Raw genomic sequence first — 249,194 nt, 5'->3', positions numbered from 1 at the left:
AGCATTAAATCCTCTACTTAAGTAAAGGGGGCAATAATGGAAATCCTACAAGTAAAAGCCCTGCTTGCATAATTCAGCTTGAATAATTGTGGTTTATTTCAACTTGTATCTTATTTTCATAGTTTTGGTTTTATTCCTATCAGTAATGATGAGCAAAAAATCAAAAAGGTTGTGAACATATCGGCGGGTTTTCCAAACATATTTGAAAGAAAAAATAAAAAGCAAACCATAAAATTCATCTGTCATCTGTCATCTTATCTATAACAGTTTACCATGGCTGTATCATGAAAAATGTATTCCAGTAGGGGCCATGGTAGTCTCGCCACCAGACAATCAGAGATCTCCGCCTTCTGATAGTCTGGGGACACTCCTTTCTAAAGTGTGTTTAACACACTGGCGAAAACGGCCGGCAACAAAGCAACACCTCTTGCATTTTTGAAAAGGACACGCCTTCTTGGAAATGTGCGCTCCCCCTTTTCTCGTCCACAAGGAAACAAACACACAGAAAGCTTGAAAATGGATGCCGAGAGATTAAACTCCATTTTATCAAACGTGTGCTCAGCCATTAAGAAAATATTTTTTCCAGCGGATGTCTTCGTTACAACATTATTGAGCTAACTGGAGTAGTGTCATGTCGTATCCGACAACGGGAGGCTTTTAACAGATGACGTCCTGATGTTAGCTTTGCTGCTGCTGTTAGCTGTCCCTGTCAGCTGCAGCCACTGATGCTTTCTAGACATCGTGATTTCCCAAAACTGAATAAATACCACACATAGCAACACAAAACTGCTTTGCTAGCTCAATCATGTTGTAACTATTATAGACACTGCTAACGGCTAACAGGGCTAACAGCTAACGGTTAGCCCAGCTAAACGTGCACACAGAAATAGTAATGTTTGTTCAATCATTGTGTTTATAGACTTTACAAACATCGGATTAGTCTAAACGGTGATACAGTGATGTGAAAAATGTGATATATAGGCTATGTATATAGCTAAAAGCTCTGCTGGTTTTCTAAGTATTTGTAAACAACAAGGTGATTCCCTCTAACGTTATAGTCCGGCCAGATGGATGAGTCATGGCCTTGTAAAAGATTATGTTTGTTTCTTTTAGTTGGCGAGAATGTGTCGCCGCAAACGCGACAAACATCCACTAACTTTGACGAGGTTTTCTGCGAGCACGGCTGAGCCATTTTGTACCGCTACACGTGTTTCTAGTGGGACTAAGTTTACAAGCACAAGAGTTCAACGAGCCACCGAATGACGGCCCTGCAGATTTACTATTGGTTCTGCAACGTAGGGAGTTTTTTTAAACTCTGAAATTGTATCCGCCCATCTAAACACAAAATCAGGGAGAAAGTCATCAGTCTTTAGTTAAGCAAAGCGTCTAAAGACTGACTTGTGAGTCTAGGGCCATGGCCCCCCTGACCCCATTGCTGCTCCCTTGGGTGAAAATAATTGGTGGTGGACATTACCACCTTTAAGAGGCCATGGCACACTCATTTTTTAGCTAGGTCTCTCGCAGCACAAAATAAGGCATCCATTGGTGTCAACCATGTGGGCATAATAACCATAAAGATGGCCAAATAATGTTCCAAAGTTAGGCTTAAATTTGGCAAGAGAACAACTGGTATGGTCATTTTCAAAGGTGTACACTTGTCTTTTTAAGGAAAAGAACAACCAGCCTATTTGCTTATTTGTTAAAAGAACAATGACTTGCCTTGGTTGGGAGAGAGTTACTGCCTCAGGCAAGGAAGTTCAAGGATCTTGTTCACAAGTGAGGGTAGAATGGAGCATGAGATGAATCAGCAGTGTGGTACGGCATCTGCAGTGATGTGGGCATGGCACCTGTCCGTTGTGGTGAGGAGAGAGCTGGGCCAGAAGCCGAAGCTTTATATTTACTGGTCCATCTACGTCCCAGCCCTCACCTATGGTCTTGAGCTCTGGGTAGTGAGGAGCTGGAAAGTGTCGCTGGGGAGAAAGACATCTGGGGTGCTTTGCTTGACCTGCTGCCCCCACGCCCTGGCCCCAGATAAGCAGATGGATGGATGGATGGATGGATGGAAGGATGGATGGCCTAACACAATTAGATAGATAACCCATCAAAACAGGATTGCACTGGACCAAGGGGTCGGTATTAGTCTAATCACATCAGATAATAATATTAACTGTAAAATAAAAAAACAAAAGTACATCAGTATGTGATTTCTTAACTCTCATACTAACATTGTTCTCAACTGGCTGATATAAACTACAGCAGTAAAATAGAATCCCTGAAATTCAGTCATATGGATGGTTTGCCACCCCACGATTTTCAGCGGCCACCTTGTCAACTTGTCATGAACCAGAAATGTCCTTTGTGTAATGGTAAACAAGAATTTACTCAAATATCTAATGTTCTCATTGTGACAAAATGTTCCCTGTCAGTGTTTAATGTTCAAGTCATTAACAAGTAACTACTATCAAATCAAATCAAATCAAACTTTATTTGTATAGCACTTTGTGCTGCATTAAAAATGCAGCACAAAGTGCTTCACAGAATAAAGACATACAACAAAAATATTACATACATATTGAAAACCCGCCCCTCCCACCCCCACATATAAACACACACACACACACACGGTCAATATAGTCAGTAACATGGCTGGGCACTGAGGAACCAGGTGAGGAAAGGACCACCTATGGGGAGCTCATCCACACTGAGAGGTGTCACAGCCTATGGCCATAGGGAGCGCCGCCACAGAGACCACCCCAACCCAGATAGACTGGGGTGGACTCCACACATGGTGCAGAGCTCCCCAGTCCTCCGGACCTGAGGGATCTCCAGGACGATGTCCCTGTGGGCAGACCGGACACACCTCTCAGCGTGGAGGCCCCCCATGAGGAAACATTGGAGCTAAAAACTACAAGACTAAAAGGCAATATGATATGTGTTAATATATGCACTATGAAACTTCCTGTTTCTGAACATACAACACACACACACACACACACACACACACACACACACACACACACACACAGACACACACACACTCTGGGATTTCCCTGCTTCAGCTGGAGGATTATATATTACTTCACACATTGAGAAAATTACCGTAAGACTATCGAATATTTACAAATGCAATGTGTCATTCAGATGAGACAAGCCTTTTAAAGAGGTCTTGAAAAGGTGACATTGAGGAGTTTCAAGATTTTTACGATAGTTTTTGGTATGGTGGATGTAAAAAAAATCTGAGCCTGCAAAGCAGTAACTCCAGCCATTAGATAAACGTTGTGGAGTAAGATCTAGAATATTCCTCTTTATAATGTAGTGCAAAGATTAAATAAAGAACTTAAAATATATTTAAACAAAGCACCTGAACCTTAGAACTGTGTTTAAGTGCCGCACTTTACTAAATGCATAAAAACTGTCTAAATTGAAAGAGGTTGCCACACCAACAGCTATGCGCGTTTTCACTTTCCTGTCCCCCGCGTGCATGTGTTCGCTCTTGCATGCATGCGAGTTCATAAACCCTAAAATGAAAGGTATGAGATAGCTGGGTGGAAGTTTGCCAGTGTGTGAGATAGAAGTGGACGCTCCACTGCCTCTCAGAGAGACAAGGGAGCCGGCGTCTCGTCTGTATTCACCCAAACAGTGTTACCCAGCCTCTCCGGAATTCACCGTCCCCTGTTGACTCCAAACAGAAAAGAGTGCGAGTGAAACCTGCGGCAGGAGCTGCGCCAGTGACAGGTTTTCAGACAGTGATCATTCACAGTGTGGAGGAAGTAGCTGTTTCCCAATTCTATTTGATAGAAGATTGAATGGTTTGGAAAAAACTGAGGGGTGACTAGACAGGAGAAGTAATGTGCCAGTTATTAAGGGAAGGAAATGCATTTTTTGACTGCATAAATAGACCCACATATACATGCAGACTTTTGCAGACACCAGAAAATGAGAGAAAGTTTTCAATCTCCAAACCCTCATAAAAACTGAAAAGTGTCTGTTCCAATAGAATATTCAACAGGTTGTGACAAGTCTAAGTGTGACTGCAGATGTGAAAATTAATTCAACACAAAGTTTTTGCTAATCTAAGGAACAAACAGAGATGAACAAAACCAGAAACCCACATACCCCATAAAATGTCCTAGAAAGATTGTTTTTTTTCACAGCAGCAGAGACAGTTGAAAACTTTTCAGTCTGTAATCTTTCACAGTAAAAAGAAAGAGGCCATGCTAGTGAATGTAATATTTAAGAACATCTGCAAAACTAGGCATGACTTTAAACTCATAAGAAATAAGCCAGTGCAAAGTCAGGTCATACTAAAACAATAAATGGAAAAGTTGAAAAACAAAATTTCATTCACTCTTGACAGCAAGTAGTAAAACTAAAGTCAGCTGTTAGAGTCAGTAGCATTAGGCAGAACATTGTTAAGGACCCTACTTTGCAGTCACCACCACATACCCATATAGATTGTCCTCACCGGAAAAACAAATGCATTGGCTGTCTGTTCAAATTCTTAAAATATTGTTGACATTTTCCTGACCTCTTGCAGTTAAGCGTAAGTAAATGTTTTTCAGTCCGTTGCGTTGAGTTTGACTTTGACACAGAAATTAGCAACTGTTTTAAAAGGGACCTTTGAGGGAATGGGGAGCTAAAAAGTCTAAACAAAGGAAGTTATCATAGCTTAGCTGTGTTGCACTTTTCATACGGTGATTTAAAGTCTGGGTTTACTCACGTGTCATCGTTACACGCTAGGTGACCCGAGTCCCAAAGTTATATGTATAAAACACTATAACCTCCCAGTTTTCAACATTCACTACAGTGACAGTTTTCACCACAATTACAATAATAATGCTATAGGCTACTTGTTTTCAGCACTTACATAGACATTTATGTTCTGTCCAACGCAATATTACCTAACCCAATATAAAAAAATAACCAATACAAGAATTTAACACTGCTTTTTCTGTTGCACTGACACTTGTGGCTCTTTCTAACAGAACCTGTCGGTACGCTAACTTTTAGCTGTCGTACTAAAGAGAAAGTCAGTCTTTTCCAAAGAGCTCCAGGAGGCTTTCTCCTTCCTGTGTAAAGTTCCTGCTAACCAAAATCCTGCATTCTGCACACACTGTAAGAGTACATTCTCGGTCGCGCACAGTCGACATAAAAGATCACCTTAAAGGTCCAGTGTGTAGGATTTAGTGACATCTAGTGGTGAGGCTGCAGAACTGAAACTACTTCTGTCAACTTCTTCTGCCAAGTGTGTAGGAAAAGTCCAGTGGCCGATGCAAAAATGTGAATAGCCCTATCTAAAGTGTTTGATTTGTTCATTCCATGCCAATGAAGAACAACATGGCGGACTGTGAAAAAGGACACGCTCTGTATGCAGATGTAAGGGTAAGGTTATGAAAACACAACAATTGTTATTTTCAAGCAATTATAAACTTATGAAAACATAGTTATGAATATTAAATTCCACTTCTCCCCATACATGCCTCTAAATCCAACACACTGGACTTAATACTTAACACTGGACACCGCCAAACATAAGCGGTGCAAGCGTGAAGTAGCACTGTTGAGACCTACTTCAGCAGGGCAATCACTAGAGGAGGGGCCCTTTGCTTACCATCTGGTGAAACCCAACCTGAGATGGTCTAGTGTGTAATAGTTATTATACAGTGTTCAAATTGGTGGATTCTGGGAGACTAAACAAAATATTCCATCTGCTAAGGTATGGCGTGAACACTAATAATGCAACCAAGGGTTCCAGTTTTGGGTTTGAAAATATGGTCACCCGAAGTTTTCATACTATGAATAGCTCCATAACAGAGGCATGGTTTGCAGACTAGAAGTTAGCCAGCAGCTAGCTCGAAAAGCTATTGTGACTGACCAGTGCTACCATCTTCCTAGCTGGCAGGCATCCAGTTGTTTACTAAGTAGCCCTATGAGTCGTTACTATGTCACCAAACTGCTAGAAGCAAATATTTCTCAAAGACACTCAGGTGATCCTGTTGTAGCACTTCTTGGTTTGACCAGGCTTGTAGAAAGAAGATTGGGTTGGTTGAGTGCATACATGGTTTGACTTCAGAAAACGCTCCAGGGGTCATATAGCAACTGACATATTTATCATTTAGGTATGAGGACAGTTTGATCTTAAAAAATAGCACCATCTCCCTGTTTTTTGATATAAAGCAGTTCAGCAAATACCTTCCCGGTAGCAGAGTCCAGTGACTGGAATAAAGTTTAGAACCTCTTTGTGTCCAAAATTATTCAATGTGCAGAGACAGCACTGAAAGATAGGAAGTGCAGAGATGGGGATAAAGATAGATAGAGGGATAAGGGAAAGAGAGGGAGACAGACTTTTCCTGACTTTCCCGGAAGCCATCTGTCTTTGTTTGAAGTGTATGACTGCTGTCAGGTTGCTGTGATAGAGACGTAAACAAACAGGAGGATCACAGCTCCTTATCTCTGCTCATTTCTCCTCCCTAACAAGACAAACACCAGCAATCCTGTCATGTTGACTGTGTGTGCATGTGTCAGGGCGGGGGGCTCTGTGTGTGTTGTTGTTCGTGTTGTTGTGTGTAGTTCAGCAATGTTTGACCAGAGCGTTGTGCATATTTTAAGAAGAAGCATGATGCAAATCCAGAGAAATGCAACTATGGACCCAGCAGGTGCAGACGCTGCAGAAAGAATATGTTGATTTTTCTGTGTGATATCGAGCTCATCAAAGATGGGTTCGATGGATCAGAGGTCATCCAAACATTTTTTCTGGAACTGGCATCTCTGCAGCCTGTCTTCAAACCTTTACAAAATGATCTTACTAAACAGGAAAGGAGACTTTATGCACTGGTAGGATGGTACAAACAAAATCCATTTCTGAAAATTGTATTTACACTCGTCACTGTCCTCAAAACTAGTTTATAGGCTACAGGCTATAGGCTATAGGCTGCTATCAGTCAGCTGAATGTACACAGATCACTTTGTTGTTTTATGCAGTCAAAGTAAACAGTGAAAGCTGTAAAGGCCCAGACACACCAAAATGACTTCAAAGAACTAGCAGCAACAAAAGCCAACTGTTGCATCGCCTCACATTGCCTTTGTTGTGGTCAAAAAGTTGCACATGAACACACCACAAAGACTACAGCCGACAGCCAACTAGAACATACATTCTTCGCCTGCGTGAGAGAAAATAACTCCACACCAGCAGATGGCAGTAGTTTTTAATTGTCATTCAAAAAGGGAAACCAGAAGACCATCTTGACGCTAGTTAGCCATTTAGCATATTAACAACAGAATGTAGTTTTAGAAGAACAAAGCATATCACTGTGCGGCATGACGAAACATTTCTGCTAAAGAGCTCAATGGCTAAAAAACTAAAAATCTTACCTTATCTAACAAGTTAGTTTCAATCTCTCTCTCCCCCCTGACTTTAGCTGTTTGTTTAGTTTCGTCACTTAGGTTTCTCTACTCCTGCGCTGAGCTGAACTGCCAGTCAGGATGATTTCAATCGCTGATAGGCTCTGCTGACGCCAATTCAGCATGTTGAAGCAGACAGAAAAAAGCCAATGGGGGCCGATGAGGGGCAACAGTGAGGGATGCATCAAACCAACTAGGGTGAAGGATGCTCACTGACGGCCCAACACTGACAGATGTTGTCTGTGTTTCAGGGCCTTCAGTTAATGATCAAGCTAATCTAAATAGGGCACTTTATTTTGATGCAGTTTTGTTTTGATTTCAAACAAGGTTAAGTTATGTACTTAAGATTTTTGCTAATTGGTCAATGTTCTATTTTATCTGACATCCCTAGAACATGCTCATGATGATCATAGTTATCATAAATCAACCATTTATATGGATAAAAACAAGTCATTCCTATACAAATTATTTGTTTAGTAATCAATAGTCCACTTACAGTGTTCCTTTTTTTTCATGACAATATATGGAATAACAATTTATAAGGTTCAGTAGGCAATGCTGGAAAAGGATAGTCGATTGTTGAGTCTCATTCACGAGTCCTCAAACACCAATGACCTTGGGTTGTTTGTTGGACCGAACCGCTAACCGAAACCATCAGTATTTGACGGCCTGTGAATGAGACTCAATAATCAACTATCTTTGTCCAGAACTACGTACTTTTAAGCTACAGTAATTCTTTTTTTTTGTTTTGTTTTCTTGTACTTCACTCCCATGATAGCCTTCTTGCCTGGTGGTAGTCCGTCTGCTTGCGGTTGGCTACCTGAGCTTGGTGCTGCGTGCATATTGAAATCATGATGGGGAAAAGATTTTCTGTCAAAGTAGTCTCCTTGAAGCTTATGGCTGCTAGTGATGGTGACAGAAAATGTGCATGGGGAAAGTATGTGTGGTTTAAGCCGCCGTCATCAGGTGGATTGATAATGCTAGATGTGTTCTCATCCCAGGTCATTGAAATCTGATGCTTTCTTGTGCCTTTGGTGTGTGATACCAATGCCAAAGGCACCCTTCTCTATGAGATGCATCGTTTAACATCTGTATATGACACACAGCTGTCTCCTGGGTGACATGTTGTAACACACAGTTAAAGTTGTCAGAAAGTTGTTGGTTAAAGTAGTTTTGTTGCCTTAAGGCCCCCAATCATGAGAAAGTCAGTAGTTTGAGCATAGAAGTTCATTTCTGAACTTTGGGAACAATATGTGGACTAGAGGACCATAAGATGTGTTGAATGCCCAAAAATCGAAGTTGACTTTTGTTGTTGTTGTTGCTGCACTATATTATTTAATGTTTTGTTAATTTGTGCACACAAGTTCTCAACTGTAAATAGTTCTGAAAGTATTCCCTTTACCAGCTCCATGTGCAATGCATAAATTAGTACAACCACAAACATTTTTTATATTAATATTATATGTAACTATAAGAATCACCCAAAAAATCTTGCCAGTTGCACAATGTGCAATCAAGCATGTCTTGGTGATGGAGTGGGTTACAGTAAATAAGTGCTCATCTTGCATCTGTGTTTAATTTATACTTAAGCACAAAAGTGTTGTGTGGCAAAGTGACAGCTGCAAGGCATTTTGGGTTCTGAGTTCATTGTCAGTGCATGTTGTTACCATAGCAACCATGAGCCAAGCTAAGGTTTGTTAACATTTTGCTTATGATGTAACGCTGGATATTTTGGAGGAAAAGGAAGAGGAGGAAATTAGAGGTCCAATGCCGTTGTCCATTAAGTTTATCAATCACTCAGACCCATCATGTTTCAGAGCATCATGTATCCTTTACTTAGTAAATAATTATGCGCCTACTTACAGCTGTGCACATGAAGCAGCATCTTCAGGGGCTCTCTGCATGTCTTATAAGGTAAAAATGAAGGAAGTGATGGCCTTGACATGGAGCAGCAGCTACACACACACAGTGACATTTCACACTAAGTTAGATTACTGGAAGAAATTGTAAATATCAGGCTTTATTATGAGTGCATGTATGTATGCATGTAAGTGGCGGGTTTGTGTGTATGTCTCTGTATAAAGTCAAATATAATGAGACCCCACTCAGCCTCAGGTTCACTCACTCACTGTAAAAGCACACAGAGAGACGCCGTCATCTGCAATTCAAATGCTCACTTCACTGATTAGTTAACGGAGCCAAAAGGTCTTAATACAGTCAAGTAATGACTGAAATGTAATTTCCATTCAATCAATGTTTTTATTTATAATGAGCGATATGGAACTCCGCCGCAAAGTAGAGGACAGATGGAACTTTGTGCAAATACTCTCTTAAGCAAACACACACATACAAATACACACACACGTTTTGCTCTGAATGTGAGATAATTGGCAAGATATGGGGGAGAAAATGTCTTTTGCTGCTGAGCCTAATTAGGGAGAGAACATTTTCATAGCTGCCAAACAACAGCACACAAACCAAAGGTGCCCTATAAAGAATCTATGGCTTCATTATAATGTGACAACGTGGAGTTCATCTGTTGCTGGCGAAGAGGAGCGACTGTGACAACCCTGGCAGTCAAAGATCAGCAATGCTAATGCAAAAGTTATTTTACAGAGGAAAACTTGTAAACACGTAAAAGCAATATGGCAGTAACAAGGCTACAAAGTGAGCTTAGTGAGAGATCAATACGCTGACGCTGGCTTCGATCTGTGGAAGGCGGTTCAGAGGAGTTTTGATGAAGCACTGTAGGTCAAAGGCCACTGTTGGCATTGATCACTAACAGCTGAAGATCATCAGAGAGCCCGTCCTGCTAGATCAATGATACATGATTCCAGACAAAAAATATGGAGGACATTTTTCTTATCAGAGGTACTTCCCACTTATTGCAAAATGACTGGGTGTGGTAGATGCAGGCAGTCAGAACAGAAAAAGGCACTGGAGGTGTGTGTGAATAAAAACAGGCACACCTCCATCCATCTGTCTTTATGTGCTTTTTCAATCTGCACATAAACAAATCTGGAAATGCCAGAAGAAGAGCCAAATCATTACAAAAACTTTTTCTGTCTGGCTGAAGTGGAAAACTTGGCATAATAAAAAAGAGAAAATGCTGCCAGAAACTGAATGAAATGACTAAATATATCAGGGTTACTGGTGCTGGTTTTAAAATGCAATCTTGTTACAACCTTGAATTTTATTTCCCTAAAGGTTATTTATTGAAATATGCACTGGCTGCCATTTTATTTTGCTCAGATTTCAGAAATTTGCTTCGAACTTGTCCAACAAACTCATAGAAACATCACTTTTGATGGAGACTGAACTGCTATGATTTGTGGTCAAATACATTTTAGCTTTAACTAGGGATGGCCGATACTGGAATTTTTGCTGATATCCAAAATGCTGATATGTAACATTTCAGTTTACCGATAACTGATACCAATATCGATATACCCACTTTTTCCCCACCTAATTTTAGTGTCCATCAAACCTCTTCTGTAGTGGAATTATGTGTGCATATTCTTATCATGATGGTCCACCAGCAGATGGAGACGTGAAATAGAATGCTTTTCAGTGTATGTAATATCCATTCATTGTGCAAATTAAGAAAAAGCATGTTGGCAGATTCTGATAGTTAATTTTAAAGCCAATATTGGCTGGTACCAATGACTTACCAATATTATGAGCATGTTGGCTGATTCCGATATTTTATTTTTACGCCAATATCTGCCAATACGATGATGCGCCAATATTAGAGCACGGTCGCAATCTGAAGTCGTCAATATCCGGCGCTTGGGCAGTTACTTGCGGCATCAGAAACCCACAAAAAAAGCATCCTTTAACGTTGGAATGATACATGGCCAGTCACCATTACAGTTTAACAGTGCCTAGCGACATCAGGGGGAAACGCAGTGGGACAAGGACGAAAGTTAAGGCGGTGAAAGTCCGAGTGGGGCAGGCAGGAGGGGTGGTGGATAAGTCCAACAAACACCAACTTTCGCAGAAGAGAGCAGTGCTCGCTTCCTGTAAGACTCTTGAGTCTTGTTCTTTTTTCCTAAACCTAACCACTTCCTGTTGTTGCCTAAACGTAACTGTTTATGTTGCCTAAACCCAACCATGTGTGTTTGTTGTTGAAGGGAAAAAAAAAAGTCAACTCCCGGTGTTGTATCGATGGAGTGCGTTTATTTTGACAAAGACTGTGTTTAAACGTTAAATTTCCTGTGAAAACTGAAGTGTATCTTGACAGAAGAGAACTTGACATGGTGTCCTGGAACGTCATCAACAACTAATGCACCCAGGGTACCTTGCACGTCATATGTGGACATGGAAATTACATGACCAAAACGTCAATGTGTGACGTGGTCAGAGTGAGAACGTGTTGGATATTATCATGCATCCCTGGCTTTAACATTACAACTTTTTTGAATTTACAATGTCCAACTGAAATGTACCGGTAGTCTTTTTTGTTAGCCATGCTTGGGGCATGGCCCCAGGGATGGCAGTGTTGGTCTGATGGTCAGTCAGTCATCAGTTTTGAGCAGACTGAAAGATCTCAACAACTTATTGATGGATAGCCATGATATTTCATAGAGACAATCAGGGCCCCCAGAGGATAAATCCTACTGACATTTGTGATCCCCTGACTTTTCCTCTGGTGCCATCTTACAAAAATGCACATACAATGGTTCGTTCACAAATCAGCGCCTTACGAAGGATGTTACCTAACGTAAAGATACATACTTAACATAAAGTTATGTATGACATTTTCTTTACACTCTCAACTGTGTGCCACTAAAAACCATGTGCATTTCAGTGACTTCAGTAATATCATGTTTTCAGCAAAAAAGACGAACTAACTAATTACTGGTGAAGTGTTTATTTGCAAGGAAAACCTCTTACAGGGATTTCTTTGGGATTTACTGTAAATACGAGCCACTCTGGGGAAAATACTGTCACATCAACCTTCTGGTATTCATAAGGAGGAAATATGAATTTGTTTTGTAAGCTTCAGTATCTTCTACTCCAAGTCATAAATTGTGGCAACGCAGATGGCAAACAAGACAGCAAGCAGATGCCAGCAGTTTAAGGTGACAAGAAATAAAAAATGGGAACAACATTCACACTAAACCAAAGGTGATTATCAAATTCAACAAGGCCAAGATGGCATTTGTGTCTCTGGTGGGGGTTCTTCCAAGATTCTGATTTTAGAAAGAAGAGGTGAGGACAGTGTTGTTTTTTACAGTCTGAGATGTGCTATGAGTTTAATGATATGCAATCAATTAAGGGTTCTTCATTCTCCCATCTGTTTCAACTGACACTGTACAGATCACTGTTGTGCTGTTGGACAATAAATAATTGGGTTTTCTTATGTGTTTTTGGTTTACCAACATTAACTAAAAGGAACAAATCACTGTTTTTGGAATAGAACCCTGCAGATTCCTTGGTCCTGGGTGAGAAACACTTTGAGGATAGACGATCAGCAGGTTAAAGGTAAAGGCTGAAATAGTTAAAATGGTGGGACCAGATAAAAATTGCCCCACTGAAGCTCCTCTGTGTAAAAAGGGCTCAGCTGAGGACAGACTGTGCAGCTTGGCTATTTATTGCCTATGTTTTCAGGAGAATGAGGTCCTATGCCAAACAAAGAATTTTATAAAACATTAGCTTGGGTAATTTAAATGTTATGACACAGAAGAATAAGGGAGACTATCCTCCTCCAAACTATGACCACAAAGGTCGTTTTTACAAGCAGATATAACAACCCATATTTACATTTTTGTGACCGTAGTAATTATTACAGGAGTAAAGGATGAAGTTGGGTTGGGAGAAAAGGAAAGTTAGATAGGTCAAACATAGATAGGACTTTCATCCAGGAGACCTGTATGAAACCAAAAGGTGGAACCAAAAGTCAACAGTGAGCTATTTTAACAATGTAATGTAGTATGTCACAGTATATCACATAGCCTATGTGGTATATGTCACATGAAATATGTTACTTTACATTACCTTAGTAAAAACATACTCATTTTACCAACACATTCTCACCTCATCACATATTGACGTTTTGGTCATGGATTTTCCACATCCACATTCAACGTGCAGGGTATCCTGAGTGCATGGGTAGTTCTGCCTGTTACATGCATTATCTTCTTTCAACATACACTTCCGTTTTCACAGGAATTTACATTGGTACAACACTAAGTATGAGTAAGTATGACATTTGTTGTGTCCATGGTTTTCAGTTGTTCTGAATGACCTAATAGTAATCTGCATGTTGCAACTGTAGCCCAATAAATGAAAGTGCTCACCTTATTTAATCTTTGTTAAAAATTAATCCAACTAAAATTCATGTGTTTGCTGATTTTCTGCAATTTTTGTAGGTTTAACTTGTTAAGGTCAATGTTATTCCAAACAAAACATGATTGTATTTAAAATAATTGTTGAAGTAACTGTATTATTATTATTATTATTTATTTTATCATATATATATATTTATAATTGTTGGTTGCTTCAAAGTTTGTAAATGTATTGCTAAAATAAATTATATAAAAAGACAGACTTAAAAACCGACTTCTGGGGAAAAAGCTAACTTCCGGTATGGACTTCCAGTATGTATGAAACTTCCGGTATGGACTTCCAGTATGGATTGGATATATGGCGGTGCCCATGTCCGCCATCTTGTCTGCAGCTGGGTACTCTTGTGTAGTTTTGGTGTAGCTGCAACATTTCACAACATCAACCACATGCTGTTCTGTCGTCCACCTAAGTTAGCTCTTGTGGGTTGTATTTAGAGGGTAGGAACATACACTCTATCGATAATATGGGTTGGTGAACTTGATGGAATTAGGACATTTTTGTGCCACTGCAGACAGCTGTAAGTAGGTATTCTCAACTGCAAATACAAAGTTCATTGTAATGTTATATTTATATGGGCTTTAGCTCTATGATATACAAAATGTGCTCTATTTAATAGTTTTATGTTAACTGTGGATCAAATAACTTTGTGCAATGTGAAAGGGGTTTCTTAATGACAAACCAACAAAGAATTAAAGTCACCCAACTCTTTCCCTTAGCTCTACAGGGCATTTAACATATTAACTTTTTTAAATCACTCTCATCAGCACTGTTTTCAGCCACAGCAGACAGCTGTTTTCAGCTGCTGTTTGGGTAAAGTCAACAGGAAACTCTGTCTCCTCCTTCAGAAGTGACTGTCGCAGTGTCCTTCAGCAAGGCATTCCAATGTCAGCCAAACAAAACAAAAAAATGCTAAAGCTGCATAACTGAATGATGGCAGCAAGAAGTAACTTTAAAGCTGCTGTAATGAATATTTGTATATAATGGATCAAATTTGTAAAGTGAAAAGGGTTGCCTGTAGTGACAAACACAGAGGATTTCCTTATTGTACACTGCCTGTTCAGTAGCAAACAGCAGACAGATAGTTAGAGACTGGCGGGCGAAAATAGTGGAGCATTTAGAAGCTCAGAGACAGAAAAACAAAAAACAACACTTCTATTATTTTCCATGTACAACCCCACACCGGCTAGACGTATGTTGGCACTCCTGGACGCCCCATTGCCACTGTCCTATTTCCAGCCTTGCCATCCCTGGAATTAAATGCATTTTCAGCCACTCGCTCTCTCCATGTACATATCATTTCCCATGGCAGCTCTTTTCCTCTGCTGCTGTGGCAGCTCAACTCCTCCCCTCACCATTGATGTATAAGGAGAACTCAGTAACTCACTATTGAGGTCAACAAATTTCTCAAGCTAAATGACCCACAATCCCATCATTATAAAGACAATGGCCAAAAAGATATTGCTTGGCGAGTCATAGAGTTCAGGTGAGAAATTAAGAATAATGATTTAATGATTTTAAGCTAATACATAGTTGGAGGAAATACAGATCTTTCAGTAAAAGTAGTAGTAACATTGTGTGGTCATCTGTTGACGAGCTGCAGCACGATGTGTCCAGTGTGTGCCGGCCGGCACTTGACGCCGGCGTTCTTTTCAGCTTTAGATTCATCAGGTGGACAGAGAAATGACTTCAAATGATTGCTAATTTTGCTATGTGCTCCCTCAGAGTGTAAATAAGCAACTGTTTGCCAACATGTTTATCGCATCACCGTTGTAACAGGGTACTATGTCAGTGTTGTGTTCGCAGCTTGTTAGGTTGCCCTCAAGTGGCCAGAAAATCCATTAACGCAGGTTTAATGTTATTGTAGACCAATATATATATAGGTCCATTCAAAGTAAGTTTACTTTCTACCACATAGGTTGGTTGGTTTGTTAGCATAACTCAAAAACATGAAAACTTATTCAACCAAAAAAAAAAAGGAAAATTAGGCCATGAACCAGGGAGAAATAAAAGTTAGTGGCACGTGTCTAGATCTAGAATAATAAATTTTTTATACCTTTCTTTGTAAAAAATAATAATTACTGTGAGATATGGCCTTTTTAACATCTTCTGCAATTTCGGTATGAATTATAGTGCACTTACTTGAATGAATAATATCTGGCACATGCATCGGATAACTGTCTATTTTGGCACAGATCTGGATCCAGATGCAGATGAAAAAAAGATTGTAACATTTTATTTTATTAAAATAATAAAATATAGATGGCTGCACAGCCTTGGCAGATTGCATGCAATGCCTGGGCCCTTTGTATTTTTTTCCGGATCATTTAATTACAAGAGACCTGTCACAATTTTCATTCTTCTAACATCTAACATTTACAGTATTTAACAGGATAAGTCCCACTGAGATCAGACTTGTGAGGCCTGTCCTTGAAAACAGCAGCAGATGTACTGGCAGACACAAGAACCGTCAATACACTTCATAATGAGGAAAGACAATTAAAGTAACAGAGTGAGAGGAGAGAAAAAAGGAGCGACTGTTGAGAAATTAGAACAGAACAACATGCATTATTCACTTTTCCACAAGCCTGCACAGAACAAACATACAGCGCTGTCTTCAGGTGCAGCAGCAAGCTCCTGATTGAATGTTTTTTATAGCAGCATACTGTATAACAGTGAGCAATGATAAAAGTGCATTAGTGAGACGGATCTGTCCTGGAAATGAAGATTAATTAGACAAAGAAATGCTGCTGGAGATGAACATGCTCTTGATGGAGCAGCTTTCAGCAGTTTTTTCCTCAGCCTACTTAAAATTCAACGTCAAACGGCACTGCTATTGGCCTATAATTACAACATCAGTCATTATTGATCATTGTCACTTTAATAAACAGCTCTCAACATTTTGAAGAATTTGCCTGAGATAAAACGCCAGGCAACAAAGCCGGCCTCTCTGCATTTATCTTGGCGACACGCGATGAACAGAACGGGCCAAAACAAGGAATTGTGGGATTCGGAGAGCTCCAGAATCAACATTCAGATGGTGTTTTTAGAAAAAGGGAGAGCGTAATGTCGGCTGAGACTCAAGATAGTGCTTCAAGGATACACTGCTTTTGTTTGCATTGTTTTGTTGATGCATGTGTGTGAAATAGCTGGGGGGAAATGTCAGTGTCATTCCATTATGTATCAAGGCAAAACACAGAAGGATATGAATTCCAGTCTGAAAAAAAGTGTGTGTCTGTGTGTGTCTCCTGCACTCGGCTACACTCGTGTTTTGGAATACACAGAACAGTATGTGTTTCAGGACGAAGGATTTGTCTGTGCTTCTGTTTTACATCTGTCAGTTATTACTGTATCAGTACAGAAGGGCAAATAGATACTGTACAAAAGCCAGTAACACAAGCATGTGATAGTTTCTAAATATTACTGAATACATGTGTTGAGAAATGTGTATTTGCAGTGGCGATGTCTGTTGACCTGATGCCATATAAAACTCTAATGTTTGTTTAAAAGTGACAGAGGACACACATTTTTGTAGATATGTCCCCTCAGCATAACCTGTGATGTTAGACTCCATCGCTGCATGATATTATGCTAATGCTTTAATACATCTGCAATACTGAAATCAAAATGTTTTATTGTTGATAAGATATGTAAACCATAAGGCAAATAACACTGGAATCACTGACTAGCTATAAAAGCTTTTTCTCTGATAGTTTGTCATTTCTTGAGGCTTAATTGCACACAGAAGATTAATAGGCTACTGGTACTCTCATATATTATTTCTACAATATATCTGCATGCCAGTTGTGGTATGGCTAAGGTTAGACAAACATTGTTGGTTAAAGCTGCCCTGTGGAGTTCTAGACCACTATCAAGCAATGTTTTAATAAATGGCTCCTCATTTTGTTGGTATATCATGCTCTACTGACAAATGCATAAGGAAGCCTATGAACAAACATGTGGTTAACACAGTCAGCCAGTGGTTTCACACTTTTCATACAGTTGGGGCCAGGAAAGGTGGCACCAGCAAAAGATGGAAAGGGGGAAGAGAAAAGAAGTTTGCTAGCTGATGTAAACATAGATGTAAACTGTAAATGTTACAAAATATTTAAAACATTGACTTTACAAATGTTTTTTAGGGAAGAAAATACATAACTCTGTTGGTTTATAAAAATGTAAGTTACAGACATATACTGGTTAAGATAAAAACATGACCAAACGTCTTCAACCATGCTAACGTATAGGCGAGGGAATACAGTACAACAAGTCCTCCAACCCATATGACCACATAAGTCGTACATTCCTACCCTGTAATATGACCCACAGGAGCATTTCCTAAATGGGCACTCCTACCAGTAGACTATAGAATAGCCTGTACATAACTGTTAATGGTTGCACATGCATTACTTTGTAATAAACATTCACAGTTGCATGTGGTGGTTAGGTTTAGGCAGAAAAACTCATTGATTAGGTTTAGAAAAAAGAGCATGGTTTAAAAATAAGTACATCTATTCTTATATTTCTCACAGACGTAATGTAACGTAAGGCATCTCATGAGACCTACATATTATACATTATATGACACGTCATGTGACATACTACCACATACATGGTTACATTGTTAAAATAACTCTACCTTGACTTTTGGTTTCACACAGGACATGAACAGCGGTCTCCTGGATGAAAGTCCTGTGTTTGACCCATTCACCTGCCCTTACTTCCACCCTAAGCAGACTCCATAAGTGTTTGTACTACATTGCCTGACTTTTTCCTTTGCTCCTGTCAAAATTACTACGGCCACTACGGATCGTCGCGTAACAATAAACGTCAGTCTTGGACAGGCACAGTGGTGTTTTGCTGCTAATGTCACATGTGCTAACATGCTCACAATGATGGTTCAAACATGCTGCAGCTTAGTAGGGATAATGTTTGTCATGTTAGCATGCTAACATTTGCTAATTAGAACACAGCTGCTAGTGAATGTAGTTATTTTTGCAGGTATTTGATCATTAAGTATTGGACAAATTACATTTTTTACCTAATAATGGTGCCAGGTAAAAAGTTAGCAGATCGCCAAAGTCAGTAGGATATATCATCTGGAAACCATGAAGGTCTGTACCAAATTTTATAGAAATCCACCTAATAGTTGTTGAGATATTTCAGTCTCAATCAAGCTGCCATCGGTATTTGACAGGCCATACCGACCTCTACTTTTGGCCTCTCTTTATTTTCTGCATTAGCATTATACGCCATCATTGGAATGAATCATTGCAGTCATGATACCTGGTAAGGCGGTAATTTCACTGCATACAGTGCCAACAACAATGGGTTTAAAAATCTCACAGCGGAAACACTAGATGCAGAAAATGCTGAAATGTACAGACTACAGTTTAAAGTGATTCTGAGTCCACTCTTGTCTTACTGGCCTGTAAACCTCTGCTCCTGAACAGGCTACTGAGGACCTGATTAGAAAAACAGACTCGCCGTTGTGGACAGAGAGAGAAGAGACATTGGCAAGAGGTTCATCCTTATGGACATAATTGGCAATAAGCCATCAATTAGACCAAGACATATATCCTGCAGCCTCTTGGCCAGTAAAGGGGGAGCGATGAGGCAGCATTGGAGACACAGACAGAGGCAGCCAGGAGGAGGCGGAGGCAGAGCCAAAAAAACACAGGACGTCTGATGATGCAGCTCTTTCAGTTTCTAGAAAAAAGACACAGAGGGGACTGCTGATGAAAACCTACCGATGACTTTTGAACAGCTTACAAAAAAAAACACTCTTTGCTTTTTGACCATGTGTTTTTTCAGTGGTTCAATAGTGGATATTTTCTTTTTCTTTCTTTTCATGTTTTTGTATTTATGTCTTAATTAAAACAGTATTTTATTTTCATGGTCTGCTGGAGATTAAGATATCATATCACATCTGTTTAGACTCTTTATTTTTTTATTACAAAATGTTGTCAAAAACATTATTGGATTGAATTGAGCTATTGTGTTGTGATATCCAGTTCAGCTGTGGTCTGCCAAAGCCTGTGAATAGTTGTCCATATCTCAAATTTTGTTGTGTGATTCAAATGGGTTTTCTGTTGCAACTGCCTGAAAGAACTGCACACAGCTGCATATACAGTTGTCTCATAACTAAACTGTCACATCCATGAGCTGTTAAGCCTTTAAAAACATACTTTCTAACAATTGCTCTCTATTATATTTTTGCTTCAGCATGTCTGGCTCCCTAAGAGGGCATCCTATCAGCAACTGTATTGTTCACATGCATGGGCAGCCAGCCATCATCTCCAAGAATGATAAATCCTTCACAGGAGTATGCACATTTAAAGAAAAGCGATATTGTTAGAGTTCATACATCACTGACTGACCCAGGCCGACCCACATATGTGTCAATAAATCTTCCCTTGTGGTCACACGCTGCCTGTAGTTGAATGGAATGGAATAATTTTACACTTGAGGGAGCAGCTTGTTTCTGTTGTTGGAGCCTTTATTATGGCCCACCAAGCATTTATTGCTTCAATTGATATTCTAAAAATATGGCATCAAGCTAACTGGGCAAATGCTGAACCTGTCTCATGCAGGTTTTACTCAGATAGCAGGAAAATAATCCTGCCCTTTTTTTTAAAAAAAAATACATATATATTTTTTATGCCACACTATGAATGATGTTATGCACAGTACAGCAGATGATATTAAACTCACTCACTCTGTATTGGAAATCTACTGTAGATAAAACGTCTCTCATGTCAGTAAAGATGCTTCAAGGGACATGGATTAACTGAAACTTAAAGTAAAGCCCTGTTATGTAATGTAAAATAAGCAAAGAGGTCAGTGAAGTAAGCAAGGTAAACAAAACCATAATAACCACAGAGACCTGTCTGCTGCAGTAGAGGGTAAACATTCATAGTAAACACTACTGAAGTATGCTGCCGATTGTCTTAACGTTTAAAGTGCCTCCTCATCTCCAGTTGTCAAACATTTGCTTGTGTTTGTATAAGTCAGCTGAGGGTCACATGATCACACAAACACTGCCTAACATTAGCGCTTTAGACGCTGGTTATAGCTTAACCAGCATGTCCTTTATTAAAAAGACAAGGAAATAAAAAAAAACCTGTTACACAAAATGAAAGTGATTTTCCTCAAATGTGATTTTCTACTAAAATAGTTGAAACTTTTTTATGCCTCAACAATCTGAGAAGAAATCAAAACTTTGGTTGAACCATTGTCTCAAACTATTACAAGGACCCTGGGGCACATAATTGCTGCTGGTCACCTATCATTGAGTGCGTTTACATGGACAGTTTAATTCCCTTTTCATTTGGAGTGAAAGGTCATTCCTTTTAAAAGTGATCTTATAAACACCTAATTCGGAATGAAAATGGCCAATGTGATTGAAAATTCAATACGATGTAAGGGGCTGGAATATTCCATTTCTAATTCCGAATGAAAGAATTTCCCACACTTGTATACACTCATTCCTCTTTAAGTTCATTCCGGTCTTTCTGCGCATGCTCGTTTCCTTGCCCGTCTGGCGCGATGACGTATATAGCGCACATAGCAACGGGCTGAGATAGAGCAGTCGGACTCATTGCACTCACTGGTTTCCATTCGCCACAGCATGGTCTTCTATCTCCCTTCTTCAACCTTCTACCTCCCTTCTCCTCCTCAACAGATGAAGCACTAGCAGAACAAGGTTGTTGTCGTACTGCTGCTTCAAGAATATAGGCAAAACAAGCCCGATAAAGGCACTAAGAACTGCGTCATCAAGCATCTTGTTATCCGGAACGAGGACTACAGTGTTTTCTTCCAGTAAACGTAAATACGTAACATCCGCCCCGCCCCCTATCCAATCAGAAACCTTCCCTGCCCCAAACTTTGCGCGGACCCAAATACAGGCGATTAAAAGGCGATTAAACTGATCTCCCATGTAAACCCTCATTCGGAATGACTATTTCCCATGTAAACTACCTGGAAAAACTTTAATTCCGAATTCAGATTTATTTCATTCTGAATGAGAAGCCATCATGTAACTGCACCCAATGAATGAATTCTCTCACCTCTAGTTTCTATTAGGGACATTACACCTGCAACAAATCAGTAATCCTATGATGGAGTAATTTGGGCCCCAGTCATGCAAATTCTCTAATGAGGTTTGTCAAATGACCAAAAGCCAACTGTCAATAAAGCTGTTTTTTGGGGCAATGACATTACTGCAGTTGTAGTAGATCTTTACATTAAAATAAATATCTAAATGGATGCACAGTAAGTGATGAAACCAAGTTTAGGTTAGCACTCAGAATTATGTATGCTTAAGTACCTGCATTGAGAACTGCAGCAAGTGATCTCACACCTGTGGACATATGGGCAAATTTATCATCCGTGTTCTCATTTGTAATTTAATTAATTAATTAATTAATCTTACAAAAAAAGTTGCAGAGTCCATTTAGCAGTTGTGCAAATCATAATTATCATATGTGTTTCAAGTGCTTTCCGACTGGTGGAGAGCAAACCGAGGTAGCAACTGGCAAGCAAACAGTAAATGGAAATAGATTGTTACACAGTGTGAGCGAGCCAATAATGGCATCATTATCCTCCACAACAAATATAGAAAACATCATTTGAGCTCCGGCTTGTTTGAATTATTTCCAAGTAGCAAAGTGCTTTGAGGCCTGAGACGTGATCCCCCAGCACCATCCCTGCTATTGAGTTTGCAGAAATGCACGCAGTCCCTTTGAAACTTGCAGAGGCCGCGCTGTGTGTACAAACACATTGTTGACAAAAGGTTTTTCCTTTTTAGAATAAGACGGTGCTTGAGGTAAAAAAACTCATAGGGAGTGCATGTGTGTGTGTTTGTGTCAGCAATATCACAGTGGGGGTTGTGCACATGTTTGTGTGTGCAGGTGAGACTGAGACTGAGGCCAGCAGTATGCTTTTAACAAAATCAAATTTAATGTGTTCTCAAAGGCTGTCAAATTGTTGTTGAATACACAACTGTGAGAAAATGCCACTCTGGTCACTGAGACTTAAGGAGTGTCAAAGAATCATAATGGGAACACTGGAAACATGCATGCTACAGGAAATATGTTTTAAAAAAAGAAAGACAGACAGAAATGACACTGTTGTTACACAGTTGATATTGTATTAGGGGTGGCAGCATGAGAACTGAAGCAGGCCTATCCAGCAATCCACTTGCCAAAATATGTGTTGGCATCTCACTTTTCTACAGATCATGCGAATGTAAAATTTGTTTCAACGCTGTTAATATGTGGTTAGGTTAAGGCACAACAGCCACTTGGTTAGGGTTAGGAAAAGATCATGTTATGGCTCAAAGTACCTGGTTTGGTCGCCACAAACCCAGCTGGAAATGTCCCAAACTCTTAAAAAATACCCGCTTTTGCTAGTCTCCAACAGTCATCTGTTACTGTCTGCTGCTTGGTATCCATCTCGCCAAGGTGTCACGCCATCCGCCATCACCTTCTTCTCCTTATGAGCGACTAACATAACACCGACTAACATATTCATGGCTGCAGAAACATACAATGGTACCATTTTTGTAACTGGGCTGCATATGGATTGCGGCGTTTGCAGCATTGCTCTTAAGTGGTTTATCATAGGCAACTGGACTTCTTGAAGATGTTTCACCTCTCATCCTTCTACAGTTCTAATTGGTGAAGAATCACAGGCTTTAAACTCTGTGTGTAAACTCTCTCTTGAGGTTTAAGTCTGCAACTCCGCACCAGTCCATTAGAACTGAAGAAGCCTCTTGGATGAGAGGTTAAACGTCTTCAAGAAACTCAAGCAAGTCCAGCTGCCTACGATGTAGCACTTAAGATTACCATGACCTGGATGTCTGAGAATCTTCACCAACAATTTGAAACATGACATTATCTTCTGTGAGAATCTTTTGTTAGTGGCAGGAATGCTTTGAGGGCAGAAACTATCTCACCAGCTTAGTTAAACCTAAATGCTACCTTTTTGGAGAACAACTTCATACGTCAGATGATAAATAAAGACCTAAGCAAGGTAGCCCAAACATCTTCCATCCCAGCCACTTCCTCCAGCTCCTCCAGGGGTCTCCTGTGGTGTTCTGGGCCACATATGATAGACAGTCTCTCCAGCAAGCTATGGATCTGCCCTGGAGTCTACACAGTCTACATGCCTGGAAAACCTCCAAAAGTAGGAGTACACAAGACACTCTGATCCAACACGTCAACTGCCCCCTTTCAAGTACTCTTATGAAATAGGGCCTTTGGTATGAGTTCTACTGGATTAGGTTTGACCCCGCCGGCAGTCAGGGGTCAAACCTAGGGGAACTAAATGCCAAGATCCTGGTGTGGCTCGCTCTGTCATGCTTAGTTTGAAGGGGTAAATGAAGCATGGGGGTGGGGGTGATAACATAGGTAGGCATGGGGGTCTGGTGAGCCACCAATCAGGAAGTGACAACTGCCTTGTCATGCTGAGTCCTGCCTGTGTAAAGATAAATAGCATATAGTTTGGACTTGGAAAGTCACCTAAAACGGATTAACATTGATACATTTTACTAAGCACCATGAGCACTAGGTTTTAAAAATAAGAGCTTGCCATTTTCATGTTTGTTTTTTGTTTTGTGTGTATGTGTGTTGATATGAAAAATCGTAACCCAACTGATAATATTTATCTGCCTCCATAGCAGCCCTGCCTCTCTTATTTTATGATGTTTTTGTCTTCATCAGATAGTACCAAGTGGAGAATGGCAGGAATTATATGAAGAAAAACCTCAGTCTGTGACAGTCATGTGAATGTGTTGACACTGTTGTGTCACTGTTCTTACAAACACCCCGTGGCAACAGGTGAGTTTCACTGAGATATGGGTTTTGACATGTGACAGCAGAGCAAATCTACAGAAAAACATCTGACAGTTGAAGTCTTGTGACATTTGTGATCTACGACCAGAGGATGACACCTGAAAAATATGTGTTTTTAACTATAGGTACATACAAGTTTGTAGTCTCCCACGGGTTCACACATTAAATTGCTTCACTTTGTGTGATAAGAAAAATACGTGTCAATACAAAGAGGCTTTATGATGAGCCAGAAGCACTTCAGAATATGACGTCAATGAATGGAAGAAGGGAGCTGTACTGTCTGAGCAATGATTGTTTCTGGCCAGACGCCAGTAAATAGAAGAGTTTTATAGAAAACTGGACAGGCAGTTAAATGACAAAATAAAAGATCTGTGGAATTAATTGGATTGGCAGAACTTCAGTGATGGAGTTTTGGAGAGCTTGACTTCAATCCATTTTGAGGAGTTTTATTCAGCAAAAGTACAGTGGCCACTTACATCAAACAGAAAGTTAATGCACAGAAGTAATATTTCTCATATTTGGAGTGTTCGTCACCATCACAGACTAATTTAAGTTTGTCAAGTTTACACTGATCTTCTATAACATGGCATCACTTGAGAACAGTTTCTCCATATTGTCATGAATACTCAGTATCTAAAAAGATTATAGATGAAGCCACACCAATAAATATGTTGACTCTGTACGTATTGGAATTGTTCAATCGTGCATTGACTTTGGGCAGTGCAGCATACTGTAAACATATGTTTAATTGCTCTATTTGCACATTTAGCAGGCAGACTTGGCATGTGCACCTGTGTGAACATCTGGGTGATCTCCAGTAAGCGCAGCTAAATCTAGATAGGTTGCAAATTATTTTTTACCTGGAAGGCTTCTGTTGCCTGTGACTGGTATTTTCTAAATACCAAAAAAGTAGACCGGAAGTCATGGAGATAGGCAACATTTCATCCACCATATATCCAGCCACAAGCTTCATTAGTTCTTTGTCATTTATAGGCTGCAGCTGTCTACGATTAAAAGTTCAGCTTTGGTTGTTTAGCCAGTGTTGGGTTGCAGCCATGCTCCATGGCTGAGGAGGGCTCACCTTTGGTGGGGTGTATGTCCATGAGCTTCAAATTGCGGTGCTGTTGGTTGCAATGGGTGTTTCAAGAGGTTTGAGGTTGTGTTTTTCGCTGTGTGAAGAGTCTTAGTACCACTACCTGATAATGTTCTTTACATCTTTCTCTCTGACAAAATCAAATGTTGTGTTTGTGCCAGGAAATTACATATAAAGACAATGTGAAGACGCCATTAGATATGAATTCCTGCCTTGGATGTGATGGACGTGATCAAGTGACACAAATAATGTGGTGCAAATGAAGTGAGTGGTGTGATTTTGCATCATAAGCTTTTTCGCCAGAGTTGAAAAATCAGAACTTCAGCGACCGATTCACGGCGCAATAGCCAATCAGCATTAAGATCCTCGAGGGACAAATGACAGCAAGGACATACCTTTGGAGGTTCTTTCACCAATTTAGCGATTTGCGTATGACGTGAGTCTTTCGCGCCTATGTAGCAAGTCAACACAAAATAGTTGAGTAATGTCACACAAAAATTTGCATCACGTTTGGTGTGAACACAACAAAAGTGATGGGAATGTGAGCAATTCCATCTTCTAAGCTAGCTTGCTGCTTTGTGACTGCCCAACCCTGGGTTGCATACGGTCGGTTTATCCAAGCTTTTTTTGCTAAAAACAGTACTGGAAATGGGGTCGAAGAGAATAAACCGAAACAGTAAAAGCTGTGGGTCATAAAACCAAAACAATGAGCTGAAAGACACTAAAAAGCACTGTAGAACTGATGGGAACTCCAGAGTCCAATGATAACTCTCAGTGGGATTGTCATATGAGAGACCTCTACCATATTACACATAGTGACTGAATTTTGGTTTCAGTGTCTGGGGCAGGATGTAAACATGGAGGTGGCTGTTCTGGTAGCTAGCAGCTAATGGTGCGAACTCCATAAACAGCACAGCAACAGTGCTGACAGAGCTTAAGTGCTGACATTGTTAAGCTGGGAAACCCTAGAGGGTGGGAGCCACACTTTGGTGATGACACCGTCCTGATATCTGTACTTTTTGGGCACAGTATATAGCGGCTGCAATCACCTAGCTGGTGATATACAATCACAGGGTCTACCAGAATAACAAACAGAGAAGATTTACGATTTACTCCACTATATATTTAGAAAGCAAATAGTAGTTTGCGGCTATATTTCGCATACAGCTCCTTTAATATAAAACTATTGATGATTGTAACTTTAAGGCCAAGAGAACCAGCTAACCCTTACCCCCTGTGCCATGGGCTGAATGCTGAATAATTATCAGTGAGAACCAATTAAGAATGAAATTGACATAACCTTGTGTTTCAAGCAAAGTCACAATAACTGCTGAGTAAATCTCTCATAGGGAACAGCTTACATCCTCAAATTCTCACACAGAGAAGAGAAGAGGGCAGGAAAGTTCCAACTCAGCTCAATCAAAGAAAAAAATAAATCACATCTTTAATTTGGCATAGACAGGAATGTTTCCACAATTATTCGTAAATACACTGTCATTATAAAAAGTCTGTACACAAACTGCTGCTTCTAGCAGTAATAGTGCAGTTGCATGTGTCCTAAACTAAACATGTCATAAATAATAGCATGAAGAACATTACAACCCTGTATTAAATTCAAAGCAAACTTAACTTTATACATTCCTCTTGTTTTGTCAGCCTACAGCTCCACACCCCCCTGGGTAAACTCTCCATGGCTTTCTGGCAGATATCACCTCTCGAGTCTTGCATAACGCCCCACTCTGGCTCCCTTCCAGCTGCACTCCCTCACATCGCCATGATTCATCGCCGGACCCTCCTTGATCCCTATCGCAAATAGGCCCTTATCAGTCAAGAACCCCCTCTTGAGAAATCCATCCTTTTTTTCATATGCGCCACTCGCTCGTAAAGGAATTCCAATAAGACGGCGTAAATCAAGGCTAACGCGCCCCTGTTCTCAAGGCTCCAGCAGAATCAACATGAGCCTGGCGGTGGGCCTGAAAGCAGGACCGTGTTGTGAAGCAGCGCTTGTAAAAGGAGTTATTTGATTTGGCTGGCTAGGCACAACCGGTATGGTTATGTTCAACATTCTTTAGCTAATGATCCATGTTACAGCTAGTCTGCACTCGGGGGGATTAGGAGGGAGCAGATCAAAAAATGGCAACACTTCAAAACTCTTTATTCTGCTGTACCAACCTGTGTGTTGACCTGTGGAAAATATAGTACAATACGCACACAATAACACTGAGTGAGTGCACAAAATGTGATGTGTGGCCAGAGGGTGTGTGATTGGACAAGCACAGTGTTACTGCGTGCATCATTACATTTTCTATAGGCTGATACACTCAAATAAAAAAAATATTGAATTGACTTTCTTTTCATTTTACTTGTTTGTGCTGCTGTTTTACTGCTTCCCAAAGCACATTATGACATTTTCAGTATGCGTTATATGTGTATATGTGCTTTATAAAAATAACTTTCAGAGTTGTTGTTGGTTCAATGCCCAGACCCACAGGATAAATCTGGGTGCGGAGAGAGAAAGAGCTGCATTCTGTACAACAGCTGAGGTTCCATTAAGCAAGGCACTTAATCCCTCACTGCTCTGCCTGCTCAAAGGCCAGAGATCAGACTGGGTGGTGCTGGGCAGCTTCCAGGTAAGAATGTGTGTAGCTGTGCGATTGTGAATAGGGCGTTCCTGAAAAAGTGAAAACCACTATTTTAGTGAAACTATGCTGAGTAAATAAAGGTTCAAAAGATTGCTTGACTTCGACAGAGAGATCTCTCTGCTGATAATAAAAATAAATACAACACCCCAATCACCCAGGGTCAACTCACAATTACATTTTCAAGGAGCTTATTTCAGCTGTGGCTGTCATCAGAAAATGGAAAAGAAGAAGATGATAGGTCTTGACTGACACACAGAATTTAGAAAATACTAGACATAGCTACCAGTGTCACTCATTGGTTTGTGGACTCCTGTTCTGAAGCCTTGAGTTTGGCATGTTGGCCGTCGCCATCTTGGTTTTTAAGAGCTATAAGTGACCATATTTGAACGAGAGGGTGAAGACAAACCTAACATTAGCTGCTAGTTTGGTTAGCAAGGTGCATTTACAGGTATGGTTAACTGTGATAAATCAAATGCTAATTTCCGAAGGTGCAAAACAGACTCAAAGTCATTAAATCAAAATGTACTTACTGGAAAAACTGAATATCCAGCCCCTTAGAGGGTTGTTTTGTACAACCAAATGCTGAAGAAGACTCTTTAGGCGACAATTAACTTTGATTAACTGAAAGTGCACATAAATAGTGACAGCAACAGCTACGCCTACATTGTATGAATCAGGAGTTATGCCATGATTACCTTACCTAACCAACATTTTCACTGTGAAAGCGACTTGACAACGGAACAGCATAACATGTAAATTGGTTAGGTTAAAAATTCACCTACTGTACAGTTGTCATAATGGCTAAATTGGCTGTAGAGACCCAAACCATTCTCTACCAGGCTGTAAACATGTTAATTTCTGCTTTTGAGTTGTGCATTTTAACATAAGGGTCTATAGGGACTGACTTGCTCTTTGAGCCAGCCTCAAGTGGCCATTTGAGGAACTGCAGTTTTTGGCACTTTTGCGTTGGCTTAATATTTCAGTCTAGGAGGTTGCTGCTTGGTCTGACACAACAGTTTATCCCCTTTTACCCTTATGTAACTTTAAGGGTTGATAAAACCAATGTATTTCATTGTATTGCCTGAATATATATATTCTGTATAAGCATGTTCTAGCTCTTTAGTAAAAGCTTTAGGATGTTTACATCAAGTGAAATCTTTAAACCTAAGAATTCATGTTTATTCAGGGCTATCATTACATCAAATGGAAGTATTCTAGATTTCTTGTGCATCATTTTATGCACATTTCCCCAAAATACAGCCTGGCATTTTTGCTTTGAAAACTATGGGATCTCCACTACACTGTAAAATAAAGTTCTGTGGGTTCAAACAATGTTTGGCAGCACAGTCTGAGTTTGTAATGACTGGCAATCCAGTAGGTCAGAGAGGTTAAAAAACATGCAAAGCAGACTTACAGCATGCTTTATTATTTAACAGCTATTGCTTTATCAATGCTTTAAATCTCCTCGGTCTCTTCTTCTGTTGGATCACTGCTTCCTCTTTATGCATTAAAACGACCATCTCTAAAAAGGCTGTTGGTTATGTCCCGAACAGCATTCTGTAGTTTCAATAATTCTTTCCTCTGCAAAGACCTGATTTATCTAATGTGCACAGTTTCAATCAGAGAGGACTGTCTAACCTGTGAAATCAGCTGCCGTAGTGTTTAGTTCAATTGAAAACTTGCAGCCTCCCAGGCACTGATGGCCTCAAATACAATCATCACTCCACCTTATTTCTTTGTATTTCATGTCTGCCAACAGCAATCTGACTTGTGTCACTTTCAGACATCATCTATTACTGTTGCAGCACTTTGGCAGAGGCAGTATCAGACGGATTCCCTGTATTCCACACTGACAGCCCAAATGCAAGTGTTGGCGGCTGGCCAGCATCGCTCATTGAGAGTAAAGGTTTGTGAAACACACCCGCGCTTTACTCACATATAGTTTGCTCAGAACTATCATTCATCATTTTGACGACTCTTTCAACACTCAGTGGTGCAGGAGCAGGGCAGACAGAAGTCAGAATGTGGGGCTGTTAGAAACACTTCACTCTGCTGATATAATAACAGCATTTGGACAACAACTCCCAAATAAAATGTCAAGTGCTCTTGACATCTTGCTCCTGGAGGTTTCTCTGAGCAAGTTGCTTAATGTCCTTTTATGGGGCACGCGCTAAGATAGACCCCAGGTGCAAGCATCTACCCTCTGACCAGATAAGTGCCCCTTTTGCAAGACTTTTTCTCTATTTAATTGACTAATTTTCATATTTTAGTTGTTTTGGGTTGGGGTTTTTTTTTAAATTTGGCCCATGGCATCAATGTGACTGCGGTTGGTTTCGGATCAAGGTTGGAACACGCTCTCACCACAAACGAACCACACCAGGGAAGAAAAACTTGAGTTTGATTGAACCAAACCAAACAGGGCAGGTGTGAAAGCAGCCTAATTGTACATTCATACCAGAAACTTCCAAAGAGGCAAAGTCTATCGCCGACGCCCAAGAAGCATGACTGTCAAAAATATTTGTGGCAGCTTTGGTCGCTCTAGTTGCTCATCACGTGAATCATTCAAACGTTTGATCTTGCTTGTCAATTTAAAGGAGCCGCAAAACGGACTACTGACTTGAAAGCAGCGTAGTTGCTGCTTGCTGTTGTCCAGTCAAAAAGCTGATAGTTAGCCTACACAAAGTTATGTTTGGTCAATGAAAACAGACCAAACCAAGCAAGGAAGACTGCTACGTCGCAACATTAGCCTGCAATTCTCTCCTTCATTACTAACATTACACACCAGACCAACCAACAACCTCCACAATGCGGTCCCAAGCCTCATTCTTTTTATTTTGGTCTCTGTAACCGAACATCGACACATTATAAAGGACTGAGTGGGCATGAGCACAAGTAATAAACTTCTCCTATCCATTGTCGGAACAAGTGTGCTGTAGGAACCAAAGTTACATGGCTTGTTCTCTGGGACCCGCTTCATGGAAGCACGTCAGCATTCTGATTGGTTGTCGTCGAACCGCGTCAGAGCTCATTACCATAAAGTTAAACGAGTTTTAACTCACCGCTTCGGTTGCTTTGTTCGCCCAAGACACGCAGCTGACGACCAGGTCGCCCAAGTCGCCAGACTCTCATTAAAAATTAATGCCTCCCGCCATTTTGGAAGCTCTGGTCGCTGTTGGTTTGAACGTACAGTAAGACCATGTTGTAATGCAACTGCATTTGAGGTGACATGAGGCTGTTCTGATGGCTTGTGGTAGCCCAACACCTTACTTTACTTTGGTTTACCCTTTAAGTGAACATGCCATTAGCCCATTGCTTTATCTCTTTTTTAGTTAAATCCCTGATGGGCTGTAGTTGTTTCAGGATGTTGAGCTTCTTTCAGTGCAAACTTGCCTGGTCTGCAACTCCATACTGCAACACAAACAAGCACTTTATAAAGGAAGTTTGTCATCATCAGTCAAAGATGATATATTGCTGGTTCCAATGCCAAACCTTTTACTGGCCTGTTAATGCTTCCAGAAGCTCTACTGGTACACAGTCAGCCTTGAAATAAAGACAGGGACAGATTGGGCTTTGTTTCATGGCAGATTAAAAGTCCTATCATATCACAACCATCCAGAAATTGAATGTGACTTCCTAAGTGCATGTGGCAGCAGTATTCAGCATACAAGGAGGGAGAGAGACAGAAATGTGGCTTTCAGGTCTATCACTATTCACTCTCAGAGAAAGTTTTTCAGGAATTATTCAGTAACACTTACCTTTTCACTGGTACTCATGTATCTTTGGGATAGAAGAGGGTTTTAAACTTATTTTTACAAACTCAAGGGCCACAAGTCTCACTCAGCACATTTACCACCACGTATCTTTTCATTTAACACAGAAGCTTAACCCAAGACTTGATAACAGCGAGCATCTGTCCTGTTTAAGTGTCCTTGAACACAACACTGAATCTCTAGCTGCAAAGATGACCTCTGCTCAAGTTGCTTCCCTGGGCATCAATGGTGTATTACAAAGGAGAGAAAAACACCAGTAACTGCAGATAACAAACATTTACAAACCAAGCGACGTACGTTGAAGCTCGACTTGACATTTGGTTAACCCACATGTATCATAGATCTGTGAAACATAACAGTAAAGGCTTAGGAATCCTCTGTGGGGTTTGTTTATCTCTAAGGCAAAAATAGAAAACTGAACTTTATTATTAAGAGGGTGTGTAACACCATCTTAGATCTCTTTCTTCCCTTTTTATTGTAAAATCTTAACTCTTTTCCTCCTTTGCCACAGTAAAGAACTACACAGAGAAAAATCAGTTCAGTGATTCAGCTCATTAGTTGCAAAATGTTGAATTTATCTTTAAGATATCTTCACTAATTAGAATTTACTCAGTCAACTCAGTTCTATTTTTTGTTGGAGCAAGTTTGTAAATGCAGAAATATCCTGCAGTGTCTTGTGCAGATATCACTGCTGCTAATAGCCTACAAGACAATTTAATCGATTAATGTGATACTGACAAAATAAGAGGAGAGTGAAAAGGAGTACTAGATTTAATTTTGTAACAAGTCATTAACATTACAGCAGCTACAGCAACTTTTTTAGGTGGGGAAAAATAATATCTGTAGATATAATAGGTGGCAACTTGGGAGTATAAGCAACAAATTGTCATCACAAAATTGACATGTCACCTTTTAAGTTGATATTGGGAGCATGTTAGCAAAAGTTGCATATTTACACATCTAGCAGTTACAGAGAAACATGGACATTCATTTGGGTTCATGTTTCTGGTCACCTGGTGAATGATAGTCCAATAGTCACTCTCTTTTAGCTCTGTTTTTGGTCCCTACCAACTCCTGTTGGAAACATCTTTCTCTTTAGCTGCTAAGTTCTTCACTATGCTCACCTCCTCTGTTAAATGGTATCTCTCAGACGCACTACGTCATCAAACTATGCCATATTTGGTATTGCTGGATTCAGGAAGCTCTCGACTTTTCAAAAATAATAATTTTTCTTTTATTTCTTATGTATTCCGCACAAGACCAGCCATGTCATGTCATGCCGTTTTTCGACGGGAAAAGTTACAGGTTTACAAGCGACCTTATGAGCAGCTGTTAACAGGGACTTAGCTGTTTTATAAAAGGTATGAGTCTTACTCCTACTACTATTTTTGGCTGAGATACGCCGTCTAGAAAGTGGGATCATAACTGTCACGTTTCATATGGCTTTATTCTGGTGATGTTTTATGGTGTTTCTGTGTCAAAAGCAACATTGGCTATCACAATCACGCCTGATTTCAATACGGTAAAATGTTAGAAGCTGGCTGAGTGTTGTTTGATCACTGACAGTACTGTTTTGAAGCCGAGAGACCGAAAGTGTTCGTTGATAATGTGCCTACAGCCCCATACTGTCATTTACCTCCACAGATGAAGCCACAGACAGTTATTCATCCTGAAAAACATTTTTTTATTTTAGGCGGACCAAAATCTTCAATTTTTTACTGACTTCAAAGGCTCATTACTCTGTATCTGTATCACCTAGAGTGTTTCTGACACTTTTACAAGAAACTTCAGGGAGTTTTCTTTCTGGCAAGACCTCATGCATACATGTAGTCAGAGTAGTTCAGAAGCTACAATCATTTTAATTTGGGTGTGTCATTTTAGGTGTTTTTGCTACAAAATGGGGGTGGAGTGCAAAAGGCAAGTGAGAATGGTAAGAGTGAACCAAAACAGTTAAACTGAGGAGCAGAAAGCTAAACAATGTGCTAAAATTGCTATAAAGCTCCATAAACCTGAGCTGCAGATTTAAGTGATAATTCTCTGCCGGTTCATCAACAACAACTTCCACATTGTCATTTGATTTTGTCGTTGTGAAACTATTGTTTGTAGCCACCTAAAGAGTAGCTTAATGCTAGAGTCTGTCCCTCTAATATTAAATCAGCTGATGGAGTTCCTAATTTTGCTTTTCAGCTACGGTTTTCAGTCATCCCTCTCATGCGTGTCTGACAACAGAACAAATGTGCTTCAGTTTTAATCAATACAGCTGTTGAGCTGTGTGACGGCTTGCATTTCACTTACACTTCAAGTTTCTTTGCACATGTAACTGTAGTGATTGTGTATTGGCCTGTGAGTACTTACCCTTTAAGTACTCTGGCAAAATGGATAATGTGTAAGGTGCTCAGCATGTGCCAAAATTAGGTTGTATTGTACAATGTGTTGTTTTCACATCTGAAGGCAAACATGTTTTTACCTCTGGTCACTCCCCGAGAACAATGTGCCTCTTACATGACTTTGCAGTCTAGACACAGTGAGTCATAAAAAAAAAAATATGTGGGAACACTTTTGGACCGTCTGTCCTTGAAGACATTCATCGTGTTGCACTCAATTGTACACACAAAAAGTGAGGTAAGTAGGTAAGTAGTTCAATCAGGAGAGCGCATGAATTAAGTGAAGATAAAACTGAATACAGAATATAGGTGAATAGATTAACAGATGATTTGAGCTGATTAAGATTTAACAGAAGTAGACTATGGTACTCAGACTAGAGATTTTTTGTGATGGATGGACAACTGGACTGGTGGTGTTGGCGGCTGATGACACTGAGAACGATGCCTGATGAGGAGGATGAGGCTGAAGAATCTGTGAAGATAAGGCAGTGATGGGGAGGTGAAGGGTACGCATGACAGCAGTGTGTGAGAACTACAGGCGATAAAATAATTATTTTTGAAACAAGAAGCAATAAGATGATTGTACAGCAGAGAAGGCGTGTCGCCATGCTTTTGGTTAACTGTAAATCAGCTGGCAGACAGCTGACGACTTAATTGACAACCCTGGACAGCTAGAACTAGTGAGTGAGCATGTATGCAAGGGCTGTTTCTAAAAGTTATTAAAAAGTGATGGAAGTAGCCCTGTTCACACACTGTTGGACAGTCCTACAGGTATACTGAGGTGTTGGTGGCCGTCTTCACATCGTCACTTTCCACATGGCTTTAAATACATTTTTTAAAAATGTGTAAGGGGTGTACTCAAGCTATAACATGGCATTAAGTTGCTCTTTAATAAAAAAAAAAATCTGACATTTTCTCATGTAAGTTATGTTAAAGACGTTGGATTTTACTTCCTCCTACACATTTATTGGCCTCTAACATAGCAGTGTGTCACCCGTAACCATTGGCAACCTCTATCCAAATATTGCGTGATGGCACTGAGTTTAAGAACTGCCTTTGAGTGACTTGTGAGAGAGGTCGAGCTCGGTTCGAATGAATTTCCTCCCGGGCGCTTTGGATGTTGCAGTTTGATTGATGGCATTTTTCAACTCTGTGAGGACCAGGAAATTGCATCACAAAGTGAGCGAATGAGTCGTCGTGACGACGGGTGTCTTATCTGTACCTTCAGTGTGTCGTCTTTTGTGTGCGCGTGGGCAGCTGGGTCTGTAAGTGCACATCCCCACTCAAATGCTGTGTATGTGTATGTATGTTTAAATGTGTATGAGGGTGCATGCGTGTCTCTGCAGGACTAGCTATGCCTGTGTAAATGCCCCTGATTATATGTTCTGCATATACGATGTGTGTGTTGAGAGGGGGGTAGAAATAGGTCATGCCTAATCAAGGGGAAAGACATCTCTATCAATGTCTGCTCTCGACAGATGATAACCTAAACAATGATCTCGTCTGACATCTTCTCATTCATTCATAATGCTGTTTGCTCACTGACTGAAGTGGGGGAGCATGTGGGGGGAGCGTGGATCTGATCTGTAGATAAATCACACAGCAGATACAGTTGATTTTACAAAGTTTTCTCCTGGGTGAAGATCCCATGTGCTCCATAAACCCATCTGAAGGCATTTTAAATTTGCATTTCAGGGATTTAGCCGCTGCTCTTATCAGCTGCCAGAGAGTGAGTGCTGTGTTAGAATAAGCGTAAATTAGTGGAAATTTAAAGGAGCAGCTGGTCAGGTGAAAGGGTCAGAACTACAGCACGTCGATAATAGAGGTAACAGATGATTAGAGAAAAACAGGAGGGGGAGAGGGGAGCCAGATAAAGAAATCAGAGCCTGGAGCAAAATGTACAGGCAGTTTTGAACAAGGCAGAGAGCAGAATTAGCTGCAAGCTGAGAAAGATAGCAGAGCAGAGGGGACGATGAGGGAGAAATCAAATTTCAAATCTGCTCTCACTGTTAGATATTATCAATGTACAATGTTCAGTACATTTTGTGATGGGATTTAATTTTTTTATATTCCAATTTCATAAGCCATAAGTTTAACATGCAGGTGGTATGATTGTCGGTAGTAACTGCAGAGCATGGCTTTTTTTTTTTTTTTTTTTTTTTTTTTTCCATAAGACCAAAATTTAAAAAGCCATGTAATAAACCTCATACTTAAAATACGACCTCTCTGTGTGGTTGCTTAATATTCTGGTTTATTTTCTGCTGCTGCTTGTGAAAAAAAATCTCTCTCAAATGGATTTCTGGATTTCTGCATGATTCCTCTATGATTATCCAATATTGAAACATGGCTGTGCTACACAAAGAAGCCATAGTTGTTTAATTTTGATGGACTAACACCAAATCATTTTCTATTTAGTGCTCTTACTGTTCCACTTTTTACCATTGGAGAAAGCAACCTTTACCACAGTAGAACAAAACTGACAAATTCCCATTTATTCCCCATCATTCATGAAAGAGATACAAGGGTTATAAATAAATGTTGGAAAAATGTTCCCTCAAAGTGCATTATTGGGTCCAGTTTGGTAAGTTGTTAATATTTCAATAATTGAAGGGCTTAATTTATCACTTTGTTTATTAGGTTCCATCATTGTAAAGTTCATCTTCCTAAACTCTGCAATAATATTTTTAAATACGTGTGACTTTTAGTGTTTAATCACCTGAAAATAAGAACTGTTGTGTTTTCATTACCTTAGAATGAGCCATTTATAGAGATTGCCATGTTGCACCGGCATGTATCTACACTAGCCCAGAATGGACAAACCTTGGGGGGATCCCAATCCCTAGGGGTCATGTTGGGAGCCACTGTGTTAATATATGACATAACATCACTGGACAGTTATGTAATTTTGTGATTTTGCTGTAAATCCAATAATATCTTAACAATAAAAGTCCACAACTTTTCCTTGGAAATGATTTGTACCCCAAAACCTTTTATCACCGAGACCCAGATCATTTTATAAGACAATATATACAGTAAATGACAAATGACTGTCCCATCACGAGGCCTTTAAAGTTAATCTATCAAGTTGACGCTGAATGCCCCGTCCTGGATTGAACAGATCAGCACTTTCCTCCCCAGTCCTGATTTTCTGGATGTCGTGTCAGCAAAGCACCGCCAACTGTGTCAGGGATTACACACTGCGTGTGGCCGCTACAAATTCTTGACTGGCACTATTAGACCCCCGTTATATTGGGCCTTGAACCCCCCCGCCATCTCATCTGACACCACCCTCCTTCCCCCTCCACAACTCCCCAGGCAAGGCAGCGGCACTATTTTCGGCCTCTGGGCCCAATGCTTGACATACTAATTATATAACAGTGATGCGAGCTCACTTTTTGCTGCTCCATTTCTTTTCTGTGCCATAGTTTAGTGTTACACTCGCTCTTTCTTCGTCAGCACACAGCTCTGCAGAGCTCCATGAGGGTTTCTGCTCCACCTGGAGATGTACAGATTTACATACACTGTCTGTGGCATGCTTGGTGTAGTGGTGTAGTGTCTGCATTGTTTCACACATACATTCTGCATACAGAATGTATGTGTGTATATACACATATATACACATACACCTGCATTGCAGGTGTATCTCTCTTTAACTTCAAATCATACATCATAAGAATCAAATTTAGTTTTTTCTAATGTTAACTTGACATAGATTTCATACCAGAAATACTGACGCTAAAGCCTAATACTTTGAAGCAAAAAGAAAATATGAATACACAAAAAACCAACAACCCAAAACATATGCAAATGTTTCATGATCATGTATTATTTTGAAAAATATACATGCAGCAATACCTTTGTATATTTAACAGAAAAACCCACGAATATGGTAAAGCTGTGGATAGTTTTCAATAACAGTCCTGATATGAAAAGCAGAAAAGTGGACCATTTTACTCTTAGGGAAATTATGGGAGATTTGTAGCAGGAAATTGCAGCAGCTTTATCTCTTGAGGTAATGTGCATATGTGTGACTATGTCTAAACCAGCATGCATATGTGCATGTGTACTACACAGCGGGTTGTTTCTATACGCTTGTGAATATATATTTGTTTTGCAAGTGTATGTGTGTGTTAGTGTTAGGTCCATTTATTTGTGCCCATATGAGAGAGTGTATTTTTCCTTGCCTATCACTTTACCAAATATGTTTTGATCACAAAGGAGTTAATGCTGTTTGATTGACCTATTTCTCAGAGTTAACAATGGTATCAACCTTATCTTGAAGGTTTTGTTAAAACTAATTGAGTTTTTATTTTGTTTTAATTGTTATTAGCAGAATTACCAGAATTCAGATTCTGTAACTGACAGTCCAACCATTAATATCTGAACAGTGGTGTGACTTGACAGATAAATATCCAGTTAACTATGTATTACAAGGTGAAGTTGAAAACCTACCCATCTCTTATAACACTACTCCCATCACACCTTCAGTTCAGTTTCCAGAGGAAAATCATCCATCATCCCTCCTAAATTTTTAAGAGGTATTTGCAAGCCCCAACCTCCGGGGGAGACGAGTGAGGCCAATGCGGAAGTGCCAAAAACTGCAGTTCACTGACTGTCCACTTGAGGCTGGCTCCGGAAGTGAGTCAATTCCCATAGACCCCCATGTTAAAATGCCCAACTTTAGAGCAGAAATAAACATGTTTACAGCCTGGTACAAAAAATGGTTTTGGTCTCTATAGTTAAGTTCCCCTTTCATGACATGTGGGGGGGGGGCGACCATCTGCTCGGCGTCATCGGAAATTCTAGTATTATTTTATTTATGTTTTAGCACTAATTAGCGGGTGTCGGTGTCTGTGGTCACTAAGGTCACCACCTAGCTTGTCAGCAGCGTGTATCAGTGTCTGTGGTCACCACCTAGCTTGTCAGCTTATTATTATATTATTAAGCCTTTATTTAATACATGTAAAATCACGTTGATACCGGAGGTCTCATTTTCAAGTGCGACCTGTATCACAGCAGCAACATCCACATCAAGTTACAGAGCCACAGACAATACGATACAACACAAGCTTAGCTCGTTAACTAGCTAACCAGCCAGCTAACGGTTAGCCCTCGAGCAAGACGCCAGTCTGGGGATGCATCGAAGTCAGAGCCTGACAGATAAGTGTTAGGATTTAGGCATTTAGGGAGAGAATATTTTGAACAAAAGGCTGAGGTTGTGTGAGGTTTGAAAATAAAGGTCCACCACGTTAGTTAGCTAACGTGATGCAACGTTAACGTTGTCATATGAACAGTGTAACATTAACGTAACATTAAGGCTATACTTGTGTATGTAAATTAAAAAGTGGCGAACTGTGTGAAATTACAATAAGGTGTGTAACGTAATTAAAAAAAACTAATGTGACATTTGACTGTCACATATAAAATATTAAGAAGATTAGTGTATGATATAGGCCTGTAGTTACACAACAATAGATAATGCACAGACAGAATATGGGGACTGTGATGGCCACCACCTTTTTGTTTTGCTAAAATAAATTGATTATGATCTGTTGAACATTGAATTAATTTAAGTTGTATTGTTTGCATGTAAAGGTGTCTGTGAAGTAGGTAACCTAACACATATATTACTTTTAATATCTATTTGTCTGTGTGAAGTTTTCCTCTAGGTGATCCAGACAGACTGGACCAGTGGACACTCAACACGAGGAGACAGAACTGGACTCCGAACAAGACTTCCCGTCTGTGCAGTGAACACTTTGAGAGTCATCACTTCAGCACTGACTCCAGGATAAAGACACCTTTTTTCATACAGTACCTCACAAAGAGTCAAGAATCTTATTAGTTTAAAATGATAAATTATTGTCCATAATACATTTAAATGCATTACATAAATTACTAATTGTCTCGTAAGTACTCGATTAGGGCACAGCTTCCTCTGTACTATTACTGATAAGGTGAAATTACTGACACACCAGTGCAGTTTAGTGATGATGCAAAAGGCCAAATGAAGATTTTATCAATCAAGGAACATGACATGTATTTACCAACTTTAACATTTTAGTGCCTTTTATGCAAAGACCCTTTATCAAAGTGAGAATTACAACCTTTTTCCCCACACATAGTCTGTGAAGAACCAATGGAAAAAATATTCTCATAATGAGACAGCCAAACATGATGAGCATGATTCCACACTGGCAGTGAGCTTTGATAATAGTTCAGTTTCCTTTTGATAGCAACAATTATTTTAATGTGGATGAATTGCATATTGTACATTCATACTCCAGCTGTTTTGAGAGTACAGTTAAATTTAAAATCACATTCAAATATAAAGTCAAATATCTACACAACTTAAACACAAAACTATTTTATGCATGACAGCCACTTACTCAGCAATAAGATCATTTTGGTGGTGAGTGGGCTTTTAACCAAGACAGGCTGTAGTCAGTGTTTTCTACCTGTGTTTTTAACCTGTCATCTTTCTCTCATGTAGGACACTTGAGGAAAGTTACAACGCCTCGACCAATGTGATATTTACTCCACAGTAAAGAGGTTGTTTCACAAGAAATTAAGATTTTGCAAATTATGACACTGGGTCCTAATTCATAGGTTTTATAATTACTGTTATAAAAGTTTTCATTTATTTCATGTGTACTTTTTGTAACCTTTTAATAGTGATGATTTCATGAATGCAAGCTTTGACTTAATTTTGTTAAACTGTTTGTGTAATGGTTATAACTTTTGCTATATAAAATGGATCAGACAAAATTTACTTTAGAGTAAAAGCAAATTTTATGAAAGCTGTCATTCATCAGTTTCCTGTGATGATTGGAAATATAGTGGTGATTTAAACCATTAACAAAATATAATTGTTATTAATGGTATCTTAATGTTTTCATTTATGTCTTAACATTTACCCAAGTTTGCATTTATCTTAGCAGAATGTAAAAAAAATGAAAAGCTGATGTTATGTGCTGGTTTTGTTTGAACATTTCTTTAAGACAAATGAAAAAAATTTCACTGAGAAACTATTCTCCTTTTGTGAAAAACAAGGAAATATCTGCACACTGAATAGTTTTAAGTCCCGTAGGAGGTATTATTTATTTGTGACGTTGTGACATATGAGAAGGTTTTGTGGGTATTGCTCGGTATTAAGGCTTATATAGTCAGGCTAAAAAAAACACACACAATTGGCTGATTATCTTTCTGTTTGCCTCACTATAAAAACGTCACGATACCTTTGCTTGAGGAAGACCCTCTCAGAGTTGGCAACATAGCGAACAAGTGATACCTCCTTGGGGGCTTTAAACTATTATGTCCAGCTAATTCTTTGTTTTTCACTTTGAGCCCTTTTATCCAGTCACATTCTTCTGTGTTAAAACTAGACTTCTAACAGAGCAGCAAATAAAGGTTACTCTCCAAAATCTTCTCAGGCTCTGCTGCTGGGTGTAAGGTGCTTAGTTATCTTCAAGTACAAAGTTAAAATAATCAGGCCCACACAGAAATGGACTGCTTAATTTTTTGTCAGTGACAATGTTAAACATTAATGCTTAATGTTTTATCTGTAGTGTATGCTTTGTTTGTCCTTTCAATTGACAGTCAGATTTGATTGTGAAATACAACATTCAGTCAGTAATAAAGACAAAAGGAGTGCAAATATAAATAGAATTTATTGAAATTTTATACAAGTTATAGATGAATATAAAAAACTCAACATTAGCCATGACAGCCTGGGCTATGTTCAGGCCTAACAAAATGTGTCCTAAAGGCCAAATTCAAAAGCAGTGACACTGCCAACAGTAAGCAGTTCACTGCGTTTGGAGGTGGTCTTTCAGACAATTAACTAATTTACTTAAAAACATTTAATTTCTCCTAGGTGTGAGATCAATGTGTCTGATGTGAGGGTGCTCAATTATGGCACCATTTAAACTATGAACAAATGTAGTCATAACACTGTTAACAAATTTCCTGGCCTTATCAATCTTTGCTGGATTGCCACCAGCCTCCCACCTGCACCTTTGGGCCAATGAAGAAAATATTATCTTAATGCCAGGATGCTGGAGGTGAAGCTGGTGCAGGTCCTCCTTCATCATGCTGACCAGCTTGACAATGCTGACCTTCACCATGCCATTGCCGCCACAGTGGATGATGAGGACATCTGGTGCTGCTCTTCCTCTCAGGGAGTGGGAAAAGAAGGAGAGAAGGCCTCCCCACTGCAGTCCACCCCAGCCAAACCAGCAGACACGGACGCCCGGCATGCTGAGGGTGCTTCCCAAGGTCTCTGCAGCTCTCTGGACACTACGCCGGACATAGCTGTCACCAATGATCCACACTGTGCATAAGAAAGTAAAATGAGTGTAAAAAATAATTAGCGTTATATATTTTAAAAAAAACAAGTTGAAGCGTTTTGGGGTTTTTTTAAGATAACAGCCGAATCATTGTTTCAAGGTTTGTTGTATAACGTTAGTTTCAGCTAAACTCAACTTACCTCAAGTTTCGTGAGGGAGCTGCAGGGGAGCTGGCACCAAGCAGGAGCAGACAACACCACAGGGCTAGCCAAAGTAGCATAGCTTGTTAGCCTCGTAGCTTGTTAGCCTAGCTTGTTAGCCTTAGCTAACTTAGCAGCGCCGAGCGAGGTGGGCGTGTTTAAGCAACCAGGCTTCCTTTGGCCTGCCTCTTTGCCCATTTTTGATTGTCCGGGAGTTGGGCGGAGTCAGGCACTGCCAAGATGGCGACGTCCAGAGCGGAGTATTTTGAGCTTCAAATCCACTCTTCAGAAATGGATGGGTGACGTCACAGTGATTACGTCCATTATTTTATGCAGTCTATGGGTATTTGCTAATCTTTTTGTAACAGCTTTCCTGAAAAACTCGTTGTTCAACCAACTATTCCCTGTCTCTTCACAGTTTTTGGGTAGACCTTACTGGCTGCAATTTTCTACATTCTTACCTATTTAACAGAACCTTCTCAGCTGCAATGGGACCCTCATCCTTCGTAGCTTAATATAATTGTCGTGTTCCTCAAGGCTCAATTCATGGTCCTCTCATGTTTCCTCTTGGAGATTATTTTTTTGAATTGTTAAATTATTTATGTCATGGATTACATGCTGCCCATTAAATTGTGTCTTTTGCTGTGAAAAATAGTTTTCAGTTGTGACCTTTAAGATTTGGTTGTAAACTTCATTTCTTTATTGTTAATAAATTATTTTATTTTGCTTATACTAAGGTTCCCTTTTTCCCTTTTTTTTGTTTTATTGTTACTGCCCTCATCCCCTGGTCTTAATCAGGAAACATAACAATTTGGGGGTTTGATAGATGTGGGGGAATTGGGTAACTGATTTCCGGCATAAGTAGGTGTTTTCTTTGTGTTGATTATCTCTGGTGGATAATGTGCGGCATTGATGTAAGTATTGATATCTGGGTGTCCTTTGTCTAGCCTTCATTCAGTGCTCACACAGCTTCCTCAGTCTAGACAGGTCAGTGTCCAGCTGGACTTAAAGGGAAATTTTGGTTTATTTCAACCCGTCTCCTATCGTCCTAAATTTGTTTCAAGTGACTAGTGACATAGAAATAATAGTTAGCATGTTAGCCGTTAGCTTAGATACAGCCGGGTGCATTAGTAGCGTCAGACCTGTTAAAACGTAAGTGAACGGGCAACCTTCAAGTGCAAAGTTAGTCCACTAAACAAGCTTTTTTCCACAAAGACCGCCTCATATTGTTAGGATAAATGTCAGAGAACATATAGAAAACGACATGTAAACGTGTTGTCTTACCTTACCGGTGTGGTGCCGTGTTTGTTTATCCCTCTAGCTCTGCTTTCCAAAGCACGGCCAAAATATATCTTGCCAGCTCTAGATAAAGCCCAGCTGGATACTAACGTTACTTCAGGTGGAGGTGTCTCGTCCTCGGTCACATCCAGACCTTGAAAATAAGGCTGTAACCGGTCCCATTCCTTGCAACAGAGGCATTCCTCACAGGTACACCACCGATCTCCAGAGCTATGGAGCCTTGCAGCAGCCATTCGTCCTCTACCTGTTGCGCCTCTCTCTCTCTCCTCCTCTGTTCTTCAATTTCACGAAGCTCTTCGTCAGTGTATCCTTCCAGCTGTTGCTGCTTGTTCAGGCACGCTATGAGATCGCTGCTTGTTCTCGCAATATTTCGGCCACGCTTTGGAAAGCAGAGCTAGATGGTAAACAAACTTGGCAGCACACTGGTAAAGTAAGACAACACGTTTACATGTCATTTTCTATATGTTCTCTGACATTTATCCTAACGATATGAGTCGGTCTTTGTGGAAAAAAAGCTTGTTTAGTGGACTAACTTTGCACTTGAAAGTATGCCTGTTCACTTACGTTTTAACAGGTCTGACACTACTAATGCATCCCGGCTGTATCTAGGCTAACAGCTAACATGCTAACTATTACTTTTATGTCACTAGTCACTTGAAACAAATTTAGGACGATAGGAAACAGGTTGAAATAAACCGAAATTTCCCTTTAATCATTCTTTCCATCGGGCAGTCATTTATTATTTTGCCATTTATGTTTTTGGAGTAATCTGAAATATTATGAATTCTAATATCAAACCTGTTTTTTCCCGAGTGTGAAATAATGAAATGGTCTTGCTACAAAATGCAGTGAAATTCTAACTCCTTTAACCATGTGCTGTCCTCTAAGATTTCAGTATGGGTCCAGCAGATTGATTCTTGGTCTAATGGTGACTATTGGTGATCAAGCTTTGTCAGAGCTGGGACTGGTCTGGGGCTTAAAAATGAAGCCAAGGCATACATGACAAAAACTGCAGTTTCTCAAATGGCCACTTGAGGCCCCAGAAGCCAGTCAATCCTGGTAGACCCCCATGTTTAAAAATCTAATTTAACAGCTGAAGTAAACATGTTTACAGCCTGTTACAAAAGACGATTTGTTTCATACAGTCATACAGAGCCCTCAGACTTTAAAATACTCAGATGGAAGCCATCATCTTCTTTTAACCCCCTTCCTGAAACATTTTAATAAAAGAGCTTTTTTGAATGCTTTGTTGCACCTTAGTCACGTCTTCATCTGTGTATCATGCATTCTGCTTTAATCCTTTCAAAGCACTATGGGGACTTTTTTAAAGAAAAAAAATCTATATTAAAAAAGATTATCATTATTAAAAATAGCATCTATTTGAGCACATATGTGTGCAGCTGTATATTTCCATACCTGCCTGCCAGAGAATATTTCCATTTGACTGTCTTCCAGTCCAGGTTTGCGTTCATGCCTGTCAGTATGCATTTGAATGGTATGTACACAGCTATATGTATGCACCTGCTTGAATGTGTTAGTGTATGTGCATGTGTGTGTGTGAATATGTGCAGCTAACAAGCAAGGCAACAGCTGACAGAAAACATTATTCAAATCATGCTTATCCCCCTCTGACTGCTAAAACCTGACATTTATCTGCAAAATGAGCCACTGCTGAAAGTAGTAACACATAGACCAACACCAACACACATGCTCCAACAGAGGATTTGGACCACTGTTTGCACTTTCATTCCAGAAGCCCCTGTCGGATTTGACTCTGGACCCTTGCAAGGTGTTGTTATTGTTCCTCTCTTATTAATCAAATATTTAATTTGGGCCGATGCCAGATTATTGGCAGAGACAATGAAAAGATTTCTGTGGAGCTTCCTGTCAAGGAGTGTCCTCTGTCCTTCCTCTGTGTACTCGCTTGTTACTTCTGGGACTGAGCTCAAGGATTTTGGAGTGTTTGTTGAGCACCCTCACCCTCCTCCCTCTCTACCCCACATCCCTCTTGCTTTCACACAGCCGAGCTACAAGGACAAATGGATTCAAAATTGTAGCAAAATTGAAGCAGTGGCTGGTTCATTTTGGCTCTGTGGGGATTATTCGGGGTGTGTGTGTGTGTGTGTGTGTGTGTGTGTGTGGTATGCCTGTTTGCTGTAGGGTCACTCCAAATTTTACGAAACAAGCATTATGTTTCCAAATGCAAATTATTTCTGTGGATGAAAACTTTGGTAAATGTATTTCATAATGAAGACGTTTTCTTATTTTACTGCAACCAATTACACAACCTCTTTCGCATGACCAGCATGATCAAGTTGGTAGGCTAGTAAGACATGTTTTCTTTATGAAAATAATAATTTTCTCAAAATTATAGGATCAGTATAAGCCATACACATAAGCATCACACCATGGGCCTAGAGAAACAGATTTCTTTCTAACCTTCAGCTACATTCATAATCTGTTTAATTATTTAATCATATTAGCAGCGGTAGTGTCTCCCAACCATGACTTTAAATAAATTCTCTCTTGAACTTTTGTAAAAGTAGCATTAAATAATCTTTGACCTCTGGGGGACAGAAACATAGATATACTGTCAGCTTAGTGTTATGGCTAACGTGTTAGCAAACAGTTGGCCTTCAGATACAAAGCAATATGAACATCCCATTATAGTCCCATTTCTGTCCACTTGATGAATGATTCCACAGTTTAACCTCCTTTTTAGCTCTGTTTTGGTCTCCACCAGCTAAAAATATCTTGCTCTTTAACTGCTAAATGTCATCTCTCTCCTGTTTGGTTTGGGGTAATTAGCATACACAGTACTCACCTTTCTTGTACAGCTCCAGTGGGCTGCCTATGTAGGGTAGGGGAAACGACTCAACCAAGCAGGCTGTGCTAAGGGGTCCAAAACAATGAGCTAAAAGAAGCTATGAGAGGGAACGTGGCTTTAAATTGGCAGTTTAATTCAGTGTTTAAGGGGAACTGCATTGCTTTTCATCATCAAAGTCAGTTTATTGTTCTTGGGGAGTACTACTGCACATGTGCATAAGTTGACTTAAACCTTTTGTTGCTTCAGAAAGAGCTGTGTGAAGTCTTGGTTATGTTGACCAGCACTGAAGACTACAAGTTGGAAAAGGGGAAAAAGTTTGGTAATGAGGAATCAGAAAGAAGTGAGCTTACCAGACATCTCTGCCTAGGTCTAGCAGCTTGAGGCTACATTATCTGCTTCTAGCAGCCACTAGACTGTTTGCTGTGCATGTATAAAGAGAACTGGATATGGCATTGGAGGCAAAGCTCCGGTCATTTCTATGAAAGTTGATCAGTGGTGCATGAAGCCAAAAAAGTTTGACTTTCCAGGTGTAAAATTTGGCCCACCTAGATCTTCTGTATCATTGGCCCCAAAAAGCAAGCTAACTTCTGCTGGCTAAGCCGGCCACTTCCAGTTTAACACTCCACTACCTTGAAGGAGGATGAGATGATTTAATCCTGCAGCTCTTCCAGACCTTCGAAATGTTATCGGACCAAATGGATCAAATCCTGATGGTGAAATGTCATTTCATGGAGTGACGTTCAAAAAAATATACAAATGTCTCTTTCACAAAGTAAGTCTATGGGAAATGTTTTTAGGGCCAATGACATCACAGAGTTACAGGGTTTGGCCACTATGTCAAATTGGCTTCAAGGTCCAGCTCACTTCCTGGGGGCTTGCTGTTGGCAAGTTGTAATGTGGGTAATGTATGTACCTGGGTTTGACAAGAAAGAAGAATGCATGATTCTGCTGCAATAATGTGGTGTCTTTTTTAACTGCTCATTGTGAGTCTGACAATGTATAGAAGTGCAATGCTACATTAATTCAGCTCTCCTTTAATGTAAAAAAATGTTGCTTAATTAATGCTGGCTTAATCTTTTAAAAACCCAGTAATCCTATTAAATCTCCCTTGAAGCTTATTTACTTCAAAGTTATACATAAAACATTTTATATCTGCTTGTTCCAGTGCTTTAGTGAGGCTATATCACCCTTACACTGAACATCATTTTCAAACCCAAGACACATATCAAATGGAAACATGCTTTATTTTAAACACATTTCCCTGTAATTCAGCCTTATATATTTAGCATCTGTGGTAACATTAAAACTCTGGGAGTTTCAACAAATCTTACCTGTGTAACTTACAGTATGTTTGGAGTAATCAGCAGGGTAGAAGACATTTGCATTTTCTTCAGATGAAATGAAATGTGAGTTTGTGGTGTTTAATTTAGGTTCACAGCATGCAATGTGCTTTTCAGAGGTTGTGCTTTGTTCAGATGAGACCACATTAAGTATACAGTCCAATATGCTAAAATGCCACACATTTCTCTGTTTGTACTCTCTGGCTGTAAAAGCCGAGTATAATAATAGCTGCAGCAATAGTAGCTGATCTTTAAACAATGATTAAGTCTCCTAGTCTGGGATTTTCCTTTAATGCTTGATGAATGAATGTGATGAATGTTGGATACATGAAGATGAAGGATGATGACGGATGATGATAGATGAAGCTCTAGGGAGGGGGTTGAACCAGTGCAGGAAAGTACTGAGGAATCTAAGAACTGCATGGCTAAAGTATTCATGTCATTACAAATTTCGAGCTCTTCCTGAAAAAAAAAAAAGCCAAACGTGTGGTTTCAGATTCATTTCTTGTTGTGGTGTTGCAAAGTGTTATCAGTTATCTGACTTCCAATTCATACTTACATGCAGAAACATTCTTCACTTTGCCACTGTTTCAGAAATCACGTTTGTGACAAGACCACACACGATCTGCTGATGCTGTGCTCACCACTGTTCAATACCCGTGAAGAATGTTATCTATTCTTATCTATTCATAACTGAAAAGCTACGCTGAGGCGCCTGGTCAAGGTTGAGGGGACTCCCCCTCCCTTCAGGCACACAGTGGAACAGGCCAAAACAAAAGATTCTGGTTGTAAACAGACTGGAAGCAGCTGACTGTGAGGAATGGTTTTCTCTTTGTGTGTGTTTGTGTGTGTGTCCTTCTGAATCAATGAAGGCATGAAAGTGGAAATACTCCACGTGTTTTTCTGTTTGCTCATGCAAGAGGGGAAATAATTGATTCTTATTATAGAAATGGAGACTTTATATGCAAATAGTGCAAATATGTATTGATTATACAGAGGAACCAAAAGAAAATACTGTATAGTTTGATCTGCTGGGCCGAGCAATATAGCAGACACATGTTCGTGTATATTAGTGCTGAAACATTAGTCAATTAACCAATTAGTTGATAAACAGAAAATTAATTAACAATTATGATAATCTCTTAAAATGCCAGTCACTGGATCCAGCTTTTCCAATGTGAGAATTCACAGCTTTCTTTTTTTTTGTTTTTCATTATTGTAAATTATTTCTTTATATTTTTGACTGTTTCAATAAAACAAGCAATTTAATAATCTCACTTTGAACTCTGGGTAATCTGAATGAATCATAATTTTTCACTATTCCTGCAATTTATTGACTAAATACTGAAATAAAAAATAAGTGGCAGCCTTAAAAATGTATATATAAAACCAGGCTGTTCTCATGCACTGTTTGTACAAGTACCTATGAAAAGTGATACAGCAGAATTTGTATATCCAATGTAATCATGAGCCAGTAATTTGTTTTTGAACCAGATGACCTGCGATTGTCTCAAACCTAACCTACTTAACTTGCCTAAAGTAGTCTATGTAACTTTACTTGCCTAAACCTAACTTACGTAGCTTTACTTGCTTAAACCTAACCTTGGTAACTTATTTGCTTAAACCTAATCTACAAAACCTTACTTGCCTTAAGACAGCCTACATAACCTTACATCAGGTTTGAACGTAACGATAATCAACCATGCTTTGTTTTTTTTCCTAAACCTAACCTACTTAACTTGCCTGAAGTAGCCTACATTACTTTACTTGCCTAAACCTAACCTTGGTAACTTTACTTGCTTAAACCCAATCTACAAAACTTGACTTGCCTTAACCCAGCCTAAATAACTTTACATCAAGTTCGAATGTAACGATGTCCAACCATGTTTTGTTTTCTTTAACCTAACCTACTTAACTTGCCTAAAGTAGCCTTTGCAACTTTACTTGCCTTAACCTAACCGCTGTAACTTTACTTGCTTAAACCCAGCCTACGAACCTTACTTGCCTTAACCTGACCTTGGTAACTTTACATCAAGTACGTAACATGACGATGCCCAACCATGTTTTTTTTCCTAAATCTAACCTTCTTAACTTGCCTAAAGTAGCCTACAGAACTTTAATTGCTTAAACCTAACCTTGGTAACTTTATTTGCTTAAACCTAAACTACGAAACTTTACTCACCTTAACCCAGCCTACATATCCTTACATCAGATTTGAACACTACAATGGCCAACCATGCTTTGTTTTTTTCCTTAAACTAACTTACTTAACTTGCCTAAAGTAGTCTATGTAACTTTACTTGCCTAAACATAACCTTGGTAACTTTACTGGCTTAAACCCAATCTACAAAACTTTACTTGCCTTAACCCAGCCTAAGTAACTTTACGTCTAGCTGGAACGTAACAAGGTTTTTTTCTTTTCTTAAACCTAACCTACTAAACTAAAGTAGCCTACGCAACTTCAGTTGCCTTAACCTAACCTTGGTAACTTTACTTGGTTAAACCTAACCTACATAGCTTTACTTGCATAAACCTAACCTCAGTAACTTTACTTGCTTAAACCCAACCTACAAAACTTGCCTTAGCCTATGTAACTTTACATCAAGTACGTAATGTAACAATGTCCAACCATGGTTTTTTTTTCCTAAAGCTAACCTACCTAACATCCCTGAAGCAGCCATTGTAACTTTACTTGTCCAAACTTACCTTGGTAACTTAATGTGCTTAAACCCAACCTATGAAGCTTTACTTTCCTAAACCTAACCTACATAACTTTACATTCAGTACATAACTTGACAACGCTCAACCATGTCTCTTTTCCTGAACCTAACCTACATAACTTGCCTAAACCTAACTTAGGTAACTTAACTTATAAAACTATGTAACTTTTGATTAAGTACATAACTTTACATCAAGTATGTATTGTGAGGTAACTAATTTGTCCGATATCACGTAAACCATTGTTTGGGAATTCGTTGATCAAACAAATGACACAACACAGTAAATGAAAATGTTGTTTTTCCAGTTTAGTCAACAAAAATAGGTGCACATGTGAATGTCAATATGTCATGCATGTGTTTTAGTGCAGGTTTTTATGTGTACACAATGGACAGTGACAGAGAGAAATCATGCATGTGAAAGTGGAAAAGAATGAGAGGATGCCTGTGTTTATACATGTATGTGTGTGTGCGTGCATGTGAGTGCGTGCCTGCATGCATGCATGTGTGTGTGTGTGTGTGTGTGTGTGTGTGTGTGTGTGTTTGACCTAAGCAGCAGCCATTCAGCAGATCAGTCCTACCTGGCTTTGTTCCATTGTCGCATAGCGCTCCAGTGAAAAACCTCTGGGTCTTTACAGCATTCACAGTCAATATTGACACCTCTAATGGAACCACAGGCTGACCTGAGCTGCAGACAGTATCCTCCCTTGATCACTGACACTCCCTTTAGAGACAATTCAGATTCTAGACCAGCCTTTGAAATTGGCGTGACAGAGCATTACAGTGTCTCTCTGGGAAAATTAAATTACATTTTCATTTTTGCCATCATCCCTACTGGCTATGGTATTATTTACTCTTATTGTTGAGATCTGAGGTTGCAGCAGTACTTGCTTTTGTTTCTGTCCTATTGCACTAGCAGACAGTTAGAGAGGTTGTGAACATACTGCCATTATGTAATATTGTTAACTTCAAGTAATAGTGTGTGGGATTTAGTGGCACCTAATGGTGAGGATTGCAGATTGCAACAAGCTGAAACTTCTCCCATGTGCTCAGCGTGAACCCCTGGTTAGAATTCCTTCGGCATTTATCGTTCAGGAGATTTTTACCAGGGGCTGAATTATCCGCAGAGGTCTCTTCCTCCCCCGAACAAATGGATTTAAACTAGTAATATCACTGAATAAAGCAGTTTCACGTTATAAATCAGTGCGGCTGCTAACTACAGTAGCCGATATGAAAAAGCGAATGGCCCTCTCTAGAGCCACTGGTTGGCAGTGCAACAAGGCGATCTCCGTAGACGAAGACCCATTCTCTACGATAGATATAAAAAGCTCATTCTAAGGTAAGAAAAACATTCATTCATTCATTCATTCATTCATTCATTTTCCGTAACCACTTATCCTGTTAAGGGTCGCGGGTAAGAAAAGCATGACAATTCTTATTTTCAGGTGATTATACACAAAAGAAAACATACTTATTATATTATATTCCATTTCTGCCAGTATACTCCCCTAAGTCCTACACACTGGACCTTTAACTTTACAGTATTGGGAAGAGAAAAGCGTGGGCACCCAGACTGCCAACTGTAATCATCAGTTCAGTTTTGCAGACCAAACAATCATACTTCCTAGTTTACTCCTGATTTACCACAATTGAGCGTGGACACAGTTTTTCTGTGCAATTATAGATTATAAACATTTCCAGTGTGTTTACTTTCTGTTCCACCTCCAGATAAGTGGTTTCGACAAGGTTCAGCTTTATTGTCTTTATACAATACAGGATTGCACAGTGAAGTTCAGCTCCATGCTACACACACAGAAATTATATTATTACGACAAAGAAATTACATTAGAGCAGAAAATATACAACTGGCTAAGCTGGGTGTACAACCTGTGTGATCATCTGACCGCTCGTGTTACTACTTTGATAATGAACTCTTTTGGAGCCGTGTTGCTAAGTCCCCAGCCCAAAGACGAGACACCCTAGGTGAAAACAGTTTTTTTAATACAATGGTTAATTTTGAGATTTTGGGCTGTTCTGCTTCCATAACATGTCTAGATTAGAAAATAACCAGTACACACATTTACATGTAGGTGTTTATTTTATTTTATTTTTTTTTTTTATGGCTGTTACAGTATTTTCTGATTTATTAAGTGAGAGAAAGAAATAAAATTCCATAATTCCCTCCAAGATATCCAGATTTTTGTTCTGTAAATGTATGCAAATCAGCACATATTTAATTATATATTTAAAAATAAAATTACAGAAAACTTGTGATATCAAAAATAATTGTCTTACTGTAAATGATCAACTTGGGAAGCTTCATGGTGGTATCTATTGGTAAAAAAAAAATTACCCTATTCACTGGGGTGTCTCCCTTTAACTTAACTAGAATCAGAATGCAATGATAATCATAAAAGTAATAGTAATAAATTCATGCATAACACAGTCTAATGCAAATCTCACATTACAGTGAATTCAGTTATAGGGCTTGTCAAACACAACCAGTCTGATCAATTGTACTGTAAATATGTCATCATCAATCAAACTGTGTCATATCCATCACATCAGGCTTGACAACAACAAGACTGAACCCAGTGTCATTTTGAATAAAAGGTCAATACTGGTGCAGTGTTGGCCTGGCCCCTCTGTCCAGCACCCAAATGACTCTTGATTTAAAGCCGGCTCTTCCTGCCAGCTGCCTAAATATCCTGAAAAGTGGACACATGACTGCCTGGATAAGATACCTGTAAATCAAGCACCACTCTGTTCTCAAGAGCTCCCACTTTGCTGATACCTCTCTGCCTCTACTGGACTCTATCCCTGAGTCTGTCCATCCTCATCTTCCTCTCCTTCTTCCACTCTGTCACTGTCCATATTCCTCTATCTCCTCCCTTTCACATTCTCTGCGTATGCTCGCTCTCACCCTCTGTGTTTCTCTTCCTCCTCTCTTTCAACCCACTCCTTTCTATTTATCTCATCCACACAGCCGGGCGTCCATTCATCCTGAATCACCGCCTAAGTGCAGCATACATGGACGACAACAAAATAAATAAAAAAAATCAAGACAGCATGAAAACAACTGGCATCACGCTGCCTCTCCAGATGATATCAGCTGTTATCTGTGAAAGGGAGCATTAAAAATCCACTAACTCCTCACCCCTCCCTCCCTCAGCCCCCCCCCGTGCCTTTCTCTCTGAAACTTCTGTTTCTATTATAAGACTTTCATTTTCACAATGAGCAAGAGGTAATCACCTATCATATTTCCTGCTTGCATTCTTCAGCCCCAGTGTATTTTAAGCTGCATTGCCTGCTGCTGACTTCCTTCTCATTTCCACTTTTCCATTACCTTGTTGACGTGACTGTTAAACCGAAACTGTCAAACCACTTTTTGGAAGATGTACAATTTAAACAAGCAACAGCATTCAGGAAAATTATTTTTAATTGGTAATTAGTTATTTATTGCAAACTGCATCAACAAGCTTCGAAAGAATACCTTGTGCTGTTACATGTGCTGCCAAAAACTCTCTTATTTTTCGCTCTAATTTACCACTGCTGATACACCTCTGAAAGCCACAGTTGTTTATGTAAAGTTAACTGTGTTGTTTTGCATCAGATGTTGCATAATCAGTGGCACCTCCAGAAAGGTTTCATAGGGGTCCAAATAGGGTTACTGGGAACAAGCCTTCTCAAGTTAAGGGGAGACTGATGGGTACCCATAGAATTCATTTTCATTCAGACCTCTAAAAAATGGCAAGGCAAGTTTTGCCCTTGCCAAAATTTAGCCTAAATTTGGAACATTATCTAGCTCCCCTCCGAACAAGCTATGCCAATGGATGTTTTAGGTTGTCTAGTTTCACAAGATTCTCCAACCTAGCTTTACAAATGAGCATTATATCAGCCTCCAATTTTTGCTAGGGGAAGCCAGTTAAGGGGGGCAGGCAATTGTATCACCACTGTGCGTAATCTTGTGCTTTTTACAAAGAGGGTATGACAAGACAGGCTAGCAATGCTTGGGAAGACACGTTCTAGGAAAAGAATGTCCTAATCAGTGTATTTCTGAGGTGGCTGAAGGTTTTGGCAGAAAACTGCAGTGACTGGTAAAACTGGCAAGAACTTTTCTGCACTGAGCAGATTTTGAAGAAGCAAATAGCTTTGATTTAAAAATAACATGCAGTCAGCAGGTAGAGCTTTGGCTGAAATAACAACTTGCAGACTACTGGCTCTTCGTGGCACATGGTGGATCCACCAGTTGATCAAGCAAGGTTGACAAATTACATTAAGGGACAAGTGATCTCATTTCTCTGTTGTGTCATCCTGAATATTTTTTAAACAGTATTGATGCTGAAAATACAATAATGTACTGTAAAAAAAGGCAATCATTGATCAAATCAGTATCACTCACTGTCTTTCTTCCCATCACTCACCCCTCCCACACCTGATGAAGCTGTTGCTGCTCGTCCTAATGGCCCCCAAGCGTTTTTAGGATGTTTCATGGATGAGCTCACTGGCTCTTGAGAAGGAGCCTCTTTGAGCTGTTGCTGCCTGCCACCAAAGAATAGATCAAATGTGGGATGCACACAATGCAGTCAACGATAAACTGGAGCCAATTATTATCTTTGTTTCTCCGCCCCAGGGGCCCCGGTGGGCCGGTTCGACCCGGGCGATGGGATGGGCGAAGGGTGGAAGTGGGTATATGGTGATGTGTATGTGTTGGTGGAAGAGGGGGTTGTTAGGAGTGCACAGAGCTGCGGATCAAACGCCCCTGGGAAAAAATCCGCCGCCTGACGCTCCAGTCACCATAAAAACATCATGAAGCGAGGCCCTGGCTTCTCTTTTTCTTTTTTCTATTTCCATAAGAGCAAGCTGGCTATTAACTATTAAGAGGCCAATCCGCCGAGCAGACTGTTGCCATAGAAACGAGCAATAAAGGAGTCTGGGAGAATGAGTCCTCTGGGGGGGAGTACCAGCGAGGTTGTACTCAAGGTCATGTTTGCGCTGACCCCCGCGGCCTTGTTACAATATATATGACCCATTTATGTCTCCATCCACTGTTGCGGCTGACCTTGGTGTTTACGAGGCCGCCGCAGCAGAAAAGGCCATCATACAATTGGCCTGATTCATGTGACATGTCGGCTAAACAACGGGCTTGTTACCCCCGACACACCCGCCTCGCAAGCTCGTAGCGGTAGCTATATATCTGCTCGCTAAGATGTATTAGCTTTGAGCTCAAGGCGTTATTTTGACAGGTAGATTTAGTTACCTGTTAGGATCGATACAAGCTCCTGTACCAGTTAACGGACGCAGTGCTTCATATATGTTGGTGACATTTTCCAGAGTGACATTATAGATTTTGTAGAGCTCAAGCTTCATAATGAAAGTTTTTCATATCAAAAGGCTATTAAATTAATAGAAAATACCATAAATCATCACTCGCTGTTTATCTGTGACCCGTCCTGTTGATGCCTAAATCCACCCTTTTTCCTTTTCATTGGCGCCTCAGTGATATCAGAGAAGTTTTGTTTTGTATAAACCACTTCCTGTGACCCGCAGTAAGCTGGTTGTGCACCAAGGAAGCAGGAGATGAAAGGCCGGCATTGCCAAATGTTCAAAAACAGTAAACATCAGTGTTGCCTTTTGTTATGGCAGATCGTCAGGGTTCAGTTTCTGCTTCCTCGACGCCTGTGGAGGCTCTGCGGATGCCGGTTACCTCAGCCTCAGGCAGGTTGACAGCTCATCAAGATGACTGACAAGTGTGTGAAAGTGTGGGACTAACGATACACTCCTTATCTGAAGCTGGAAAGTTGAAATTGTAGTTTTAAGAGTAGGAGACATTTTATACTGCTGTGGAGGAGTGACTTTGCTGCATTTGTTGGTTTTGTCTTAATGAACAGAGTCTCATTTTGTGTTGAATAGTTAGGATCAGTCACTGCCCCTTGCTTCAGCGGCTTGGTGCAAGTTCTGGGAAAAAAAGCAAATGTTTCAGACTATGTTTCTTTTCATTTATTTTAAACAGACAGTAGTGCCAGAGTCAAAGAAACAAAATCGTCTTGTTGAGGACTGAATTAGCATTTGCCCACCGGCAACTTTGGTTAACAATTTTCATCATAAACATAAGCAACATTTCAAACACTTCTGTTACACACACTTTATCAAAAGGCAACAGGTCACAACAGGCTGTAAAACTAGAAAGCATCTGTTATTCTATGAAATTAAAAATAGCAAAATACACAGAATAAGAACAAGTAAAACATGTGCATTAGGAGGAGTGATTCAGTTAGTTACATCTTGGTTATATTTAAACATTCCAAAACCCCCAAACATTTACCATCTCGGTGGTCATCGGAGTGCTGCTGTCGAATATGCATTAGCATGTTCGATGTGATTCCATTCACATACCCTTGCATGGTGGAGCAATCCTGACAAACCATCCTTGTCTAATACACAGCTCTCAATCCGTTGCTGTTGTAGCTGATCGGGAACCTGCAGATGGGTCTTCCTTCATTTGCGCTTGCCATAGAGTGACTGACCATGACCTCTATACTGTGATGGTTCGGCACAAATACACAAATCGTTACAGCCCCAGTAAGCAAATATAATTCTTTTACTCATTAAGACTGTACTTCAGAGGGAGGTCTTTTCTGTCCCAGAAGAGCACAACTGGCTGTTGACGGAGAAAGTTGGAGTTCCTTTGATTAATTGAATTATGGAAAATGAAGTCATGCCTACAAAGTGGTTAAGAGTTTTGTCAGTGAAGGTCAAGCTAAAAACAAGAACTTAAGTTCCATGACTCCATATCTAACCCACCGCAGCAGATTAAGGTCATGTCCACACGGAGACAAGATTAGGTATATCCACAAAGGTTTTTTATTGTATAGACCTTTCGTAAACATGGAACCAGCATTTTAGGAGCCCAAATACGCCAACTTTTGAAACTCCCAGAGTCCCAGAGTGAAAAAATCTGAAGACGCAACCTCCGTGTTTCCGTATTTACAACACAGTACACCTCTTGTCTGAAACCATGACACCATAACCCCACCTCTTTTGTAATCAAGTGTGCAGTGCAGTGCAGTTCTACCTCGTCGTCAGTCCATACAAAGTGGGCTCCTCTGGCACGAGTTTTATGCGCATGCTCCGTTTCTTATTCTCTGTTTTTGGTGTACTTTGTGGCAGCGTTGCAGCGCCACTTACAGGCCTTGCATATATACTACAGCGTTTTCAGTGGCTTCATGTTTACGTACACATATCTTGAGACGATTCCAAGTTTATGAAAAACTTTTAAAAAACAAAATCGGTTCCGTCTTCGTGTGGATATGGCCTAAAATTGGTCTGTTATTGTGACTTTAAATCATGGCTTTCAAACCTTTGCTTTCTCTTCTTGACTGCGAATTGTCTGACAATGTTTTTCAGATATTTTAGTGTTTTAGAATATAAAAGTGTAAAATAAATTTTTATTTGATTGTTTTAAATTGGTTCAACCCATTTTTGTCGATGGTTTTGGGCTTCTGTTATCATCGTTAAGCTGCCACTTGAAGTAGTTTTTATAGTTATCTTTTATGTGATTCTTACTGGCAATTCTATGTACAATTTCCCAATCAATCAAAACACTGTTACTGTGCCTCAGTGTTAACATCTTTAAAAAAGATTTTTATAATCTTGTGAGATTTTTCCTCAGAAGAAAAAGCCACAAACACAACTAGTAATCTGCTACTACTTTGTCAGTCTTTGCTATGATGTTCCTGCACTGCATTCTTCAGACATCACCTGTCAGTCAAGCAGTGTGGGCGGTACTGTGACATCTATACACTTTGTCAGATGAGATGCAGCACAATTAGCATCAATGTCATCTGAGACTGAGGGCTTACAAGAAGACCTCTGCGCTAAATGACAAAATCACTTGTTTCTCATCACCTTCCAATATGACCCATATAAGAACATTATTAGTCACCGCCTTCCAAACTAGTCACAAATGACTTTTACAAAAAGTTATTCATATGACAGTTTGCCATCATTATTCTGGTGCCTGCAGATTTGTCAGTTGAGCATACTGTTGCTGGTAGGAACTGCTGCGGGCACAATTCTTAGATCCAGGACACATGCCACGTCTTTTACCACCTAGAAAACACGAGGTTGGGTGCTAGGTGCTGCTCTTATGCCAACTTTAAAGAGTGTGAATGCAGGTTGCCCTTGTCATTGCTATGCGACCATAACTTACATTGCAGAAATCCTGAGTTCCAGGTGTTGTTTTTTTCAGTATGTAAATTGTCTGTGGGAGAGATTGTAAAGCTCTGGGTAGCCCTGCACTAAAATGATCATCTTCTCTTCCATATTTACCATAAACTGATATTTACAGACTAAAGGAAAGTTATCTGCTGAGTGCGATTGGTTGTCCCTCATGAACTTTGTTTAATCAGGGTACAGCCGTCGCACCCTGAAAAACAGGCACTTGAGAATTCTTGCGCACCGCAACAGTGTCACTCTGAATGAATGAATTATCATTTCCTTATTTGTAATGTCTATCACTAGCCCCTTTTACACTGCCAGATTTTCCGCTAATGTTGGGCCGTTTTGCTGGCAAGCTGCGAGTGTTTAGATACACAGAGCCGGATTGGCGAGTTGATCCGAGGTGCCCAATTGCCGTCAGCAACGTGAGGGGCTGTTGATGACTTGTGGGAGGAGCTGTTGATGACGCCGCATGTGCGAGCCACTGGCAGTGGATAAACAGGAAACAGCTGATAGCAGGAATTAGCGAGCAGCTAGTAGCAAGAGGGAAACGCAAACCTGACAGACACTGTAAAGATGAGCACCTGGGGAGACAAGGAATTGCGCACCCCATAGACTGCGGAACTGGGGGGGCCAGGGGGGCCATGGCCCGGGTAACTTTTGTACTCTGACATAGAGGGCTGCATTGGGATTGGGTCCTGTGGGTCCTCATTAAACAGTAGAAGAAGAAGAAAAAGAAGAAGAAGATGTAGCCTAGCGACAGGATGTCAACACAGAAACTTGGTGCACATGCATGAGCGTTTCCACTCCATATTTATTCATAAATGGACGAATATGCCCTGAACCAGCTTTCATACCAATTTGCCGCTTGCTCCACCTGTCTGCCTGTCTGTCTGTCTGTCTGTCAGCTCCATCTGTCATGAGACAAACATGAAGGAAGACGTGCAGTTTATTGTGTTTCACCGGTGACGAGCTGTCATTACGCGCGACTATTACGCACGTCTGCGCGCTCTTTATAACTCATTGTGTGAACCTATGTTGCATAATAATAATTAATAATTCAATAATTTTGCCCCCTCGTAATTTTTAACCGCCCCCTCAGTAACTTCATCCTGGCGCCAGGCCTGCCTTAACCTCAATCACTGCGTGATTATATAAAGGTAGAAAAATACATAAATACAGAGGAGGAGAATAGAATATGAAACAGCCTTTATTTCATTAAAAACTAAATGAAAACAACGAAATAGGAGCGCTATTCCTGACCAGTGCGTCAAAAGACATGCAGGCCAGGGAAACGAAACAAACAACCCCATGAATCTCTTTATTATTAGCCTATAAAATGACGTGTTTTCTCCTGCAGAACGGGAGAAGACACAAAATCAATGCATCTCTATTATTGTGAGGCATAAATTCTCAGAGTTTTGCGGGAGCGGGCGGGAGTGGACATACACATTGCGGTTGCGGGCGGTAATGGTCAGAAATTCAGCGTTCTGGTTACTTTTCAGTAACTGTGCAGCCGCACTTGTTTTGTTGTTGGGTGTGTGTGTGTGTGTGTGTGTGTGTGTGTGTGTGTGTGTGTATGTGTGTGTGCGGATCTGCACATAAGTCTGATATAAGTGCTGACTTGTGATGATAATGAATATGATGATTTAGATTCAAGGCAACAAGATGAGTTTTGGTTGTGGTTGTGGACTGGATGTACTTTGTTGTTTGCTATAGTTTCATCTGTGCATTTATGTGTAAATAGGCTTGGCCTGTTGTGTGTGAATGTTAGAGTGGGATCAGAGGGGTTAATCTGAGCAAGTATGTGTTCGTGTTCATGCATGTACTGTAGATGTGACTGTGTGGCGTCAGAATAAAAAAAGTACTCCGCAATGTTATTTAATACATCAGTAATATTGTCTGTTTCAATGCATATGCCCCCCCCACCCCATCCGCGTGACTTGAAATTATGGCCCACCCCTGTTCAGATGCGTTCCGTGGTCCATGGCGCACCCTCCTTGTCCTCGCAAACGAAGAGGCCATTAACTGTCAGATGACCGGGACGGTGAAGAACGGGCTGACTTAGGAGAGAATCGCCGAAGGACTGACCAGCCGCGGCTTCCCTCCCATGTCACTGTTTACATCACACGCTAAGCTACACGTTTTGTTACTTGCTCACGCCCCCCATTGCCCCAAAAGAGGCACATTCTGTATAAACAAAAGTAGGTAGGCAGCATTTTGCCACACTCCCCGTTTTTATACTGCCAATGCTGAAAAAAGACTGGGCTTTTCTGCAAATTTGCACAATTCCTATCTAAAAAAGACTTATGTGTCAGCCCTGTCATAGTCTGATGACTTGTACAGGGTGTACCCTGCCTCTTGCCCAATGTCAGCTGGGATAGGCTCCAGCCCTCCGCGACCTCCAACATAAGATAAGCGTTTACGGGCTAAAAAAATTAAGGAATTATCATTTCCTTATTTGTAATCTCTATCACTGAATTCATTTTCCTTTCAGCAGACATAAAACACATAATTTCCTGCATGTCAGTGGATGTTTCCAATTTAATAGCTACTAAACGGTGTAGTCATGTCCTAATTCCACACTACATAATAATACTAAGAAGGTTTTATAGTTTGTTCACACCGGAAAATTACAAATGCATTGCACAAAGGACATTTGGAGGCAACTGACAGCTACAAAAGCACTAAAACCGTGAATGGTGGTGAAACAGATTCAGGAAGAACAAAAACTTTTAAATCTCTGGAAAGACATTTGGCTTTTTCTTCTTGAAGTTGAACTGGCAGCAGCTTCCAAAGTCACTTTCTAGTTAACAATCATTGACATACATAATACATAATTCCCTGTTTGTACAAAACAGAAAAACACACATTTGTTTGCATACTATCTGTAAGAAACAGATTACACATTACAACACATTAGATATTAAAACCAGTATGTATGGAACCGGAAAACATTACACTGCAAGTATTTTGAGGGGTTAGAGGTGTTCAACTCACAGTATACTACAGTGTAATTCAGCACTACCACAAACTACATCCTCCAGTTTGAACAGAAAATGATTATAAATTTCATAAAGGAAGTATTTATTGTGGGGCTGTTTAATTAGACTGCATTAGATTTGGCTATGTATCTAATTGGCCCCTAAACCTTTTAAAGTTATGTGTTTGATTAAAAATGTTCATATCCGTCACAGATCATACCTAGTAAAATCACAGATCATAATGCTGACAGTTCCATTTAGCACCCTTCATATTTAGACGACAGAAATTTGAGGATATGTTCATTGGGTTCATATAAACAATTTGAATATCCTCATAAAACTGCTTTTAGGAGCAGAAATATTCCCTCCAATATGAGACTCTTCATATTGGAGGAATATTTCTGCCACTGATGTGGAAAGTGTAGTTTACTGTGCTGCGTCTGGTGATAAAACTGCTGGAGAAAAAAAAAAAAAAAAAAAAGACGGTTCCCTGAACGTTGCAGTAAAGTAGTTTTGATTCAGTGTTTTTTTGACAGGTTTTAGAAGCTCTTTCCTCAGTAGCTTGACGCATAAATTCTCTCTCTTTCCATCCTTATATGTCTCTGTCTTTGAACACAAACACACACATCCTCCCACTCACTACCACACACATTCCTGACTTAATTTTCCCCGTTGACGTACTTTAATTTCTTTTATTTCCAGTAGATTTTCTTAGATTCATCGCTTCATTTTGTGTTTTTGTTGTTTTGATTAGATCATTTTCTTTTGTATACAATTTTCATACATCATCTCTTCGTTTCTCCAGCACGCAGCTAAACTGCTCTGAATAAAACCTCGAAAACAAATATCAAAGATGCATCTTCATACTAAGTCTTGACAATCAAAGCAATTAATCCCCAGTTTGTGTGTCCCCCCCCGTCACCCCACCCCTGACCCTCCACTTCACTTTCCCACCATTCCCCCTGAGGTTGCAGCGCAGCATGGGTCCCAGCTGCATGGAAGCAAGCCTGAGTGCATCTCGCCGTTGCCATCGCAACCTCATAAGCCACAGGCATCTCTGGGTGCCGAGCATGAGGATATATGTTGTGTTTACACAAAGAAAGAGCAATGTGGTGATTAAAAAAGAAGCAGAAAACACACACTCGTATACACACGGACAGACGGCACAGAAAATGACAACACTTCATTTGGAAATTCAAAAGCTGCATTCAGAGCGGGGAGATGTCGAGCCCGGGTGTCATTTTGTATGAATAATTCCTTTTATTTGATTATGCACTTTCAAAAGTTGGCTCTTTTGATCAAAACGGTGTCAGGCTGTTCACAGGTGCGGCAGCGTCCTTGTAGCACTGTATTTCATGAGATTCTGTATTTGAAGAATTCCATTCCAAAATGCTTTAAATTCACTCTAGGGAAGCTAACATAAAAGTTATCATTCAGTATTTCTTAAACACAGAGAATCCAGTTTGTAAAAGTGTAAAACTGCCAGGGTCACAGCCTCTATAAACTAGCTTTACAAAAAACACAAAAATTGTCCTCACAACCTGTCAAAGGCTATGTTCAGACTGCAGGCAACGGCCAAAATCTGATTTTTTTTTTTTCTTTTTTTGTCTCACATGTGAGTAAGATTTGTTTGTTGTTGTTGATATTGTTGTGTTTGGAATGGTGCAAACAGTACAAATCAGATGGATCTGATCTTTTCTATTGATATGTGGTCCAATTACAGGGCAATTTCTTACTTAAACACCTGGGGCCTCATTTATAAAGCTTGCTTACGCACAAAACGGGGCTTGAAAGTGGCGTACGCCACTTACCACGCAAAGGTTGTGATTAATAAAAATAAACTTGGCGAGAGAATGTGCACACCTGTAAGCAAACTCCGAGTCATGCATGCGCACATTTTGGAAGACACTGGGAAGTGGCGACGCAGATGGCGAGGTGGAGAAGTGGAGTCAGATTTTTATTGATGTCTCACACAAATTTAACGTCACGCTATATCCACCTTAGATCCACGTTATCATTGAAATTAAATCCAGCAGCCCTATTTTGCGCTTGGAGTGAGTGATAATTGTTTCATAAAAACGCTGTAAAATCCAACTCAAATCCTGAATTGAAATTCTTTCTAAGTACATATTTAATCCGCACTGCCTCTAACGTCTCATTGTCCACTCTGTGAGCACAGGAGGGGGAGAGGACGGAGCGACTGCATGGAATATATTTATTTATTTAGCTAAATATTTAAAGTGCATTTATCATGTCTTGAAATACAGCCATTAAGCACAACTGTTACACTCATTTCATCTGCCCTACTTAGACATTTGCTGTTCATGACAAAACCGGCATGAAGAAACATGTTCGCCTATTACACTTTCATCTTTGAATTGTATTTCAAATTACACGTTGTATTTTGGGACAGGGATACCACTGGTTCATGCTGTAATTCAGGCCGGGAGTCTGATCAGACTAATTGCCATAAACATATAAATACTGCGGTGACCCTCGTGCATAATTGCGCAAGATGGCACTGGCACATGCTCCTTTTTGCCTCCACCTTTAATAAATGTGATTCTTTATGTCACACATCAATGTCAAACATCCTCAAATTTAAAAGCAACACATTAACTACATGTTGGTAAAGGAGTAGAAATATTAGGTCGACCTTTAGATCAGACCACTTTTCTTTTTGTTGTCACTGTCCGTGCAGTCCCACAGACACAGCTGACAACATCAGCAGCATTGATGTGTTGCCACTTTTTTTCGCTTTCTTTTATTAGTGATCCCGCTGCTGTGGCCACCAAATAAAATCTTTCTTCAGTCCTCCACCTCCCGTTAAAGGGTCTCGAGCTCAGTCTCAGAGAAATTCCGTTTTTTGGTTCGTTTCTCACCCGTCGCGGTGACTCACACAACGAGAGAACACTCGCATGCTGGCTCATTTATGCAGATCGCATTCATGAGGTGATTTACATGACCATTTATGGCTGAACTAGGGCGTGTAGAGGGCGGAATATGAGGCGGATCTGGGTGCACACGACTCCAGGAGGTCTGTGATTTACAAAGAGAAAATTGCGTGCAAGTGTGCGTGCACACAGTTTTATAAATCAGATTATTTTTTGGTACACGCCATTTTCAGCTTTTGGGTGCACGTCAACTTTTAGTATGAATCCTAAGCACTCTTTTATAAATGAGGCCCCAGGTCTGGTTGCCAAGCAGTTCATTTTTATAGTTCTTGGATGTATAAAACTAGGTTGTTGGCTACCCACTTGAGCTAACAGTAGTTAGCTGAATAGATCACACATACAAATACAAATGTTTCAACTTTTGTCAATATGGAGATGCTACATATTGTTAGCTTGGTTCATTTTATTTATTTAAGGTGGTGACTCCCTACCTCTGAAGCAGTCAGAAAGTCAGAATATGTGTCCATTCCTCGATTACTTGGTAAGTTATTCATATTCCACTGAAGAAAAGGGTCCACTGAAGAAAAGACTCAAAAGTGTGTCATAAACATAATCCCAGTGAATATTGTTTTTTCAGGATAAAGTGGTCGATTAGCCGGGTTCCACAAAACAGTTGTCATTACTCTCTAACACACTGTCCCTTGTAGCTAAATCAAGTGAATGAATTATTAATAATAATTAAAAAGAGCACCTCTGCCAACTTTCCACATTTAAAGGAATACTTCACCCCCATAATCATTCATATATGAGTTACTCACCTTTCACAAGGAGTTCTGCTGTCACTTGCCCACGCTCTTCTTTTTTTCTGGGATTTCGATGGAAAGCATCAGCAGAGTTCAAATGTACACACTTGCCCAGGCACACTACTCGTCCTACTGGAGAGGTTTGGTGACAATACCTCCAAAACATGGAAGTGCTGAGCATCAGCTAAATAAATGAGACTTGGATTGTATTGCACGTGTCATGTGAGAGTTTGTAAATGAAAGTTTTCATATAGAAATGCTGCTGTTTAACGCGGCCCCCATTTACTGCAATTCATCAAGCTTTTTCTCTGTTTTTAGATTCTTTGTTTACTGAGGAGGCATGCAAGAAAAACAAGATTTTCTTCACAAATACAGCGTAACATTAGGGTGAGTAATTGATACACAAAAGATCATTTTGGAGTGAAGTATTCCTTTAAAGGTGCAGTTTTGCTGCTTTTGTTGCTGTCATTGTCAAGCTATTATTCTTAGAGCTGATGGAAATCTTACCCATTTATCCCCCAGTTCAATCAGAGTCACTGTATTCACATCAACACAAACTGAAGAAAGTGAATACACTGCAATTATCAGAGGATGAGCATGTTGATGATAAGCCACTTAGCAATCAGGGCCTCTTAATAAGTATTTATTGGAAGCTAATAGGCTTCAGGCTCATGACTATGCAACCATTAGCAGGTAATTGCTAATTAATTAGCTTTGCACACTCATCCAATTAGAGAAATATGAGGCCATTAAGGAATAACCGATCGGTTGTTAGTGTCAAGTATGCAAATAAATGTTTACTCATTAGGGGGAAATCTATCCAAGAAAAATTATGGGGTAGTGTTGGGAGTTTTTGTCCAACTTGGCAGGGTAAATAGAGGATTTGATTGCCTTCAAGTCAAAACAAAACTGTAAGCATCTATTTTGGAGATATTTGCTTCCTGAATTCATCAGCTTGCATTTCAAAAGATGTCTTTAGTCCTCACTGCGGAAATATTTTCAAAGGTAATTGTTGAATTGACTCCCGACTTGAAGTTTTCATTAATCTGCTTGAATTTCGTGCGAGTGTTTTTGTTTGTGTCTTGTTTTGTTTTCTTCCAGCTTTGGATATCTCAATTTACAGTGCAGCTCTTAGTCTGCTCTCATAGGCAGCTCTGCTGTGGGTTTCTGCGTAACGCCGCACTGAACATTTAACAAAACCTGAATAGGAACGACTCTTTCATTCAGCACAAACGGAGACAAAAATACTACTGAGCGCTGGCTGCTGGAGGAGAGACAGAAGACGCAGTGAGGAAAGTAAAAGCAGAGCACGGTTCAGTGAAAATGTGACAAGGAGGCGACAGAATGAGAAGTTTTTGTTTCAGTGAACTACTTCGATACAGTTTTCAGCCTCTGCAGCTGCAGATATACTGTATGTCATGTTGTCTGCTTTTAAAAAATGAAGGAAAGCATACAGAGTGTTATTCACTTCCCATACTAAGATAGTTCATAGTGGAGTCGTGGGTGAATTAATACATATTGCATGATGAAATTTAATCAGATCAGTAGAACTGAATCAAATAACTAATAATTATTACATTTATGGAAAGAGCCCAAACACTACAATAACCGGATGTCTGTTTCACATTAATTTCTTGTACTGAAGACACATCAGTCCAAAAAAATTGGCTGAAAAGTTTCAACTGCCCTTCCATGGAAGGCAGTTAGCAAGCACTGGGATAAGAATGGGTCAAACAATAGCTGAAGAACTTTGGTTTGACATTTAGTATTATGTTTTATATGCAAACCTTTAACATTCTGGATTTCGCTCAGTTACTTTAAACCTTTGCTTTATTTAGGATCTCTTCACTCTACTCTCTCACTGTATTTTTTTTTGGTTTCTTGTAGTGATGGGATTTCTCGTTCACTTGTGAGAGCCGGTTCAAAGTTGCGGTTCGTTTGTTAGTTTTTTGTTTTGTTTTGGTTTTTTTGCTGTGTGTGTGTGTGTGTGGGGGGGGGTGTTAGTGGGTTCAACGACAAATCACATTGCTGATTTATCACATCACGTGATCTGGATATTGTAACGTGGACCCAGAATAGACTCCGCAGATATAAAGTTTGGTGTAGCCATAGCAACGCCCTTTATAAACAACAAGCCTGTCAATACAAGCAAGCACTAGTGGATAGTGGGTTAGTAGTGATGTGAAGTTCGCAAACGAGCCGAGTCTTTGAACCGGCTCTTTGAAGTGACCGAGTGAGCGGCTGCACTGTCTTTCTCCCTCACAAACTAGTCTCTCTCAACTTGTTCCAGAACAGATAATCTGAAATTAATGGATACAGAGTAAATTAAAGCAAAAAACAAAGAAATTAGGAACTGGCTCGTTCACTTTAAAGAGCCGGTTCAAAGACATCACTAGTTTCTTGTTACTTTTGTAAAAGTCCATGTGTGCAACAGGCTTTGAGGTACATTTCTCTCATTTGATGGGTGTGTCAGGGGTGTACCCAATCAGCATGGTATTGATATACACCTCATTCTTGTGGTTCTTTACCTACTGTACATATAATTTTTGTTTTTTATTCCACTTTTGCGACGTTTCGTCAGAGCTGAATGCCCAGGAATGGGCAATCTGGACCGTACCAAGTGGGATTTGAGAGAGGGAAGAAAAAAATGTGCTTTTGTCCTTGTATTTGGTGTTTAGTAAAAATAACCCTTGTCTGAGTGTACTGTTGTAAAGTTATTCAGTGTTTAAAGCCTAAATGAAAAATGTCTTGTTGCTAACTGACATGACAGCTTGTTTTGTTTCACCCTTTCTAATATCAGTGATGTTTTGACCTGGAGGTATTTAAAGCTGCTGTTTCCTTTATCAGAGGTTTATCCTTAGGCTGCAAGAACTCCATCTTTGCGATGTTTTCTTTGTTCAATTATAGCTTTGCGCCATAAAGTGAAAAGTAGTTTTTACAAAAACCAACCTCTGACCCAAGACTTTACTACTTTTGGTGCTCTGCCACATCCAAATCAATGATCCACTACACACTGAGTAGCCGTGACAACATGAACAAGATTCACTATGTTTCCAGGTGAAAAGGTAAGCTAGTGGTTAGGTTTATGCAAGTAATTTATTTTTTCTGCTCTAGAAAGTCTTTGTTTATGTTGAATAGAATTGGTACACACTGGTAATTGAAATGTGTTTGTGCAGAAATGAATGCAAATGTTCAAACACAATCAACCAGACTCCTTTTTATGCTAGGAAATGATTTATCATTTGTGTAAGTGTATTTTAAAACAAGTGCGCTCATTTCATTAAATTCCAAAGAGCAGGCTGTACTGCACAGCCAGTAAAGTGATTCAAACATTGTTTATCGAGTCAGCCATAGTTCAAGTTGAGCTGTAACAATGTTGCCTCCAAGTGAAGGTCAGTGAAATGGTGTGTAAAATAAATGACAGTGAAAGTTTTGGTCTCAAGGCGAACCTCCTCATACAAACAAGGTTTTACAACTGCAATTCATGTTTACACAGTTGAAGGCAAAAGGACAATGGCGGACTCCTCTAAAGGAGGCTGTGTGTGTGTGTGTGTGTGTGTGTGTGTGTGTGTGTGTGTGTGGGTGTGTGTGTGTGTGTGTGTGTGATAGAGACAGAGATTGTTTTATTCACTCATGATTAATTAAATCACAGTAGCATCCAGGCTAAGCTGGAATATAATATAGACAATCATGATTTTAACGGATTTGATACCAGATAATGATGATTAGACTGGAGAGTGGGGAACCTGGGTCATTGAGAAGCAATCTACTTAATCAGATTTCTTGACCAGTTTTCTGTCCCCGTATTCTCAGTGTTAATTTGTGCCAACTGCATTCATATCCAGCAAAATGTTTAACATTTAACATTTGCGCAAACAGGAACAGAACAAGTCCCAACTTTTCTTGTCCTGTTATTCAGTGCTTGTGCACTGTTGGTAGTTGTCAAACAGGAAGCATCATTCACTCTCCAATAATGTCAAAGGATGAAACAGATGTGAAAATGTATCAATGGATTCACTGTGAGAAGAAGCGTCGAGTGGCCCTTCAGGCTCAAGACATTCATTAATTTAGGCTTTAACTTCAAAATACCTTTTAAATTCCATCAGTGGTTCAGCCTATAAGAGACAGTCTTCTGCCTAGCTATCATTAATGTCTCTCTCTTAAACAGGTAGATGAAGCCAGCAAAGTTGTTACATAATCCATGTTTGAAAAATGGGACTAGCTCATTGGTTTGGCAGGAGTTCCCAAGAATTGTACGAACAGAGATTTACGGCTCAACTTCACCTACTTCCAAGGCACATGTAGCATTGAAAAAGACCGTCCTGGTTTTTACGGTTGACCGTGGTGAGGGCAACTTGTGTTGGTCTAACAATAAAGAGGAGTGTCTCTATGTTCCCTCAGCCGAATTTGCGTTGCCTAGGATAGCGAAGGCATGACCCAACCTACTCTGCTTTACTCTGTCTACGATGGGCTTACCCTGACATTCTCACCCTAACCTTGACCAATCTCACTCCTTTTGCCAAAACCTCACTGATCCAATGAATGAAGGCAATGAGTACTAGCCAATAAGATGGACAGCTGGATGGGTCATGCTTCACTATCCCAGGAAACCAACACATTCTAACCCCCAACTCATCAAATGCTAACAATTGGTTAGTGCCGTCAAAATATGATATACTAGTTACCCCTCCTCACTTAGTTTTGGACACTTAGAACGGTATGTCAATTTACACTTGTTACATGCATTGTATCTTTTCAAAATAAACTTAGAGAATAATTAAAAAAAACATATTTTAGGTTTACTTCCTTAGGTTTAGGCAGCAGAAGTACACCGTTAGGTTTAGAAAAAAACTTTATGGTTTGGCTTTAAATAAGTATGAACATAATGTGATGTCACAGGACATACGTCAGTAGTATAGTATGCTAAACATACTGTACTAGCACACTATTTTGTTATTAAATTAACTCAATTGGCTTTAGGTTTTACAAAAGAAACAAACAGCGAGCTCCCTGCTGAAAGTCCAGAGTTTGTTTGACCAGTCCACCTCCCCTCCCATCTGCCCGCCCTATGCAGATTTGGTTGCTCTTTATACTACAGTTGTTGTCTAGAGCATCAAAAATTGCCACCGCCCAGTGTGTCTCACACTGCTGCTAAAGGGTGTATCAATATCTGATGACAAGTGTTCCCAGTTTGCCAGTTTGATCAGGCCAATTGTGACTGTTGGTACACTTCTTCTGATACTCAAAGACCAAATGTGATTTTAAAAGCTTTTAGTTTTGATTTAACAACATTTAGACCTCTCTGGCATCACAAGTTTAACAACCAGCCATAACATCTTTATTTTACTTTGGGTTCAGCCATTCTAGTGACCTAGTTTAATATATGCTAAAGAGATACATATATGTCAGTAGCAGTGACAACAATTAACTATCCCTGTAAATTAGATGTTGATAATTTTGATGTGCATGAACCTCAGTTTAGGCCACCCAATGCAGAAGTTTTCTCTGTGACTATCACATTTTTAAAAGCACTGGGTATGCCACAGTGTGATCACATTGAGAGTCTGACAGAAATATTGCTAAGCCTGACAAAGAATGACAAAGTGACAAAATCAACTAAGGTTGTCCTAAAATTGCCACTGAGCTGAGCTCTGATAGAAATAGCACCAGACTGATCACGGTATGTTGCACTGAGTAACAACACAACACACCTTCAGCTATCGGAGCCTCCGCATACAAACAAAGCTTCAAACACACATTAAAACTAACCCTGGCATTTCAATGTGACCTGAAAATAAAACACACATTTTGATTTTCTCTTCTACGTCTCCCTCTGTTTTCAGTTTTTGGGAAGGGAGTAGAAGAATGAGAAGGAGGAATAAAGATTCTCTTGTCCCACTGATGCAAATAAAACCAAATAAATGTATTCTTTCATCAAAGCAATATGTAAATGACGGCACTCTCAGGATAGGGTTCCTTGAGGACTTGCTACAGTAGCACATCTGAGTCGCTGAGGGTTCGCTGTTTATTTATTTCTTTTTTTCATCACTGTTGTCTTCATAGTGGCTCAGCTGAGGCAAACGAAACGAACGCCCCGTAGTTCTGTCGTGGAAAAAAAGAAATTTATGCCTTTAATTAAGAAAGTTGCGCAGCCTTGGAGGGATGTTACTCCATTCGCGTCACCCCGGGAGCTGGCAAGTTGTGCTCCGAATGTGTGTGCTGATGTGTGTTGGTGGGGTCGAGTGTGTTCATTTTGGTCTTGGGTGTTTTTTTAGGAGGAAGGAAATGGCAGATAGAGAACGAAAATTGTTGTAAACTGCCTTGGAAATGTTGTTTCCCATGAGTGGTGATGCCAATACAGCAAAACAAAGTGGGAGCAAGACCAGCAGACAGAGGACGAGCTATGTAAAAAAAGATGTAAAATACAAAGATGAGGAGAGAGTTGGGAGAAAGACAGGAATGAAAGTCATAAAAAAAAGTATAATAATGAGAGAAACTCACAGAGAAACATGAAAAAAATACATGAAAATATATATATTTACTGTCAGCTGCAACAGCAGAGTTAATACTCAAAATTAAAGTAACAATCCGAATAATGACAGATGAAATTTTCTAGTCTCTAAATATAATTGGGTAATGATTCAGCCTGCAGTCAAAACATTTTTATTTGCTGCTCTAATCAATTAAAAAATTGTTTAAATTCCATTTTTAATTTGATTTTATATTATTTTTGGCCACTTTAGAGCTGGAAAGAAAAAAACCTGTAACAACCTGGAAACACACACAATTCTATCATGACAAGTGTGCTCACTTGTTAACGGCTAGCATATTAGCAAACAGTTACCTATATACTTATCCAGCAGACAGAGAGCAACGTTTCCATGTATTTTAAGCATCATGTTTGTCTCCTGATGGATTAAAGTCCACTATTAAGCTTTCTCTTAGCTCTGGTTTGGTCTCCACCAACTCTTAAAGCCGCTACAAGGAACTTTTAACTGGATATGCAAAAGTCTCTCGTTTCTGCTGATGTCTGTACGTGACCTACAACAGCAAATGAGACCATCGGTGTGAAGATAAGCTATTTCTATATAGTGTATATCATATCTTTAGGAAACTGTCTCTGGGTCTGCACCAGGTCGCTTCCAGGACAAAACGATTTACGGCACTCAGACCGCACACTTACCTAGCTGCTTACATTTATAGTGACTCTTATAAATAGTCACTATTCCTCCTCCTCGACCCGACGTCCACGGGGAGTTAAAATAGCAGCAATCATCGGGTAAAAGTTCTGTGAAAGCACTGGACTCACCAACAGTCAGCCACGTCTCAGTCACACAGAGAAAATCCAATCCTCGGGAAGTCAGGAAATCCTTCAGGATAAACGTTTTGTTCGCTAGCGATTTAGCATTTACCAGCCCAATCCTGGCAGGAGCCGGCGGGTCCACAGCGTTAGCTGTCCGGGGAGCCACACACAGAGGCCGCAGGTTGCGCAGATTCACCCTGTGCCAGCGGGGACGAGGAGAGCAGGGGCCGCGGGGCTGGAACACCTCATCCGGGCTGACGACAGGTACCAGCCAGGCGTCAACAGGGTCCAGCGAGTGCCGAGAAATAAAGAGGCGAGGCACTGCTCCATATTCAGTCCAAGAAGCCGTGGAAGTGCTCGCCAAACAGGCCTTCAGCCTTACCAGCCGACCGCTGCATTTACCCCGGCGGCGGTGGCGCTTACGCCGGAGAGGTGGAGCTGGGGCGCGGCAGAGGTGAGCTGGGATCCCCGATAGGAGCGGGGGCAAAGTTTTCCCGTCTTGTTGTTTCATTCATCCCCAAAACAAACACAGGCGCGAGCCAGCGTCTTTACGACAATACGCGCTAGAGCTCATGGGAAATGTAGGCTTCATTCCAGTAAAACACTACCGCTTTTGTCCACAGGGTCGCCAAAATCAACTCAAAATGAAAGTTCCTTGTAGGGGCTTTAAGTAAAATATCTGCCTTTTTATTTGCTAGATGTTCCTTTTTTTTCCCGAAATTCTACTAACTAGTTGTTAACTTTGTCTATCTGTATCTATCTTTGTCTGTCTGGGCCTGGCAGATACCTCATAGGTTGTTGGCTGAATAAGACATAAAACCAAAACAAAACAAAGAGCTAAAATAGGCTAAAAAGTTCCACACAGCTTGATGATAATTCTTGAGGCCAATTCAGCCACAAGGGTTTGCTTGACAAAAACATCGTCATCCATCCATGTCCAGATGGCAGACATCCACATTCATCCCATTTTTTGTGACCACGCGGACTTGTATATAGCAAACACGACAACTGCACATACTCCAATTTCTTGTTCCACACTCCAGTCTAGCCAAACACCACAGTCAAGCCAGCAGCAGCTGCTGCACCGCACATGAAGTTAGTTTTAAGTTGGACATTCAACAAACATTCATTCCGGACCCAGCAGCATCTTTTTAGTTTCAGTGTCACCTAGTGTTGGCAGTAGGAGGACACTCACGTCCAAGCCCCACTGCCAACTCATTCTCACTCCAACCTCTCATATATTGACATTTGGTCATGGACTTTCTACGTTCAGATATGACATGCAAGGTACCCTGAGTGCATTGGTTGTTGACGTTCTGGGATGGCGTGTCAAAATCTGCTTGTTACATGCGGTGTCTGTTTTCAAAATACACTTCCATTTTCACAGGAAAGGTACAGTTTGTATACAGTCTCTTTCGAAATAAACGCAATACATTGGTACAACTGGGCAAATTGACATTTTTTTCCTTCAACAATGAATGCACATGGTTACATTTTGCTAACACGCATACATTGTTCGGTATAGGAAAAAAGAACAGGGTTTGGCTTTACAATCTTATACGAAGCAACCTTGGCCTCCTGGGTAAGAGTCGGTGGTTGTTGGATCCATCCACCACCCCGCCTGCCCTACTTGGACTTACGCCACCTTAGCTTTCGTGCTGAAATGAAAGGATAGTTTTTTTCATCAGTGTCTGATGCCAGAAGTCACTGACCAAGCGCTGGTTTTCGTCAACTTTGGATTGAGACCGGGTTGCCACTGCTGTTGGCTGACATGGACTCTCAACTGTAGTATGGCTGGAACTGCATGTGCGTGACCACAGTTGCCTGCAGACATTCAGTACAGAAAGTATGTCCAAGCCTGTTGTGAGTGTGTTTCTTCAAACAACTCCTTTGGTCATAGTTATTTGACATGACACTTTTATTTTATATAAATAGAGTACTGCAACTTTAGAAAGGAATAAAAATAATTGTACCTGTTCCGATAACCTCACAAGCTCAGAAAAACACAACTGAACATTCAGCCTGAAAATTCCCTGCAACGATTTTAATTAATAAATAACACCACTAAAACTCAAGACTGTGCCTTTCATTAGCGGCGTTATATTATGTTGTATCTGACATTAATGTACAATGGAATGGCTTTTGTAAAAAAGAGAAAAAAAAACTTAAAATTTAAAGAGCTGTTTGAACTGAGGTGACATGGTGAGAATATGAACACGGATATGCCATTTCATTATCTTTTATGTGTGTGTTTTATTTAGTTATTTAATCATGAATGTTTAATGTACTGTCTTAACTGTTATAACTTCTGTTACATCTTTAAATTCTGTCAGTTGTGCCACAGAAAAAGTGAAAGAGAGAGACAGTGAGAGAAACAGGGTATGAAAGTGGTTGTATCATTTAATTATTTTTGTTTGTATTTATTACCTTTATATATATAATTTTTTTTTGCATGTGACATCTTAACCATCACACTACCTTTGTTCTTAAAATTCTGAGCGTGGGGTGATAGAAATATGGAGACAGTGAGCAAGAGATGATGATCTCATCAGGAATGATCTCATCGGTGTATATCCTTGGAGGCTTCTCAATGTGTGTGTGTGTATGTGTGTGAGTGTGTGTGTGTGTGTGTCAGACTGACTGGGTGACTCCAGGGGGGAGCTGGGGGAGGGGTGGAGTTGAAGAAGGGGGGTTGCCCTTTCTCTTGTCTCTCCCCGTGCAGCTCTGCCCCCCCACACTGAGCTTTTGTGTTTGACTTTGATCCAGCACTGTTGCCAACATCAAAAAGTCCTCTGTCACTGGGAGCAACGCAGCGTACAGTCAAAGAAAGAGTGTGTGCCTGTGTGTATGTGTGTGTTATACAGTAGCACAGCTCACAGCAGGAAAGGTGGGGGTAGTATGGTTATTTCAAGTTGTAAGAATCCATAATTTGATCTTTGTCAGAGAAAATGATTTGTGATGAAAAAGTAAAATTACAGTAAATTTATAAACGGTATTTGTTGTTATGCAGCTGGAAAAAGTGAGGAGAGATTTATCAATTTTGCTTTTACACAATGCACTGATTTATGATATGAAAAAACACTTAAAATCAGAAGATGTGTTGCACATCTGCATCTACTGTGAAAACAGGTAGAGTGAGGGAGGAAGCTAAAGGATAATGTAAAGGATAGCTCCAGTTTATTACAACTTCAGGTTTTCTTGACACAGGTTTACTGCTGAGATCCGGTAACATGGCAGAGTAACATTGCTAAAAAGACACATGACACAACCACATCAATCATTTCAGCAAATGCCCAAAACGACATGTGTTTCCGTTCAAGTTTAAGGTCAAGACCTGTAATGGCTGTAGATATTAGCAGTCCATCATGAGCAAAGGAAGAAATATGTGATGTAGTTATAGTCTGCAGAGGAAGGAGATCAGGGTGGTTGGATGGGTCAACAAAATGTCAAACTTTGACACGGGAGACTGCTGCTTGTCTCACATTTCCCAGCGTTGGTTTCTCTAACTATGACCAGGGTTATTAACCAATCCAGACAGATTTCCAGAGGTCATGGCAGATTCATGGATGAATGCCGACACCCTATCAATGCCCTGAGCTCTTCCTGTTTCATGTTTGGATTAACCATGATGCTTACAGTGACAACTAAATGTAAATAATGGTCTTCAATATTTTTACAAGTATTTACAAATGGTCAGTATATCATGTGATGCCACTTAATGTTATATTTAAGTATTACTGATAAAAGTGTAACAAACAAAAGACCAGAAGAAGAACTTAATGTAACAAAACCCAAATTAAGTCACCCCTCTTCTCAGGTAAACTTAGTACAGCCCATTAAAGCTGACTGAATGAGCAGAGGTCAGGTGGCTGCATTTTCACGTCAGGGTGGTCTCACTCCCAGGGCGTCAGAATACACTGCTTGGTGTCACTATAAAGGGCTCTCTTTAGCGTCTGTATGAGACGCACCAGGCATCCAGTCAACTCCAAGGTAAACCTTTCACATAAAGAGTGCGAAAGCCGCTTAAGGAGGGGAGGTGGATGGACGTATCAAGCACAGGGCTTTGACCCAGGAGACCAGTGTTTGTGTCCCATATGAAATTAAAAGTAAATGTTATTTTGTTGGTGAAGATTCTCAGTCATCCAGGTCATGGTAATCGTACTGCACTGCAACTCTGTACCAGTCATTTAGAACTGAAGAAGCTTCTTGGACGAGAGGCGAAATGTCTTCAAGAAACGCAAGCAAGTCCAGTTGCCTATGATATAGCACTTGCGATTAAATATTATTTTGTCACATTGGTTGTTAGTCACGGGAGTCATTGGGTTGAGATCACTTTGCTCACGTACACACAACACTGCCACTTGCAAACTGTAAGTGAACCACAGTGATAGAAAAAAATTAATAACAATTGGCACCTTCCGTGGCTGAAAAGTGAAGTCAACACTGAAATGCCAAAAACTGCAGTGCCTCGAATGGCCACTTGAGGCTGGCTCCAAAAGCAACTGAATCACCCATAGACTCCCATGTTGAAATGTCCAACTTTACAGCAGAAACAAACATGCTTACAGCCTGATATAAAAAGCCTATTTAGTCTCAATAGCTAATACCCCTGTTCATGACAACTGTACAGGAGGAATTTATATATAACTCATCGTTTGTTTGTTTTTTATGCATGATTATGGACATGGCTGCTTTGGCTGACAGCCTGTCAAGTGTACATCACCTAATAACTAAATACTGCCTGTGGTCCAAATTTGGTCACTTCTGTCTCCAAAACTCCAAGACGGTGACAGCCAAAAAATACATCTATTATTTATTTTTCAATGGATATTTTTTGGCATTTTTTCATTTTTTTTTGTGATAGTGAGAGCAATATGAAAGAGGTTAGAGTGGACTCATTAGCAGTAAGGATTCGGCCTTATTGGTACACGCTCTACCTGGTGAGCTACTGGGGCGCATTTCTAACAGCTTTATACAGTCTTTAATTAACAGAACTAAAATAATCCAAACAACCCACAACAAAAAATGCATTAGAAAAGGTATGTCAGCTATTATGTTAGATATATTACATTGTAACAAACGAGTTGATTGTTTTATAGCTTCTTACAGTGTAGTGATGAAACATACAAAGGAAAAATTGTGCAGAAACAATACATTTGGTTTAGGAGCAAATGATTTGATGATTTTATTATCGTCCCATAATTTAATGAAGGAAATCTACAGCATCAAAGGGAAAGGTGTCTTCCTGTGCTGCTGATGGAGAGGAGGAGAGCAAACTCTTCAAACAAAAGGGTTTTTTTTTTCAAGGCAGAAAAGCCATAATTGCATGACTTTATTGATTCTTCACAACATAATGAGCTATGATGAAACTAAGACTTAACAGTGTGATATTTCTGTAGACACGGCAACCAAGAAACCCAACTTCACAGAGATTGCTTGGCTGTTTCAAGCACAAAACAATCACGGGTTTATTGCTTTTACACAACGTAATGAGACTCAGAATCTTCACACAGTCGCTCTTGTGACGACAGCAAAGCCCAGAACTACAGAGGAACAATCTCTTTTCTGTTTCGAGCTGTGGCGTTTAGACGAAGGTGGCTGCAACTAAACAGCAGTCTTTGTTTACGAGCTCATTTCGTCGTGACAAGAGTTTTTTTTCCCCTTTTCTTTCCATCAGTGCAGAATGGTGCCGACAAAAAAAAATCAAGGATGTTTCTCAAAACCCCTCTTCTGTCATTTGTGTGAACAGCTGAAGCAGAATCACATCGACACAGCAACATAAGATTCTTCAAACATGCTCTCCTGTAGAAGAAAGGAGAACACAGAACACAGAAAATGAGGTGTAGCATCAAACTTTCATCATCTTTGAATAGATTTGCTCAAATACATGTGGGAAGGTTATCAATAGTAATAATTAGAGGTGTGATTATCATTATTATTTGTACAGTGGACCAAACCTTTATCCAGTTCTGGATTAGTTTTTTGCATCTGATCTATGGTGTTAATTTGGAACAGATGTCAAGGATATTGAAGCATACAAGGACTAGACATGACATTTAATGACAAACTACAAGGATTTTCCAGTCTCTACAAAGAAATGCGCTTACTGAGCCAAATGAGTAAATACAGACCACAATACGTTAATGACAGTTAGACTACAATTAGGGGTCTGGCAGAAGGCAAACCCCCCCAAATCCTGCAGAAACACAATCAGCTATGTGCCTGTACCTTACCAGAAATGGACATCCATCAGTAAACTTCACTGTAAAATGTTGAGGATACTTTTTGAATCAATAGAACTGGTAAGGACTAATTAGATGAGTGACAATATGTAGTCAGGACCAAACAAGAAGTCCAGTAATCTGTTGACTGTAGTTAAATGAAGGTTTTGTAACATTATTTCATTTAAAAGCTTCACTGACTATATTACGTGACATATTGTAACCTTCTTGTTGAAAAAAACAGCTTTAAGATTTTTTTTTAATCTTTATTATTTAAAGGAATACTTCAACCACAAAATCACCATTTGTATATCAGTTACTCACTATGTGTTACATTGTATCCGTGAGAAAAGCTTTGTTTTTCTAGCATACCTCCGCAGTGAACGGAGAATCCAAAAAGGCGAAAATTCTTCATGAATTAAAGTGAATGGGGACCGCATTTAACAACAGCAAAATGATATCAAAACACACGTTTACAAACTCTCAAACTGGTGCAGTATAATCCAAGTCCCATTTACCCAGTCATGTGCTCAGTACTTCCCAAACAAACGCATATTCACTGAAACATTACAACTTTAAAGACGTCAGTACAAACAGTGTCATGCATGGCCGAGTAGCATGCCTGGGCTTGTGCATGCATTTGAATTCTGTTTAAGCAGCTCAGGCAGACTCAGGGTATGCTACTTGTAAAAAGAAGTGTTTTATATTGTAACATTTTAGCGAGTACTGAGCATACAACTGGATTAATAAGAGACTTGGATTATACTGCATGAGTTGTGTGAGAGTTTTGATATAGTTTTGCTGTTGTTAAATGCCTTTTAATTGTCTCCTATGACTTCAATTCGAAAGTATGTTTGACTTTTTTTGGATTCTCCATTCACCATGGAAGCATGCGAGAAAACAGAGTTTTTTTTCAAAGAAATTTAATGTAACATGCGGTGTGTAAGTTTAGTTCTTTTGCGGGTGAAGTATTAACAGGGACAATGGACAGTTATTGACTGTCCCAGAGTTAGCTAGATAGCTGAATTTCATCAGCAGTCCCTGGGCAGGTAAATCAACATCACATGTTATAATTCAGACAGGGGTACAGAGAACAAACATTGCATCCACAAAACTAAGAGCACTTTCCATTAAAAAAACTTACATCTTACATAAAGTAGAGTAGAGACTGTGCTGGGTATTGTGTTCTAAAAAAGTTTGCAGTTCTAATAGAGAAAGCTCACTGGACAAATTCAGTGGACCTGTGTTGTACTAGACAGTTGTCTCTTGTAGGGTTGAGCCGTTGTAAAAATTTTCAAACTGGTTTGATATTATGAGTCGGACTGGACCAGTACACTGAATTTTACCACTAGCTGGTGCATTTGACTCAGCAGCCATTCCTGAGTGAAGCATAATGACATTGTGTCTGACTATCATGTTGTATTGTTAAACACTGAAGCACTCTGTCCACACTGAATCTGTTAAATATGTACTTCTATTACATCATGTAAACAAACCACATAGGCCTGCCTATCAGCTGTACAAGAGTAAGGAGCCCAGAGTAGATCCCTGTGGCACTGTTTCGGTTCGGATCCAACTTTGAGTTTATCTTTGATACAATGAGGTCATGTGTCAGCATGTATTCCTGTCCATGCGCTCTCCTAAAACCCCATTAGAAACTTAAAGACTTAACAGACGCCTCACGTCATCAAGTTAAAGCAAGTTGTCTCCATTAATCCATCCCTATCTTCTTCATTTCTGCTGTCCTATTTTGGTGTCAGGTGTCATGTTGCGTGACCACGGTGTAATTCTCTCATGGTAGAGAAATGAATTTCCCACTGTTCATGCAGATTTCATATATTTCTTTAGACCACAATATAATGGAAAAGGAAGCAAGTGCAAAACCTATGAAGAAATACAGATGAAAACTGACAAATTACCCCAGAAGTATTTGACAGCCCATAAAACAAGGTAGTGGCAAGGCTGACAACTAAATATTGCAACATGTTCACTTTTTGTCATTGATTTCTTGTCAGTATGTGTCATTCTTTGATTCTTTCCATAGTACTTCTAGGTGAGAAAAACAGGTTAGTAAAAGCAAATATTGAACCCAAGAAAGAAGAAAACAGCCCAAAGGAAGGGCAGGGCAAGGCAGGGCAGGGCAAGTTTATTTGTATAGCATCCTTCAACAACAAGGCAATTTCAAGTGCTTTACATAAGGCCTAAAGGCCATTAAGACAAGGGAGTAAAGAAATGTAGAACAATGTAAAAAGACGTAAAAGAATAAGATAATTAAGGGTCCATTCATGCATTGCAGCAGTGCATCATGGGATATGTTCACAGATCTAGTATTATTAAGTTGTAACTGCAGAGCCTCAGAGACAGACAGAGGACTGTTCCTCCCGGTGTGCAACCGCGTGTCACTTCACATCCTAACACTTGTCTCTTTACACCCACATGGCCTCGGGCTGGAGACTTCAGACTGAGCAGACACAGCCCTGTTTGTGTGTGTGTGATTAGAATAGTAAATGAGGTCAATAGCAGTGCACACCTGACCTCCCTACAGCTGAGCCTTGTACAATATCATGGTACCCTGTGCTGTTATATAATGCAAAACGACTCACTGTAGTTATTACACCAGTCCACCAGGGACACACATACAGGAGTGATTTTTTTTCTTCTTATTTTTCTCCCGGCATGATGCTTATTTTTCTCCTTGATGTATGTTCATGCCGGTGGCAAAATGACCAGGCAGAAACAAGGTGAAGGTGTGGACAACAAAATATTAAAGTGTATAAAAACTAAAATATGTCCATGAAAAAGAAAAGACCCTGTAAAGCATATGTGTTGAAAAAGTTGTGAACCTGAACAAACAGTGTGAACCAATAGCAATAGAAAAGTAAGTTGAAAGTGTACAACATTAAGTTCTGCTTTTATTAGAACTTGGATCTTTTTTCATAGTAATGGGCATCAGTTAAGTCAGACATAAAACATTGTACTTACCACGTTAACTCTGAGAAAAAGAGTCTATCCTGCTTTTATATTGAGGGAAAACTGAAAGTGAGAGCACCTTAAATGCCAGTAATAAACCCTCATTGCACAGAAAAACTGTGCTGTTTATCAGTATGATAAGAACAGTGGGCTAAAGTTGAAGCAAGAAGTCAGTCTGTATACTGTGATGGATGTCCACGGCATACAGGGAAACATACAACCTTTATTTTCTAATCCAAATAAGTCTGGCTATCTTGGTTTTTGTGTAAAACTTATCTGATCCTCTAACTACTAAATATTTTTGCCTGCTTGCCTGTGATAGCCGTGGCTGGAGGCATTATGTTTTTGGGTTCTTCATCTGTCCGTCCATAAGTACGTATGTATATCCCATTCTTGTGAACATGGTATCTCAAGAATGCCTTGAGGGAACTTTCCTCAAATTTGGCACAAACATCCAGTTGGACTCAACACTGAACTGATTAAATTTTGGTCTTCAAAGGTCAAGGTCACTGTGACCTTGCAGCCGTCTCATTCTCGTGAAAACAATATGTCAAGAACACCTTGAGAGAATTTCTTCAAATATGGCGCAAACGTTCACTTGTACTCAACAATGAACTATTTCGATTTTGGTAGTTAAAGGTCAAGGTCTCTGTGACCTTGCATCCATTTCATTCTCATGAACACAATATCAGCAAAAGACCCTTAGGGAGTTTCCTCAAATTTGGTAAACGTCCACTTGGACTCAAGAATGAACTGATTAGAATTTGGTAGTCAAAAGTTACGGCTTAATCATGTTTTTGGCCATAACTAAAGAATTCATATGCTAATTATGACAACTGTGACTTTATGACTTGGTGAGTACAATATTATTACTGACAGGAATGGTGGACAACACCATGGAAGTACGACCCTCAAAGTACAAAAAACTGGGTGATGATTTAAAGCAACAAATTATGCAAGAATTTGTATTGGAGATTTGGTGCTGCAACAATTGAGAGTGGTATATCCCTGTTGTAAATACAAATTGCATCTGCAGGATTTCAAACTTGTTTATACTCTCCTGATGTTAACTGTCTATCTGGCTCGCAGCTAATGGGAAAACAACAACAGTCAGACAACAGAGTGTACCTCCCTGTCAGTGTTATACACGCTGTAGTTTTAAGCATGTGGTCAATGTTGCAAAATGCTCCTTTTGCAAGGGAGAACAATGAAGAACTAACATTATGTTACTGAACGCCAGTTGAGAAAAATTATACTCTAGATAACTGCTTGTGTACAAAAACTTCATAGTGGTCAACAAAACACGAATTGCTGTCTGCAAAACTTGCAGTTTCCTGTTGTAAGTTCCTACAAATGTGTTTGAACAATTAAATACTCATTTTTAAAATCATGTATGAAATCCATCCATTTTCATCCACTTATCCGTGGCCAGGTCGCGAGGGCAGCAGCTAGGCCAAGCAAAGCACCCCAGACATCCCTCTCCCCAGCAACGCTTTCCAGCCCCTCAAATTTATGAAATTTGTACATCAGTTCAATCAATCAATCAATTTTATTTATAAAGCCCAATATCACAAATCACAATTTGCCTCACAGGGCTTTACAGCATACAACATCCCTCTGTCCTTATGACCCTCGCAGCGGATAAGGAAAAACTCCCCAAAAAAACCCCTTTAACGGGGAGAAAAAACTATAAAACAATAAAACAGTTTTTATTGTCCTGTTGTGGCGAAGAGTGCATTATGTGTTGTTTAGGACTTGAAACTCAAAGTTTAGGACTTGGGGACATGATTTGGGACTTGTGAGTCTTGACTTGGAACTTGACTTGAGACTTCAGTGCAAAGACTCAAGGCCTGTTTGTGACTTGCAAAACAAACACTTGGTCACACCTCTGCCATTTTTATCTGCTGTTAGTTATGTCCTGCATCATCTTCAGACTGTGAGACATCTCATGTTCTTGCTTGAGTCTGTACTTTTTCTACGTTACCATCTCAGCACCAAAGGCTCACATTTTTTGTAGCTGCTGACTGAAGTGAATTTAAATCTGACACACGATCAGATCACTGGAGATATCACATCCCTTTCATCTCAAGCTCAATAAAGAGGTGATTCCCCCCTGCGTTCACCAGCCAAAAGCCAAATATATGTTGGGCTAAAAACTCCATTCAAGAAACCCTAATTTGAAGTGAAAAAGCTGGAGAGGGCAGATGGACTTCAAGGCTGTCTTAGCTCTCCCATTCACTTCCGCTGGCAGCTAACAGGCTGGAGTAATTGGGATGTGTATAGGACAGTGATCAAACGAAACCTTCACACCTCCATCACGCTTAATGAAAGCTCAACAAGCAAATACAGAACTGCCAAGTGCTTTGTAGTCCCTCGCCGGCAAGAGTATATGTGTTTGAATGTGTCTGCATGTCTGTATTTGTCTGCAGAGATGTGTTTGTATGTGTGTCTGAGTGTGTGAATGTGTGGCTGTGCATATCCACCGTGATTGCTTGTGTTATTTTTAAGGCAATTATTTTGGTTTTTGGCCGCGTCAGTCAATCCGGCATTATCCGCTCTGACACGAAGCGCATTCAGATAAGTCGTCTAATGGCACAGATATAATAAGTCAACACTGAGACAAATTTTTAGATTTCTCCCAGTGTGTGTGTGTGTGTGTGTGTGTGTGTGTGCGTTTGCTTCTTTTTTTTTAGACGATATAATACCTCTGGGGTATTGAATTCAATTATCTACAAAATTACAGAAGAAAACAAAATTCACAATGTGTGGATTTCATGGAAAAGTAATTATTTTTGTCTCTTGGGAGTTTAGACAAAGAACAGATTCCTCAGCATCGTTCTAACACTGTTAGTGCTGCTGTGTGCCTGGAGAGATTGGAAGGAGATGTAGGAAATGGGGAATGAAAACATTGTTGACAGAGGATTACCCAAGCCCTAGTTTGTGCCTGTCATGTAATCATTGTTTTTACTTTGAGACATTTGTGTTGATTATTAAATTAGAGTTCCTTCACTGCAAGAGTCAAAGTATGAGCCACTGTCTGCCTCAGTTATATTGTACATGCAAGTTACACTTTGACGACAGTTACAGCATATTCTAAAGACAATTTCAAGCCCTTTGATCTCCAATTGTCATTTTTTTCTGGATCAAATTAATTCACATAACGTGAAAAGAGGTTGTTCCTTATGAGAAAGCCCATGTCCCACCTGACTCTACTGACCTTTTTAGCCTCTTTTTGCCATTGTTTTGGTTTTGGAGCACATTTACTGCAGTTAATGTGGGTCAGTGCTCCCATCGACATTACGTCTGTCACTTAATCAATTTGTTTTCAGCAGCAACTGGTAGCTGTTTATAGCAAAAACACATTAATCCACTGTATGCTACCTGCCTAGCATCCAAATAGGGGCCACCTACTGTATTATTTCCAACGGCTCAACCTAGCTGGCAGCGGACATCAATATGACCTCAGAAAGACGCTCGTCTCTTATGTCCGACAGACATTAAATTTTGGTTGGTAGGAAAATCGCGTTGAAGATATTCTAAATGTCCAGTGATGATAGAAATTCATGTTGTTTGGACGTTAACATTACGACATTTTGCAGAGGTTGGGTTTTGCCCTTTAAACTAAATGTTATTGCATGTCAAGATGACGTTGGCATGAGATGTTTGGAAGACGTTGGATTTTGGTTACTTAACAACACACTTAAAACCAACCGAAATGTGTAAGTGCCATCTGTTGTCAGTATACATGAGATGTGACATGGGATGAGATGTTTGGAAGGTGTTGGATTTTGTTTACTTAACCACACTTAAAAACCAACCAAATATATAAGCACTATCTGTTCTCAGTATTCTACTCTATTCAGTATTCTTTTCTCATTGACATTGGCATTAGACATCCTGACATTAAATTTTTGGTCACCAAACTTCACAACCTAATTCAACCAAATATCAACATCTAAGGACACTGGTGTCCTTAGATGTTGCTGTGCTAATCCTGAAGCCCCAATAGTCCAAAATATGTCCCATCGGACCGAAAGCCTACTTGCCGGAAAACACGAGTGCATTGCTCCCAATTGCCGTTTCTCCATTAGCATTCTCCCAAACTAATGCTCATAGTTTATTATCTTCCTCTGATTGGCTAGTACTTGTTGCTTCCATTGACTAGGTTGGTCAGGGTCAGAGTATCAGGGTAAGTCTGTAAGAGGCAGAGTAGGGTGGGTTAAGCCTTTGCCATGGTAGGATGGTACAATGACATCATTCTGCATAATAATTAGCCATGTGTTATCTGTTTCAGAGATTGTGCAGCATATTTTTGGAGAAACAGCCTTTTGAGTAATGCGAGTTTGTTTTCGGGATAACGGACTGTTGCACAAATGGCCTTTCAGTCCAAATTGACATTTTCAGAAGAATTGGAACAGCACGACACCCACCAAGCAGGAGACGGTGTGATAATAATTTCATGGGAATGTTTAAAAATAGGCCTATATAAAATGCTTTAACGGTACTGTCCCTTTAAGAGATTCATGGTCCTTTGCCCTATGACCCTGGTGTGACACAGCATACGTGCAGAACTATGGAAGAGAATCGTGACTAATATTTAAATTAAAATGTATTTGCAGAAATGCTTTTTCATTTAAAGAATGTGGCTGCATTATTTGACTCATAAATAAAATTAATCATCAGTCATCCTATTTGCATTTTAATTCTCTTCTTCAAGACTGCTCATTCTTTTACTTAATTAAAATGAAAAAGAAAAAGTCATTTGAGATTTAATTTTCAAAATATGCCCCAGCAAATAGGTACCAAAATTCAATTTGAAATGTAAAATTTGAAAATTAAAATGCATTTGCAGAAATGCGTTTTCATTTTAAGAATGTGGCTGCATTATTTCACTCATAAATAAAATGAATAATCAATCAACCTATTTGTATTTGCATTTTCTTCTTCAAGACTGCACATTTTATGCCATAATCAAAAAGAAAACAAAGAAGACATTGGTATTTCATTTTCGTTGTCTGCCCTGCCCTGAAAATGAAATAGATTCACTTCCATACAGAACGGACCTGACAGCAGATGAGAATAGCAGAAAAACAAACGACTGAATATTTTTCCACAGAGTGGTTTAAGACCTGAAAAATAATAACTACGTGGTTGGTGATTCACAAGAGCCATATCTAATCAAACCACAACGGTTTTGGTAAATTTTGAACTTACTTTATTGTCATACCATTTTCATGTTGCAACTGTGTGGAGAAAGCTATTAACACAAGCTGTTTAGCTGCTAATATTTTCGGTTTATTAAGGGAACCAATTGAAAGTGCATATTGTGTTGTTAATTGAAAAGAGGGTTATATTATGTTAGGAGAAGAAGTTAAGTTTTTTTTTTTGTCTAAAAGATGGAGATGTGAGATGAAAGATGCCGCTCCCGTCGTCGCCATTTTCGGTCTCGTTAAACAACTAGCACTAATGTTACGATGCACAGTAATTGTAAATCTTTATTGATTTGAATTATATTGACAAAATTGATTTATTTTTCTTATTACATGTCGTAGAGGTCAGGTTTTTTGTGTGTGTGTGTTATTCTGTTGAAGTTTGAACTTGAAGAGGAGTTTCTTCTGTGGAGTGTGTGTGTGTACACCCACGCCCGGGACACCAGATGGCGAGCCAGACCCGCGGACTTCGTTTCTAAAGACAAGAGTTCATCGTCATCATGCTAGTGAGAGGATCTGCTGCGCGAGGATGGACTTTTGGTAAACTCTCTGCCAGAGCGGTAGGAGTATTGTATTTCATTTTTTTCTTCTTTTCTAACTGAACTCTGAACTGATCTGGAGTACATGGAAACTGAACTCTGAACTGAAGTACACAGAAACTGAACTTTGAACTCTGAATTGAAGTGTTGCATTTTGTATTTCGTTCTTCATAATTGTCATTGTTGTTATTAGAGGTACAAGTGTTACACTTCATTTTGATTTAGAAAGGTGTAATTATTCTCTTACCTGTGAGAAGAGGAAAAAAAGAGTTAACTCAGGAAGATAATTGAACCAAAATAAATTAACCTTTGAATAAGATAGTTACAGACCGGTCTAACATAACTAAACTATCTAAACTAAATAAACCATCTAACTAGGGTGGGTTGCCTGAACTAAATTATCTCTAACCTAGGAGAGAACTGAGGTGAGGAAAAGAGGTGAAAGTGAATGAAACTTATTTTTGGTACCTGCAGGTTATTGACTGATTCAAATGTTATCTGTGAATGTTTTTATTTTTGTTTACTTCCAGTAAAGTGCCGGCTTTTGCATTTAAATCACCTGGTCTCTGGCTCAATTGTATTTGTTACCCCACTCCATTAGAACCTAGAACTGGTCCAGTAGTGTAAATAGTGTGTATCGGTGATATATATGCTACAGACAGAAGAGCAAACTCCAAAGAAGGCTAATGTTGCTCAGTTTCTGCTCAATGTTTAAATGGGCAGTTACCAAAACATTCACATAATTACTTTGAAAAGCAACCATTCATCAGTGTTTTTTTCTGGTTGTTATAAAGTTCCTTTTCCTTCTACAGGCCCCAGAAAAACTGAACATGTTGAGCAAGAACATGTTTCATTTTCTGTTTGAGGAAGTAGAGTCACATCTTACAAATGGGTTTACAAATTGGATGTTACTGTACACTGGATGTATTTTTTTTTTTGTAGCAGGAAAAAGTCATTTTTAAGGATTTTGAAAATGGCTTCAAATCAGTGTTACATTTTGTAAGACAATCGGCTGGGTTTACTGAAGTTTTGACTTCAATTTAGCTTTGCTAAACTGACTTGTATCTGTGACTTGAATATCATCGCCCCTTCACAAATGACAAAGGTACAGAAAAGAGCCAGATTATCTCTTGTGTGTTTCGCTGTAGCTCTTGACTCATTTGACCTGCGCCTCTCGACAACACAGCTCCATCAGCACTGCTCCAGAGGGACTAAAGGCGGTAATAACCAGTGTGGTGTCGCAGCTGTCACACTGTATCTATCTACATAAGTGCGTGCTTGCTTGTTTGTGTGTTTTCTGTACGTATTAATTTGTATGTTTGTCTCTGCATGCCTGATCTCACACTTGGGCGACACTGAGAAACACTTTGTGTCACACACAGTTCGGGCATTAAGTCTTTCCTGCTGCACTGCACCGCCATCTGTTTCCAAACCCGCTCCCAGTGTCGACATGTGTTCAAGTGTCACATACTGTCGCTCCTGCAGTCACAGTGCCTCCCAACTCCCCAGTCTGTGGAGGAAGCAGCGTGGATGATATGACAATAAGCTCTGGTTATGAACTGCATGAGTTGCTCTGAGATATCTGTAAAAATACGACACCTGTCGAATTATTGGTGCTATAAAATTTAAGTTCACTTTTATTTGTTTTCTTAAAGGATCTGTAGGAATAAAACAATATAACAACATAATTTGTTATAATAAAGCATTCGGGTGACCATGTAAACAGGATTCAATTGTTGTACTATTCAAACTGTTATATTATGGTGCAGTTGCCATAAATCAATGGTGACATGTTGATCATTTCAGTTTCAGGCCAGTAGTGCTTACTCACTTTCTCCCTCCCCCTCCCTAAAAAAGAGACGTGTTGAAGTAATTTTTCCGTCAACCTTTTAACCCATTCCATTATTTTCCATCATCAGAAAAACTCTGGAAGCTTAGTTTTATTAGTACTGGAAGAGCAGCTATCTCTACTTGTTTTTCTGCCCGGTGCAACCTGGATGCTCAAACAAATGTATGACAATCTTCTCTTACAGTCTTGTCTATTTTGTTTGGACTAATGCCTCAAAATACCAACACATTCTCACTCCAGACTCATCAAATATGGATGCTTGGCACTCTAGTTACCCCTCCAGCATCAGTTTTGGACGCTCAGGGACAGAGTGTCAATGAATGCTTCTTACATGCAACAAAAGCCCTTAGTTAGATTAAAAAAACACATCATGGTTTGGCCTTAGATAAGTATGTTTGTCACCTACATCTTGTAACATCACCTGTCACACATTATGTATGTTGCATGACGTATGTCACTTGCATAGTATGCAACGCTTACTAGCACACTATGTTGTTACTAAAATGACTCGACTGACATTTGGTTTCACACCGGGAACGAACCACAGCCTTCCGAGGGAAAGTCTGAAAGTTTTTCTGACCTATCCATCTCCTCCCACCCGCCCCACGTGAACTTTCTTGCTCTGTATACTACAACAGTTGCTCAGAGCGTCAAAAAATGCCGCCACCCATCGGGTCTCATACAGCCGCTAAAGGTGTCTCAGTATCTGATGCCTGCAGCAGTTATTCATTGATATTTAACTTGACTATCCTCAGTAAACTTCACTTTTATTTCGTGAAAAGTGTCATCATCTTCTTGTCGGATCTTCTCATCATAAAATTCACCGTTTAACATTGCATGGTGAAACTGTAACTCAGCTATATTGCCAGCTACTTCAGCTATAATGCAGGTCTCCAGTTGTGTTTATCCAGTAACAATGAGTTTGGTGTGTTTAGCTAATTTGAACAACTGTGTTCCCTCTCTGAGGTCAACCAAAATCATTTTCGTTAGCTGTTCATTAACTTCGTGACACGTACTTTCTACATCAGCATATAACTGTTATTTATCTTCTGTATTCAGTCTCTCTAAATAGCATCACTTTTAAGTGCGATGCTTTGTGGTAACCAAATGGCAAAGCTCTGTCATCAGACCTCTTGAGCATGTGAGGCACGGCCAGGAAGAATGTTGATGACTCATCCTGCTCTCAAGGGCATATACTAATTTTGCATCCAATGAAATGCTTATAATATAGACACAAGCCTACCATTGGGATGCATCAGGTTCACTGCTGGGATGAGCTTGCGTCTCCTCACTAGCAGCACTGCCGGCATCAGATCTCAGATCTTTACATGTATGGCCTCACTCCAAAAATGACTTCATCCTTAATTGATTTATTTCTAAAATGTACATTCAGCATTATAGGCTACTGTAAACGATAATCAATATCCACAACAGGTTCCTCCATAGCTTCCTGTTTTTACAGCACTCTGCTAGCTGTTTCATTGAAACTTTAAAGGAACAGTTTTGGCAACATACAGCATTGTGGAAGCTGTTCCCATGTGTCTACATGCAGGTAGATGCTATGGTGAAAGTAAAGGTGGAGAAAATTGGTCAAGATTTTAGGAAGGTGGTCTCCTAAGCACGCCTATGGTCACAAAACGTCTACTTCCCCCCAAAACTATTGTGTTAAATTACGGCATGTGTCACCTCTGACACCTCATTGATTCTATAATATTATTTATAAGAATGCAATTCTGTATATTCTCAGAGTAATAAACATTTTGAGTGAACAGGTGTAGTCAGACATGTTGCTTTTGTGAAAGTCAGACTTCTTGATTCATGCCTAGTGCTTCACTTTCGCTGCACTGCCAAAGGGAACAGACTGTGTGAGAAAAACAAGTTTTTCTCTCATTTTAGCAGAGTGAGGTTACAAAAAAAGAACTGGTATCTATCTCCATGAGCTGACAGTAGAGTTTCCCCTTTAAAAGACATCTGAATCACTTTCTAATAAGATGTTTGTACACTCAGTTGCCTGTTTATTACATGTAGGTGCACCTACAATGGCTAAAACTAATCAAATGTGATACAACAGTCCTGCAAGAAATTCGGCAAAGACAGGTAAGAAGACAAATGACAAAGTGCTTGCTTTTACTTTCACTTTCACAAAAGAAGTCTGATGTCTAAAAATAGGTATCAGTTAGGATCATCTTTTGGGTTGTTCACACTTCCTAACAAGCCATTAAGTCTGCAGTTACAAATGTTATTAGGTTATCAATGAGGTAATGAATTGAGTTTTTCAAGACATTCTGCAGCGCTCCTCCAGATGGTAAATGTCCTTACGGCCCATTGGAGGAGATTTTCTCCAACAAGTAACATGGCAGTACAAAAGTTGTCCCTATTGACTGCTTATAAGTCCTGTATAAGGCAGTGTTAAATAATTAACCATTGATAAACACATTAGTAACTACTATAAACCAGATATAAAGGGTGGCTTATTAGAAATTGGTACCAAGATATCAAATCCTGTCTATTGTGCTATGTTCAAGAAAGGACTGATGCTGGAGAAATACATGAAGGATACAGGAGTGTGTGGTAGACAGGAGAGTCTGTGATGGAGGGGTGTGTGTGTGTGTGTGTGTGTGTTTGTGTGTGTATGCATTGCCTCCTGGGAGTTTCCCTCCCCACTCAGCAGTAATGAGCTGTGCAGGCAACATTTTGCTTATAGGCCCATAAACAACGTACTTATTAAGATGGAAGTCGCCGCGGGCAACCCAGGCTAATTCGGATACATATGCGTGGAGTGAGTGCTTTCGGAGGAGCATGTGTGTGTGTGGAGGCGGGGGGGCGGGGTCTAAGTCAATCAGGCTGTACACAGAGGGAGAGGGATGATAGACAGAAAAGGCTGGAGAGGATTTGCGCCCATATTCGGTGTGACTACTGAGTACAGAGAAAGAAACAGACATACTGTATATTGGGGGGGGGGGTATTTAGAGAAGGAAGGGGTTAACAGGGAGTGAAATGAACAGGATAAAAGAGAGACACAGAAGGACAGCAATAAAAAAGAGAGACAGGTAGACTCAGGCTGTTTGGAGGACAGAGAGAAAAAGGTGAAACGTAATGAACGACAGATAAACTGAACAAATCGGACATTGAGACAGAAAAAGAACTAGTGGGAGCGCAGACGAAGAGAGAGATTAAAATAGAGCGAGTGAGTGAGTCAGACATGGAAAGAGAGACAGAAGGAAAGACTGAGTCACAAAGATAAAGACAGAGAGAAAAAGTGAAGCATATGGAGAAGAAGTCAAACAGAGAGAAAGTGGGAGAGAAAGAAAGACTGTGACACAAGGACAGAGTGAGAGAATAAAAACTGAACGTAGGAGAGGGAGAGACAAACAGTCAGATGGAATGAGAGACAGAGACTCCATAATAGCAAGAGAGGAAGTAAAAGTGAGAGCAAGGAGAGAACGGAGAATGGGGGAGATGGAGAGAGAAGGGAAATGACTGTATCTTGGGACAAATAGTGAGAGCATTAAAAAAGTGTGGGGGAAGAAACCCAGAGTATAAGGTGAAAGAAAGACTGACATGATTAAGTCTGATACCTTGGGAAAAAGGTAAGACAGTCAAAGAGGAAGACAAAAAGAAAGAGTAACAGAGGAAGATGATGATGATAAGGGGGAGTGAGAGTGAAAAGGTAAGACAGTAAGAAGAGATACAAGTAAGGAAGAGGGAATACATGTGTTTACATGTGCACGATCCATCAGTTATCTGTTTGTGCATATTAACATTGTATCCTGGTTTTAGCAATCTGGTTAAAGGGGACCTACTATACTCATGTTCAGGTTCAAAATTCTATTTTCTGTTCCTGCTAGAACTTGTATACGTGCTTTCATGTTCAAAAAACACTTTATTTTTCTTAAACAGTCTGCCTGAACATACCTGTATTGATCCTCTGTCTGAAACACTTCATTTTAGCGCCTGTCTCTTTAAGCCCCTTTCCTAAAAAAGCCCAGTCTGCTCTGATTGGCCGAGTTTCTGGATTCCTGCATCTGCACTTTCAGCCTTTCTGCACCATTACAGCATTTTTTTTATCAAGAAAAATTACCAATAAAAGCTTCTAAACCAAAATCTTCACAAGACATGTTCCGACAGGAATATGATCTGAAACTGGAAAGAAATTAACATCAGCAACTAAGATTACATGTTTCTCTGGTGTTAACCTAGCTATGAGGCAGTGTATGAAATGTAAACACTGACAGTAGTATGCCTGGAGCAGATGGCCATGTAAGGAAATCCATCCCAAGATGCGTGCAGCTTGTCTTGAATGTAGGAAAAAACATTGGAAACAGTCGTCACAACAGTCTGAAGCCTGAGGTTTTTCACACAGGGATTTCTTTTACATACTGTATGTTTACCTCATTATTTGAAACTTTGGCCACCTTTGATATGAGTATCCAACATTCTAACATCATATATGACAGAAATGAAGGAAAACCATAAAAAGGCCCTTTAAGACCTTATCCTGGTTTTGAGAAATCCAAATGCTACTGTAGCTAAAGTAATCCAATAAAACAGTCAATCAGATGGGGAAGCTACATGTGACAGATTGATGCAAAAAGCAAAATTCAGGGAGCCAGAAACCAAAATGGATCCATCGTCAACTGCTGATGTGACTCAGTTGGTACAGGAATGACAGATTTGGTGGAAGTTCAGAAGCAATGACATGGCTGCTCTGCCATAAAATGATCGGACATTCGGATAATAAGTTAGAACCATGTGAACAAGGAGATGAATGACCAGGTCATATCCAGAATGTGATCTAGAGCCAGAGCCAAGATGTAGACCTACTAAATGAAAAGAGGGAGAGAGAGACAGACAGACAGACAGACAGACAGACAGAGACAGAGAAGGAGAGAGAGAAAGAATGGAAACTGAGAATGTATCATTAGACAAACAGTGAGGGGGGTTTACCCAATTCAAATTCACTCAATTAAAGGGCTGTTATTAGTGGTTATCAGCCTTATAGATATTTGTTAGATGGGTCCTGCTATACAGACTAGTAGGTTCAGCACAAGATTATCAGCCCATTAAATAGCCGTGAAGAGTGAAGCAGTCGGGATGAGAGTCAGCACCTCCAAATCTGAGGCCATGGTTCTCTGACGGAGACCGGTGGATTGTCCTCTCCGGGTTGGGGGAGAGTTACTGCCTCAAGGGAGTTCAAGTATCTCAGGGTCATGTTCAAGAGTGAGGGTAGAATGGAGCATGAGATGGATTGGGGGTTTGGTGCGGCTTCTGCAGTGATGCAGGCGCTGCGCCGGACCATTGTGGTGAAGAGAGAGCTAAGCCGGAAGGCAAAGTTTTTGATTTCCTTGTCTATACATCTCAACCCTCACCTATGGTCATGAGCTCTGGATAGTGACTCAAAGAATGAGACTGCGGATACAAGCAGCCGAAATTAGCTTCCTCCAAGGGATGGCTGGGCTCAGCCTTAGAGAAAGGGTATGGGGCTCAGACATACGGAAGGAGCTCGGAGTAGAGCCGCTGCTCCTTAGCATCGAAAGGGGTCAGTTGAGGTGGTTCGAGCATCTGATAAGGATGCTTTCTGGGTGCCTCCCGCTGGAAGTGCCCCAGGCATGTCCAACTAGTAGGAGGCCCCGTGGCAGACCCAGAACATGCCTGAGGGATTACATACCTCATCTGGCCTGGGAACACCTTGGGGTTCCCCAGGTGGAGCTGGAAAGCGTTGCTGGGAAGAGGGACATCTGGGGTGCTTTGCTTGGCCTGCTGGCCCTGAGACGGATGGATGGATGGATGGATGGATGGATGGATGGCCATGTTTAACTTATGTGCAATGAAGAAATTCAGACAGCATACGTCTGCTGTGAGAAAGTCTATGTACAGAGGTGATACGTATGGTGGATGTGTCTAAGAAACACAGGTTTTCACCGAGGAGACCAGGGTTTGTGTCCCATGTAAAAACAGAAGGCAATATTGAGTTATTTCAACTACCTGAAGTATTTCATGTGACACACCCCAGAGGGAAATTTTGCTGCTCAAAATAATCTTGTCTTTATAAATCAACTTATTTGGAGATGGCTAAATTCTGATCTATTTCTTCTAAACCATCTTTTAGGAGAAATAAGGAAGGAACAAAAAACACCAGGAGTTCTTAACTGTGTTTACAGGCTTCTCAGAGGTTTCACAACTCTGAGTACAGATAAAATACTCAGAGTTGAGACTTGGATTTGATCAAATATCTGCAATTGTGCATGCTCATATATAAGCCAATCAAGTTTTCTTTTGGATCTTACTGCTATCTAAAGAGCTGGTTATTTCAGACAAATAAAGGTTACTGCAGTAAGAGAGGAAAACAAGCACTTTAAGGTTTAAAATTAGGACCGGACTGAGACACAAGGAATGCTATTTCTCAGGAGCTGAATTAAAGAAGTATGAGAAAATGGTACAAATCTCATATTGATGTCATATTGAGCTCAGTTATGTCTAGGAGAAACAGACTGGACGAAGAAGAGACTTTATCATGAATTTTCCTTTCCTCTGAGACATCACGTAACATTACATTAGTAACAAATGGACCTATTCTAAGCCAAACCATGATGTTTTTGGAAATCTTGCCATGTAGTATTGGCACCTAAATTTAAAGAAAGAAAGAAAGAAAAACAAGGTGAAATGATGGACAGTCAAAAAGAGAGACAAATAGAATGCCAGTGAGAGAAATTCTAAATAAAAGAAAGAATTTAAGATGTGAGAACATACAGCAGGAGGTGTATGTGTGTCTGTGTGTGCATGCATTAAAGTGGAGTGGACTTTTATAAATAACACCACTGAGATCAAAGCTGGCACAAATGGACATGGATGTAAAAGTCCTCCGACTCGCCTTAGGTCCCCATTAGCCTCTGGGTTTTGTTTTGTTTTTTTCTCCCTCAAGGCAGCGCTCGACTGGAGTTAATAGTGTTAGTGTGTGTGTTTCATTGTGTGTGCGTTGGTGGAGTGTTCGAGCAGCTGTCCGGCAGAGTCAAATTGGTGAAATGAAATTTCTCTTTTTAAGCACTGAAATGTCACAGGAGGGTGATTTGCGTCTACTGGGTGAGATAGTGCAGGATGCCGGCTGCTGACTGCTAACAACTCCATGCAACGAAAAGGAGGTGTGTGTGTGTGTGTGTGTGTGTGTGTGTCTGAGGGTGATCAGTTGCTTTTCAGAAGAAGATCAAGTGTCCATCTTCATTCATCCTCAAACTATTTGTTATTTACTTTTCTTCTTGGCCTATTTACCCATCACACTGCCACTACACACACACTTACACACACATCTGCATGTTAACACACGCTTTTGTATATGCATTAACCAGTGCAAATCACTCTGATAGCAACAAACACACCCTCACACACAAACACGTGACACACATACACCTTCTGTCATGCACCCAAACATAAGTTTTAATGTATAATTAAAACTTATGTTCACAATTGCACTCTTTGTTTCTCTCTCATAACCACTCACACCTTACCACTCAAGCACACACACACACACACACTGATGCATCAGCAAACAGCCACATGTATGCATATTTATGTAAACAACTGTGGACAGGTAAAGATAAACACATCTTGCTGTGTGGACATTTGCTTACTTGCATAAACAGGACTTAATATGCAAATACATGCACAAATGCAAATGATTAAGCAGTCACCCATACACAGTCACACAAAAACACACACGTATAAAGTGAACACAAGCTCATGTGCAGCACATGCATGAGAGCATCGCTAAGAGTCGTGTGTCCGTCAGCAGAACGCAGTCACACATAGATATATTTACTCAGTGACACAGTCATGCACATGCTGCTGCTGCCATATGCTATCTCTCTCACACACAAATACACTCGCAGAGTGAGAAGACAGACCTTCCTCTCTCCAACACGTTCACATGTGTGCAGTTGCCAAGCTTGTTTCCATGGAAACCTGGGGGGGGGAGGTGTTAATGAAAGACTTTGTGATTGTGTAAGCACCACGAAAAGTTCACCTGTACCTGCAGCAGCACGTTAGGTGCATTAGGTACATCAGCTGTTTTTCACATTCCTGAGGCAGACAAACTACAGCTCAAACTATATATGTTAAGTAATTAAACAGGAGAAAGATGAGGACATTATTATATGAGAAGTGCTTCAAATGCCACTTCTGTGCAAATCATTAACTTGTAACAAATCCTCTCTTTGGGGCAGGCTGCTGATCCAAAGCAGGGCTATGTGAATTTTGCTGGACAGCAGCTACTGTGGCAAGAAGTGACCACTCGTAGATTTAATATGATGTGCATTTTGAAACTTAGAATTTTCTCAGTTCTCAAAAAAAACAAAAAACGTTTGTCATACAGTATTTACTGAATTTGCCACGATATTCACACAGTACTAAATAAGACAGAAAAAGTAATCTCTTCCGTTTTATTGCCTTTTAGCGCTTCTGCGTGTGAACAAAAACAAACCAATCAGAGCAGAGGAGTCTCTAAAGCAGCTGTTAATCATTGTTTTTTGGCTGGTGAGTGAAGGAAATCTACCAGCATTTCCCTCGTGGCTGGTGTTCATTTTCATTTCACTAGCATTTTAGTAACCAACTTAAAGTGGTTATAATCAATGCATCAAATGACAGTAAATATGAACCCTGCAGAAAATCAGAAGAGAAGTTTGGCTCAGTTTTTTAATCAATCAATCAATCAATCAATTTTATTTATAAAGCCCAACATCACAAATCACAATTTGCCTCACAGGGCTTTACAGCATACAACATCCCTCTGTCCTTAGGACCCTTACAGCAGATAAGGAAAAACTCCCTCCAAGAAAACCTTTAATAGAGAAAAAAAAGGGTAGACACCTCAGGAAGAGCAACTGAGGAGGGATCCCTCTTCCTGGACGGATAGACGTGCAATACATGTCGTAACTGCCCAGCTGCAAATTCAGAAGTCATGTTGTTCGTTACAATAGAGGTAGCTTGGGCGTCTGATTATTATGCTTCCTAGCTTCCTTGACGCAGAACACACTGGAGGGATTATATATCTCATCTGGCCTGGGAACACCCCAGGGTCCCCCAGGAGGAGCTGGAAAATGTTGCTGGGGAGAGGGACGCCTGGAAAGCCTTGCTTAGCCTGCTGCCCCACCAACCCAACCCCTGGATAAGCGGAAGATGATGGATGGATGGATGGATGGATGGACATTACCCTATTGTTCTAATGTTTCATTATTATGTGTGTAGCATTTCAAATGTAATTTGTATGAAACTGTGTCCTCCAACTTGAGTTAGCTCTATTTGTTTCACTGTGGTTCATGTATAAGTCAGTGATCAGTCCCCACACACACCCTGCAACGGCTCTGGTCCGACCACTCTAACAAGAGATAAGCCTGTTAGACTCTGTTGTAGCACATCACTGGATAAAAAACTGTTGTGCTTTGAAAAACACATCTCACCTTTCAAATTGCCCATTCTTCATCTTTACCTCAAGGCAACAAGCGAGGTTTGCTGGATTTTCAAAACTAAGACATTTGTTATTTGTAATATTTATCCTTAGTCTATATGTCTATCGTCTGCCTCCTCTAACACCTAACACCTTTTAGTGTACACACATAATTCCAGATGAAATAAATTCTTGAAATGGACATTTTTTTCCAGTGTGGGTTTCAGCTCTGGAGGAAGGTGCTCAGTGAAGCTGCGAACCCCTTCAGCCTCTTTTTTTTTTTTTTTTTTTTTTTTTTTTTACCTCCCTTTTTTCCAGGTGAGTGAGCGTCAGGGGAGATAAGCCTGTCACCGTTTCCCTCCAGACTGAAGCACAGGGAGCACATCTCAAACAGCAGGACGACTGGCCAACAGCGATAGCCGGCCAACATCTCCATGAGACGGGTGAGATGGGGGAGGTGCGGGGGGGGAAGCAGGGAGAGACGCATCAAAAACCTGGCATACTTTCACAGGAACTGAGGCACTCGGCAGACCTATCTGTGACAGAGCCCGAGTAATTGTCTTGCTTCCAAACGAGATTCACTTTGTTGTTGGTGCAGAGAGGGAAAAAAAAACAGATGATTGATGGAACTAAGTAGTGAGTGATGGTGAATTTGAATGAGAGGCTTCACCAGAGAATGGAGGCTGAATTTCAGTATTAGCAGCCATTTGTACCCGCTGTGTCAGGGCTTGTCACACACTGTGCACCTCCTGTATCTCCTCAACAGGCACACACTGGTTTTATCCTACTACATACAACAAAAAATATAAGATAGAGGGAGTTCTATCAGACATTTATCAAAGACAATTATTTTATGATATTCAAGCTTCTTTCAAGAGTTAAAGAATTTCAACATTTGTTTGGATGAAAGTAATAAAAAAAAAAAAAATTGGTTTGCCTGTCATCCATTTTTTTATGTCTCCATTAACCACAAAGATCCCACCTTCCAAAATATCCTCAACTTCCAAATATTTTCTTACTCTCCAAAAATGTCCCCACATTTCAAAAATATCTCAACTTTCCAAAATGTTCTTACTTCCTTAAAATGTCCTTTCTTTACAAAAAAGTTCCCACTTTTTCAAAAACGGCCTCCACGTTTCAAAATGATTTCACTTTCTAAAGAAGTTCTAACTTTACAAAAAAGTCTTCACTTTTTCAAAAACATCTGCAGCCGCAGAGGTCAGCTGTAGCCCCACACTGGCTAAACAACCGAAACTGGATTTTGTAGCTGCAGGCTACAAAGAGGTTATGAAGCTTGTGGCTGGATATGTGGTGGATGAAATGTTGCTCCACCAGTGACTTTCTGTCTTTCAGGCAGAGCTTTGGGAAAACACTGGTTACAGGCAACTGAAGACCACCAAGTTAAAAAAAATAAATTGCACGCTATCAAGCCTTAAGCCTAGTTCACATTACACGATTTTCATCCTGATTTTTCGTCGCAGAGACTATCGTAATCTTTTGAGTGTTCATGCCTGGCGATGTGTGTTTCTGTCAGCGGAAGTCTCGCCAACTGTGTTACGACCTGTGTGTGCACACCACAAGAATTCTCCACCGAGCCCTCGCCAACAGAGCCCCAGATAACGCGTCACCAAACTATGTTTTTTTACATGGAGGCGACACATCGTAAAGGCATGGATATTCTTCCCAGTATTGAATCAGATCTGCCTCCAGGGCCTGGGTCCAAACACAACGCGCTCCCCGTGATCCTGTGGATGCCGCCATTGTTGTTGTTGCTTACTGGCTTGCTGGCTTGTCAGTGTTGCCAGATCTTGGGAGAGAAACAAGCAACCAGGGCTATGGAAAGAAGCAACTATCATGAGTTTAAATAACTTACTAGATGGATATATAAAGAGAAAGGTGACTTTTAGAGAGCAAGCCCAAATAAGCAGCTCCACTTTAGAAACAAGCCCAAAGTCGCGGCTAATAAGCTGACCTGACAAGTGGCAACCCTGAAGCTTGTCCTCCTCACATTTTGTCCGTCCTCCTGCGTGCTGATGTGGGATGTATCCCGCCTCTCATTGGCTGATGCTCTTTGTCAGTCGTGTCAGACTTCTCCGGTTTTCTAGCATGCCAGATATCCAGTTCCAGTCACAGACGAGGGGGTGACTTGCTCGTAGGCTTGTTCACACATGAGGACTCGTCATGGCAGACTATCTGCCGACTGACCTCCGACCCAAGATGGATCTCAAGATCCTCTGCGACGTCAAAATCGACTTACCGGCAATACCCTGACACACACACAGGCAGACATCAGAATTTTGGGGTGATACGCAATTACCAATTTTATGTGGTGTAACAGATAAGTAATAGAACAAGTGGTGTAACGAATAACTGTTGGCAGGAAGTAATAAGTAAAGTCATATTACATATTACTTTGTCAGTACTTTCCAACAATGTCCTCTCTTACAAAAGGTCTGTGTCCCTATATTTCAGGTCCAACACTCAAATTGCTCCTCACTAAGAAGGCACGACAAGGGCACACACATAGCCCTTGCTTTCTTTCATACACTCAACCCACGTGCACACTTCAAATGTCTCCCCTTCCCGCACATGCACGCGCACACACTTCTCTCTGTCATGCACAGACATACACACATAATTCCCCACACACCTCCACACCATGCATACTGTGCCGTCGGGGCTAATAAACTTTCTCGGGGTTAATTATGCGTGCTGCCCATTAGATGGCCGTCCAGGTCAGCGCCAACATGTGTAATTTCCCCGACGTTTATGAATGGAGGCCAACAACCCACCAGAGGGTCATGGGAAGCAGGTGGCTGCTGGACGCTGGCTCTCCAACAGGTAACAGGGGGCTTGTTCAGACTCGGCAGCATTTTGAAATGGTCAGACACTATGGCCAGGAGTTTCATCTCCAAATGACACATCTGAACTGTGAAAGCGAGGGAAACTTCCTCAAATGTCACATTTTGGAGGGCAAAAATGTAAACGTTGAAGTGTTCCAGAGTTTTAAATCATCTGTGTTTTCTGACTTTCTGTACGCGAGGAATCTGCAGTTTTCTGATATCGCAACTTCGGCTGGTACAATATATTCTCTGAGTGAACCCCTTTGGCTGGTAACCACTTGTCATTTCACCATTACTTTGTTCAGTACAGTATGAAAAGGGTAATTTTCTGCCTTATTTAAAAAGTGGTGAGTGTGATCTGCTCTCCTAGCTTAGCCTGACCCACGGAATCTATAAAGAGAAGAAAAGTCAGATATGTCAGAGCTGTAAATGTGAATGTTAATTGGAGTCAAACTGTAAAACCTGCAGCACAATTTTTTTGTAGCAGATGGAAAGTCTGTACTGTACCTTGCTGCCCGAGTTTGACCTATATTCTTTAGCAGTGATGCCGATGGTCATTTGTTGGCTGTAAACGAGTCACTTTGGGTTACAAGGATTCATTTGGAGTTATAGTTGCTGAAATGTGCGTCTAAAATGCACCACAAAGTCCCGATCTTCATGCTCTCTTCAACCTTGCTTCCATCAGCAACAGGCAGCTGTGTATAGAAAATTAGCTCTGATAAACCCAAGCCAGATATTCCCTCAGTGGGTGGTGGAGACCAAAACACAGAGCAAAAAGGAGAATGCTTATCAGTTTTATATCTGCCTCGTGGCTAGAAACACAACTCCAAATAAAAGTTAACAATCCTCTGGATTTGCTGGATTTTTGGGCTCCCCCAAAAACACTGGGAAAAGAGGCCCCTGATACCTATTCATATTGGCATATTTTGCTATAAACTCTAAATCCCCTTAAAAGCCATTTCTTACCATTGCAATGCGAAAATACGATATGGAAATATGGAAAATACACATCTGAGTTTTCCACAACACCTACACACACGGACCGGTACAAATTACCTGTGATGGCGTGTGCCTGTCTGCTCCACACAACAAAAATCTATCCAGAAAGAGAATCTTATTCTGAAAACAAACACCCTTTGCTCCAAACTCCTGCTATACCGAAAAATACACTCTTGCTGCATAACAAAGGTTCATGGCCTGAAGTCAGTCAGCCCTACCTCCAAATGTTTCACACCCTCTTTCCCATGCTTAATTGAGGCATGTGAATACTATATATGGCTGCCATCATGACTGCTCCAAACATCAGACCTCCGATCTGACAAACGACTACCCAAGTACTAAACAGTATCTTGTTCTTCTTAGGGGACACGACCATCATAATATCACTCCTGCATGGAACACTACAAATTGGCAACCAGAGAAGAGGGATTGTTTGATTAAGGTCCAACAGAGTAGCACCTGGTGATCCAGTGACATCATTCTGCATAATAATTAGCCATGTGCTAGGTTTGTCATGCTCCGTGAACAGCATATCACATTAGCAAGGGCATATCAGCTCCATTAGCATCTTCATTGTATCAGCAGAGGCAGAAACCAAATTGATTAAACATTTTGGCAGTAAGCTAGCTATGAACCTGAGCGTATTGGCATCAGTTGAAACAAAGGATTCAATTGGTCATAACATATGTTATGTTAAATGTTAAACATATACTTTAACAGGCAGAAATCTGTATGTTATTTTTTCTGTAAACAAATGTTTCACAGGGTTGTGCAAGCAGTCATCATAACCTACAAAATCTGTTTTTATAAATTTCCGTGCAGATTTTTGGAAAATCTATGCTTGGTGTAAAACAAAATTAAACCTCCCATTAAGGCTCTATACTAGGCTCTAGGCTCTACCCAAAAGAAAAACTCTAAGTGGGGCCCCTCCTACCTAGCATATGACCTCGATGGCCCTTCAGAGTCTATGATCACCTCTGGCAGTGGTATGTCAGGGTTAAGTTTATAGCTTTTTCCACTGCCTCTGAATGGCCAAAAACAAAAACTTGTCACTGCTTTTAGCTTCAAGACATAGGATAATGCAGCTGTCAGTCTTTGTAAGTGCTAGTGCTTACGTCAGCTTGAGTCTTATGGAGTGTAATCTATATCACTGATTTTTCCCATGCAATGAAATGGCATTAAATCAACCAGTGACACTATGACAGACAGACAGGAGAAAAACTGACCTTTGTCAGTTGTGCTGTTTATCGTTACCTCAGTGTATATGATGTATGCAGGTGTGACGCAGTGTGAGCCATAAATCTATTTACACTCAACAACCTGCGTGTTACCTGTTGACTGAACCAGGCTAATGAATGATCTATGAGCTCAGCGGCAACGAGAACACCAGCACAATGAGCTTATATCATAGCATATGACCTCCTCATACACACATATACACACACTATTACAGAAATGCGCCTCTTTAAGGTGCAAATGCATATGAAGTCGCTGTGTGTTTGGCTCTTCCCCCATCACCATTCTTTTTTATGACAGTCTTTTTTCGTGGCCCAATTGGGGAAAACCCATGAGGTTTTACATCATCCCCGCTCCCCCCTCAGTACCCCTACCACCACCTCCACTCGCACTTCATGTGTTTGTATTTTAACAGCTCTCCTGGCACTACTTCATTATTGAACACCTTCTCTGACATATTTCCTGATCACTTCTACAATCTGGGGACGCCTGCAATTAAAATTGCCACATGGGAAACATGCAAAAAAAGAGACATAGGAAATCTTTGCACCATCTGATGAATATTTCTCTTCTGAGAGTGAGTGTCTCAAGAGTTTGGGAAAAAGTACTGAATAAAACCTTATTTGTACTTTATCACCTCTCCAAAGTGCTGGGGTTGTCGAGAGGTTGGAGGGAGGGGTAAAAACACACTCTAAGGTGTATTTAGCGATGCTACCAGATGGGACACCTCACCCACACATCACCCATTTACACCCATCTGAAAGCAGAGAAGGCAACACTGAGGACTGGAGTGCTGTCGAGTACAAAGTGAGGCAGTGAAGGAATCTGGAAGGAGGGTGTGTGTGTGTATTGAGGGAAACTGTGGGTTTTGACTTTGGAAACCATTTTTTTGGTTGTTGAACACCAGCACCAGAGTGTTTGGTCTTCCAAAGAGGTGCACAGTGGCAGAATTATTGCATATTGCCTATGACAGCGATAACGACTCGCCGCATATTGGGATTATACTGCTGTGTGAAGTCTTGGCACCCAGCCTATTAAATATGCATGAATGTTTGAAATGAATTTTGGAGGATTCCCCCCCCCTCTCTGCCCCCTCCTCTTCATTGTCAAACTATATAATCATATTCCTGTCTATTAAAATTCGGATGAATAATTTAAATGTATGACAACAGCCAGGCTCTGAAAGAGAAGGTTTCTGTTCAGCAGCTGGCAGACAAGGTTGCTTTTGATGAGCGATGCATGCTAAATTGACATTGTTGTGGTGGAAAAAAGGCGAAGCAAAACAATAAAAGAAAAAACAATCCGCCAAAAAAAAAAATTTCAACCCTGTGAAATTCGATGCCACGACTTCAAAAGTGTGACACAGAAACATATTGGTAGATATGAAATATTCAGCAAGGTTACAGCGAGGCTGCAGCAGGTGGAAGCACATTGTTGTGTTGGCACACACCTGTCAATCTGTGGACGTTTCATAGAGTTTAATTCAAGTCAATGGCTTTATCGGCATGACAGTTGTTGAGAAACAATTCTGCCAAGTGCACAGTGTAGGCTACATTTTAACAAACAGAAAAACAATTCTGGAGTTCAAACCAAACACTCAGTGTGTGCATATGTGGAGTTTGACAGTGACAGCAGATGAAATAATGTTGTTTTGTATCAAACAGGAAATTGAATGCGTCCTCGGTGTTTGTCCTGTCTGAAAACTTCACCAGAACAAAAAGAAAAGAAAAGATGTAAAGAGATAAAGAATGTAACGTACATATTGAGAATAATGTAAAGGAAAATGGGGGAAAGACAGAACCCTGAAAAAGTGTCAAATCATAATAGATCTGTTTTGAGAGGTAATGTTGCTGAGTTTGATATATGTATTGCTTCTTTCCAAAATGACAGCCCTCATGATTTTACCTAATACATTTCACAGGACACATAATGGATTATGTTCGCTGGCTACCCTTTTCCAGCCCACAAAGTGCTATGTTGTTATACCACACATTACACTGCACGCACACTACACATCAGGTAGGTGGTTGGGTTGTGGGCAAACAAAGTGAAGGACTTTAACACCACAGACTGAAGTTTGTGTTCAGTTCCCCTGGTGTGGTTACATTTATGCAACAAAAAACACTTTCATTAAAGGTCCAGTTTGGAGTTTAAGAATTGTGTTTTTATTAACTTAGAATGAGACATTTATATCTACATAGGGAGCAGGTCCTCGTGTATGGAGACTGCCATGTTGCACCGCCACGTTTCTACAGTAGCCCAGAGCAGACAAATCAAGCACTGGCTCTAGATAGGGCCACTCATGTTTTTGTTGCGGCCACTGCAGTTAGCAACTCTTCCATGATGAGAGCATTTTTTTTTAATTATTATTATTTAGTGTTTTTCCACCAGGTCTGTTTGCTCTGGAGAGGAGGAGACCTCCTATAATTTAGCTCCTGCTAAAAACCTCCTGAAAGAATGGGGTCTGTTGCACAGAACACCTTAAGTTAAGATTTCCTCAAAATAATGAGTCCCTAGACTGTTCCACAAAGACCTTAGCAACCAAAGCAAGGTAAACTAAAGGTACCCCGAAAAGAGTGTTCTGTGACCAAGAAAACCCGATGCGCTTTTGATTTTCCACTATTGTTTTGACTGAATTAATTTTCATTGCAGTTCCTTCCTACAATAGTTTTCTGTTTTCTGGTGTTAGGGGGTCAGATTTGCTTTGGAGTATGTGTTTTCTATGATTGTATTCCTTCAGAAATATATCTTTTCTGCCTCTGACCAATATGGTTTTCTTGTCTTCTCTTCTTCTGCCATTTTTCCATTAACTATAAGCCAACTCTGTGAGACAGCAACAGGGATCACAAGCATGAGTTCAAGCAAACAAACAATCTCCATGGAAACTTTTAAAAATCTCTTTCAACAGAGTAAATAAGTTAATGTTTTTCTATAACTAAGGAAACCTTTTAAGGGATTCAATGCAACTGTGTTAGTCCCTCAACTAAGGAGAATTTAAGCCTTAAATGTCATACTTAAGGAGAAAACTTAAGGTGTTCTGTGAAACCGGTCCCTGGATCTTAAGTTAGAGAAAAAAAGTGAGCATACAATTGTAGCTGCTGGGCTAGCGGACCGTTTCCAACATGTCAAACAGCATCGGAGAAACATTGATTTATAATGTGAAACTGCTTTATTCAATGTTTTTACCAGTTTAAATTACCAGTCTGTTTGTTTTGGAGAGGGTAATTCAGCTCCCAGTAAAAACCTCCTGAACAATGAACACTGAAGGAGAAGTTTCAGCTGGTTGCAGTCTTGCACACTGTTCCTGTAAGTTACGTAAAGAAAGTGGATTTGGTTTAGTATCAAACTCCTTTCTCATGTCAGCACTGACTTTTTCAATATTTTTCGGTAACCAAGACAACAATCTTTCCATAGTGTTTTGAGTAGCCTGATCATAGACAATAAAAATGTAAATCATTGCTTCTTGTCAAAAGGAGCAGACATAAAAAAAATTTTTATTTGTACAGTACCTTTCAAAGCAAAGTGCTCGCATTAATGAAAAGCTTTTTAAAAAGATCAGCTCGGAGGAAGTGATTTAAAAGATATCACTGATTTTGCATACCTCAAATCCTCAGGCAGGATCATAGGAACACAAGCAAAAAAGTTGTCATTGAACATTTTGTGACTTTTGAGATAAATTTCATAGAAATGTTTGGGAGCCTTATAGTGAATGTGCTCAAAAACCTAAACAGAAGAGGCTAAAAAAAATTAGCAGAGCTGCGTAGTTGGCTGTTCATCACAAGCAACTCATTTTCGCATCACACATAGTATTTGATTTATTGTTATTATAATAAATACTCATCAGTGTAGCTTTTTAAAGACATTTGATTGAAACAACCTTAAAAAAAAAACGCCTAAATTAAAAATGTATGTCCTCCAATTCTTAAAAAAAAATCACTGATCATTGATACGATATATCTTAAGTGAAATTTAGTTGAACCAACAAGATATTACAAAGGTGAAATAGATAAATTACCTTCTAAGAGTTGATATTCAGAAAGGAAAGATATACATACTCCTGTGTAGGAGCAGGCTGAATCTTATATACACAGATATGGAGAATGAGACAGGCTGGATGCGCACACACAGAGATGTAGAGATAGACTGTGTATGTGAGCGAGAGCGAGTCTGAGGGACCGGGAGAGTGCAAGCTTGAAAGCAAATGCAGAAATTGGAGATATAGCTGTGGGTGGAGGGCAAACTAACTTTGAACATTCATTGCAGCGAAGTTATTATCCGTCCTCTCTAGAGGTCACAGCCAAGGCTGCTGGGAAGGCTTCTCAAACAGGAAAAAAAAACTCCCACATATTGAACTCACAGAGCACGATATGACACTTCGCTTATTCCCCAGACCTCGGAGAAAATGTGGAATGGTTGGATGGATGGATGGATGGATGGATGGATGGTTGGAGATTTCTAACTGTGGCAATTAAAATTAAAGCTCCTAGTTTTAACCTAAATGTTTTATTATATACAAATTTTCAGAATCTCTCCCTAATTTTAAACAGTAGTGTACTTCACTTTTATTTTCATGGTTGTAAACAAGCTACAGAATCGCCAGATTAGCTACCACTTTATTTATAGGATGCACCACAAAGCTGAAACAGTTGCTTAAGTCTAATGCAGGGAACACAATACACGATATCAGCCTGATTCTAGCCCGGTGCAGCGTCGTACGGTGTTGGCTCGGATCGCGAACAACAAGTATCGTACGAGATAATACATTGTTTCATCTTGTGTAGTGTCTCATTGTAGATGACAACTGACGCCACGTCTGGGATGCCTCACGATGTCCCGACAGAAATTCTAGCATGTTTGATTTTCTTTTTGTCGTTCACGACTGCTTCTGTCACTTTGACCAATAAAAAGACACTTCTGCTGCCATAGACAGCTGTATGGCAACAACACCCAAGCCTTTTTGATATTTCCTATATTTTTACTTTAAATCGGCTTCGGTTTGCCTTGTTAAAGTTAATGAATCGCACCATCATTTCAAACTCAACATTTCCTCTATCTGTATAAAATTAAAAGCCCCTTATAACTTCGTTTGAGAGAATCCCTTCATTCTCTAAATAGGCTTTTATTGTGAAACATTTGCAGGAACTTGTTGTGGAGGATTCAGTTACTTGCATGTTTGCGTACGGTACTTCAAATGTAGCTCCTGCCATCTGGTGACGCTTTTTTACATTACTACAACAACATTTCGGTTGGCACGTAAACAGACACAGTGACTGAAATAATAGCAATAATAAGAAAAAAACGTCATGAAAAACAACCAGGGATGATTGATATGGATCACTGTGTCGTCTGTCATATCTGTCGACCAGGTCACAGCACGATTTTATGATTCCACAATCGCCTAATCTGACAAAGTGACCGTCGGAACAGACAAAAATGTTGTGCAGTGTGAACCCGGCATTAGTTGCACATTCCCAAATGTCAGCAATCACATTGATGAAAGCAAGGTTATCATATCCGATAGAACGTATGGCTGGATTTTTGAAAATAAAACTTTTTCTTTAAAGGTGAAATGTGTAAGATTAAGGGGGATTTGGCGGCGTCAAGTGATGAATTGCAGATTGCAACCAGCTGAAACTTCTCCCAGCTGGAATTCCTTCAGTGTTCATTGTTCAGGAGGTTTTAAGCGGGAGCTGAATTATTCACAGAGGTCTCTTCCTCTCAAAAACAAGTGGACCAGGTGATTTAAACCGGTAAAAACACTGAATAAAACAGTTTCATGTTACAAACCAGTGTCACTCCGATGCTGCTTGTTGCAGATGGGCTTTTAACTAAGTTGGCCAATGTGAAAAGGTGAATGACCCTATCTGGAGCCAGTGTTTGTTTTTTCTATTCTAGGCTACTGTTAAAACATGGTGGTGCAACATGGCGATCTCCATAAATGAGGACCCGCCCCCTTTCTAGATAGGTAAGGAAAACACAACGATTCTTATTTTCAGGTGATTATACACTAAAGAGAACATACTTAGTGTATTATATTCCATTTCTACTAATATATCTGCTTAAATCCTACACACTGGACCTTTAACAAAATTATTTTCCTTGCCTTAACACTGGCTAACCGTATAGATGTGAGAAAATGGACTGTTCACTTTATGCCAATGTCATATAATTTGTAATTTGAGGAGGAGAAACACACCATTTGTTATCAAATGTAACATGTATCTAAAAATGAGACAACAAAGAGGACTAATGCAGCAACTACTGCAGTGACTCACTGGATTCATCAGATTAATTGATTTAAGTTACTGTGTGTAAAAAAGCAATCTCTGTGTTGATTTGAGCTTAGTCCATTCTGGCTAAAACCAAAGTATGGAATTTCAGATCCCTTCAGTGGCTTGAATAAAGTCAATAAAAACATGGAAGTAGCAGAGGACTAGAACGTGATTGATAGACACAACAATGCTTCCAGTAAAGTAGGTGGCAGGATATATCTTTAAAAACAATGGCTGCAGTCTGCCATAAAATAGAAAGAAGATGAATCAACACTGCACGGTTGAGGCAGGAAGTGCCAAGACATTCCCACCACAAATTGGTGCATAAAAAGAAATCAGTAGCATGCAGGAAATGAAGTGTTTGACACTCAAAATTTTCTTCTGCAAAACTACACCCTTGAATAAAATATATTGAATAATTCCAGCTTTGACAGACTGCTTATAAGGAATGCATTATAAACAACGTGTCATTTTTGTTAATACGCCTTTATCAGTTGTATCAGTTCATTATTGCTGCTCTTACACTTAAAAAAATCATTCTACTCTGCCAGAAGTGCAGTAAAAGGAAGACTGTGTGTATTTACCCCCCAGTCTCCATTGGGTTCTGTGTTTCACTGTCCACTAACAGTACAGCACACAGTTATATGCCATTCTGTATAAACTTTGTCAACAAGCATCAATACACTTGCCTGTCACATCGACTGAGGTGAAATTCTGAGCTGTTGTATTATTTATTATTGTATTATTCACTGTGTATTATTTAAACAATAAAAGTGTCTGGCTGCTGGAAGATTAGATAAAACTGTGGTATTTATATAGTCTGTATTTGCATACAGAGTTGAGACTTCTGATGGGTGTTAATTGTAGTCATAAAAAGATTTCTGATCATTTAACATCAAGTTTGTTTTTTGCTTTTTTGTAGATACTCTGGCATGAGAATGGGAATCAATCTAATTCAAAATAAGCACAGTGGCCTTGCAGCCACCCACTGAGGGGCTATTAGCAGCCAGCAAGCAGCTCGATACTGAACCCACAACACCCGAACAAGACAATTCACAGCCAATAATGCTCTGAACCCAGTGGCCTCACGTGTTATTGATTCCCCCTTTCACGTAGACACAATGTGTGATTCACAGGTGCTCAGATGGCTACATTGTGTATTTTCAAATTTTACCACAGTCCCCAACAAAAACAGCAGAGCCTGAGGCTGTGTGTCAGGAGAGCCATCTGAGTCTGAGGTACGAGGGCGAGCGTCCGTCCAGACGATCCATCCAGATTAGTGTCAAACAGTGGATTGACGCCCTGGATTTAACCGGGCAGACATAGGTGTCTGTCTGTAGTGTGGGTGTATCTAGGGAGAGTGTATATCTAGGAAGTGTGTGCAAACTTAAGTAACCAATGTCCATCAAGCTACACTTTTCAGAAACTATAATTGCTATGTGTCTTCTGTCTGTGCTTTTATATTTCTATCTTAGCAAGAACAAGACCTTAAGGGTGAAGACATTTTTGGAAATCACAGCTAGTTTTCACTTTGAGGGTTTGAGGGTTAACTTAAGGTAAAATGATTACTTTAACAAACATTTTTCTTTTTTTGAATTTTGAAAGTGGTTCTGAAAAGTTAACGTCATTATCCTTGAGTGACACTCATAATCAGCTAACCTATCTCCATGACAACTAAGCAAACTTCATCTGTTGGAGACCTAGCCTTGGACCAAGACGTTCATTGCATGAACGTCTTGAAATCGAACCCCGTTTTTCGTGTGGGGGTTCCCGGTCTAGACCGATTCACGTCTCCATAAACTTTCAAATCAAACATGTAAAGTACTCACCTAATAGGCACAGATGTTAGGAAGGTGTACGGGGGTTGCCTTGTGTTTGTATATCTGTTATTGTTCAATAAACATGCATTTTATCTCGGGATGTCTTGAAATTTTCTTCACCCCTTCTTTGTCCTGCAATGAATGAGTGCACCGGCTTTCTACTGCACCACAGCGCCACAAAAGCTTATTGGTAGTACACCTCCCAACCGCTGATGTTAATTTTTTTTTTAGGTGGCTAAAAGCGGATTGACGCAGCCTTTTCTCAGTGCTGTTTCATTTTATGCATATGAGAGGATTTCTACCTGGAAGATATGTGATTTGGTCTATAGCTGCTGTACTCAATGAAAGAGCAGCTACGGTACAATGCGGCCTTTCTATAACTTTAAAGTAGTGTTAAAAATACCTGGTGGTGAATGGCGGGTCCCCCCTACCGAGTGTTGCAGTGTTATCACGGCTGCAAGCAAAGGCAATCAACTAGGCTATACATGCTTTGTACACACATCAGCAAGGCTAATATCATTACCACACAGAGCATTTGTTTTAAGCCAACACACGCGCACAATCGAACCCCATACACACTCACTAGCCAACAGGCTGGACAATATTCCATCTAACCTGAGAAAAATGCACTGCAAATCTCGCTACGTTTGCGTTGTTTTCTGATTTTGTAGAAGCAAATCCAGTGTTAGCAAATAATGAACATTGCTGCACTTTTGACATATTTCCCTGACTTGATGCATAATGAGTTCGTATTTTCAATCAAGGGTAAACATGATGTCGAAACAGGAAAAAATCTACTGCTTTTCAGGTTTGTACAGTTAAGGACCATTTGCAACAATGCTACCCATAGAAGAAGGTCTAAGCAGAAACAACCAGGTGCTCAATGGCAATATAAAAGGAGAGAACTTAACAGGGCAACCTTTATTTACCTGGTAAAGTGTGCACCCCATGAGTCCTTTGCAGCAGCACAGGTTCAATTCCAACCCTATGCTGCGTGTCATTCCAACTCTCTTTCTCCCAACTTTCCTTTCCATCTTCAGTTGTTGTGTCAATAAAGGCGAAAATCTGCCCAGAAAAAATTATCTAAAAAAATCACATAACAATGTTTTTATGTTTTTCCATGACAATTGCAAGTGACAATTAATTTTTTAAAGAGTTTTTTCAGAGCCCCTAAAACTTTGCTGCTGAGGCTTTCAGTGTGTCTGAGGCATCAATTAAGGGGTCTCAGACCCCCTGAGACCCCCAGTATTTCACACCCTGCTTGAAAGCCTGCAGGAGTGTAAGTAAAGACTATTAAAAGGGCATTTTTGGTTGAGTATTCCTTAGAAGGATAAATCTGGCTTGGTAATTATATTTGTAGATTTGGACATCAGAAAAATAGTGAGGGGCTTTTAGGTAGAAGTCCAAACTTGTCTGTGTGGCTGTATTCATTTTCCTCTTGGGAACATTCTTTATGTTCGTGTCTTGAAGTATATTGGAGAGGATTGCACTATGTGTCTCTGTGTGTTAGTCTGTCTGCGCTGCACGTGCACTTTATTTGTGTGGCTGTGTGTGTCTTTCAAATCCTCATATTCAGCACTGACTGTTCCTCTGGAGTCTCCACTCAATAAGTTGGCAACAAATGCAAAACCTGCGAGATCAAAGAGAATATCACCCTGCTAATTCAACCTCAGATCAGAGAGAGATCTTCAAATTAAGTGCGAGGTTTTGAAGTAAACGCTGTTTTGCCACCGCGTTTCATTTATTTTCAGCTCCAGCGCCCTAATTGGCCCCAGAGGTGAGGAGGAAAGTGGATGGGATGGGGGCGCAGACCCAGGGCCAACTATCCATCTAAAATGTGCGCTAATGAAACGGTCTGGGGAGAAATTGACATTTCTGTGCAAAAAGAGCAAAGCCCTGTCAGATCAGCTAGTGGCCAAGCAAAGAGCCCTGTGGGACTTGCACTCTGGAAGTAACTCAATATTTCATATCATATAGGTATTAATTAGACTCTGCATAACAAATCTTCACACCTTTTATTACTAAAAAGTCCAGACACAGAATTTGACCTCAGTTGCACATGCAGAATGTTTCATCCTGTCAAAGCACCTGCACGAGCAGCTGTGATGAGGACACATCCCAAGAGGCACAAGGTGTCAGGTTAAACATTTAAATTCCTTGTTGCTGCTTCCTGCCTCGATGTTTTGTACAAAAGCAGCACATGCACTAATGGCTGGCATCAAATGGCTTCATACTTTAATAAATGTTGTTATAAAGTCATTTCAGAACACATTTCCCAAAATAATCCAATTTCAGGGAGACAAAATTGTTGCAACATATTGTTCAGTATCTCAAAATTACAGCCCATTCCATTCAGAAACATACAACATTTCATATAATTCAAACATTCCCCACCCCGCTCACTTCTATTACCTGGTGCAAAAGAAGGCTTGGTGTTATATGGCTGAATTGAGGGAGAAGGCACGGCTCTGCTTTGCTGAGATGGACCGAGCTTAAAGTAAACAGCCCGTGATAATTTATTTTATCAAATACCCAACCTTTATTTGCCCTTTGTGAGGGGAGTGATAAAGGCACAGTGAGGGCGTAATGTGATAAACCTTAGCACTGATAGGGCGGGTGGCTGACCAGTGCAAGCCAAAATGCCACCACGTGTGATTGTGGTTGCATCATGTGCACTGAATGTCAAACAGTGATAGAAACATAATGTAACTATTGAATTATTTCAGTAATAAAGCATCGAGATTTCCAATTATATCAGGGAGCAGTAAATGGTACCTTCATGTTTTTTAGCCAGGTTGCAGTGTAATTCAAGAAAAGGCTATGTCTATTGGTGTCAGGGTAGTAATCACCTATTAAACACTGTTCTGGGGGGCATACTGGCACTTTCCAAAAACTATAACAAACAACAGTGGCATAGCCTACAAAACATGCATATGTTGTGGTAAGGCAACACTGTTGCACAAACCATACACAACACTGTCATGCATTACAGCCTAGCCTAGTTTATTCATGATCACAATTACAATTGCTGATGATTATTGTGGACGGCAGTGCATGGTTGCCTTTTGGAGGAGGATTACTGCCTTAATTGGTCAGTCAGATTTGTCCAGTTTATTTGTGTATGAGCAAATACCTGCAAAACTAATGACATTCCCATCAGCCATAGCTGTTCATTGTGTTAGTGCCACTAAATTAAGATGGTGAACATGGTAAACATTATACTTCACATCAGCATGTTAGTAATATCATTGTGAGTGTTGTACAGCCTCAAAGGGCCGCTGTTGTGGCTGTACACTCTTAGTTTTGTCATTTTAGGATACCAAATTAAGTATTTCTGCATTGAATAAGCATTTCAGCCAAAAAATGAGGGTGCAAAATTTTAATATTTTAGAATTAGATTTAGATTTGCAGGTTAACAGATTACCAGAATAAAGACTGATCATTTTAATTTAACCAATCCAGCCAACAAAGGCAGCAAACACTAGCCAATTTGAGGCAGAGTGGGGCTGGAAATGCCTTTGCCATCAATGGCACACAGGACCCACAGACATTATTGTATTGATGCCATTGTAAAGAGATGTTAGTTATGGGGCTGCCTAAACAGTTAGGGGTTCGGTGCCCTGCTCAGGTGAACTGGCACTCACAGCTACTAGTCCACACTCCTTACTGACTGGTACATGCTTGACTTGAACCGGCCACCCTTTAGTTCTCAAGGTAAGTTTCTATAGACTGGCTAAGGAAATGGTTTAAGGGGCAACATTAGAGTAAGTTTATAGAAGGATGACAAATATAAGCCCCTTTTACACTGCCAGATTTTCCGCGAATGTTGGGCCATTTTGCCGGCAAGCTGCAAGCATTTAGACACACAGAGCCGGATTGGCGAGTTGATCTGAGGTGCCCAATTTTCCGCTTTGTAGGGTAGTCATATTGGCGGAACCCTTTTGGTTTAAAAAGACAGGCCTCCCATTGTTGAAGACTTGTGGGAGGAGCTGTTGATGACGCCGCACGTGCGAGCCACTGGCGGTGGATAAACAGGAAACAGCTGATAGCAGGAATGAGCAGACAGACACTGTAAAGATGAGCAACTGGGGAGACAAGGAATTGCGCATCCTCCTTGCCCACGCCAACCAAGAGGCCATTAACCGTCAGATGACAGGAACGGTGAAGAATGGGCCGACTTACGAGAGAATCGCCGAAGGACTGACCAGCCGCGGCTTCCCTCCCATGTCACTGTTTACATCACACGATGAGCTATAGGTTATGTTACTTGCTCACGGCCCCCCATTGTCCCGAAAAAGGCGCATTCTGTAAAAACAAAAGTAGGCAGGTGGCATTTTGCCGCACTCTCTGATTTTGTTTTTATACTGCCAATGCTGAAAAAAGACTGATTGGGCTTTCCTGCAAATTTGCACAACTCCTGTTTAAAAAGGGCTACAGTCTCTTTGAAAGTCTTGTGCCTACAGTCTGCATGCATCTGTTTTTGATGGCCTCTCCTTTATGTACTTGGATTGTACCTCATACATGTGTAGTTTTAGACAAGACTGACTGCTGATAAAGTACATATCAATGTAAGGTTAGAGATGCAATTAGAATTATTGTTACTGATTTTGATTTTAGACAAAAGAAGATCCTCAAAAGAGTGTCAGCATTTGTGCAAGGCAGAATTCTCCAGCTGCAGGTAAGTATGTCAGCCACATGGGCAAAACTATATGGACATCTATCTATCTTATTACAAAACATGCATTAACCTGCTGCTGCAGCCTCCACTCTTATGGTCTCAGGCTTTTCAACAGAGGTTGAACCTGGCTGCAGGGATTGGCCACAAATACATTAGTGAGGTCCAACTCTGATGTTGGGTGATAAGGTCCGGCTCACAGTCAACTCTCCAGTTCATCCTAAAAGTGTTAGAAGGGGTCGAGGTCAGGGCTCTGGCACACCAAACTGGAACAAATATTTCTTCGTGGACCTGGCTTTGACGAGGACATGAGAGCATTATCATGTTAAAACAGGGAAGGGACAAACACAAACTGTTGACACAAAGTCTAAAGCACAATATTTTCTTAACTAGAGGTCTAGTTTAAACCTTGAAACCAATGTGAACAGGATTGTCTTTACAGTGTAGACTATGTAACAGTAAGAATATGTAGCAAATGGTTGCAGGGGGGAGGAATCCATACTCAGCAAACTATCGCTGGGTAACAGAGCTGTGACAGACAGAGGCGAGGAACGGCGTGAGAAGTCTGGGTTTTGTTTTCCATCTGACACTGATGGATAGCTTAAGCCTGGATGAACCAGCGTCTGGACAGTCCAGACCTTTATGAAATCCTGTGGATTCCCTAGAGGATAGAGCACATCAACACCAACATGCCTCCAGTCACTCACACCCCTGACAACACTACATACGCTGTACAGTATGTAAAGTGATTAGTTTTCCATTACGTTTCGGACATTATACTTCCATTGCATTTGAGGATTTGTTGTTTGTGTGCCGTATTTCACAGCCTTGTTTACAGCTTGACCGCCGTGTATTTACTTTATTCAAATAAGGGCTTTAACAGCAGAGGGGTATAAGGTTTGTTCATCCTTATAAAGGCATATGTAATCCTTCAGCTGACCTTTAAGTCACCGTGAAATGAAAAATGACTTTTTTTTAAGTTGTTTTGCTAATTTTTTTCACACCACAGTAAAATCTTATGTAACAATAAGTGTCAAAATACGTGTGCATATTTTTTTTATATCCCTAAAACAAGAAAGCAACTTGTTTCAGTTCTCTCCTTCCTGGAAAACAGCAGGGAGCTCGTGCTTTATCGAACGTGTGAAAATGAATCTCTGTACAAAAACAAAAGGCTGTTTTTATTTCTATGAAATCTCATAATATTAAACTTTTGATTGATCATCCTCACATTATGTCCTGCTGCAACATCCCTCTGCAACAGGAGCACATCAAGTTAACGAGGCAAGATGCACGCTGCCAAAATGCCTTTTCACCTCCTGTAGGTTGAAGATGTGCGGTTTGCACATGAAAATTTCATTATGTGGAATCACGAACAAAAAAAAAGAAGAGGACTAACTACTTACCAGCAGCAATGTTATGAAATAGCCGCAACCCACCTTCTTAATTTGATTTAAGAAAATCCTTGAAACAAGTTAAATTCCACTGGAATTATGTCACATCACGGCCACATTTTGCTTTTCACATAATCAGGCGTGAGAGATGAATATGTTTGCAGCGAGTGTGTTTCACCCCACTTTGTGTGATCAAGGTCTTCCCTGATAATGAACGTGCAGTGGCAGAGTGGAGCCAGCTACCGTGTTGGAGGATGCTCCTGCTCTGTCAAAAACCCTCCTGCCTCCTCACCAAGGCCTCCTATTCATGCTGCTGGAAAATCTCCCACATGCTGTCAGTGGAAACACAAGGGATGACCGTGGGTGCCTCAAAAGATATTCAAAAAAAAAAAAGGAAAAAAGAAAAGGCAGTCTACAGTTGCTGTCAGTACAAGCAGAGTGATTTTTGTGGGGAAGAAAGACGTTTCACATGGTGCTGGGGAGTCCATGCTATAATGAGAACTAACTACACTGCTCCTGTTTTAATCCCATAGGACCTCATTTTGAGTGCGAAGTACTCCGTGTTAGGCTTGTAGTTACTATGTCGTACCTTTTATAACCTTTCTATGATATTCTTTTCGCTGTGATATTCACACAGTGTACATCACATTCTTGCTGTAGTTAAACAGCCGAGGAAGGATGCCATCATCAAGTGTTACTTCCTGCTACTTGCTTCAGAAAGAACCACGGCTGACTTTGACTGACTGGCTATTAAAAAAGAATGTGCATTTACTCTGGAGGAGCTTTTCAAAATGAAACAGCTTTGTCAACCTCCCATTATTTACTTGATCTTAAAATGCAGACTGTAAAGAAGGTGGCCCCTGAAAAGGGACACGGTTCATGTAGGTAAACTAAACAAGCTTCTCCTGATTTCAGGTGACTGCACTGATTCCATAATTGAACACCTCGCCGAACTTAACAACAGAACCATTCAGCAAACTCTGTGATTTTTTTTTTTTTGTGTCAATATCCCAAAGTTTCCAGCAACAACAAATTGTCAGGCTGAAATGTGAGGCAACGTGTAAAGTGATGCAAGAGGCATCTAAACTATTCCATCTGATTTAATGATGCAGCCATATAACAATGCCGTCTCGAGTTTGGATACACCATGCACAGGGCTAAATTGCAAACTAGGAGGAACTGACAACTGCGTCAGGGTCCCAGACCTTGAACATCCCCCAAAAACACCATAAGCTTACTGTGCAACAGTTGGATTGTGGTAGTCCACTCTGATTACTTGTAACTGAAGTACAGCATCAGCTGACATAACAAAGGCCTAAAGGGGGATTCTGCTTTATCACCTGATCTTTATTTTTAAGAAGGTCTCTGTGTCAAGATCCAGTTTTAAGACCAACATTGTGTCAGCTGACATTTTACTTATAAGGAGTATATTTCTAAACTGACATGTATTTCATCATATTACCACACTGTAAACCTGGAGTAGGGGAGGAATGGAGGGGATAATGAGGGCTCAGCAGTTAATTTTTGTCCCTGGGCCCAGATTAATGTTAAATAAGAAGATACAGAATGATGTATCTCATGTGCATTGCTTAAATTACCTTACATGGGGTTTGTAGCTTTGAAGGTACTTAAGTAATTAAGTCTTAGGGAAATGAAGATGAAGGAAAAGGACAGGCTGCAGAAAGACTTCTAAGCCTACAGACAGCCAAGACCTTGAATTAAGTGTAAAAACTCTGTGTTTGTCAGTGATAGAAAGTATTTTTACACACTAATAAGTCACAATAAAATTAAAGACTACCAATCATTATTAGTAATATTAGTGATAACAACAATAATAATTCATCAACTAATGTCAACTGTAAAAATCTTTCAGTTAAAAAAAAAAAGAAATTTTATTTCTATGATCAAGGCACATATAAAAGTTGCTTAGCAACACTGAAGTACAGTCTTACTATTGCACTAATGTATGTAAATGTGATGGGATATAACCTTGAAATAAATGAGGGGGACTGTATGTACTTTTTTCATAGTAAAGTTTGTTCATTTGCACTTTAATAAACTTTTCTCGCACTTTGGACCCCAGAGAAAAACATTAAAAGTTTAACAAACTACTTCTGTGACTTATTCTGCTGATGCTACGTCACTAAACATGATCTTACAGCGACATCTGCTGGAGGAAACATTAAATTGCATGTAAAGGGAATAATAGATGACAAAAACCTTAAATCGTTTTTAAGAAGTTATTCGAAATTCAGTGGATTTGAAGTTGCAAAAAGTCTGACACAAACTGATTTTAAATATGTGTTACAAAATCGCTGCCCTTTAAAAACTCCCTGTCATGGTTTGGCAATGTTAGTTGTGTTACGTTTAGCCAATCATATGCGCTCTTCATTCCTTGTCGACCAATCAAACACAAGCATGGTTGTAGATGAAAGGTTTAGCTCACGAGTGCCAAAAATTGCTCAACACGCATCATAGAGCTCTAATGCGGATGGATAGGTTTAACTAGACAGGTCATGCTTGTCAGATCTGCGATCAGCGCAGGTGTGTCGGCCATTTTTAATGTGCGGAGGTGGTCCAACGTGTGTGTCAACGTTACCATGAACAGCATGGAGAGGACACACAACAGGGAATTATTGACTTAATTTATTTAAATTGTGTAATTTTCAAAGCCGGACACACTAGGAGTAGACACACTTGAATAACTGAGCAACTGACAAGCCATGTTTCGGCAAACGAAGGCGATAGTCCGGAAACTTCGATGTCTAAGGTAAGTCAGCTAGCTAACGGTACAGGGAGTTAGCCACATAACGTTACACACCTGGTGTATTGCCAGTCTATCAAATGCTGCTTCTGTGTGCTGTTTGCCTGGTGGTGTCACAGTAATTTTCACTGACTGTCTGTGGCGCTGTGATTAGATATTGTGTGAATATAGATTAAACAGTGCTGTGACTCTGTTGACATGTGACATAATATTCAAACTGATGAAACAGTTGTGCAACCAAGGATGAGGGAACGCATCCGTTTGGAGTTATCTAGCTGACTTTTCTGTTCATACCTTTATATTAACTTTAGCTCCTAAAAGAATAGCAAGTACAGCCACCTGAGGGCTGGGGTCTGTAACTATTATTCGGGGTTATTAGAGCAAGTTCAAGGAGAGGATAGCCAGCTGGCTTCGACCTTAGTATTGATGGCTGTGTCACACCAGCTTGTGTTGGTGTTACACCATATTGTGTGGCCTGTCATTCTATGGCCTTTTTAAATTGAAGAGAGTCTGGGTAATTACTGGTGTTTGCATGTGGTCTGAAATGCATGAACACTCCTGAAATAATTTCAGGCAATGAAAGATACCCACATAAGGCTTGTTCCTTTTAATGCTTCTTCTATACTGTTACAGTTGTTATGCAGCTGCAGTATTTTTTGGACAGGTGCAATTTGGGATGGAGGAAACTTCTTAATAAAGCTTCAGCATCATTATTTAGGTTAGTTGTCCCCTAATGTGGGAATGTGTCAGCCAATACACAAGATACGTAATGCTTTAAAATACTTGTCAAACTAACCAAAATTAAGGACATATGCGTATATGCAAATCAAACAGAAGGTTGGCTCTGAATCATATATAACATCTCATTTATCCAGAAGCCAAAGATCTATAATAATAATAATAATAATAATAATAATAATAATGTTAATAATAGCTTATATTCATATAGCGCATTTCAGGAGACCCAAGGACACTTTACAGAAAAATCAAAAAACAAGACAGAGCAAGATAAACAGACTAGTTGCCAAAGGCCAGTGTGAATAAGTGTCTTTTCAGCGCAGACTTGAAAGTGTCCAGAGACTGAGCAAGGCGAATCTCCGTAGGGAGAGTTCCAGAGGGTGGGGGCTGCCACACTGAAGGCTCTATACCCAAAGGTCCACCTGTTGGTACGGGGGATGGAGAGGAGACCTGAGTCAGAGGACCTCAGATTCTGTGATGGGGTATGCTTCTGGAGAAGGTCCGATAGGTACGGTGGAGCAAGGTTGTGGAGTGATTTGTATGTAAGCAGAAGAAGTTTGTAGGTTATGCGGAACTTAACCGGAAGCCAGTGCAGGTGAATGAGGGTGGGGGTGATGTGCTGCCAAGGCTTAGTTCTGGTAAGCACCCTGGCAGCTGAGTTTTGCACACACTGGAGCCTTTGGAAAGCTTTACTGGGGACCCTGAACAGGACTCGTCCTGGCTTGTCTGATTTAATGATGTCTTGGCATTATTACGTACCTGACAGAATATTAAAACTGTATTTCATTAATTTATATGGGATCTGCATTGTTTTTGCAAAGATGGACGAATGTTCTTTGTGCTATTAACTATTTTTCTTTCCCCAGTTTTAATGGACAGCAGTATACAAGGAAGCTCAAGAGCACTTCAGCACAAGAGCGGGCCTGTCAGTACCAACCAGGACAGAGAATCCATGGCTTTACAGTCAAAGAGGTAAACTCAGCTTGACTCAGAGTAGCATGATGAAGACATTTATAAAGTAATAGTGTATAATTTTCAAAAGGATGTACTATGAATTGTACAGTTGCTCATTTCAGCTGCTAATCCTGTTTTCCCAGGTTGTACAGGTCCCTGACTTGTTTCTCACAGCAGTGAAGCTGACTCATGATAAAACTGGAGCTCAGTACCTCCATGCAGCCAGAGATGACTCCAATAACCTCTTCAGGTTGGTTGAAATACGTTTCAGCTGCACTACCTATTTATGTTCAAGTTTGATAACAGATTTGAACTTTCTCTCTGCAGGCACACTTTAACAGAGCATGACTCTGAAATGTGTTTTGTTTCTATAACCACAGCAATTTTTTTTCTCAAGCCAAGTCACAGCACATCCTTGTACAAAAAAGCAATAAATCAGACAACGCTTCCTTGTTACCGTATTTCAGTGTCCAGTTCAGAACGACCCCCATGGACAGCACAGGGGTCCCGCATATCCTGGAGCACACAGTGCTTTGTGGGTCTGAGAAGTATCCCTGCAGAGACCCTTTCTTCAAGATGCTCAACAGGTCTCTGTCCACCTTCATGAATGCCTTTACAGGTACAGAAAAATGATTTGAACCTGAATGTGCCAAGTGACCTTTAGCAAAAAGTTGGGAACAGTGTGCTTATATTCACATAAATATCCTGAATAGAAAAGATAGATAGATAAAGATAGATACAGTCAGTTAGAGTTTTACAGGTTTAACGAATGTACAAGGAAATAATCCAGGGTTTTTTGGTTTACCAGAGGTGTTCATTAGTCACAAATTATTGTGATGGAAGTGTTCAGAGGCAAGAATATATGGATTCACTGATTTATAATACATTGCATTAACTTCTTAAATTTATTATGGTTACTGTCATTATATTACTAGTCTGTATCAAAAGAAAAGAAAAGGACTTCCACATGATGGATAGTTATCTTAAATGTCTGATGAGCTTTTTGCATATTTTTTTTTTTTTTTTTTGCTTACTTCCTCGTGAACAGCCAGCGACTACACCATGTATCCATTCTCAACCCAAAATGGGAAGGACTTCCAGAATCTCCTGTCTGTCTATCTGGATGCAGTTTTCTTCCCTTGTTTACGAGAGCAGGATTTCTGGTGAGTTTTGGGTATTGCTGCACAGTTATTTATGCCAGAATGCTAAAACTGCTCAGTTTTATTTTATGAAGATCACTTGATTGCATTTTAACAAAGCAGCAGCCAAAGTTATCTTTTAAATACTTTGTTGTGATTCTGTGTATCTTATTGTATTGTCCAACAGTCGGCTGAAACAGACCAAGAATTAGCAAATATCATAAGACAGGTCTATAACAGTCGTACAGTACTGATGAAAGCAGCCTTGGTCACTTTGATTGTGTATGTCTTAATTTTCCAGGCAGGAGGGCTGGAGGCTGGAAAATGAAGATCCCACAGATATCAACTCCCCTCTGGTCTTTAAAGGAGTAGTGTTCAATGAAATGAAGGGAGCTTTTGTAAGTCAACACTTCCCCAGTCACTGTTATTAAAATTTCATATGCATAGCAATTCTATTTTAATATCTATTATATACAGTTATTTCTTTACACACACACAGGGGCCATCAGGTGCTTCTAAGCAGTGTCAACAGTTTAAATACTTAATGCACAAATGAGTTTTTTTCCCCCATGTATTATATTAATACACTGATATCATAAAAACCTGTAACAGAAAAGTGATGTTTTTATCATGTTAGCAGTGGTTAAATCTGAAGTAATTTGTGAGTGTGTTTGTATATTCGCATATGTGTATTCTTACAGTCAGACAACGAGCGTGTGTACGCCCAGCACCTTCAGAACAAGTTGTATCCAGACAACACATACTCTGTGGTGTCAGGAGGGGAGCCTCTAGTCATCCCCGACCTCACCTGGGAGCAACTCAAACAGTTCCACGCCACACATTACCACCCCAGCAACGCTAGGTAGAGTAATACACACTTAGACAGCCTAGAAATGAACAGGAACTGTTGTGTTATGAAATGACAATTAAATTAAAATTAAGATGAAAAACAGAAAATGCTCATTCTGCTCTGACAGGACAGAAACGGTGTTTTTAAAGAAATGGTTTTAATACAAACACACATACACCCCTGAGAGTGTCTTCTGTACGTTCTTCAGGTTCTTCACATATGGAAATTTGCCTTTAGAGCAGCATCTAAAGCAGATCCAGGAAGAAGCATTGTCCAAGTTTGAACGCATCAACCCGAACTCAGAGGTCCCCTCGCAGCCCCACTGGAGCAGCCCTGTAAGTTCCTCATTCAGACGTATTACTGTGACATCTAAGGGTATTACAGACTGCAGTCAAATTTAATTTTTGTATTTAATTATCGCTTGCACGCATGGTTCCATTGGGTTATTTTTAGAAACTGAAATCAATCAAACAGCCTGTCTGATCTCACTGTGAACCTCACTGGTTTCCCCAGAGAGAAGACCATGTGACCTGCAGCCCTGATGCTATGGCTCCAGATCCAGCCAAGCAGGACACGCTGTGTGTGAGCTACCTGCTGGGAGAGTAAGATCACATCATCTTTTTTCTTCTTCTGCTGTGTTTCACCAAGACATTAGTCCTTAAACTCATTTCAGTAGGAAGGCATGGATAGGATTCTGAAGCCAGAAATAATGCATCTTCTGTTACCCCTGATCTCTTAGTTTGAGCATTATTTACAGTGGAATATACAGTACAGGCCAAAAGTTTGGACACACCTTCTCATTCAATGCGTTTTCTTTATTTTCATGACTATTTACATTGTAGATTCTCACTGAAGGCATCAAAACTATGAATGAACACATGTGGAGTTATGTACTTAACAAAAAAAGGTGAAATAACTGAAAACATGTTTTATATTCTAGTTTCTTCAAAATAGCCACCCTTTGCTCTGATTACTGCTTTGCACACTCTTGGCATTCTCTCCATGAGCTTCAAGAGGTAGTCACCTGAAATGGTTTCCACTTCACAGGTGTGCCTTATCAGGGTTAATTAGTGGAATTTCTTGCTTTATCAATGGGGTTGGGACCATCAGTTGTGTTGTGCAGAAGTCAGGTTAATACACAGCCGACTGCCCTATTGGACAACTGTTAAAATTCATATTATGGCAAGAACCAATCAGCTAACTAAAGAAAAACGAGTGGCCATCATTACTTTAAGAAATGAAGGTCAGTCAGTCCGGAAAATTGCAAAAACTTTAAATGTGTCCCCAAGTGGAGTCGCAAAAACCATCAAGCGCTACAACGAAACTGGCACACATGAGGACCGACCCAGGAAAGGAAGACCAAGAGTCACCTCTGTTTCTGAGGATAAGTTCATCCGAGTCACCAGCCTCAGAAATGGCAAGTTAACAGCAGCTCAGATCAGAGACCAGATGAATGCCACACAGAGTTCTAGCAGCAGACCCATCTCTAGAACAACTGTTAAGAGGAGACTGCGCCAATCAGGCCTTCATGGTCAAATAGCTGCTAGGAAACCACTGCTAAGGAGAGGCAACAAGCAGAAGAGATTTGTTTGGGCCAAGAAACACAAGGAATGGACATTAGACCAGTGGAAATCTGTGCTTTGGTCTGATGAGTCCAAATTTGAGATCTTTGGTTCCAACCGCCGTGTCTTTGTGAGACGCAGAAAAGGTGAACGGATGGATTCCACATGCCTGGTTCCCACTGTGAAGCATGGAGGAGGAGGTGTGATGGTGTGGGGGTGTTTTGCTGGTGACACTGTTGGGGATTTATTCAAAATTGAAGGCACACTGAACCAGCATGGCTACCACAGCATCCTGCAGCGACATGCCATCCCATCCGGTTTGAGTTTAGTTGGACGATCATTTATTTTTCAACAGGACAATGACCCCAAACACACCTCCAGGCTGTGTAAGGGCTATTTGACCAAGAAGGAGAGTGATGGAGTGCTGCGGCAGATGACCTGGCCTCCACAGTCACCGGACCTGAACCCAATCGAGATGGTTTGGGGTGAGCTGGACCGCAGAGTGAAGGCAAAGGGACCAACAAGTGCTAAACACCTCTGGGAACTGCTTCAAGACTGTTGGAAAACCATTTCAGGTGACTACCTCTTGAAGCTCATGGAGAGAATGCCAAGAGTGTGCAAAGCAGTAATCAGAGCAAAGGGTGGCTATTTTGAAGAAACTAGAATATAAAACATGTTTTCAGTTATTTCACCTTTTTTTGTTAAGTACATAACTCCACATGTGTTCATTCATAGTTTTGATGCCTTCAGTGAGAATCTACAATGTAAATAGTCATGAAAATAAAGAAAACGCATTGAATGAGAAGGTGTGTCCAAACTTTTGGCCTGTACTGTATGTCGTCATGTTTACAATTTTCCAGTTTTCCTCAACATGAATTGACAACAGTTCTCTTTTCAAAAAGTGAAGCTCTGAGCCTTCGTTGTTATTCAGTGATATCTGATGTCTTTTTCTCTGTGCAGCATCACCGACACATTCGAAGGATTCACTCTCAGCCTGCTGTCATCTCTAATGATCTCTGGACCAAACTCTCCTTTCTACAAAGCTCTCATCGAACCCAAGATAGGAACCGACTTCTCTTCTGTCGTAGGGTGCATACATGGACTTAAGACCCTAGTTACCCAGCTGATCTTTGTGATACAACAAATCATCTTGAGTTTTTGACCACTTGTCTTTGACGCAGTGATGTTAAGCATCCATGACATTCATGTGTTTGTTGAAAGTGTGTTGAAATGTCCTGTTGTGCAGATATGACGGCAGCACCAAAGAGGCGTCATTCAGCATCGGGCTGCAGGGAATGGCTGAGAAGGATGCAGATAGGGTGAAACAAATTATCAGCCAAACCATCGATGACATTATAGAGTAAGTGCCAAGGTCCAGAACTAGTTGGTATTAAAAAAGACACATGCACACAGTAGATACAATACATCAGATCAGCTTGAGTCATTTCTCCTCATTGTTGTTCACAGGACGGGCTTTGAAGAGGAAAGAATCGAGGCTCTCCTCCATAAGATTGAAATCCAGATGAAACACCAGTCCACTAACTTCGGCCTGTCTCTGGCCTCGGTGAGTTCACTGCTGTGTATCTGTAACCTTCATTTTATTTTCACAACTACAAGAACACAACATGTGTATATAAACCTCTATGTGGGAGGTTTGTTAGCAGTACTAAGGATGTTTGTTTTTTGCATGCTTTTCTATATATCTCATAACTCCGGATGTAAACACATCCAAAGCTAGTCTTGGGAAACTATGTTGTGCACAGAGCAGTTTATTTGCTGATATCTTCCTGAAGGATGTGTAACATTAATTCTAGAAACCTTCCGCTTTGCACATGCAACAATGTTAAAAGTAAATTATAAAGGGGCATTAGTAGGCAACTTGTCCTTGTGAGGAGAGGAGGCAAGAGTAAAATAGAGTACTAGATTGTTCTGTTTTATGTTTTTTTCCCTCAGAGTGTTATCCTTGACATTTTGTGTGTGTGTTTCTAGTACATAGCTTCATCGTGGAACCATGATGGCGACCCGGTGGAGCTGCTGCAGATAAGCGACAGCGTTGCCAAGTTCAGACAGGCCCTGAAGGACAACCCTCAGTTACTCCAGGACAAAGTTCGGCACTACTTTAAGGTGAATGAAACAAGCAATATTTTAAACGTGTGTTTGTGTCTCTAGTGTAGTTGCAAGTTGATTGCTGAGGAAAGAAGGGGCAACATTCAGCAGTCTGGCATCCATATTTGTATTTGTTAAAGTGGTTCAGGATTATGTCCTTGTAGCTGCACAGCTCCCAGTGGTTGGGAGGGGGGTCTCTTCAACTGAACGACAGCAGGAAAACATCCATACTGAAATGATGTACTTGAAATAACATATTTTGACCAAAGCATTTCTTAATCATCTTTTAACAAAGGGCTCAATTGCAAGGTTATACAGTATCATTGTTATGCAACTTAAGATGGAATCCCTTTTCTATGATTAGATACAATTCAACTTTATTTTCCAGTTGTATGTCGTAGACAACATCCCTGGTATGCCTTTCAAGAAGTGGTCAAAGGTCATCTTAGGAAGCCCTGATGCTACGCTCAAGTTCCTGACGTCAGCACAGATGCTTGCGGTCATCAGTAGTTTTACCTCAGGTCCTCTACTTGAATTATACAATTGAATACTAACCTTTGCTTTTTTATCCTTTAAATCACCCCCCTATCCACTGGCCCTGCAGGAGAACACACACAAACTGACCCTGTCTATGAGTCCGGATGAGAGCTACTTGGAGAAACAGGCCAAAGCTGAGGAGGAGAAACTCCAGAAAAAGATCCAGGCTCTGTCTGACAGTGACAGAAAAGAGATCTATGAGAAAGGTAACAATAATGTAATTGCTCATGGTGTGTGTCGAATCTCGCTTTCTGTTTGCAATGAGGTAAGTTTACAAAGTCTTAACTGAAGTCAGAAGTGAACATCTTGACTTTGACCAGTCAAAGCTTTCTGATAAGTACCCTCCGAGTATGACTGCCAGATATCACAGTGAAGTGTTTCTCTCCATGGAAAGGTCTGGAGCTGCTGGCTGCTCAGAGTAAAACCCAGGATGCCTCCTGTTTGCCAGCACTCAAAGTGTCCGACATTGAACCCACTATACCCATCACACCTGTTCAAATCACCACTGCAGGTACAGTACAGTCTCCACTGTTATTGTGGTGTGGTATTTTTGTCATTATCACCTAAGTCAAGGGTGTTTGGTGAAACTGTGAAGGGCTTTCCTCTCTTAATCTGCACAGGAGGCGTACCAGTCCAGTACTGTGAGCAGCCCACCAATGGCTTGGTTTACTTCAGAGCCATGTGTAGTCTCAACACCATGCCAGAGGACCTCAGACTTTACATCCCGCTCTTCTGCAGTGTTCTTACCAAGTGAGTTAATCTCTCAGTCTGTAAGACCAGAACAAGATCTGGAACGCACAGATCAAGTTTAGAATCTGTGAGATTGAGACAGATAGGTATTTCTTTTGTGTGTACAGTATTTTAGATTGTACCTGCTTCCCAACTTGCAGCATACAGTTGAAGGACTGGATGTGTCTCTGTTTGTCTAATTAGGATGGGCTGTGGCGATCTGGACTACAGGCAGCAGGCCCAGCAGATGGAGCTGAGGACAGGGGGCATGTCTGTCTCCACCCACATCACCACTGACTCCTCCCAGCTGGACATGTACGAGCAGGTCAGTGCCAGCTCTGAACGCACTGAAGCCTATAAAGTAAATTAAAACCCACTGCGTATTTTGCAGGAACAGATTTGATTCCCATCCCTCAGTGCTCTGTGTGCCGATTACGTATGCGTGTCCTGCTGCAACCCAAACACATGCAAATCAGACAATTATAAATGTAAATCTCAGAGGCAGTCCAGTTTGAATCCCTGGTTTCAGCCCAGTGCATGCTGGGATAAGCTCCAGCCCTTTGTCTTTCAGAAAAAAAGAACATGTGGTTGAAGAAAATGCTGCAGGTTCCAGTACAGCCTCGCAAAACACCAAACGCTGTCTCTAATTTGCTCTGTGCTCTCTGCCTCAGGGTGTCCTCCTGTTCTCCTCCTGCCTGGAGAGGAACCTTCCTCACATGTTTCAGCTGTGGAGCGACATATTCCACAGGTATGTCCTCCAATGCTGTACTTAATGGATGCTGAAAAGTAAAATGTGGCTGGTCTTTTGGAGAACAGTCAGCTGTGATTATTGACACTGGCAAGCTGGATACAGAGAAACCATAGCATTAATCTAATTACATGTTTTCCTCCAGCCCACACTTTGATGATGAGGAGCGCATGAGAGTGCTGGTGATGATGTCAGCGCAGGAGTTGGCCAATGGGATATCCTACTCTGGTCACATGTATGCCATGACGCGCTCAGGCCGACACCTGACTCCAGCAGGAGACCTCCAGGAGTCTTTTGGTGGGATGGAGCAGGTACAGCACAGTTTATGTATGATTAGTAATAATCGTTGTTACTGATCACATGAGCTTCAACAACAAGGCAGTTCTCCATTTCTGTTATTATGTCTACATAATAAGTAGAAGTAGAAATAGTGGAAACAGGGGGCTCGGCAGGGACAGAGTCATTTTGACTTGACCAGCAGATTTCACTACAAGCCAGTTGGCTGTTGAAACAGGTGACCGAGCTTTTGACAAGCGGAACTGCAGGTGACACCATCAGCCGGCTTTGGTCGAACTCAGACAGCCAGTCCACACCGCTGCAACTTTTCTATGCAACGTTCTAAAACGGTTTCATCTGTTTTGTGTTTTGCTTATTGGAATTAGGTGAATTTTATGAAGAGAATAGCTGAGATGTCAGACCTCAGCCCAGTCATCCGAACACTGCCCAGGATCAAAAAACACCTTCTCATCCGCGACAACATTAGGTGGGTTTGTATAAAGGTGCACCAGCTCATATCATGTTTATATGTTCAGTGTTTGGAGCACTGTTTATCACTTTTGAGCACTTTTGTTTATGTTAACAAAATGATTGTAGTGTAAATGTACTGTATATCATCTACTCAGTACATTTCCCTCAATTCAAATTAAACTGTGTCTTCCTTATAGGTGTGCAGTCAATGCAACACCTCAGAAAATGTCTGACACAGCAGCACAGTTGGAGAGTTTTATGAAGGGCATGGCTGAGAACGGAAAGACGCGCAAACCTGTCAGAACCGATATTATCGAGGTAAGGAATCAACAGGTGATCCTGATCAATAAACCAGTCGGAAGATTTGTCATATTGACTTGTCCATCAGATCATAATATAGTAATGTTTTGCCTTCTTTTAATGTCTTCATTTAAGAGGCCACTGGACTCCCTGAATAACTCCGGACTGAGCAGGAAACTCATCTCTGTAAGTGTTCATTTCACAGTCTGCTGATTTGTTTGTCATCTCTGTATTGCTGCCAAATGGAGTTTAAGATAACTACAGAAAACAGGACGGGAGTTTCAGGTCGTGGAAGATAATGCCTGTTCACGTTGGCAGCTTTGTTTGATTATTGATGAATAACTCAATTTTGAATTCATATTAAGCAGTGTGTCTGTGCGTGTGGTTTTTTTTTATACCTTTCAGGAGCATAATTATCATCCATGTCAGATGAAAACTTTCTTCCAGATGCCCTTCCCTGTCAATTTTGTCAGTGAGAGCATTCGTACGGTACCGTTCTCCCATGAGGACTACGCCAGGTAACCACACCAGCACGCAGCACACCAAGAGCAGTGGCCGGAAGGTTAATGTTGACTTGACACATGCCACTGTAAATGCCACCATGTCTTATATTTCACACACACTTATTGATGTGACACTGTAGTGAGAGTTAATTTGGTGATGTACGCTATATAGACGTGATTTTTCTGCTGACATTTTTGTAATTCATTGTGTTTTGAGTTTGCTAACCACTTTCTTTTGCTTTATGTTCTGTCTTTGTCAGCTTGTGCATCCTGGCGAGGTTGATGACGGCGAAATATCTTCATGGAGAGATCCGGGAGAAGGGGGGAGCGTACGGGGGCGGGGCTAGGATGGGAGGAGGTCTTTTCTCCTTTTACTCATACAGGTTGGCAGCCATTCATCAAACTGGTCACAGTTTTGGACAGCACTGCAATGCACATTGCACAAATATATAACCTATATTACCATATATTGCAGTAATAAATTTGCTGATTACAGTTTAATATTTTGTGTCTAAATGAGACATTTTATACTATTTGGTGATCCTCTTCTTTTAAAAGAAATCTTGTAAAAGTTGGAAAACTCTCCTGAGTTGTGTGGGAGATGCTGACAGGCTGAAATAGTGTTTTGAGCTTTAAGATGAGGATTTTGCAGAATGGGTCAAGAGGCAGTTTTCTGGAGAAACATAAGAATTACATCTGCAACAGTTAGTTCATTACAGGAACATTAATTGGACGCTTTTTTGATAACTGATTGTTTTGAGTCATATTTTCTCAAGAAAAAAATGACACAATTCTCTGTTTCCAGCCACTCAAATATGAGCATTTCTATATTTTTTTAGTTATCTATGTTTTCTAAGATGAAAATATTTGAGTTTCAGATGAAAACGGTTTGGTTTTGGGAAATTGTCACTGTGATGGCTTTTTTTTTTACCAAACAACTTTTTGATTGAAAAAAAATCAGAAAACGTCTGAAGTGTAAAACATTGATTATTAGAATTTCACAGTGTGTGTTGACCTGGTGTTTATTTCTTGTCTCAAAGGGACCCGAACTCAGTGCAGACCTTGGCTGCATTTCGTAAAGGTGTGGAGTGGGCAAAGTCGGGGCAGTTTACTCAGCAGGACATCGATGAGGCCAAACTGTCAGTGTTCTCAGCTGTCGACTCACCTATAGCCCCCGCAAACAAAGGTGAGACTCCCACTGATGCATCCTGACAGCAGCTTGCTCGACCGACTACAGGAATTCACATCAAATGTTCTGAGCATCATTCGATGTTAGATTAAAAGTGAAGCTTAGAAAACATCTCATTACCTTCCAAGGGTGAGAAGATAAAACTGCAGAATGCGAAAAGAGGAGTTCAGATTATTAGACTTCTTAAAATGAGATTTTATCTCCAGTTTTGTCTCTATCGTTGTAACTAAGCTTTCAGCGTTGAGATGTTTCCGCACAGCAACTGTCAGTCAAACTGTGCCAAGAAAAACCTTTAAACATTAGACCCAGGAAATATTTTTTTGTGTGTTTTTGTTTTTCAGGTCCACTCAGCTAAAGTGGTAGCTAAATGACCAGTTCTTCTGGTTTATGTAATTTCATATTGAATATCTTTGAGGTTTTTACTGTTGGTCAGACAGTGTAAAGATTTCACTTTGTTAAGTCAAATGTGTTCAAAAACACCCACATAATTGAACGTAATCCTGAGCTGCAGCCTTTATTTGAGTGCTTTGCCTTCAAATTGAAGCAGTTTGGGGCTCCGCTGATATAAAACCTGACACTACTTTGTTCACCGTGTCTCTGTGTTGCAGGAATGGGTAGCTTCCTCAACGGAGTCACAGATGAGATGCTGCAGAGTCACAGAGAAAGACTCTTTGCTGTCGATCACAAAAGCCTGGTGGGAGTGGCCGAAAGGTAAAAATCTATACCTTACTTTAGAATTGTTAAGAAACCAAAATGGAGATTGAACAATTCTGCGTGTAATTATCTCTACTTCAAAATGTTCAAACTCTCTTTGGTAAATTAAATATTAAACAAGTGTCCTTGGTGTTGTTTCCCTGCAGATACCTCGGTGTTGGTCAGAGGACGTGTGGTGTCGCTATCCTGGGCCCCGAGAACAAAACAATTAAAAAAGATCCCTCATGGATTGTAAAATAATCTAATTAGCAGGTGTTTTATAACTGAAAACTTAACTGGACTTCACATGTACCACAGTGGCAAAATGTACTATGTACTGAAAACCCAAAGACAATGGTACTGTTGGGATTTTACTTAAATGGAGGCAAAGAAAGCTGAAGCGCACAGTCCTAAGAGGAGGATTGTGGACTGATTAGTGTTGTAGTCATAATCTGACCCTTCAGATTATTACTTCTCTTTTTGTACATTGTTATGTACATATTAATGAAAGTGTGGTCGTGACATTACATTCTAATGCTGGACAAACTAAATCTGAGTCTGGGCTTTCTTTTTGAGTATCTTGTGATCATGAAAACTTTGATTTCGATATGGTGATTTTTGTTTTCTCTGCACTGTGATAATTATATGTGGTTCAAGCAATTAAATTAACGTTCAGGTGATTCACAACTCCCTGTTTTGAGTCTTTGAGCTAAGCTTAGCTAAACGCCTGCTGATGGTTTACCATGCAGACAGAGTGGTATCAATCTTCTCATCTAACTCCGCAAGAAAGCAGTAGCCCATAACATGTATTCAATGGCATGAGCACCACAGACACCAACACATTGCTACATATCACGACAGTTTCATAACTTTCCACACAATAAATGCTTTATTACTCTGTGACAGGACACTCACATCACGCTGCCAGCACATTAAATTAATGTTGCGTACAAGTTTCAAACATTCTCTACTTCACCGCCAAACTACAGCAACAGCAGGACCCGACTCACAAATACAGTTACAAGATGCCACATACAAAGCCCATGGTGGATACAAACGGCTAAGGCAACACCACATTACACGTACACACACACTCATACACACAATGAGCATGGATAGGACACACACAAGGCAAGCTTGGCTCACTAAACCTCCTGCAGGTCACATTTACATTTTACAATCAAAATGATTTTTTCAAGGTGTGAACAGATTGACAGAATGTGATCCTCCTGACATATACTTATATATTATCTCTTTAGAAGCAGCTTTAAAGGATTACTTGAATAATGGGGCTAAAAGTGCTGTAGAAAATAATAAAAATGACAAGAGCTTCAAAGGAATGGCCCACCTCAGCCTCGCTGCCTTGACGCAACATGGGCCTTTGCTCAGCTAGGTAGTTAAAAAAAATATCAATATAGCTACAGTTTCAGGACTAAAACTTAAAAACTTATACAGTACATGATGAGGAGTGCTTATTATATATATATTTAAATCTATAATAACTTTGATTGAGGATCCAGAAAACACTTGAGCTCTGCTAGCTTGTTGAAACTATGTGAAGAGCTCTATCACACGTCATACCCTCGTTAAATATGTCCCTATCTTAATTTCATCATCCATTATCTGAAAAATAGAAGATCCCTTCCTATAATCGCCATGCTTTATCATACAGTATAACTTTCTCAAATTACCAGCTATCTTTAAAATTCTACCTAAATGTATTTGCAGTCAATCAGCAGTCGATCAGTCATAGTGTGAGCAGCCGTCACTGTTCTGTGAAGCTGTTTTCCTGTTGGAGTGATACTCTCTGGCAGCAGTGCTATGGTTCAGATGGCCGCCGTGTTGTTGGACTCTCTGGATCGGAACCGGGTCACGTGCTCCAGCTGGCCCGAGTCGGACACATCATAGCTGGTCTTGTACTTGGCCAGGATTTTCATCAGTGGACGGAGCTTCAGCCACCACTGCTCCTTGGGGATCCTGTGGCTGTGGGGACCAAACACAAGGACCAGGTTTTTATATTGCACCACATTCGTCCTGTCACTCACGTTGACAGGCTGGAGATTCACTGTAGCTTTGAGTTTGGGGCAATCCTCTCTTCCAAGAAGAGATTATTTAAAATTTAAGAGGCAAAATGAAAAAAATATTTTTTTTCCTCCACCAGCATTACCTAGAAATATGTATATGTATAGCCCCTGGGCCTATACAACATACATGGACTTTTTTTTATGGCAAACTACATTATGAAATTTTATAAAACATGCTGTATTATGACTTTATCGATGATGTTTTAGTGCTATCCTATTACTTTTTATTTTAAATACTGTATTGTGACTTTTTTTTAAATCTGTTTGTATGGCATGCTATACTATGGCTGTGGCTAATTTTATGACAAACTATAATGTGACATGTTTATAACATACTTAAGTACAAACTAAACTGAGTTTTTTTTTACATTTTTATGGTATGCTGTATCCTGACTTTTTTTTGGCATATAGTATATGTCATAATTTTTTTCATTAAAAGTGTCATACTACAGTATGTCATAAAATTGTCACAGTCTTATATGCCATCACATTTTTAATAAAAATGTCATAGTATGTCACAAAAATGTTATTGTAGAGAATGCCATAAAAAATACCATAGTATGGCATTTTCATATAGGAATTATGGCATATGATTTTTTTATGATAAAATATATTACATTTTTAATTTTTTTAATGTCATTCTCTACTATGACTTTTTATATGAGATTTTTATGAAAAATATGACATCCTGCACTATGATTTTTTTATGAAAATGATTATGACATACTACACTTTGACATGTTTATGAAAAATTTTATGACACTATACTATGACAATTTTCTGACAAACTATAATACTAACATCTTTTAAAAATATTGCATAATATACTGCTACAATTTATGAAAATATTATTAATTATGAAAATATTTACGACATGCCATACTATGACATTTCTTATAAAAATGGTTATAACATACTATACTGACTTTTTTTTTTTAAATTATGACACACTATACTATGACTTGTTTTTGAAAATGGCTATAACATGCCGTAGTATGACTTTTTTTTTTTTTTTTCAATGGCATTCTATACTATGACATTTTTTGTTCTGCATACCATACTTTTTGATGATGATTTTTATGATGGCATTCTGACAGCAACATTTTTTATGACAGATACTGTAACTTCTTCTTGACATCCTGTACAATGACTTTTTATTACATGTTTTACGACCAACTACTTTTTTTTTTGTAATTTATTTTGTTTTGGGTTTTTTGGCATTTGGTGGTACATGTGGTGTACTATGATTTTGTTGTTTTTTTACACCATACTAAACTACAGCATTTTAATGACATTTTTATGGTACACTGTACTGTGACTTTTTTACGACATACTATAATATGCCTTTTTTAAATTACTAATTTTATGCTTTTCTGTAACTTTAAGACTTTTTTATAGCATACTACACTATGACCTTTGACAATTTTTTTAAGACATTTTTACTTTATTTTTTTTTATGACAAACTATATAATGACTTCTTATGACATATACTATGACATATTTTTCTGTCTTTTTTTGACATATTGTGACTTTTTATGACATTTTCATAAACTATACCAGGGGTTCCAACCAGAGTTTCAATTTACAGAGCCAGCATATGATTGAGGGCTGCACAATAGAAGTGCACACATAAAACAAATCCTATCTATCTAACTTCCACATTAAACTGCAGTTTGATGCAGCAGCTGAGTGGTGTATCAAGTGTAGGCTCTTATGTCAAAGTATTATAATGAAACAGGTGATTAATGTATAATGCATGTACTTCATGTCACGTTCAGGGGCCATGCAAAATGTTTCTGAGGGCCACCACAGGCATGTGGGTCGCACTTTGAGAAATTATGATGTACAGTACATCATGCCAATTAGTGCTGGTGAATTGTTTAAGTTTATCTCATCTTTTCAGTGAAGGTATGGAACTGTTCTACTACAGAGAGTAAAACTGAAATTGTTTCTTACACAAAGTCCGTCTCATCACGGATCTGTGACACGGGCTGAAAGACCATGGCTCTGCGACGCATCCCCAACAGGCAGGCGGTGTCCTCTGAGTTAGCAAACACTCGCCCTGCATCGAAGACAAGCATCAGCCTTTATAACCAAACACATGTTACACCCAGTCACACACAGACACTGATGCAGACATGGCCCTGATGAATCGAGAAAAACAAGGAACCAAGACTAAACAAATGTGGTTATTGAGTTTCTTTTTACCTCCTTTGTAAGACTCCTTGAGCGTCCGTGTGATCCACTGCATGGCTTTAGCAGCAATTTTGGTGCCAAAGTTCCTATCAAAAGGTGATGGAGCTCCTCCCTGTGAAAGGAAAGAAAATATTCTTCTGTTTAAAAACAAGGCTGGGAAATATATGTCAGAATATTAAATAAGACAATTTGTATAACTTCAGTAAAATGATCACAATGACAGGCTGCAGCTTCTTGCAACCATGGAAAGTTTTATCGACTCCTTCATGTTGCAATTTCGGAATAACGTTGTTCCCTATATCACCAGCTAATTAACTTCCACTAGTGACAGTAAAGCATGCACAGTAAAGTGTGTTTTTATGTGTGTGTCCAACCTGCTGCATGTGACCGAGGATGTTCTTCCTACAGTCAAACACTCCCCGTCCCTCCTCAGAGTACAGCTGGTAGATGAAGTCAGTGGTAAAGTTCTCATTGGAGTTCTCATTCCTAAAACACACATTACAAGGGCAACAGGTTAGTTAAAGGGTTAGTTCACTGAAATAACAAAAAAAGTTACCTTGACAGAAGCCGCTGTTTCTTGGGGAAAAGTTGCTATTGATTTTTTTGAGTGCCTTAAGAGACACAAATTTAATTAATTTCCATCGTTTTGGGGGTGGAGACAGAATTTCTTACAGTCCAAGAAACATGGACAGATAAAACCAAAACTATCTGCATGATTAGACACACCTATAGGGAAGTAAACTGGGTGAACCAGCCCTTTAAACAGACGAGGTAGTGTCCTTATGCTGATGGATCTCTATACCCCCAGTGCTCTTGTGCCCTTGAGCCAGGGCATCACTCTTCTGTCCACTACAACCTGCAGAGCTACTTGAGATGCAAAACTGTGCTTGAGTGTGATACTTAAGTAAAGCAGGTGCAAACCTCAGCACAGACACACAATGTCACCTACACGTTGTCCAAAATATTACATTTGTCCTATTTCCACAGACTTCCATCCTGCTGGGAGCAATTTAAACAGTGTGATGGTGCAGTGGACTAAAATAGCCACAACAGATGACATGAAGTAAAGTGTGTGTGAGGTCGTTTAGCTGTCAGAGATATTTTAAGACCAGCTGGGTTTGTGTAATTAATTGAGAACAAATTTACAACAAGACAAAACCTAATTCTTTACCATTAATACAGAGTATGTAAATATGTTTTACTCTTCTTTTGTTGTGTTCTCTCCTTCAGTCACTCACACACACACACACACACCTCAGTGTAGCAAGTTAATGCAAGAGGAAACAGCAGTGGCAATGTCACACTAAAGAGAAGAACAAACTGCCTGGCGTATCAGCACCGACACCCACCTGAGCACTAAGCCTCTCTGGATGCTCGTCTTCATCTTCTGCGTCAGATGCTCCACGTTGGCCTGAAAACACACAGGGAAGCCTCACGTTAAACCGGAGCAACGGCGCCCTGCAACCTGCACGAGCAGCTGATCCAGCCGCAAATCACACACACCTCCCTCTCATCATCCTCCCAGGATGGAGACATGCAGGGGGGCATTTGAACCAGCAGGGGGCACCAAAATTGCAGATTCTGCCCTTCTGGTGATGCAAAGAGTTGTTTCAAAGGAAAAAAAGGTTCCTTTGGGTGTTACAGTGCTCTTTTCATCTGGAGTATCACTTTTTTTTCTTTTTTTTTTTAATCACTTCTGCAATTTTGAAAATGCCAAGAGGAGGAAAAATTTGTGTTTTTACCATTTCCAAATATGATACTTTTTGCAGTAGAACAGCGTGCTGATATGGAACAACTGCCTCAGATAATACTTCTATGATTTAGGACTATAATAATAAAGCAGGCTATTAATGATGTCTAACAATTAATTATTTTACTTATAACCAAATTAAATTTAATCAATGTCAATCTTCTGTTGTTGCTTAATGGTATATAATAGTACAACGTGGCTCATACAAGGCAATAAAAAATAATTAATAATAATAATTCCTTACAGCGTCACACCAGTGTGACAGTTACACCATAAACACAATGACAGCGCTGACACCTCTAATCACCCCGACCTGATCTGTGTTGATGGGATCTGTCTGTTATGGAATGAGTGATGCAGTTCAGAGGTTATTAATAAATCACTTCAGGCGCATTGATATAATCTGGGTCACCTGCATGCTCCTGAAACATCCAGGCAGAGGCAGTGATGAACTTAGGGAAGCTGCTGCAACACTCATGGAACAGTGAAGTGTGATCTGTGCTGCTTTATGAGAGCCCAGGGTGGATGCATTTACAACTGAGCTTTATATAAGGTTATGAAATATGAAGCAGATGTGCAGCAGGCACTGTTTTAGAAAGGTACTCATCTACAATTGGGTTTCAGCAGGGAGACGAAAGGGTCATAGCAGCTCTCTAACATTTAAATAAGACTGAATATCTTACCTGCAGGTCCCGGATGTCAAACGGCTCCTCATAGATGTAGACAGTGTCGGCGCCTGCGGCCAGACCGCCGACAGTGGCCAGGTAGCCGCAGTAGCCCCCCATGGTCTCAATGATGAAGACCCGCCGCTTGGTGCCACTGGCTGACTGCTTGATGCGATCACATGTCTGAATCGCACACAGATTACACAGTTACTAACAAGCATTCGTTTGCCACAGGAGCTCACCAAAGCAGAGCCGATCAGTCAATTCATCTGTTATTTAATCACGTAAATTAATTATATAAATAAGTCTTTAACACTTTTATCAATTTAATATGAATTTTAGATGAAATACTTTTAGGTTTTTGGTCACTCTCAGGAAACAATATGAACTTCAGGCTGTGACAAACTGAAGGGAACTCAGCATTATGTCTATAGATTAAACAATAAATCAAAACAGCTCTACTTTGGGTCGAGAAAAGCGCCTTACAAGTAACATTTATTATTTTCATTATTACTTTAGCAGATAAAATATTGTGTAAACATGCAGCCATACCTTTTGCAGTCCACACTACAAGAAGAGTTGGATTAAACATTCTGCGTCTCAGTGATGCACAGGTTAACTTCTTATTTATTACTGCAAGACTGCGCATGTTTTTTTAGTATATTCAGTGTTTTATTTATTGTTGGACTTGATTTGGTTGATATGATTGTCAGTTTGGATGCATGTCTTGTATTCGGTCTATTATATCTGAATATATACGGTCTATATATATATATGTTGTTGCAGGATATGAACAACTTAGGGTAGCTTAAATAATATTTCCAATTCTTAAGATTAAGTGTAAGATTTTCCACAAAAAAAAGTGTCTTATTTATGTACTATTTTTGTGTTTTTCTGCAGACACAGACGGGTAAAAATTCCCATATTAAGAATCATTACATTGGGATGGTTAGTGATTATGTCAGAGTTGACCTGTGCATACTGGGCCTTCGTTCTAATCAGATGAGAGAAGTCTACCAGGTCTGGATAATATCTATCACAGCAGTATACTGTCCTCTTAATCTTGTTGGCAAACCTCAGTATTTTGAATGACTGTATAATATTTTGGCACTTATTTGATTGTTTTTAGTGGCAGACTTCACTCATCTGGTATTAACAGCAGATAAAACCAAGGCATTGACATTTGTAATTCAGACTTAGCATGTCACAGTGAGGCACTCATCAAACACAAACAGCATCACAACCTTCACTAGCAGGAAGAGAAGGATTTGCCACATAACTGCTTCCAAAATAAAGATCATCATTACGACATTGCAGCAGTCAGCTGACATGCAAGTGCACCATGGTCAGCAGAGTTCTGTATTTTGGATGAGCAGGAAGATGTGTACTCACAGATTGTAGTTTCACTTCTTTTCCATAAACATTTCTGAGATGAACTGGGATAATTTGGGGATTTCCCCACATTAAGTGTCATTATCATTAGACTGTAACACTATGAGATGCCTCTAGCTGTGATTTTCCTCATGTTTTGGTCTTTCCCACTGGCCCTTACCTCCACGATGGCGTTGAGGGACGTGTCAGCGCCGATACTGAGGTCAGTGCCGGGAACATTGTTACTAATGGTAGCAGGCAGCATGCACATCGGGATACACAACTCCTCGTAGTCGGCCCGGGCCTCGTACAGCTGCAGCAGGGACTCTAAGGCCTGATGGTGGTGGCCGTGATACATGGTTAGAGCACCAGGGGGCACAGTGCATGTCTGAGACCCTGTCAGTGTGTCCTTGTGTGGGAGACTGCAGTGTTTTTACAGCCTGCTACGTGGCACTCAGTGGCTCCCTTGGCTTGTATCCTTAGTGCCTTGGGTTGAAGCTGTGACCTAGTTCAGTGCTACATACTAAGTGTTTACGGTATGTTCTGTGTACTTATTTTAATACGCTACTTTTGCAGTTGCACTTCAATTGTCAGACTGAATAGAATATCCATAACTATGCTTTCATTAGTGTATGATCACCTGAAAATGGGTGTGTTTTCATTAGCTTAGAATGGGGGTGTTTATATCTACACGAGTGGGTCCTCTTCCACGGAGCCTGCCATGTTGCACCGCCATGTTTGTTACAGTAGCCCAGAACAGACAAACCAAACACTGGCTCTAGACAGGGCCTCTCCCATTTTACACTGAAGAGAAGACCACCTGAGGTTCTCGTACAACCTCCAGCTAGATGACACTAAATCCCACATACTAGTCATTAAAATAAACGAGCTTGACAGTATGTGATCTTTCCCTCTGCAGAGCTGCTGAAAAATAATCTAAACGCTGTTTTAGGGGCTTTCCCAACTCTGAAAATAACACTACATGTTTGTAATTTTTTTGTTTTGAAGATATCATCGGATCAGCCTGAGAAATCGGCATGAAGATTCAGCTCAACACGTGTAGTCCAGGTTGAAGGACACAAGCAAAGGGAGGCATTTCAAATAAACTGAGACCACGAAGGTGCAGCTCTTCAATGTGTGTGTATGACTCGTGGTGTGCGTGCTGCTGGCTGGCTCTCTCCAGGTGACAGGGGCTTTGGCTTCCCATTGGCTGAGAGGAGATGGAATGGGGGAGTGAGGGAGCAGGGAGGGTCACCCTGGCTGACACATGACGGTATTAACGCGGCAAGATAAAGACTGGGCTGGGTCTCCATTGGCTGTGGTGGTCGATGTTTCCTTTTATGTGCAAGAATGTCCAGTACAGAGGGGCTCTGGCCTGGTTCAAAGCACTACCAACACTAAACTGCAGACTGCGGTCAGTGATGCTGGACTCATACGTGCCCACACAGCATGCAGACTTACTCTCCAAACGCACGGACTCTGTGCCATTACAGTGCGAGCAGAGCCTCCCTGTCGCGTTGAACCGGATCGCCGTCCAGTTGTCTGCTGTTTCCTAAACAAACACAGAGCAGGCCGCACAAACACGGCAGGGCCACGCGCCAAAAACATGCCACAACACGTCACTACATGCCCAAGCACTTACCTGGGACCACCGCTGAACAGCTCGCCTCCAGCAACAACCAGTATTAAGGGTTTTCCGATGTACAGTATGTGTCTTTATGCGGTGTACGTGTGGACAGGAGCCAGATCCTGCTTGTTTGCTTCTGTGGTAATTGTGACTCAGGTTTTAATGTCCTAGGACCTGTGGCTGCAACGTGTACCTCAGTAAAGTAAATAACAAGCTAAGGAAAGCTGTGATTTACGACGCCAGTTCATGAAAGATTTTTTTTCTCTCAAGTGATAGGATATGTCACTAGTCTGAAGTGTTGTTTGAGTCATAATTCTAACATGTACTGCACAATTAGCATATACTATATAAATGGTTTTGTTTATGTGAAAGCACAGGGTTAAGTCTGTTCCATTAGGGTCTAAGGAAATCCTGCTCACAGGTTTTGTTGTTTCGGGTCAGTGTGCCTGTGTTTACACAGAAAATATTGCAGTCACTGACTCATTACAGCAGTGACATAGACCAAAAGTCATTATCATGTGACCCTATACTTAAGTCTCGTCTTAATTTGTCAAATAAAGTCCACCTTCTGATTGTTAATTCAAGGCTGCGAGCTGTCGGTCAGCGAAGCCCCAAACTCTGACAGGCTGGATGGTGTGCGTGTCCAACTACAAGCACACACACACACACTCTACCCAGCCACACTTACATCAGTAATGGCATTCAGCGCAGTGTCTGAGCCAATGCTGAGGTCTGAACCAGGTATATTGTTGGAGACGGTGGCAGGGACCATAACCATGGGCACACAGAACTCGTTATGTTTGTCCCGCGCGGCAGAAAGTTCCAGTAATCCCACGTAGGCCTGCAGCAGTGACAGCCAGCATCTTATAGGTTGTTGTTAAAGATGTACAGACAGAGGGAATGAGGGTGTGGGCGGAGAGTGAAGAGGCCTAACGCCAAGGTGTTTACAAATACAGTAGCCAAGAGGAGATGTGTTGAGTTTGAAACTAATTCGTGGTGGCAGGAGCCTGAAACTCTTGGCTTGTTGACATTAGACAATATGCAAGACATGCACTATTGTTTATCAGTCTGCCAAGCTTAAGAAAAGTGGGCTTTGAGGTAGGCGGGGCATGTTGGTGGGAGATGGATCGCAAGAGTAATGCAGTAGAAAGATCAGAGACAACAGTGGTGGGTGGGACAGACAAATGGTCTAGGAGGACTGTACTGGTGGGAGAAGCCAAGAGGAGAGAGCCAGGCCAATTATGACGGACAATGAGACACACACAGGAAGTAGACGCTGTAGCTCCACACACAGAAAGACAGGGAGGGAGACAGTGTTCGTCTTCTGGCCAAGCTGCCCAAGTCAAAAACCCATTGTGTTTTGGAAAATTTACATGTTTTATTCTTATTTAATTAAATAGTTTACTGATTTTTTTACTTAGATTTGAAATGTTGTTCCAATCTGTCCGAGGAGCTCCATTTTCAGGCCCAAAACGTAACTTGCACACTTGATATTAGGGTTCAAACCTGGGAGGTTAACATCTAGGTCGCTCTATAGCTGCATCTTAAACCCATCTTTTGGTTAAAATCATTATTATGATTCAGATTGATCATTACAAGGTTCTGGCTTAGCAGTTTGGCCATGACATAATTAACATACATGAACAGACAAGGAGAGAACCTTTAACATTTAAATGTGTCCTAATTGTATTCTGAAAATATGGTTATACAGAAGTCAAGACATGTTTTGCAAATGTAAAATGTCCTACAGGACAAAAAGTCAGTGGAAGTGAAATGGATTCAGTGATGTTAAACACAGTATATAATGCACATACAATAAAAAATAATTCAGATTTATCTTTAAGAAACTCAAGAATTCTGCTAAAACAATTACTGGTAGCTTTTGTTTGAATTATACAACAGTCAGAGTAAACATTTAAAAGTGTGAGGAAACACAACTACTTTGGGTTTGTTTTGATGATAAAACGTTCAGAAAGATAAAATATTGCAATATTCAGAAATCAGGTAAAGTTACACACCTCAAATCCGCCGATGACAAGCAGGGCGTTGATGTTATGGATCCTAATCTGCTCAGCGATCTTCTCCAGATGTTTGCCTGGAAGAGTTCTGCACCAGCACACAGAAAGGAAATAATACAATGGTTAAACAATTGTCCACTTAATTCCTTTTCTCTTTGTTCCTTTTCAACCAGCTAAGGTTAGCAACACTGACGACACGTGAAATCAAGAATCGTAGAAGGTTTTTTTAGTTGACCTACTGTAAATTGATATATTCTGAGATTTGTAAAGAATACAGCTTCATTCAGATACTATTTATATATACAAAACTCATCAAACTTTAGAGCCAAGGCTTTGTAACTGATTAGTTCTTGATAGAGCATAGAGAACAGGATTTTTTTTATATCTCCCATCTGAGGATCCACTATTCCATTGGTTTCCTCAGATAGAAATTATAGAAGGAAAAAAGCTTATGTAAGGTCAAGAAACAAAAAACGTATACAGTATTTAAGTCACTAACAATACAATACGATACGATACAATTCAATACAATACAATACAATCCGATGTGATACAATACGCTGCGATACAATACAGTACAGTAAAATCATTACTTACCGTTTGGTCCCCAGCAGTGATCCTCCCTGGCCGGTCCAACCACCAACATCTCCCCATTTGATCTCCTTGATCTGATTTTAAAACACAGAAAGGTGATAATTATTCACATTACCTTTCATTTTTGATAAAACTACATCAATCACCTTGCAAGTTCTAAACTTCCATATTTAGTTTTTGTTGATGTACAGGTGAAGATTCAGAGACCCACAGACCTCACCGTCATAACTTTCATTAGAGCTACTTTCTACAGAAGACAACTGCTATGTGGATTATCCAGAGTAACCAGGACACTGATTCCAGAAAAAATATGCTGCTGCTAAATTTCTCTAATTTAATTTTTCCATGCCTTAAGCACCACAGAGAAAATGTCATTTAAATCCATTATTTGGGGTGGAGGCCGAAATCTTAGGAGCCATATCTCAAAACCTGGGAATATAAAGCCAACACTATCTGCAAGGTTAGATCCACTGTGGGTAAGAAAATAGAATATTTGCAATCAAAGCAGTAAAACATGGAAAACTACCTTCATCAGGGACGTGCTGCACATGTTGGGATACCCTAAAAACTTCACCCGGTGGCAGCGCCTTATGTCCTGCATCACACAGAGCGTTGTGTGCTTGATGCACATTTTTATTTTTTGCTTCTTGTGCTGCTGGCACGGCTGCAACAGTGACTAGACCTCCCCGGGTTTATTGAAAAAACTCTTACGTGACAACTGATACATTCTCAAATTGATCATCATAACCTTATACTGAAAAAAATACTGACATTTGGATGGACTAAATTAAGTCCAGTAACAACATAAAAAAATACTTGGACAGAGGGGATCTGCATCAACAGACACCTAATCCAAACAGGCTTACAAGGCAGACCGTCAACTTCCATGTACACAGCTGTGAGAGCAAATATACAAATGACAAAAAACATGAATAGGATAATCTGTATGTCTTCATATTTGACATGCATTTGACTTTCCAACTTAGTCCAACTTCTTATTCTCATCCAACCAAAGCAATCAAAGCAAAAATCAAAGGTTTTTGTTCTGTATCCTTACAAAGATGCACTCAAGTTATAAAGTATAAATGTGCAGTCATGGGCTGAGACGGTCACAGAGCCCACCAAAGTGTGCACTCCTCCATCCTGCAAAACCAAGCCCACCTGAGGGAAGTTTTGACATGTCAGCCTCCGGTCCTCTTTATATTTCCTTCTTCTCACTGAACTGTTACTGTCCCAGCACAGCCACACTTAACCAGCAGCTCCACATTATAAACTGTGTCCTACTTAGTTGGGGTTTTAGCCAGGGATCACAGCTTCACTTTTCAAGTCTAATCCTTCTACTGTACGTGACAACTCGCCCCACTTCATCGCTTTCAACAAGTCACTGCTGCTCTCTGCACAGCTGAGAGAGTGTATGTGTGTGTGTGTGTGTGTGTGTGTGTGTGTGTAAAGCACACACGCAATCAGAGGAGTATGACCAAGGCAGAGACTATATGAGTGTTATATACATGGTATAGCTGCTGTGGGAGTGGAGTAATTGGCTTACAGTAAGTAGCACTGTTTATCTGGACACACTTAGTCTTATCACTATAACCAGCGCAGTGGAGAGTGAGAACAGAGGCTGCACCCACACTTCCTGCTTCCTGCTATTGGTCAGTTAGTGACTATGACCTCTGAGGAATGTTGCCTGCCCCTGTTGTTTACTCTTAATAATGAGGGCCAGCAGCTTTAAGCAAGTTAAAAGTCACATCCCAGGCTGACTGTAGTTTGCTGCTGGGTCACTGAAGAATGCAGCGGCCAATGTCTCTGTGTCCAGACATCAGATGTAATAAAAGTCATAGAGTGAAGAAATAACAGCCACAGAGAAAAGCAGACTGGCCTGACCAATCATGATTTAAGATATACTGGCTTGTCAGTGGTGTCAAGTTGAGGTGAATAAAGCTCTGTACATACTTGAGTAACGTAGTAACCTCGAGCTACAGTGTGCACAGCGTGACTGTATTATTTATTTAGGCTGGACAAACTTATCTTGCACTTGAGTTCTCACAATACTGAGACCATCGTTGAGCAAGATCAACTTCAGATTTCTTCAGGATTCTTTATTACACTGTGTGTTAGTTCATTTAAATGTTTCAAACAGTTTGCTGACAGAATAAAATCCCAGACATTGTTACATCTTCGATAACATTTTATGCAATATTGTTCTGATACACTGGTGAATACTGCAGGGGTCGCCTGAGTCAAGGAATTAATCTGTATAAAAGAATGCATGGGTCATGCATTTGACAGCAAACTCTATTTTTAGCTTTAAGAGTAAGAGGTGCACACATTTCACACAACATGGATAAGAATTTTTGATGACTGCTGTACTGTAAAATAACAAAAATCAATATATTGTTTAAAAATATACTGAGAAAGCTTTTAACTGGAAGAAAATGCCACTGATTTTTAAAATATGTAGTGTTGAAACAATTAGCTGATGGCAAGAAAATTAATCAACGGATGATAATTGTTTTGGTAACACTTTACTTGAAGGTATCTACATAAAGGGTGACATGACACTGTCATAACTATCACATGACACTGTCATGAACTTGTCATAAACATTATGCACATGTCCTAAACGTTTATGACTGCTGTCATTAAGTGTCATTCAGTTTTTGTAATGCAAGTTGACATTGTTTGGGTTGTCTTGATTATGACAACTTGACATTAATCAAAGTTGTCTTTGTCATGACAAGCTGACATTAAATTTTTTTTGGTATGTCCTGGGATGTGCTTAAAATGACAACTTGACATTAACATAAAGACATCTTCTGGTAATGTCATCCTGGTTAATGTCAGGTTGTCATAATAAGGACAACCCAAACAATGTCAACTTGTCATTACAAAAAACGAATGACACTTAATGACAGCAGTCATAAACGTTTATGACATGTACATAGTGTTCATGACAGGTTCATGACCGTGTCATGTCATAGTTATGACAGTGTCATGTCACCCTTATGTAGATACCTTCAAGTAAAGTGTTACCATTGTTTTTTTTGTTAACTAAACATGCAAAACTTTCTCTTGCTGCAGCTTTTAAAATGGAAGGACTTGCTGTTTTTTTCTGGTTTGTATATCAGTGTAAATTGGATGTCTTTGACTTTTGGATTGTTGGTCAGAAAAAGCATGTCATTTGAAGATGCCATGTTTGGGCTCCGAGAAAATGAGGGACTTTTTTTTTTTTTTTTTGCCATTTTCTGACACTTTGTAGATGACACGTCTAATCAGTGAATTGAAAAAATAGATTATGGGATGCAACCCGAGACAAATGTACTGTTAATAAATATATATTGTACACAGTTGTAGAGTTGCAACGATTTGCGATGACTCAATTAGTCGATCGACAGCAAATTTATTGACGACTATTTTAATCATTAAGCAGTTATTTTTTTATTTTTTATGCCAAAAAAACCCATTTGCTGGCGTCATGCCTCTTAAATAAGAGAACTTAATGCTTTTTGTCATAAATGATAGTAAACTGAACAGCTTTGGGCATTTTGAACTGTCTATCAGACAAAAACAAACCATTTGTTGGGCTCTGGGAAATTATGGGAATTATTTTTTACTATTTTCTAAAATTTTATTCCCAAAACAATTAATTAATCTAGAAAATAACCGACTGATTAATCGACAATGAAAATAATCATCAGCAACCCTACATACTTTAATGTATCATTTTCACTCTTACTTTACCATTATTTAACTGCCCAATATTCTTTCCCTATCCCTGTTTGTTCTTAGCAACACCACTCTTGAATATATATTTCACATATGATGCATGTATTGTACATATTTCTTATTGTTGTTTCTATTTATGTATATATTGTGTTGTACAGTGCATACACTATATTTTTTTATATTTCTAAAATGTTACATACTAGTTTTATACATAGTAATGTGGCATAATGCACATATTTTTATATTTTTTTACACATTTTACATATTTAGCATTTCATTTTATAGTTTTTCTATTCTTAAAAATGTCTTATTTTCTTACCCTTTATTTGTACTTTCACATCATAGTGACTGTAAGGTTTTACAATTTCTCCTTGGAGCTCAATAAAATCTTTAATTCTGATTCTGATTCTTACCTGTCCCTTGTAAAATCCCTCGAAGCCGTCGTTGACCGCAAACATTTTGTGGCCTTCAGTGATTCCCACCCTGACAGCAGAACGCACGGCGGCGTTCATACCTGCTGCCGGCGCGCCGACATTCAGCACCGCAACATTGAAGGAGCTCTATTGACGACAGAAAGCAGCAGTCACACACACTACGCTCAGAAATGACACACAGTGGAGAGAGCAAAACCTGGCATACTTGCACAAAGTATTGCCGTATCTTGTAACAACCCCAAGCTTTGTCACATTTTAATCATCTTCACACCTCAGACATGAGTGTGTACAATCACAGCATCATGCTCAGGCTGAAGAAGATGGTATATCAGCAACTTTAAGAGGCAATGAAGACGAGCAGTGATTTTTATAGCAGACGGGAAGTTGGTAAATTATTGTTCTCCATGCCTGACAGGGCAGTTGTCTGCCTCCGTCTGACAACATCATCCATGTGTCATTAACTGCTGAAGAGCCAGGCAAGACAGCAGCAGGGACAATTGACCTTGCATGCAAGAAGCCACATGCTGCTAAAAGACGCAATGAAGCAGCAGCTGCTTTCTCATGACAACCACTGAATATATCAACAGTCAAATGCAAACATTCACTAAAGGATATGCAACGTTTTCTTGCTATTTAAACTCAAGTCGTCTGTGTCACTAGGAGCTGGGTGAAAATAATTTAGGGCACAATCGAAGCAACATTTAACCGCTGATATCAAAGTGCACGTGGCCCATATTTCAGGTGAAGCTTATCAAGTTGTGTGTGCATGACCCACACATGGATGGAAGCCTCATACACTCAGCCACAAAGGCTTTATTGGTATTTGGTGTGTCTGCTGCGAGTGAATGATGGTTCTTGACAGTTTTTATCCCGCAATTGTCTGACAGGATAATTGAGTGCATGAAGACAAACGATGTGGAGAAGCTCAAAATGGACAGACATCCAACTCTCTGCAGATGAACTTCACAAATGGAGTGCAGTCTTGGACAGTTTCTTGGTCTGGTATACCAGTTGTTATATCAAACACTTCCTGTCTTTATCATAACTTTGCTGAGACTGTAGACTATTTTTAGGCAAAGCCCAGATGACTGCATGTGACAACAGCTGTAAACACTAATGTACTGAGAGGTCCAGCATGTTTTCTTTAATTTAAAGAAAGCATTTGCCTTGGCACCAACATTAATCTTCAAAATATATCCAGGGTAAGCATTGTATCTCTATCTAAAGTCTTTTAAACATGTTTCAGGAGGAATTTACCATATTCTCAGCATGACTACATTTTTCCAAAGGTTTTCAATTATTTTTTTACAGTAATATCAACATTGTAAATCCAGTGTCATATGTGTGAACCATGATTGTTTGACTCCCCAGTATAGTGGCTCTCACATTTATTTTCCACGTCATATTCAAAGTTAACCTAACCAGAGCTGTAATTTCTAGCCAGCGACCATGTTTTGGCTGCACTGCAGCATGCAAGGCCGGCACTATAAAGTCTGTCCGTGAATGAGTCAGTCAGTCAGTCATGGCCATTGGTTGGAGTGAGTGATGACATGAGTGTTTATGTTTCGCCATTGGCAAAATGAACAGGCGCTGACAGCCCTGTATCTGTATCCCTCATTGTCTGTAACCAGTGTAGCATGATAGCATGGTGAAAATAGCTAGCTAGCTAGCTGCTACATGAGCAAATTTTTTAAACTTAATGCTTCATCCACACATTCACAGCTTAAGAAAGCACATTTCTTTTGTCAGATGAAAGACAGCTTTGTTCGGCCATTTTAACGTTAACATAAAAGCATAGTGGAATTAGCAAGAAAGCTAACAAACTAGCTAGCCATCATCGAAATGGCAGTTTAAGACTGAGGAAAGACAGGGTCGCCTCATCAATATGCTTGAGGAACAGCCATGTCTTAATCATACAAGAGCCTTAAATCAAATTTATGAGTAAATAAAATATTTTGGTGTTACAATTTGAAATGGGTGCCACCACCTCAGTAACAACCTGTCACTAAAGGTTGAATAATTAATCAGTTTGACCGATTAATCAGCTCCCATAGGACATTTTACAAATCTTTGTCATCAGCTGAACTTGGCTGTGATAGTGGCCGATGACTGTGCAGCTTCCATCAGCCACATGGGGACGTACATCACTGACTAGAGCTGAAGAAAAGAGGGTTGTGTCAAATTATCAGTGGGTAGCTACAGCTCCAGAGAAAGCAGGTCCCTGCTGCTGTGTTATTGTGTCTAATGATTGTTCTTCATTTTCACATGTATTTACATGAATTTTTGGGCTGGACCACAACAGTGGGGCAAAGTCTGTGATTAAGTGAATGCCACTTCCTGTTTCAAATTAAAAGCCCTCTAACATTTCATGGTCCAGCCATATACTGGATTTTGACCTAGTCTTGATAACAGAAAGAGCGTGGAGCCTGTCCAGTTTGAGTTATGAACAAGCAAAGACACTATTCTCCACAGACTTGACATTAAACTGTAAGGAGGGCTACTTCGGGTTCATTTGAAGCAGATCACAGTTGACGCTGTGATTGTCCTTGACAGTGACTGCATTGAAGAACTAATGCAACTCTTTGCATGTCTGCACTTCTTCTTCTAAGCAGAGCCATGAAGAAATAAGCAATGACAGACAGAGCGACAGATGATGAGCACTGGCACTGTCATTTTGTGGCACTGTATAAACATATGTGATTTTGTCTCTGTAAAATAAAAACGCATAGAAAATACTAAAATCTACTCATAGTTCTAATAGCGTTTTATCTCAGCATGGGGGAACTGGGAGCTAGGGTGAGTAATAAAGAGGATGAATGAAAAGGTCTCAACTAGTTGCTGTGAGGCTCATCTGCTCTATGAACTACGCCTGCAGAAGCTGACCTAGGGCCTGCTCAGCTGCGGCCTTATTACTCATTACATACATCAGACTGCTCTTCATCCCCCGCCTCCTCCTCTCCCTCAGGACAGAGACAGTCACAGAAAAACAGGTAATTAGTGTCACAAAAAGATTGCAGCATTCACAAGGCACCTGACCAGGAAGTACCTTATGCTAGCGTACAAATCACAGAGACGCTGGTGGGAAAGATACATTAGAAGAATTAAAATTGTGATAATCTCATTGATATAATATAATCATTGTTTTTTATTTTTTATTTGCTCGTGAGGTTACTTACATTTGGAAGTTCAGAATCTGCTTTCCGGTAGGAGAGGAGTCTGTAGGTGGTCAGATTGTTTTCAAAGCTCCTGCAGATGACAGACATTAAAAACAAAGTGTAGTAAATCCACAATGTGTGTCAGCTCTGTCAATGCTGTGGAAAAAACCTTTTGAGTCAAGTGAAAATCAATGCAATGAATGTTAAAACAGGGCACAGTGCTGAACAGACAAGAGTGAGTGCTATCTGGAATCTGTCCAAGATCGTACTAGAACAAGAAGAAAAAGTAAGTGACTTCTTTGCAACTTTAAACTTGTTTGTAAGGAAATTAACCCTATATTTGATCATATCAAAGTAGCCAAAGTTAAAAAAAATACCTGCCACGCAGTCTCACAGCCTCGTCAAATTTCTTCTCATCCATGGCCTTCTGCACCTCTTGGGTCTGATGACAAGATATAAAAGAGCCTCATCATCATACAGGTCAAAATATGCCAGTCTTTTCACTTGTAACAGGCCTATAAGTCTGTTTAGGTATGAGTGGCATTATTTCTTTGCTCTATCTGAATATGAAACTTGGTGAACATAATCTAGGGACCAATATCTAAAGTTCCCTCTTGGCAAAAGTTGGAAAACTTACTAAAACTGAGCTTCTATAAGGCAATGAATATTGCGGAGGGCGTGGCTCATCACATAAAGGTGTATAACATCTCAAGGGTTTCACCGATCACCACGCAACTTTGTAGGCATATGACCACACATAATCTGAGGGGACCCCTCCATTATTGACCCCATCAAACAAAATTTGGGCGCTAGAGAGCTAATTTCTTATCTAGGCCTAACCGCCATATCGATTTTTACTGAACTTGGTAGATATGTAGAACAGGATGCCTCAAGGTGACTGGAGAAATGTAACTCTAATTGGCAACTGGGTGGCGCTATAACAGCAGAAAAATGCTTAAAAATGGCTCAAATGCGACCGATCACTGTGGCTCCCCCTGTGACCCAATGTTTTTACCTCAACTACTAATGTACAGTTTTAGCCCACTAAGTATGCCACTATTGGCAATGGTACTACTGTACTTTCAATAAAGCAATCGTACTATCAAATTCACAAAAACTCTGTCTGAATACATTGCTCTTCTTAATGGGTTCAGTTGACTATTTAATCTGCAATTTCCTATGACCTGTATCCCAAACACACAACATGTGAAACTGTATATGGGCAACTGTGCACTCAATGGGTATGGACAAGTCATTAATCTCATTTTCTGTTCTATGCAGAGCACACTTGATGCCCTGTGGAGTCGACCTCTGTCTCTTCATCATGCACACTTACCATCTGAACACACTCCATAAGTGGTAGTCGGACAGCCTGGTTGCCAACCAGAGACACAACGCAGGCCGGGGTGGTGGCTGAGGCCTCCAGTAACGCCAGCACTGCCTCCACGCCCATACGACTGGCCTGTGAAGGTAATTTAAGGTTAATATCAATCTGCAAGGTGTCTGCAATATAAGTAAATAATCAAGTTAGGGTTTTTTCACCATAGAGAAGTATTGAATAAACCATGACTTACCAGAATCCTGTCAAAGGCAGAGGGTGTCCCACCTCTCTGCACGTGGCCCAGGATGGTCACCCTGGTGTCAAAACCCAGGCAGCGTACCACCAGCTTGATGTGGAGGGAGAGCGAAGTGGGATGACAGCATACAGTGAGGTTTATGGGGTCAATGTATACAACATGTCTACAATAATGTCCTGTTAAATCTACTGTAAATTATTGTCTTATCATATTTTAGTGCGATTAAGCTAAAAACAGCTGTACATGAAAGGGTCCAAAGATTACAGAGACACATCATGAAAACATATTCCGACAAACAGTTGCTCTTACTTAAGTTTAAACACATAAAATCACAACACAGTCAACTAACATAGCATTTTATATCACTGATTCTTTGTGAAATTACATAGCATCTTGTAAAGGATGCTATGTAATTTAAAGAAACGCAGAAATAAAAGTGACAAGCAAAAGGAAAAAAACACAGAGAGAGAAACCATGCAAAACATCTCCTGTCACGTTACCATCTTAGGAAGTGCCAAATAATGTGCATGCAGAAGAAGTGAACTTGCAGAAATGAAAAATAAAGGTGCAAACACAGTGATGTGGGGTGGAAGTGGAATAAAATATATATAAATGCCTTAGGGATATATGGAATCAAGAAATAATAAGTGAGAGGGTCCTTAAGAAGGGGGAAAAAAGCATGTGATACTGAAGGAGAGTTTGTGGGTCCATGACTTGACCAGGCTTGTCCACTGTACTTACATCCTTGATATAATCAGGAGTTATTGCCTTGTTGTGGCAATCTATGGCACCCTCAGCTACAATAATAATGTTCAGCCTTTTCTTATCGGCGCGGTTCTAAAGGGATATAAAGAAGCAAAGCATTCAAAAACATGACAGAGAACATTTTGCATTGCCAGAAGCTGGATCCTGTAATGGAGGATAGTCAAGTGTTGATAAACCTTCATGTCCGTAAAGAACACCAAGGCGTTTTGACATTTGGTTGGTTGTCTTTCTTCAGTAGGCACTTGTCACATTGTGGAGGAAGTTTCCCATCTAACGTTACAGCTTGCTGGGGCAGTTTGTTCTTAATGAGGCGTGCTAGCACTGCTGGGAAACTGAAGGGCAAATGGAAAATGTACTTCAGACATGACACAATGATTATCCTCCTGCAGAGAAGGCCTGACAGCACATCATTAAAACTAATTCTGGTACCTACTTCTGGCAAGATATTAGACAGAAGGGTAAGCTTGAAGATACCATGTGGGGTTTTATTTTAAACAAACAATTGAGTTCACATGTAGTGTTTCTCACCAAAATCCCTGGAGCCTAACAAATGAGCTGAATAACTTTTCTTCTTCTTAAAACATTATGAGTATTTTGAAACCTCTGCTGATTACCCCAATACATTCGCAATGACTTCCCCAGCAAGCAACCTTCTTTTTTGACTAAGATCCACTTTGCTGCCACCAGTTTTCAGTCAGTGAAACTGCAAACAAAGGGACCTCTGACAGACAGGCCAGTGTTTGAGGTAAATCACAGTTTCATTTTCAGTACAAGCATGACAGTCAAAGATGGAGATAATTCAAAGTAAACATCTCGAAAGTAAAAACTGGTGCAAAAGATTTTTTTATTTTTATTTTTTTTGCAAAAAATCTAAATAATAAATGAATAATACATAAAACCTTCCCTCAGAATGTGGCAAGTGTCTGGATTAAAGGAAAAAAGTTAAAACACTGACAAAATTGCTGTACTGTAAATGTCATTGACTTCTGTTTTTCAGACATATTGCTATCCACCAGTTGGTCCAGCTTCTGGTTTCTCCTCTGCGCCAGTCTGAAACTGAGCGCTACTCACATCCTTCACAAAATCTGAAGTAATGTGTTGTCCTTGTCTGTCAATGGCTCCTTCAGCAACTATGATAATGTTCAACCTGGAACCTCGTGATCGGCTCTGGGTGATATGACAAACACACTCACCACATCAAATCTGCTGTAAATTCATCAGGAAGTGTCAGATTATGCAAAATGTATACTGGTAATAGATGACTATATACTTTACAAAGTTAAATGTTCTGTATACTGTTCTTCAAATCATCTGATGATCTAATATCAATGTCAAACTGTGTTGAAAAGTCAGTGAGTGCGTGTGTGTGTGTGTGTGTGTGTGTGTGTGTGTGTGTGTGTGTGTGTGTGTGTGTGTGTGTGTGTGTGTGTGTGTGTGTGTGTGTCTGCCTGCATATATCAACCATCTATAGGCTCTGTGGCGCAATGGATAGAGCATTGGACTTTTAGTCAAGCACATGAGATGTGATTCAAAGGTTGTGGGTTCGAGTCCCACCAGAGTTGCTGTATTATGAATAGTAGCTTTGAGACAACAATCTCTGTGTTCCTGTTCATTAATCTCAATCTTAAACAGGTTCTTGAATGTGTGCTGCTTACATTCCAGCACCTGGTCGCTACCTTTCTATAAAGCCCCAACCTCAGCTGCATGCTGTGCGCAGGACCGTCAGGCAAATACAAGCAGAGGGCAGAGTCTCTGCAGATAAAAACACAGCCACATGCTTCCAGTAATATTGATGAATAATTGATGGATGAGAGGGATTATATTTGTATGAGTCTATATATTGTTTTTTAGAAAGATCCTACATAGTATATCTTCAAAGTGTTTATGGTAAAAGTTAAGTTAGGGTTTTACAGGGAAAATATTTGTGTGACTCCTCTTTTAGATGAATCTATTACAAACATGGTGTTTTCTGATATCAATTTCCCACTTGCCACCAATCAAATGGTGCTTTTAGATGGTGGACAAAAGCGTGGCTTCACTACACAGACAAATACGACAACAGCGTTGCTTGTAATGTCTATAAAGTGATAATTTTAAGAAGGGCTGGAAACACCAGCAATACGCTGAAACATCTTTCTACGCAACATGGGCTTGAATTCCAGGAATGACGTGTCTTTGACATGAGTTTGCCAGTTTATATGATATCTGCAAGTTCAAGGGGTCCTTTTTACAGGCTCTGTGGCGCAATGGATAGCGCATTGGACTTCTAGTCAAACATCAGAGATGTGATTCAAAGGTTGTGGGTTCGAGTCCCACCAGAGTCGTTTCTTTACAGTGTTAAAGACATGACTGTTTATGAATCTTCATCACAAACAAGTCGCTGGTGCATACTTCCATTTCCTTGTTACGGATGGGACTCAAGTACTAGTAAGTGGTATTCCTGGGTTTGGTGGCAATCTTTTATTATCAAACAAGCTTCTTTAGCTGCTAGCATGCACTTCAATGTCCTTACATAAAATTTGATTGAAGACGCTGTCTAGTAATTATTTTTCACAACATAACAGGCTCTGTGGCGCAATGGATAGTGCGTTGGACTTCTAGTCAAACATCAGAGATGTGATTCAAAGGTTGTGGGTTCGAGTCCCACCAGAGTTGCTTCTTTACAGTGTTTGTCACATTAAAGACATGACTGTGCATGAATCTTCATCACAAACAAGTTGATGGTGCATGATTCCATTTCCTAATTAGGGATGGGAATCAAGTAACGCTTCCAAAATGTCCGATCCATAGGAGTCGTATTCCTCTGAGCCTATTGATAGCGTTTATGCTTTTCACAATGATGCCAAACTGCCGTCATTGACATTCACGACAGAGAGGAAGAAACAGACAAAAGCGTGGCTACACGTCTGTAAAGTGATCATTTTAAGTAGGGCTGGAAACACTAGAAATATGCTGAAACACCTTTCTACGCAACATGGGCTTGAATTGATCAGGAATCTATGAGCGAACCAATACAGAATTGAACCGATAAGCAGAACCAATAACGGCACTGGTATCAATAAAATCCGATCAATTCCCATTCCTTTGATCGATGCTTTTCAGTGGGATCATTTTTATAGTATTTACAGAAATATAAGTTGAAGAAACAAATGTGTGTGACTCATTGTGGGGTCTGTGTTCACAGTATATAGGGTAAAAAGTTAAGTCAAACAACCCACTGATGTGGTCATCTTTCCCTGAAAGTGGCAAGTTGGCCAGTTCATGTCATATCTGCAAGTTCAAGGACACTTTTTAACAGGCTCTGTGGCGCAATGGATAGCGCATTGGACTTCTAGTCAAGCACTTGAGATGTGATTCAAAGGTTGTGGGTTCGAGTCCCACCAGAGTCACTACATTATAAATAGAGACTTTGAGACAACTGTATCATAAACAGGCTCCCTTAGCTGCTAGCGACCACTCTGCTTTCTTAGTGAAAACTGAGTGTAGACCAGCATCTACTCCGACATTTGCAGTTTTTTTCTGCGCTGTCTGAGATTTTTGCAGCTACCTCTTGAATGCGTGCTGCTTACATTCCAGCACCTGGTCGCTACCTTTTTATAAAACCCCCGACCTCAGCTGCGTGCTGTGCGCAGGAACGTCAGGCAAATACAAGCAGAGGGCAGAGTCTTTGCAGATAAAAACACCGCCACACACTTCTGGTAATACGGATGAGAGGGATTATATTTGTATTAGTCTATACATTGTTTTAGAGAGAGATCCTGCATAGTGTATCTTTAAAGTGTTTACAATAAAAGTTAAGTTAGGGTTTTAGAGAAAAAATATTTGCGTGACTCCTCCTGTGCATGAATCTTTATTACAAACATGGAGCTTTGGCATTTCAATTTCACAGCTGCGACCAATTAAATGGTGCCTTTAAGTGGTGGTGTTTATAAGTGAAGTTGAGACAAAACCCAACTGATGTGGTATGCACAACTTGGTAAGAGAGGGTATTTTGTAAAAGCACCTCAGGTCGCTGTTGACTCTGAGGCACAATAGATAGTGCATTGGACTTTGAGTCAAGCATCAGAGGTATACTTCAAAGGTTGTGGGTTTGAGTCCCACTTGAGTTGTTGTTTTACACTTGGATGTACATGGTGTTTTACAGTGTAAGTCATGTTAAAATCATGTCTGTGCATTAATCACAAACAAGCTTCTTTAGCGGCTGGCTCTGACTTCAGTTTAATTTTGGTGGGATCATTTTTACAGTATGTTTAAAAAAAAGTTGAGTTGAGTTTAAGACACAAACACGTGACTCCTCCTGATCCTCTTATAGATAAATCTTCATTACATACAAGCTCTATTAGCTGCTAGCATGCACTTCAAATTCCCTACATGAAATTTGATTGAAGACACTGTCTAGTAAGCTCTATGTGTGATTATTTTTGCCCGTATAACAGGCTCTGTGGCGCAATGGATAGCGTGTTGGACTTCTAGTCAATCATCAGAGATGTGATTCAAAGGTTGTGGGTTCAAGTCCCACCAGAGTCACTTCTTTACAGTGTTAAAGACATGACTATTAATGAATCTTCATCACAAACAAGTCACTGGTGCATACTTCCATTTCCTTGTTAAGGATGGGAATCAAGTACTGCTTCCAGAATGACTGATCCATGGGAGTTGTATTCCTCTGAGCCTATGAAATCCCTGACGTCATTGAGGAAGAAACAGACAAAAGCGTGGCCTCACTACTGTAATGTCTGTAAAGTGATCATTTTAAGTAAGGCTGGAAACACCAGCAATATGCTGAAACACCTTTCTACGCAACATGGGCTTGAATTCCAGGAAAGACATGTCTTTGACACGAGTGCCACAGCTTCCCAACTGAGCAGCGTGTCAGTTACAGAGGGTAAGTGTCCTCTGTTGTGATAATATTAGCACCACGCAGGCAGGCTTAGCAGATATTTCTTTGACTAAGAAAACCTAAATGAAAATGAAAGCTGTACAGATACTCTCTGGGGTCTGTGTTTACAGTATATAAGGTAAAAAGTTAAGTCAAACAACCCACAGATGTGGTCATCTTTTCCTGAAAGTGACACATAAGCCATACCATATGTTCAAGGACACCTTTTAACAGGCTCTGTGGCGCAATGGATAGCGCATTGGACTTCTAGTCAAGCACTTGAGATGTGATTCAAAGGTTGTGGGTTCGAGTCCCACCAGAGTCGCTAGCTTTATACAGCTGTAAATTCATGACTTACTGTCTGCTTATGTTTTTTTTTTGTTTGTTTTTGTGTGTGTGTGTGTGTGTGTGTGTTACCTCAGACAGTTTCTGACACATGCTATCCTCCCAGCCATCTTCAGGAGGCATTTCTGGGATAAATACCCAGTCTGCTCCGCATGCCAGGGCACTGACCAGGGCCAAGTATCTGCGCACACACACACACACACACACACACACACACACACACACACACACACACATTTTGAATCTTTACTTCTCTGTAACAAACACTAGCCATGATATATTTCGTCTACACAGCCTTAACAGACTCACACACATGCATTTTCCACACTTGAAAAAGTGAACACTTGAAATATTTTTACTGAGCCATGATTGTTTGGTTATGGAGACTTAGTGTGTGCAGTAGCATGTTTAACTTTAAGACAATGCACAGTGTTGTGTGTATATATATATATGTTTTTATATGTATGATATTTCTATCTCTCTGTCCATTATCCATTATTATCCATTACACCGGTTTTAAGATCACTGCATTGGCTCCCTGTGTGTTTCAGGATCGATTTTAAGGTTCTTTTATTAGTTTTTAAATGTCTTAACGGTCTTGGGCCATCTTATTTATCTGACCTGCTTTTATCATATCACACCTCACGGATCCTGAGGTAACAGCCTTTTAATTGTTCCAAAAGTCAGAACAAAAACCCATGGGGAGGCTGCATTGAGCCATCATGGCCCTCACTTATGGAACAGCCTGCCGGAGAGCATCAGGACTGCAGAGATTGTTGATGTTTTTAAAAGGAGGCTCAAGACTCACCTTTTTAGTTTGGCTTTTAACTGATTTCTTTTACTCTTTTTTAATTCTTCTATTATATGTTATTTTAATTTCTAATGCTTTTAAATTATTTATTTTTTAAATCTTTATGCATTTTATTATTATTAAGTTTCTAAGTCTTCATTTATTTATTTATTTATTATTAATATCATTCTAATCTTTAAATCTTTTTTTTTTCTAAATCCTTAAATTTTTATGCATTTTATCATTACTTTATCTCATACTTGTTTTATCTTATCATATTGCCTTTTAGTCTTTTAGTTTTTAGCTCCAGTGTTTCCTAATGGGGGGCCTCCACGCTGAGAGGTGTGTCCGGTCTGCCCACAGGGATGTCGTCCTGGAGATTCCTCAGGACTGGGAGGCTCTGCACCATGTGTGGAGTCTACCCTGGTCTGTCTGGGTTGGGGTGGTCTCTGTGGTGGCGCTCCCTATGGCCATAGGCTGTGACACCTCTCAGTGTGGATGAGCTCCCCATAGGTGGTTCTTTCCTCACCTGGTTCCTCAGTGCCCAGCCATGTTACTGACTATATTGACCGTGTGTGTGTGTGTGTGTGTGTGTGTGTGTGTTTATATGTGGGGGTGGGAGGGGCGGGTTTTCAATATGTATGTAGTATTTTTGTTGTATGTTTTTATTCTGTGAAGCACTTTGTGCTGCATTTTTTATGTATGAAAAGTGCTATACAAATAAAGTTTGATTTGATTTGATTTGATGTACTCTGACAGAGGAGGATGAAGAGCCTACCCGCAGTGTCTGCCCATGACCTCCAGCACAAATGTCCTCTGGTGGCTGAAAATAATGAAAAACAAAAGAAATGTCAGAACAGTGAAACCCTGTGGACTCATTTGTTAAAATACATCATTGTCTCCCTAAGTTATGTCTTAAATTAGCTAGTCTTTTTATGTCTTGTCTTGCTATGTCTTATCGCATCTTGTCAAGTTGTCTTGGTCATCCTGTCACATCTCTACTCGTCTCATCTCCTCTCAGGATTTGTTCACCTCTGAGCAGTGGTCATGATGGCGTCCACCACCTCGATGATCCTGTGCAGCGCCGAGTCAGTGCCGATGGTCATGTCGGTGCCGCAGAAGTCATTGTCAATGGAGCCGACCATGCCAACAATGTGGAGCATCGAGTTAGCCTCGGCTGCGTCCTTACTGATGAGACCTGAGAGACATAAAATCTCTTAACACCTTTAAAGTTTGAGTGCTGTGGCATGTAACGTCGACTGAAAGCCCTGCGGTGAGTGATCACCTTGTTCGACGAGCTCATCCAAAAGGCCGCTCCACTCCTCTCTGAACAGGTTGGCTCCAGTCAGGCTGCCATCTCCACCAATCACACACAGGTTGGTGATGCTGCGCTGCACAAGGTTGTGTGCGGCTTTCAAGCGGCCCTCGTGGGTACGAAACTCTTTACAGCGGGCGCTGCCGATGACTGTGCCACCCTGAGGGGAATTCAAATTACAATCAGAAATTACACAAGTCTCTTCTGCTGGCTTCCACTGCTCATTTACAAGATAAATATTTTGTCACTGTGGCACTAAATCCACTTTAGACAATTACAGTCTGACCATGACAAATGGTAAAACAATCTAATTTGATCACAGGCTCATTAGGCTCAAAGCTCAAAGCATTATTGCTGAGTCACTACCAATGATCATCATCACAGATGTCCAACAACTTAGCAAATATTCCACTGTGTTTGCTCAAGCTTAAATACTGCTGCTCCTCTGTCAGACAGCATGTCATGGTGCTAACATAAACAGCGATAATTAACATTAACACAGGGTCAAGTGTTTAAATGATAGCTGGATTTAAGGGTTTCATAGTTCACAGCACAGAAGAGGAAATACAGATAGTTTTATTTCAGCCTGATGCAACTATTTTAAAAGTATGTGACCTGAAACAGAAGCACAAAGCTCTGCTCACCACTTGCAACATGCTGGAGACGCTTTCCCACGTTGCCTCTTTGATGTTGTCTCCTCCATCCACCATCCCCTGGTACCCCTGAGAGGACAGACAAATATGATAAATGACTCCTATGGAAAAAAAATATTGAAGGAGTGTCCCCTGAAAGTTATTAGTCCTAGACCCCTCAGTTGACCGACATTTTTCAAGTCGAGCAGCTGATGTTGTACATCTGGGGATGTTTCAGTCCCTAGATTTAGCTGCAGAGTGAGCGCTCCTTGCTTTTTTGCTGCCCTCTGGCACAGGCAGCTGTGGACCCAGACCCCTGGGGGAGTCTGAGTGAGACGGAGGCAGCTGCCCGCGGGAAGAGATCTGGTCAAGATCTGAGATAACATTACAGTTATTGTGAATTTAAAGCTCACAGCAACTTAATACAACACAGTCTCTGGCTTTTGTTTGATATCTAGTGTCAACAAAAATGTTGTTGCACATATACGATCCGTCATTAGCGCAGTTAGCCCACATTAGCTCAGAAGGCTAACGTTGCTTGTCACTGTCATCCTGAGCATCCTGCAAAACCTTGTTCAAACTCTCTCAGACTCCACATGAAAAAAGAAAAAAAGAAAAGAATAGCCAAATATTCATACTGAACAGTCAGATCTGATTCAACTGACATAATAATGAGCCAGGTACAGCCCTAAATAATGTAACTATGGGTCATTTTATTCTCATCCTGAGCCGTCATATGCTTAGGACTGCAGATAAATGTTATTTCAATCCATCAATGATTATTTTTTAAAACTATTTAATTAATTATTTAGTCTATAATACATCAGTAAGTAGTAAAAAATCCCATACAATCATAACTTCCCCAAAACAAAAATGACAAATGTTGTTTCGCACTTACATAAGAAAAGAAAAATCCTCACTTTTAAGAGGCTGGAACCCGAGTACGTTTGCCATTTTTGCTTGATAAATGACTTTCTTGATTTTCCGTTACTCAAATAACTGATTCATCTGCAAATAATTTCAGCACGAAATGTTCAAATGAATGTTCCTTTTTGTTTATTCACAGTGTTGTGAACGCTGATCCAAACTTCCCGCCAGAGTCCAAGCCAAAGTAAAGGCGTCATGGCACTCAGCTGTCATTACTCGCGGCCCAGTGGGAATTCGAGGCTGATGGGGATGACAGTGCAGCCAGTGAAGGATGAAGTCTGCCCCTGGTAATCCAATTATATCAACACTGAGACCAGATCATCTTTCTCTGCCCGTCACTGCCATCAATGGCGTCATGCCCATTCAAACTGCACATATATTCTCAGACGTTCGATATTAAACAACTTTAATGATGTTAATAAAAGAGGGATTTGTTGTTGCTTTTCTTTTCTGATGAATGAATCATACCATTTCTAACTATTTAAAGCACCAGCAGTGTGTTTTCTTTGTATCCCACAGATATGGTGTAATTCAGTGTACCTTGAATGGTTGTAGTGTGGCATGGATGACACCGGTGGGAACAAAGCCCTCAAAGCTGCATATCAAATGTCATTTTAAGACAAGATGAACGCTATATTTATTTACTGTCTATAAGAAGTAAGTAGCATTATGTGTAATGATAGAATACACATGTAAACCTGATTTAAGGTGCAACAAAAAAACACTGGGGGTGTTTTATATTTTGTAAATGAGTACAACTATCTCCGCACAAGAGCCATTAATATGAAAAACAGGAGCACAAATTATTCTCGTGATGAAAGTGCACTCTCTATGAGCTGGTGGATTTTATTCAGGCCAAATCAAATGAAGAAAATGTGAAAATATGAAACTAGCTTTACTGAAATAGGAATGACTTTTGATAGCTAGATCAAACTGGTGTAGAGCAAAATGGCCACGCATGGTCAACTATGAACCACTGATCTGTATGTCACCAAACTCAACACACCTAAAGACTATGTATGAGTTGGCAATATTGAAGATGAATGCATTTGAAAATTCAGCTATTCACAACAAACGAGCCAGTAGGGTTGTGCCATATTTCGACTTGTTGACATATTGACGGGATACTGTTACCCACGGCAACAGCAAGCATGGCTGAAAGTGAAATTATGGTAACCCTAAATCCCTGTGAAATAAACTGTGGTGTCGTTAGGCCTGGGCGTCCTGAAAGTTTATGAACAGCCCTGGACTTCTCAGACTCTTTAAGCGCTAAGAGGGAACTCATTCAGCGGCTCCTCCGGCAGCAGCACATGGGAGTCAGTGTTGTCAAGTCATTTTGTCATAAACCTTTAGTAATGTAAACCTACGTGACGCTCGCAGCTCGACAAAAAACTACATATACAGTACAGGCCAAAAGTTTGGACACACCTTCTTATTCAATGCGTTTTCTTTATTTTCATGACTATTTACATTGTAGATTCTCACTGAAGGCATCAAAACTATGAATGAACACATGTGGAGTTATGTACTTAACAAAAAAGGTGAAATAACTGAAAACATGTTTTATATTCTAGTTTCTTCAAAATAGCCACCCTTTGCTCTGATTACTGCTTTGCACACTCTTGGCATTCTCTCGATGAGCTTCAAAAGGTAGTCACCTGAAATGGTTTTCACTTCACAGGTGTGCCTTATCAGGGTTAATTAGTGGAATTTCTTGCTTTATCAATGGGGTTGGGACCATCAGTTGTGTTGTGCAGAAGTCAGGTTAATACACAGCCGACAGCCCTATTGGACAGCTGTTAAAATTCATATTATGGCAAGAACCAATCAGCTAACTAAAGAAAAACGAGTGGCCATCATTACTTTAAGAAATGAAGGTCAGTCAGTCCGGAAAATTGCAAAAACTTTAAATGTGTCCCCAAGTGGAGTCGCAAAAACCATCAAGCGCTACAACGAAACTGGCACACATGAGGACCGACCCAGGAAAGGAAGACCAAGAGTCACCTCTGCTTCTGAGGATAAGTTCATCCGAGTCACCAGCCTCAGAAATCGCAAGTTAACAGCAGCTCAGATCAGAGACCAGATGAATGCCACACAGAGTTCTAGCAGCAGACCCATCTCTAGAACAACTGTTAAGAGGAGACTGCGCGAATCAGGCCTTCATGGTCAAATAGCTGCTAGGAAACCACTGCTAAGGAGAGGCAACAAGCAGAAGAGATTTGTTTGGGCCAAGAAACACAAGGAATGGACATTAGACCAGTGGAAATCTGTGCTTTGGTCTGATGAGTCCAAATTTGAGATCTTTGGTTCCAACCGCCGTGTCTTTGTGAGACGCAGAAAAGGTGAACGGATGGATTCCACATGCCTGGTTCCCACTGCGAAGCATGGAGGAGGAGGTGTGATGGTGTGGGGGTGTTTTGCTGGTGACACTGTTGGGGATTTATTCAAAATTGAAGGCACACTGAACCAGCATGGCTACCACAGCATCCTGCAGCGACATGCCATCCCATCCGGTTTGCGTTTAGTTGGACGATCATTTATTTTTCAACAGGACAATGACCCCAAACACACCTCCAGGCTGAGTAAGGGCTATTTGACCAAGAAGGAGAGTGATGGAGTGCTGCGGCAGATGACCTGGCCTCCACAGTCACCGGACCTGAACCCAATCGAGATGGTTTGGGGTGAGCTGGACCGCAGAGTGAAGGCAAAGGGGCCAACAAGTGCTAAACACCTCTGGGAACTCCTTCAAGACTGTTGGAAAACCATTTCAGGTGACTACCTCTTGAAACTCATGGAGAGAATGCCAAGAGTGTGCAAAGCAGTAATCAGAGCAAAGGGTGGCTATTTTGAAGAAACTAGAATATAAAACATGTTTTCAGTTATTTCACCTTTTTTTGTTAAGTACATAACTCTACATGTGTTCATTCATAGTTTTGATGCCTTCAGTGAGAATCTACAATGTAAATAGTCATGAAAATAAAGAAAACGCATTGAATGAGGAGGTGTGTCCAAACTTTTGGCCTGTACTGTATGTGACTGTGCGACAGTTATCATAGCATAACAGCCTGTCACAGGTTACAGTGTGATGATTAGAGGAGAAATGGCAGAGCATAAAGGTCCAGATGGAAAAGGAACAACTCAGTTATTTAAGAGAAGGAAATCACCTGTTGATTTACATATACAGATATATAGAATCTGAATCTCACGCTGAGTTACTGTTGTTGTTTACAAACTAACCTTTTTGTTTAGTTTTAACTGAATATTTGAAGGTCAGCTGTTCATTGTTCTTAAACTAATAATAACTTGTTTTTCACTAATTTGTCAAATTGTCAAAATTATCATTATTGCAAAACACCCTGAAATATCCTGATACTACCCCTACAAGCCGGTGTTAACCATCATAAGATCTGTGTTGTACATTAAGTATCCATATGAATGCAAATCTTCACCCTTCTCCCAGCTGGATATAAATATAGACTAACCTCATAGGGAGTCCAAATAGTTTCAGCAATAAGCAGGAAGTACAATTTTCCTCTGGGGAACGAGAGGAAGAGTCAGGACCTCTTTCTGCAAGCGACAAAGCACTGTGATATGCATCACAGTTACAATACAATGTTTTTTGGGTGTTTTTTTTTTAATCAAATCATCCCCAATATGACAATAAATGAGCACTTTAGAAAGCCTTTGAGGACAGAAATTTTGTTTTTGTTCATTAATTGTTATTTTAATTTAAAAGTATCCTTTGTTGAAATCCATATTTTATGTCTCAACACTTCATTCAAGTTATCTGGGTTTAACCTTTTTATAGTCACATCCAGATAATGCATGACTGCTAGCAAATGCAAGGTCTTATCAGCTGAGTCCTAACGGTTCTCTCACAGACGATCACAGCCCGACTAGGAAGACTCATCAACACTAATTTAGCTCACTGTCGAGTGTGACAGAGGGCTGCAGACGCCCCGGAGGCCACGTCTGGAGTCTGACCCATGAGTCATGCCTCACCTCGTGGACGAAGTACACCTTTGCTCCAACATAGATGCCCATTCGCACAACGGCCCGGACCGCCGCGTTCATACCTGGAAACAGACAGAGGAGAGTTAGTGGTTGTGATGGAAACAAACGGTCTGTCTCAGTTATTCTGACTGTTATGGTGTGTTTGACACGATGTGCAAACAGCAGAAAATGGAAACAAATAAACTGAGAATACACTAGAGGAGCACAAACAAATAGACAACTAAAAAAAAAAGTAATCTGGAGTATTAGCTATACATTAGAAAATGATCGAAAAATCATGCGTTTAATAAACTGTAAATGGAGGACATCAACATCTACAGCCAAACGCTAGTGAAATGGTGATTTGTCACTGGACTTGCCACTGGGACATACAGCCACCATACATTGGATTTATCACCACTCTCTGTCTGTCACAACTGACCGACAGAGAGAGACTAATAGTAAAAATAACAGTGTAAAGAGGGTGTGGCAGGAGCCAGACAGACCAGCAGACAACAGGAAAGGTAAAGAGGTCAAACGGAGACAGACAGAGAGAGGGAGCAGCAGTGTCCTTGAGGATACTGTGCCAAAATACAAATGTGTCTGTCGGAGCACTTAGTGAAATTAGACACAGGAAAGCCTATAAATCTTAGACCACGTCTGCGATCAACATGCGGATTGTATAGATTTATAAGACCTGATGGTACAGATTGATTAAATAAAAGTGTCTGATGTGCAACTGAACTGGCTGAGAGAGGTTGTATCTTGCTGATGTCTTGTTGCTTCAGCATTGCTGATTCATGCAGACTGAGCTGTGATTAAAGGAAATTAGACTACAAATAAATTACAGCAACAACTGATCATTTTCATAATCAGTTTATGTATTAGTCATTTTTCAAATGTCCATCATTAGTTCACAAAACTTTCCAAAACCCCATCCTGAGGGATCGCAAGACCAGCTCACTGTGAATCACCCCGCTTATTTCCACACACTTCTATGATAGTACACACACTCATATGATATGATGAACGTCATGAATGTGGAAGGCACGTTTGATCTTCCTGAGCCTATTGTTTGTAGTAGTATGTGCAACACAAGGCACAGCAGGCACAAGCTGTACCTCGCAGCCAATAGAGCACTGTGCCAAATTTCTTCCCACACCGCATGCTTTGAACAAGCCGTTCCATTCACTGGCTGCTGTCTACAGAATGTGCACGGGATGTGACTACTCCTTGCAAGACAATGTCATGATGTAGGCTTTGCTTAGACAGACAACAGCTAGTAAGAACGTAGCCCTCTTGCTCATTTCACTGAGGCTGGCACAGTGACACTGCTTCAGGCTCTGGTAAATAAACACCGGATCACCTGGCTCCAGTTGCATACAGTCTCAGCTATAATGCTCAACTTACAAAAACTTGAACCAACAGTTGAGGGGAGTTGAAGGGTCGTAAAACTTGATCGATTTTTTTTTTTTTTGTCTGAGCTAGGGCTGCAATTATTTTCATAACTTATTAATGTCCGGGTTATTTTCAGACCAAAATCAATAGGTATTCAGTTTATGGTCACATAAAACAAAACATGCAGCAAATCCTCAAAAGTGACGAGCTGGAGAGAATGTTTGAGTTACATTTTTAATCTCAGAGATATTTTTGTGTTTTTCTCTGTATCCGTAATAAATAAAGTAAATAAGGTTTCATGCACGATTAGGTGCACAAAGGGGGTTTCCTTCACAGAGGAAACACAGCATGCAAACTGTGCTAATGGGAGCGCTGATGGGTCGAGCTAGTGTTGCTAAGAGACCAAGACAAAGCTGATTGGTTGAAGGGGATCTGTGCAAACATGTGACATGGGCTTTAATTTGACAGAATGTTTAATGAGCTTAACAAAAAGGAATACAACAAAGAAATTAGGCGATTTCACTGGATGACGTATCATGGTGATGAACTATACATTTCTCTTCTTAGCGTGTGTGTGTGTGTGTGTGTGTGTGTGTGTGTGATTTTCCAGCTGGAATAACTTGCTCTCACAAATCATGACATGCTGTGACTGTCTCCATCCAGTCTGACTGAACATCTCCCATTATTATTGTCATTTTATTCTTAAGTCTGGATGATAATAAACATACACAGAGGCTGGGGACAGAGTTGTTATAAATTCAAAGAACCTTTAGGGGCGTTCAGAGAAACTTCAGAGGACATTCTCTGAACATTCTCTAAAGGTTCTCTGGGCATTTTTCCAAAACTCCAGGTAACCTAAGAGTACGTACTCTGAATTTTCTCTAAAGGGTTTTTAAAAACTTTTGGAGCACCTTCTGTAAACCTTCAGGGAACATTCCCATAAAATTCTCTAATATTTTTTTTTCCAAAACCGTTAAAGAACATTTAGATAACGTTCTTTAAAGGGTTCTTCCTCCAGAGTTTCTTCGGTGAAACTTCAGGTAAAGTTCGGTAGAGGTACTCTGTAGGTTTTTTCCAAACCTTTAGAGAGCCTTAAGGCAACGTTCAGAGAAAGTTCTCTTAAAGTTTCTTCAAAAACCTCTGGAGTACCTTCAGTGAACCTTCAGGGAACGTTGCCTAAAGATACTCCAACATTTTTTTTTTCCCAAAACCACTAGAAAACCTTTAGAGAATGTTCTTTAAAGGGTTCTTTAAAGAAACCTCTTCCCTAAAGATTCTCTGGTGGGTTTTTTTTCCCAAAACCTTTAGAGAACCTTGAGTGAACATTCAGAGAATATTCTCTTCCCTTTTTCTTTCCAAAACCGTTAGAGAGAACCTTTAAAGGTTTGGGTTTTTTTTTTTTTGTTTTTTTTTAAACCTCCAGAGTACCTTCAGTGAACCTTCGGGGAAAGCTCTGTAGAGGTTCTCTAGAGGATTTTTCTAAACATTTAAAGAACCTTAAGGGAACATTCAGAGAACTTTCTCAAAAGGATTTTCAAAAATCTCCAGAGTACCTTCAGTGAACCTTTAAGGAAAGTTCTGTAGAGGTTCTCTGAAGGTTTTTACCAAAACCTATAGAGAACCTTAAGGGAACATTCAGAGAACGCTCTTGAAAAGTTTTTCAAAAACCTCTAGAGTATCTTCAGTGAACCTTCAGGGAGCGTTCCCTAAAGGTTCTCTGACATTTTTTTCCAAATCCTTCAGAAAACCTTAAGGGAACATTCAGAGAACATTCTCCCTCTAAATGTTTTTAAAATTAACCTTCAGGTAACGTTCCCTGAAGGTTACCTGTTTGCTAGGATGTTTTGAATTATTAAAAAGAAATCAGAATTTGGGGAACCCTCAGTATCTCTCTTCTGTCACAAATGTTTTTTCTTCTTTATTTTTGTTAAATAATTCAATTTATTTTATATTTCTTTTTAAAAAAATCGGAATAAAATTCTAATATATTCTCAAACTAGTGACTGCACTTAATCATGGAATAGTTCAGAAACTTCAGGTTTATATAATTATCTGTCAGTTACAGCAGCATTTTTTACATCTTCAGCTTTTGAATTGACATCTACGCGAGACGTGGGCCACATATGCACAGGGAAATGACCATGCCAATGAAAAACAGCTTTGCTCAGTGGCATCTCGTGAGGCCCACGAGGGGTCCTGACTCCAAACCAGCAGCCTGTAGTTATGACTGGGAGAAAATCAGGACACTGGTAAGGCATGTGTGACATCATCAGGTGCAGTTCCAGTTACGCTGCCAGGAGGAACATACGCTGTTACTGACAAAGGTTCACTGTAATACTCAGCATGGGAGCTGATGTGCTGTGATACGCTGCAGTGAGAATAAGAAACAACATATCTCTCCACTACAGGCACAGTGTTATGTAACAGGCCAACAATAGCTATGGTTACCCTACAGCACTGTATGTATGGATGGCAGAGCATGATATGGACCAGTATATAGGTAGTAATGAGGAAAAATACATGATCTGGTGATGTTTCGGGTGCATTATGAGAGCACTAGTGCAACAATATCACCATCATGTGTTATGAGATCAGTATTGAAGCTCAAAGACACCTCATGGAGATAATGCATGAATATTAATTATCAATATTATAGGCTAATTAATGACATAATATAACACTAGTTTATTCCCATTCATTTAAATTCCCTTGTAGGCTACTCACTACCACGTCAAAACACTGTGTACTCTCTGCTCCTCACGTAGGCGGCATAACCTTCCGTGACAGGACGGAAAGTTACTTGCAAAGACACCGGAAGTCGAGAAACTACGCCTTTCAAATTAAAAGGCTGCAGTGACAAGTGATACATATGGTATTACTGTGAAAGGTCACTCGGAAGTTGGATGTTTCACACTGGCTACCTTGACACTGGTCCTCTCACGACTCATCCTCAGTGATGCAAGGCACGAGTTTCTACATTTTCTTCCTCATGGGAAGTACATCTGATCACTGTAAGGGTACTTCATTGAACTTTTCCAAACTATTATGCATCCAAACAAACTAGATGGTATTCATGGGGATTAATAATACAAAAAAGAAAGCTGAAAACTCTTAGCAGCTCATACAACACATCTAAATCATATTGTGCGGATCTAGAGCAAGTAAGGAACACAAGAAAATTGTTGTAGTAATGACTCGTGTGAGCTGATGACTCAATTACGTGACCCGAAGGCACCGTGGATGCGCACAGGGACGCATGCTCAAACATAGGCTACACATCTAAGCAGCAAGCAACACAGCCTGTATACAGATGCAATGGTGCATGATGCATGAACACCTTATATAAAGAGAGATGTCTTTTAAATGATTAAATGATCAAGATCACTTGTTGATGCTGGTGCTGCAGTTATCCAAAACTGCACCAACATGCACTTATGTTCATTTTACCAGGCCTGGATTATGAATATGGTTTGATTTAATATCAAACTGCTATCTCGGTGGATGACTTTTGCATCCATGTAAAATGTGTGAGGTTGGAGTGTGAATGGGGGCGTCAGCTGTTGCGTAACCGCCATTCAGATTCATTTAACACCGTATAAATAATTCAGGTAGAATTGCGAGTGGCAGCACGATGAAAAAAATACATACACAGGTTTATACTATTGGAATATAATAATCTTTTCCTCTTTGGTGCACTGAGGCGTTTCAGCTTCGCAGGAGATAGTAACTGTAACGTAATGGGACCTTTAGCGCACAAGCTTGCGGCGGGGCATCCATTATCGGACAGGTCTTTGGCTACCGTGTTTCGGACAACCCTCCGATTAAATATGATCCATTACTGGTGGCAAACATCCAATAAAAAATTTTTTAAAATTTGGAAGTGCTAAAAATATTTTGCCGACTGAAAAATTAAGGAAAAGTGTGACCTGGCTTGAGCTTGAGAAAAAAACGCATTTGTCGTGTGTAATCTTAAACAAAATGACACTCAGCATGAGGTTGAAATATGAGTTAATTTTTTCTAATACTGACTGGCAGCACTTCGAAGCGTGACTATAGGCTACACAAAGCCAGCAGCGCTGTCAGATGATGGAACTCCAGCCACACAACGTTACCTTGGGCATCTCCTCCGCTGGTCAGCACTCCGATGGATTTACCAGCGCCGGACAGATTCTCGAAAAATTTCCGGGTGTCCTGCCGCTTCGGTGCCACCGCGCCAGCCATATCTGTCTCGGGTCCCTGTCACCTGTCCAAAAAATTAAAAAGGTACTATCTGACAAGCCGCCCTGCAGCGGTAAGTATCACTGACAGTATCTGAGACGGAGCAGATACTGTAGTAGGACTGCAGTGGTTACCGCCCTCAAGACTCACGTACACACCCCCTGACCAAAGATCGTACTTACAGTAAGATGACTCACTACATACTTTAGTGGGAGCAAATACAGGCCTGCACGTGTAAAATATACTGGAGTAAGCTACAAAGTACAGGTTTGATTTACACTGGGCACACCCCACCACTTTTTGAAAATGGCTGATTATGTCTCCAATGCTTTTAAAAAATATTATAAAAAGTTATGAAAAATAGCTTACTTAGTTTCTCTCTTGTCCTTTCTTACTACTAAAAGGCAGGATCACTGGCTAGACTTGAGATGTGCTCGTATGGTCTCTTCACGTGATGAAATAGAGACTTGACATTGGGCAAAATCAACATACATGCTACCCCACAATCATCAGAGCATACCTGCATATGGAAAAAGTATCAAATGAACTAAGAAATTATTTATTTAATTTAATATTTTTTATAGTTTATTCATGATTATTCTAGTTCCTATAAAACAAAGATTCATTCATTCATTTTCTATAACCAGGAGCTGAAGCCTATCCCGGCTGACATTGAGCGAGAGGCGGGGTACACGTTGGAATGGTGTCCAGATTATCACAGGGCTGACACATAGAGACAGACAACCATTCACACTCACATTCACACCTACAGCCAATTTAGAGTCACCAATTAAACTCACCTGCATGTCTCTGGAATGACACAGGGAGAACAGGCAAACTCCACACGGGTTTGAACCGAGAACTCTTTTGCCGTGAGGTGACAATGCTAACCACTGCACCATTGTGCTGCCTAGAACAAGCATACTACTGAGGGATTTACCAAAAAAGGAAAAGAAAAGAAAAGAAAATCATGATGGAGATGGGTTTGCATTTTTGACCATATATGACCTATAGTAAATGGCGCCATTTTTTATTTAATGTGAGTTCTTCTTGAGCTATCAAAGTCCTTTGACTATATACATTAATTACAATGAAATACTGCGTCATTTATGTGAATAGGTGCCACATGCACATTTAAAGACCTTACTTCCACTGGAGGATGGCAGAGTCATGCCTACATGTGTGATAATGCAGCAGAGATAACATTAGATGAGAGAAGTTGATCTTTTAACAGACCCACTGTAATTATCTATTCTGACCCCATACCTACTCACCTATTATATTGCCTAAAAACTGCATATGTCGAAGACTGCTCGAAACGTTTTCTGTCCCCATTAACTAAAAGCAGCTAAGTTTTGTCACTCGCCAAAAGTGAAATTTTACTGTAAATGTCATTGTTTCTGATGTCTGAGACTTTAACTAGAAAGAGGCATTTGATATTCCTCTGTCTAAGTTGTCTCCATTCACCATTCACCTTTTCTGAACAAGCAGTTATTGGTTTGAGTCATATCTTGAGACTAGAGAGGAGTGTGAAGAAAAGTCATCTCTTTTAAACAAGAGTTTGGGTATTCCCCAAGGTTTAGTCCTTGGCCCACTGCTTTTCAGTCTACTCCTAAATGACCTACCTGCAAGCTGCCTAGATGCGATTTGATAGCTTTATGCAGATGACGCAATCATATATGCACCGGCTAAGTCGCCTAGTAAAGCTGCAGAGATCTTAAATGCATGCTTAGGTGACATACATCAGTGGCTGCAACATAATCACTTTGTATTGAATTGGGAAAAAAGCAGTTTCAGTGTGTTTCTCAGTTAGAAAAAGGGACTCACTTAGAAAATATAATATCAAGATACAGAATGAAAGAATAGAGGAGGTCAATGTCAATTTCAAGTTTTTAGGAGTAATTTTAGATCATCAGTTGAAATAAGATAGACACACGAAGAAGATCCCAGAAACAGTAAAAACAAACCCTAATTGTTGATTGATCTTATTTCCTCTCAGTTTTCATACTGCGTGACAGTATGGGCTAAAACATCACCATCTACAATCAGACACATTGCATCTTTATACAATAAGGCACTGAAAATAATGGACAAAATATTAGCAATACAATCTTTTAAGCTTTGACAGCGTCATTAACTTTTGATTCCTGAAATTAGTTTTCAAATTTATCAACAGTCTAGCTCCAGAGCCTCTTTCCAGATTGATGCAAAGACAAGACAGTAACAGAGTAACAAGGAGCAGCGGGAGTGGAGATTGTAAAATACTATATTGTAAATCTAAATTTAGACAATCAGCTTTCTCCATAAAGAGCTGTCAACTCTGGAAGACAGTACAAAATGACATCAAACTGATTACGGATTTACAATCCTTCACAACAAAGGTCAAATGCTCCAATCGTAGCTAAATGCACAAACTATTAAGGGGTATAGTGTAAATGTATTGTGGTGTGTGTATTGTAGCAGATGTATTTTATTGTGCCTTCCATGTTTAAAGTGTATTGTGGTTTTATGATGTATTAACATTTTAGGCCTACATGTAAAAGCGCAATCAGACAAGAGACAAGAGTATAGCCAGCTGATTTATTTGCAGTCCACCTCACAGTTTGCGGTCTGGAAATAGAGCCAGAGTGAGATGTCCTTCCGTTTTTATACCCGTCTTTGGCTCTCACGACCTGGGCCTTCTGAGCCAAAGCCTGAGAGCCAATGACCAGCTGCGACCTGACTGAGAGCTGAATTGACCAATGGGTGTCCAGATCACGTACAGTGGAAATACATACCAACCAATTGCCACCGAGATTATGCTTTTTCAGTCAGGACATGATACAATTGTAGTAACAATTCATAAATTTCTCTGTCATACAAACACAAAGAATGAGTGTTGTAACAGCATGAGATGTTGACATAATGCAACACAAAGAAAACAGATGATTAGAGGGCTTATGTAATGGCAGGAACAAAACACATAAATCTCAGATATTGCTAAAATATTTATTTCAAAATACTGCAGAGCAGATGCTGTTAGTACTTCAAGTGTACTTCCTGTGTGATGTCTCTGTATGTAACCATTCTTTTATGGTTGTTCATATGAGCCACAGGTTAGACAGAAATCTCAACCTCTCGTGAAGGTTATGACCTTGAGCAATTGTTTACATGCTGCAAGCTTTACTCAATGAGCGTATCTTTCCCAGCACAGTGTGGCATCTCTCGCCACAGTTTGTTATATTTCATAATAATACATTCATGACAAAAAGGTTTATTTAGAGTAAGATGGAGTTGGTAAAGTTTTCATATCTCGACTGGCAGACAGTGGAGCTGCCGTGTGATTAGATTTGAGAGGCCATGCAGAGGACATGAGGTGCTGCACAGGTTTCAATTTCCTTTCTGTAGAGAGGAGTCTTAGCGAGGCAGAGCAGGGTGTATATCTGTGTGTGTGGCTTCATGTTGCCGTGGCTCACATGTGCTGTTGTATGTGTGGTAAATCCTCCTGACTAAAGACGTTTGGTTGCTCCTTACTTCTCCAAATGCAAGTGTCACATTTGAAATAAGGAACTCTTGAACGCCACATGAATCTGAGTGTGTCATTACAAATAGTTACAGGGACAAACAGTTTCTTATTTCATATTCAAGATTTATGACAGGGAGGCATGTATAAAGTTAAGTTCAAGTAAAACAGTTAAGTGACAGTGATTAAGGTGACACCAGGGTCAAACTAGAACTTGCACACATCAAACAAACCCTAATAATTTAGCTATATTTTTCTGTATTTCACGCAAAACACAAAGTATTACAGCTTCACAGGCCCAAGGAGCCACATATAGAGAAATATTCATCTAACAATATAAAACATCTTGACTTCAGTAACCCCACGTGTCCACAATCTTTAAAAACGCTACATTTTGTTTCTGCCTTTTAGCAATAAGTCATTTTTATTATAATATTGTAACTGAAACTGAAACTGAAATCTGACACCTCATTTGTGTGATAAGAGCATTCAGGGGGGACGAACTTCTGGGAAAAACTCTTTCAACAAAATACACAAGTATGAACATGTGTTCCTGAAATTTCTGGAGAATGTGCTGCACACACTGAGTCAAAACTGTTCTCAGTAAAATGCATCTTACCAGATAACAGTGATGAAAAATCATATCTTAGTTGGTGGATAATGGTCGGTGCCTCATTGTTCATGTGAATATTGTGTGTAAAAACCACTGTAATGCAGAAACAACACACAAGAATGAGGCGATTTGCTTCATGGTGAATGAAATAAAAAGACAGAGGCAATCCTGCTCAATAAAAATAATTTATTTACAGTGGCATGAATCATAAATTAACGAGCAACATTGGCAAAAGCAACATTAGAGTCGACAGCTTGCATAAAGTCGTGTGAACGTCTGGACTTCTGCATAATAAAACACTCTGCATTAACTGTATGTACTGGACTGTGTCACCGCTGAGATATTTACTATGAACATCACGGCAGAGAGGATACTAATACAAAAAATCTTTTAATTTGGGGAACACCTCTCAATGTCAACTGCCAGCTGATCACAGAGAAACTCAGGAGGAACTTTAACAAAATATTCTAAAAGGGGCAATGAGTTTGTTTTCTACATCAAAGCACAAAGAAAAAGTAGTTTGACTCAATGATTATTTCTCCAGTTTCTTAGATGTCTGTCATTTTAAATCCAAACTTTCCAACCTGCACTAGTTGTATAAAATAAAAACTCCCTGACACTGTTGTATAAAGACACATTTCAGCTAGATAAGGCTATAAAATCTCCCTGTCAAGCTACAAAACTCATGGTGGCATATTTGCACAGCACTACATGTACATGTTCCTGTCAGCTTTACACATCCTGATGCAGTTATGATGCAACAATATCGGAGAAATATTTTTTTTTTCTGTTTGCATTGTTGTTTAATGCAGACCAGTATCACCAGTGCGATCTTAATCCACTGTGTGCAGGATTAAAACATTGACAGGTTGATGCCATCTAGTGGCAGAACAAAAAACTACACCTAGAGACACATTATGACTGCTAATTTTTTTTTTTTTTTGTATTTTTCTACAAACAAGAACTCCTGCCATAAGAAATAATTTAAAGATGCTATAACCCTGGTAAAATATCCTATGTGTAGTGGCTTTAAATAAAAAAATGGAATAAGATATATTTATTAAGATATTATTTTTAAAAAAAAGTAAGATCTCAGTAAAATATAGTTTAAACAGTCACGTCACGCCATTCCAGTTAGTCTTAGTTTTTACATTTCTTCTATTTAGCATTGTAGTTTTCCCCCCTCAGGTGCATCCTGGGATGTTTTTGTTTGACGCTTGGACAATTTCAGACCATATTATTTAGGCAAAGTCTTCCTACAGCTACAACACTTAACATTTAAGAACTTTAAGCTTCTCTTCTCAAATGAAAAATTAGTTGTTGTTTTTTGTCCAATTTTGAACTATCTAAATATTTTGTCAGAAATAGGTGCTTCATTTTATTAGTAGTACATTCCAGCGTTGGGATTAGATCACTACTTGCATCCCTGACTATGATATCAATGTCATCTACAGGCCATCTAAAGACACGCTGGTCAAAGATTACTTAATGCCCCTTTAAAAAACAAAAAATACAGTGTTAGTGAGGGAGAGTCTCCCTGATACATTGCATGGTGACAAGGTGCAACAATACAGTTAAACTACAAACAAAAATAATTTGCAGTATTACAGCCCACACAGTTCTAGTGGAATTTCCATGAGCTGATTCGCAGGTTAAAACAGGATGTTGTGTGTCGCTTTTGGGGAGGAAAAAAAACCAAACCTGACTGTCTAATTATTGCACCTAATGAATAAAGTGGTAAAACACTCAGCAGTATGTGACACATATAACACACCTGTAAACCTTGGAGTTATACGCCAGACAGAGAATCACAGAACTAAGGCATTATGCTTTGTGTTTTGCATCTTAAGGTGTTTCCATGAATAACAGGATTTTGCAAGTGTTCAAATGTTCAATTACAAATCAAGAGAAGTCTTCAATATATATGTGTATACCGTATAAGTGAAAATCAAGAGAAAATAATTCACTTTCATCTAAAACATAAGGAGTTACTGTACATGAGTTCCGCTTATGATTGCCTCAAACCTTTGCAGAGAGTTTGACATTCAGGATTTTTCCATGGCTTACATTTTCTGTTGGAGGTTTTCTAGAAAAATATTTGCATTGAAAGCTAAAAGGACATAAAGAAAAATGTGATCAATGCTATTAAAAAGTCAGTTTGCATTTTCACATTATTCTTTTGGGAAGAAAAGTAATCTCATTGTTACAGTGTGTGCTAATTAGATTTCTGGACCATCTGAATTGGAGAAAAGCGGATTCAGGAAATTGCCAGTTACAGTTTGTTCTTAATTATAAGCTTATACATGACAGCACCTCATAAATCCAGAGAGCACCTTCCAAACTGACTTGATTAAACTGTTCCCAAAATGCTAGAGGTCCAGTGTGTAGAAGTCACTATCACTTTGGGGGATAAAGGTTCTGGGTGACCTGATCTTCTTCGTGAAACAGATTTAATTCAGCAGTTAGTCTGAATACAGGGACCAGGTGAGACATTATCCTTGGTGCAAAACCTGACATCCTTCCGAGACTGGTTTGTATTTGCATTCATCACCAGTATATAGAGTAGGTAGAGACTGTCTTGTCATTCAAAAATCACAGACTCACCCACAGAAAGACCCGACACAACAGACAACACACTTTTGAATTGTCCTTCAGGATGACGGAGAGCTTCAGCTAAATGCCTGTGATGCAAGAGCGACTCCTGCAGGCCGGTGCATTGCATCCATGAAGTGTCATTTTAAAAAGAATCACAGTAGCATGACGTTTTATTAGTTGTACACAGATTTTTAGAGGCGAAGCTGCTTTGGAGGCAGAAATGATTTCATTGGTTGAATCTCAGCTAGCAAAATAGCATAGCTCGCTGAATTTAGCAAGGAAAGCCAGTTAGCTAGCATGTTGACAAGCCAAGGTTTTACAATGGTCATATGATGATGAAAAATAAGTACATGGATTCAAATATTTTGTTAACATTTTGATCAAGTTCCATTTTTCTTATTAGAGTAAACCAAATTAATTGACTTGCATTCACCGAGATTTCATTTAACCGATGAAATATTTCTGCTCTCAGAGAGATGTTGGACTAAAACTCCAAACTGCTGTTTTGCATTATCACATAAAGAAAAGAGTGTATATTAAATCTAAGTATGTACACTATCTATACACATTCACCTTCATTCAAAAAGTCATTAAATAGGGATACAGCTCCCCTGTAACTACAGCAGTTGAAATATATTAATTTTAAAATCGACATCAAAATGTACCATTTTGAGAGATTTTCTTAAAGAAAGATATCCTTGATTTTTTTTCTTCATACAAAGAATCTCTAAAATTTCTTTAAAACTATAAATACCTGTAAAATATTTTTCATAAACCTTCTCATTCGCTGTTTTTAGCCAGGCTCTGAAATAGAACCGTAAAAGATAAAATCCAGAGGTCTCATTTATGCTTGTCAACCATTCACTTCTCCAGTGTCAAACCGTTATCTCAGTTTCACACACAAACGCGCACACAAAAATGTACTCTCTCATATATATATATATGGTTGTCCTCTCCCTACAGTGCCTCAGAGTTGGCTGGTGTGACAGAAGGAGCAATGTTTCCTCACGTGTCCTCAGCTCCTTGGTGCTTCTCTGTGAGCTGAGCTGAGCTGAGCAGAGCTGAGTAGGCGTCAGCGTTTTTGTACTGGCTTCTGTGTTACCTTGTCTCAAACACAGCCGGGGTCAGCAGAAATTCTATGAAAGACAGAGACAGAATCACATTAATTGGGGGGTAGCTGGATTAAGTAAGAAATAATTATGCCACTTTAGTCCAATTCCTCAGGAGATGTCAGATGACTAGAGTCAGGTTTAGGGTGGAATTCTTCCAGAGAGGCAATGAAAGGGGTCCAGATCTTTTTAAAGTCATCCAACTTGTCCTTCAGAGCAAATCTGATTCTCTCCAAGTAGACAGTATTAGACAAGCCATTAAGCCAGTGACAAACTGAGGAGGTTTCCAGTGTTTTCCAGTGCCGGAACAGAACTTTCTTAACAGTTATAAAGCCATCGGCAATAAATTATCTTTAGGGCTTCCTTTATGTGTTCAAGGCCTCTGTTGTCAAAAGAACCAGTTTTAGAATGTTTCACGGTGTGCTTATGTGTGGGCTTTTCTATTTTGTTGGCTTCTAAAACATGTTTTAACAAGTAAACAATCTAGTTTGTGTGGCTTTAAAGGAACTACAATTAAGAATTCAACTGTTCAAATAATAAGTGGTGTTTACTTTTCATTATGGTTTCCCATTCTATTTCCTATACTCTTGTGTGATTGCCCTTAAATTTCCATGACTGTAAGAGCCAACTGTTGAAGAGTAACAAGGTATTTATCTAATGAAAACACCTTTTTGTATAATTATGGGAAGTAATTCAAAGAATGACACTATCTTAGTTTCAGCTACCCTAGACCTGACAGCAATAGAAAAGTTACTCACGTTTTAAAATTTAACATGAGATGATGCATTTTGTATACTTATATATTCCGTTGGAGAACAAATAAACTAAAGAATACTTTACTTAAAAGGCACAAGTTGCCATTAATAAAACATCTGCTCTATAAGTGATAAATTGTGTGAATGTTTCTTTATTCAAACAGGGACGATCCACAAGAAACATTAACCTTATATAAAACGACAGATGTAATGAGGCCACCCGTAGTCCCTGGATCATCGATATGGTAGTAGATAGCAATGCCATGGCCAAGTTGTAGCATGTCAACTGAGAACTAATTTGGACCTAAACTTGAGCCTTGAGGTACACCAAATTTACAATTGCTTATGGATGACTGCTCGTGCAAGAAACAGAGTTGATTTAATGAGAACCAGCTCAAGACACACAAGACATCTATTGCACGTCTGTCCGTCCTGGAAGAGGGATCCCTCCTCAGTTGCCCTTTTGGGGGGAGTTTTTCCTTATCCGCTGTGAGGGTCCAAAGGACAGAGGGATGTCGTATGCTGTAAAGCCCTCTAAGGCAAATTGTGATTTGTGGTATTGGGCTTTATAAATAAAATTGAATTGAATTAAAGGTGATTCTGTTGGTAACAGCCTGATAGCTTTAGTTTTGTTATACATATTTTAAGTATATCAAATACAAATGACTATGCACAACACAGAGCAGGTATTCAATTCTTCTCTACTATAAAGAAAACACTGTGTCAAACACTACGGTACAGAGTATATAGTAAAGAAGATTCTTATATTTTTTTGCTTGATTGTGATAGTGACAGACAGGGGAGAGAGAGGGAATGACATGAAGCATAAGGCCTGGGCTGGACTCATACCCCGTAACGACTTGGCCTTAGAGGCGTATGCTACCTGGCGAGCTACCAGGGCACTCCAAACTGTGCAAATCATTTACTTACAGAACTGCCTTCACCCTCTTGCGTCAACATGTCAATTCCCGCCAGCTGCTCCAGGATCAGGCTGTCGTCCCTCACCTGTATCAGAAAAATGTCAATGAACATGAACACACCTGCTAAAAATGTGTTATCCCCCCTGAATACTGACAGTAATTATTAAGGACTTGATCAGGAGTTCATCTTCCCTTCTTTTGGCAAGCTCATTGTCAGGAAACAAGAACAACTGCTAAAAAGGTTACTTGTGAAAACTCATGTTGCATGTTCCAGAAAAAAATAAGTTGTACAAGTGATAAATGTCTTCATTATATATATTGAAAAAGAAAGCATAAAGACTTTTAGGTGCCTCTGCCTTTAGTTCAGGAAAAACAATCCAAATCCAAATGATCCTAAAACATCAGTGTAACAATGAGCATACCACAAAAATGTACGTATAATGATAAGAATGATGAATTAACTGTCATGTAACAGTAAATAGCAGGCAGTAAATAAGCTTATCTGAAATTCACTCACCTGCTCTGTATTATGGGAGCCCATCTGTCCTGACATCAGGTTCATGTTGCCACCACTGCTGGCCATGTCTCCCAGGTTCATGGTGTTGTTGCTGTTGTACATTCCTCCACTGGGTTGTGTGGAGTACTGGGACTGGGACTGTTGGGGGTACACACTGGGAGGAGGCAAACTTGAATCAGTTAAAATGAGTAATATTCACAAAAAGACTGCAGTCATGATGACGAAAACTTTACACTGATGTTACCTGTTGCTGGTAGAGATGTTGGTAGCTTGGGGCCATCCGTTGAGGTCAGAACCCGGCGGGTAGCCTGGTGCTGTTCTCTGGTTTGGACCCTGGGGCTGGGTTTGGCCCTGGTTCTGTTGCAGCATGGGACTTTGGCCCTGCCCCATCCTGGGGGACAGCAGGGGGCTCTGCGGGGTCGTAGTCCCACATGGAAAACCTGACACTGGATCCTGGTGTTGCTGCTGCTGGCTCATTCCTGGAGATTGGAGCGGTTGAAAGGGTCATAAGCACCATGGGCGGGTACAATAACCAGAGAGGGAACTAACAAGACCCTAATGTCTAAAAACTAACTAGTAGCTTTTACCTGTAGTTAGTATATTACTCTACTCCTACTCTACTCCACCAGACATTACACACAGACAAGACGAATGAGAATGATCTTGCCTCTAAGTCAGAAGAAATAAGGAGATACAATGTCAACCAATAACCTAAAGAGATGACAAGTAAAATATCTGCAACAGCCAGCCTGTCTATCTCTGTCAAATTGCCTTTGGTAAGGAAATTAACTCTTTAATGCCTCAAACTACTGTACAAGACCCTCAGGATCCTATTCTGTCCTCACATCAGAAACTTATAAGCTAAATTTTAAAACAGAAGACACACCAAGTGGACAAATAAAGAAAAGAGAGGGAGAGAAAAGATTTCAGCAGTGCCACCACCAGAGCAATTTCCCTACAAAGTGACCGCATATAGTCTCCTGATTGGTTTATGACAGGGTTAAAATCATGGACAAAGAAAGAAGATGAAGTGTTAATGTGAGCGTAAAAGCAGAAACTCTCAACATTGTTGATTTGCACACAAAAACAAAATCAATGGAAGAAAACATTTTAATCACATGATCCAATCAACTTAAAAAGGACAAATGATTACAACTGAACAAAGATGATTATTTTTGATTGCCGCCACAACAACCAAAAAAGAGTCTACATCGCCCATGAAGCACACACAGACTACAGCGACAGCGCTGCTGTGCTCGAATTATATACCTGAACTGGTGAACTGGTAGGCACTGTGCTGTGATGGAGGACTCATTACCCCGCTGTACTGCCCGCCTACATTTCCCATCATGCCCTGGCTAGCCAGATGATGGCTGGGGGAGAGAGGGGAGGAGAAGGGGCTGGAGGAGCCGGGATGAGGAGGAGGAGGTGGAGGGGGAGAGGGCAGGCTGGTACCGTAGCTGGACGCCGGGTAGGGGAACTGCTGCGGGTTGCCCTGCGGGAGCCGTGGGTTGGTGCCACCCATGGGCATCGGCGTGGGAGCGGCGCCCCCGCTGGGCATGTTGGGTGGCATGTTGATGCCCTGAGTCCGCATCATCATGGCACGCTGCTGGTGCACGTGTTGTTGCTGCTGCTGCTGCTGCTGCTGCTGTTGGCGTTGGCGTAGGTGGTTGCTGAGGTACTCGCGTTGACGCTGGGCCAGCATCTGGGCGTTGAGGGTTCCCTGCAGGAAGAGACAGTGAGGTGACGCTTGCATATAAGAAACCAAGCTGCAAAGAAGACTGTAACTAATATGTGATTAATTTTATTAATACTGTATGTAGTCCACTGTACTTGAAAAAGCAAGAGTCAATGATGGCTACCATACAGAGGTGTAACTTCAACTGCGATGGAGGATATTTAAATTGTGTTAACAAATGAGGTGCAATAAGAGAGTGAGAAGGAGAGATACACACATGCATATATAGACTGACCTGGTTTGGTACATTGGATCTTAGAGGTAGATTCATATTAGACACTCCACTCATCTGGTTCACCATTGGCTGACGGTTCTATGTGGGGGACAGAGTACTTTATTAATCTCAGTGAAAAATGACAGGAGACAGCAACGACCAGTCAGACATAAAGACACATTGAGTTTCAAAACACCCCCTTGACATGTCATGCCAATTTATTAATGTTGAAAAGAGCTTACAGTTAGTCTAAATTTGATCTGGCAGGCTTTTCTAATGAACAGAAAAATCAAACTTTTCGTTTTCTGACCTCTTATGGTGTAGTAATTTATCACACTGATAAATCCAGGTTACTTAACTGCTCCTCCACTGCCTCCAAATTAATTTAGCATGTGTGTGTGTCAGTCCTGCTCAGAGCCAGGCCACTCCTGAAGCACTACTACTGTCATGGTTTGGGTCTCATACTCCTGTGGGGCCACTAATGCTATATGTTTGCAATGATAGCAAATGTAACCATTTCATGAAATGTATTGTACAGTATATTTAAAATGTTGGCCTTAACTGCTTCATACAGCATTGTTTCAGTGTTAAAACCGTCTGTGATACCTTAAATGTCCCATTAATGTGTCTGCAGATGGCAGGGGTTTGTTCTGAGTTTTCTCACAGACTCTGACTTCACCGTTTCCCCACTGGCACAGACAGAAATGTAAAGATGGAAGTGTAAAAATCGTGTCTCGCATCTGAACGTGCTGCTAATCATCAGTGCTATTTTAGGTGTTGTACACAAGCTGTTGTCCCTAAATTCTCCACCAGGTGGCAGTGTAGACTTCATATGCTGTTATTAAATATGATAATATGAGTGTTAAGAGTGAGAAGTCCTTCCCTTGTGGTGAATTTCAAAATTTAGGGCTAAATCACCTTAAGATGAACACTGTGGTATGTATTGGGGTCCTCAGACACAAATGACCTTACATGTCTGCATTTATTCAAACACATTAGAACATAAAGGTCCTCTATGTACAATCACAAAGAGGAACATTATGGGGAAATGGGGTCAGTCACAGAGGCTACAGTCTGTGTATGCAGTCATCTTTATGATTGAGTGTATGAATTGGTGTGCATGTACATGTTATGTGTGTTCTTTGTTAAGTGTCTCAGCAGCAGGGAGTTGCTGATGAAGACAGAAAGCTGAAGCACGTTTGTTCCTTTCTGGCTGCTGCTGTTTAAACTCAGTGAACCCTGTTGGCATTGCGGCATGCTCTGTTGCATCACATGAAATAAGAAAAAAGAGCAAAAGGAGACAGCTTTGTTTTGAATTTGGGTGTCTAAGAAGTCAATGTCTTTTTCATGGAAATGAAGCTCTTGAATGGGGAGGAAAAAAGGATTCCAGGTGTGTCGAGATCCATGAGTAAATTTACTAGAATAGTGTCTATGTACAGAGACAAAGAGAGCCTCACCATAAACATCTGATTTAAATCATACTGACTGATTTAGCTCTAACAGATCACAGCACTCCATAAAGATAAAGCCGTTGATACAAAAGAAAATCAATGTAAAAATGAAAAATGTTCTCTGAGTTGCGCTGGATGTGTTCTTAGACCTTCAATATTTCATCACAACATTTCAATCAGGCTGCATTTGGTTGGTCGGTCGTTAATTTGACTCAACTCACTGCATTAGCTGTGTTGAACCTTCCAATATTTTATGACACACCTCTGCTAGATGACGAGCTACACCACTAGAGTTTTCCTCTTTGTATCCACTTCTCCATAAAGGATACTTGAAACAACTAACAGTGGCCACTGTACGACCAGCAAGTGGTCACTTAGTCACCAAGCATCCAATTTTACCTACTGTGTTGTAATAATAATAATAATAATAATAATAATAATGATAATAAAATTTATTTGAAAAGCGCCTTTCAAAACACTCAAGGTCACTGTACAATAGTAAACAAAGTAATAAATAGCAATAAGGAGAGACAAAAACACAAATGAAACAACACAGGGAAAAAAAGAAAGAAAGAAATGTACAATGTAATCATAGAGAGTATGCTAATATGAACAGGTGAGTTTTGAGTGTGGATTAAAACAGTGGAAGAAAATCAATGTTGCGGGTGTCAGGTGGGAGTGAGTTCCAGAGTTGAGGAGCAGAGCAGCAGAAAGCTCTTGCCAAGTGGAAGGAGATAGATAATGAAGAGAAGGGGCCCCAGGACAGAGCCTTGGTGCACACCTGAAGTAACGGGGGAGGGCTGGGATCTGAAGGACTTGAGTTGAATGAACTAAACTGATTGTAAAAGCATTATGAACTTTGTGGTCAATAAACATCACAAAACAGGAAGAAGAATGAGATTAAATATTTGGTGCCACCTACCAGCTGGGCCTGGAGTCTGTGCTGCAGCTGGAGCCTCAGATTGTTGGGCTGTGGAGGCACTCCTGGATTAGGCCCGCCTGGCCTCATCCCAACCGCTCTGGGCCCAGGCATCCTCATCATTGGGGGGTAACCAGTGGGCGCCATCCTCTGTGGCCCCATGTGGCCGCTCATAGAGGGGCCGTGGAACCCGCCGTCAGGAGGCATGCCGCCATAACCTGGCTGGCCGCCGTAGTGTTGACTGTACAGGAGAGGCTTCATGTTGGCCGTTGGGTCCGAGGAGCCGAGGTACTGGTCCTGGTCTTGCAAAGAACCCTGTGATAAGGGGAGACAGGATATGAGTGAGAGGAAATCAATCAAAAGCTAGTTTTGTTTAGTTTTGTTAATATGCATAAGACAAGTTTTTCCTCAAAATCTCCTGTTGTATTGTGTGTAAATTTTCACAATTACATACAGTCTTTCATATTTAGCTACATATTTAAAAATGAGGCACTGAAATTAACAAGCTATCACACATTGTTTTATAAACACTGAAAATATAAAGAACAGGATTAAAAATGGAGTCCATTAAAATACTTTTCTGTGAGTGAGTTCTTATTGTTCTGCAGACAGATGATTCCTAAAGTCACTTTGAAGGGCCTCACCTGTCCAGCCAGCGTTGGAATACCCAGCATCTTGTCGATCTCCTCCAGACCCTCATAGTCCTTCAACACTGAGCACAGCTGGTTCAGAAGGGCTCCTTCATCTGGCTGGCCCTCGGGCCCTGTTCCACAACACCTCATCCCGTCCTCCTGGGGAACGCTGTACGGTGGCCTGGAAGGTAACTTGGTATTATTGTCACACCACACTCAAGGATCCCGACTGAGCCCAACAGAACTGCTGCTCAAGTCTTATTTTCATTGGCTCTTCTTTTAGGCTTTGGGATGGACTGAATGCCATACCTGCTTTGGTTTCCATAGGGATCCATAGCCATCATTCGGTTTGGCCATGGTGCGGTCTGATTGGGCGGAGGTTGTTGATGAGGGTAGGTGGGGTTTGCCATTTCCATCTCTGAAAGGAAGAAACAGCAAGAATGTCAGATAAGCTTTTCATTTGATTTGATCTGACTTTCTTTCTGTCTTGCTCTTCCTTCTCACCATTGCCCATCATCTGCATGTTGACCATGGCTCTGGATCCAGGCAGGCCTCTAGTAGGCAGCGCAGCATTCATGTTAGGGACCATCCGACTTGGTCCAACCCCTTGGCCCATCATCGGCCCTGCAGTACCCCCTATGGGCCCCTGGGGACCCCAGCCCTGCTGCATAGAGCCCCGCATTGATCCATTACTCAGCATGCCTGATTTGGGGAGAACAGGAATAATCAGATTTTATTTTTCATACAACACAGAGTCTTAAAATCCTATTTTTTGTGTGTTTGTTCAAAAGGTTGCATCAGACTGACAACAGTATTTTACTATTTCTTTTCCTGCCTAACCTGGATTGGCCATTACAGCCTGGTTTGCCATACCTGCATGGGTTGCCATCATGCCTTGCTGCTGTTGCTGCTGGAGTAAGGAGTAGGGACTGTTGTTCCTGTGCTGAGGAGGAAATGGCCTGCCAGCGTTGGGGTTGGGGCCCATACCGCTGTCCAGGGATGAGCTCCTGACTGGAGGGGCACCTCGACACGGCTGGCCTGGCCTGGCACTGTTAAAACCTGCTGAGAGGAAGACGTTTTATCTTGTTGTTATTTGTTATACACAGTGTTGTACATAGCCTTAGACAAAGATATGATAACGAAGGTATCCTTACTCTACGAAAGCTCAGTGAGGCAAGTGAAAAAACAATCTGGTGATTCTTTTTCTAAGTCTGATCTAAATTGTTTTGTCTTCTGTGTTTATAACATAAACAGGTGAAAAAAAAGGTTTTGCCAGGATAATCTTTTAGAGTATTTGGTGTTTTTTGGTGAAAACAGGTAAAACAGTACACTACTATCCCATGTTGTACATTGGAGTAAAAGGATTCATGTTTTCTTTTAAGGTTAGCTTTAAGTTCTCCGTGCACTCTTAATACATCATACATATATTGTATGTTGGCAAGTTATGTAACATCACTGTCATGTCTTTCTTTTGGCTAGAAATGTATTTTAATATGGACTAATCTGCCTTTGAGTCTTAATCAGAACAGGGGTAGTGGTGCACATCAGCCTCTTGTGGCCAAAATGAGTATTCCAACAACAAACACTTGCAAAAATGATTCTGAGCAAAAATAAAGAAAAGAAAAATAAAAGAAAGAAAGAACGAAAGAAAGAAAGAAAGAAATCCTGTACATTTTTTCACATAGCAAAACTTAAATGATGAAAAAAAAGATTATCCTGGCAGAACTCTTTTCACCTGTTCTTAATTCATAAACAAACCAAAAAAAAAATTGATTTAACTTGAAAGAAATGGATCACCTAAATGTTTTGCCCCTCAGTGCCTCCATAATATTCTCACATAGAGATTATAAAGACTTCTTCAATTCCGAACATCTCTAAGAGCCAGAAACCATCAAGTGAACTCTCCAGGCACAAACACACTGTTGCAGACGTACTTGCGGAGCCGATGGAAGGGAAGGCTCTGTGCTGGTTGGGGGGGCTACTGCTGCTGCTGCTGCTTTCTGTCATCTGCAAGATGTCGCTGATGATGCTCTGTTTGTCCACAGAGGAACCAGGTGGCACAGAGGAAGAGGAGGACGAAGAGGAAGCTGGTCTTCTGACTGGTGGCTGGCCTACAAACAGCTGCTGCTGGCCGCCGCTCTGCAGGTCCTCCAGGAGATCCTCCAACTCCAACGTCTGAGATCAAACACAGGGAAAAAACAGGATAAGAACTTCAGAAGTGGCTAGATATCCTGCTTTTTTTATTCTTGAAAAATGTAGATTTCTGTCATAGGATGTGGAGCCTTGAGCCCAGCGTACCACTGAACTTGGCATATGATTTCAACACCTTTTCTGAACCCAAATCCACACAAAGGACTGTCACCGTGCATGTGATCCTTAATTTAAAGCTCATGCAGTATCGTCATGATCAGAGAAAGCTTTATATTTTACTGCTGGGGACAACGTTATATCTAAAACATGCTCTTGCTTTTGAAGACATTTGTGAAGGGTGGATGAGATGAAGGCTCTCTTACATGTAGGTGATGAAACTGACTTTGCCAACAAAGAGCCAGGGAAGCTTTCAGTTCAGGTGCCAACATCAAAAACATCTCAAGTACACTTTGAAGGCTTCAGGTGCTTCAAACTATTTCCAACAAGAAAATATTTCTATCTGTCATATAAAATATGCAATAAAAGTACAATGAGGTAATCTTTGTCTTTATTTTGTTGTTTAATAAACATGCAGATAAAAGAATATGTGGACACAATTAAATGGTACCACGGATAAAGAGCAACACTTACATATAAAAATCAACAAAACTGTGAAAAGAAATTTTCATGTAATGACAACGTGAGATCCAATATTCACATCCGATAGCAACTTTGAAAGAAACCCAAAACCTCCCTTAGTATTGTAATTTAACCTGCCACACACACACACACACACGCACACACACATTTACACACAACACTGACACAAACGGTTTCCTCTGGCCGCTGGCTAATGAATAGAGGAGGAGCTAAAAATAAACTGCCAGCACTAATGAGGTCATGTGTGATGTACAGTAAGACACACAGTCAGTGCTCTGTGTAGCCGGAGTGTATAAGCACACACAAACACACAGACTCGCTGTGAACGCAACATGGCCACACATCAAGGGCATACTTTGAAATGGGGATGTGAGAGACATGGAGCCCCCAACTTTTTAAAATCAAGTTTCTGTTGGACAGGTAAAGGACCTACAGTGTAGCTAGTCTATGTAGAGCTAATATCTCTTATATATACTGTAAATACAATATATTAAATGTCAGATGGCCACAAGAGTGTTTCACAATCGCCCACTGGTTCTCATGTTGTGTCTCAAATCTGACTGTCATTTTATAGCCTACATAAAAAGATGTAACTTTGAAAATTAGCTCACTAACTTTAGCTTTTACTTCTCATGTCTGATACAATATCCGTTAGATAGCAGGAAGCAAGCCTGAAATTTGCAGCAAATAAAAATAAAAATTTGCTTGAAAAACACTGAGGATTGTAGGAGTTAACTTGTGTTTGCAAACACTGTTGTAGTTTCCGACAGCTGCCACTAGATGTTAGTAAAGAGCCACACCCTACTTGTGGTTCCTTTAAAGGCACACATCACCCACAAAATGACCATTTGTATATCAATTAGTCATGCCGTGCTACCTTGGATTGTAAAGAGACTATATTTTTCTTGTGTGCCTCCATGGAAAATGTGCAACATATAAATTTACTGATTGTTTTGGGACCACGTTTTATTACAGCAAAACTATATCACAATATCAATTTTTAAACTCTCAAACAACTCGTGCAGTATAATCCAAGTGTTATTTATCCAGTTGTATGTTCAGTACTTCCCAAACACGTGCCATTTCACTAAAACTTTATGATTTAAAACTGAACTGAAAGTGAAACGTATCTTATTAATTTTGTTTTTTTTTAAACAAAAACGCATGTGTTTGGGAAGTACTGAACATACGACTGGATAAATGAGACTTGTATTAACCTGCATGAGTTGTGTGAATAGATTTTTGATATTGTTTTGCTGTTATAAAACTCAATAAGTCAATATGTTTGCCATTTTCCATGAAGGCATGCGACAAAAACAAAGTTTTCGTCACGAATTCAAGGCAACAGCATGACAGTAATAATAATAATAATAATACATTTTATTTAAAAGGCGCCTTTATAACTCCAAAGGTCACTGTTGCTGCCCTCTGCTGAGCAACCATCATAGGGACGCACAGTGCCTTGATTTTCTGCCAGTTTTAGAGATCAAGGTTCAACTAAATTCCTCTATGCATTGTAGAAAATAATGAAAGCAAAGTCAGATTGAGTAAAAAAAGCACGGGCATGAGAGGATGGGATGAGTTAGAAAACATATACTGTGTTAAACATATTCCTCACTCAGAATCCAGTATATCCAGTAACAGTTTTTTAGAGTGGACATTGCCTTGTGTCTTCACCTATGCTCTATTTATTTTAAACTGCACAATTTGACTGAAAGAAGTGTTAAGTTTTGAAGTTGTAAAACTTAATTTGATGTTGAGTGAGGTCATAGTCTTACTAATACACAAGTAACGCACAGATGTGCTTTTGAGCAGCTGTAAGATGTATTTTAACACACAATTACACACTAAGAAATTATACACACACTGTCACATGCTGGCTTTCTCACACACATACTGTGATACTCATTGGCACAAATATGCTGTAATAGAAATGTTCACACTATGAAATGTACAGTATGTACACAGTCTTGCACAAACACACAATTTGTGACCTGGATACACACTCCTCACATGCTCGTCTGCACTCACCTCTCTACACTCTACAGAAGTAAAGCACACACACACTCTTCCTCATGGTTTTTTAATCTTTAATTTATTCTTTATTTCTTTAATTAAATTCTAATTTTATTCCTAATTTAAAGAAGCTCTATACAACACTAAGAGCATTATTATAGCAGCAACTATTCGCTATGTAAAGATAAAGCAGAGTAATGCTACCTCTGTGTGTGTTAAAATCTGAGCTTCTCTGTAGTTTGTTGTGGTCAGTCAGTCAGACTGTGCATGCTTGTTAATGCATGTCCCTGTGTGTGTATCCCACTGGCTAGCTAATTACTATCGCTCTGCACTGTGCTAAAAAAAAGCATGGCACCCACACCCCAATTCCCCCCAGATCTCTGTCACTACTGTTGCCGTTGTTAGTGCTGTTCACACTGTTGGCACCATTAGCTGCTGGCACCATTAGCTGCTGGCCACTGGCTCAGCTACCTCCATGTTGAGAGCCATGTGCCGACAATCTCTGAATCACGTGTACGTTATGAATATGATATAGAGCTCCTGTAAAGCTCTTGTTTGCAAATGTGCTGTATAATGTTTCATTTGATTTATGCATGCACATAAGAAGACAAACACATGCAAGCTTGCTCGCACTCTTCAGCCCTGTTGACCTTCGTTTCCTGGCTACTTTGTTCTTTGCTTTGTCTTTCTGTTTTTCCTGTTCTGCTCCTTATTCTGGTAAACTGGAATATCGTGTCAACCTCAGATGAAAAAGCACATTCTTGGCACCATCACGACTGGCTTAACAAAGCGTCACCTTATTCTACAAACTACAAATCAAGCCATCCAAGGTGGGAGCTGCTGAATGGCTACCTCCCCTCCAGCAGTGGCCTCCGCTGCCCGGAGGCACAACTACTGGTTGGAGTGACGCCTGAGGATGTGAGACTTTTGAACCTCAGCAGTCCTCCGTCAGCCCCTTCCTGGAACTAACTTCAACTATGTCAGTGCACCTGCGCTTTCAAAAGGAACAACAACACTCTGAACTGACTACACTTTGTTGTGACTAAGCTAAGCAATAATTGTAAGAGGAGCAGTGCTACAGTGTGAAATAAAGGTGCTGCTGAAACCAAGAGTTTGTTTGGGTTTACCACTAAAAATCCAAATGTAGACAACAATGTGTGTGTGCGTTCCCTCTCTCTGGTGCCAGACATCAACCTTTAAACTGTATACACATGTACATTTGCACACACAGTACAACACACACGAACATACCTACCAACTCTATTCCTGAGCATCTTGGGTGTCAAATACAGTCAGACATATACCTGTACAATGTTTCTGAGTTCTAGTTCCTGCACACTCTCTGTTTCCAATTTTCTCACTCACACATGCTTAAGTTTTAACAGTACTCCTCTGCCTTCCTTGCCAGATCATCTTGTGTTTCAGCAAGTGTACTAATTCCTGACAGCCTGCCATTGGCTGCCTAAAGAGGAAATCAACACGCATCCGACAGCATCAAACACCAAGTGTCAAAGCATTCTGCTTCTCACTTGAAGGTGTTTATGGGAGCTGTTAAGTACATACATATGTTAATTTGTTAAGTGGATGGATTTCTTCATTATTTTTATTCACTCGGAAGAGACAGAACTCTTCATGTGTAAGGGAAGGGATTCTGACTGTGATCATAATCTCTAAACAGTTATTGTTATAGACAATACATTTTCAATTATACCAAATAGAGAGAAGCAGCAAATCCATTTGCCCCAACCTGTAAACCAGCAACTGGTTGTCCACTGACAACACTAACCATGAATATTACTGTCAACAACACTGACCTGGTCCGCCATGTTGAAACCCGTCTCCTGTTTCTCTGTCTTTATGTTGGACAGCTTGGGTCCATCACCAGGCTCCATCTTGATGGTTTTATCCAGGATCCCGTTATCGTCCCTATCCAACAGATAGCGAAGCAACGCATTGTCTTTCTTTTTGGGGCTGCCAGGCTCCTGTTTTGTGCAGAGTTCACCTAGGGCAGCCATGTTATCTCCTGAAGCTGACTCAGATGGACCAATGGGGTCTTTTCCGGTAGCCTCGGCCGTTAGCTTGGCCAACTCCACAGGTGAGGTGCTGTTCTGCAGCAACCTGTGGAGAATTTTGTGCTTCTCCTTTAGCGAGCTGGAGTGGTTGTTATGCCCAGCCCCACCCACACCCCCAAGCTGGTCCTTACAGTTCTGGTCATCCCCCAAGGGCGGTGATGAGCAAGGATCAGGGGGCTCTAATTTGGTGGTGAGGAGCTGGAGCAGCTTAGTATGCCCTTTTGTGTTCAGAAGGCGATTTGGGCCGTCGCCAAGCTCCCCTAAGCTTCCATTACCTTCAAAGCTTTCAGGGTCCTCATCTTTCTCCTGCTCACCCTCCTGGTTTGGAGATGACAACAAGTCTTGCTGCTCCCCAAAAGTCCCCAACAAGTCTGCCTCTAAACTGGGATTGTTCTTGGCTTGCTGGCTCCCAGTGCTGCTGCTGTGAAGAGGGCTCTGAAGGCCAATGTGCTTTCTGTCAGGTGACTCCGGATGCTGCCCCTCGGTGAGTCCCTGGGAAACCCTGTGGCCCTGGCTGAAGGCCTGCAGTGCACTAAGGGAATTGAACCCTTGGCTGTTTCCTGTGCTGCTGCATACAGATGCTGGCGAGTGGAGTCCGGCTGCAGGAGAGAAAGAACCAGGGGGATGTTGAGAGAGGTGAGGGCTACTACAGCTGCTGCTAGCCGCCATGCTGGGGCTCTGGCGATGATGAGGAGACAACATGGCGCCCTGGGCCCCTGAGGTGAAGCTGGGGCTACCCTGGGCTGAAGGGCTGCCCAGCTTGAGCGCTTGGCTCTTTTGTGATCCCTGAGGCGTGGGTGCCCGACCCGATACAGCCCCGAAACCACGTCCAGGGGCACTGGAGGCTGTGGCAGAGTGGTGCGTATTGCTGGTGACACTGGCATCAGGAGATGGGGAGGGGCCACTCACACTGGTTGGGGTCATTGGTTTGGCCATGCCCTGGCCACCAGGCATGTCTGCAGTCATGCCACCCATATTTTCTCTAGAAGGATTAGAAAACAGACAAGAATCAGGCCTGCTCAAGGGGAGTGCTGGTTGTACATAGGCAGATCGTATGTGAGAATATGTGCAGATATGTAACTTTTGAAAATTCATACATCTGCACACATTACATACCTAGAAAATGCTGCAGCTTGGTTACAAGGAAAAATGTAGCGAAATAGTTGTAGGTTTATATCATGTCTCAGTGGCCATATGCCGTAGCGATCCTAGACTCTGGGGGCGTCCTGGCAGAGAAGCACATCTGGGCCCTGATGGTTGCGTTGATGGTTACACCTAATGTTGTATGTATGACAGATGCAGGTAGCTGGCTGATTGTCCTGACTTTATCCAGCTGTCATACAGTGGCCAGAAGGGGCCCAGCTTAAGGCCCATTTATGCTCAACCTTAGATAGGTGTACGGACTCTGATGAAGCCTTCTCTCTGTACTCTACGTTCACGTCGTCCGTATTTGTGCACATTTTCAAAAAGCTTACAGATACAGACGAAATTCAGAAGTACCGCCTGAAATCATATAGGCAGTGTGGCATAGTTTAAGCCAGACACAACCATGGGACACGAAGACAATTCAAAAATGGTGAAATTAAACAAATCGTTCATAACGCAAAAAGTTCACATCGCGATGTATTTAATAGACTCAGATACCACTGCTCTCTACGACACTACCTCTGTTAAAAGGTTTGTTATTACAACCTCCTCCACTGTTGCTATGTTTGTTGCTGTAAGAAAGTTTTGACTTAGCCCTCTAGTGGTTGTATCTGTGCCAACATAAAGGATCCATGGAAATATGAGGGCAGTGGTTACAATGTATGAAATGAATTAATCGTACACAGAGGAAGTATGCTGGCGCCTGAAGGTTTCTTGGGGCTGCGGTGGTAAACTGTACAGTGCATTTATGAGAGTTTTAAGGGGGGTTATAATTGTCATTGCAAAAAGTACCAACAAGAGTGGCCATAGGTGGCCACTTTTCCCAAATTATTCGGAGGGCCCCAAACATTTGCCTGGTTTGCCTCACCTCAGTGCTCCCCTGGCCATATGGATATATTGCTTTTACAATGCCATGTTACCTGAGATTTTAGCCATGTTTAGAACAGTTTCTAACTTAGAACAGAAAAAACTAAGATAAGCAGCTGAAAGGTAAACAAAAAAACAACAACAAAATAAGCAAGGAAGTGGACCTGAAGGTTTTTGGGGGGGCAAACTACTGATTCCAGGCTCAAGAACGCTCATACTCAACACTTGACTTGATTTAATGATTGATATAAAACTGTTATATTTCCAAACTTTTATATCCGCCCCTTCGAAACAAGTGACACTAGTTATTAAAAAGCATGACCCAGTATTAAAGCAAACAGTGACATCCTCACTGGTCATTGTCAATAAATATCTAGTAAACTAGCAAAGGGCATTTTGTATTCAGTAAAAAGACCACCACAAAAAGGTTAAGAAACTCACAGTAGAACAGAGAGCAGCTCTTACACAGTGTACATAACTGAGAAAACAGAGTTGTAACAAGGCCTTAAGCTGTAACAGAGAGAAAGCCTTAAACATGGATTGGCTTGAGCTCCACACCAAACACACAAAGCTCTCATTGTGCTGAGTACTGGAGCGATAATTTTCAATGTGAAACTTGTGGAAGTAAAAAAGGCCAAGTTCTCGCCATTGATCCTTGAAAGCTCCGGGTAACAGTCCTGGCATTGTTTTCTGACTGCTGTCCAATTCCTGACTCTGAATGGTCATACTAAAGGCTGGATGCTGTTTGAGTCACAGTCGCTCCCGGTGGTGGGAGGGAGTGATGGAGGTACTGTAGACTGGACTGGCTGGTAGTGCTTGTGTCAGTTTTGTTCTATACATATGGCAGCGGTTCTGAATAAGAGGCTCTTTGTTCTTAATCCACATTGCTGTGTTCCCCCTTTGTCCAAATCAAGAGGAAACCACAAACACTGAGAGAGGACATGTGCTAAACACACAGACTGACAGGGGAAAGAGGAGGAGGGAGATATGCTGCAATTAACGTAAAAGCATTATGTCTAAAATGATAAAGGTGAAAGGTCAGTTTTAAGAAAGGTTAGTTTGGGAAAAAAATTAGATTTTAAAGAGGCACTCCCTGGACCTGATTAATAGGGAGGTATGAAGCTTTTTCTGGACGGACGGCTGCAGGTTTAAGAGAGCGTCATTTAATGTTGCTTTTCAGTTCTATAATTTATGGCCTTGGACCACACAGTACCACCCTCTGTTCTGTTAATGAAAAACATTACCCCCAAGCTATTCTGTGCTACTCCTAAGCTAGACTACTATACTATAAGCGTGTCGAAAGTGTTTCCTCGGTTTAGAATATTTTTCAGGTGACTTTCAGGTGGGTTTGGCAGACTAAAAACTCAAACACAACACCAAACCTTTTTGCTGAAATAGGAGATTCAGCTTAAACTAAGTTCTTGTGTAGGTCAAGGAGGCTCTTATTATAAAGAAATGTTCTAGGCATTAAAGACACAATGGGAAGGAATTATACCTAAGAAGACTGAAGACAAAAAGGTTTGGGACCAGTGGGTGTAGAAAACAGCAGAAAACTTTTATGCAACCTTTTAAAGATGGAATCTCCAACAATCTATAAAGGATTTCAATTAGCTGTTTCTTCTCTATCAGACAGGGCACTAAGGAAAAGGGCTTAGTAAGTCAATTACACTGATACATGCCAGCTCCTAACGATTAAATACAATATTTTAGAAAGAAAGACACTTTGCAGTAGAGACAGAGTGGCTGGTACCTCTGCAGGATGTGCAGGGACATGTAGAGCTGTGGTTCGTTGGTGGCTTGCGATCGGACCAGCTTGCTCTTGGTGTGAGCTGAGACGATGGTCCCGTCTGCTAGGGAGAATCTGTACAGAGGGCTGAGAGCATGGCCGTTTCTCAACACTACAAAGAGAATTACGTAGAGAGAAAATTACACTCCAACATCAACATGATAACACATGACTGACAGCCAGCAAGACAGGATATGATGTGCCTCCAACAAATCGATTCCCCAAAAAATAGAAATTAAGCCTCCATTAGTTCAACAGTCACAGGCTGCAGGTTGAGCTCTATGTTGTCTTACTCACCTTCTTGCTGGTGTTTCTTAGCAAAGGACATCTCCCCGTCATTCTGCAGGTGAAACCTCTGAATGCAACGCCGAACCAGGTCCTCCCAGCCAGGCTTCATGGACGCACGGAGCAGACTGGTATCCAGGGATGTGATCTTACCTGGACAGGTAGAAGACCTGATGTTAGCAGAATACTGTCATGGGGTCCGTCCCAAGTCTCTTATTTTTATAGTGCTACTGCTAGCTCCTCGCTTGAACCGGAAGTCGTTCGAGGTCCGCCATCTTCTAGGCCGTCCCAAGTCTCTTATTTGTGCAGCGAGGAGCTAGCACTAGGAGCTAGCAGCAAGCTTTAAGCAGCTATGAGCTAGGACGGTCGAGAGCTTCCTATCCGGAAGAGTTTTTCAGCTGAACGCCATGACGTATAAATACCCGCCCTCTACATCTGGCACATGTGAACGAGATGGTGGAGAAACAGTACAAGAGTAAGTACCCGTTACATGCATTCTTTGCAATGACTCGCTGACTATGTTGAATGATGGTGAGTTAATCTAATGATAGTGCTCATCACAGTGACAGTGGAATATCAGGGCTACAGACCGTTCTGTAAATGCACAAACTTCGACAAATGACTCAATAACAATGGTATTACATGCGAAAGTGTGTGACCAGAGTCATGACGGCGGGGCTACTGTTTTGGTCAGCAAATATAATGACCATAGTAATGCCAGACGCTGGCTGCTTTACGGAGCAGATCCAGCAGTGCCGGCGTCATCAGGAATGGACATCGCTTCACGTGACGCTTCAGTGGAAAGGACGTCTCATGTCTCTTAAACCGACAATGCTCGCTCATCGCTCCTAGTGCTAGCTCCTCGCATTTTTTCCTAGGTGGGAGGGGCTAAACAGCTAGCAAAGTCGGCTAGGTAAGACAACTAGCAGTAATTTAAGAGACTTGGGACGGACCCATGTTTGAGATGTTTGCCTGTTATGGAGCAGCGGGTTTGTAACTCAGCAATGCAACCACCACTTTACCAGTGGACAAGAGATCAGTCCCTTATGTTAGCCAAGATGCACCGTGCTGAATTAAATTTGACACTGTTTCAAACTTGTTCCTGACCTCATGATAGAAAAATGGTTATAAAACCGTTGTTCAAACAACAAACAGCATGCTTATTAAATGACACAACCCTACATTGTTTGATCACACTGTGTATCAATCTTGGAACCTATAAACTATTAGTCTGATGACGATTTAGCCTCGGGGGACAATGGGCAATATTTTGGAAAATCTTGTCCCATTGCCTACATATTCTGCATACATGTGCAGACATCTGTTTGAATGGTGTATTAACAATAGAATCTTCCCAACCAGTACTACCTTGAAGGTCTTGTCGCGTGGTGAAGCTCTCATATGCAGGCATCACAGGTCTCTCTTTGACAGGGACTCTTCTTGCCACACAGATGAGACACGACTGGAAATCTGAATGTTTGTAAAAGCATAGGTTAAAATAATCTTTCAATATCTCACAGTGCTACACAATGAGACAGAAGAATAAGGACAGGGTGGAAAAGAGCAGAGGTGTTTCAACAACATGATTTCAGTTGTGACTGTCTTTTTCCTTTGGTGGGTGTTAAAACCCTAAAAGGTTACAACTCTGTATGTCTCTAAGAGTACGTGTATGTTTGTTGATACCACATCCCATCAAATTTGACACTTAACTATAAATCACAACCTACACCATAGGTATCTACGACAGATCTCCTGTTAACCCTTTGCCTTGACAATAAATACGGGTTAAACTCAGTTTGTGACGTAAACTTTGTTGCAATCCTCACTTTTAACCAGTCATACACAGCTTAATCATACTGTGGCACTTCAGCCTCAACACTGATGTCAAGACCTCCCAATCTCAGACCCAGGCTGAGTTTTAACATCAGCCTCAACCTCAGTCTGAACCTACAGCCCTCAATCTGTCCAGCAGACACCCTCCTCCTGTCAGGGGAGAGATTAGCACAATATCTGGTTGTTAGACATCTAAAATTAGAGTGCCAGACAGATTCTTTTCCCCAGTGTGTATGTGTGTGATAAGATAAGATGGGAAGATGACAAAGTGCCACACGCTAATTAGTCTCTCCCAGTGGATGGGAGGGAAAGTAGAGAGGAGTGGTGATGAAAGGAGGACAGAGCACAAGAGACCGTGGAAAGTGGGGATGGAGAAAGTGATGGGAAAATGACAGAAAGTCAAGACGGAGAAGAAGAAAATAATAGCAAGAGGCAAAACTATAAAGTAAGAGGAAATAACACAGAGACAAATAACTAAAGAGGGACCAAAGTGGGAGAGGCGGAGATTAAAACAAAGGGTTCAAAGGGGAAACAACAAAGCAGCTAGAAAGAGAAAATGGGAAAGAGAGGTTGAATCTGATGTTTTAAATTAAAATCAAGATAAAGACAAAGAGAGAGACGTAGAGACAGGCAGACAGATAATAACAAAATACAAGAAAGAAACATAGCAAGAAAGACATCAACAAAGAGAAAAAAATAAATAACAAACAACAAAGACAGAGTAAACAGTAAAGAGAAACAAAGAGAAAAGTGCTAATATGAGTTAGAGACAATACCTTCCCCCTCTTCCTTGATAGACTTGGGTTCAGACACGGCAAAACACTGCATGGTCTCGTACTTCTGCTGTGACGCGTCCTGCTGGTCAGACGCTGGTCGGGCTTCACCGTGGCCATAAGGATTAACCAACATACGGCAGTTGAAGGTGTGGCTGTTCCTATTGGATGCATCACTGCTGCGATGATTGACTGAAAGATAAGAGAGACACCAAAACAAAGAGGAGGTGGTCAACATAAGCAAGTTAATAAAAAAACATTAGTGCCAACATGCATACTGCAACACCAAAATGCCATACCCTGTATAAAAACCATAACTTGCTATCAAAATTGTAACAAAAGTGGTGTGCAGTTAAACCCAGAAGCTGCACACATTGCTAACAGGATTTAGCTCATAGCTAGCCTTTTTTCATCACAGCCTGTCAATAAATATTGAGTTAATGAGACACTGGAAATTGGAAATACTTATGCAGCCATTTTGTTAGCTGTCAGTTTTTCTGGAGTGCTCTCCAGAACCAGGAACATTAGTTGGTTTCTCTTTAGCATGATATTATTTGGATTTTGTACTGGTGAGAATTTGGCGATGCGACACTTATCACAATACAGGGGTTACGTTTTAATATATTGCGATATATTGCGAAACTGTGAGCAAGAAGTTATATTGCGATTTTTTAAAATCGAATTTTAGGAGCTAGCGGCGCGCCATCTATTGATGCGTTAGTTTTGTACTCAGAGGTCGGAAATTCCCAGTTCCCAATTGGAAGTTTAAACTCGAACACACCCTGAGATTGGATTTCCAACTCGGAAACTCAGAGCAACCGCATCAACCCTGACTTACGAATTCAAGATGGCTGCCGGTCACATACATAGTGAGTAAACACTCTGCTTAAGTACTGTTTATAGCAATTTTATCTTATTTGTTTTAAATTAGGTCAGCTATACCCATAGTACTGTTCAATTGTTATCCATGGGCATGTTGCTATGCTGTCTGTATGTGCAAAATACCACACTGAGCGTTGTTATCAACTGATATTGTTAACAGTGGCTACAGCTAGCAGCTACAGCTAGAATGGTAACGTTCATGGTTTTTTTCCGACTTGTCCACCGTTAACAACAGTTTTTCCATTCTAGTTGACAACTCGGAGGTGACGTCATTCCCGCTTCCGATTTCCGACCTCCGAGTACAAAACGAATGCACCATATGACTCTGCCTGTTTCATAGGCCCCTGTTCTTTGTGTTTACGCTGGCGTTAAATTGATACGTTGTAGTGGAGAAGTCAAATAACTGAAGATAGATTACAGCACTGCCATCCAGTGGTTGGAGCAGGGGTCGCGTTAACCGGATATTCTCGGTCACTGACCGTTTTTTTACAACAATGACCGGAAAATCTGAAGGCCGTCGGTCATTTTGACCGGTTGCAATTACCACCCCTGCGCACTTGGCGGCGGAGTGCACAGTACTGCAGAGAAAAAGTCATTCATCTGCTTCATGTAGCATTAGGCTCGTTCGAGATGAACTGCGCCTCGCCTGAAAAGTAGACGAGAGCAGGCGGCCGCAGTGGGGGGCGGTGACAAAAAGCTGCGGTGAAGTCGGACAGTTTCCCGACAGTTTCCAGCAGCCTTCAGTCCGTACAGGAAGTCACAGACACACTGACATCCTGTCTGGAATGATGTCAGTTCATTAAAAAAGTGGTCAGACCCATATATCACTTTGTTTTCACCATCAGTCACACATGTTTTCTGTTCTCTAAAATACAACAAAAATGAGTAGTTTATCTAAAACGTCATATTGTTGGGTCGGCATCTGAACCAATGAGCTGTTAGATCAGGTGAGAGCCAGGCGGTGGAAACTGCAGCCGCCTCGCTCTCGCGGTTTTATCGCCGTCCACTTTTGTAATACGTCAGAGCAAGTCGGGATGAAGTCGGACACAAAACTAACCGGCATGCATTGTGCGCCGATCGCCGGTGATCGAATCTGCGCAGGCCTGGCTCATCTCGAACGAACCTAATGTGGACATAACGCCCTGGACACACCGGACGCGGAACCGAAGCACGGCGCCCAGCAGCGGAGGCAGTTTTCAGTCAGCGCCCATGTTAACATATCTGACTGTCCACACAGACCGCTGAGCAGAGCAGAGCGGAGCACCCGCGGAGTAGAGACAGAGCTTCAGTTCGGCGTCTGGTCTGTTTTTCACGGGAGCCGCAAGCGCTTCTGTCAAGCTGGATAGAGCGGATCATACCAAACAGGAAGTCGGACACAGAAAAGACGAGAGAATCCGGCCAATTTTCAAAATAAAATAACAACAGCACGCACTAAGGAACATGAGGAGAAAATACCGTGTTTATAATTCAAAATAACACAACAGTGCATAACCGAACACTTTTTTCAATACCATAATCACTCCATTACAATTTTAATTTTGTGTCACCGAGCCTACAGACATAACTACATAACGCCCTGGACACACCGGACGTGTTAGTGATGTGTTAGTGCCGTCCGGTGTGTCCAGGGCGAAGCCTAATGGCACAGGTGTGTGGATGTCTGTTCATCTTTTCGTTCATGTCCTTATTAATGCACACTTTATAATTTTATTAAAAATGAAAACTAAAAGTCTTTGAATATCTTAGTTATCATTTAAAAACGAAAATTAAAATGACCGGTAAAAATAGATTATGGCCGGATTTTTATGACCCTGTCGGTCTAAATGACCGGCGACGAAAAAGTCTAGCGCAACGTCTGGGTTGGAGGTTTAAAAAACAAGACAAAATGAACCACTGCCAAGAATTTTTGCTTGTAGAATATTAATTAAAATTTGATAGTGTTTCTGAAAATCATACAGAGACCCAAAAGGTGAAATTTTTTAATATTGCGGAAACAAGTTATTATTATCATCCTTTCAATAACAAGTTATATTATCTTCCTCAAAAAAAAAAAAAAAAAACGTTGTTCCCACAAGATATTAACTTGTGCACTCAACATAATCAACTTGTTTGCACAAGTAATTTTTTGTGCACAAGATAATAACTTCAGTTTACATTAAAAATTCTTTTAATTATTATTAATTATTTGCTCTGCGAAATAATCCTACTGGTTTGACAGCTAGCTAACACTTTGTTTAGGTCAACTGAGTTGACTCATCTCCAACTAAAACTAATGAGTGTTTTGGAGTAGAGATTAAGACTTAGGACAGGACAGGTTCACAACGTGGTACATACCCTGCTAACTAGAAGAAAAGCTAATTTAGCAAAGCAGGTTATGCTGTAATGGCGTGGCAACTTAAAGACAGGTATTAATCGAGCCTGTTGCTCTTGATTATCTAGCTAAGAAGAATCGTCCCCGTTGTTTTTAGTGCTATGAACTACAGAGAGCAGGAAAAGGTAACCAGGTTTAGTAATGATGGCAAAGCTGTAAGTTCAGTAAGGACAGTTAGTTCAGGAACATCTGAAATCACTCCTCCATCAGATCACGTACCAGTGAGCTCTCTGTGGTTCTTACCCAGGCTCTTGGGCAGGAGGTTCTTGATAAACTCGGCGTGATCTCCAACGTGCAGCACGCTGTAGACACTGGTGTTCATCAGCTCCTCCTGCTGGTAGCGCAAATACTGGCTGACGTTCTCAGAGACAAACACAATGTTGCCCTCCATGTTGACCACAAAAAAGAAGCCGTCCAGGGCCTGGGAAGTGAGGAAGAGGAGATGGGAGGAGATGAAGGGAGGGATAGTTTGGAGAGAGGGAAAAGGAGGAAGAAGACAAGGTAGAGAGAGATTAAAGGTAGACACAAAGGTATGGGGCCAGTAGGAGAGAAAGAAGGGGAAGAAAAGTATAAAAGGAGAAAATGTCAGACAAGGCAGGAGGGATAAAGAGGGGAGATTGGATGTTAATTAATCATCTGAACTTTCCTACCAAAGCTAATTAGACTAAATTAATAGAAGTGAATGTGAAAGTTGAGGTGATACTCCTACCTGCTAAAAATACATCACAAAACATCATTCAGCTTAACCATTTATGTGATTTTATGTGAGCAAATCTAGCACTGTAACAGCATGATCTTTTAATTTTTGTCCTCAACTTTTATTAGCAGGAGCATATTCTAATATATGCTGACAACCAGACAGAGAAGCTTGTCGACAGAAAATGCAGTAAACAATGTCTTCTTGCAGGAGCAAATGCAACAATTTTAAAATTTGTGTTTCGAATTGTCTGCTTATTTTTAAGTAAATATGGGGCGTGTTTTTGGTAAAAAAAAAACAAACAAACAAACAAACATAAAATAATAAAAAGAATTCCTTAATTATATCTCTTAGTAACTTACAGTGTGCTATTATAATTCAAGGTATTACAGCAAGTATACAGTGGCCTCTCTGGCACTGTGCGTATGTGTATTTTTCCATTCTTCCATTCCTGTCAACTCAGCATTTTCCACCTTTATGTACAGACTGAGATTTGTCCTTTAGCCTGCCACATGTCTACACAAGCCTCCGACTGTACGTCTGGCTAACGCTGGTGTAGAACTGAATAGAATAGAAAAGAATAGAAAGGGTCTTGGCTAGAATTATATTTATCACTAAGCAGACACCTCAGCCAACGTTGCGGCTGGTCAAAGCTATATATAGCCTGTGTGTGTGTTTGTGTGTGTGTGTGTGTGTGTGTGGTCTAGCTCCACCCCTCCTTTTCTAATCTGGCTTTTCAGTAAGGTATTTATACCTCATTGGTGTCCCATGTTATACGTCACCACACACACACACACACACACACACACACACACACACACACACACACACACAGGAGTCGGCCTGATGATGGCATTGCTGCTAGCCAGAGGAACTCTTATCTCTCTGTGTCACTGTAAAGTGCAACGCCATTTAAAGTCAAAAAGAGGCTCCACCTGCTGTAAATATTTCAGACAACAACAGTGTAGTTATGGAATAATGCTGCATTTTGAAACATGAGATTATTTAATTCAAACTGTTCACTTGTTTGCCTCTGTTATATCAGATGTGAAAAGGTGACTTCTTTGTAGTAGGTCAATAACAGGCCACTATTATTAATACATACTTGACTTAATAATCATTCCTGATGTCACTGTTTTGTGTCACTATCACTGTGACCTCTTGAACTCTTTTCCTCAGAGCATGATAACTGAGGCGGACCTTAGTTTAGCTGAACCTACCTCCAACATCATGGGCCCAAGGGCGTCTTTATCAATGACACCCTGCCCTGTGGAGGAGACGTCGGCCTTCTGCACCTCCTCAGCATCGGCCACTGGAGTTTTTTCTGTAAAAGACAACGAGAAACATGAACAGAGGGGTTAAAACACTTGAAATGTCTCAGGTTTGAGAGTCTGCAAGATAAAGAATTTAAGATGTGATGTGATATCTAACATAAACCAAGTAAAAAAAACCTCCTGAAAGTCAAAAAAGGGCCTTTATCACATTCATTTTTTAATTAAATGCCATCCATCCAATTGCTTTGAGCTCAAAATTAATGCCTGACTCACTGATGATGCTGTGAAGTGGCACGTCAAAAGTTAAGGCCCATAATTAAAAGGAAGGCTGGTATCAAATGGAGTAAATTACTCTATGTTTATCACACAGTGTGTTTGTTTTCGTGGAAAAACAATTAGTCAGAATGTTTCTTAAATTCTGCCTCTTGGCGGGTATTTTCTTTTCCATGAAGAAACCGCGGGATGAATTCACAAAAGGATTGCGCAGCTTTTGCAGCCACTAAACATGAACAAATAAAAGAAAAGAATCCGTGTAATTCTCAAAGCACCCGCAAAGAGTGAAATGCACCCCTAGCTGTGCTGCCAAGGAAATAGCGTCTCGGTGCTCCTGTGCTGTTTGCATGTACTGCAATGAGGTGATTCGCACACATCTGGTGCTAATTTGGCCATATATGCAAATGAGCCTCATTGCTCAAACTGTCCAATTCACAGAAATCTGTGCTACTGGCCATGCACAGTTACAGTGCCTGGGATCTTGAATCCCAAATATGGTCTATCTTCATCACATTTAAAATCCTTGCATGAAGTTTTGAGGAATGCCTCTACACCTCATTGGTCAGGACCTTTCGTGAATTCGCCCATGACAATGACGCCACCCTCAGGCAAACACACACACCCCACACACACTTTGTTTTTGGACGTACATGAGGACCTTTCACCGATCAAATTGATTAGCTAGTCCTTTCTTTACCCTACAAGTCACACCTTCTACAACCCAAGTCCTCCTCCACCAATGTGTTGATGCACTGTCAGATGCTTGGAATGTCATGGAGAGCAGGTATCACTTCACTAATGTGCAGTACATTACACACATTTATAGTCATATTAGAGGCCAGTCTCCATTCTCCTCCCTGGCTGTACCACTGGACTGTTAAGCCTCCCATGGCCCCATTAGGCCACATAGCTGACATTCCTGTTGTGGGACCAGAGCTGTACAGAGTCATCAGCCCTTAAACCCTGTCACTGTAGAGCCTGGAGTGGCCCTCGTGTAAGTTGAAGGGTATTAAAGTGGCAGTACGCGTTTTTATTGTTATCATTAAACATGATACATGTATTACACCTGAGTTTGGGTGTAGAGCTTAAACAAGCGAAGGAGGTCAAAATATTACACATGCAACATCATCGTGCAAATTTCTGCCTCGTAACGAATATTGTTTCCTTCCTGCGGCAGCTTCCAACCTCCGAATGTTCACTGAAACTATTTCGAAACAAAAAAACCTTTCCATTTAACCGTTGCGCTACCTAAATTAGCTGCTTTTTATTCTCTTAATTCAGTTTTCCTGGCAAAGCTTGTGTAACACCTTAATATGCTATATGTGATACACACACACACCTTGCATTTGGCCGCATTCTCAAGTAAGCTTTCCAGTAATGCAGATACACACACACACACACACACACACATATACATACACACAGGAACAACTGCTGAGTTGACAGAAATGGAAGCATACTCATCTTGCATCTATAATATGACCCTGCAATTACTGTAAACTCGTGGGCCAAACACACACACACACACACACACACACACATACACGCAAGCACAATACCAATTTGTAATTGTCTATGTGTGTGTATGGGTATGTTCTCTGAGAAGGTTTATATTCTATTTCTTCCACAAGGTGACCTTTTTGCTGCACAAACTGATGCTACTATTTATTAAGTTGAAGTGATTTATACGTTTCGGCTGCTTTCATTTTGCGCACATCTGGTGTTGTTTGATACTTTTGTATGGCTTTTGTTTGATATCAATACGTTTTGTGTCACATCCAGCTCATTAGTCTGCAGGGCAACAGTGAGTTTCTGAAGTCGAGCAGACAGCTGTGTGACATGTGTATTATCAATGTGTGTACGTGTGCGTGTGTGTGTGCTTATTCAGCTGTTGTTTTCAGACACAAACACGTGGACACCAACTGGCTGACCACAGGGACAAAAAAGAGGAGAGGGAGGATGATGGAGAGAGGGGAGAAAGGAGGAGAAGAGAGAAGAGAGAGGGGGAGGATGGGTGGAGAGAAGAGGGGAGACAGAGAGGAGAGGAAAGGACCAGGATTGTGAAGGAGGGAAGAACTATGAATAGGAAGGGGGGAAAGAGGAGAGAAAATAAGACATGAGGAGAGGAGGAGAGGAAAGATAACATAAAAAACAGACAGGGAGGAGAGGAGAGGAAAGAACAAAGGTGGTTGAGGAAGGATGAAAGGCAGACAGGGAAAAGGAAAGAGGAAAGGGGAAGAAGAAAGAAAGAGAAGGGGAGAGGCGAGGAGATGAAAAGGAAATGAAAAAGATGGTTTGTGGAAGGCTGAGAGGGGGACTGAGTGGAGGAGGGAGGGAAGGTGGAAAAGAAGGGAAGGTGAAGGAAAGGAGAGAAAAGGGAAGAACAGCAGGAGTCTGTGTTAACAGTCACACATAATTCCTCTTTACATTTCAGTTTGCTGACATCCAATTCAACTGCCCAATGGGTGTGGACTGATAAATAGGAAAGAGCCAGGAGCGATTCAGTTTTGAATTTTGTGTACTTTTCTGGGATCAGCATATCTCCATTAGGTGTTGTGCATGTTGCTATGACAGTCACATGTTGTCATTTTAGTTGTTTGGTGTCAATAAGGCTGCGTTCACACACATATTTTTTTGAGTAACAAGGATAACCTGTGAGAAGCCAGGAAAGTAGCTTCCATATCATCTAATTTGTTGCACAGTTAATGTGACTGCGGCATTTCTCTTAATGAAGTCATTATTTAATGGTCTTGACTGCCTTCAACGACCACATTTTTCCTCAGGCGCTTTTTCCATGTCTTTAGTTGTGAGAACATGAATAGATACTCTGTTTCATCACGAAATAGTTGTCTAAGAAAAGACATGTTTGATGTTACCCGCTTCTTTCAACTCATCTCCACTCTGTTAAAATACATTCCTCACTGACTGCTTAACCTTACCGTCTGTCCTGTGTTTTGATGTATCATATATACTAACTTACATACATATCATATGGCATCAAAACTGTCGCAGAAGGAAAGGCAACACCAAAGTGGATCCTCACCCTGCTCCTTGATCTGCCTGATCTGCTTCACCGTCTCTTTGAGGATGGCGCATTTGTCCGGCTTGACGTTGAGGTCGTCCATGTCGTTGATGTTGGCGAAGATCAGCTCGGCCAGCTCCTCAATGTACTTGTTCTCCTGCTCCCGGTTCCTTCTCTCAGTGCTCCTCTTAGGACTGCAGAGAAGGGGAGGAAACAACATTTACACCAAAAAATGAATAAAAGGTACAGAGAAACAAAAGGGACATGAGTATCTCAATAGTTCAACATCAAATACGTGAATTTCAAATTTAGTGGTTAAAGGGTAACATTGGTATATTTCAACCCTGGACCCTATATTTCCCCATGTTTTTGTGTCTTAGTGACTAATGGAAGTAACAATTTTCAAATTGAAACTGGTCCTGTATTGAGTGAGAGTATTGCGGTGGCTACTACTGACAGTGTGTGTTTTTGACGCTGACAGGCTCATATTACTGTTCTAAGTTTCTGACAACATTATGGAAATGATCCCTACAGAGATAGACCATTTTGTTAAAGACTAAGATCCTGGCGGAAGAACCGGTCAAGATGATCTTCAACTCCCACCCCCAGGAGAGCTTCGACCGCGTCCCGAGGGCAGAGAGGGACATTGAGTCCGAATGGGCCTTGTTCCGCTCTGCCATTGTCGAGGCGACGGTTGCGAGCTGTGGCTGCAAGGCCGCTGGGGCCAGTCGCGGCGGTAATCCCCGAACCCGCTGGTGGATACCAGAGGTGAGGGGAGCCGTCAGGCTGAAGAAGGAGGCCTACAGGGCATGGTTGGTCTGTGGGTCTCCGGAAGCAGCTGATGGGTGCCGGCGGGCCAAGCGGAGCACAGCAGCGGCAGTCGTGGAGGCAAAAACTCGGGCATGGGAGGAGTTCGGTGAGGCCATGGAGGCAGACTATCGATCGGCTCCAAAGAGGTTCTGGCAAACCGTCCGGCGCCTCAGGGGGGGAAGGCGGCAACTTGCTCACACTGTTTACAGTGGGGGCGGGGAGATGCTGACATCAACTGGGGACATTGTTGGGCGGTGGAAGGAACACTTTGAGGAGCTCCTCAATCCCACCAACACGTATTCCAGTGAGGAAACAGAGACGGGGGTCTCGGGGGCGGGTCATCCAATTTCTGGGGCAGAAGTTGCTGAGGTAGGGAAACAACTCCGAGGTGGCGGAGCCCCGGGGGTGGATGAGATTCGTCCTGGATATCTCAAGGCTCTGGATGTTGTAGGGCTGTCCTGGCTGACATGCCTCTGCAACATTGCGTGGACATTGGGGGCAGTGCCTCTGGAGTGGCAGACCGGGGTGGTGGTCCCCATTTTCAAGAAAGGGGACCAGAGGGTGTGTTCCAACTACAGGGGGATCACACTCCTCAGCCTACCCAGTAAGGTCTTCTCCAGGGTGCTGGAGAAGAGAATCCTGTCGATAGTTGAACCTCAGATTGAGGAGGAGCAATGTGGTTTTCGTCTCGGACACGGAACCGTGGACCAGCTCTTTACCCTCGCCAGGGTGCTGGAGGGGGCATGGGAGTTTGCCCAACCAGTCCACATGTTTTTTGTGGATTTGGAGAAGGCTTACGACCATGTCCCCAGGGGCATCCTGTGGGGGGTGCTCTGGGAGTACGGGGTTGGTGGCCCCTTGCTAAGGGCCATCCAGTCCCTGTACCGAAGGAGCATGAGTCTGGTTCGCGTGGCCGGCAGTAAGTCGGACCTGTTCCCGGTGAGGGTTGGACTCCACCAGGGCTGCCCTTTGTCACCGGTTCTGTTCATAACTTTTATGGACAGAATTTCTAGGTGCAGCCAAGTGGTGGAGGGTGTCAGGTTCCGTGACGGGAGGATCTCGTCCCTGCTTTTTGCGGATGACGTGGTGCTCCTAGCTCCATTGAACAGTGACCTCCAGCTCTTGCTGGGACGGTTCGCAGCCAAGTGTGAAGCGGCTGGGATGAGAATCAGCACCTCCAAGTCTGAGGCCATGGTCCTCAGCCAGAAAAGGGTGGATTGCCCACTCCAGGTCGGGGGGGAGGTCCTTCCTCAGGTGGAGGAGTTTAAGTATCTCGGGATCTTGTTCACGAGTGAGGGTAGGATGGAGCGGGAGATTGACAGGCGGATTGGGGCGGCGTCAGCAGTGATGCAGGCGCTTAACCGATCCGTTGTGGTGAAGAGGGAACTTAGCCAAAAAGCGAAGCTCTCGATTTACCGGTCGATCTACGTTCCAACCCTCACCTATGGTCACGAGCTCTGGGTAGTGACCGAAAGAATGAGATTGCGAGTACAAGCGGCCGAAATGAATTTCCTCCGCAGGGTGGCTGGACTCAGCCTTAGGGATAGGGTGAGGAGCTCGGACATCCGGGAGGGACTCGGAGTAGAGCCACTGCTCCTCCACATCGAGAGGAGCCAGTTGAGGTGGTTCGGGCATCTGGTAAGGATGCCTTCCGGACGCCTCCCTTGGGAGGTGTTTCAGGCGTGTCCAACCGGGAGGAGACCTCGGGGCCGCCCCAGAACACGCTGGAGGGACTACATCACCCAGCTGGCCTGGGAACACCTCGGGGTTCCCGCGGAAGAGCTGATGGAAATGGCTGGGGAGAGGACTGTCTGGGCTTCTTTGCTGAGGCTGCTGCCCCCACGACCCGGACCCGGATAAGCGGAGGACGACGACGACGACAACTAAGATCCTTTTTGTTCAACCAGAAACAGCCCTGAAGTCGCTATCACCAATGCCACCAGACTCCATTTAAATAAAAAGTAAATTTATCATTGTTAAGACAAAAATAAATCTAACAAACACCTTCTTGATTCATTTTTCCATTGTTTCAACAACTAGTTAGTTGAAATAACCACTTAATTCAATGAAATTAGATGTGAAAATATGCTGGCTCTATGACACACTAAAATGACAGGGGGCCGCTTCTCGTTAAACAAAAAGGATCTTATTGTTTAACAAAAAGGGCTATCTCTGTAGGCATCCTTTCCATACATTTGGACACTTAACAATAACAAAAACAAGCACTTTTATGGACATTACATTGACTATGTGAACATGCCCTGAGTGGTTACATTGCTGCCTGTATCACAGCTGCCAGGTGCAGCCCTCTTGTTTGATAATGAACCAATTTCAAAAACTGTTGACCCCATGAGACACAAAGACGTATGACGTATGAAAAGACGGTTGAAAAATACAAAAGTTGTCCTTAAAATAATCATTTTCAGGCTCTTCTATAAAAACACAAGCTGAACATTTGAGATGTGCTGCTGTTAGTTAATTGTATGGCATTATGTCAACAACTGTGGAAATCACAGGTAATTAATTTCATTCTTCCTGCCTTGCATGATTTCGCACAGTGATTGTTACATCTTTTGTGAAACACAGACATCTTTAGTCTCTCAGCACGTCAACTTTCTCGCAATCTCACTACAGCATCCACATCTCCTCATTATAACCTCAGTGTGGTGCAACTCTACATTGTCACTACAACCTTCATATATCCTCTCGGACAGCGAAAGCACAATGACTTGTTAGTCCTTATATAAACTGTCGTCTGTAAAAATGCTGCGGCAGCATTTTTCTTCATCGACCTGCAAGAGCCTCGACTCGTTTCACCAACCACTTTCTCTCCCCCAGTTTTACTCTCACTCACTGACTATAAGTATCTTTTTGAATTTTATTTCACACAAAAATTATTGCCACTTATAAAAAAAAATACGCATCATCTGTTGAAAATAAAAGCATACTTGACTTTTAACGTTTCAGTTTTTTTTCATATTCAAATGTGTGATAAGAATCAAAACCAGTAATCAATAAAGCAATTAATAACTGACTGACTATGGAACTGTGATAAAGTTGAAGGTGGGGTTATTTGACACCATGAAGAAGTATAAAGTATTGTAAGTATTGTGGTTATAGCAAGTAGGCATGTGAGGATTTAATGGTGTCATTGTGAAGATGTACTAAGACTGGGGACTAAGGAAGACGGTCTTCACCTTGGCCCAAGCAGGTCAGACTGACAGTCCTTCCTCTTCAGAGGCTCACCCCCTCTGGGGGGCTCCGGGGTGTTTCCCCCCCCACTACTCATCTTCAGCAAATATCAGCACCTAGAGAGAGAAAAGAAGAGAGCAAGAACAGGTCAGAACTAATCTAAATTATTCAGAACATTAGTCGGGATTATTTTACAAAAACTGTAAGGATATATTTATGATGCTTTATGATTTTTGCTATTAGTTGTTCTGTTAAAACATCAGACACATTGCCATGTTGAAACAGCCACCTTTAAAGTTAATACAATGCAACAGTATTGACTGTTTGTAGGTCTGTTTGAACAATGCAAATGCACATCCGTTAGCGGATGTCGCTGACATAATATTTAGACACCAACGGCTACAGTCCAAGGCCAAGGTTCTCTCTTTTCGTTAGCACTTTACACTTAATGCTCATGATATCAAAAAAATTGGAATGACTGATTATCAAACTTGTGGTCCATCTAAAGTCGCCCCTTTTTTCAACTTCATGTTAATTGGTCAGAATTAGACAAACACGCATTTCAATTATTACATTATTTCTTTTGAATTCTACTGAATAAGAATCCAAAACTTGTAGACTGTAAAGATTTCCTATAGTCCTCTGTCCCTTTCCTCCCGCTTACATGCTAGCTTCATCTCTACTTTCATCCACACCCAAATTCAAGCACACACCCCTGCTCATACACATCTTCATTCCTACCATCTTGCATTGCCCTCCACCCACTCATCAAGCCATCGCTGTTGTCTATGGGACAGAGCCATCCAGAAACAATGCGCTTATAAAACCATTAGTTGCCCAGTAAAAATAGAAAGAACAAAACAGCAACAACAAAACAAACAAGCACAGCTATTAACTAATGAGAAACACACACACCAAAAACAACATCAAAACCATCACCCTCCATAAAGTTACTTACAATATCAGTTGTTGAAACGCAAAAGTTTCCCCATGCCTGCCTAACTCCATGCCTCCCCCAATCCGCCTCCACTTTGACGTGTAAAACGGCAAAGCCTGTGCCATCATGTGGATGCTTTTAATTTAGATGCACTAATTCCATGCCGCACAAGTGCAACTGAGCATTGTGGAAATTAAAAACCTCACCCCTGACACTGGAAAGTGCCCTTCACTCTGCTCTTCATGGCATTATTAAACACAGCATTGTAAACAGACATGAATTAGTGTGCAGAAGATGTACACAACCTGCTTGAACGATGCATAATCAAACAGGGAGTGTGCTAATGACTCATGAAAACAATGTATCATTGTGATGTGCCTGCAGGCAATATGTGGGAGGCCCAGTGGGAATACAGTAGATGTCAATAATTACTTCAGTTCGAAATAGCTAATTCATGTAGGCATTCGCATTGTTCTTACATGAACATTTCTGCCAATTAAGTTGACGGTCTTTAACAGAAGTCATATTGTTGACTGCCAAATTTTTCTACATAATATTTTTGTGCACAAAAGTGTTGCGTAACAATGAAAAGACGAAAAGTATAGATAGGTGGGGAGAAAATTAAACACACATTGGCAGGGGAAAGTTACACCATATGGTCACCTCATGCTGTCTGACCTTCTACCAAACACTGATGACTAAACTCATCTTGCTGGCCAGACACCAATCAGCACTGTGCTTTTCTATGTGAGATTTTAGGAACCGACTTTTAGCATATCTACAAGTCTTATTCTCAAAAAAAATAAAATAAAAAAAATAATGCACTTGTAACAACTTTTGTGTGTTTGCAATCACAGCTGTAAATAGGTTAAGACACTACATAGTAAATTTTACTGGGCTTATACACAGGATTTTCCTCTTCTGTCTACTCTTCAAATGGGTGTTAATGGGATTAAGAATCAAGATGTTTTCTGTTTCTGACAGTGATTTACTATTTTATATGTGATGATTTTAATACCGTTTTTTGACTGGTGAGGTTGCACTTATGTACAAGAGCCTCTGATTTTGCTTCAGCAAATCCAATAATGTCAGTAGTCCAAGAAGATTAAAATCAACCAAGGCAGTTATGTGTGCTCTAATTAAGTCAATTGTGCTGATGTCAGTGAGATCAATATGTGGTAGTCACTTATGGTTAGTTTTTAAACATGCTATTTAAAAGAATTTGAGTTCAGGTCTTCCAAAAAGTTGACATTTAATTGTTGTGATCTTCTTCTTCTTCTGATGATGATTTTCTAAATTAAGCTTGTAACTAAACTAAAGTTTAGGACAAAAAAAAAGCAACGTGACAAATTATATTCTGACAAGATGACAAATTCAAACAGAATGCGACAAATCTTAACTTGTGCTTACAATCACACACACAGATGAGTCTAGCAGGGGAGAGGCAGTGTCTGTCAGGGTGGTAGGCCTTTAAGGCCCTTCAATGGGCCAACACATCACCTGACTGTTACATAACAGCCGGTCTGTGGGGCTGACACTGAGCAGATGAAGGCAGGAAAGAGGGATAAGGGAAGAGAAAACAACAGGGAGGGAGAGAGAAAAGACAGATGAGAGAGAAAGTGAGGAGGAAAGAAAGAGGAAAAATAATGGGTAGAAAAAGGGGGAGTGAAATGTAAAAATATTTAGTATATAAAGAGGATGCAGCAGGACAAATGATAGGGAAAAGGATCAAATGGATGAACAATGGGTTTATTGGTGCATACCAACATCAAGTCAGCAAGTGCAAATGTTGAAAAATAAGCCAAGTGGGTGAGGATGGTGGGTGACAGAAGGAGGAAATCGGAAGAGGGGCATCTGTTGCTCTGAATAATCAGGCCTGGGGAAGAAGGAGAATATGGCCTAATTACGAGAGGAGAGGAGAGGAGGAGAGGAGAGGAGAGTTTCTGCCAAGTGGCGTCTTTGCTGATGGTTCCAATCATGCAAAAAGAGCCCTTTTTGATCAATATCTACCATCACCAGTCAGCTAGTTAGCAACACTATCATCCCATTTTTAGCCTTGCTAGCATAGCTCTAGGGATGGCAATGCTGGTCTGGCAGTCAGTCAGACTTTCTGTCACTTAGCCCGGACCTTAGTTCAGAGTAAAGTATCTTAGAAACTATTGGATGGATTGCCATGAAATTCTGACCAGATATTCAGGTCTAAAAGGGATTAATCCTACTGACTTTAGTGGTCCTCTGATTCCGCCTCTTACACTGCCAGCAGGTCAAAGTTTTCACTATATCAGGAAAATACCTCAACACCTACAGGGTGAACTGGCACAAAATTTTGTAGACACCCATAGTTCCCATAGGATGTACTGTAATGACTTTGCAGATCCCCTGACTTTTCCTCTAGCTACCACTATTGGATGGATTCCAGTCAAATTTGGTACAGAGAGTTATAACATTTATTTGGTGAAGACACTCATCCCCAGAGGTTGAATTCTAATAACTGATTCCCTGACCATCATGCAGTCAAAATTTCAATCTAATTATTATACCTGCTAAACATCAACATGCTAGCACTGTCATTGGGAGCATGCTAGGCATCATTACAATCTCACAGAGCTGTTAGCATGGCTGTAGACTCTTACGCTGTGTCTCAAATCGCGTACTTCTGTACTTACACTTATTATTTTGAGCGCAGAAGTGCGTTCACACTGAGAAGTATGGACAAATGCAGTGCACTATGAGTACCCAGATGGTGCACTCAAAACGGTCAAGAAATTGAGTGTGGAACTATGGACACTTCTCGCCCTCAATGGTCGCCATCTTGGCTACGGAGCAGAAGGGGAGGGACCACTTTTCAAACTAGAAATAGTGGCCGAGGACTGTGCGACCTGTTTTTTGCACTAAGCACCACTATACTGTTGTTGGGTATAAGCCAGCAGTATGTTTATTGGGTTAATTTATCAGTCTGTAATGATTTGGTACCGCGAACGATAACACAAATGCTAGTTTGCTAACTAGCTAATTTGCGGTCGTCATTTCCGGTGAGTGCACAACGGCCGTGTTTAGTTTGAGACAACACTACCCTGTCGAAATTCACGCACCAAGCCAATGAGTACATAGTGCACATAGTATACTACATGGAAGTGTACTAACGGAAGTATTTGAGACACACCATTATAGTCTTGCCATCATGTCATGTGTATGAGTGTGTATGGAGAAGTGTTTTATCTTTCTGCATGACTTGCAAAGTTACTGCAGTTGCACAAAAACAAGACACCAAACAATATTTACCACTAGCATTGCATGCATGGTTTAATAGCAGGTCAAGGTTGTGATTAAATGTGCAACAGCAACAATTTCACAGTGTGCAAATGATGATGATTTAAATTAGATCACTGTTTCATATGTGGAAGACCAGCTCTGCAGTCAGATACAGTTGTCATGATGGGAAAAAGTATCAAGATGTACGCAGAAACTTCTCATTCAACTCCTACAGCATTATCAGCTTCTGCTCTGTCCATCTCACCTACATGCGCACAATGTTCCATATTGTCACCAAGATATTGTTAAAGACACTGCTTTCATTCTTTGCTGCACAGCCATGTCGAGCTTGAGATCGGCTTCATGACCTCTACCTGCTCTTTTTCTGGTCAGAGAAACTGGCTTTGCACAGTTGCATGTTTTGTTTACAGATAAAATGTCATGCCTGGGAGCCAGTCAGTAACATGCTCATCAGAAATGTACTTGAGTAATAATGCGAGTGTGAAGATTTTTGTTATGGACATTATTTTGAAAAGACTCAGAATAGTTAAAGGTAGGTCTTACTTTGGCTCCAGCCAACTTACACTTTTAAAATCTTCAAATTATGCTCAGCAACTGTCAACATAAACTTTTTCTTGTTTTATCGTTTTAAGTTCAAGAATGCAAAAATGTGTTTTACTTTTAACCGTTTTTTTCCCCCTACTTACCACGTGAGACAAATTAAAATGTGCTTTATACGACATATTTTGTGTTTGTCAGTGAGACAAAATGGTGATCTTACAACTCTTAGTCATTTGAATCTAATGTTCAGACGTTGATGAAAACCTGGCTTAATGTCTCGGAAGGTACACAAACACACACACACACAAACAAATTCACCCAACTCAAAACCTGGACCATTTAAACATTTCAATCAATGTCTGAAGTAAATCCACAGTTGCCCACACTCACAACACACACACACGGACAGATACACAAACACACAATGAATTAACACTAATGTAGCCTGCGACAAAAGCCTTTGCCCCATTCAGTCCGGTACTAATGCAATCAGAGGAGCCAAGAGCTTCACAAAGTGAAGCCATTTAAAAACAATTTGAGCCAGAGAGAAGAGACGAGGCCAGAGGGTCAAACCAGCCATTAAGGAATTACAGCTACGTATTGATCACAGCCTGCTTAAGTGGACTCTGTTTCCAATAGAAACCATCGCTCCTCTGCTTCTTTGTTTTAGGTTCCTGAAAAACCACTAGTGACAGGGTGAGGCTTTCACAGGTGTGTATGCATTTTGTACGCTTGTTAGAGGCGCCACATGTAGCATTTTCACACAAAACAAGCAAATAAATATTTTAAGGAAGAGGAAAAAGATGTTGATTATGAGAAACACCAACAGTGATACCTCTGTAACAATATAGAACCTATCACGCGGACCATCCTCTCATTTCTTTACAGTAACTTTATTAATGTGTCATATTTAATTTGACAATAATACATTGAAAATAAAAAATGCTAAAAAACAACAATAAATTATTCTTTAATAAAAAAAATGAACTACTTCAAAACAAACATTTAAAAGACTCTTATCTTCACCACTAAGATAAATTGTGTTTTACCCTTATGAATGCAGAGTATATGAGGCAGTGGCTCCCATATCGGCTCAGATTTGTTATCATTTATTTAGCTGCAAACTGTCTTTCTGGTCTGTTCAGCTTTTAAGGAATATCTCTTGAAATCTACTTCCTGGTATGTTACAGGTGGGAGCAGGTAGGTGTCAGACTATAGCCAGATGGAGATCAGGTGAGAAGACAAAGAAGGAAATATAGTGGTGGAACATATTTAGCAGTAATTAAGAGTACCCGTGGAAATAATAATAGCACACACTGCACAGCAAAGTAAGAAAATGACAAGAAGCGCTGTGCAACAGAGAATTGCTGGAAAGCTGAAGAAATGGTCCAGCAGATGTGACAATCAGCATTAGCGTGAGAGCCCTACCAGGACAAAATGATAGTTTTCATGGAAGTAAAGCACACTATGGGTTGTTATTACAGTAATGAGTCATCCTCAGGCCTTGGCTTGCAGAATAATTGAGGTTTTGAACATGTAAAAAAAAGGCACTGACCATGCAGTCTTATGTAATGACTGAAAGCACTAAATTAAAGCTAGTGGTTTTGTAGGGACAGTGGAAAACTTCTATCTAATACTGTAAGTAATGACACCCCATTATGGTCCATCATGTTATAGACAGCCTAAAAATCAGAGCGATGTTGTTAACAAAGTTAGTCATTCATAATTACAGTGAGTATACTATGGACACTGACGTCCAGCCATTATTATGTACCATGCCAAGGGGTGGCAAACACAGACTGTATAAAATAATGCACGTAGCTTACCTGAAGTCACCCATTAGTTTGTGGACTTCCATTCTGAAGCTTCGAGTTCAACATTGTGGCCATCGCCATGTTGGGGTTTTTTTGGAGCCAAGAGTGACCATATTTCGACGAGAGGCTAAATATGACTAAGAAGCCGAGGACACTACCAGCAAAAAGCCTGTCACTCAATGCAGCCCGCCCTTAATTATGTGCAACTTCAAGCCTTTATAAAGTGCAAATGGTGAGTAATACAAAAAAATCACCCCCTGCAAGTAACCATAGAGACCAAAACTGTTTTTTGTACCAGGCTGTAAAGTCTGCTGTAAAGTTGGGCATTTTTACATGGGGGTCTGCGGGAATCGACTTCCGGAGCCAGCCTCAAGCTGCCATTCAAAGTTTTTGGCACTTCCGTGTTGGCTTCATTTTTCAGCCCTTGAGCCTGCCATTTAGTTGCAATTCTCACAACACAATATTAGGTTTATTATTTTAGACTTTCTTCAAAATCTTCAAAATTATTTTTTTCTGGAACATTTTACCTCTCTGGCCTCTATAAAGCATTTAAAGTAATCTGATAAGAAATAATGAGCAGTTGATTAAACTGCTCACTACATGTAGATGTAACCTGTGGTCACATGTGGACACAGCTTCTTTTTTAAGGGGTCACTAGCCAAAAACTCTTGAAACCAATGGGAAAACCATGATACAATACATGGTTGCAATGCTTGGCTGATACCCAGAGCTTTCTCTGTTTTCATGTAGAAAAATCCAGCTCATTTGAAGGAAAACTTCACTGATTTTCAACCAGTTCTGTATCATAACAATGTGGGTAGCATACGGAAATGAATTGTGGTACACTATCTCAGTCTTGCCAGCGCCCAGATCTCTCTGCTTATCTATCAGCTCATCCGAAAAGCATCATCCAGCAGTTTTTCACTGACTCCAGGTGCTGTTGCTCAGAACTACAGACCTGGGGCTCTGGTTTCCCGGCGCAGCGCAGGGTGGCGCAGGGTGGCGCAGGGTGGCGAACCCCACGCAGAGCTAGTTTCGAGCAGTGCAACCCGAGGCGCGCTCAGTTTGGTAGTTTGGCAGACCGACGTGTGCTGAGATGGGTGTCGCGGCGCAGCAGGGGGACGTGTCGACAGATCCAGCTTGGCGCAGTAACAGTTTCGTGCTAAAAGCTCACCAGCTGAAACCAGGTCTACTGTCAGCGCAGGCCAAGCGCAGCCGGTGTAAGCCAAAGTTTTGCTGACGGATGGACAGTGCGCACACGTCACCAAAACCTCACAGGCAGGTTTCCAGAATGTCAGGCACATTAACGATGCAATAAATACCCAAAAAAAACACTATTCAATGCAACTATCTGCAATCAGCACATAAATGTATCTCTATATCGACTGTCCCGTCACATCTGATGTCAGATCAAAGGGGATTGGCACCGTTTGGCACGTTTGGCACGCGTAATGGAAACCCAACCTGATTTGATTAACACAGCTGCAAACTAATGAGTTCACATCCCTCTCAGCCAACCACAAACAGCCACAGCATCAGATAGGGAGTATATATTCAGCATCTGTCATCTCAGAAAAGTCAAAAGAAAAGAAACAGAGTGAGACTGCGAGAGAGAAAGAGAGAGCGCGCACGTACACGAGAAAAACGCAACATTGATTTACAATTGTGGTGACCTCCTCCCAGGCTACCTTTGCATCATCAGCCCGTGGAGGTCTGCTCGCAGTTCCGTATATTCGGACACTGCGAGCTTGGACCTCCCGGACCAAAACATCAGTTTCCTCCTGGGAGAAGTTTGGCCGTCTGACGCTGCTGCTCTCTTCTGCCATGGCGAATTGAGCAAACTCTCATTACGCCTTCACGCGGTGCATTTAAGGGTGAGGAGAGGGGCTTATTTGATTGGTGTGATGTGTGTAAAACCCACTCCACGCCGTCTCTCCTCCCTCTTTCCGACTTGCGCAGGTAGAAGGGACGGAGGTGGGAAAGAGGAGTAGCTGCGCCAGGCGCACGGTGTGCCAAACTAGCAAAATCTGCCTGGCCACACCCAGTTGGCGAAGCGCAGGTGTGCTGTGCCCCCGCCTCGCCCGGTCTGCGAAACTAGAGCCCCTGTACTTTTGCATTTTCATATGCCTGCCACCACAAACACAGAGTATAGAAATGGATTGAGAGAGACCCGCCCCTCTCTCAAAATTCAGATCATACAATAAAACTTGGTAGTGCTGATTACAATATGAACCAAGATTTTGTTACTGCGTTGCCTTTTTCTTGCCTCAAATGTTTCCAGAAGCGTATTTTAGTTTACTGTTTAACTGTAATTTGAGATTGTTTGTTAGAAGCCAGCCGCCATATTGTTTCCTGTGTCAGAACAGACAAGGTCGCAATACATCGCCCATGGGCAGGAGCATCTTTTGGTCTGGTGCACCACAGTGCATTCTGGTACTTGTAGGTTTTCTACTTCTTGAGCAAAAGCAAATGCCACAACCCTTTTCCTAATGTTCCCTCTGATCATGTAGCACCAATGTCAAAAGTGTTTGTCTCTTCCTACTGCATAAACAGCCCAGTTTTATGAAAAGACCATCTCTCCAGCAGTGAAGTACTCCCTTAATAGAAAACAGTGGACCAAACCAATAAAACCAGGATCATGTTTAGCACTCAGAGGATGTAAACATGACAGCGGAAGGTCTGACAAGGGTGACTGAGAAGTGGGACCCTCCTTCCTTTGGTGTCTAAGCTTCTGTCAAGGCTGCAGTCTAAGCCAGCAAACCCTCCCATCACACACAAACAGAAAGCAGATTTAATACCCTGCTGCGGCTGGATTAAGTACACTGGCTTCTCCCACACTGAGGGGCCTGCATCACATGCACAGTGTGTGTGTGTGTATGTGTGTGTGAGTTCATCTCTGTGCGTTGCTGTGCCCACGTCACATACGTCCAATCTCTTCATGTATATCTCTGCTGTTTGATGCCACAGTGACGCTGCTCTGAGCCCGTGGCTTTATAGCCGGTGGCTTTAAGCCTGTTGCTAGGGACAAGCGAGCATTTTCTTGATGGCTTTATATCTTTGAGTCGCATCAGAGTCAACAACACCTATACCAAGGTGACCACGACCTTAAACAAAAGTCCCTCACAGTTGTACAAAGAGAAATGTCATGAAACAAATATACTGAAATACAACAGCGGAGGGAAACTTGTACTGCTGCTTCTATTGACACCCTGAGGCTCGCTAAGCAAATATTCACAAACTAGACTTAAAATGAATTTCCCAACTAAACTAACAAAATATGAAGAGCACAAACACATGTTAGCGGTTAGGGATACAAAGTAGAAAGCACTCCTCCGAACATCTCTACAAACAAGGGACAATGTTGCAACTATGTGTTACAGCTATACATATTATTTTAGTCGACTTAAAAGTGATAACTAAACCTTGACTAGACTGCATCTCAGTTCAGTTTCTGGTTATAGATAATCAAATATAATCTGTCCTCCAGATTTAACAGGATTTCATCAATCGTGCTGATAGACAAACAGGTGAGAACAAAAAAACTGCTTGGTGGAAGTTAAACTCTACCAAGCAAATTAACATTTGAAATATTTTTCTGTATAAATTGATGCCACAAAACAAGAATAGACTAGAGGTTTGCTATGGCCATTTAAATCCATTTGTGAAACTGTTTCTTCAAAATCCAAATAAGTGACAGCCTCCAATGGCCAAAATGTCAGTTCTATTTTGAAACAAAGAAATTCTGCCGTTTTATTAGTTTGATTGGAAGTATGAATTTTGGTGTGTCATGTAAAAGAGACATAACCTGAAACTCTGTACTAAACCTGAAAAAAAAAAGAAAACTGATAGAACCAAAATAGATTATTTATCAACTATTTCACTACCTGCTTATATCATGCCCTTGTTTGGAGCTTAATTGGAGGTCTGCCTTAACATAACATTAACATTAATGTGCTGGATATGGCAAAACAGCTGAGGTAGCATTCGAGGTCCCTGATAGTGTCCTCCAGATGTCACTACACCATTCAACACCCTGTGAAAGTCCAGTCTAAAGACTAAATCATGCAAAATATATTACTCACATCAAATCACCAAAAATATTGAGTTTGTGTTCGCAAGAGTTGCCGCCATTTATTTGACCGCAGAGACATCAGGATGGTTTTGATGTTTTACATTAAATCATGTATTTGTCAATAAGTGCCTTTCACAGCCAATTCAATTAATATGATGCAAACTGTTTTTAAGGAGCCTGAATTACTCCTTATGAAATATTTTGACATGCTTTTGTCTCGTATCTGTACCTCTAAGATGTGAGTGCTTGATATGTTTAAAATCTGCTCAACTCAACAACCCAGGTAAGATTAAATAAGTTGCCAAGTTGATCCTCTGTCTGTGACATTGCGTTTACTGTCCATACTGATGCCTAATATTATTATATTTTTGCCACTAATGAGTTGGCAGTTATTCAATGTAAAGAAGTCTAATTTCACTGTATGTTTGGAACAGGGAGTTTTTATCAGGTGGTCAGCCAATTTAAGCCTAAAATCTAAAAATGTGTCATCATGACAACAAAGCAGTTGCCCTCTCCCACCACCTGGCAGCTCCCTCTGTTTTTATTGAATTGCTGTCAAAGTTTCCAAAGACTCCTAACACTGGTGTGCTGGAATGGAAAGCAAACGCCTTTCTGTGTGTGCTGTGAAGTGAGTCGCCGTAAAATTCAAGCTGTACACATTGACCCACTTCAACCGGTTCCCTTTATTGGTTAACCAGCCACCCCTACCCCACCCCACCCGTCCTTGCCTCAACAAATACAGACTAATTGGTATTTGAATAACCCCATACACAAAATTTATAATGATTTAGTGTCACATGAGCACTGTTTAATTTAAAAATGCATACTGTTCTTTAGTTCTTTATTTTTAATGTCATGATCAATATTGCCAGCAAGAGCTGGAGCTACAGCAAAATGAAGAACACGTTACCACTAAATTCAGTAGAAATGATCCACTATTATATGGCTGATGATTCTAACTGGACATTTGTTTCCAACAGTTTAAGACTAAACCAGTTACACACATTTATATATGTAATTCCCTTGCAAATAAAGGGAAGGGAACAGGGAGAGCACCACACAGAGAAACTCAAACTGCATCATCAGCTGTTTGACTGAAAGCTGATCTCAGACAAGTGCAGCGCGGGATCACCAGAACAATGATCAAGCATCAAAGATGGGGACAGAAGATTTTTATGACTTTAAATAAAGTGTTTATCTGTTTGCAGGCCGCACCGCCAGCTGCAGCAGCTACTCGTCGCTCTGCATGTGCAGCTTCATGTAATGTGAGAGCCCGATCGATTATAGACCGGAATCAATAACATTGAACATGCCTGCTCAGATGCTAACTCAATTATAAGTGCACGCGGATGCACACACACAAACACACAGGCACATGAGGAGAAACACATCCTCAATATGCTTCCATATGAAGAACACACACCAAATGCAATTTCGCACATGTAAGACTAGCACTCATTCTAGCTCTCTCACTCACACAAAATATAATGTTTCACAACTGTACACACTGACAATAAGTCAAACTAGCAGAATAAAAGACACCTGACAACTAAACATGCAGGAACAGTACATCCTGATACACTACAAAAACTGCTGAACAACATATGGAGCAGGAAAAACAGTACAACATTTGTGTCCATATTCGTTCCAGTGGTTAAACCGAGGACCCTTGAATGTGTAAAATTCTCCAACATGCGTGCTTGCATCTGTCAGGCTGTCAGAACCAAGCTTGTACGGACAGAGGGAGAAAGAGGGGGGTTTTGTTTATCATCAGTGACACTCTCTGGTCATGCTCTGTGTAGCGGCTTAAGTGTTGTGCTACATACAACATTCAACAGTGGCCAGATCTTGACACAAACTCCTGAGAGTGATTTCTAAGTCCTCTCTGCTCAAGTTTCTTATCAAGCTTATCAGTTTAGTATGATTCCGTGAGAAGGATGGTAACTCTCAGGGAATAAAAATAAAGGGTTTTAACCAATACAATCAAACTGCAAATTAAATTTCCCTTATGATACTGATATCAAATACGTTAAATATCAATACAGCTTATACCTGGTATAGTGACTCAGCTGATAGGAGATATATTTACTGATAGCACGAGTCACACAGCTTAGAAAGAATGCATCACAAAATGAAAGCAAAAACACTGCTGGAGTTTCACACTGTTCTACTGGCCCCGGGGTCAAACTCCACCTTCAGCTCGCTGATTGACTTATCTGCAGTCACTGCGAGTGTCAGTGTGAAAATTAGCATACAGTCACAGCTGAGCGACTTCATGAAACTCTCCTGTTCCTGCAGTGTGAATATGAAAGATTTCATACCAGTATGCTTAGAGAAAAGTGCCTGAACCACACAGTCTAGATCTGTTTTTGTGACTTATTATCTTATAATAACCTGTCAAAACATTTATTCTTATGTAATGTAACCTGTGTAAATACTCTTGTAAGCAAACAGTTCTTAACAGAGAACTAACGCCTCACTAATTGAGCTGACACATTCAAAACCTTCCCCTCGTCATATTTTTCTAAACTGCGAACTTGTCATGATGAAACTCTGCATTCACCATAACTGACTTTGCAAAACTATGAAAGTGTTGCCGCTTTCCTTCACATTTCTCTTTGCATATAGTGAACCTGCTGCTTTCTGAATGAGTGCTAACAACAGTTGTTATTGAAGCGGAGCAAACTGAGTAAACAGTTGGCTGGTTAGACCTCAGGTGACAGAGTAGCTACAGGCCTGCTGACTGTGCACTCTGCCCGTGTGTGTGTGTGTTTATGTGTGTGTGTGTGGGTGTGTGTGTGTGTGTGTGTGTGTGTGTGTGTGTGTATGGGTGGGAGTGTAACACCAGTCATTCATAACCACTCCCCATCAACACACACACACACACACACACACACACACACACACACACAGTGTCAAAACCACAATAATACATGACAGCTCAAAGTCCAAGTCAGACTAAGACATACTGTGAGCATCAAACTCATCTTGGTAATAAACATACATTATGATAATATTGTAATTACATCTTAAGATGTTGTTCTATGGCTTATAAAAAATAAGATGTTTACTGTTAGTGTATGATAGTAAATAAGGCTGTTACTGAAACAGAATTTTAAAAAATCCAATTAATTATAACGAATGAATATAATGTCAAAGTAAACAAAACAGCAGCTCAACTATCCCCAATCAAAACATTTTGGTGGACCCTTATATCACTCCCATATTGACTGACAGGTGTTTCAAGAACTTGAAATAACTTATTAATGTTAAGTTATGCAGTTAAAGGTTTGTTCTTATCAGGTCTGTTAGCAAACACAACAGGACAACATATATTCATGTTCAAACTCACTCAAACACTTAAGTTATTGATGTAACATAGCCCAAATTTATCCTGTTAAAACCTCACAGACTGGCCCTTTAAATCTGTTATTTTACAATAGAGGAATAGGAGTCTATAGTCACTTACCTCTGCTTTGGTTAAACCAGTCCATAACCAGTCCAGAGCCGGCTGATCATCCCATGCCAGCCGGGCGGACGCACTGTTGTTGTTTTTTTCGTTTTCTTTTTTCACACCAAACACGCAGTCAACACAGCACCTCACAACACAAGCACCACACAAACTCGTTTTGTATTTCTCCTCTTCTCTGTCAGTTTACCTTTGTGTGTGTGTGTGTGTGTGTGTGTGTCATCTGCGCCTAATGACAGCTGACAAACTACATGCCACAAATCCTCTCTCTCTCGTTCTCCCTCTCTCTGTCCCCTCCCCCCATCATGTTAGACACACACACACACACTCCTCCCTGTCTCCTCCCACAACACACACACACACACACACACACACTCCTATTAGCCAATGTGCAGGAAAAACTCCCTCTAGATACTGAATGATTTACATGACCTGCTGTCCTTATATGTTGGACTCGCATTTCACACTGTGGCAGTGCCAAGTGTTATTTCACATCAGTTTTGCACAGATATTATGGCTTACACTCTGACTTGTGTCGCAGGAGTACAAAAATACTGAAGGTATAGATGTATTGAAAATATATCCAAAGTTGCAACATGGTTCAGGCACTTAAGTTGCATATATGGTGACATTTTAACACCTCAGTATTGATCACTGAATGGAAATATGTGGCTGATTGTAAGATATAATAACACCCTACATTTTATGGCTGAAACTATGTGGACACCTGAGCATTTTACCCACATGTGACTGTGGAATCAATCTGCTGACGTAACAGCCTCCACCCTTCTGGGAGGCTTTCCACAAAATTTTGCAACCTGGCTGCGGGGATCTGCCCTATGTCTTGCTCCAGTTCATCTCATGGGAATGGGGTTAACATCAGGGCTCAAGTTCTTCCGCACCAAAGAGGGAAAACCATTTCTTTTTGAATGTGGCTTTCTGCATGGGAGCATTGTCATGTTGAAACAGGAGAGGTAGTTTCCATTAAGTTGCATTAAGATTTCCCTTAGCTAGAAAAAGGGGCTTAGCTTAAACCGAAAAACCACAGACCAAAAACAGGGGTGTCCACGTAATTTTGGTGGCCGCATCACGAATCGACACTAACACCTTGTCTTCACAGACTACGTAGTGAAACAGCAGCATCGGCAGCAGCTGCTCAAGCCCTCAGTCATCTCTAACTTTGTTTCATTTCTCTGTTATATTTCAAAGAGAAGAAAATAACACATTTGCAAAGCGCCATCATAGAAAATGTTTTTTTAAAGCGCACAAACCTTCAAAAAAAAGCAAATGAAAAGTCTATCAGAAACAGCAAAGTCAATGAGTGAGAGAGAAAGACTGAGAGAGGATGAGAAAGGGTGTTACTTTACATCCAGCACTCAAATAAGCCTCATTCTTGTTTGGGTAACAAGCCTCACACTAAGTGAGATGGCAGAAAACACAAGTGAAAGTGAGAAAGAGAGAGAGAGAGAGAGAGAGAGAGAGAGAGAGAGAGAGAGAGAGAGAGAGAGAGAGAGAGAGAAAAAGGGGAGAGAGAGAGAGAGAGAGAAGAGTCATTTTTAAAATGACAAAAGCTGTGAGCGCTGGTGGAAGCAGCTGTGTTTCACAGGCCACACACACACAAACACAGCTAACACATGTATTTGCACAAACAGCACTCAGTAGAACACACAAACACACAGAATTTGCCAGGCTAGCTGTCTCACCTAAACACACACACACTCACACCACCACCACCACGCACGTCTTTCTCCTCTTTCACTTTCCTTGATGTCATGCCAGGATGTCCCTATTTGCTTTTTGAGTCCTTGCAGTTACAGGGAACCAGTTTTAAAGCTACACTGTATAAACTCTATCAGGGTTTCTCGACCTTTAACCCAACTGTTTCAAGTCAAGTTTATAAGCTCAGTATTACAAGTCAAAGGTTTGCCTCAAGCCTCTCTGGTCAAATTTGGGTTCAAAAGTTCTCATTATGCCACCTCGTCTTACTCTGATTTATATATTATTTATAGCTCTAAAGGTCAGGCATGTGTTGCTGTGTAATAAAACATTGCATTTGCACAAGACAATGCTTTAAGTATGGATATTGCTGCAAAGAAGCTACAAATTCTACAGCATTGATGTCTCACACACATCTTTAATCCAGCAGCACAGAAGCTCTATACAATCGCCACAGTTTCAAGATGGGCACCCAAGATTACTGTCACCCATTGTCTCTCCTTCAGCACCTGAGATATGGCATTGATCAATGGCTTGAAATTTGTTTTTGTAGAATATTATGGAATGTCAAGGTGAAGCTGACCTTTGACCTTTTGAATATATAATGTCAACACTTCATAATTTGTCCTATTACACAATTGTGTGAAATTTGTCATAATCAGCATATAAAATCTTGAGTCATGGCCAAAAACATGTTTTTTGTGAGGTCACAGTGATCTTTGACCATCAAAATTGAATTAGTTCACGCTCCAAGTGGACGTTTGTGCCGACTGAAAGAAAGTCCCTTGGGGCGTTCTTCTTATGATATTGGATTCCCGAAAATGGGATGACACACGGACAAAACATAATGCCCCAGGGCCAAAGCTGTCACCAGTGCTGACATGATTGAAATGATATGCAAATTTTCTGCAAAGTAAGTGCTCCCATGTAGAGGGTCATGACCCATAAGTCAGGACACGGACTGTGGAAGATCAGCCGTTCGATCCCCAGCTCCTCCAGTCTGCATGTTGAAGTATCCTGGAGCAAGATACAGAACCCCCAGTTTGCTTCCAATGGCTGTTCCATCAAGGTGTGTGTAGTAGGTGGCACCTTGTTATACCAGGTTATATGCATTTGATCGTGATAGTAAAGAATCTAACATGGCAAAATAAACAGTCATTATCATAACTAAATAAGCTTACTCACCTCATATGCAAAGCATCCTGGGCAAAGATTCATCACCATTCAGTCCACTCTGTAAAGCAAAACAAAAACAATGATTATTATCTTACGAATTACTAAACAATCTGGTTTTGCACTTACAAAAATATTGGGGAACTTGTGAGAGACAGGTTTTAAAAAGAATGGGCAAAATTAATGCAGCAGAGGCTGAGATATCCAAAATGTTTGCCACTAATTTGTGTCACACTCTAAAAACACTGGAACCTAAACTTCCTGTAATGCAGTTCGGCAGAGGGTTGTTGTCTGAAGACATAAACATGACAATGACTGCCAAATTTTGTAGTAGAGGCTTTCTGTTAAACTCTCTAGCCCCTTTTACACTGCCAGATTTTCCGCGAATGTTGGGCCGTTTTGCAGGCAAGCTACGAGCGTTTAGACACACAGAGCCGGATTGGTGAGTTGATCCGAGGTGCCCAATTTTCCACCTCATAGGGTGGACATATTGGCGGAACCCTTTAATTTAAACAGACAGAGGCAGCCTTCCGCAACAGGAGGGGCTGTTGAAGACTTGTGGGAGGAGCTGTTGATGATGCCGCACGTCCGACCCACTGGCGGTGGACTAACAGGAAAGAGCTGATAGCAGGAATTAGCGAGCAGCTAGTAGCAAGAGGGAAACACAAACCTGACAGACACTGTAAAGATGAGCAACTGGGGAGACAAAGAATTGCGCGCCCTCCTTGCCCTCGCAAACAAGGAGGCCATTAAAGGGAAATTTCAGTTTATTTCAACCCGTCTCCTATCGTCCTAAATTTGGTTCAAGTGACTAGTGACATACAGATAATAGTTAGCATGTTAGCCATTAGCCTAGATACAGCCGTAGCGTCAGACCTGTTAAAACGTAAGTGAACGGGCATCCCTTCAAGTGCAAAGTTAGTCCACTAAACAAGCTTTTTTCCACAAAGACTGCCTCATATCGTTAGGATAAATGTCAGAGAACATATAGAAAATGACATGTAAACGTGTTGTCTTACCTTACCAGTGTGCTGGCATGTTTGTTTAGCATTTAGCTCTGCTTTCCAAAGCGCAGCCGAAATATATCTCGCCAGCTCTAGATAAAGCCCAGCTGGATACTAATGTTACTCCAGGTGGAGGTGTGTCGTCCTCGGTCACATCCAGACCTTGAAAATAAGGCTGCAACCGGTCCCATTCATTGCAACAGAGGCATTCCTCTTCTGTGGGCACTGGGGCACAGCATTCACAGGTACACCACCAATCTCCAGAGCTACGCAGCCTTGTGGCAGCCATTCCTCCCCTCTCATCCTCTTACGTTACCTGTTGCGCCTCTCTCTCTCCTCCTCCTCCTCCGTTAAGGCTACTGTCCGGTTCTGCCTTCCAGCTGTTGCTGCTTGTTCAGGCACGCTATGAGATCGCTGCTTGTTCTCGCGATATTTCGGCCGGGCTTTGGAAAGCAGAGCTAAATTGTAAACAAACATGGCAGCACACCAGTAAGGTAAGACAACACATTTACATGTCATTTTCTATATGTTCTCTGACATTTATCCTAACGATATGAGGTGGTCTTTGTGGAAAAAAGCTTGTTTAGTGGACTAACTCTGCCCTTGAAGGGATGCCCGTTCACTTAGGTTTTAACAGGTCTGACGCTACGGCTGTATCTAGGCTAATGGCTAACATGCTAACTATTATCTGTATGTCACTAATCACTTGAACCAAATTTAGGACGATAGGAGACAGGTTGAAATAAACCGAAATTTCCCTTTAACCGTCAAATGGGGAAAATGGTGAAGAACGCTCCGACTTATGAGAGATTCGCCGAAGGACTGACCAGCCGCGGCTTCCCTCTCATGTCACTGTTTACGTCACATGCTGAGCTACACGTTTTGTTACTTGCTCACGCCCCCCATTGCCCCGAAAAAGGCGCATTCTGTATAAACAAAAGTAGGGAGGCGGCAATTTGCCGCACTCCCCGATTTTGTTTTTATACTGACAATGCTGAAAGAAGACTGATTGGGCTGTCCTGCAAATTTGCACAATTCCTGTTTAAGAAGGGCTTCTGTTTACTCTTAAAGCCCAAGCTGAGACAACCCTGGTGACATCACTGGGGTTAATTTCTCACAAACTGTTTTCACAGGCGGAGTATTACTTTCTAAGACCAGTAAACTAACTCTGATGTGTAAAAGAAAGGCGGACCTAGTGGATGAATAATGTCAAGTTTCCAGGGTTGAGGGAGATGCATCACCACACCACAGGAGTCAATCCATCACCGAGTAAAACTAGAGGCCACACCCAGGATCAAATGTATGGACGTGCGTGTCTGACAAATATGCTGCTGAGTTTTTCCAGAGTAAAATGATTTATCAGAATTTCACCTTAAACATAACCCACTGTTGATGCTGGAAGTCTTACTCCTGCCCAGAATAACAAGAGAACCTGCTGCGTTTCCCAGACACTGACCCGGCCTGAGAGGACGATTCAGAGAGTTTGGAGGCCTTTTTCACACTGTGAGGCTGACCTGGGTCAGTGTGGTGCAGGTCCAGGTTCATCGAGTTCCCACTGGCTTCGATTCATGTTCACAAACATCCTATTTTACGAAACAATTTGTCCCTATTTACTTTGACAGCTGAGCTTATGCATAAACTCACTTGGATCTCTCTCACAAGTGCTATTGATTCGTACTTTCAAGAAGCAGTTTAACTTTTATTTTCATGTCGCGGACAAACTGTGGCTCCACTGACACGTCAGATCGCATGTCCTGTTACTGTACCCTCAAGCAAAGACACTGAAAGAGTATACCTGCTCACTGGAAGTCAGTCACTCTGTGTCACCCAATCTCATGTTATGTAATTGGTTGAAAACTCATCTTTTCAGGAAATATCCCACGTCACATGTTCTCCTTAGTGAATCACACCTTCTCTCCCACCTCCTCTTCCCTCTTAGAATGATAAAAATGTTTGGTGAGAAAGGTTACTATGACTTTGACCCTACTTATGACTATTTATGGATTGTAATTTCCTCTAACTGAAGCTCATTGAACTCATTTTAAATTATTCCCAGTCAAATCCTGAAATCTGGAAAGTGATATCAAAAAATATCAAGGGCTGTCCTTCCCACTCAGTCCAATGACAGAGAAATGGGTGCCAAATTTATTCTGAAGTGCTTACTGGCAATGATGTTGCCATTGAGTAACATATAATGTTTAACCAGATTCGGTGTCATGTTGCAAGATCCACACCAAAACTTCTTCCTTGAGCCAGTGCGAGTCACTGTTCTATTTGCCAGCATCAGTGCATGTCAACTCTTTTGAAGAGGCAATTTAATCCCATTTGCTCCCCAGGTCAGCACATCCCAGTTACTACCTTTACTACTCCTGTGTATGACTGATGTGCATTTAACTTTAAACCAAATTTAATGTGCATGTTTTCAGAAAGATCTGCTAAAACAGTCAGTTTGATAATGACACACTGATGTCTGAAATGCAACATGAAGAGACTGACCTGTCAAGTCATAACAGTTAAAAAGCTGCATGCTTAATGTAATGGGTAGGATTGTGTGTGTGTGTGTGTGTGTGTGTGTGTGTGTGTGTGTGTGTGTGTGTGTGCGTGCGTGCGTGTGCGCGCGCTGGGGTGGGAAGGGTTACTGTAATCGTGAGGACCAAATAAAAGCAGTAAAAAGAAGAAGTGAGGTTTTTTTTTTTTTTTGGTCAGCGTCCAAATCCGAGACATCTGCTGGCTCTTCCCCCTGGTGTGTATGTTGTTACTGAGTGTATGTGTGTGTGTTTTGGTTCTGTGTGTGTGTGTGTGTGAGTGTGTGCAGGAGTGAGACAGGCGCCCTCTCAGTCAGTTGGACACAGCAGACTCAAACCACACACACACACAACACTTCAACACACACCTGCCACCACAGAGAGAGAGCTGCACATGTGGACATGCATCAGTGTTTGTGTGAGTGTGTGCTTTAGAGTGTGTCTGTGTGTGTCTGTGTGTGTGTGTGTAGGAGGGAGGGATGGACAACAGATCTCTACCCAACTGCTTTGTGAATTGCACAAGCACACATGCAAGTGCAAATGTTTTTCCTGCACACACGACAGAAAGCCTGTAGCTGTGATTCAGCTCAGTTTGTGCACTTGAAAGTTGTGTAAGCCGGCGACTTGGAAGTGTTTTTTCAAGAATAGGAGGTTCCTTCTTGAGATCTTCTATTTTCACAGGAGTCAAATATTTTTCAGAAAGTAATGTGTGGTCAAAAGCTCCGGGAAAAAAGCTAGTTATAGGAACCTGAGTTCAGATAAAAAAGCTGAGTTTCCTGCTGCTCACTAAAGAACCTCTCACTGAGGACAGCTCAGAATAGGCTTCTGGAGATAGACAGTTGAAGCTAAAAATGGGGGAAGGGATGCAAATCACTTGATCACACAACAAACTCCCTTGAGGTACAGTAATTAGGTCCAACTGATATTACAATGAGCCAACCCCTCCTGCAGCAAACAAATTGATTATGAAGGGGTGAGGGGTGGGGGGTGGGGTGCTGTCACAACTTATGTTGTAGCTTAAAAGCAGTGTCTTATTGGCAGTGATATTGACAGCTAAGGACCGTACCACCATCCAAACTGACCGGTCTTGATGTTTGCAAAATATTTTTAAGCTGTTTAATGTGTTATACAAGTGACGTTAGCAGTGCACTTCTCCCTGTTGGACTTTCGTTTGGTTCCTTTTGTTTGTTTTGCTTCCTTCAGCAAGCTAAGGTGTAGGACAAGCTGTGTATCTTTGTTTGTAGGAAAGGAGACGTTAGCTAGAAAGGTAATGTGGGTTGCTTTTCAAACTGAGTGACACTTGTTGTGAGTATAGGGTTATAATTTTCCTTGACAGAAATTTAACAAATATTCTATACAATTAAACCACCCATACACCAGTAGAGGGGGACTCTAATGAACCTTAAACACCGGTTGCCACTGGAGCTCTGATTGAGGCCAAGAAACATCGGGCCCGACCCTACATGAACCCGCATAGTTTCTGTCCAAGCCCAACCCAAGGCAGCAGCACATGGACTGAGCCATGCTGACATGTTTCCTTGCACCATCTTCTTCTTCTGATTCCTCTGTTATTTCAATATTTTGTCATTTTGTGCAAGACAGGTTCAGCAGAGCGGCACTTAGATGATGATCAAAACTCTGCGGTGAATGTTACACACATCTGCCCCACTGCTGGGGAGGTAGAAGCAAACAATGCCCAGGTGCTGCCCCTCCCCCAAACCCAACGAGTCAGGTCAGGCCCAGGTGGGCTCGGGTAGAGATCCAGAGCTCTAGCTACCAACCCCTATTAAACAGAGGAAGAAGACAAAATAACAGTAGTAGTAGTAGTAGAAGAAGAAGAAGCAGGGACCAGCCACTAAGCTATGTGTACGGTAATGTCACATCAACATTCTAGTGTAGTTGTTTTGACCATGAGCTAACCCACCAATTGCATTAGCCTTAGCAGCTGTATGGGTAGTCGACTCAGCTAATGCTAATGCTAAGTTGGTAAGTTAACGTAACTGGCTATTTCATTACAGTATGACATAATGTGAATAAAACTTAAATGCATTTCCTTCGGTGTGAACATCATTTCTGCTTGAGTCAAGAAATTATGATTTGAAATGTATCTTGATAATTATGGATGTTGACTGATAGGAAAATTTATGTTATAATACAATTTTTGGCTATATCAAAATAATAAACATATGTTTGATCCAATTTTAACAGATTCTTAGTCATGATGGACTGAAGTTAAAACCCACAAGCACAAGTTCATACATACACAGCCAGTTTCACTGTCAATTATTTGCATATGAGGCTTAGTGGCAGACTTTGTTAGGGTAACTAACACACACACACACACACACACACACACACACACACACACACACACACACACACACTGAGTAAGACACAGAGAGAGGGAAGAGTATGAGAGCCACAGAAAATCAATGAAACACACACAGAGAGACGGCCTACTTCCTGACTGTGATTAATTTGTGCCATTAAGCAGCTCTATGGTAACACAGAGATCCAAAGCTACACTGAGCTCAGAGCTGGTTTACTGTACAACCACATAACAAAAGTTTATCACAGTCTCATAATCATCAGTTTATCAAAATCAGCTCAGAATCAAGAAGCATGTCACCATACATGAACAACACTGTACTCTCTCTGTCTGGTGACTGGGACTTAACTCATATTTCATGACAATGCTTCCTTAACTAAATTTCAAACCCAGTGCATTTACAATAAGTGCACATGCATCAAATTTGAGGAATTGAATGGACGTCACACATACCATTCTCAGTTGTCATCATGTTAATAAATGGTTTCTGCTTTGGTGTTTTGTTTTTTTTTGCTTCTCCATGCTTCACATTAGCCAATGTACACGTTTGCATGTGTGTTACTTTTATATCATACAAACTGGATGTACAAGGTGCATGTCTACAAGGATGCAGTGTCACATTATCAAACCACTCAGGAAATCAAAGAAGAAATTAGGAAACGGATATCAATTTCACTCCAGTGACAGTGTAAACAAACCTGTTACGCACCCGTCTAGGGGTCGGGAAGTGTAACATAAAAAATGAGCCAACACAAGATGCACGACAAAAAAGGTGAGTTTATTCACCATCACACAGATACAAACACAATTTTATAAATAAGGAAGCTTTACTACATCCAGAATTTGGATTTCTCTTGTAAAGGAACGTGACAATGGCAAGATGGGAAAAGATATCAAGTACCTTAAAGTGAAATTAATTTCCCTATGCACCACTGGAAGATCACACATGGTGGTACTATGCTTGCATGTACGCTCAAACTCTCCCACAATATACCGGGTGATCCAATCAGCCTGCTTGACACACAGGTCTCCACTGTGTGCTGCTGAGATTTGGAAGATGTGCGCTTTGACTGACTAACTCCTTAAAAATGGCTGCAAGAGTCAGTCAGATATTAATCTGGCTTCTGTTAAAGGACAGCTTTTATCTTTACAACCGTCCTTTATCCTCAAACGCCTCACAGCGTGCAACATGCAGATGTGTGACGCTGGATGAAAACAGAACAAACATGCTGCTCGTGTCAATCTCGAAGCTGCTTTGAATGTGGAAAAAGAGAAGTTGTCAGCTGATTTAAGTTGACAAGCTTCAGAGGATTTCCTGATGCAAGAAATTTAATAACTTATCATGAAACAAGTGTAATTCGTCTACAGAGTGTCAGGTGATTATGCATACAGTGTGAAATGCGATCAGGCTGAGTATTGGATTATCAAAATTACCATGAATTTTTGGCTGCAATAACCACAAAAATACTTCTCTGACTGCTCAGTTTCCTCACTGTCATCTTAGCAACAACATCCTGCTGCCAAAAAGCAGTGATGAGCACCACAATTAGCCCTGGCCGTGGCCCACGTTTGTTCTGCAAAAGCTTGTTATGCTATTAGCTTGTATTATCCAGCTGGAGGCCTGTGGACTCCCTCTAACTCAGCTCTGCTGTCACAGTGCTGGAGAATTACAGCCACCGTCAGCTCCAGCTAACCAAATTAGCACTTGTTATGCAACCTGCTAGACTTGGCTCCCAGGTCTGCTGCTTCAAACCTGCACAGCTTTTATTACCATTTGCACATAGGAAGGCCCTGCAGACTGCTGCAATGCTGACTGTAACACATGTGTTTCTTTCCTTATTAAAGCACTTAAATATTTTAGGCTGATACGCAACAGAAATCAATATTATGCTGCCTTTTAAAGATGTTGGCAATGTCATAAACCCAAATAGTCAGATTCAAAGCACGACCCCCTAGGTCAAGTGAGGCTCATGAAATATCTTGTAATATCACATCCACGTGGTGGCAAACACTGTTTATCTTTGTTGACCTTTGTCTTGTAAATTCACACGAGAGGCCAATAGAAACAGCGCTGTCTTGATGCTTCTTGTGTTTGTGTCCTAAACCCCCTGTTTTGTGCAATACATGACTCATCTGCACACTGAAGCATCACTCTCATTGACTGTTCACAATCAATGACTAGCAATACGTCCAACCTGTGATATTTGTGACACCTTGTTTCGATGCCAAATGCGGGACACTAATGGAAAGTCTAATCAAACCTTAAACCTACTGGGAACCTTAAAGCTATCTGGGAATATTTCAGCTCCCAGACTGCTTCTGTTGTATGTCTTTGTGCTCCTTGGTTTCGGACAGAACAGAAGAGGATGGCTTGACCAACCTGATACTATTTTCATTTTTCAAAAAAACCCTTGGAGACGCCTGTTTGGCAGAAAAAAAACAAGATTTTTATTGGCTAGCTAATGAACTACAACAGGTATTTCTCTAATAGTGATGTTTTTTTTTTGGCTGGCTAATGACTACAAACCGTTGATGAGACTGGGAACGATGGTGACATTATTATTTACAAAATAAAACTATAGTCCACAGATTTTAGTAATTTAAGTACCTTGATGACTAAAACGTATTACTTAAAACAACAGATATGATGTGTCCGACTCTCTTAAAATATTAGGCTATGTCTTGATTGCAGAAAAGTCAATGATCAAAATTTAAAACCCAATAAACCCTCAATGATTGCCTGTAACAATTTTGTAAGACAGGGCTTAACTTTTCTTACAGCTGAACCAACTGTACGGTAAAAGGTAAAAGATGTTAACATTTGCTTTGTGTTTGCGTTCTAAGCTAGGCTACTTCTTAGCTGTGTCCCAAATTCCATTCAAACGTGCAATATGGTATTCTAAGACAGCACGTGAAACTTTTTAGTATGCCTGAAACATAAATATGAAACCAATAGCACACGTATAGCGTACTATTTCTGGTGAAATATAACAGTATGCAAACACTGAACATTACACTGGCATTAATATCCCACAATAGGTTAGCATGCAACTGCAGGTGGATACGATCTAACCAGAACTCTCTGGCTTGAAAGCTAACACAGGAAGCATTCTGACTTCAATGAAACTGAAAGAAAAAGGGACCTGGACAAGGTCACTACCAGACAAGAGCCTCACTGTATACAAGTAAATTTATCGATTTGCTTAATCATGGAACATTGCAAATGTGCTATGTTTTTTGTTTTAAGATATTTTTGGGGGCATTTTTAGCCTTTATTTGATAGGACAGAGAAGTGTGAAAGGGGGAGAGAGAGAAGGAAGTGACATGCAGCAAATGGCCACAGGTTGGAGTCAAACCCGGGCCGCTGCGGCAACGGCCTTGTACATGGGGCGCCTGCTCTACCATTAAGCCACCGACGCCCTAAATGTGCTATGTTTTAAAAGTAGCAAGTCATCACACAGGGATTGAAAAAAATCATGTACAGAAATCAAAAATTTTGACACATCAAGCAGCATCAGTAATTGTTTTATAATCACATCATAGCCCTCAGAATCTGATTCAAATCAAATCTTGACGTGCCTAGGGATTCCCCACCCCTGATGTGCCACAACAAATGTTCTATAAATTATGTTAAACACCAAATGGTTCATGTACATGTACCCCAATACTGTATGTGTAATCTATGACATATCATTAAAGAACTGGTGTAGTGTCCATTGTTTACAGGATCAACCAACAAGACCTCAGAGGTCAGTCAGCTATGGTTCGCTTATTGTTTACAGAATTAAATCTTAACACAGTGAAACAGCTTTTAGCTAATTTTCCTGCATGTATATACTGCTGCAACGCTTGCTACTTTTAATTTAAAGTTTTATTTTAATGACAGTTTCTCTTTGTCTGCCATTTCAGTCTTTAATGCTAATCTATAATTTTTATGTAATTAGTTTGTTTCATTTACCCTGTATATATCATGTGATATACCACAGGTTGCCCTGACAATAGTTTCTTTCGCACTCTGTATCATATTCTGTAATGTGATCCTCTCACTTGTCAATACATCTCTGCCAAAGTGTAACCAAGAGAAATTCTCTTCACATTTGATCAAAGTGTTTCTGATTTATCTAAAGTGAGTGCATACACCTCTCTAGGTGTAGCTACATCTCAGCTGCACCACCTTGTCTGCTATGTGAGCAGTGATATCAGTGCTGTTTTTGAAGTGCGAGAGCTCCTCTCCTCCTCCGACTGGCTTTGAAGAACTAAAAGACATTGGTAAGATGAAATAAAACCTCTGCGCTTTGTTCGGCGCCTCTTATGTGCTTTAAACTATGACTGGAGATCAACAGATAGCTTTGTCTGAAAGGCACAGACGCTACCAAGGAAGTCAACACAAACAACACAGTCCACTGGAATATGTGGCAGCTGTCTTCAAAAAAAATGTTTAATATAAGACCATCAAAATATTGAAATTACAAAAATAAAAGTGCTGTATACATAGTATCTGTTGTGGTTAAAGGGAAATTTCGGTTTATTTCAACCTGTCTCCTATCGTCCTAAATTTGTTTCAAGTGACTAGTGACATAAAAATAATAGTTAGCATGTTAGCCGTTAGCCTAGATACAGCCGGGGCGCATAGTAGCATCAGACCTGTTAAAACATAAGTGAACGGGCATCCCTTCAAGTGCAAAGTTAGTCCACTAAACAAGCTTTTTTTCCACAAAGACCGCCTCATATCGTTAGGATAAATGTCAGAGAACATATAGAAAATGACATGTAAACGTGTTGTCTTACCTTACCGGTGTGCTGCCATGTTTGTTTACCATTTAGCTCTGCTTTCCAAAGCGCGGCTGAAATATGGCGAGCTCTAGATAAAGCCCAGCTGGATACTACTCCAGGTGGAGGTGTCTCATCCTCGGTCACATCCAGACCTTGAAAATAAGGCTGCAACCGGTCCCATTCCTTGCAACAGAGGCATTCCTCTTCTGTGGGCACTGGGGCACAGCATTCACAGGTACACCACCAATCTCCAGAGCTACGCAGCCTTGCAGCAGCCATTCCTCCTCTCTCGTCCTCTACCTGTTGCGCCTCTCTCTCTCTCTCCTCCTCCGTTCTTCAATTTCACAAAGCTCTTCGTCAGTGTATTCTGGCTGAAATAAATTGTTTACCATTTAGCTCTGCTTTAAAGCACGGCCGAGAACAAGCAGCGATCTCATACCGTGCCTGAAATCTCGCAAGAACAAGCAGCAACAGCTGGAAGGCAGAACCAGACAGTAGCCTGAAAAGTTTATTCATTTATTTTATGAAAGATTTATAGAATAATGGCTGACTTTTTTTGCCAGACTTCGACTTTGTGGAGGAGGAATTTGATTTTGCAGAGTTTGATGGCCGCCCTTATTTATTTGAGCCAGAATACACTGACGAAGAGCTTCGTGAAATTGAAGAACGGAGGAGGAGAGAGAGAGAGAGGCGCAACAGGTAGAGGACAAGAGAGGCGGAATGGCTGCTGCAAGGCTGCGTAGCTCTGGAGATTGGTGGTGTACCTGTGAATGCTGTGCCCCAATGCCCACAGAAGAGGAATGCCTCTGTTGCAAGGAACGGGACTGGTTGCAGCCTTATTTTCAAGGTCTGGATGTGACCGAGGACGACACACCTCCACCTGGAGTAGTATCCAGCTGGGCTTTATCTAGAGCTCACCATATTTCGGCTGCGCTTTGGAAAGCAGAGCTAGATGGTAAACAAACATGGCAGCACACCGGTAAGGTAAGACAACACGTTTACATGTCGTTTTCTATATGTTCTCTGACATTTATCCTAACGATATGAGGCGGTCTTTGTGGAGAAAAAGCTTGTTTAGTGGACTAACTTTGCACTTGAAGTATGCCCGTTCACTTACGTTTTAACAGGTCTGACGCTACTATGCACCCTGGCTGTATCTAGGCTAATGGCTAACATGCTAACTATTATTTTTATGTCACTAGTCACTTGAAACAAATTTAGGACGATAGGAGACAGGTTGAAATAAACCGAAATTTCCCTTTAAGTCTCTCATGTAATCAAGACTTTGAGTTGATGATTACATTAGAGTAACAGAAATAATGCCGCTTTGGACTAAAATTTATTGAAGCATTTTACTGTCTCAGGAGAAAAATACTTGCTGTTCAAATTTAAGGATTTTGTAAATATGTATTTTTAAAAAAAGAACACAATGTAATGCAGTTTAGAGACAAAACCTGTTCCTAATATGTGAGCACATCCTGGATACATTTTGGTGGGGGAATATTACAGTAATTATGGTGTTCAGGCACTGCAGGAGGCTTCAGAGGAGTCATGACATGGCTGTGCGTGTGTGTGTGTGTGTGTGTGTGTGTGTGTGTGTGTGTGTGTGTGTGTGTGTGTGTGTGGTGCTGGTTAATTAGAGCACTTGGTCTCAGGAGGATCAGACCTGGAAGACGACTGTCTCTGCTACGTGACAGAGAGCCAGGTGGCAGTGTTTGTGAGTGCATGTCTGATAAGTTGGTGACAGTGAGAAAAGCCAGACATAAACAAAAACAGTTGAGAAGACAAGCACAGACAAAACATACACACCTTTGTAACTACCATTATATATAAAGAGGAACCACTAGAGTGGGGATCAAGACCCATATTAAAAAATGGGGTCTCTCCTTGACTCCTTATGCATCCGGAAACTTTAACCAGGATCACAAAATAGCACATGACGGCAAGGACTTGATGATGGTGATGATGGTTTAAGAAGAGCATATGTGTTTCTTTAGCATGGATTTGCTAGCTAAGATAAGACCTGGTAGAAAACCTGCTACAGAGAACTGCACAGTCAAGCCTCTGCCCTTCCTCCTCCTCCTCCCCCTTCTTCTGCTGCTGCTGCTGCTGTTGTTGTCATTGGTCAGGGCATTATTTGAGCCCTCACGTGGTTTAGTGAATTCAAGCCACTAAGGATCCCTCACTGGGCAAGCAGCCAATCTCATGTTAAGATCTTGGTCTTAAGTACATTCCTGCACTCTTGCTGCAGCGCTATAAGGTAGTTTTGGCATTGTAACTGTATTGAGGCATACTGATATTCAACCAGACCACCCACTACTCTGGTGCATTAAAGTTGACCAAATTATAATAAGGCTGTAACAAAACCACAGTAGAAACAAATGCGGGTGGAGCCTCGCACAGAAAAAACAAGCATGCACATATAGTGTTACTGAACTGTGCAGATGCATTAACAGCACAAAAACACTCTTAATCCTTTAGGAAAACAACAAAGGAAAACAGACTACGGAAATTATCTCTCAGAAGAAGGGGGACGAACACAGACCCTGGCAACCTGGTGTACATGTTGCAACCCTTTTCAAAGTTCACTTTGGGGTGCAGGAAAGAGCAAATAAGCTTAAACAAGAGCCAGAAAGGAATTGTGAGTCCAGCCCTCAAAGATAACATTTCCAGAGGAGTCAGATGGCACCTGTCACGTAGGCAAACTTACAGGTTCTCTACAGTAACATACCAGCACAACAGCAAACAGACAAACCAGCACAACAGCAAATAAGGACAAATTCCTGAGCCTGCACTGGCAAATGCCTACTGTACCTGACTGTTTAACAGTATGGTTTAACCTACCTCTGTTCAGTATCAACTTTGCAGCACATGAAATCACAGCCCTGCAGCTCATCCCATGCCATGCTGCTTTCAAGTCCAAACAGAGCGATCATACAAGCACATATAAACACATTGATTTACTCTCTGTTTTTCCAAAATACAATGCCGTGAGGCAGCATGGAGCTTTCACCACAGAGCAAAAGGCTTTCTATGCACAGTATGAACTGCATTGTCAGCCATAGGGAACCACATACTCTGGGCTCCTTTCAGAAAGACTTGAATGACTTTATTGACAGAAATGGATTTAATGTTGTTGTTTTTGTTGTTAATTGTTGTCCAGCCATATCTCTGCAGTGTAATTTTTTCCCCCAGCACACTGTGTTCCACCTGTTTTTATTCCCATCTGGATTGCTTTCAGTCAACAATAATATGTTATTTCAAATACAGTTCAAATTTTCCAGAATTAATTTTATGACTGATTGTTTATTGGATGTTTGCTTACCTAAAAAACAAACAAACAAAACATTTCTATGGTGAGATCCGTCTCTTCACATTACTGCCCCAAGACCTATTTGCAAGGCTAATCGATAAGCGGTGTCAAGTTCACAACAATGACGAGAAGAACAACCGGAAGCTGGTCAATTCACTCTTTAAAAATGAAGGTAACAAATTAAAAAGCGACAAGAATTCCAAAAACACTCAAGTTGGGTATTGTTATATGGTAGCTTAAAAACAATAACTAACTATAAATTGAAAACTATACATCTTAGACTATCAACCAAACCGCAATGTAATATAATGTATCACTAAAATTGAGGAATTACACTGAAAATCAATTAGTGCTTTTATTTTGAAAGTAAAAACTGAACTATACTTAGTCCACTTGACGCCTGAGTTGGTTGAGGAAGTCCGAGCAATAGCAACCGGGAATAAGTCAAAAATTTAACTGTGAAACTGCTATATGATTTCCTCAGTCACACAAACACATGTAAAATGTCCCAAAGCTTTAATTTTGGGGTCGTGAAATTCCACTTTGACAACAGCAACAACAGACGAGCACGACTGTAGCTAACGCTCACGGTGCACATAAGCCCGCAGTTGTCGCTTGTGTTGATCAGGAAGGGCTTTTAACAGCTAACTGTTAAAGTTAAACAGCAAAGTCCCGTTTGGGATATTTGTGCAGCTATCACACTATGTTTGAACGCGTTAAACAAACACCAGCATATCAGCGTTTACTTTTTTTTCCCACCGAAGACTTGAGACCTGACAGCGGATTTGGCAGATAACCGGTGGAAAGTAGCATTTTTATCCGTCTAAGCTAGCGATAATTTCGCCTATAAACCCGGTTCGGTTCTGATAGCTATCAGTCACTCAGTCCCTCCGACATGTCTCCATGTGAACACTCGCTATCACTTCAATAAAGAGGCGAAAACATTAGAAAATAACCTGCACGATTATTACCGGTTGATTCTGACATTATTTCCCGGACCCAACTAGTTAACCCTGTAATATATTTCCATAACACCACACTAATGTCATAACGGTAATGTCGCGGCGCTACTGGGAGAAGAAATGCACCATAAAGTGTGATAACCTCGGTATAAACTGGTACACACACTTTACTCAGGCACCTCCGGGATTATCAGCGTTATTTTTGGGGGTGGGATAGAAGGAATAGGGGGAAGTGTGTGTGGGGGGGTCAAGAGAATGACAGGAAACTTACCTGAGAGTTGAGGAGCCATGGGCGCGTGCAGTATGGGATGTGTCGCGAGGTGTTGTCGTGAGGTGTCGGTCAGCGGGACGGAGCGGCAGCGGCGTCCAGGGCCGGAGCCGCCATGTTCCTCTGGCTCAGAGGCTCCTCGGCTGTTTATCTTTACCAGTAGACCCCCCCCTCCCTCTCCATCACCACCACCTCCACTCATCTCATTACCACACACACACACACACACACACACACACACACACACACACACACACACACAAAGTAACTACTGACAGCTCTTTAACCTAACCAAAAATGCTTTTATTTTATTTTTTGTAACCATTTAGAAGAAATAATTTGAAATAAAAATAAACCAAAGTTGCTTTTGAAACTGAATTTGAAGGCCACATTATTATGTGCCACTTGGTTGTTATATGGTATGGTAAGTCTTACAGCTATGCAAAGCTGTACTAAACAGCAGATTCCAGTTACACTATCTGAGGTCTTTGTCCAGAAGAGTGCAGTCCTAGGAACAGCTATGATACTGCACGGAACCCTCAGACTCCCAAGCCTCTGGTAGAGGACCCGAGTTTGAGGAAGACACAACACCACCCTCAGTCAGGTGTAATTCACAGTGATTTTAATGTGAGGTCTGAGCAGTGACTATACAGGAACTGTATGATGATGATGTTATTGTCTATATATACGTGGGTGGATTATTGAATAGGCCCAACTGACAGGCCAGGTCTGGTCACTCAAGGACCAGGAAGAGACCCATAATGAGCACAGAAAGATGCAAAGGAACAGGGAAGACACAAAATAACTACAAAACAAGGCAAAACAAGAACAAAGTGACACAAAATGACTACAAAAAGGGGCAAAACAAGCACATAGTGCCACAGAATGACTACAAGGATACACAAAATAATCAAAAATGATATAAAATTACCTCAAAAAGACACAATATCAGGTATTATATATACATACATACATACATTATATAGATATATATATATATACAGTACAGGCCAAAAGTTTGGACACACCTTCTCATTCAATGTGTTTTCTTTATTTTCATGACTATTTACATTGTAGATTCTCACTGAAGGCATCAAAACTATGAATGAACACATGTGGAGTTATG

The 249,194-nt window shown here is 40.7% G+C and overlaps 3 protein-coding genes and 6 non-coding genes across 24 annotated transcripts; 7 read left to right on the top strand and 2 right to left on the bottom strand.

Moving 5' to 3' along the window:
- The first annotated feature begins 121,395 nt into the window (after positions 1–121,395).
- Positions 121,396–135,070, top strand: pitrm1 (pitrilysin metallopeptidase 1). The gene is made up of 27 exons (XM_033650827.2): positions 121,396–121,597; positions 123,196–123,301; positions 123,427–123,533; positions 123,751–123,902; positions 124,332–124,446; positions 124,724–124,820; positions 125,124–125,284; positions 125,481–125,607; positions 125,786–125,874; positions 127,795–127,923; positions 128,081–128,194; positions 128,302–128,398; positions 128,824–128,958; positions 129,545–129,683; positions 129,872–129,988; positions 130,098–130,227; positions 130,411–130,531; positions 130,878–130,954; positions 131,100–131,265; positions 131,617–131,717; positions 131,899–132,019; positions 132,137–132,187; positions 132,407–132,519; positions 132,765–132,887; positions 133,545–133,690; positions 134,302–134,404; positions 134,554–135,070. Exons 1-27 carry the CDS (start codon positions 121,551–121,553, stop codon positions 134,645–134,647), a joined length of 3,078 nt encoding a protein of 1,025 aa, XP_033506718.1. The 5' UTR covers positions 121,396–121,550; the 3' UTR covers positions 134,648–135,070.
- Positions 135,071–135,252: 182 nt separating this feature from the next.
- On the bottom strand, positions 135,253–174,980 carry LOC117272085 (ATP-dependent 6-phosphofructokinase, platelet type-like). Of its 5 annotated transcripts, XM_078172976.1 has the most exons (23): positions 174,741–174,980; positions 169,240–169,313; positions 164,323–164,400; positions 163,649–163,838; positions 163,396–163,561; positions 163,142–163,186; positions 161,646–161,754; positions 156,326–156,421; positions 155,582–155,674; positions 155,344–155,469; positions 154,385–154,449; positions 154,029–154,098; positions 150,832–150,978; positions 146,696–146,766; positions 146,099–146,186; positions 144,769–144,921; positions 142,635–142,787; positions 141,101–141,265; positions 140,017–140,078; positions 139,042–139,153; positions 138,680–138,779; positions 138,428–138,533; positions 135,253–136,369 (listed from the first exon to the last, which is right to left on the bottom strand). In XM_078172976.1, the coding sequence occupies exons 1-23, from the start codon at positions 174,847–174,849 to the stop codon at positions 136,213–136,215; spliced, it is 2,535 nt and encodes an 844-aa protein (XP_078029102.1). In that variant the 5' UTR covers positions 174,850–174,980; the 3' UTR covers positions 135,253–136,212. The 5 variants fall into 5 exon arrangements, with proteins under 5 accessions (XP_078029102.1, XP_033506722.1, XP_033506723.1 ...); XM_033650831.2 differs by lacking the exons at positions 142,635–142,787; positions 156,326–156,421 and adding an exon at positions 157,421–157,516; XM_033650832.2 differs by lacking the exons at positions 144,769–144,921; positions 156,326–156,421 and adding an exon at positions 157,421–157,516.
- On the top strand, positions 157,820–157,911 carry trnak-uuu (transfer RNA lysine (anticodon UUU)). The gene is given in 2 exon segments: positions 157,820–157,856; positions 157,876–157,911. It is a non-coding gene; the product is annotated as a tRNA-Lys (tRNA).
- Positions 158,582–158,673, top strand: trnar-ucu (transfer RNA arginine (anticodon UCU)). Its single transcript is given in 2 exon segments — positions 158,582–158,618; positions 158,638–158,673. It is a non-coding gene; the product is annotated as a tRNA-Arg (tRNA).
- trnar-ucu (transfer RNA arginine (anticodon UCU)) lies at positions 158,913–159,004 on the top strand. The gene is given in 2 exon segments: positions 158,913–158,949; positions 158,969–159,004. It is a non-coding gene; the product is annotated as a tRNA-Arg (tRNA).
- On the top strand, positions 159,647–159,738 carry trnar-ucu (transfer RNA arginine (anticodon UCU)). Its single transcript is given in 2 exon segments — positions 159,647–159,683; positions 159,703–159,738. It is a non-coding gene; the product is annotated as a tRNA-Arg (tRNA).
- Positions 160,785–160,876, top strand: trnar-ucu (transfer RNA arginine (anticodon UCU)). Its single transcript is given in 2 exon segments — positions 160,785–160,821; positions 160,841–160,876. It is a non-coding gene; the product is annotated as a tRNA-Arg (tRNA).
- trnar-ucu (transfer RNA arginine (anticodon UCU)) lies at positions 161,462–161,553 on the top strand. The gene is given in 2 exon segments: positions 161,462–161,498; positions 161,518–161,553. It is a non-coding gene; the product is annotated as a tRNA-Arg (tRNA).
- Positions 174,981–182,528: 7,548 nt separating the features above from the next.
- Positions 182,529–248,210, bottom strand: LOC117271821 (nuclear receptor coactivator 2-like). 12 transcript variants are annotated; one of them, XM_078172964.1, is made up of 23 exons: positions 248,072–248,210; positions 232,907–232,955; positions 215,906–216,016; positions 211,920–212,092; positions 208,550–208,653; positions 206,852–207,053; positions 203,383–203,571; positions 202,142–202,243; positions 200,786–200,926; positions 200,453–200,600; positions 196,432–197,671; positions 191,746–191,986; positions 190,652–190,873; positions 190,316–190,513; positions 190,121–190,229; positions 189,824–189,992; positions 189,183–189,494; positions 186,831–186,908; positions 186,127–186,580; positions 185,102–185,336; positions 184,858–185,026; positions 184,351–184,425; positions 182,529–182,692 (listed from the first exon to the last, which is right to left on the bottom strand). In XM_078172964.1, the coding sequence occupies exons 3-23, from the start codon at positions 215,995–215,997 to the stop codon at positions 182,681–182,683; spliced, it is 4,665 nt and encodes a 1,554-aa protein (XP_078029090.1). In that variant the 5' UTR covers positions 215,998–216,016; positions 232,907–232,955; positions 248,072–248,210; the 3' UTR covers positions 182,529–182,680. The 12 variants fall into 12 exon arrangements, with proteins under 12 accessions (XP_078029090.1, XP_078029094.1, XP_078029098.1 ...); XM_078172968.1 differs by having other exon boundaries at positions 184,858–185,011; XM_078172972.1 differs by having other exon boundaries at positions 186,313–186,580.
- Between the last annotated feature and the right edge of the window lie 984 nt (positions 248,211–249,194).

The sequence above is a fragment of the Epinephelus lanceolatus genome, chromosome 12 (assembly GCF_041903045.1).
Source record: "Epinephelus lanceolatus isolate andai-2023 chromosome 12, ASM4190304v1, whole genome shotgun sequence".
NCBI lineage: Eukaryota > Metazoa > Chordata > Actinopteri > Perciformes > Serranidae > Epinephelus > Epinephelus lanceolatus.
Note: the sequence above shows the minus strand (reverse complement) of the source record. Positions and strands in the feature narration are given on the sequence as shown.

What these genes read in the sequence shown, in the direction of transcription:
- LOC117271821 (XM_078172964.1), bottom strand. Translation starts at nt 215,997, where the DNA reads ATGAGTAGTGGGGGGGGAAACACCCCGGAGCCCCCCAGAGGGGGTGAG. An exon ending in CCCTATGGAAACCAAAGCAG is followed by an intron (nt 189,993 to 190,120) that starts GTATGGCATTCA and finishes GTTACCTTCCAG; the next exon opens with GCCACCGTACAGCGTTCCCC. An exon ending in CTACCAGTTCACCAGTTCAG is followed by an intron (nt 185,337 to 186,126) that starts GTATATAATTCG and finishes TCCAATCTCCAG; the next exon opens with GAATGAGCCAGCAGCAGCAA.
- pitrm1 (XM_033650827.2), top strand. Translation starts at nt 121,551, where the DNA reads ATGTTTCGGCAAACGAAGGCGATAGTCCGGAAACTTCGATGTCTAAG. An exon ending in GACTCCAATAACCTCTTCAG is followed by an intron (nt 123,534 to 123,750) that starts GTTGGTTGAAAT and finishes ACCGTATTTCAG; the next exon opens with TGTCCAGTTCAGAACGACCC. An exon ending in TTACGAGAGCAGGATTTCTG is followed by an intron (nt 124,447 to 124,723) that starts GTGAGTTTTGGG and finishes TTAATTTTCCAG; the next exon opens with GCAGGAGGGCTGGAGGCTGG.
- LOC117272085 (XM_078172976.1), bottom strand. Translation starts at nt 174,849, where the DNA reads ATGGCTGGCGCGGTGGCACCGAAGCGGCAGGACACCCGGAAATTTTTC. An exon ending in CAGATTCTGAACTTCCAAAT is followed by an intron (nt 150,979 to 154,028) that starts GTAAGTAACCTC and finishes TGTCGTCAATAG; the next exon opens with AGCTCCTTCAATGTTGCGGT. An exon ending in TTGTCATCGGCGGATTTGAG is followed by an intron (nt 144,922 to 146,098) that starts GTGTGTAACTTT and finishes TCACTGCTGCAG; the next exon opens with GCCTACGTGGGATTACTGGA.